Source organism: Mya arenaria, chromosome 2 (genome assembly GCF_026914265.1).
Source record: "Mya arenaria isolate MELC-2E11 chromosome 2, ASM2691426v1".
In the NCBI taxonomy this organism is placed as follows: domain Eukaryota; kingdom Metazoa; phylum Mollusca; class Bivalvia; order Myida; family Myidae; genus Mya; species Mya arenaria.
The window spans coordinates 10,320,227-10,608,584 of record NC_069123.1 but is presented as its reverse complement, the minus strand read 5'-3'; the positions used below and the strand labels follow the sequence as shown (position 1 = coordinate 10,608,584).

The following is a 288,358-nucleotide window of genomic DNA, read 5'->3' as shown; positions in this document are numbered from 1 at the left end:
CTTTCATAACTTGTACTTTTATAATCAATGCTATTCTATCATAACTTCTACTTCTGTAAGCATTGCTTTCCTGTCATCGCCTTCACCTTTATTTATATATTCAATTACTGATAAAAGCTACATAAATGTTACACTACTGAAACACATACTGTTGATCGAACAAAACATCCAGAACAGTTAAATGTCTTTACAAGTTTGTTACATAAGTCACCATTTTACTTGATCTTCTATCATCGTGACGACCAGAATAGTTAACGACCTGAAACAAGTTTTCCTTGTAGACATTTTGGCAGACGAGAACACATTTTCAGCATCAAGAACCAATTGTTGACCAATATGGCATGTACTATCCCTGTAGTTTTGTGTGTATAATGTATTATGAGATTCGACGGAATATTATCTCCTGACGAAATGTGAAAGGTTAGTTGGTTTCCTTGAATGAAATTGCGATAACAAGGCATATGTCTGGACGTTTTATTGAACGACAACAATAAAGAATTACTTTTGTTAAAGCTAGTTACGTTAACACACTTCATCCGTCTAGGACAAGTCAATGTCAATTGGAAATTTAGCTTCACCGGACATTTTAATTGAGATAAAATCCGTCAAAACTCATGCTTGTCTTAGAGACTGCAGTCTATTTTATTCAAATAGTAATACTTACTCAGTGTTTCTTAAATTGTTAACATAGAAAAACAGCACTTTTTATGTTTCAACAGTCATGAAGGAATATTATTTTATGCAATAGTATAAGGTCAAAGGAAAGATAAACGGTTTGCATTTGATTGGCAAAAAGGCAATGGTCGGGACTATTCTGACTTGTACACTACTTGCAATTCCACTCCTAAATCATATCCTCATATTAATTTCATGAGTATAAAAACGATATGAACATTACACTAAATACATAAAACATGATATCACATACAAAGTAGGGCTTTTTTACTTGAGGGCTCTTTGACCAATAACAAAATGGATTGGGGGCTATTGGATAAAAATGAGGGGATTTTAATTTTGAAGTCAATGCTCGACGGACCACTTCAGTTAACAAGTAACAAGAATCGAATCAGCAAGTGTTCAACATCCATGCCTATTTCTAAAATATCTTAAACGTAGCAGGTAAAAGTATCATATTTAAAAAAGTCAAACTTTCTTATTAAAAAATAAATAAATAAATAACTTAAATATAGTGTTTCATGAACAGCTGTAAAATAATTTCGACCACATCATATCAAAACAAAAATAGTCAACTTAGATTGATCCTGTTACAACTATCTTAAGATTGTTCGACAATTTGAGTGTGAACCAGATGTTGCACATCCTTTAAATATATCTATATTAGGCACTGTCCTTGATCCAAAAGCGGCAATCCCGCCAATTTATTGATCTTTCGAAAAACTAACTAGGCTGTTAAACAGCCAAGTATATCGTTAAAGACAAAAATTCCCCCACACTGCACCTGCAACTAATGAGTATAACACAGCTGCCCTAAACTATTTATTTTTGCATTTGTCCTGGCAGTGCATTTACGAGGATCCAGATATTGAAATAATACAAATGCCACTGGTGCCTATTAGGAAAGAAAGACTCTGTAAAAAATATTTAAATGTTTGTCCCTGAATCGCTAGATAATAAACTAAATGTTGATCAGGCCGAAATTTTAGAAATGGAAAGGACATAAACCAAATTATACGTAGCGGAACGTTTCCTAAATAGTTTAACACATGTATATGTTTTGGGATGAAGAAACAAACATAGTTCACGTACAAGATGGCAGCGGGAAGGTCAAAACCAAAATAGATCTTTACTTGTAGCCAGTTGGGATGGCATAACCCAAATAGGCATGTAACATGTAGCCCGAAGGAGAGGCGTTACCAATACAGTTCTGTTACATACTGCCAGCGGAGAGACATTGCCAAAATTGCTCGTTTACATGTAGACAGCGGAAGAAACATAACCGAAATTGCTCGTTTACATGTAGCCAGCGGAAAGACAAAACATAAATTGCTCGTTTACATGTAGCAAGCGGAAAGACAAAACCAAAATTGCTCGTTTACATGTAGCCAGCGGAAGAGACAAAACAAAAGTTGCTCGTTTACATGTAGCCAGCGGAAGAGACCAACTAAAAAAATGCTCGTTCACATGCAACCAGCGGATGAGACAAAACAAAAATTGCTCGTTTACATGTAACTTAAAATGCTCGTTTACATGTAGCCAGCGGAAGAGACATAACCAAAATTGCTCGTTTACATGCAGCGAGCGGAAGAGACATAACCATAATTTCTCGTTTACATGTAGCCAGTGGAAGAGACATAACCATAATTGCTCGCTTACATGTAGCCAGCGGAAGAGACATAACCAAACTTTCTGGTTTTCATGTAGCCAGCGGAAAAGACAAAACCAAAATTGCTCGTTTACATTAGCCAGCGGAAGAGACATAACCATAATTGCTCGTTTACATGTAGCCAGTGGAAGAGACATAACCATAATTGCTCGTTTACATGTAGCCAGCGGAAGAGACATAACCAAACTTTCTGGTTTTCATGTAGCCAGCGGAAAAGACAAAACCAAAATTGCTCGTTTAAATTAGCCAGCGGAAGAGACAAAACAAAAGTTGCTCGTTTACTTTGAGCCAGCGGAAGAGACATAACCAAAATTGCTAGTTTACATGCAGCGAGCGGAAGAGACATAACCATAATTGCTCGTTTACATGTAGCTAGCGGAAGAGACATAACCAAACTTTCTGGTTTTCATGTAGCCAGCGAAAAAGACAAAACCAAAATTGCTCGTTAACATGTAGCCAGCGAAAGAGACAAAACCAAAGTTGCTCGTTTACATTGAGCCAGCGGAAGAGACAAAACCATAATTGCTCGTTTACATGCAGCAAGCGAAAGAGACGAAACCAAAGTTGCTCGTTTACATGTAGCCAGCGGGAGTGACGAAACGAAAATTGCTCGTTTACATGCAGCCAGCGGAAAAGACATAACCATAATTGCTCGTTTACATGCAGCGAGCAGAGGAGACAGATTTTAAGCTCACGATAAGAACACATCCAAATGATTAGCAGAGTGTTGCAAACAAAGTACGGTTGTTGTAGGTAAACATTTTAAAGAAAAAAAATATCTACAATATTTCACCGTAATTTCAAAAGGTAGCATGAGACAATTCTTTAAGCAACATACACGAAAGAAGAATGTTACTTTGGTCGACTCGTCCACTAGCATGACCTGGCACCGCTCACATTGCAGAAGAGACTGTGTGTGCATCATAATCTTCTGTATGAGATTAGCTACGTAACTTTGCTCTTCGAATATCACACGAGCCAGGTCTAATAATACCTGCAAGAATGTGTAAGGATATTCATTCATTTACAATTTACCATGTTTACAAGTGTTTCCTTTGTTTAGGTCTTAATATTAACTCTTCTATCTGAACGGTAACATGTAAGCGGAGGTTACCCGTTCAGAAAGTAGCATGCGGATAAATTGCATCGCTATTCATTTATTCATTCATTCGTGATTGAAATTATACCCTCGCGGTGAAGTGCTCGTGAATCTTTTCAATTACTCAGGTTATGAGTGCAGTAACTATTATATACCCAGTACATATTTGGAGTTCAAAATGGTATTCTGTACGAGTAAAGAAACGTTATTCTGCTCCTTGAATATCACACAAGCCAAGCCCATGCAGGCACATGCAGGGTTATTTATGAATTATTAACCCTTTAATAATTCGATGTGCATGGACCATCTGTTTAAAGGCAGAAATATTATGATAGTTTGCGAATATCGCACAAGTAATAGCCCCACATCTGACATGAAGATGACACTATCAATATGATCAAGTTTATATCCATCTGGTAGATTTCATTAAATAAAAAATGACCAGTAAACATTCCAGTTTTGCAGCAATGTACTATTCAAAGGCATGTGGGCCGTTCATTATAATAGTTTCAAAGGTTTCATCTGCAAATATAATACAGTTCTGCAGGAGTTGTTTCTTCAAACAACCGAAACCTCTTCTTTCATCCATTGCATTTCCTCCTGAATTATCGTTTCCAAATTCTAATAATATACTTTACCTGACTTCGTCGGTTTTCCAAAAGAGATCTTTCGTATAGTTGAGCATTTTATAGGCCAATTCCGCAAAAAGCGAGGTACGAGGAAAATAACTGAAAAACATAAAGCATTTATTATACACCTGTTATTGTTTATAAGCTCTCAAATATCCAAACATCAAATATCTATGCCATAACAAATGTCTTTGAACTAGGCTTTCAAATGCTTTATTCCCTCATGAAGTTCCACTTGTGTAAACATTCACTTAGAGTAAACCGGAATATTTCAAGTTAAATCCTGTTCACTTACAAATTGATGTTAACATGATCTGTACAAGCCAATGATCATGCAAAAAGATTTTTCTGTATGAGATTCAAAGCATTCAGAAAATATTTCGCTTTCTGAGAACATTCCATTGTCCAAACCAAATTTAATTACATATAGATAAAATTATCCACGTTTAACGTTCAGCTTATTTTACGACCGAAAGTGAAACGAATGCACTGAAATCAACAAGTTTGGTTTTACTTTGCATTTTCGTGTCTTTTCCCAAAAATCACCGACTGAGACATTTTTTTGTAATGAAATTCTCTTTGAGAAGCCTCTCTCAAAGGGAAGGAACCGCTGCGTTGAGTTTGCTCAAACCACTAGATATATAGGTTCAGCAACATAAAATAGTTTCTAATATTGTTTGTCTGATTTTTATGTCCTACAATCTACAAAATTAACGAATTCAATTCCTTGCTGGTAAATGAAAGAGACATATTTGCAGTTTGAGACAAATAAATGGCATCTCCGATGATGTAGAATACACTTGGCATTGTACATAAACAGCGATTTTTCGACGACAACATTTAGTCTTATTTCAGTTTATTAATCGCACTTCTGAAAGTTTTGGTTTTTGGATAAAGGTAAGTTATGCTTTTATTTGTCCTTTATTTTATCTTATTACAAAGAGTTCCTTTCCTTGCAATAATATAAGCTACTGAAACACTGATACGAGCTGATTTTTTACAAACGAAGTTGCTGCTAAAACGCCTGGACTAACGATAAAATCATGCAGCCAAACCAGCATCCAGGAATATAATAACAACAGTTTATATTCCCCATAACGTGTAGTTCGTCATATAAGTGAGACAAGTACATTAAGAAAAAGTGCTTAATCACTGTAAAATTTGGTGACATTATCATTGTTCATCGAAATGCAAACTGAATGTATTACCAAAATAAACACAAAAAGTGCAGTGAATTTGGCTATAGTCATACGTATATTCATTGTCACGTTCATTGGTGCATGTCAAAACAAGCAAAGTCTTGGAGGGAACAACAGAACCCAGGAATGCAAAACGGAAAAAGGGTTTTGTAATAAGGTAAGGTCGATATTAAATTGTTATCAATAAAAAATGTCTTAGGCATTAGAAGTACTTAACTTTATTCCGCACACAAAAAATCGTTTTTCAGCAATAAAATACAAATATGATAGAAGTTATCATTTACCATAAATTTCTACTCTTCCACCAATATGAATTTTGATAAAGCATTTCTTGTAAATATTGTTCACTTTCCAACCATATTGAAAAGCACATCAACATGCCAAAGTCTAAATTTACGAAGTAAAGAGCTAAATGTCACTTTTACGACGATTTTCTCCAGCTATTTCTACAATGAAAGAAGTGGTCATGTTCCGTTCTTTTTGTTTGTCCAAGGATAAATGTGTCAGTAGGTTACATATTACATATTACCAATTATGAGCTTAAATCATGCCGCTGTTCTACTTATGGCAATGACTCTCTCTTTGACGAAGGAAGATAAACAACATTTTCATACGTCTTGGTGTTATGAATTAGTCTGTTACCGTCTAGAAAGTCTTGACGCATTTAGAGAAATAAAAGGAAAATATTACTTTGTTTGCGTTTTGATGTGATTATAAACTACGTGTGTCTTGTGTCGGGTTTCTAAATGTCCTGAAACTGTTCCGCTTAAAAGTTTAAGTATTTGACAGTCAATGCACTTAAAGATAATTTTCCTGATCATTTTTTTTCGAATGTGTATGATTTTTACCATTAAAACAGCGTTCGTGACCTGTTCAAAATTTAAGCCGATATGATTTCTGCAAACAAATTTTTGGAGTAAAAATGAAACCTGATTTATTATTAGCCTTGCAAAATTATCTAATTATGTGTTCCCCTAATGCTAACTTTGCTATACGAGTTGCTTAGAAACTAAAAGCTTCAATTAATAATGTTCCAAGGAACAATCTGAATAATCGAATGAAAATATTTACATTAATATGAATAAAAACATCCTGTTTGCATTTGTTCAGCTAGTTCAGATTCATTAATATTTGCCCTGCAGTAGCCAGAACACGTTTAATATCCTCAGAAAGGGTTTAATCATGAATAAATCATGCATAAATCTTTTAAAACGTTTACTGTTACGTGTGCCTTTGAATACACTGGGCTTCTGCACCGGGTATTTTGATATATTTACTTAAAACAATGGAGAGAAATAGGTTGGAAATAAATGCGTATAATATATGCTGATTGCTTACATAAATACTATGGCGAAAAGCATTTCGTCTAGAGTTAAAAACACAAGGAGATATTTCAGAACATAATTAAATATATAACTGAAACAATATCATATGCCTTGTACACAAATTCCCTTCAAGTCTAGCTTTGTATGAAAGTATGATAATATGAATGATAAAATGAATGCCAAGTCCCAACAACTTAACATTCATGTATAAGATCTGTGCGCCTTTCTGTTTCAGAATCTTCGGTTCAACGCGGAAATTGACATCCGGATGGGCTACAAAACACAAAGCATCCTTTGATGCAAAAAAGCAATACTAAAGATGACTTGTATCAAACTATAAAAACAGATCTGGACCAATAATCAACATTTGTTTTGAAGACCCGCGGCCAACTAAACGCCGCCTCCACATTACCTTCTTATCATTTAGTATAAATTGAACCATGGGAAGAAAGGCTGCTTTATTTCTCTTTGAAAGCGGTTTATTGTTCTTCATTTTTCTCTCGAGTATGCTTGTGCCCCTGATGCAAATATTCACATAGCAATAAATACTGAATTCAGTTCACAGAATACGTCAATGAAAAATGATTTGACCACTTCTGTTGCCATAAATCTGTTTTACTTCAATACCTTGAGCTATATAAGAGTTAAACACAAGGAAATATAACATTATTTGTTTAATGTTCAAATTTCATTGATGGAAAGAAGACTTTAATATAAAACAAGAACACTTCAGTTTTAAAATTTATTACTTGAACTATTTTTTCTTTAATAAGCCATGTAGACGACATCAGAAAAGGCCTTCTCTAATAAACAAACAGTGTGTGTTCCTTACGTATAATTATGCGGATTCTTAAATTTACGACACGCATAAATATATCAGTATGTTGGTCCAGAAGGAATGTGATCTTTATATTTGTAGTATGTTGAAAGCATCTATTCTCTTTCTTTGTTTGAACCCTTAGTTGTGTTTTGCCGTTCATATTGTGTTATTAATGTACATATGATTTGTTTGTTCTACTAAAGCAATTTCAGACGTCATTACTTTCTGTTTATATAACAATTAGCAGATTCATTTTATGTTTACTTTTAATTTCCGGGCACTTGGCTCTGTAACAAACAATTATACAAAATTGCTGTACTCTGACATACAACGATGTCCTATAGAAACACGCATGCATTGACAAGTACATTTGGAAACTTTAATAAAAACTAATCTGACAACGAATACCTTTACCGAATACGCACATCAGCAATGCGTTGAGTTTAAGAAAATAAGACAACAGTTTGAGAACTACTAACTACGAATAAAACCCATCAACGTAATTGTGAACATAGTTACAACTGCAGCAACAGGTAAAGGTGTGTATACCTTAAATATAATGAGGAAGTATTTGAGTATAATATGTCACGCTTTCTATCAAGATTTCTTAAAACTCTTGCCAATCATAATAAAAGTAAATGTGACAAATGCTTATTAAGGAAAATAATAAACGAAACAAACAATGGCTTAAACACTGCTGGTGGAATATTACCTGATGCATATACAGTGTATAAAAGTTATCCAAATTCGGTGAACTTATGTATAAACCTAAGTAAGATTGAACTATTATTCCATTGTGTAAAAAGATGATCATTGTGACAGTGACATTGTGTTAATCATCAAAATGGGTAAAAGTCAAAGCCGGTTGGATACACCCGTGATTGTTTCTATAGACTTTGGAACGACATTTACCGGGTATGCTTTTACATTTTCATCTAAACCGGCATCTATCTATACGAATCTTGGCGATGTTCGTGAACCAACGTGTATTTTGTTGGATTCTGAACAAAATTTCGTGGCGTTTGGGAAACAAGCCGTTGAAATGTACAACGACCTCTCACCAGACGTAAAGACTGACTATTATTTCTTCAACAATTTCAAAATGGCTCTGTACGAACCAACCATTGGGAGGTTGAAAAGAAACTAAAAAATATCGTATTTTTTGGGTAAACATATGGAGGCAATAGATGTTTTCGTGCTGGCGTTAAAGTACTTGAAACAAAAGATCATGAAACATTTAAGTCAAACTTAAGTCGGCAACTTTGACTCCAACACACTCGAAGAGTAGATAGGCTGGATAATCACAATTCCAGTCATATGGACTGATCCTGCAAGACAATTCATGCGAGAAGCTGCAAGGAAAGCCGGCATACAGGACGAACAATTGAGACTCATCCTCGAGCCGGAATCAGCTGCACTTTACGCAACAAAAAAAACAATCCAAACTTAACCACAAATCGGAAGCATGCAGGTTTTCTGTAGGCGACAAGTACATTTTGGCTGACCTTGGTGGTGGAACGGTTGACATTTGCGTACACGAAGTTATGGCGAACGGGAAATTGACGGAACTTTTTCGCGCAACAGGGGGACACACAGGGGGTCAAAGGTGGATGAAGAATTCAAAGAATTTCTTATCACTCTGTTTGGGTCCAAAGTTCTGAAAGAATATCAAGAGAAGCATACAGAGGAGTTCTTTGATTTGTTTCGAAAGTTTGATGTGAAAAAGAAGTCGTTTAGCACAGACACTCGGGAAGTGACTATCCCATTTGACTATGATCTTGTCACTTTGATTAAGAAAGTGACCGGAAAACAAGTACACGAGGCCATTGCATTGTACCTCGGCTCAGTCAAATTCCAAGAACATGGGAGAAAACTTGTGCTCGACCAACACACGATGGCGGGATTTTTTGAGCCCACAATAAATGTTGTTATCGGCAAAGTACGACATATTTTGGATGTTTGTAAGGAAGATTTGATTTCTACGCTCATGCTTGCAGGGGGCTTTTCAGAGTCGCCTTATCTAAGAGAAAAGCTTGTGAGTGCATTTCCGAAATTGCAAATAATAGTTCCGGATGAGCCATCGCTAGCGGTGGTGAAAGGAGCACTGCTTATGGGATTGGAACCTAAGAATGTCATCCAACGAAGAGCACAGTATTCATACGGATTTGACGTTTCCGAGACATTTGATCCAGACATTCACCCGGACTCTCTGAAAGCTGAGCGAGACGGTGAGGCTTATTGTAAACACATATCCGACAAGCAAATAACAAAAGGTCAGATCCTAACCCACCAACAAGTGTTTGTCAGGAAAACAACAGATGTCTTAAAAATGACAGAATCGAAACAGATGAAATTGTCCGCAGCCGTGTTCAGATCTGACTTGGAAACCCCTAGATACTGCACAGAGGACGGTTGCGAGCTAGTAGGGGTAGTTACTATGACCCCACCACCAGAGGGGTGGCCAGACGTGCCCAACGTAGAGCATCAGCTAATTGTAGGGGAAACAGAACTTAAAATTCGAGTGGTCGATAGGACGACTGGAAGCGAGTACGAGTCAACCATGGATTTCTTGTAAACTAGACATCATGAAGTGATGTGCATTATTTCATAAAGTGCTGATAATGCATTTACTGTTGATGTGCATTATTTCTTTAACTGCTAATATGCATTACATTATTCCCTTTAAAAGAGTAACCCCAACAAAGAACGCTTGGATTTGAGAAAACACGAATAGAAAAAATGACATTAGGAACGATGAACGAGTACTGTATAACTTGAGAAAAGCATTATTCTTATGTTGTCTTTTGTTGGACTGTGATTGTGTTTTTCAACGTGTTGTATTTTAGCACAATCTTTCACTATCCAATATGCTGTCCATTATATCTTGCTATTTATATGAGTTTCGGACCGCAGGCCTTGATGCAATAAATGTTTACATATGTGATAATATTAACAAGTATTAATCATGAAACAATGTCCCTGTGATTGTGTTTATTACGATTAAAAGGTCAAACTCTTCGTTAGAACATCTTATCTAGTCTTCGGATCATATTTTACAACAGACATGTAAAAAACATAATAAGTTTCATACTTTTCTTTGCTTTTAAGTATATAGATTAACATATGTTTTGGACTCGCAATAGCCATAGGGATGTGAAAAAGTCGACAGATTAGCTCGGTTGATAGAGCGTCTGACCTGTAGGCAGATGGGCATGGTTTCGATCCCCGGCCTGGCCCTGAACCGGTGACACATTAACCCTGATTATTCTCCGTATGTGACTATCAAGACTAGATTGGAGACTTATTGAATACGTACCTTTGACAGTTTTATTAAAATTGCAAGGTTGTGTGCCTCATACGTGGACTGATGTAAATATTTTGGCGTATATCTGAATATATATATCTTATACAATTCAAAGCAATGTGGTAAATTTTATTCATCAAACTGAATAGTTCACTATTATTTGTTGATTTTTTTCCTTAATGAATGCCTCTGCAGTTCTCATGTCTTCATTTTTCTAGAACTGTGTATTTCAATATCATACGACATCATCAATTAGCAATTGACGTCTGTACACTAAACTCATATAAATATACCCCCTTACAATAATAGACTTTACTTTGATTGATCAGACATTGGAAAATATCATGTTTGTAATGACGCTAAGGTGTGGAATGATTATATCGCAATTATTCAGAATATCACGTTCATGGGTTATAGAAACAAAATTTTGCCAAATATAATAGTGCGATATGGTAAATGGTTTGGGTGTAGTCAAAACAAGGATGTTATCGAATTATAAGGCGATTCAGGAACTGCTGTGATGTTGATTTAAATAAATCAATACCATCGCATAAAAAGCTACATGAATACCCATTTGGAATCATATAAAATCATAAAATCAAAACACATAGTTACATCAAATACAAAATATGAGTAATTCTGCTGTGACGTAAAGCCAGATTGTGAAACAAGACAAAAAGTCAAATGAACATGTATTTTCAGTGTTTCACAAACATCACTGACAATGTAAAATTTGTATTCAAGATCATGTTTTAACTGCTACAAATCACGCATTGCAGCCCGAATGAGACCAGGACAAGAAACACATGAAAGATATGGGAAAATGTGTTTCACTAAGTACTGAAAAATCTTCCAAGAAAAATAAAACGCGTAATACACAACCGTTTTCTGTGTATATAAAAGATATGCCTATTCACACCGCCTAAGTTTTCAATAGACAGTACTTCTTAACTGACAATGAAATTGCGTATACAATACATTGAAATCGTGACAATCAATTTATAATTGAAACATTTCTTTGAATGATTATTTAAAACTTCGACAGGAGATTCCCCGTGGTCAATCAATCAATCACTCTTGTTTCACATGTTTTCTATTGAAAATTACATTGCTTCCCTCGTTAAGTACACACATTCGTAACCCGATAAGAAGGTATGAAGCAAAGCAGGGTTTAAATTACCGGAGATGAATCGTAAACGGGCTATGAGAAGTGAAGCAGAATAAGTCATTCACTTGATAGGATTACCTCTACAAAAGCATGTACAAATCGGCTTAGGACTCAGAGAAACATTGGCTGGGGATGGGGGGGGATTTGTCGATGAGTATCATCGATATAAAGACATATTTTACTACAAAAAAAACATACGGGGATTAATCTAAAAGGAAAATTGCGTATTTCAAGTTTTTAGTTACACAGACATTGGCTGGGGGATTTGACGATGCGTCTCATCGATATAAAGATACTTTGTGTGTTTTACTGCAAATGAAGTAACTTAATTCAAATGAAACATTGGGGTTTAATCTAAAACGAAAATTGCTTATTTCCACTTTTTAATTGCACACATACCATATTGCCAAAACACAGAAAGAAGAACGAATGTATCATTTAATCTTTTATTATCATATAGCCATCACTATAATGTTATACTACACGTGGAAATGAGGCATAATATAGGTTTATGCTAAAAATAAATAATAAAAAAAACAAATAGTGCATTATAATTACCTGTGCATTTACGGATGAAATATATTAGCGATATATATTGGAGCTTTTTTATTCGTGAAGTTGTGATTCTTAAAGCAAATCAAATCAACCAAGCAGTTTTGTTACAACAAATATCACTTGCAAGTTTCATGTTCGTTATCTTTGCATCTTTTTTCCTCTTACGCAACCATCTTCTAACATCCTTTTTCAATCTTGAACATCTTGATTAATACCCTTGTTAATAACCTTATTCCCAACTTGTGTTCCTTATTTTATATGTAATTTTTTTATCTTTATAAGGTGTCTTTCAAAAAAGAGATGTGAATATCTCTTTCATGGCAAACAAAAATATAAAAAATATTATTAAAGAAGGTGAATCATGGAGATACATGATATATCTGCATCGACCTGATGTTCAACTTACCGAAAGCGAGTTAACAAGTGCAAGGTTTAAGTCATCGGGATATGGAAATATTTTGACTGAAAACCAAGTATCAGAATATTTATATTTTCATCATTCATGGCTCGTAAATCGAGTTTTATGTTTCACTGTCAATACTAAGGTGGAAGCTGTCGAAACATGAGTGAAACCATGTGTTTATGTTTCAATCTGATTAAAAATACCCGGCACGACAAGGGTTTGAGGAAAAATGTTTATAATAAAAGTGGGAAAATCAGAGTTCCCATGTCTGCCAGCTGTTGTTGACTTTAATAAGTACATGGGCGTTGTGGACAGACAATGCGAGAGTGATTCCCCATGGTCAATCAATCAATTCATCTTGTTTTTCTTTCTTTTTTCTTTGAAATATTTTTTCATGCTGCCCTCGTTAAATAAGGATTTTCATGACGCGATTAGAACGCATGGGCAAAATTTAGATTGCCGAATCGTAAACTGGCTATAAGCAGCGAGGCAGAATAAGTCATTTACTTGATAGGATTACCTCAACAAAAACATGTACCAATCGGTATAGGACTCGGCATCATTTAGACAGAAGTTGGCTGGGGGATTTGACGATAAATCTCATCGACATAAAGCTACTGTGTGTTTTTGCTGGAAAATAATTTATTTCAAATGAATCATTGGGGATTAACCTTATAGGAAAATTGCGTATGTCAAGGTATTAGTTACACAGAAATTGGCTTTGGGATTTGAAGATGCGCCTCATCGATATAAAGATACTGTTTGGGGTTTTTTTTACTTGATTTTTTTTTATTCAAATGAAACATTTGGGGATTAATATAATAGGAAAATTGCGAATTTCAAGTTATTAATGACACACACACCATATTACCAAAGGAGAAAAAGAAGAGCGGATCATTTCATATTATAATATCATATAGGCATCGCTAAAATGTTATACTATAGCACGCCTCCAATATGAATGACGCAACGCCATTTGTCCATGATTGGTCAGGTGGTAACCACATTTTAGGTCACTAAATTAGGTATAAAAAATGGCGTCTTTTATCCGTTTCCGATGAATGCATGAAACATTTCCCATAAATATATCAGTGTAAAATGTTGATATATACATTACGGGGTAGGTAGGTGATATACAGGGGGTAGGAAAATATATTCAGATTCGAGCAAGATATGGTTTCCTGTATATCCCACATCGGTTCAACTGTTTACCCAGTAACAGTAAAACATGTAGCTTCAGAGTTGAGTCCTATCTACCTACCGCAGTGCCAGCTTGTCAGTAGAATATATGAAACATTTCACATTTATATATGTAATATGTATTCAATACTATTCATAGATACATGTACTATTAACAGCTGAAACTTAAAACGTATAAACTAACCAGTTGAAACACACCACAAAGAGCATATATTATATAGGTAAGCTCAATGCATAGATTCTATAAACAACTGAAACTTTGAGCATATTAAAACTTCCATCCAGTTTTATTACAAAAATGTTCACTTGTTTGTGCATGTGTGTTATCTTTGCATATCTTTCCTCTAACGCAATCATCTTTTAAGTTTATGCTCTTCGTGTTTTCCTGATACTACATATATAGTATTTGTTCTTAAAACTATCTTAACTAGAAAGGAAGTGAGGATCAACCTAAATGCCTCTTTTTTGGCAAACAAAAGGTCTGAAATTCTTATTCAAAAAAAACGTGTTATCCTTGCATCAACCTGATGTTAAAAACAAAAGTGTTTTTTGTTTTGTTTTTCTTCTACTTGAGACTCCAATGAAGTCTCTTTTATTTTCACCGAACACATGTGCTACCAGGGATCGGGGCACTCCTTGGCAACACTTTCAAATATACATAAAAAATATAACCAGTCAATGTTTCAACAAAAAAATTGTTTCAAAGAAATATATCAGATATACATATAGTTTACAAAATAGCTTCAGGAAGTATAGCCAACAGATTGAAAAATGTTTTAGATACCTTAGTTTCAAAAGATCAAACAGGATTCATAAAAGGTCGAAATATAAGTGAAAACACAAGATTGTTGTATGCTATTATGAAAACATGTGATGATAAGAAAATTCCTGGCCTAGTGATGCTGATTGATTTTGAAAAGGCGTTTGATTCCATATCTTTTAATTTCATTGAGAAAACTTTGTCTCTGTTCAAATTTGGTGATATGTTTAAAAAATGGATAAGAATTTTTATGTATAATACTGAAGTGGCGATCCAATTAAATGGACACCTTTCTGAGTTTTTTAAGAGGATGTAGACAAGGGGACCCTATTTCTCCATATTTGTTTATTTTATGTTCAGAAATTCTGGCAATTATGATAAGAAACAATCAAACTGTAAAGGGTATTGTAATTGATGGTGAAGAGTATAAGATCTCACAATTTGCTGATGATACATCTCTTCTGTTAGATGGTACTGAGGATACAGTGAAAAAGGTTGTAGATTTGTTGTATCATTTTTCACAATTATCAGGGCTCAAAGTTAATAATGATAAGACCAAATTAGTTTGGATAGGACCACTGAAATACGCATCACAGTCCATAAAAACAAAATTTAAATTATCATGGGGCGATACTAGATTCAAATTGCTTGGGTTACATTTTGATGTAGATTTAAATCAAATGGGTAAGATAAATTTTGATGAAAAAATGTTAAAAGTTAAAAACAGTATCTCATATTGGAAAAAGAGGAAACTTACACCAATTGGCAGGCTTGCGGTAGTTAAGTCACTTTTACTACCATTATTCACACACCTTTTGATTAGTTTACCTAATCCAACAAATGATTTTGTTAAAGAGCTAAACAATTTATTATTTGAGTTTGTGTGGAATGGAAAAGCAAAAATTAAGAGTAACATTTTCAAAAAAGATTTTCCAGAAGGTGGTATTAATATGATTGATATTACAAGTTATATTTATAGCTTAAAATTAAAATGGATAAAAAAATGTATATTCAATGGTAGTAGTAAATGTTTCAAACTAATGTCTGTATTATTTGATGTCAATAAAATGTTGAATTGTGGTAAGAAATTTTGTGAAATTATTTGTCAAAAGATGTCAAACACATTCTGGAAAGATGTAATAAATGCATATATGTTATATATAGATAGGTTTTGCATAGACAATGTTAATCAATTTATGCATATGCCATTATTTTATAACCACAATTTTGTTAATGGAAACTATGTATTTATTCATACCCTATACAATAAGGGATTTCGTTGTGTAAAAGATGTTTTTGATGCCAATGGAAATCTGTATAGCCTATTGGAAATTGAAGCAATAATTGATAAGATAATCAACTTTTTACACTATAATGGATTGACTTCTGCAATTAAGGCCTATATAAGACATTGTAATCTTGACCTCAATGTCTTAAATTTTTAGAATGTAGTAACCCATGTATGAACACTTTTATAAACCTAATTTTGACAAAAGAAAATGTTAACAGATTTTTTTACAAAATCTTTCTTGATAATAATGAAATTCCTACAAGTCAACACAAATGGCTGTTACAATATGAAAATGTCAGTATTAATTGGAAAAATGTCTATAGCTGTGTATGTAAGTGTACAAAGGATTCTTACATTCAATGGTTACAATTAAGAGTTCTTCATAGAATATTACCAACAAACTCATTATTATATAAAATGAAGCTAGTTGAAAATGATAATTGCTCCTTTTGTGAATGCTGTCAAGAAACTCTTTTACATCTATTTTGGGATTGCAATAAAATACAGCCGGTATTGCAGGATATGCTACAAAAATTGAATACAAATGACTCAAGTATTGTCATAAACAGTATGTATGTATTGTTAGGTTCTGGGAATAATAACTTTAAATTTGATATTAGAATATAAGAAATTTATTTTTTTGTGTAAAAGAAAAAAGTGTGTTCCAACAGTAATTGGTTTCAGAAATAGCCTTCAGTTAGCATGGAACATTTATAAAAATACAAATATCTCAGATAAATTTAAAAGTAATTGGGCAATTGTAAGAAATTTGTTTTTGTAACTACACTTTTTCAAAAGTTGTTTGTTCATTTCGATACATTGTTTTATTTATTTGTACAATTAGATCATTAACATGCATGTTTTGTGATTTTTTTCTTTTCCTTCCTTTTTTTCCCCAGTCTTTTTTTTGGTTTAGATTGGTTCTACATTCATAGTATCTCAATTACTATTCATAAATAACATAACTGCATTCTTATAGCATGCTTGTGAATTGGTATTATGTAATGTCATACAATGTTATGTAAAATGCATATTGTTGAATAAATCATGTACGAATCAAAAAAAATAAAAAATAAAAAAAATAAAAAAAAATATGTGAAATGGCAAAATTAAAAAAAAAAAAAAAAAAAAAAAAAAAAAAAGATATACATATAGTTTGTAGAAGCAATACAGCAATGCAGTAGCGCAATAAGTATCGTTAAGTGTAGCATCATTCAAGGGTTACTTCCCTTATCTTGTAATTTACTACTTCCGTTAAATTAACATGTGCTAGTGTGTTTTTTTTAGTGTCAAGTTCTTCCAAAGCGAGTCAATATATCTATCTTGGAACAAATCCAATGTTGAGTAATTCAGACATAAGGAATAATTTGACTGAAACGGAATATCAGATTACTTTTATTTCTCAAGAAGGCACGGCACGAATATCGAATTTTATATTTCAATACCGAAGAGAGATTTCAAATTCCGAGGATACGTGGCGGGTTAGGTGTTCTAGAAGGCTGCGTGACTGACTTGTTTATTTACTTTTCGAAACAATAACGTAGACAATTACTGTTTGGTAAGATGAAGATGTACTTCTGAAACGGATCATTTTATACATAATAAGTATGCATAAGTTATGGTTTCACACACAACAGTTTCTTAAGGATATAAATATTACCTGCAAAAACTATAAATCTGATTATGAAATAGAATTGCGCAAGTAAAACACTGTGAAATCAATGTCATTCTAGACGAATTACGGATACTTCGTTCTACTACAATTGTATCACATATATAATATAGAGTCATACTGATTTGCGGAAAAGTAATAAGTAAAAATAAAGACGAAAATTGTTTATTCAGTTACTCATATTCCCTGAAACAAATGTGCATGTATTTACTAATATTTCTAACATCCTTTTGCGAGAGCATGCATGGAATGCCATTTAAAAAGACATGAAGACGACAGTTGTATGTCCCTCGGTGCCAGTAAGATATGAATCGGCATTAATCGTCTATATCAGATAAATATTTCATGGCCCACGTTCAGATGCATTTCGACATATTCAGCTTCTATTCTTCAAGTCGGAAATTTTTTTTCAAACAAATATAACAAACCAAATTACAAGAAATATTATATGTAAATATGATTCCGTTTAGTTTAATACAATGATCAAATGGTTTACTCACTTTACTGTCTGCATGCACGTTTGGAATCAACCCTTAAAGCAAGTTCATATAAAACGCTTCGGGAACAACGATGTTGGTATTCAAACGTAGTATGGTAGGTATAGAATGTTCCGAAAATATACTCGTAAGATCAGCATTTGATACATCGTGTTTGCCTTACCACTGTTACTGGGTCATAGCTAAGAAATGAGCGAGCCATGTTCACTTAATTGTTAGCACGGATCTGCCGAAGGGGATATACATTACGCCATTAAATTCGCGATCGCTGTGGAAACTATCGCTTTTTACAGTTTCGATAACATCTTTTATGCCGTACTGTGCTTCTGTATAATTTCATTGCAACAATTTCATCAATTCACAAAATTTATCACATCTGAAACGCTTGATTCCTCACCAAGTACTTCTTTACAACAAAAGGATTTGAGAACAGAAACAGTGAGCATTACGCGTTTGAAATAAATTAGCAACGGATTTTGAATAAACTATTCCACTACATGAGGCTACATACCAACTATCAAAGGTCTGGGTCGGGTGGTTACAGTTTTCCAAATTAGAGTGTAGTAGAAAAGAATTTTCGGAAGTACAACATACATCCAAAGAATGAAAACATCCATCTTGATTATTCGACAGTAATGATTACCGCAGCAATCTCAACAATTCATTGCAGGTGCTTATCGTTCAATAAAAGAAAACTTGACTGAAAAGTATTCTGTAGAAGAAATATCTTCTGTTTATTGTTCATTTGTGAATAATCACAGCATGATTTATTTTGTATCTCTTAAAAAACAAACTATTCGTCAGAACACAGGAGACGTTCTTTATGTCGATTATGTTTTTATATCATATCTGATGTCTGTAAAATGTGATTTCGAGTTGGGATAAGGTTTTTGGCGTGTTACATTATGTTGGAATCGAGAAACTCATACATTCTTGTGCCAAATAATATTATTGTGGATGCAAGAGAAATGACTATAGAAATAAATTCAAGACATGGCACCTTGCAAACAATGGTATATTTGTTCTGTCTGTTGCTCCACCTTCCCTAGTGAAGTTACACAGATACTCGATAACGTCATTGAGACTCGTTAAATTCCTCTACCAGTTCGGCGTAAGTAAACATTCTGGCGTCTGTGTAATTGATGGCCTTAACAAACAGATGAGAACGTATGAACCAGGTCAAGACAAGAGAGTTTTATCGACTATCGTATGAAGAGGTGGAAGCGAAATAGTTTTTTTTTCTTCCATATTAATGTCCACTTTTGATACTTCGGTATGTTCAACGCATGTAGTTAACTTCTGTTACTTTATATTAATACTGATAATGAAAGTGTTTGTGTCCGGCTTAAGATAATAAAATGGTAAAATTTCGGTCTATCACTGGAGCGCATAATGCGTGTTGCATTTTACAACTTGGTATGAATTCTTTCAACCGGCTATACATTAAGTACATTACAGAGATACATAAGTAGCAAACATAACGTTCTATGTCACGGTTATATTGAGACGGATTATGAACAGCAAATGAAAGTACAATGCCCCTCGATTTGGTTTAAGAGGTATTTTCAAGATCACACACAGAGTCGGGAGAGAACACTGATTAAAATGGGGGTCCGAGTCTGTAAATACATGTAAAAACACACTTTTCAAAACCAAAGTCTTTTTACAAAAATTAAACTTTTTTACCGAGAGAATGGAATTCTGCTGTAGTGCAAAACAATGTATTAGTACACGCATGTCAACCATTTCGAATGGGAAAAGACTCAGTATGTTAGCCGCCTGTATTTTCCCTAGCGGCCTATTCCATATTGTCCGATGACTACTACATATATCACGTTCTGTCGTCTAAAAGCTGTATCGACAAAATAAGTCAAGACAGATTTATCCGTGACAGTTTCTGCTTCACTCCGCGAAAATTATTACCAACGTGCCCGGAACCAAGACGCGTGAAATATTATATTCGTCATGTGCAAGATTGGATTCGTTCAGGAAATCGTTTATGTTTGATAGCTAGTTTACAGTGCGATCTCTAAACTTAAAACAGCCTAAAATTGAGGATTTAATTCGCATTTAATACTTTTATACTTATTCTGAATCTACGTATTTGATTTATCGTTTCTGCCTCACCGGTGTAATCTTGATCATAGCGCAGACATTATAAAGCCATGTTCACTAAATCATTTGCACTGAGTTTACGAAAGTAATACCCATTACACTATTAAATTCGTAAATGTTGCGGAAATTGTCATCAATTTACGATGTTGATACGACTTTGTGCCCATTGTGTTATGCCAGTGAACCTGAATAATTTAATTCAAAACATCATTGAAACCGAGCCCTGCAGTTTCATAGTGGGTGATATTTGTCTGAAGAAGAGCTGAATCAAATGCGCTAAAAACCCTACACACATTTATTGCAAGTACAGGTTGCTAACCAATACATGATAGGAACACATCGATGAATTAAGCAGTGGGCATTTATAACAATAGAATCAACACAGAGGCCTAATTGCATCTTTTCATGATAGAAATAATATTGTGGTGATAATATCTGCAAATAAGACTGCAACCTTATTAGAAATGGCAGGTGAGTGTCGCTAATGCTGCAACAGAAAGGACAGGCTATTAAAAGTCCTGACGATGACAATGACGTCAATACTTCTTTTGTGTCCCAATATTTCATCGATATTATTTCTTTCTTACAAAAAACGTTGGTTGATGAAGTACACACTCGTTTGTTGTTGCTCTTATGACAATGATGTAAACCATCTGGTGGGTTTAATTAAACATTTCTGCGAGTTGTCTAACTATAGAACAAACAGTCGGTCTCTATATCAACTGTTTGTTCTCTTGCGAACAAAACATTATACTTAAAAAGAGTGATAAAACGGCTATGTTATATATATATGTGGATATTGTATACGATCATTGAAATGCATTTTGACTTAGTTACATTTATATAATTGAAAGGCAATATTATATACAAAATCAAGATATTTCTTCACTATCCGATAAAAATCGAGAGGATAATGACAATAAATTTCTAAAATGTGAGCCTTCGACAGAATGAAATTGATCCCACGTATATATACGTAAATTTGTGACTGTCCTTGAAAATTACCAAGGCCATTTAAAAGTCATTAATAAAGAGTATTTAAATACGAAAATGTATGTGTATTATTTAATTTGAATTGTAAAGTTGAAAGAATTGCGTATCCTGTGGAGCATCCGCACCAAACTGGATGCACTGACAAGTATTTCTTAATGAATAATAATGGCAGATTTCAATTTTTAAATGACATCATCAGTAATTACAGTTGGTCAACATTCGTGTAAAGACAAAGTATCGTGAAGGAGTCTTCAAATACATTCCATATGCTTCAAGAACTTTCTGGCAAAATAAAATAACCTTTTGATTCTAAGTTCTCACAGAAACCTGGCAGAGCCATATTTCACACTGACAAGCAAGAGATCCGTAATATACATTTTTTTCTTAAATTCTATTGACGCTATAAAGGGGCTGTCTTGTGTAATCAGAGGCAACTCAATATCAGACTCTGACATATCTTCCCTGGTCTCTGTTCAGGTCTGAATTATGCTTGCCCTCTTGACGACACTGGCATTTGTTACGCACCAATCTGATTAATTTACTCCAGAACATGTTTGGATACTGGATCATGTAAATGACGTTCCGCGTTTCCAATGTTAAAAGAGTTATGTAAGAAAATCTTTGAAGGATGAACGTAAAGAATGTTGATCATATTCAATTTCCTTCCTCGACGTTCATGTTGTTTCTGTACTTATGCCAAGTTCATCAGGAGAAACAAGAAGCTACACCAACTTTCTTATGTTTCTTCCTAAATTAATCTAGTCCAGACATTGTTTTTAATTTAGCATCTGGCAAAACAGTTGTTATATTGTGTATCATCAAACGACATCGCCGTGTTAATTTAGATCGTAAAAAATTATGAAAACCTACACATACTTAGAATTACCTCTAGCATTCAACGGAAGCATTTGAAAATGTGTCCGTAATTTTCAAGAAGGCCATACACTATTTGAAGGGACTTGAACGTTTTGTGTATTCCAAATAACAATGATATGAAAGTTTAAAAAGAACAGATTGTTTGCAAAACAGCAGAGTTAGTTTGCCAAAGGGCTTCTTGTAATTGCTTCCAAATTACCATGTCATACGATATGTATTAAAGGTTGTGTGTCCCTTTGGCGGTTTGTTGCCGCCAGAATAGTACAACGGTTCTATATAATTAGTATGGTATAGCAATAAATGCCATGCTACAAACAAAATTGGTCATGTGTTGATTTCTTTCCAGCTTGGGATGTTTGACGGTTCATATTGGCGCCTTGTGTATCACGTAAACACTGAGAAGTTTATTATATAACTAGTTCAGCTCTTATTTACTTTTGTTTTTACCCATGAAACCAATGTCGACTTTTCTTCCAGTATAGATATATTCTGCTTTGAAAAACGAGCGTTCACAATTGCATGACCATCACCTAAAGAAGCAATCAAAATTGTTTTCACGGCCATTGTGTATTCAAATAATTCCATGAAATGGATCTGATGAGCTTGGAAGGCGTCATAAAACAGCAAATCAAAATTATTTAGGTTTTGATTATTTACGTTGTAGCTACTTAATCAAAATCATCGTCCAATATTTCTGACGATATTATTAAATGGAAGAAAGAAAAATTGCAGTTTTATAGATAGCATGCATGTGTTAATGCATATCATTCTCATAAGGCTCGATGATGTATTATATTCAATGAATATTTCATGCATGTGTGATGCCAATCATTTTTTCTAGGCAAGATCGGATATCTGTTATTAGATGATGTTATCAAATGAATATTTCATGAATCGAGGACAGTTTGCCACACTTTTCAGACAGTTGCTGGGAGTAAGCTGTATACATTGACTATCGTTTCCTTTCCGTACCTTACAAGTAATCGTGAGTATTTGTTTTCGTTCAAAACTGTTTAACCGGACGGGGAATTAGTTTCATTGACCATATAGACTAATAGTTCAAGAAAATCGTTCTTTTTCCGCGTGTACTTCAATACAAAATAGATGTATGTTAATAGACTGGACATTTCATCATCTTTATTTTCCCTCTTATATTCCTCGACAAGATTTTATGTTTTGTCTAACTCATATTTATTTCTAATTAACAGACAGATATAGAATGCATTCAGTACTATTTATCTTCCTAAAACCCGAGATTTTCATCTTGAATTAGCGTAAAAACTGTTCTTTTACTGTGGAAATAGCTGCTGTCAAGAAAAGCGTTGGCTGCATCGGCCTTCTGGTTGCAGTCTATGTACCAGAGAGCGACTGAGATTCAGCAAGGGCTTATCAGCTAGTCAATCACTTATAACTGTTAATCTCCCATTAGCTTCAGCCGAAAGCCTAGCCATCACTAATTGGCCCCCTTTGTTCTTATCTGGGCTGGTGAAGTTGACTTCTGAAGGGTCAAGTTAATTTCTTTAGATGGAGTTCCTCATAATATGTTTTTTTTTGTTTGTTTTTTTAAAAGTAAATACATTTCTTAACTAGAAAGAAGAAGAGGTTTATACTTTATTATTTTAAACTGTTTTGATATTATATAAAATTGAAAGAAATATGAATGAAATAATAAAGCAATATTGATAATTTCTGTATTTTTGTGTTTAAATGATTGTAATAATGGAGTATGAAATTGTCTTATGTTTTAATTATTAGTTTATTTGTATAATGTAATATACAAATAATAATTAATTGATATTTACATTGTATGGTTATTATGGGAACAAAACAAAATCAAATGAAATTTATCCTCATATGAAGGTAAAACATAGCACCGACTGCGCCGCCCGTCCTTTGTCTGCTTCTTTCTTTCCAGTCTGTTTCTTATGCACGGGGACCGGGTCAAAAGTCAATGTCACTCTTAGGTTTTACAATTTACATACAATTATGGAGGAATGTTTCAAGGCGAGATGCATATTTCGATGATGTTACAAACTGTGAAACATGTTGCTCAGATTAATGCTCCGGCTCAGCCTAAAATAGCAGGACAGGGCTCTCTGCTGCATCTTTCAACACCCTACTGTCATTAACTACGCCCTGCTTTGCCCTTTTGCTTCACAGAATCAATTTTCAGATAGTATGAAAAATAACTAAACATCATTTTGACACTAAAGGAAATATAACAGCTTAGGTATTCATAACATACTATGTATTGAAAGTAGTTACGACACATACTCATTAAGAATTGAACATTGGCTGATGCAAGTGTCCATAAGGATCATTCAATGCACATAAGAAGTGCCCTTTCTGACCTAGTACCCTGCCCTTTACAAATTCTGGCTGGAACAATGAATCATAAGTTTGTTAAACCATTATCAATGAATTCGTTTGATGTTATTCAAGAGTGGTACCTTGAAACCCCTCTCATGATTCAAGCTATCTTCAAAGATTTCATAAACAAGGTAACAATAAGGCATGCTGATGACAAACAATCATTTTTGTGAAGATATATACAATATTATAGTGCCAATATGACACGTTTGTGATATCATTGAATGAAAAATAATAATGATACGTAAATGTTTTAATCATTTATTAATTATTAAGTTCATGTGTAATATATTTTTTAGATATATTAAAGTTTGCATTGATCATTACGTCTTGAAAATTCACAATGCAGATTTATGAAATTCATTGAACACTGAATGAACAGTTCTCAGACAGTCCAATTGCACAAAGTATTACTACTTGACTGACTTGTTGAGTTGTTTATTAAAAGCCTGGGCTAAACAGTAATTTTTAAAGGAATCATATGACAAGGGTATTTATCTATCTATCAATCTATCTATCTATCTTCCATTAATGTCAAACCCCTACTACGGACCTAGACATTTATTTTCAGACAATTCTTCAAAAACCCTCTTATTTCAGCATTAGTGTTCATAATTATGTTTATATTTTCATTATGAGTCATAAGAGATAACAACCAATTAGTCTTATTCAATCAAACGTATTGTAACCTTTGTTACAAAATTGTTATAAAGTGTTGAGATAAAAATATCTTTTTAAACCAAATTGAAAATCTCTGTCTTCCTTATTTCTAGAAATGTTCATTTTCTTCCCCCTGCAATGTCTGTAATCTTGAAACTTGATAGGATCATAAAACATTCCAGGATGATACTATCAGCAGATCATGACAAGCCATGTTATTATAATTAAATGCCCATCACTGGCCACCGCATAGATGGATTTCAGATAACCTAAAAATAGATTCTGCATATCATTAACTGACCACGTGTACAAGCTGGGGGCAAAACATTGCTGATAAGCCCCTCCAGGTTAATACATTATATAGTACAATATAGTTCAATGGTCTAGTTTACATGATAGATAGTTATGGCAAACATCAATGATTTGAGTTATTTAAACAAGTTGATTTATCAGATTATGCAAGGAAATGAAAGTGTTTGTGTCAGATATTATCCCAGGGATAATAAAGAAAATTGAGTCAAACTTAAACTATTTTCAGTATTTGTATTTTCATGACAGTATATAAACAGAAAAGAGTGAAAATAGAAAGTCGTAATTTTGGCAGTTTATAGCGATAAACATAAAATAAACAATGAAGACCACAAATATTTGCTTTGCGTTTCTTGTTAGATGTAAACACCTAGTTCTATGTAATGGTTGAAGGCATCAAATTGTCATTCAATAAAGTAAGTTGATTAACAGGAATACTTGAGTCAAGTATAAGAAACTTCCTCATTCTCCCTATGACACGCTCAACATGTATTCTCACATGTGACAATTTTCTGGACGGTTCATTGCCAGAAAGTTGTTTTTTGTCGGGTGAATGAAGGAATCCTCAGTACAGTGCCGGAGGCTGCCATTTCCTCGGCAACAAGGACTCCACTATCTGTCAACTATTCATCACCGGGCAAAAGGATGGACATATATCCTGATTCCAAAGTTATTTGCTTGTCCGACACACGTCCACCCCATCCCTCAGTAATCAAATTTACTGTCCGCGATATAGATATCAAATATTTTATTGAATTGTTATGTTTGTAGTTGCTCCATGTTTGTGCTCTTGTTGTAAGATTATGCGGGCTTTCAATAAAAAATAAAAAAATAATAGATTATTGAAATAACTTTGTTGTAACCAGGTTGAAATGCCTCAGGTATATTTGATTGTGCCACCTCCCTCTCTGGCCAAACAATTAATTGTTTCAAACATTTAGCTACAATTGGTACCAATGTGTTCCAAATTCGAGGAACTGTTGCCCCCAAAAGTGTTAAGCTATATGATACCTATTCCAATTTTCATTAGGACAATCAAGAGTCTTGTCAGTCTTTTTTTAAAGTGAAACTCTGATTCAAAATCAATACATGCACACGTATAACAAACATAAATTTTGAGTGATTAACCTTTAACTTCTTACTAAATGGTGCATTTATGAAAAATATTCATACTGATATCAAGATTGTAACCGTGTATTTAATATCTGAAAACGCAAAAATATTAAATGATTGGTGAGTGCTAAAAGATTCACTGCAATCTTCTTTTGTCTAATTAGGTAGAAATCCAGTGTTTTCTGCAACTTTCTTTCAAACTCAACTCGGTATCCTTCATAAGAACCATTGTTTTTGACATGTATTTATCTGTTTTTGGTATATCAAAACATTTATATTTATTGTGGTAAATCTTATTTGGGGGAGAGAGTGCAACTTTAAGTACATAAGGTTCTATCTGAGTATATATTCAAAACAAAATCACAGGATATACCTGTAAAAAATGTCACCTTGGTGTTGTCTATATTGTCATATGTTACTTCAGAATCTTTTTTTTCTGTATTGTCTGCAACTGCCTACACATATATTCAATGTGTCTACTCAATGGGTATTTAGAAAATATGTGCAAAGATATTCCCTTTTCTTTGTTTTGTCTATTTGCACACCCAACAACACATACACTATAAACCATTTCACCATTTTTACATACAAAAAACATGTATAAACTGACCATACAAATACCAATGAATTGAATTTACTACTGGGGGCTTATCAGCAGCAGAGCGTTCTTGCCCCCACTAAATAATTCATGAGCTGTTCAGTCAGCCATGGTCTTAGTGAAATCCATCTATAGAAATTTTGGGCATGTTCTAAAACCTGGCCTGGCCTGGCCTGGCCCGCCTGGCCTGGCCTGGCCTGCTGACTCCGCATTTTGTGTCAGGCCAGGCCGGGCCAGGCCGGGCCAGGCCGGGCCAGGCCAGATTTTATACATAATGAAAGTTCAAGCTCTGAATATACGCAAACACAATGATAGATCTTTATTCAAAAATTGAACTTCATGTTTAATATAATATTTTTTTAGATTTATCTAGATGAAAAATGTAGTTTATTTAAATGCAAAATTAAGTAATTTTCTTATACATTATTGTTTTTCAATTGAACTATTCATGTAGTTTTGAACAACTTGAATGTTCAACTATATAAACTGTAAGATGGAATTTCTACACAATTAATAAAGACAAAACATTAAAATCATCACAAATAAAATATATGTATTTTTTATGTATGTAAAATATAAAATATATATGTATGTAAAACTTGAATTTGAACACATGTATTTTAAGATTCGATTTGTAAACCAATATCTGTGCACTTATTTTTTTTAATCAGCTTAGTGTAAACAGTGTATTCCCATGCATTCAATTAAACTACTTTTTTATATAAATAAAACTCTGAAAAAATCATAATATTAACATGCAGTTTTATTTCTAAATAAAGGTCTAGGTTTTAGAACATGCCGAAATTTTGGGGAAAAGTGGAAATCTGGTACATATGCGTAGGACTGGTTGGTTGATCGTAAGTTTTGTCGTATTAAGAAGAAATTATAGTCGGAACGGTAAGGAATTTATTACAGATTGTCTTGACGAATACTTTAATTTGCTGTGCGAGAACACAACAGCAAGCAACGCATGAAGGATATCTCTACTATGGCAGTATACATATATTCCTTACTTCTAGGCAAGAGCCGGCGTTTGGACCTCATGCTAATATCTAGTAACGTTTTGAGTAAACGAAAGGCCGAGATTTAAATTCATATGTTTTACAAGGTAAATATTAGATTCTATAAGCGTTTTTTTTTCTGTCTTAAACACAGAAAAAAAGTGTCAATATGACCTTAAAGGTAGTAAAACAGTTCCACATGACCGTAGATTTAGAGACTTGTAATTCCTGCTAATGTCAACCAAATTTATACATCTGCCCATATTGTACAAGTCAAAATATTATCTAAACCACCATTTCCTAAAATATGTGGTGTTGTCGGCAAGGCAGCACTCCTTTTGCTGACCCTATTTATTTTCTGGCTCATTTGAACAGATATTCTTTCAAATGCATTTCAACAGATAATCTTTCAAATGCATTAAGTACTATTTGTGATCAGGAAAGCCGACAAACCTGGAAAATTACTGTGCAATAGCTTTAAGAGGAACTAATGGTCGAATCAATATAGACGCTGATAAAATATTGCCGATTACATTGATTAATACACTAGTGTCATGCAGAATAAAAAACTGACCCCTAGTCACGAGGAGAGAGGTCAAGAGGAGTCATACCAGTAAAAGTACTTGTAAGTATATACAGACTAGTCAATATAGGCCTGTGTTTGGACGTCCTACTAAGCAAGGTCAACCAAACCATGGCAATAACTATATACAAATGCTTATTGTTTTAGAATATTAATTTCCCATGAAAAGATTTTAGAAAAAATAATTAGTTCAGTCTTTAATGCACTGATACTTGTATGTGTTTAACTGGCATGTACAGTACTTGAAAAAAGGCGATCATAGGTTTTGTGTCTTGTATTGGCTTCTTGTATCATTTAACAGATTTATATTCTATTTTTGCCTGATGCATAATGTTTTCATCAAACTAAAACACTATCATTGTAATACGAAACTTGTTCAATAACAAACATATTTGGTAATAATCGAACTTCAAACTATGTCGTCCAATAGATGTTTTTCTTAATGAAAATTTTCAATGCAATACCGCATCAATTACTACGAGTGATGCTGTGACCAAGACCATCTCGGAGTAAAAAAGGATCAATTACATATGAAACAAACTTGCATTATCACATGCTGAGACAGCATACCATAAATGATAATAATAGTTTGGACTGTGTTCACGCACAAGAGGAAGTACTGTAACGATCTGTTCTTAGAAAAGGTCAATGTTTTTCCGAACTAATAACTATATACGTATAGTATCAAACGTCACTTCCTTGCAAATTTCATTCACAAACATATATAAGGTTAAACTGTGCAAAACCAAAGCAATTCTTTGTCACCGCTTCCATTAACAAACTGGAGGCCTATTCCGATTTGGACTCCATTTTTATTTCTAATTAACAGAATAAGTAAGGATGCATTATATAGTATTATGTCACAGAAACCCACAATTTGAACCTACAATGAGCGTGTACAAAGCTGATATTTCATTGTGTAAATAGCAGATGTCAGGAATAAGGCAGCCCCATTGTTCTATTAAGTGTGTCGCAACGCGTGTTTCAGAAGAAGGAAGAGTCGAAACAGAATAGGCGTAATTACGGATCGTCTTGATGAATACATTTGCGGAATATATTACAACGATCGCAAATCGCGTCAAGATGTAAATCTGGATTTGTTTTACTACTGATAAAGTCTAAGGTCGTATTGTAATCAATACAACAATGGAAATAGCAGGGACAAGCCTTGTAGCCTTAACTTTAACCAAAATCCTTTAAAATGACACTCTTATTCAAAATCAATACATACACATGTAAAACAAACATCAATTTTGAGTGATACACCCTTAACTACATATTAAATAATGCATGTATATAAATAATTAATTACTATCAACAATATTAAAACTATGTATCTAATAGCTGCAAACGTAAAAATATTAAATGATTGGTGAATGCTAAAAGATTTATTGCGATGTACTTTGGTCTCATAAGGTAGCAATAAAGTGTTTTCTGCACATTTCTTTTAAATTAAACTCGGTATCCTTCTATTGAGCCATTGTTTTCAACATTTGTTCATCCTTTTTGGTATATTAAAACAATTGTATTAAATGTGTTAAATCTTATTTGGGAGTTATAGTGCATCTTTAGTCATAACCTGCGCCTTATGCCTGTTTTTTGACTCCTTGTTTATAATTGCTACTCATGTCATCCAGGCAACATTCTCTGCATTCATTTTTTGTCTCAGGCATATGTCCATAATACTTTCTGATAATCGGACGACTACAATGCAATAATGGTAATAAAAACTTAATCAATTGCAACCACGTCTAGTTAATCTCAGTCGTAATACACGTAATAGTCGTAAATCCCGTTGGCTCGAACTCCCAGGGACCGGCGAAATTACCTCGAGCTTCGAAAATATGAGCCAAGCAAGAAAACTTACCTTCAGTTAATTGAAATCGGTCCTTTAGATCAAATTCGAGCAAAAGAGGAATTCGAGCCAAGCGAGTTCGAGCCAATGGAGTTCAACTGGATATTTATAATTCCTATTGCGAACGTTACAAAGCAAGACCACGCGAAAGACCCAAAGTATGTAACAGTAATATTGGGAGCCAGTATAGTTTTGTTTCTGGAGATGAACAGAGACCAATCAATCAAAAGGAAACAAAAGTGCATTAAAAGATGCCAAGACAATATGTTATAACAATAGTATATGCTATTTTAAGACTCAATTTGACGCAATGCTCCGACACTCTGTGTATGGGTAAATGCAAAGTACTTTCGTATAACGATATGAATCATTATACATATACACAGACAAGATACAAGAATCTTTATTCAAAGTCGGGTATGTGTTAACAAGAAACATAAGCTCAATGAGTTATTTTCCGACATGAATAACAGACATATATATTTTCCGGCATGAATAACAGACATACATTACATATCACTAAACTTAATCACCGTATTCATTGTTTTATACATAACAATAAATTTAACAAAGTGATCTATAGAAAACAGAACATTTAAAGTGTAAACGTTAAATGATGTTATTCACCAAGCACCAACTATCAACTTGATTTTAAGGACCATGTGTTTCATAAACGAAATAAGAAGATGTAATGCTAAGGCCAAAAACAAATACCTGTGTTTCCGGTAACCCGACCGACCCTTTTTTCCTCGCCGACCCTAATCTTTTTTTAGACATAAAAGTAAAAAAATAAATATTAATTCTATCATATTTTTTTATATATATATTTTTAAAATATATCGTCATTATTTTCGTGGTTTGTCTTTCTATGTCCTCGAAGAATAAACTATCATTCCTTATTATGTATTACCGAGACGCTATGTCAACAGGAAAATAAAATGGCGGAGGGCGGCGAACCCTGTCCGATATCTTCAAATTGGCGAACGCATGATTACGGTCCAAACACGTGGTTAATCACAAGAGACATATGTTTCTGTCTTTTAAATGAAAATATTTAGGATTATAGCTCGCGGTGTTATTTATTCATGTCCAAAATAAAACTTACTTTTTACGACTAGGCTTTGCGTATATCATGCAGGCTTCTTACGATTAGGCTTTGCGAATTCATGCAGGCTAACTGCCAGGTTCCAATACACATTTCATTAATCGTAACTTTAATTTATTCGCAATTATTAATGGTAATTTATTTCGCCTTATTTTCCCATCAACTGAAATCCAAACAAAAACCTTCGATAGTTAACGACACATTTGTTGAAATGTGTCGGCTGCAGATCAAACAGTACAATTTGTGACGTCAGAGCACGAGCGGTGATAATATCAAAGGCGCGTGGCTATGGTTTGTATTTTATTCGGTCAGTCGGATACCGTATGATCCCGTTTGATTGCCAGGAATTCGCCTAGGCTGGTAAGAAAATACCATGCGATCGAAAAATCAATAATCAATATTCATCGTCTGGGAATCTTATAACAATGACCTACATGTTTGAATTCATTATAAATATGAATGAAAGGTTGATTATACGAAAATAAGATAAGTAAAAAATCCATATCCGCATTTACTTGTTCTATTTTTAACCTACCTCCACTTGAAGGCCTAGTTTAAGGAGCTCACAGTTGACAAGAAAATCGGCAATTTTCCTCAAGCAAATTAACAAATTCAGTTGATAATTGACTGTTTGGGTAGAACACTATCACAGATTTGAAGAATTTAAGTGCTGAATTTGTTCTAAAAACCGATCGCGACTTATAAACGAGTATTGTATACAAAAAAACACCAGATTTCATGGTCAAAATTGGCGGGAAAATACGGTAGTTAAGGGAACGATTTCACACATTAAACAATGCTGTTTTTCTCTGACTTTTTGTAAATTATGAAACGCTTAGATATAACATAATTGATCTGATTCAACAGAAAATTGCATGATATGGAAACTGAAATAAATAAAAAAAAAAAAAAAAAAAATCCCGCCCGACCGACCCTATTTTTTTGCCATGTTACCGGAAACACAGGTATTTTTTTGGCCTTAAAATAGATCTTGATTCATACCTGAAGAAGTTACATCAAGTTTTCTGGAAAGGCATTAATACTTAGTACTAATTTGGTGTTGATATCTTAAAGGAAAATTGAATTTTAACGTAGCATTCCTCAATATTTTTCTTTATTCCTGCTTAACGTGTTTAAGTTCTTCAAATACAACTAGCGAATTTACTTTCCGCCCACTTCCATTTCCAAGAAATCTTTTTTTCTTGTTATATAACTTGTCCATCCCGAAGAAGTTAAGAGACTGGATATCCATCGTTTTGCGAAGTGCGTATTCCCAGTATATACCCCCTACCCACCACCAATGCATTGCTGCATTGGCCTAAATGCATATGACATATCGCTTCATATGACATTTCTAATATCGTAAAAGATATCCTTACTCATATCCAAGCACGTGTTACTTCTCTTTGACAAAATTAAGCCATTTAAAATGGCGGTCTTTGCAAAACACTGTCATAAACAGACAGATACATGAGTTAATCGGACTAGCATCGAGCATCGATTAGCATCAATATAATTTCTATGTTTAATTTATTATGACTAACCATTATATTATTTTCGCAGTAAGTACATGTTTAAATAACACCACAATGACGCTACTATCATGACATATTAAAGGGACGTAATAAAACAAAATTTCACTTTGATATTATAGCAATTGTATTAATTTGTTTCTTATGTTACCTTCTGCATATATGAAAAAAGATCGCAATGAAAACTTAAATATTATTCAAAGTAAACATTTTGTGAATGAAACTTTAAAATTAGCATTTTTTTGTATGAATGGTGGATGGGTTTTAAATGTACCATTTCTAGGCTTATCTATGTAGTTAATAAAATTATGATAGGATTCGTATTTAAATATTTTATAAATAAAAAGTTGCGTGTGCCATTAAACAAGTTCACAAAACGAATTGGGCTGCTATGTTCTAAATTGTTTCATCAAATTATATCTAGAGGCGTAATAAAATAATGTTTGTTTCCGGTTAACCGACCTTCCCTATTGTTATCATTTGTTTGATTTGTTTTCTTTTGAAAGTTAAAATAAATGTTTTTGACTTTCGCAATTTCAATTTTGTGAAAATATCTGTTTTAAATAACATTCTAGAAATAATTAACAGCTTAAAATTAGTGTAAAATACATGAAAATAATCACATACTATTAGTATGATGATGTCACTTCTTCTCCCCAAAAAATAGATATGTCCCTTGACGATTGAAAACACATACACCACGGGTACAATATGAGCGCCGCCATGATGGACTAATTTTAGAGACCCGTATAATATCCGCGGCCATATCTGTTGAACAATGGCCGAGATGTTCCGATTGGTGCTTCCAAATGATCTCTCTCTCTCTCTCTCTCTCTCTCTCTCTCTCTCTCTCTCTCTCTCTCTCTCTCTCTCTCTCTCTCCCCCTCTCTCCCCCTCTCTCTCTCTATCTCCCTACCCTCTCTCTCTCTCTCTCTCTCTCTCTCTCTCTCTCTCTCTCTCTCTCTCTCTCTCTCATTTTCGCGAATCACTAATGGTTTACCCTTCAACCAACCACATATACACATCGAAACCCTTCCAAAATGTACAACTTATCATAGACGGTATTGCATTTAAATAGTCACTCAATAAACAAGTTGTCTAAAATTGACAAAAAAGAGCTGGGGTTAACAAAAAAGCTAGCCTTATGTCATAAATATTTTTTGATAATTTATGCTTCTAGCAACGGTTAAGAATGCCTTTGAATACAATTAATTTTAACAAGAATTAAATCGAGGGGTGAAAGCGAAAAGGTTTTATCTTCTTCTTTATTTAATGTCACGTAGAACCTTTTCGCATTCACCCCTCGAGATGAAAGTGCAAGTAGCATTCATGCAATGTTAATATAAATTATACTATTAACTTTAAGACCAGGTATGGGGTGAACTTTCATTGGGCTAGGATGAAAATGCTTTATTTAAAGATGTACTATTACTCTTAGATTAGATTTACCACAATTCATACATTTGTTTAAATATACCATAAAGGATGATTAAATGTCGAAAAATTCTTTGAAAAAAATGCGCAGATTTTTTTTATCTTATTTCTATCACTGTAAATATTTTAACATTCACCAATCATTTAATATTTTTGGAGTTTCAGCTATTAAATACACGGTTACAATCTGAAATTTAGTAATTAATATTTTCCATAAATGCATTATTTAGTAAGTAGTTAAAGGTTTATCAGTCAAAATTGATGTGTGTTAAACATATGTATGTGTTGATTTTGAGTAAGAGTGTCACTTTAAGACTAGGTTTGGGGTGAACTTTCATTAGGCTAGGATGAAAAAGCTATATTTAAATGAATACATATCAAATGTTTCTATATACCGAGTATCCAAGCCTTAAACTTTACAGTACGTGTTCAAGATAACAAATAAGACTTGTTTTAATACAAAAAAAAATTGTTGGTCTGTAAAATGTAGCGGTAATTTAGTGTTGCCATACAGCCATCAATAAAGAATAACTCAGCAATTAATTGGTGGTACAAATCGTCTAACTGGCTATATTTATTGTACAAACGTCTGCAACTTGCTCAGAATGTAATTTGATACATCTATGCCGATTTACTTCTGTCTACAAAAGGAATGAATTAATTTATCTTCAAGGCAATTTAAAGCCCGTCATAGGAAGCATTGACGTCATTCCTTGAAATTTATGTAAGCTCAGCTAATGAAGTGTTCGTCGTTTTCGAGGACTTTAAGATTCAGAATAAGTTACAAAATTCAGTTGAGCATCCCGAAAGCCTTTAAGCGGACAATCTAAACTTCAAATGATTTTTTTTAATATAAGTTATTACAACATGCAGTTACACAAATATTGTGCATAACTATAAAAAAAACTATTCACAGTTAATTAAATGACAGAACGAATTGGAGTTGTACGCTCATGGTTAAAACGATTTTGTAAACCACGTGCTTTTTTTGTCTGGCACTCTTTCTAGCTGCTTACTTTCTCTTTACAGATAAACTCTTACTTCAAAAAAATATTTCAACAATTAATAATATTGTTTTAATATTACAAAAAGGATGAATAAATGTCGAAAACAAAGGTTCTTATGAAGGATACCGAGTTTAATTTGAAAGAAAGTCGCAGAAAACAAGGTATTTCTACCTAATGAGACTATAGAAGACCACAGTAAATCTTTTAGCATTCACCAATCATTAAATATTTTTTGCGCTTTTTGCTATTAAATACATACACGGTTACAATTTTGTTATCAGTAATTAATATTTCCATAAATGCATTATTTAGTAAGTAATTGAAGGTTTATCAGTCAAATATGTGTTTGTTATACATGTGTATGTATTGATTTTGAATAAGAGTGTCACTTTTAGTAAAGTAAATAGTTAACAATGATTACAACACTGGATAATAATTGACAATTATAAAATTATGATCCTTGCGAAAAGGGCAACAATGCTTCTGATTTTTTTTTAAAAAACATACTTGAAAAAGGCTCTTACAGATAACAGCTTGAAGGTAAAGTTTATCACCTTTCAAAGTGCAATTAATCTCCACGACAGAACATTGTACAGACTGGTTAATGTCATGTCTGGATGCTATTTACTATATTTCTTCATGAGAATGCTGTCTTTATTACTCTCGCCCGTTTGCAGGGGGGTACACGTATTCCGAATCTGCAAGGGTTTAAGTGAGGTTTTGGAGCTTGATATGCAAGATGGCGGCGAAACCATGACGAAATAGGATTTTTGGAACCTGTTTTCGCCTGGTAAGTGGTATAAAGTATATATTTCAAAAATATCATGACGTGCATTCGGCTCTACAATTACCATGCCTCACTCGGTTTTTCATTTTATGCTTTTAGGTTACGGAATAAAAACGTTATTGAAGGAAAACTTTCGGCCAGTCTGTTGTTTACAAATGTGGGAAGCGAGAATTTGATTCTTTTTATGACGTTTAAGTTTCAAAAACACATATTTTTGCAATGGTTTCTGCTTTAACATTATTTAAATGTGGTATTTTAATTTCCTGACAATTCCTTTGCTGTACAAGAGCCTTCATGGTAATTTTATTTTGGTTTAACAACCTAAATGTGTGCTGAAAATAGTTCAACCACCTTTTGGCATCTGCACTGAAGTATGAAGTATGTAATAACACTTTTTGCAACAACATCAGGTGTCAAAACCTTTTTCATGTTAGTGGAAGTTGAGATGAGAATACTATTTGTTGTCTTGTGGCATGATGTGTCTCTCGTCGTGTGTGTGTTTGGCCTTGGTCAAAAAGCCAATATATTTTAACAAGATGACGTGCGTTTAAACAGGATAATCTGCCTTTAAACAAAATCACGTGCCTTTAAACAGGATAATCTGCCTTTCAACAGGAGCACGTGCCTTTAAACAGGTTAATTTGCCTTTCAACAAGATCACGTGCCTTTAAACAGGTTAATTTGCCTTTCAACAAGATCACGTGCCTTTAAACAGGTTAATTTGCCTTGCAACAAAAGCACGTGCCTTTACAAAAGATTAAGTGCCTTTAAACAATATTACGTGCTTCAACAGGATCATTTGCTGCTGTGGTTGTCTCTGTAGGTTCTATCGTTTGATTATTCTTCGTAAAATCTAGGTCATCTATATAACGACTGATTTTATAAGTATTCTATACGTTATAAATATAGGTATTACAATACATTCGTATTTAATACTTTTTTCATCAATGATAGTGAAGGTGAACTGTCTGATGTCATGAATTATGGGTTTTCTAAATCGCGAGACAGTAAGTATATGACTTATGTATAAAACCTTGTCAATATTAGTAATTATTAAACTATAATTATTCTTTTTCTGATCATTTGCTCCTCCCATTCCATATCCCGATAATTAATGCCCTACATAAATCTAAAATAAGTGACAAGCGAACATAAAATAGGCATTCACTTATGACAGTCTGGCATTCGTTGTTTCTGTAATTGAAAGCAGTTTGCGTAAGCGAACTAAAACCCTGATCGAATCAGCCTCTTGCTCTAATCTAGACTTACCAAGCACTGGCACCGGACTTTCAAAATAAATTTTCTTCCTTTATTTAAATAAAAAAAAAATATAATTCCAAACTAAAAAAAAACACAAATTTGTAATATTGAGAACCAAAATTATTAAAAAAATATTTTTCACTATTTTTTTTTTCACATCTTTAGTATAATAATTTTTAGTTTGGAATTATAAGACTTTTTAAAAAATGATGAGTTTGAAAATCCGGAACCAGTGTTACCAAAGCAGCATGAAATGCAAATCAAGTACTTGTTATTACCAACGCAATTCACTTTCCAGTGAGTGAAGGTAAACAAGCGAGATCAAAGGTTTGTTTCTGGAAAAAAAGTAAAAGTATAATATGCTTCTGCGATTACAGTCACAATCCATTAACTTTCTGGTTAATCGGTGCCATCAGCGCTTAGGAATAATATTTATTCAGTATAAAATGCACCTCATATTCGCGATCAGGTTGAATTAAATGTACTTTAATTCATTAACATTTTCATATGTATCTTGACGTCATTTCTTGACTTCAGTTCACTTGATCCTATCTGTGTGACTTAGTAATTAAAGTGTCTTATTACTTTTGATGCAGAAAAAATAGAAGCTTATGTTTCCTATAAGACTAATAAATTTCGAAACAAAAATAAGTACTGGTGATCCTTAGAAAAAATTGAAAAGTATACATACAATAATCAAGTAAAAAAATCTAAAGGACTTTATATGTATAAAATTGTTTATTATTATTATTGTTTATTAATTCATACACAAAATATATAACAACCAGTCAAACTGATTGACCAGAGGACCATCCATCAGTTGGTGCGACTTACGTCACCATGTACTTTCAATCACCATGTATGAACGCAGAACGTCACTATAATCATGTCTGTATACACGACGCTGTCCAATTTCCCTTAAAACCAAACAATCAATCAAACTACCTTCAAGTATCAAGTCAAAAATCGTTCATTCAGTCACACTTTATTCATGGCAAAAGAGTATACATACTGTACGTTTGACCAATTCCGTTACAATCCAGTCATCACAAGATAAGATGTCGCAGGAACAAATCGGTTAGTTCGGTTAGCCAATGATATTGCAGTCTGTTAATAACATTAATTCAAACGACATCGCTTTCACATAATTATTTTATAATAGGAATACTTTGGAGTAACTCCTTTATGATGTCATGATAATTTAAATAAAACAAACATTTTTAGCCAAGATCCTGCTTTCAAAAAAGGAATATGGATCATGGTCAAACACTCACTCACGTGATATACGTTATATAACGTCACAGAACAATATCAAATAAGCGTAATTCGTCTTCAAGTAGCGATCATAATTATGTCTAATTCTTTTAGATTTGCTCCAAATTATGATGAAAAAACAAATAAAACTTCGAACCAAGAAACGTTGCATCCTTATAAAAACAAAATCGACGGCTACGAGTTTGAACAAAAATCAAAATAGTTTAACAAGAAAACTCTTTGGTGTGAAAGAAACACGTGACATTTGTATCAAAGAGAGCGTTTTAATTGTAAGTTATCTTCACTTATGGAACCATGCAGAGGAAGCCAAGGATTTGCGTATTAAAGAAATATATCAAGTAGGATGCTAAAAAACGTCTTAGTACACTTGCACCGCAGACAGGGGGCTCCTAATCATTTGATGCACAGGTGCACCATCAGGCTGGGAAATTGACTTTGGAACTCTGCGTAAATTTCTTGGTTTCTGAAGATGTCGAGATCACGAAATAGTCTGCTACATTTCAGAGCGTCATTTTATCGAAAGTGTAAGAGAGTTGCCAATTATACTTTCCTTGGCTGTTTTGAGAGACGAAAACTCGACCACGGTTTCAAGGATGAGACAATTTAAAAGTTCCTGACGAGAAAGGTGACAAGGAGCTTCACAACATCATGAAGAAACGATGTACGTCATTATGTATTTTTGGTCATTTATATATGGAAACTCTCTACGTCATAATAGTGATTTGGCAAATGGGGAACATTGACAAATACGAAAATATATCTTGTTATGTCTCTAGGTTGCAAAATATTGAAAGAAAATAATAAACCTTTATTTGATAAAAGATGAAAGTTGTTGGCAGGAAACAAACGGAAAGTCAAGCTGGCCATATGTTTACGGTGATGTAATAAATGTTCAGACACGAGTCGGTCTTATGATATTTGTTTAATACAGACGATGCCAGAAGGCCCATGATATATACACATGGCATTTCCACTTTAGCAGTTGATGTTCAAATATGTTTAAAGCATACATTATTCCATATATGTCACACATTCTCGTCCGTGTTCTTGGAAGGAAGAGACATTTTGATTTTTATAACGAACAACGATGACATTCAAGGATGGTGCTGTATTTTTGACGAGATATCATTTTATTAACAAAATGTGGAGGACTTCTAGCTAATAACTAACTAAATAATGCATTTACGGAAAAATTATCTACTGATAATTATTCCCCCAAGATAGAGGATTCGACCAAGCATGTTTAAAATTGTTAAAATACTGTTACCTAAACATAAGACGATTCTTAACAGTTTATCTAATTTCTTGTGTAAATGTTTTATTAAACGTCTTAATTTGATAAATAGTATAACTTAATAACGCAAATCACAGTCCAGTCGATTGTATTTGTTAACATATCTCTCTCAGCTTATTTTATGTATGTTTTTATCATGCACTGACTTAAATGTTTTCGTTAACTTTGTGCATGAATTAATTATCATGTATATTTTGAAATGAAAATTCTTTTCGATATGTATTCATCTTTTTTAGTATATTATAAAAATTGTATTATTTTTTGTAAAATTGTATTTGGGATTAAGAGTGCACCTTTATGGACTTGTGTTCCAATCTCTTTGTTATACATTTATTAAAGATTACTCCTGGCTATTCATGCTTCTACAAATGTCACTTTCTCTTAACATATATATTGCTTTCTAACAATGATAAAAATAAATCTAATCATAGCGAAATGCATATCGTAAAATTCTATTTCTAAATATTACCCTCACTCGCACAATCAAAACAAATCTTAGATTTGCACTGAAATTTGTCTTGGTGCGCGTTTTAAAAAAAACAATATTGACGTCAGAAAATCAAATATTTTCCAATTAAAGTTAAATCTTGTCTGTGCTCTGGAATTATCTGCACAGTTGGGATGCAGATAACTACTTGCTGTTTGCGTGCATGCATTCCATCTGAAATTAACGAGGCAAAACATGTTTGCAATTGTTTGAAGGTCGGGAAGCTGATTGGTCACATATTTAAAAAAAAATAGGTCAGCTACAGAATAGCTCTTGAGATCGAAAACTTCCTAAACGTTCTCTTAAATAGATGTAGATTATTTTATATTTCAATTATCAAATTAACCCTACCAACGAAATGGGCGCCGACCCTACCGTTTTTATAGTCATTTAAAAAAAAGTGTGTGTTTAAATATGTAGTTTAAAAACTTTAAAGCTTTATACAAAACATAACTTTATCATCATTCTCCAATGATGACAATAACGCTCTTATATGAATGAGTGAGTGAGTGAGTGAGTGAGTGAGTGAGTGAGTGAGTGAGTGAGTGAGTGAGTGAGTGAGTGAGTGAGTGAGTGAGTGAATGAATGAATGAATGAATGAATGAATGAATGAATGAATGAATAATTCTACCTGTTTTTGAAAAGGATGTTACCCTAACCAAACCAATTGCTTTGGCCTTACTGTCAGTGGGGGTGGTCTGGTGTTTATTGTATGGGAAATATTGATATGCCTATTACTTGAGAAACCACCAAAGATAATCAAAAATAAGATTTTCAATATGGTATGTGCTTCTGTTTGTAATTCGGATGATCAGTCTAAAAAAAATATTGACATGTGATAATAAAATAGACATTTACTTTATTCAGTCCGACGTTTATTGTTATTGGATCAGAACAGGCTCTTCTTTTTAAAGCTGCACTTTCACAGATTGACAGCTTTGACATTTGTTTTATTTTTTGTCTCAGAAACAGCTGATTTTAGCATCAATGCCTTCAATCCAGTCATATAAGATAACTCACGATAAAACAGATCTCAATTGTTTGAAAAACTTCCGAAATTTTATTTTTTCTTAAAGCGTTAGTCACGCTTTTAGCCATAAAACATAAATTTTCGAACTTTAATACGAAAAACTGCGATCTGATCGTTTGTAAGCAGTCGTATATCACTGTATTCAAGGCAATTGCAAAATTGTTTGGCTCATTCCAAGACAAATACTAAAAGAGTTGTCAAATCTGTCAATCTGTGAGAGTGCAGCTTTAAAGGCAGATTAGCCGCAGTTTTGGTTCAATCAAATATTAAAATTCTTTACAATTTGTAAAGCCTATGAAGGCGATAACTGAAACCATGATATTAATTTCATAAATTAAATAAAATATTTAGAAATTGAAATAAAAAAAAATATTGCACCGGCAGCGGATTCTATCCGTGGTTCTTTCGTGAACGCTTTCCATTTCACCATGGTAGACTATAAGTATCTTCCTTGGCTGATAGTGTAAGATAGATTTCTCCCAACCCGAGCGCACTGACTACTGAGTATGTCTTTTTGTGGAAAAGAGGTTAACCGAGTATCTGCAGAACACCCTGCGCGAGGGTTGGGATGAACCTATCGTACACGAGCGACCATGGTAGATGATTTTTCTCCCTTTTAAGTTAAACAAAAGATGGTAAATATATGTAATTTTCTCTGGAACTCTTTTGTGCGTAGTTACAAAAGGTTGTTTCATACGGGTACCCGTGGGCAAAATAAGTATTTCCAGCACGGCGAAAAAATAGTTGGATCTTCTTATCTGGTGTGGGAGAAATACGCCTTCCCATGGTTCTGTGTAGAATACATACACTAATTTTAATCGTGGCAGAATGTGTCAACATAGCAGAAAATAAGTTGATTTATGTGTGTTTGAACAGGTTAAGTGATCATACTTATAAGTATACAAAATAAGTATCTTCTTTTTTGTCGACTATGTTTGCTATCAGACAAGAAAGTTAAGAAGCGTCAAAAAGAGGCCTTATGCAGCCAGTTATTTGTTTCTTGGTGCATTAAAGTAAATAAATATATTGGCTTAAACCTGAGAGTAAGACTTTAAGCTGCACTCTCACAGATTTAGCGTTTTGACAACTTTTTTTTGTCTTGGAATGAGCCATTTTTGCGTAAATATTTGCAAACCAGTGATATAAGACTGCTGACAAAAGATCAGATGGCAGATTTCCACATCTCTGTTCGAAAGTTGTCGTTTTATGGCTAAAAGCGTTACTAACGGTTTAAGAAAATGCATAAAACATCAGTTTTTGAAATTAAATATGAAAATCTGCGCTCTGAGTTTTTGTCAGCAGTCTTATATTACTGGTTTCCATGCATTTTCGCATACATTTGTTCGTTCGAAGACAAATATATAAATGTTGTCAAAACGGTTAATCTGTGAGAGTGCAGCTTGAATGCAATACAAATGCAAATCGTTTACTAGTATTACGAATCAATATCAGTTATTTGTCCTTGAAAGGGGTTCAAGCGAAATGCTTGTGACAATAAAACCATCTACAATTACAATTACGATGCCAATATAAAGCTCCTTGTGAATTGATCATTTATACCCTTGTGAATCGATCCCACTATAGCAGGCGCGGGACAATATCAATACCTATCATATTTGATATGAAAACAAAAATATACATCTTGTTAAGAAATATCATATTATCATTGTTCATTTGAAATTTCAAAGTCGGCTAAAGAATAGAGGTGGTCTATTCTAGTTGAAACATATTTTTTATTCAAGTCAAAGAAATACAAAAATGAATGCACAATGTTCTGATAAATAATGTAATAGATCGGAAGACAAGCTTTTTAAATTCTTGTTTAAGTTTAATTTGCATTTAGCTTTCCACTATTAAATTGTGTTCAACCCTTTTCTACTTACAATTGATCTGACCTCATATTGATAAAGGAAAGGAAATGTGCCGGGAACTTCAAAGGAACCTGGAAGCAAAAAAAATAAAAGACTTTGTTTGAATAGAAAAGAACATTGAGGTCGCCGTAAACATACTTTTCCTGCTATACCTTAACTGTAGGCTTGTGTGCAAGTGAAACATTCACTTTTGACATCTTCAAATAAAGATAGTATTCATTAGCGGCTCCAGAGGGGAGGGGGCGAACCCGGTGCCCCACTTAATTAGTCCGAGTTTTCTTTTTATTTCAATTTAGGAGAAAAGAATATTAAAATACCCCAAAATGCATCATTTCGGAAAATAAGTTGTTATTTTTTGTCAAGGTGGAGAGCCCCAAATACCATTGCCAACTATCTAAACCAAATTAACTTCGGTTCTGAGGGAGGGGCGCAAGTCAATAGGTCACGACCCTAAGTTACGACCCCTCTAACGTACAATCCTGGATCCGCCCCTTATAGTTTCAATGTTATAACAAGACATCGCGGGAAGAGGAAAAAAGATTAAACGTGACAGGAAAGATCTTATAACAAAAGAAATTCGTGACTGAAAAACTTAAAGAACACGAAACTGAAAGGTTATAATCTTGTGACGTTAGTGTCTGTTGGTTTTTCATCCTTGTTCAGTTAAACATGTTCATTCAGGGGCGTAGTTTGACGAGGAATAAAGTGTTTTATGTGTAGCTTATATGTCGGTATATATATGGGTGAATCGAGCCCTGTGTTATGTTTCGTTCAGCTAGATTGCTGAAGGTGCATTTTGGCTTAAAGTGACAATCGTATTTAAAATGAATTCCTACACATGTATAACAAACATAAATTTTGAGTGATAAACATCGAACCACTTACTTGATAAGGCTTTTATGGAAAATATTAATTACATATATCAATATTATAACCGTCTATCTAATACCAGGAAACGGACAAATATCAAATGACTGGTGGGTCCTAAAAGATTTACAGTGGTCAGTTTTCGACTCATAAGGTAGAAATAACGTGTTATCTGCAACTTTTTTTTAAACTAAACATGTTACTCTTCATAAAACCAATTTTTTTTATATTTATGCATCTTTTTCGGAAAATTAAGACAACAATTGTTGTATATCTTTTTTGGGAGTAAGAGTGCATCTAAAGGTACACCGATGTCCTTATATTTTACTTAAGAACATTAAATTTATACGTCTGTTGTTATTTTATTTGACGATTTATGGGAAAGAAATGGTAGGCCCATGGCCGATGGGAAGCTACGCCCCTGTCACTGTACACGCTTTCACTCCTGTTATCGTGTCTGCGGTTTCCACTGTAACAATAAAAGCTCTAATAAAAAAAGTTCATGAGATGGAAATGTTCCTAAAACATGAGACTTTGAAAGGTTTCAACTTAAAGACCCTGATTGTACAATGCCATTAGCGTGCCTAAATATAGTCGTTTTTAATTAAGAAGATGTCTCAATTTTGCTGCGGTACTAGAAAGCACTTTCTTGAACAGGCGCGTGCTATGTCAATGTCTTAAACAATAATTGCAAAAGAAGATATTTTAACGAAACTTCAAAGAAAATAAATAAGTGTTATTCTCGTTTAACCAGCACGAAGCTGAACCACACTTTTCTTTCTGTATGTTGTGTATATAAACATTAAATATACATTTGTTAAAGTGACCTTATTACTATAGAATTGTTAATGTGGATATAAAAATTAGTTTGTCTCTCATCTTGTTACTGTAAGAAGTGCATGATTGGTACAATTCAGGACAAATATTAAACAATTTAAATCCGAAACAGGATAATAATAATCGATCAGGAGGAAGTTAAGCTCAATGTCTGTTTGTTTCTGAATAATGTGCAATGTGTTGTTCATTAGCGGATCCGGAGGGGGGGGGCGCAATCGGCACAAGCCCCCCTTCCCCCGAATATTAACTAAATTGTCCAAGTTTTTATATCAATATAGGAGAAAAAAATGTAATAAAGTACGCCCAAAATGCACCATAACATACATTCAATTGTTAAGATTTCCACTAAGGAATACTCCCAAACACCCCTCCCAATACTTTAAAAGAAATAAATTTCGGTGCTGAGGGAGGGGCGCAGGTTAAAAGGTTGCCCCCATGAGTTACGCCCCCTCTAACGTCGACTCCAGGTACCGCCCCTGTTGTTTATATTATTCAAAATGATATATGGCCATTACTGCTGACACATATTAAAAGGGCAGTGCAAAATGTTTCATCATAGTAATGGTGTCTATGTGTTTAACAAAAACTGTGTTAAGCATAAATGTTATGAGCCATGTTTTAGAACATGAAAACCCTGTTAACCCTGGGAAGACAAATCGATTACATCCCACAATGCATGATGTGTTTCCGTTCACGATCTAATGAAATGTCGGTGAAACGTGAAGTTGGTGATTTTTTCAAGTGCATAGTTAAAATTTAAGATCCTATTTTTTCTGATATATCTGCACGCGCCGCGAACAAGATTTCCTAATTAGATAATGCATGTACAGGTCTTTAAAATCTGATGAGCTCGGCTTGTCTTCTGAGGATTTTAACATCACGAACATGTCTGCGACTTTATATCATGGTGTTAAGAGGGAGACGTGTACACATTGTGTGATTTATGTTTTGAACCAAGCAAAAAAGAAAAAAAAGATACATCACGGATACATTATGATTTCCTTATTTAAAGCTACACTTTCACAGACTGATTTTTTGACATCTTTATTATGTTTTGTCTTGGAATGAGCCATTTTGGCATCTGTTCTATTGTGAGTTATCTTATATGACTAAATTGAAAGCACTGATGACACAGTGAGCTGATTCTGAGACAAAAAATAAAAAGGTAAAAACTGTCAATTTGTGCTTTAATGCATTTCTCTAAAGTTGGTTTCTATTTTGGTTCTTTCGAGATGAAATAATATAAGATTGTATGTGAAAAGACCAATAATTAATATTGTCAAAATAATACAAAAGGAGACAATAATATGTGTCAAGGACTTTTGGTGATGTCAAACAATAAATTGTCTTTGTAATTTGTTCTGAAAAGTTAACAAGTCCATTATTTAGCCTTCTATAACATTTAAACTGCTTACGTGACGTCCAGAAGTTTTCTCGATATTAGAAATCTCACTTGGGTATTGAACAGTGCAACATAAAACTGAATATACGAGCGTTGGGTTGATTAATAAAACCTACATGACCTATATGTTCTCAGTCAAAATATTGCCACATAACAACGACCTTGACCTTGGATTTGTTCCAAGATAGAAAAGTTAACTTGCTTTTCCCATTCTAGTAATTACAATGCTCATATCAGATTAATCTCATCGATTTATACTTTGTCTTATATTTTGACCATTTCGTTTATATGCTATTAATTTATAATACATGATATCTTATCCGGTAAAAGTTTATACCAACATAAAATAATGCATTGATTACGGAATTAAATTAATAATTCCAAGCTATTTAGGTGGGTTGAACAGTCATAGTTAAAGCGCGACTTATCCTCATACCAATCCAATGATTAGTCGGTCAGAGGGCACGTTGCAAATCTGCATCCATTCTCAATTTCTCTTCAGAGTTACTTGCATATTTTAGGCAGAATATGTACCACTTAGATTATATTATTATTTTCTAGCAATGGCATACACATATCTCTTTATACCGATGGAACTTATTGATTTATGTTTTTATTGATTTATTAATCCTCTTGAATATTCAAGCAAAATATGCTTCAATTATAATTTCATTTACATGTACGCACATGGATGGTCAGTTTCAACAGTAATATCTGGATGAAACTGAAACGGCGTGAAACGGTATATTTTTCATATTCTCAGAAGAGGTTTGTGTATGACACATTTTAAAAGGGTGTCATATGTTTTTTCAGAAGACGCAACGGTTGCTTGAATGACATATTTTTTTTAACTTTCTTGGAAAATTAAACTGTAGTTCATTATATAATTTTCATGTCATCACTGTCAAGGTCTAATTTAAAAATCATTTTTTTCTATGGTGATGCAGACGATTTCTTGGGTTTGTATTTTGTAAATGAATTGGTTGTTAGTTTAGAATTTACTATAATTACCGAATATACTTGCTAATGTTATGTATCTTATGAAACTATTTCCTTGTTGTTAGACTACACAATTTACACCATCAGCCTCTAATAAATCTATTCATGAGTCAGCCTTTTACGTAATTTAAATTTGCATACAGTTTTGAAAGTATATTATATAAGTTGGTTACTTGGGTTATTTGGCATCGCCTTGTCATCTTGATATTCAAAAATATGACCCCAGAGAGGAATGAATGCCAATGAATTACTTCAGAGGCAATCAGGTTAAAGCTTTATTTGCCCCCAGCTGGTCTTTATTACTACATGGATGCTTATGATAAGTTTCTTTTGCCAATTTTATGAAAATATTGTCCTTCATCAAGCAATATATTTTCCAATTTCAGACGTATTTGTTTGTGTCAGCCAAATGCAACTCTGTAGTTATACCATTGAGGTTTTTTAAAAGATAACACAAAAAAATAAAGTAGTGTTATACAAACAGATGGTAATGACATCTTAATTGCTTTAGTAGAACAAACAAATCCAATGTTCGTGCAGAGCACAATACAAACGCCATATGAACACTTTGGATTTCAAATAAATAAAAAATAGACGCTTTCAACAAACTAGGTATTTATAGTGAATTTTTAAGAATTCGCTAATAATTCTGTTATCATGTGAAGGACATCTGTTGTACAATTATATGATTATATATTTTCTAGAAGTTTCCGGGACCAATCATAGACAATACGAAATACTCTAATATTGCAATGTCGTCTGCCCGTCTTGTTAACGAAAAGATCTGAAGCTCAAGTTTAAAAAAACCTAAGTACACTTGATTTATATTCAAGTCTACTTCCAATCAATGAGTTTTGAAACAGTGTTCAAATCATATTATTGTTCTGCCTGTTATCTCTATAATGCTCAAGGTACTACATTACAACACTTTCATTGCAAATAAAGAGGTCAATTTTTTACCATTGACGTATTTCATGACCTGGATTCAGTATTTATTGCGGTTGGAATATTTGTTACAGGGGCATAAGCTTACTCCAGTGAAGAATGAATAACACTAAACCGCTTTGAAAAAGAAATCATGGAGCCACTGTTTCCATAAAACTCCACTCAACTTAAATGATAAGAAAGTAATATAGAGATGATACAACGCATTGCGTTAAGATGGCCGCTGGTCTTCAAAACAAATGTTGATTCTTTGTTCAGGATACATTTGTTGATTTGATACACTCAAAACGAGGGTTTTTTTTAAATATTTTGTTCTTTGGGGACGGTACATTTTTGAAATAAAGGGTAGTATACAGGTGGCCATTTTGATTAATCCTGGATGAAAACTGCTTATGTAGGTCAACAAATATCTACCCAAATGGCTTACTGTATGGAAAGACAATTTAGCTGTAATGCAGTATGGAATGAATAGGCTGTTTACCATCGTCATGGTTAATTACCATTGTCATATATTTGTACAAGAAATAATAAAACACTTACCTTTATACATCCAAGACGGCGGCTATTTGTTAACAATTTGAATAGTACAGTGCAAGTCAATTATCCGCCCTGTTAAAATAGAAGGCAGACATAAACCGTGCATCAATAGTACAATTATTGATCCATTTACCCATCAGAGCATCGTCGGAAACGAAGTTAATCACTGTGTTTCACTTTTATACTATTATTAATACCAACAGTTACATTACAGGTTCTTGATCATGTGACTTGATCAAACATAATGCCGCACAGAAAGGTATCTGTTTGTAATGTTATCATTCCTGACTAATACAATCAATTTAAACACAATGGAGGGGGGGGGGTAATAAAGTAATACTTATATTCAACAAAAAAATAATCATTAAGTTATGTAGTGCTAATACAATGGAGACTACAAGTGGCCCAGTGGCCTCAACTTTTACCAAGAAGGCACAAGGAACAATGCTGAACAATCACTTACGAGAGATCCATAACGCCACAAAACAAGAAACATTTTAAATTATCGTTATAAGTACATTTTGGGGTAACCGCCTTTGCACGGTTAATAACTAATTAACCCAGAAATTTTGCCAGATGAATGTTAATTATTAATTTAGTTCTCGAGTAGCAAAACGATTTGTACATACACTATGTCTATTAAAACTGAACCAAATAAGAATGGAAAAATACTTTGAATCCAGTTAAAGAAACCAGACAGATGTCTCCAGGCAATGCCATTTAAAACGTATCCAGTTATATAAACTGTAAACATTAAAAAAAAAATGAAAAAAAATGTTCTTTTTACAAAGAAAAGGCCAGTGAGAAAAGTATAAGTGTATTTGTTTTAACTAAAACAAGAGCTGTCACAGTATGTGACGAATGCCCCCGAATGTGACATTGACCTATGAACAAGGTCAGTACATGAAAAGTTGATCTTGCCTTTACGTGTCAAATACATATGTCAAGTTATCTTAAATTGCCTCTGAACATAAAAAATACCACCCATACTTGACAAACCTTACACTCTAATGTCCTCATATTCAGCATTCCATTATGAATAAACACCTAAGTGTATATTTCACCTTAGAGGTAGGGACATGGGTCTTGCACATAACACGTCGTCTTGGTATGTCAAACACATGTGGCAAGTTATTTTAAAATCTGTCCATACAAGAAAAAGTTACAGCCCGGACACGACAACCTATACTCTATGTCCTTATGTGCAGCATTCCATTGTGAATAGACACCTTCCATTGTGAATAGACACCTAAGTGTGACCTTGACCTTAGAGGTAGGGACACGGGTCTTGCACGCGAAACGTCGTCTTGATTTGTCGAACACATGTGGAAAGTTATTTTAAAATCTGTCCATACCAGAGAAAGTTACAGCCCGGACACGACAACCTATACTCTATGTACTTATATGCAGCATTCCATTGTGAATAGGCACCTAAGTGTGACCTTAACCTTAGAGGTAGGGACACTGGTCTTGCACGCGACACGTCGTCTTGGTATGTGAAACACATGTGGCAAGTTATTTTAAAATCTGTCCATACAAGAGAAAGTTACAGCCTGGACACGACATCTATACTCTATGGCTTTTTATGTGCAGCATTCCATTGTGAATAAACACCAAGGGTGACTTTGACCTTAGAGGAAGAGACACGGATCTTGCACGCGACACGTCTTCTTGGTATGTCAAACACATGTGGCAAGTTCTTTTAAAATCTGTCCATACAAGAAAAGTTACAGCCCGGACACGACAACCTATACTCTATGTCCTTATATGCAGCATTCCATCGTGAATATACACCTAAGTGTGACCTTGACCTTAGAGGGAGGGACATGGGTCTTGCACGCGACACGTCGTCTTGGTATGTCAAACTTATGTGGCAAGTTATTTTAAAATTTGTCCATAAAAGAGAAAGTTACAACAAGGACACGAGTTATTGAGCTGGACACATGGACGGACGGACGGACGGTGTGATTTTAATATGCCCACCTTCGGGGGCATAAAAAGCCATGCAGATTTCTGTGCAATTCTACGACGACGTTATGTAACAGCCAAAAGCCTGACTTCTGTTAGTGCAGACCCATAAGATATACACTGGGTTTAATTTGTGCAAAGGAGCAAAAACAGGTTTTGTAAATTAAATTATGCACTCTGTGCACTCAATTTCTTGTTTTCTGGAAAAAACAGTCTGCTGCATTAAAGAGCGGCTTTATACCGAGGGTGTAAATTTTCTGTAAATTACAAGTCCTGTTTGTATTGAGAAATGGGAAAACAAACACCAAACCCGACCTTGGCGTCATGGTAGAGACAATTAAATAGTTCCTGATCCGCAGTCGGACAAGAAGCTAGACAACAACATGAAAAACGATGTTTGTCACTATATGTTTTTGTTTGTTTTGTAATATTTTCTCACTGAATCATGATGATGATTTGATAAAATGAAGAGGAATATATAACATAAGGATAACCTCTTTCTCGTTATATCTGAACAATTATAACAAAATAAAAGAGAGAAAAAAACATTACCTGATATAAAATAAAACAAAATGTGTGACACGAACCTTTTCGAAAGTTATTATGAACATAGGAATTAGGCGATTTAAAACATTCTTAGATAAGAGACGTTATAATAACCGCGTCATAGTCCATACTTAACATGGCATGTGCACATGAGCTTTTGCTGGTCAAAGCTTACCAAAGCATACAGTATTCCATATAATTATATGTCACAGAAGCTTGCACGTTCGCGTCAAATGAAAAATACATTAGAGTTTCAATAATGAATAACAATGGTAATCCCGAATGATGTTATTGCTGAGGAAATATCATTTTTACTAACAAAACGTTCATTGTAAATACGTTGTTTAAGGACAAAAGATCCTCATTGCTTTATGTGTGTATGGGTTTTCTATTTCGCAACTAAGATTACTCCTGGCTTTACTATTATACCTCCAAATATATCGAGGACATTGCTTTTTTCATAACATGCAAAATTCGATTTTTTTATAATTCTAACGATTGTTAATGCGTATCATTCCATTTTTTTCTTACAATCTCGACTTCTTTCACACAATGAAATTAATTTGGATTTGTAAAGAATGTGTTTTTTGTTCGTTTTATTAACAATAAAGACGTCAGCGACCCTTATGTTTAAAGGGAATTAAGTGCCTCGTCTCTTATAGCGACCTTATGCTTTTGGAGTTCTATTCTGATAATTCAGAGTTTACCATCTGCAAAATAACGAGCGACCGACCAACCGACTGTATGATGGCTCCAATACAATAACAATTACGATGGCAATTTCCTCCAGCTGAATTGATGTTATAAACCTACAAATGAAATGAGTCCAGTATCAAATCATATTTTTATATTCAATATCAAATGAAATCGTGAAAAATATTTATTTAGTTGAGTTATATACCAAGAATGTCACAATAGAAGAGAAAATTGAGGTCACCGTAAATTACTTTTTCTGCATAGCCAACTGAATTGGAAATATTCAAACAGTTTTTCGGGAACACAAAATTTCGATTCCTGGACACAATTCAATGCTTGGTTGCAATGCTCTGTAGTTTCCATATTGTAAAAAGCAAGGGGAAAATGGTTTAGCAAGTTTATTGTCTTTACCTGTATAAAAACATCGATACTAAGAGCCTTTTTCTTAATACAGAGAGGTAAAAAAATGAATAATAATACCAACAAATTTAAATTGCATTGACCCCTACGGCATGGTTTAATAATAAAAATCCAGTGGGCCGATCACAACGACAATATATAACACTGAATGACTTAAACAATTCAATGAATTATATTTAAAAAAATCTAATTATTTTACTTACAAAACGAAAATTTTATTTGCAAATTGTATGAAAAAAAAATAAACGCAAGAAAAGTAATCTTGCGCTTTTTCCTACAGTTACCAAATATACAATAGTTTGCGAAACGCTCATTTAAAAGGCTTAAATATAGAGAAGTTCGATTCCATTGTTTTGAATTGAATATGTTAAAATGTTTTACCACTAACTAGAAATAATATACAACAGTCTTCGAAGATATTAACTTTTACATAGAACGTTTTGTTATTAGAAAATGACTGTCATTTTAAATTAATTCAAACGCAGTTATTATTTATATACATTTAAATAAAGTCGCACTAGTTTTAAAGATAAAACAAAGGATTTCTGTACATAATATCACAGTTATATTAAGGCATTATTACGCAAAATAAGCTACACAGGTACGAAAAATTCTTACTTTTTGAAATTCAATTAACTTTGTTAGATGTAATCTTAGAAGATATTTTCATGAATGTGCTTAAATATTCGCTGAATTAAAAGGATTTATCTGTTTTAAAAAGATTACTTTAACGGACCGAAAATGGTCATTATCCGCAGAAGTTTTGATGCGGTATAAACATGCTTCATATAATACGAATAATCATACAAAGGAATCATCGCTAGAAGAAAATGCTTCAACACAGAATAATAAAATAGTTCACTATTCTGTGTAATGCACATGAAATATTAAAAGAAATACAACAATAAATCTCGCACGGTCATGTGATATATCACAGAAAACAAAACAAAAATGTAATTTGGTGCAAAAGTGATATGGACATTTGAAACAAATGTGTCAATAAAATGCTTTATAGTACAAGTCACATAAAACAAAAGTCTTGGTCTTCAACTGAATGAGATGCGATTAAAATTCTATACTATTTATGAATAATATAGCTATTTATATATTCAGAGCTTTAAAAAGTCACAGCCGTCACAGCTATATGTCGGCGTTATAGTTCTTTTAAGAATAATGTGGCCTGCGTAAGTCCATGGGCCTTTCATTGATTGTGATCAAACAAACATGCGAGTGTTTTACTTTCATGCGACCCTTTGTCGTTCTTCCATAACGTTAGTATACATAAATGAATCACAAAGTGATATTCCTTTCCTTCCTGAGGTGTTTTCTACTAATGCCGTTATTGAATCTAGTTTTCTTTTTGTCAAGTCCTTTCTCTATCATACAACCAAAAATGCTCGTGCCAAAATCACCGTTTCAAAAATATAAAATAACACATCTAGCACTGTCTTTTATGAAATTGTTCCCAAAACAAGACTGTAAATCACAACCCATTTAAACATTGTCAAACCATGTTGTAAATTTTCCACACATAAACGTTATACCAACACTAGTGCTTCGTAGTTATATCACATATTCATTCAACTGTTGGTTAACTGCATATAGATCACAATGTGAGTGTAGTGATTCTGTTTGCTCGCTGAATGTGTCTTTACTAACTCGGAGGCGAGAAATAAGTCCAACTTCCCCATGGACCATTCAACCATTCAGAGCAGGCCACACTTGAACTTATGTCAGCTGTGCGACTTGACGGTCTCTCTCTGGTCGGGATCACTCTCTGCCTTGTTGATTTGTTGCACCAGTTTCTCCCAGTTATCTCTATTATGCTGGCAGCCGTCAAGCAGGGGTCTCAGGTCTGGCTGGAGCTTGGCCATAGCCTGTTAAGGGGAATGGGATAGATTAAGATTGTCTAGAACGTTATACTTCGTTTTTGGTATGACCATCGAATATCAAAGACAAAGAGCTATAGTTAATTTACAAAATCTATTGTAAAAGTGTTCTGTTTATAATTATTATATTATTATCACTATTATTATCACTATTATTATTATTATTATTATTATTACTAGCAGTAGTAGTAGTAGTAGCAGTAGTAGTAGTAGTAGTAGTAGTAGTAGTAGTAGTAGTAGTAGTAGTAGTAGTAGTAGACGTAGTAGTAGAAGTAGTAGTTGAAGTAGTAGTAGTAGTAGTAGTAGTAGTAGTAGTAGCAGTAGCAGTAGTAGTAGTACTTTATTATTATTATTATTATTATTATTATTATTATTATTATTATTATCAACATTTTACTATTAGTGTTTATAAATATTTTTTAGCAACTAGCAGCTTAATACCACAACGATACCAAATAGTTTAAAGATAATACCTTATAAATAGGCAAACAAATGGTGTCGATGAAATTAACCTGCATCACCGGAAGTTTGTCCTTCTTGTCTCGGTCCATCATTTCCTGAAAACATCGTGATTTATGTGATGTTCTTAACCTCGAAACATGCATAAAATCCCCATAATCCAGTGTAGGGACAATCTACAAATTTTATTCCAATGATTCCAAGAATATATTTAACATCGATTTTGATCAGAAACTGTAGAGGGTTGATATGTGAAATAGTATACATTCTTGAAAGCTGATCCATTTCCATGACAAGCTATTGTGGATACAAACTTTCGTTTAAATAGCTGACGGTTTAAGACATATATATTGAAAGCCCTTCTTTTTACTTCTAAGTTGATACATCCGAATATCAACGGGACAATACCATTAGCAATCATTATGCAAGGTGTATCACAAAAGCGTAAAATCATAAAAAAAATCATTCGGTAACCCGTACTTCAAAATTTCAGAGAAAAAAATCTGTATTCCTGGAATTGCATTTTTTGGTCACGATTTACACAATGCTCTGCCCCATATTACACGCATATAAGCTGTGATTAATTCTTTCACCTATTTGATCACCATATATTGCCAATCATTTCTTCCTTTTCAAAAATGTACATAAAATGACGATATCACAAACAATAAGTCTCATTACCTAATACCAACTCAAAGGATAATATCCATAAATTCGATGCAAGAACATGGCAATTATTCTTATAATAAACCGAAATGCATGACAATTAGAAACTATCATTGACTTAGGCACATCGAGGTTACTTACGATAGGTTTTATCTTCAGTTGGGTCTTTTCCAAGTCGCCCTGTTCAAAAAACTCGCTGGCAATCAAATCGGCCACCTAAAATAAATGATTTTCTTAAAACAATGCGGTATAACACTTTCGTCAATCTAAACCTGACCCCGTTTACCATTTAAGATACTTCCGTCAATCTTAACCTGACATATCTACCATTTTATTCAATTTCGGATCCCGGGAAAGGTCTTATCGTGGTCTATGGTTAAAGCTACTTCAATCAAATTTTCTTTTATTGTCTTACCAGAAAACATTTTTATAAAAACGTGATGTATGTATTCAGAATGTAAAGTAACCTTGTCCAGTTGTAGTTTGGCATTTGGAAACTCCTTTGAACGGGATCGCGATAAAAAGAAATATTTGTATCTTTGTAAGTATATGACTGAAGATGTACTCTAGCATTTCGTCGAAAAAAAAATGTTTAAAAACCCAGATTGTCACAGGTGAATTCAAATGACATTGATAAATGTGTGTTTTAAAAATATACAAATAAATACCACGCTATTAAAGAAGCTTTGATAATAAAATCATTGTATTAAAGATCAAATTTTGTCAAATTGCGATTTTAATATCCAATGAAATTGAAAGATGAACTGTAATTCTGAGCAACATAATATCAAAATAAGATTTTAATGCTATTTTTTCAATATAAATCACGGAAAATATTCTTTGTTCAATGATAAAACATTTATTTAGGCGAAATATCAAGTATAACCAAATCAGTAAGGCAAAATGCTATCATTGACATTATTTTTGCTTTAGAAAGAAGCATAAAATGTTATGATAACTTGGTTGATTGCTTAAGCACCTCTAGAAATAAAGGAAATCAAACTGCATATGACAAAATAAACTTTCAAAAACACAAACTAAAATGTATCCATTACACGTTTTGCTTCAGTTAGATTGCTTAGCTTCAACCTTTCTATAAAAAATACACCAACATTATCCTTTACCCTTTTTTGCACCTCCCAGGGTTTGGCGATTGCGGACACATCGGAGGCGGTCATGAGCATAGCACGAAGGAGGTCGCGATGTTCCTCCGTGTCTAGGTCCATACCATTACCCTCTATCAGTTGGAAAAACTCCCCACGATGTCTGAAGGGGAGATAAGATATTTCGATACAACTGGGGGAATGTCTGAAAATGACCTTAGATATATCAAATAAAAATTAAATTAGAAAATGTATTTTAAAACAAATCAAGGGTTGTCTGAAGATGAGACAAAATATATTGAAAAAAATGAAGAAAAGCAATCAGGAATGTTCAGACAAAAGCAAATGTCTTCAATATTACGGTGTAGAGGATAAATCCACTCTACAATTTCAAGGTTATTCAAAAAAATGAGTTCGCTGAGCACGGCAAATTTGCTTCATAATCAACTAATTTTACTGAACTAGACGTCAGGAGATTACAACACACTTAAAGTACAGTGCGGGTTTGGTTCGGTACAAAGTGTACCTTAAATCAACCCAGACAATGTGAAACTGTCCTGCACACTTCTGCACTAACAATACCAGGAATGGCAAATTAGCTTCGCTACGATAATATAATCTACTTCTACTAAACTAGACGCGTTGGCAACGTACTTGAAGTAGAGGGCGAGGTCGGTTGATAGAATTGCACACTCGAGTAGACCGATAACATTCTCGTACTCTTCCTGAGGCAACCCAGAAAGAATCTCGTTACCCTGGAAAGTATTGAGGGTTTGTTTTAATGATATTTACTGCGATAAATCATTTTTTCTTATCATATTTAAGACAGAGTGTCTAATACGATTGTCTGATGATCTCTGAATATAATTATTTTAAGAACTGGAAAGAGATTTGCAAAACGGAATTAGGTTGGTATCTTAAAATGCACATATGACATCTTAAGAAACGTCTAGACAAATGGAAATAATTTAGTATTTGTTAAAAGTACCTCCCTGCTATTAAAAGTACTACTTCATAATGTACAATACACAGGTGTTTACACTGATATTTATACCTCCGTGCTTAATATCATGATACACTGGTCAAAGTGGTGATGTTCCATCGTCGAGGTAGAATACAGCTCCGCCAGAGGCGACATAGCTCTGAAATAATAGGACAGTAATGGATCAAGTAAATATGGTACATCAACTCTACAACTTAATTTAATAAGGTATAAGCGAGCCAAGGGAAATGATCATACAAGATAGTCGGCTTTGCTTACAACACCAGATAGCAATTAACGCGGTGTTCCTCCATCTTTTCACATCTCTTGTTTGACACTCTAAGTTCAAAATCATATCGTTACTTAAAATACTAGAAAAGCGTGAGGTAACACGCAGATTAAGTAGTCGGTTTGTATTATATATAATTAAAGAAAGGACGGATTGGATTATTTTTTTTAATTTATATTCCAAAGACCACCGTGTCAATACACTGATTGATACTGTTCTACACAGTTTACTACGTATAGTGTAATACCATACAAAACCTACTTGATTTGGAACTGGTTGTTGGTGCCCCGATGGTCAAGGTCGTGACACAAGCATCCCACAATCAGGGCGAACACCTCCATGTCGTTCATATACCGGCCCAGTTGACCTTTCTGTAAGTAAAGGATTAAAAATACATTTCGATGCCAATATGCCAATATGGGCAAACATCTTGACGTCAATCATTTACCAGCAAAGTGGAAGTTTCTGTAAGCAAACGATCGGTGAAGCATTTGTAAGAAGATATAAGCTTACATCTTGACGTTAATCATTACTGAGATAGTTGACCTTTCGTTGTTTGCATGCTGTGACAGATGTAAAAAAGACAAACAACTTGACGACATTCATATACCGAACTAGTTGACATATGTGTGAACAGAGAAATTCTATAGCAAATAAAAGAATTTATGGTTACAGCTTGGCGTCAATCATATATGTTGACATTTCTGTAAACAAAGAAAAACAGATATATGAAATAAGTCAAAGCTTAACGTCATTCGAAAAACGAGTTAGTTGACTTCTGTAAACAAATAAATGTTGAAACGTTTATATAACATCTTTACATCAATCTTAGTTTAATTTTCTGTCAGTAATGGCGAGGAACACATAAATATTGTTGAAACGTTTGTTAGAATATAGGAGTGCGTATACCGAGCCAGCATGACTTTCTGTAATAAATTGATAGGAACACATACATATTGATGTTACACATGCATCATTGTATACAATATTGTAAGTAAATGGTATTATACTGCTAGATAGGTAACCATTGTAGATCACGTTTCTTAAGTAACATACATCGGCAAACACCCAAAAACATATCTGATGGGAAAAGGGCGATTTGATGATTTTTAAAATCTCTTTTGGGTTCAGTTGATGCTTCTCAGAATTGCAAGCGTCCATGCAAGCTTCTATTAACGGTTCCGCAACATTAAAATTTGTCGATCCGCGATTTTCCAGAAAGCATACGTAATAAATGCATGTTTAATCTTGTTTTTGTGCGCCAAATGAGCCGAACACGGAGTCACTTTAATTATTATTGTACGAAGATTGCCAAATATATAAAAAAAACATCTATAATAAAGCAGACCACTTTTGACACAAATGAAGTAAGCGTTATAATTGAGCCGCAAGAGACAGCGTTACAAAGAAATATTAAAAGCTATTACTTCGATTTAAAAATTGTTTGCACATCCAAAAAGGTATCAGATATTTAACTCGGAAAACGTTATATATTGAGTAAACAAAAGTCCGCATTTGGCATGGTTTTCGCAGACAAAGTCATTTTTAATAAATTTACTATTATTCATGTAAAATAGAAAATGTTATAAAGTAACTGTAATTTACCTTCAGACAACAGAACATAGTTTGTGCGACGTTGAAGGCGTGACGCCAGTTGTGATACGTCACGTTGCGGTAATTCTTTTTGACGGAAAGCAGCCAGCGGCACAGCGTCTAAAAAGAGTGAACAATATTGCGATAAATAGTCGTAAACAAACAAAGATTTCTACGTTGTCGTATAGGAGTATAGTTGTGATTATGTTCGTCCCGAATGTGTTTCCTTTCTAGAAACCAAGCTTAGTAAATCCAGTCAACTTCAATGTTGAAGAAATTCGGCCTTAAAAAAGGCAAATCTCTGAGTACTTTAAAAAATTTGGGGTGAATTACTTTTAAATTTCTGGGTTAAATTCCTTTGAAATTTCTGGGGTAAATAAAACGTTAACGGTTCTAAATACAACTGACTTATTGGCCCCATTAAACTGGCGTGATGAATCAATCAACGCTCGAAGCCATATGCAGAGACAAGATAACTTATTACTTGGTATTACTATTACCAAGGTGACAGGTTTTCATTCAAACTGGGGAAAACTGATTTAATTTCCTGAACACGGGAAGCGAGGTTCTGTCAGAGATTGATATATAACTGAAGGAGAGCGCTTCTAGTCGTATTTAGATTTTTTAAGAGTGATTATCCCATTTTGATAGATATGGCTAAAATCAAGGCTTTGTGAAAAATACACACATCCATTTGTCAGAATGATTGTTTTGCTTAACTGAAAATAAGCACTAACAGAATTATCTTACCTATTAATCTGGCATGAATAAAAAAAGTATACGTTCTTGTCAGCATGCAATGAACATTTCAGTATCAAACTTTCGCCATAACATAGCTCTTACATCATCGTTGGAATACAAAACCAATTTTAAAATAAAACCTAAAAATTTAATAATACTAATGTTGATAAGCTTACATAATTTTATAACATTATTTCGTACAGGTACGGAAATGACATCAAGTACATTCGAATCTCATTTCAACTATTGTAAGTTAAACTTGTTTCAGAGATTTTCGAGAGAACCGCTTTTCGTATCGAATCAGAAGGTTTCCGTAAAATAATAGTATCATCATTTTCAGTTTAGTCACGCCGAAAAACCTATTGTAGCAAAGAATACCAAAACAAACATAATTATTTATTTCATACCAAAAATGACACTCAATGTCCATGCTTTTTGTAATCATTTCATTTGCCTGTTTGTACTTCAAGCAGTTTCTTCTTCGCCGTCAATGTCTTCGGTTTCCCTTTTTATGGTACTTATGCAATGTTTCCGCGTAAATTTAATCCTACTTAAACCAAATGATCATGATGACCTCAAAATTACCCTCATCTTAAGTGCACTGATGTTGACGTTAAACATTGACGTTGGCGCTCTAACTTAAGAATAAATCGTAATGTGTCTCTACCTCATAATTGATCCTGAACTTGTCCAGAAGGTCAAGGTCAACGAACATGCGGACACTGGCCTTGAGCGTGTCATCATCATCCAGCCCGGCGTCGTTAAACCCGTACTCCAGCAGCCGGTAGTCTGTCGTCGTAGGTATCACAGCGTTCTGTGAGGAGTTAAATAAGAACACGTGAAGTTATACATTATTTATACATGTGTAACTGAAGCTGAAGCTTGTTAAACCCATAATCAAACAGCTGGCAGTCAGATGTCTTAGGAAATACGGCGTTCGGAAAGGGGAAGACCAGAGAAGGTAACATACACATTCGTACAGGTATTATGTGAGTTCTTGGTCTTTAAACCCGTTTTCCAGGAACAAGCGGTATGTTTTTAAGACACTGATCATATTGTGGATAATTTGTATTAGCATAAGGTACCCTAGCCACAAAATGTAAAATCAATACCACCGGAAGGTCCTAGTATTCGGACTTGTGTAAAACAGCAATTTGATAAGACCTGCTTTAACAGATCTCTGTTATGCTTTATAAGTGATATAAGAGGTTTGAGTTTTTTTATACGCCTGTGAGCAGCTTCATGTTAATGTTCTTGAGTGTGAAAGACACCTTGGCGTCATAAATGGAATGCCATGTTGGAAGGATTAGGAAAGATTACGCAACTCAATTTCGCGAACGTTTTCATAATATGCTTTTAAATAATAAACATATATGCTGACCTTGAGTTTGTTTGTGTCCACTGGGCAGGCTGATACGTGGTAGGAGAGACACTCTAGAGCTACGCGCTTTTTGGCGCTCGCCTTCACCGTCGTCTCGTACATCTGAGTATTGTAGATCCCCATCCCGCAGAATATTGCAAATGCCTGTATAAAGGGAAAAGGAATTTTTGTATTTTATATTAGCTCAAAACCTTTTTTTTTCATTTTCTTAAATATGCGAAGTTGAGACATTGAGTTTTGGTCCACTACTTTTCATGATTGGTTCGTGAGTTTGGGTTACGGTTGTAAACGACATCATGAGAAAAATAAAGACTTCTGAATCTGTTTTACATTTCAATTAAGTAAAAACATATTATCGTAATGACCTCAAAGAGATTCTCGTCGTTTTTGGTGAAAGACGTGCCGTCTTTCTTGTTAATGAGTTGACTAACACCAACAACCCGCCCCTCCGCGTTTTTGATTGGCATACACAGGATTGACCGTGTGCGAAACCCGCTCTCTTCGTCAGCCTGGAAATAAAGTGGAAATAAAACTATTGAGAAAACAAAAGGTGACAAATGAATCGTTCATTCTGTTTTGAGTAAAGTTTTGTTTTATATACCAAATTTTTTATTCCCATGTGTTAACAATTTTATAAATGTTCACTTTATTATATAATTCAATTTTATGCAGCGAATAAGTAATCACCCTCTTTTTGATTCTAGTAGGAAACAAAAATAAAATGTGTCTTACCGTTGGATCAAAGCGCGAGTCTTTATATGCATCAAGAATATTTAAAGGCTGTAAAATAAAACAAATATATTCATTTCAAACAAACTGTATCAAAGATAAAAGTATATACATTAAATTGTATATACAAATGTTTAATAAAACGTGAACCTTTCTCAACATTTTTTATACTTTTGTCATGAATACATACTTAAATACAACACCATATACTCATATTTACATATGTGAATGATGGGGATATCTTTACTATCTAACCATTGAGAGAGTACATACCTCGCCAGTTGAAGCCACGTGACCTGTGATTCCGATCTGAATAGGAAATCGAGGTTCTGCGGGACTGAAAATAAAGACGTGTGGTAAGCATTGAAGTTATCTATTAAATATGCTTTATTTTAATGATAAAATGACAGTTATATTTATTTTATGTGTAAGTGTTTAGATTAAATGTCGTGTATACATAACAGTTATCAATGAATTGTTAAAAACAACAACATATCATATAAAAACATAGTGTGTTACAAAATAAATAAAGAACTTTTGCTTTATTTAATGTGAAGATAATACTAGAAATAAAATTTAAGTTGTTAAAATAAGTTTATGCTCAGTACTAAAACGGTAATATGGAGTGATATTATGGTGCAAACTGCAAAAGCAAATTTGTTAACAAAACAAAAATAAAATGGCATGGTGCTTTACGGGCAACAAAATTATTTAATAAGCGTTGATTTAGCGGGGTAAATAGGTTTTGTCACTATGTTAAAATGTACCTTTTACTCATAATAATTTTAGGCGTTTTTCTGGAAAATACATGGCAATACTTCGTTAATGTTTATAACATAAAAGATTTATTAAGAATGGTTTATACCTCCATGCATGAAACTGTTAATGCACTAGAAATGTTTTAGCTCAACGCATTACATAGAGAATATACACATGTTTTAATCAGCAGGGGATCCTGGGGGAGCATAGCATGGCATAATTACAATTAAGTATTTAAGTGTTGACGAGGTCATTGGACCTCCCTCATGAACATATTGTTATAAATTTTAGTTTATAGCTGTGATTTTTTGCTTTTTGATACGTTTATCTACCAACACTTTTTATCACAAGCTTTATTTTGATAATAAGTTGTTGCGCCCCCGAAGTTGCCAATGATAGTAGTAAAAGCATTATTCAGTAAGACACCCACCCTTCTCTCGTGTAAGTTTCGCTGTTGTCGAAGTCATCCATTGCCAGATCATAAACCTGAGAAAATATACCCTGCAAAAGTACAAAGACATTAAATCAGACATCAAAATAATACGAGTATATCATAAAAGCACTTTCCACATTAAGAAAATTAAGAAATACAAACTGAGACAAAATGTTGACAAGTAAATGTTTTAGGACATTTTCTAGATATTGTGTCTACATTTTTGTTCTGAAAAGTCGCTGAAAACTATTTTTCTTTTAATAAAATAATCCTTGCCCTTTCTTTGTATTTTCGATTTGACTTTTAATAAGAAGTAGATGTTAAAAGGTCTTAGGTTAATAGGGAAAAGGGGGCTTTATTTAACTGCCAAAGACGAGTTATAGTGAAACGTTTGGCAAACAGAAAATGACATGAAACATTACATACTGATTTATTTTTATTTTATTGATATATTTTGTGATACATGTTGATATTTATGGAACATAATGGAGGTTTAAGAAGAGTAAGCTCAATGCGAATGGGTTTTACGATTATTTTTTCAATAAACCAATCAATAATTATTGTCATCATAATGTAGTGGTAATCGTTTGAGATGATGTAATGTTTCACAAAAGGGTGATTTCAAACAAACACACTCAACACCAGTGTTAAAACACTTCAATTGATACTCAATTCGCGTTTCTGTGAGATATTTTTTCCTTGAAAGTTTACGAAATCTAGAACATTTGTGTAACTCGTTTATCATGGGTTAGTGAAGTTTATGTTCCATTGAACTCCCTCGTGGGAACAATTCTATTTCAAGGCATGCTATGGTCCAGCTCAATGTCATATTTTATTCCATTTCTGGACGTAAATGCTTAAACCATCAGGAAGATCCTTGTTTATTGGTGATTTGTTTTGTCATAAAACCCGACGCCTCAATTTCATGCAAACCGACTCTTATCATTTCGGGATAACAATATTCTTGACAAGATAGCTACGTTTCTGTATGGTGGCATATAACTGCTGGCGTAAGATAACCTGATAGCGTTCGCGAATTGTTTCGTGTTAGCCAACTAAATTTCGCGATAACTATCTAGCTACCTAGTTAATATTCGCGATATTTTTTTTGTAAGATAAATATCATAATATAAAAAACAGACTTGAAAGTGGCCAGAACTGTCACCAATAACCCTTTTTAGCTTTACAACACTAATAGGTTAACTAGTTGTGGTTTGCGAATTCCACTTAAAAAGTAACATAATAACTGGTTAATTAGATAAGATGCGTGTTAGCGCTTATCTATAAATGCGCTTTTAGCTTCTAGCTAGTAACTGATTATCTAGTTATGGTTTGCAAATTCCACTTAATCAGTAACATAATAACTGTATAACTAGATAAGATTCGTGTTACCAGTTACCTATCAATATATTTATGCAAGTTATCTACTTATGGAATTCGCAAACCATGACTAGATAATCTGTTAACGCCTGAATCTGGAATGCATTTAAATGTAACTGGTAACACGAATCTGATACGCGAGTCTTCAGTCTTATGATATTTATTTTGCCGAAAAAGTTTCGCGAACTACATAGCTAGATAATTATCGCGAAAATTAAGTGGTTAACACGAAGCAATTCGCGAACGTTAACATGTAACCTTACGGCAGTTATATGCCATCATATTTGTGTGCATTTACGTTCGGGTTTTACGTTAAGGTATTCACATTATCTATGGCGCTATAATTATCCACTGGTCTGGAGTGTGTCACGTTTTATAGTGGTACTTGCAATGAACAGACGGAATAAGATATATTGTACGACTTAACTCGAAGACTAAGACGTTTGTCCAAAATAGGCAAAACAATCATAATATCATATTTGGTATTTCGGTCTACAACATCAGTTATTACAAATACATATAAATGACGAATTGATTACGAGCCTGGTCTTGAATAAGATCAGAAAAACACACAGTTTAGAATTAACAAATTGAAATTGTCACATATGATATACAATATTCAGGAAAACAACTTGTTTTGTTCAAAAAAGATAAAGACATGGTTTTATTTTCCTTAAAATCACTGTCAGTTATAAAGGAAAGAAAAGAGATACACTTAAAACTTCTATTTTACATTTTTATAGATCTACAGTGACAAACAATTAAAGCTCTACGAGATTAATACAGGTATGTAAAATAAAGATATGACAATATAATAATCATACTGAAAAAAAGTTTTCGAATACAGGAAAATTTATGTATGGTGGGGATTGGTGAAAGTAAAAAAGTATCTAGTGTTGTGTTTGATAAAATCAAGGCAACTCGTGTGTATTATCAGATGATAAATAAAATGAAAAGCATATGATGAAATCATATATGGTGCGCGTTATATTAGGCATACGTTTTATAGTTAAGCTATAGTTAAGCTCATGTCCTGTTTATCAAATATATACAAGGAAGAAGTGTTATTATTACTTGATTATATCTATCTCGCTTTGATATATGTGTTACCGTAGAGTCATTGATCAACGATTATTGCGAACAGTTTTGCGCAATTCCTAGCTAAGCCGCACCTTGGCGATGTATTAAATGGCTCTCGTATTATTTTTAGGGTTTACTTAGGTAAGCAATGATATTCTCTCATAATTTGTTTATTTCTTTATTTTTATAAATAATGTTCTTTCATAACTTGTACTTTTATAATCAATGCTATTCTATCATAACTTCTACTTCTGTAAGCACTGCTTTTCTATCAAGGCCTTCACCTTTATTTATATGTTCAATTACTGATAAAAGCTACATAAATGTTACACTACTGAAACACATACTGTTGATTAAACAAAACATCTAGAACAGTTAAATGTCTTTAAGTGTAATCTAAACGCACTCTGTTATGAAATAAAGGTTTTTCTAGGACATCGTGTATATCTGGTTTGTCTACACCACCGCTTTTATGCTGCTGTTAGGAGTTTCACTACAAGTTTGTTACATTAGTCACCATTTTACTTGATCTTCTATCATCGTGACGACCAGAATAGTTAACGACCTGAAACAAGTTTCCTTGTTGACTTTCTGGCAGACGAGAATACATTTTCAGCATCAAGAACCGATTGTTGACCAATATGGCATGAAATATCCCTGTAGTTTTGTATATACAATGTATTATGAGATTCGACGGAATATTATCTCCTGTCGAAATGTGAAAGGTTAATGGGTTTCCTTGAATGAAATTGTGATAGCAAGGCATATGTCTGGACGTTTTATTGAACGACAACAATAAGGAATTACTTTTGTTAAAGCTAGTTATGTTAACAATCTTCACCCGTCTAGAACAAGTCATAGCCAATTGGAAATTTAGCTTCACCGGATATTTTATTTGAGCAAAACCCGTCAAAACTCTGTTTTATTCAAATAGTATTACTTACACAATGTTTCTTAAATTATTAACATAGAAAAACAGCACTTTTGTATGTTTCAACAGTCATGAAGGGATATTATTTTATATAATAGTATAAGGTCAAATGAAAGATAAGCGGTTTGCATTTGATTGGCAAAAAGGAAATGGTCGGGACTATTCTGAAGTTTAATGTTTGTCTCTGAATCGCTAGATAATAAATTAAATGCTTATTGGGCCGACATTTTAGAAATGGTAAGGACATAAACCAAATTATACGTAGCGGAATGTTTTCTAAATAGTCTTACATGTAGATGCTTTTGGATGAAAAAACAAAAATAGTTCACGAATAGGGTCTTTATATGTAGCCAGTTGGGATGGCATAACCCAAATAGGCATATAACATGTAGCCTGCAGGAGAGGCGTTGCCAACACAGTTCTATAACATACTGCCAGCGGAAGAGACAAACCCAAAATTGCTCGTTTATAAGTAGCCAGCAGACGAGACATAACAAAAGTTGCTCGTTTACATGTAGCCAGCAGAAGAGAGCAAATAAAAATTGCTCGTTTACATTAAGCCAGCGGAAGAGACAAAACGAAAATTGCTCGCTTAGGCCACAACAAATTGATCATATGTTCGTCGGATTTGCCGCACCTAAAATTCGAAAAACGAAAAAAAAATAATAACTTTTTTTTTGCGCCCGCACATATTATTTGTTCGCGCGGATTTTTTTTTGTATACTTCTGAATTTCCACTTTTTTCTTAAGTTGATTTACTTAAAATTTAAACCTATAACGTCGACTTCGTCTATTGTTGAAGGTTTTTCCATGCTTTACATTCTTCGCGAGCAAACTTTTCTCGTGTCAGGACAAAATCAGGTCCGGGTGACCGCAAAACAGCCGATATTTGTTGACAGTCTTTTTTGTCGGGAATATTTTGCAGGACACACCGTTGTTATTTATTTCCCGTATTCATTTTCAGTTTACCAAATCAGTTTTCGTAATGTAAAATACACGTGGTTTAAGTAAAAATCAGTGTCATAGTCAATGGATTATAGCCTTCAGTAAACAACAGCAGTTTCACAGCGTCGAAGGCATTAATTATCTATGTGTGTTTTAAGTAATTCATTGTTTTGTACTCAAAATTTAGTGCTAAATAATGACTAAATCAGATTTTGAGTGCAAAACTTCTATTCAAATACACGCCGGACACACGACTTACAACCATTGAACATGTTTGCGTGAGTTATTTTTTTTTAAATTCTAAACTGCATTTCTCAGTATTCATATACTGTACTCATAAGTGTTATAAACAGAAAAAAATAGGACTTGTAAATGTTTTAGAAACAGTCTGTATTTATACATACAGTATTAAAATGCACCAGTCTATTGTAACCACGGCTCCCCCCGGTGCGGGGGTATACTGGGAATAGCCGGGGAAATGGGCCGTGTTTTTACCTTTCAGGTGGCCCCGCAGTGCCGGGTGAATGCGGTGTTTTTTTTTCTCGCAAAATATAGCAGGGAATGTGCCTTCCCTGGGGTGCGTGGACATTTGCCGGGGATTTTACCATCAGTTCGTGCCCACAGGGCGGAGATTTTACCTGGGTTTGGCTGGACCAGAATTCAAAGTCCCCGTTATTGCCCAGACCTTTGGGGCGTGGTTACAATTGACTGGTGCATAATTACATCAGTAAAATCAGAAAATAAAACCTTTTTTAAGTAAATGACTGTTTGAATTTTCTAAAATTTTTGTTCTTATCGCACTTATTTTCTTTGATCAATTAGTGATAAAGTGGCCTGTTTCTTACAGGCATTGAAGCTATGGAGGCTGTCATTTTATTCTTTTTCAAGGCACAGACCTTTAAACCATAGGTTCGTGGTAAAGGTGAGGTCTTGAAACGGAAACATCTTTATTCCACCACCTGCTCTATAATGACCAGGCCACATTTGCAGATTTGTTTAACACTGCTTCAATGTTCATTGTATTTTTTCAGAAATGTTCTCTGTGTTATATACATTTTTATATTCTGCCATGTTAATGTCACTATAATTTTATCGTGTAATTCAGGAGGTTCAAATTTAGACCTGACCCAATATTTAGAAATGCTCAAATGATGAATTACTCTTACTAGACTAAAATGTTTTTGCGTGATAGTAAGTTAGATTAGTACGGAATGAATGAAATAGTTTGTTCTTTTTGGTCTTCGAATAATTGCACGTTACTGTGAGGAATGCTATCTTTACAATACATCCACAATTAAATTGCTCACGCAATGAAAGTAAATAGTAAAGCAATTGATCGTATTGCCCTTTGTTAAATATTGAGACAGATTTTCATGTGATGCTTTCAAAACCTTTTCATTTATAACTGAGAACCTTTTTTTGCATTTAAAAAGCATTTCTTGACATAGTTGTATGATAAATTTGGTAAGAAATATACATTTTTTTAATTTTCGCTCTTCGCTCGCCTCTGATTTGCCATAAATTTAAAAAAAAGTATTTTTTTTTTTTTTTCGCTCGCTCGCTCCTACTTTTTTTTTGGCAAAATCCGTAGAACAAATGATCAATTTGTTGTGGCCTTACATGCAGCCAGCGGAGGAGACAAAAACCAAAATTGCTCGCTTACATGCAGCCAGCGGAGGAGACAAAAACCAAAGCTGCTCGTTTACATGCAGCCAGCGGAAGAGACGAAACCAAAATTGCTCGTTTACATAGAGCCACCGGAAGAGACGAAACCAAAATTACTCGTTTACATGTAGCCAGCAGAGAGACATAACAAAAGTTGCTCGTTTACATGTAGCCAGCAGAAGAGAGCAAATAAAACTTGCTCGTTTACATGTAGCCAGCGGATGAGACAAAACCAAAATTGCACGTTTACATTAAGCCAGCGGAAGAGACGAAAACCAAAGCTGCTCGCTTACATGCAGCCAGCCGAGGAGACAAAAACCAAAGTTGCTCGTTTACATGCAGCCAGCGGAAGAGACGAAACCAAAATTGCTCGTTTACATGCAGCCAGCGGAAGAGACGAAACCAAAGTTGCTCGTATACATGCAGCTAGCGGAAGAGACATAACCAAAATTGCTCGTTTATATGCAGCCAGCGGAAGAGACGAAAACAAAGTTGCTCATTTACATGCAGCCAGCGGAAGAGACATGACCAAAATTGCTCGTTTACATGCAGCCAGCGGAAGAGACGAAACCAAAATTGCTCGTTTATATGCAGCCAGCGGAAGAGAAATAACCAAAATTGCTCGTTTACATGCAGCCAGCGGAAGAGACATAACCAACGTTGCTCGTTTAAATGCAGTCAGCGGAAAAGACATAACCAAAGTTGCTCATTTTAAATGCAGCCAATGGGAGGGGCATAACTCAAATAGTTCACTTTCATGTAGTCAGTGGGAGGGGCATAACCAAAACAGTACATTAACATGTAGCTAGTGGAAGGGCATAACGTAAATAGTTCACTTACATGTAGCCAGCGGGACGGGCATAACCCAAATAGTCCATTTACGTGTAGCCAGTGGGAGGGGCATAACCCAAATAGTTCACTAACATGTAGCCAGCGGGAGAGGGCATAACCAAGTTAACTTACATGCAGTACATGTAGGCACGGGAAGAATCATAACTAAAAAGAGTTCGTTTCAGTGTACGGAAACAGATCACTTACGTGTTTGTCAGAAGATGGACAGATTTTGAGCTCACGATAAGAACACATCCAATGATTACAATGTCTTAACAGGGTGTTGCAAACAAAGTATGGTTGTTGCAGGTATACATTTTAAAGAAAAAAAAGATCTACAATATTTCACCATAATTTCAAAAGGTAGGCTGAAACAATTCTTTAAGCAACATACACGAAAGAAGAATGTTACCTTGGTCGACTCGTCCACTAGCATGACCTGGCACCTCTCACATTGCAGTAGGGACTGTGTGTGCATCATAATCTTCTGTATGAGATTAGCTACGTTACTCTGCTCCTCGAATATCACACGAGCCAGGTCTAATAACACCTGCAATCATATGTAAGGAAATTCATATATTTACAATTTACAATGTTTATAAGTGGTTCCTGTGTTTAGGTCTTAACATTAACTCTTATATCGGAATGGTAACAAGTAAGCGGAGGTTACCCGTTCAGAAACTAGCATTCGGATATATTACATCGCTATACATTTAGTTGCTGAACGTTGCCCTTGATTCACATAAGTATTCATGGTAGAAAAGACAGTTACGTCACCCAATACCTTCGTGATTGAAATTATACCCTCGCGATGAAACGCTCGTGAATATTTTCAATTTATTTCAGGTTATGAGTGCAGTAACTATGACTTAACCAGTACATATTTGGAGTTCAAAATGGTATCCTGTACAAGGAAAGAAACTTTATTCTGCTCCTTAAATTTCACACAAGCCAAGCCCAATAGCACATGCAGGGTTAATTATGTATTATTAAATATAAATATTTGGATGTGCATCGACCATCTGTTTAAAGGCAGAAATATTATGATAGTTTGCGAATATCGCACAAGTCATGCCCAACAGGTAACATGAAGATGACACTATTGTTTTCCAGCAATGTAATATTCAAAGGCATGTGGGCCGTTCACTATAATAGCTTCAAAGGTTCTATCAGCAAATATAATATAGTTCTGCAAGAGTCGTTTCTTCAAACAACCGAAACCTCTACTTTCATCCATTGCATTTCCTCCTGAATTATCATTTCCAAATTCTAGTTATATACTTTACCTGACTTCGTCGGTTTTCCAAAAGAGATCTTTCGTATAGTTGAGCATTTTTCAGGCCAATACCACAAAAAGCGAGGTACGAGGCAAACACCTGAAAAAACACAAAGCATTTATTACACACCTGTTATTGTTTATAAACTCTCAAATATCCAAACATCAAATATATATGCCATAACAAATGTCTTTGAACTAGGCTTTCAAATGTTTTATTCCCTCATGAAGTTCCACTTGTATAAACATTCACTTTTCGGAAACTGGAATATTTCAAGTTAAATCCTGTTAATTTACAAATTGATGTTGATATGAACTTTACGGTCCAATGATCATGCAAAAAGATTTTTCTTTATGAGATTCAAAGCATTCAGAAAATATTTCGCTTTCTGGGAACATTCCATTGTTAAAACGAAATTTAATTACATATAAATAAAATATAAAACATATAAATAAAAAGAATTATGCGTTTTACGTTTAGTTTATTTTACGACCGAAAGTGAATCAAATGCACTGAGTTCAACAAATTTAGTTTTACTTTGCATTTTTCGTGCCTTTTCACAAAAATCACCGATTGAGACATTCTTTTGTAATGAAATTCTCTTTGACTTTGAAAAGCCTCTCCCCAAAGGGAAGGAACCGCTGCGTTGAGTTTGCTCAAATATATAGGTTCAGTATCATAAAATAGTTTCTAATAATCAAGTAGTAGAAAGAGACATATTTGCAGTTTTAAACAAATAAATGGCATCTCCGATGACATAGAATACACTTGACATTGTACATAAACACGGATTTTCCGCAATTTCATTTAGTTTTGATTCAGTTTATTAATCTCACTTCTGAAAGTTTTGTTTTTTGGATAACGGTAAGTTATGTTTTTATATAGTCATAAGTATATTTATTGTCACTTTCATTGATGCATGTCAAAACCAGCAGAACACCAAAACCCATGCATGCAAAACGGAAAAAAGGTTTTGTCGATATTAGATTGTTTTAAATCAAAATGTCGTTAAGTATTAGACATACTAAACTTTATTCCGCACACACAAAAATTGCATTTTCAGCAATAAAATACTAATATGATATAAGTTATCATTTATCATAAATTTCTACTCTCCCACCAATATGAATTTTAATAAAGCATGTTCTTGACCAAATTGTTCACTTTCAAACCATGTTTAAATGCCCAAGTCTAAATTTACAAAGTAACGAGCTAAATGGTACTTTCACTTCGATTTTCTCAAGCCATTTCCAGAGTGTTAGAAATGGCCATGTTTCCCGTTCTTTTTTGTTTGTACAAGGATGATTGTCTAAGCTTTTAAGTCAAACTTTCGGACAATGTGGCGATCTTGTGCTATATTGTTGAATTTCATGCTTAAACCAATTAAACACCAAAACATACACACCCAAATTGAATTTCATTGATACATACTTTTTCATCGTGTTCGTTGAAGGGCAGATTTCTGTTGACCACTTTATTGACCGCCTGTGCGACACCGATCACCTCGCCCTCGCTGTCCTTGATCGGCATGGACAGGATGCTTTGTGTTTTGTAGCCCATCCGGATGTCAATTTCCGCGTTGAACCGAAGATCCTGAAACAGAAAGGCGCACAGGTCTAATACATGAATATTAAGTTGTTGTGACTTGGCATTCAAATTATCATTCATATTATCATACTTTCATACAAAGCTAGACTTGAAGGACATTTATGTACAAGGCATATGATTTTGTTTCAGTTATATATTTAATTAAGTTCGGGAATATCTCCTTGTGTTTTTTACTCTAGACGAGTTTGTAACCGAAATGCGTTTCTTCATAGTATTTAACAAAGCAAATAGCATAAACGTATTTATTTCCAACCTATTTCTCTCCATTGTTTTAAGTAAATATATCAAAATACCCGGTGCAGAAGCTCATTTTATTCAGGTACACGTAACAGTAAACGTTTTTAAAGATTTATACATGATTAAACCCTTTCTGAGGATATTAAACGTGTTCTGACTACTGCAAGGCAAATATTAATGAATCTGAACTAGCTGAACCAATGCAAACAGGATGTTTTTATTCATATTAATGTAAATATTTTCATTCGATTATTCAGATTGTTCCTTGGAACATTATTAATTGAAGCTTTTAGTTTCTAAGCAACTCGTATAGCAAAGTTAGCATAAGGGGAACACATACTTAGATAATTTTGCAAGGCTAACAATAAATCAGGTTTCATTTTTACTCCAAAAAATTTGTTTGCAGAAATCATATCGGCTTAAATTTTTAACAGGTCACGAACGCTGTTTTAATGGTAAAAATCATACACATTCGAAAAAAAATGATCAGGAAAATTATCTTTAAGTGCATTGACTGTCAAATACTTAAACTTTTAAGCGGAACAGTTTCAGGACATTTAGAAACCCGACACAAGACACACGTAGTTTATAATCACCTCAAAATGCAAACAGAGTAATATTTTCCTTTTATTTCTCTAAATGCGTCAAGACTGTCTAGACGGTAATAGACTAATTCATAACACCAAGACGTATGAAAATGTTGTTTATCTTCCTTCGTCAAACAGAGAGTCATTGCCATAAGTAGAACAGCGGCATGATTTAAGCTCATTATTGGTAATATGTAACCTACTGACACATTTATTGTCCTTTGAGTATAACACTTTTTATATATACATAAAAAAATCCTCATTTCTGCAGATATTAAAGCAGTCTTACTCTTAAGGTACTGTCGACATATATGCTTTCAGCCTTTTCAGGCAGTAAGCCATTTTGGTTGAAAGACGACATTTAACTTTCGTAGATATACAAAAATAGTGTTCATCCAAGATTAATCAACATAGTCAAATGCATATATTTACATGATAAATACCCGTTTTACAAAGCTCACAATAGCAATACTAAAGTTTCTGTATCAAACTATAAAAATAGATCTGGAACAAAGAATCAACATTTGTTCTGAAGACCAGCGGCCAACTAAACGCCAGTGTTGTATCCACATTTTTATATTACCATCTTATCATTTAGTATAAATTGAACCATGGGAACAAAGGCTGCTTTATTTCTCTTTGAAAGCGGTTTATTGTTCTTCATTCTTCTCTCGAGTATGCTTGTGCCCCTGATACAAATATCCACACAGCAATAAATACTGAATTCAGGTCACAGAATACGTCAATGGAAAATGAATTGACCACTTTATGTTGCCATAAAATCTGTTTTAATTCAATACCTTGAGCTATATAGGAGTTAAACACAAGGAAATATAACATTATTTGTTTAATGTTTCAAATTTCATTGATGGAAAGAAGACTTGAATATAAATTTATAACACTTGAGTTTTAAAATGTATTACTTGAACTATTTTTTTCTTTAATAAGACATACAGACGACATTGAAGTATTAGAAAAGGTCGTCTTTATTCAGTTGCGATATGTTCAAGAAAAAGGCCTTCTCTAATAAACGAACAGTCTGTGTTCTTTACGTATAATTATAAGCGAATTCTTAAAATTACGCCACGCATAAATATATCAGTATGTTGGTCCGAAGGAATGTGATCTTTATATTTGTAGTATGTTGAAAGAATCTATTCTTTCTTTATTTGAACCCTTAATTGTGTTTTGCCGTTCATATTGTGTTATTCATATACATACGATTTGTTTGTTCTACTAAAGCAATTTCAGACGTCATTACTTTCTGTTTATATAACAATTAGCAGATTCATTTTATGTTTGCTTTTAATTTCCGGAAACTTGGCTCTGTAACAAACATTTATACAAAATTTCTGTACTCTGACATAGTTTTTATTGTTTGACACCATGACGGCTGAAATAGGACTACAACGATGTCCTATAGAAACATACAGGCATTGACAAGTACATTTGGAAACTTAAATAGAATCTTATCTGACAACGAATTCCTTTACTGAATACGTACATCAGCAATCTGCATGCATTGAATTTACGAAAATAAGACAATAGTGTGAAAACTAATAACTACGAATAAAACCCATCAACGTAATTGTAAACGAAGTTACAACTGCAGCAACAGGTAAAGGTGTGTATACCTTAAATACAATGAGGAAGTATTTGAGTATAATATGTCACGTTTTCTATCTAGATTTCTTAAAGATCTTGCCAATCATAATAGAAGTAAATGTGACAAATGCTTATTAAGGAAAATAATAAACGAAACAAACAATGGCTTAAACACTGCTGGGGGATTTTTATCTGATGCATATACAGTGTATAAAAGTGATCCTAATTCAGTGCACCTATGTATAAACCTAAGTAAGATTGGACCGACAATTAATTGTGTAAAAAGATGATCATTGTGACAGTAACATTGTGTTAATCATCAAAATGGGTAAAAGTCAAAGCCGCTTGGATACACCCGTCTTAGTTTCTATAGACTTTGGAACGACATTTACCGGATATGCTTTTACATTTACATCTGAACCGGCAACTGTCTATACAAATCTTGGCGATGTTCGTGAACCAACGTGTATTTTGTTGGATTCTGAACAAAATTTCGTGTCGTTCGGGAAACAAGCCGTTGAAATGTACAACGATATCTCGCCAGAAGTAAAGTCTGACTATTATTTCTTCAACAATTTCAAAATGGCTCTGTACGAACCAATCATTGGCAGATTGAAAAGAAACTCAAAAATATCGGATTTTTCGGGTAAACATATGGAGGCAATAGACGTTTTCGTACTGGCGTTGAAGTACTTGAAACAAAAGATCATGAAACATTTAAATCAAACTAAAGTCAGCAACTTCGACTCCAACACACTCGAAGAGCAGATAGGTTGGATAATCACAATTCCAGCCATATGGACTGATCCTGCAAGACAATTCATGAGAGAAGCTGCAAGGAAAGCCGGCATACAGGACGAACAATTGAGACTTATCCTCGAGCCGGAAGCAGCTGCACTTTACGCAACAAAAAAACAATCCAAACTTAACCACAAATCGGAAGCATGCAGGTTTTCTGTAGGCGACAAGTACATTTTGGCTGACCTTGGTGGTGGAACGGTTGACATTTGCGTACACGAAGTTATGGCGAACGGGAAATTGAGGGAACTTTTTCGCGCAACAGGGGGACACACAGGGGGGTCAAAGGTGGATGAAGAATTCAAAGAATTTCTTATCACTCTATTTGGGTCCAAAGTACTGAAAAAATATCAAGAGAAGCATACAGAGGAGTTCTTTGATTTGTTTCGAAAGTTTGATGTGAAAAAGAAGTCGTTTAGCACAGACACTCGGGAAGTGACTATCCCATTTGACTATGATCTTGTCACTTTGATTAAGAAGGTGACCGGAAAACAAGTACACGAAGCCATTGCACTGTACCTCGGCTCGGTCAAATTCAAAGAACATGGTAGAAAACTTGTGCTTAACCAACACACGATGGCGGGATTTTTTGAGCCCTCAATAAATGTTGTTATCGGCAAAGTACGACATATTTTGGATGTTTGTAAGGAAGATTTGATTTCTACGCTAATGCTTGCAGGCGGCTTTTCAGAGTCGCCGTATCTTAGAGAAAAGCTTGTGAGTGCATTTCCGAAATTGCAAATAATAGTTCCGGATGAGCCATCGCTAGCGGTGGTGAAAGGAGCACTGCTTATGGGATTGGAACCTAAGAATGTCATCCAACGAAGAGCACAGTATTCATACGGATTTGACGTTTCCGAGACATTTGATCCAGACATTCACCCAGACTCTCTTAAAGCTGAGCGAGACGGTGAGACTTATTGTAAACACATATTCGACAAGCAAATTACAAAAGGTCAGATTCTAACCCATCAACAAGTGTTTGTCAGGAAAACAACAGATGTCTTAAAAATGACAGAATCGAAACAGATGAAATTGTCCGCAGCCGTATTCAGATCCCACTTGGAAACCCCTAGATACTGCACAGAGGACGGTTGCGAGCTAGTAGGGGTAGTTACTATGACCCCACCACCAGAGGGGTGGCCAGACGTGCTTAACGTAGAGCATCAGCTAATTGTAGGCGAAACAGAACTTAAAATTAGAGTTGTCGATAGGACGACTGGAAGCGAGTACGAGTCAACCATGGATTTCTTGTAAACTCGACATCATGAAGTGAAGTGCATTATTTCATTTAGTGCTGATAATGCATTTACTGTTGTTGTACATTATTTCTTTAACTGCTAATATGCATTACATTATTCCCTCTCAAAAAGTAGCCCCAACAAAGAACAAAGATTTCAGAAAACACGAATAGAAAAAAATGACTTTAAGACCGATGAACGAGTATTGTAGAACTTGAGAAAAGCATGATGCTTATGTTGTCTTTTCTTAGCGAGTGATTATGTTTTTAAACGTATGGTAATTTAGCATAAGCTTTCACTATCCAACATGCTGTTCATTATATCTTGCTATGCATATGAGTTTCGGACCGCAGGCCTTGATAAAATAAATGTTTACATATGTGATAATATTAACAAGTATTAACCATGGAACAATGTCCCTAATGTGATTGTGTTTATAACCGTTAAATGGTCAAATTCCTCATTAAAACATTGTATTTAATCTTCGGAACATATGTTACAACTTACATGTAAAAAACATAAGAAGTTATTCAATATTTCGCTTTGTTGTTAATAAAATTGTTTTATATATGTTTTGGACTCGCACTAGCCATAGGGATGTGAAATAGTCGGCCAATTAGCTCGATTGAAAGAGCGTCTGAACTGCAAGCAGAAAAGCATGGTTTCGATCTCCGGCCTGGCCCTTAACCGGTGACACATTAACACTGATTATTCTCCATATGCGACTATCTAAGACTAGATTGGATACTTATTGACGTGGTTCGAGTTAGTGGACTGCTTTATGCCATTTTTTCTTTATGCCTCGTGATGATATCAATATGCATATCACACCAATAATATGTAATTCTACTGCAAAGCTTTTCAGTGAAGTTGTTACCGAAATAAGTTATTTAGAAGAAGACGTACCATTGACAGTTTTGTTAAAATTGCAAGGTTGTGTGCCTCATACGTGGACTGTCGTAAATATTTTGGCGTATACCTGAATATTAATATCTTATACAATTCTAGGCAATATAGTAAATTGTATTCATCAAACTGAACACTATTATTTGTTGGATTTTTTTCCCTAATAGCGTGAATGCCTCTGCAGTAGCCATTTATTCATTTTTCTAGAACTGTGTATCTCAACATTATACCACATCATCAATTAGCAATTGACGTCCGTACTCTAAACTCATATAAATATACCCCCTTACAATAATAGATTTTACTTTGATTGATCAGACATTGGAAATCATCATGTTTGTAATGACGCTAAGATATGGAATGATGATATTACAATTCTCCAGAACATCACGTTCATGGGTTATATAGACGAAATTTTGCCAAAAATGATAATGCGATATGGTAAATGGTTTGGGTGTTGGCGAAACAAGGATGTTATCGAATTATAAAAAAACTACATGAATATTCATTTGAAATCATAAAAAAACATAAAATCCGAACACATAGTTACATCAAATAGAAAATAAGAGTAATTTTGTTGTGACGTAAACCCAGATTGTGAAACAAGACATAAACTCAAATGAACATGTATTTTCAGTGTTTCACAAACATCACTGACAATGTAAAATTTGTATTCAAGATCATGTTTTAACTGCTACAAATCACGCATTGCGGCCCGAATGAGACCAGGACAAGAAACACATGAAAGATATGGAAAAAATGTTTTCACTACTGTAAAATCTTCCAAGAAAAATAAAACGCGTAATACACAACCGTTTTCTGTGTATATTAAAGATATGCCACACCGCCTAAGTTTCCAATAGACTTTACTTCTTGTATTTCTTTGAATGATTATTTAAAACTTTGACAGGAGATTCTCCGTGGTCAATCAATCAATCACTCTTGTTTCACATTTTTTCCAATGAAAGTTCTATTGCTTCCCTCGTTAAGTACAAACATTCGTAACCCGATAAGAAGGTATGAAGCAAAGCAGGGTTTAGATTACCGTAGATGAATCGTAAATGGGCTATGAGAAGTCAGGCAGAATAAGTCATTCATTTGATAGGACTACCTCAACCAATGCATGTACCAATCGGTTTAGGACTCGGCATCAGTTACAGAGAAACATTGGCTGGGGGGGGGATGTCGATGAGTATCATCGATATAAAGATATTGTGTGTTTTTTGCTAGAAAATTATTTACTACAAAAAAAACATACGGGGATTAATCTAAAAGGAAAATTGCGTATTTCAAGTTTTTAGTTACACAGACATTGGCTGGGGGATTTGACGATGCGTCTCATCGATATATTAAAAGATACTTTGTGTGTTTTACTGCAAACTGAAGTAACTTAATTCAAATGAAACATTGGAGTTAATCTAAAAGGAAAAATGCGTATTTCAACTTTTTAATTGCACAAATACCATATTGCCCTTAACACAGAAAGAAGAACGAATGTATCATTTAATCTTATATTATCATATAGCCATCACTATTATGTTATACTACACGTAGAAATGGGGCATAATATGCTAAAAATAAATAATAATAAAACAAATAGTGCATTATAATTATATGTGCATTTACGGATGAAATATATTAGCGATTTTGAAGCTTTTTTTATTCGGGAATTTGTGATCAGATCTTAAAGCAAATCAAATCAACCAAGCAGTTTTATTACAACAAATATCACTTGTAAGTTTCATGTTTGTTATCTTTGCATCTTTTCCTCTAACGCAACCATCTTCTAACATCCTTTATCAATCTTGAACATTTTGGTTAATACCCTTGTTAATAACCTTATGCCCAATTTGTGTTCCTTATTCTATAGCTAAATTGTTTATCTTTAGTGTCTTTCAAAAACGAGGTAATTGATGTGAATATCACTTTCATGGCAAACAAAACTATTGAAATCATAGTTCAAGAAAGTGAATCATGGAGATACATGATATATCTGCATCGACCTGATGTTCAACTTACCGAAAGCGAGTTAACAAGTGCAAGGTTTAAGTCATTGGGATATGGGAATATTTTGACTGAAAACCAAGTATCAGAATAATTATATTTTCATCACTCTGACACGGCTCGTAAATCGAGTTTTATGTTTCACATTCAATACTAAGGTGGAATCTGTCTAAACATGAGTGCAACCATTTTTACATGTTTCAATCTGATTAAAAATACCCGGCATGAAAAGGGTTCGAGGAAAACGGTTTATAATAAAAATGGGGAAATCAGAGTACCCATGTCTGCCATGAATTATGGAATTAAATAAGTACATGGGTGGTGTGGACAGACATAAGAGAGATTACCCATGGTCGATCAATCAATTCATTTTGTTTTGCTTTTTTTTGCTTTTGAAATATTTTTTTCATGCTGCCCTCGTTAAATAAGGATTTTCATAACGCGATTAGAACGCATGGGCAAGATTTATATTACCGTAGAAGAATCGTAAATGGGCTATAAGCAGCGAGGCTGAATAAGTCATTTACTTAATAGGATTACCTCAACAAAAGCATGTTCATTTCGGTTTAGGACTCGGCATCATTTAGACAGAAGTTGGCTGGGGGATTTGACGATAAGTCTCATCGACATAAAGATACTGTGTGTTTTTTTGCTGGAAAAATAATTGAATTCAAATGAAACATTTGGGGATTTATCTAATAGGAAGGAGTATGGATCATTTCATATTATAATATCATATAGCCATCTCTAAAATGTTATACTATGCGGCACGCCTTCAATATGAATGACGTAACGCCATCTGTCCATGATTGATCACGCGGTGACCATATTTTTAAGTCACTAAATTAGGTCTAAAAATGGAGTATTTTTTCCGTTTGCGATGAATACATGAAACATTTCCCATACATAGATCAATGTAGAAAGGTTGCCGACGTGATATATACATTACGGGGTTGGTAGGGGATATACAGGGGATAGGAAACCATATTCGAGTTCGAGCAAGGTATGGTTTCCTGCACCCCGTATATCCCATATCGGTTCAACTGTTAACCCCGTAACTTATAAAACACGTAGCTTCAGAGTTAAGTCCTATCTTCCTACCGCAGTACCAGCTTGTCAGTAGAATATTTGAAACATTTAACAAAGACCATCTTTTATATATGTTATATGTATTCATAGATATACGTACTATAAACAACTGAAACTTAAAACATATCAACTCAACCAACCAGTTGAAACACTTCACAAAGAGCATCTACGAGTATTATATTGGTAGGCTGTATGCATAGATACTATAAACAACTGAAACTTAAAACATGTCAAAACAACCAACCAGTTTTATTACAACAAATATCACTTGTTTGTGCGTGTGTGTTATCTTTGCATATCTTTCCTCTAACGCAATCATCTTTTAAGTTATTCTTATGCTATTCGTGTTTTCCTGATTCTACGTAATATTATACAGTAATTCTATTTGAGACTCCTATGAAGTCCCTTTTATTTTCACCGAACACATGTGCTACCAGGGATCGGGGCACCCCTTGGCAACACTTACAAATATACATAAAAAATATAACCAGTCAATGTTTCAACTAAAGAATTGTTTCAAAGAAATATATCAGATATACATATAGTTTGTAGCAGCAGTCCCTAATCTTGAAATTTACTACTTCCGTTAAATTTACATGTGCTTCAAATTTATACAGTGTTTTTGTGTCAAGTTCTACAAAGGCGAGTCAGTATATCTATCCTGGAACAAATCCAATGTTAAAGTAATTAGGACAAAGGAATAATTTGACTGAAACGGAGTATCGGACTACTTTTATTTCTCAAGAAATCACGGCACGTATATCGAGTTTTATATTTCACTTTTAATACCGAAGAGAGATATTTCAAATTCCGAGGAAACGTGGCGGGTTAAGTGTTCTAGAAGGCTGCGTGACTGACATGTTTATTTACTTTTCGAAACAATAAGATAGACAATTACTGTTTGGAAAGATGAAGATGTAATTCTGAAACGGATCTTTTTTATATAATAAGTATGCATAAGTTATGGTTTCAGACACAACAGTTTTTTAAGGATATAAATATTACTTGCGAAAACTATAAATCTGATTATGAAATGGAATTGCGCAAGTAAAACACTGTGGAATCACGGTCAGACAAATTACGGATACTTCGTACTACTACAATAGCTCGTACCATTCGGCTGCTGACCTTGTATCACATATATAACATGGAGTCATACTGATTTGCGGACAGTAAAAAGTAAAAATAAAGACGAAAATTGTTTATTCGGTTACTCATATTCCCTGAAACAAATGTGCATGTATTTACTAATATCTCTAACATACTTTTGCGAGAGCATGCATGGAGTGCCATTTAAAAAGACACGAAGACGACAGTTATGTGTCCCTCGTTGCCAGTTAGATATGAATCGGCATTAAACGTCTATATCAGATGAATATTTCATGGCCCACGTACGTCTGCAATTTATAGACCGAATTCAGATGCATTTCGACATTTTCAGCTTCTATTCTGCAAGTGGAGTATTTATATCCCTTAATAAACCAATTTTCAAAATATAGCTTTTATGTAATAATGATTCCGATTGTTTGAAGACCATAATAAAATGGTTTACTGTATACATGCATGTTTGGGGTCAAACCTTTTAGCAAGTACCTTTAAAACGCTTCGGTATCAAACGTAGTATGGTAGGTAATGAATGTTGCTAAAATCTCCTCATAAGCTCATCATTTTATAAATCGTGTTTGGCTTACCACTGTTACTGGGTCGTAGCTCAAAAAAGAACGAGCCATGTTTACTAAATTGTTAGCACGGATCTGCCGAAGGGGATTCATTACCCCATTAAATCCGCGATCGCTGTGGAAACTATCATTTTTACAGTTTCGATACATCTTTTATGCCGTACTGATGTGCTTCTGTATAATTTCATTGAAACGATTTCATCAATTCACAAAATTTATTACGTCTGAAACGTTAGATTTTTCACCAAGTATTCCTTTACCACAAAAGGATTTGAGAACAAAAACAGTGAGCATTACGCGTTTGAAATAAATTAGCAACGGATTTTGAATAAACTATTCCACTACATGAGGCTACATACCAACTATCAAAGGTCTGGGCCGGGTGGTTACAGTTTTCCAAATTAGAGTGTAGTAGAAAAGAATTTTCGGAAGTACAACATACATCCAAAGAATGAAAACATCCATCTTGATTATTCGACAGTAATGATTACCGCAACAATCTCAACAATTCATTGCAGGTGCTTATCGTTCAATAAAACAAAACTTGACTGAAAAGTATTCTGTAGAAGAAATATCTTCTGTTTATTGTTCATTTGTGAATAACCATAGCATGATTTATTTTGTATCTCTTAAAAAACAAACTATTCATCAGAACACAGGAGACGTTTTTTATGTCGATTATGTTTTTATATCGTATCTGATGTCTGTAAAATGTGATTTCGAGTTGGGATAAGGTTTTTGACGTATTTCATTATGTTGGAATCGGGAAACTCATACATTCTTGTGTCAATTAATATTATTGTGGATGCAAGAGAAATGACTATAGAAGACCATAATTATTATAAAAGATTTCAGGCCGTAAACGTTATTGAGCCACAAATAGTATATCTGACTATCCGTCTACAAAGACCTTATCAATCATATGCATACCTATTCAGTATTGTATATAAACGTACCTCAATTTACCACGAGGAACAAATGTAACTCTTGGTGTATGACATTGGTTCAGTACATTCATATGTTAGTAGACACTGGAAACTCTAGTTTGAGAGAAAAAGAACAGTATGTTACCTAGTATATGGACAAAGTGAATGTCTAGACAGAAGTGCACGAACGTATTGACCATTTATTCGAATCATTCGCCAATAAGTGTGACTGCAACAAGTAATAACCTTAGAATTTAGACGGCATGTCAACGAACAGCTATTAGGAATAAATTATTGATATACGTTTTCACAGCATAGTTATAATTTGATACTCGATCAAATAGTATATTTGCTAAAGGCTAATCAGGGGAATTTGCAAAACTAAGAACAATTCCCGGAATGAGATATTCGTGACAACTTCGTGATACAGTGAAACAATGTTTCCTCGAACTTGTGTGAAAACCTTGATAACATGTTATCTTCAAGACGGTAAGTTTCTCAAAACAGGATATATTTAGACAAAAAATATTCAATTGCTACAAGAGGTTTTTTTTCCTTAGCACTTTCATAACACATGTGATATTTCTGATCGGCATGTCGTTTCTTGCAAAGGCATGAATAGGTTACCATTACACGATGATGTAATCATGACAACATCACTTGAACATTTAATAGTTATCTTGCTTTATACACACTAAAATGAGACCTAAATTTGTTTAAAAAATGCCATTTTGCAATACAAAGGCATACATGTAATACCAAACTGGTGACCAAATTGTTTTACAGAACTACTATAATTCAAAATAGATCAAATGCATATATGTTTACATCAATACTAGTTTTAAACGAAACAGGTCAAATAAATTCAAGACATGGCACCTTGCAAACAATTGTATATTTGTTCTGTCTGTTGCTCCACCTTCCCTAGTGAAGTTTCACAGATACTCGATAACGTCATTGAGACTCGTTAAATTCCTCTACCAGTTCGGCGTAAGTAATATTCTGGCGTCTGTGTAATTGATGCCCTTAACAAACAGATGAGAACGTATGAACCAGGTCAAGACAAGAGAGTTTTATCGACTATCGTATGAAGAGGTGGAAGCGAAATAGTTTTTTTTCCTTCTTTTTTAATGTCCGCTTTTGATACTTCGGTATGTTCAAAGCATTAAGTTAACTTCTGTTTCTTTCTATCAACGCATTGATAATGAAAGTGTTTTTGTCCGGCTTAAGATAATAAAATGGTAAACTTTCGGTCTGTCCGGCACTGGAGCAAAAATGCGTGTTGCATTTTACAACTTGGTATGATTTCTTTCAACCGGCTATACATTAAGTACATTACAGAGATACATAAGTAGCAAACATTACGTTCTAGTTCACGGTAATATTGAGACGGATTATGAACATCAAGTGAAAGTACAGCGCCCCCTCATATAGATTTAAGAGTTATTTTCAAGATCACAAACAAAGTCAGGAAACAACACTGATTGAAATGGGTCTGAGTAATTACATGTCAAAACACACTTTTCAAAAAAAAATGTCAATTTACAAAAAATAAACTTTTTTACCGAGAGTATGGTAAACTACTGTAGTGCAAAACATGTGCTTACAAGGTATCAGTACACGCATGTCAACCATTTCGAATGAGCAAGGACACTGTATGTAAGCCGTCTGCTAATGTTCCTAGCGGCCAATTCCATATTATTAAGGCATAATTTTCTGATGACTACTTCATATATCACGTTCTGTCGTCTTAAAGCTGTATCGACAAAATTAGTCAAGACTGATTTATGCGCGACAGTTTCTGCTTCACTCCGCAAGAATTATTTCCAACGTGCCAGGAACCAAGACGCGTGAAATATTATATTTGTCATGTACAAGATTGGATTTGTTCAGCAAATCGTTTATCTTTGACAGCAAGTTTGCAGTGCGATCTCTAATCTTAAAACAGCCTAAAATTGAGGATTTAATTCGCATTTAATACTTTTATACTTATTCTGAATCTACGCATTTGATAAATCGTTTCTGCCTCACCGGTGTAACCTTGGTCATAGCGCAGACATTATAAAGCCATGTTCACTAAATCATTTGCACTGAGTTGACGAAAGTAATACCCATTACACTATTAAATTCGTAAATGTTGCGGAAATTGTCATCAATTTACGATGTTGATACGACTTTGTGCCCATTGTGTTATGCCAGTGAACCTGAATAATTTAATTCAAAACATCATTGAAACCGAGCCCTGCAGTTTCATAGTGGGTGATATTTGTCTGAAGAAGAGCTGAATCAAATGCGCTAAAAACCCTACACACATTTATTGCAAGTAGAGATTGCTAAACAATACATGATAAAAACACATCGATGAATTAAGCAGTGAGCATTTATAACAATAGAATCAACACAGAGGCCTAATTGCATCTTTTCATGATAGAAATGATATTGTGGTGATAATATCTGCAAATAAGACTGCAACCTTATTAGAAATAGCAGGTGAGTGTCGCTAATGCTGGCAACAGAAAGGACTGGCTATTAAAACTCCTGACGATGACAATGACGTCAATACTTCTTTTGTGTCCCAATATTTCATCGATATTATTTCTTTCTTACAAAAAACGTTGGTTGATGAAGTACACACTCGTTTGTTGTTGCTCTTATGACAATGATGTAAACCATCTGGTGGGTTTAATTAAACATTTCTGCGAATTGTTGAACTATAGAACAAACAGTCGGTCTCCATATCAACTGTTTGTTCTCTTGCGAACAAAACATTATACTTAATAAGAGGGATAAAACGGCTGTGTTATATATGTGTGGATATTGTATACGATCATTGAAAAGCATTTTGACTTAGTTACATTTATATAATTGAAAGGCAAAATTCTATACAAAATCAAGATATTTCTTTACTATCCGATAAAATTCGAGAGGATAATGACAATGAACTTCTAAAATGTGAGCCTTCGACAGAATGAAATTGATCCCACGTATATATACGTAAATTTGTGACTGTCCTTGACAATAATTGAAAGTTCAAAGGTTCTCTTGTACCGACTGAAGCCGAACTCTTTTTTCAAAACATATTTCACATTTCAAAAGCCAAGATCATTCTTCATTGTACGGTGAAAATTAACAAGGTCATTTAAAAGTCATTATAAAGAGAATTTAAAAACGAAAATGTATGTGTATGATTTAATTTGAATTGTACAGTTGAAAGAATTGCGTAGCCTGTGGAGTATCCGTCCCAAACTGGATGCACTGACAATTATTTCTTTATGAAAAATGATGGCAGATTTCAATTTTTAAATGCTATCATCAGTAATTACAGTTGGTCAACATTCGTGTAAGGACAAAATATCGTGTATGAAGGTTCAAATCCATTCCGTATGCTTTAAAGGACTTTCTGGCAAAATAAAATAACCTTTTGATTCTAAGTTCTCATTTGTTACGCAGCAGCCTGATTAATTTAATCCAGAACATGTTTGGAAACTGGATCATGTAAATGACATTCTGTGTTTCCAATGTTAAAAGAGTTATGTAAGGAATTCTTTGAAGGATGAACGCGAAGAATCTTGATCATATTCAATTTCATTCCTCGACGTTCATGTTGTTTCTGCGCTTATGCCAAGTTCATCAGGAGTAACAAGAAGCTACCCCAACTTCCTTATGTTTCTTCCTAAATTAATCTAGTCCAGACATTGTTTTTAATTTAGCATCTGGCAAACAGTTGTTATATTTTGTATCTTCAAATGACATCGCCGTGATAATTTAGATCGTAAAAAATAATGAAAACCTACACTACACTAGAATAACCTCTAGCATTTAACGGAAGCATTTGAAAATGTGTCCGTAATTTTCAGGAAAGCCATACAACTGCATTTGAAAGGACTTGAACGTTTTGTGTATTCCAGATATCAATTATATGAAAGTTTAAAAAGAACAGATTGTTTGCAAAATAACAGAGTTGGTTTGACAAACGGCTTCTTGTAATTGCTTCCAAATAACCATGTCATACGATATGTATAAAAGACTGTGTGTCCATTTGGCGGTTTGTTGCCGCCAGAATAGTACAACTGTTGTATGCAATAAGTATGGCTTTCTAATAAATGCCATGCTACAAACAAAATTGGTCTTGTGTTGATTTCTTACCTGTTAGGGATGTTTGAATGGTCATATCGGCGCCTTGTGTAACACATAAACGCTGAGTAGTTGTTTATATAACTAGTTCAACTCTTATCTCTTATTTACTTTTGTTTTTACCCATGAAACCAATGTCGACTATTCTTCCATCATAGATATATATACTACTTTAAAACACAAGCGTTGACGATTGCATGACCATCACCTAAACAAGCAATCATAATTGTTTTTCTTGTTGATTCCATGAAATGGACCTGATGAGCCTGGAAGGCATCATAAACCAGCAAATCATAATTATTTAGGTTTTGATTATTCACGTTGTAGCTACTTAATCAAAACCATCGTCCAATATTTCTGAAGATATTATTAAATCAAAGAATGAAACAGTGCAATATTTTATAGATAGCATGCATGTGTTAATGCAAATCGTTTTTATTAGGCATGCTCGTATATATTTTATTCATAAATAGTTCATGCTTTTGTTAAAGTAACTCGCTTATGGTTTGTAAAATGCACTTTTTTAATTACGAAATAAAGTGTGGCAAATCATAAGGATTGTAAAAACAAAAATACTGAAACCCTTCAGCAACTGTTGATATTTGCTCAAATATCGTCTTTGAAGACCACAATTTTCATTAGCGTTCATAACGCGATTGAAAATTAATTACGGCGGTGGTGTTGCGTGATTGGTTGACATTATCACGTGATGTTATCAATGTATCGTTAACAGGTCAACATATCCACCCCTTTGTTAAAGTCCCAGTGGCTGTGTGGACTAGTCGGTGTTTTCTAATGTTTTATTGACTTTACCGGTGTAGGTTCGAACCCCACTAAAACAAAACTGTATTTTTTCTGCAATTGCGATATAATAGAGTAAAATAATGATAAAATAAGTGTTTTTAGATGCATTACCAGGAAAACTAATTTTGGTCCAAAAACATGAGCGAGTCACTTAAATGTCAATCATTTTTACTAGGCTAGATCGGATATCTGTTATCAAATGAACTTTTCGTGAATCGGGGACAGTTGCCATATTTTTCTGACAGTTCCTGGGAGTTTGCTGTATAAATTGACTATCGTTTCCTTTCCGTACCTTACAAGTAAACGTGAATATTTGTTTTCATTCAAAACTGTTTTCCCGGACGAGGAATTGGTTTCATTGACCATAGTTCAAGAGAATCGTTCTTTTTCCCCGTGTACTTTAATACCAAAATAGATACATGTTAATAGACTGGACATTTCATCATCTTTATTTCCCCTCTTATGTTCCTCGACACGATTTTATGTTTTGTCGAACTCATATTTATTTCTAATTAACAGACAGATAGAGAATGCATTTAGTACTATTTATCTTCCTAAATCCAGAGATTTTCATCTTGAATTAGCGTAAAAACTGTTTTTTCACTGTGGAAATAGCCGCTGTCAAGAAAAACGTTGGTTGCATCGTTCTTCTGGTTGGTTGATCGTAAGTTTTGTCGTATTAAGATGAAATAATAGTCGAAACAGTATGGATTTTATTACAGATTGTCTTGACGAATACTTTAATTTGCTGTACGGGAACACAAAAGCAAGCAACGCAAGAAGGATCTCTGAAAGTTTTTTCTAATATAGCAGCATACGTATAGTCCTTACTTCTAGGCAAGTGCCGGCGTTTGGACGCCATGCTAATATTTAGTAACGTTTTGGGTAAACGAATGTCCGAGATTGAATGCTTATGGTTTTAGAAGGTGAACTATTAATATTCCCAAGGGGGGGATTATTTCTGTCTTAAACGCAGAAATAAAACGTGTCAACATGACATTAAAGATAGTAAAAATAATTCCACATGACGGTAGATTTAGCAACTTGTAATTTCTGCTAATGTCAACCACATTAATACATCTGACTATTGTGTACAAGTCAGAATATTATCTAAGCCACCATTTCCTCAAATATGTGTTGTCGGCAAGGCAACACTCCTTTTGCTGAGCCTATTTCAGCTGGTTTCTGGCTCATTTGAACAGATATTCTTCCAAATGCATTAAGTACTATTTATGATCAGGAAAGCCGATAAATCTGGAAAATTACTGTGCAATAGCTTTAAGAGGAACTAATAGTCGAATCAATATAGACGCTGATAAAATGGCCGATTACCTTGATTAATACATTACTGTCTTGCAGAAAAGAAAAATGACCCCTAGTCACTAGGAGAGAAGTCAAGAGGAGATCAGTAAAAGTGCTAGTCAGTATATACATGATAAATATAGGCATTAGCTAAAGAACTTCAGCGAACACGTTATATATTACCTTTTGGGACGTGTTCGCTGAAGAGAACGCCGTATCCAAACCCAACCAGAATTCGTGACATTTTTATGTCACGCTGTTATTTCACTTGTATGCATTGTACAGACAAAAAAAGCTATATTATCAGGTAAATGAAGGAAAATGTAGTTCACAAACGCCTTTTCAAAACCAAAAAAAACAACGCTTAATAGATAGGTGTTTTACCTTTATAATAAATTCGATTATAAACGTGCCTTAGTTAGGTCATTGTTGTGTTCAAATTTAATCACGTGATAACAAGATTTTCAGAAAATACCAACGTGACCTACATTTGACCTCACAAATGTAAAGTTTATTTTGCCGTAATTTTCCCATTTTGAATGATTAGAAATCTAACAGATAACAAATTTGGAATATATTAATTTATTTTCAACCTAACTGCAATTGGTTTCATCTAAATAAACAATGTGAAGCCGATGCTAATATTAGAATCAATAGTCGTCATCACGGTCATGTGATTGCCGATGATCATAGTAGTCAGTTGATTCTCGTTGACTTTAGTATTGGGGCTACGCCATAACTTTAATCTGTAGTAAACTTCAAAAAAATAAATATCTACATTACATAACTACAAGTTATGGAAGCCAGAACTATACAGGCATGTGTTTCGACGTTCTTCTTATAGTGAGTGTGGTCAACCAATCCATGGCAACAACTATCTACTAATGCTTATAGTTTTATAATATTAATTTCCCATGAATAGATTTGACAGAAAATAATTAATCTTTAATGCACTTATACTTATACTGATATGTGTTTACCTGGCATTTACGGTTGAAAAAAGGCGATCGTAGGTTTTGTGTCTTGTAATGGTTTCTTGTATCATTTATGCACCAGCCAATTGTAACCACGCCCCCCCCCCCCCCTCCCCAGGTCCGGGGAATAGCGGGGACTTTGACTTTCGGTCCAGCCAAGCCCGGGTAAAATCTCCGCCCTGCGGGAACAAAATGCAGGTAAATCCCCGCCAAATGCCCCCGCACCCCAGAGACCCTAGGTAAGGCCCACCCCCGCTATTTTTGGCACGAAGACAAAACCACCGCATTCACCAGGTACTACGTGGCCACTTGAAAGGTAAAAACACGGCCCATTTCCACGGCTTTCCCCGGTATACCCCCGGACCTGAGGGGGCGTGCATACAATTGACTGGTGCATAGTGTGTGTTTACCTGGCATTTACGGTACTTGAAAACGGGCTACCGTAGGTTTTGTGTCTTGTAATGGCTTCTTGTATCATATTACAGATTAATATTCTATTTTTGTGCGACGCATAATGTCTTTATATTATCGGACACTAAAAACTAAAACACTATCATTGTAATACGAAACTTGTCCAATAACAAACATATTTGGTAATATTCGAAATTCAAACTAGAATGTCGTCCTAAAGATGTTTTTTTCTTAGTGAATATTTACAATGCAATACCGAATCAATTACTACGAGTGGTGTTGGGACCGAGACCACCTCAGAGTTAAACAAGATCAATAAACCACATATGAAACAAACTTGCATTATCACATGCTGAGACAACATATCATAAATCATATCATAATAATACTATAAACTGTGTTCAAGCATAAGAGGACGTAATACTGTAACGATCGGTTTTTAGAAAAGTATTTCCGAACTAATAACTACTACATGTATAGTATCAAACGGTACTTCCTTGCAAATTTCATTCACAAACATAAATAAGGTTAAACTGTTCAAAACCAAAGCAATTCTTTGTCACCGCTTCTATTGACAAACTGGATGCCTGTTCTCATTTGGACTCCATTTTCCGCAAGATTATACCCTTTGAGAAATATTTATTTCTAATTAACAGAATAAGTAAGGATGCATTAAGTAGTATTATGGCCCAGAAACCCAAGATTTGAACCTACAACGAGCGTAAACAAAGCAAATATTTCATTGTGCAAATAGCTATTTTCAGGAAGAAGGCAGCCACATTGTTCTTCTATTAAGTGTGTCGCAACGCGTTTTTTAAGAAGAAGGAAGAGTCGAAACAGTATAGGCGTAATTACGGATTGCCTTGATAAATACATTTGCAGAATAGATTACCACGATCGCAAATCGCGTCAAGATGTTAATCTGGATTTGTTTTACTACTGATAAAGTCTAAGGTCGTATTGGAATCAATAAAACAATGATGCCCAGCCCAGTAGCCTAAACCAAAATCCTTTAACCATAGCCTGCGCCTTATGCCTGCTTTTTGACTCCTTGTTTATAATGAGCCTCTTAGTCAACGAAGACATGGGAACTATCTACTAGTGTTTATGGATTTAGTGTTTCAAAGATTCCAGAGAAGAAAACAATTAAATTCTTAAATGCACATTAAACAGTCTTCATTTGGTTTGTACGGTCTTTAAAACAAGAACTTAACCTACATACGAGATAAGCACCCAGTATGTCACTGACAGTGCCAATGCCTTTACCTAAACATGGACTGATAACGATATTTGATATTTGTGTAATGTATTTATTGTCTTGTGGCGTGGTATATATGTCTCTCTTTTAGTGTCCTCTCGGCCTTGATCTTTACGCCTTTAAAAATGATATGTATTAATGCCTAGGCTTTTAGGCTTCTGTCAGTAATTTCATCTGTTTTATCATGTAATTGCTTCTCATGTTAACCGGGCAATATTCGCTGCATTTTTTTTAGTCTCAGGCATTTGTCCACATACTTTCTGATATTCGGATAGGACGATATAACAACGGTAATAAAAACTTAATCAATGACAACCACATCTAGTTAAACTCAGTCGCAATACACGTAAAAGTCGTAAACCCCACTGGCTCGAACTCCCAAGGACCGGCGAAATTACCTCGAGCCTCGGAAAATTCGAGCCAAGCGGGAATACCTACCTTCAGTTAATCAAAATCGGTCCTTTATATCAAGTTCGAGCCAAACAGGAATTCGAGCCAAGCGATGTCGAGCCATCGGGGTTTGACTGTATATTTATATTTCCTATTGAGAACGCTACAAAGCAAGACCACACGAGAGACCCAAAGTGTGTAAAAGTAATATTGAGAGCCAGTACAGTTTTGTTTCTGGAGATGAATAGAGACCAATCAATCAAAAGGAAACAAAAGTGCATGAACAGATGCCAAGACAATATGTTATAATAATATTATATGCTATTTTAAGACACAGTTTCACGCAATGCCCCGACACTCTGTTTATGTGCAAATGCAAAGTACCTTCGTATAACGATATGAAGCATTATACACATACACCCATATAACGTATGTGTGCAAGTCAGAAAATAAACTTAATCACCGTATTCAATTTCTTTTATACATAACAATCAATTTCACAAAGTGATCAATAGAAAACAGAACATTTTAAGTGTAAACATAAAATGATGATATTTACCAATTTAAGCACCAACTATCAACGTGAATTTAAGGACAATGTGCTTCATAAATGAAATAAGAGGTTATGTTTAAAACCAGGTATCAAGTTCTTGATTCATACATGAAGAAGTAACTTAGAGTTTTCTGGGAAGGCATTAATACTGAGTACATTTACTAAATGAGTGTTGATATCTTAAAGTTTAATTGAATTTTAACGTGTCGTTCCTTATACTTTCTCATTTTCTGCTTTACGTGTTAAAGTTCTACAAATACAAATGGCGAATTTACTTTCCGCCCACTACCGTTTCCAAGAAATCTTTTTTTCTTTCTATATGACTTCCCCATCCCGGAGAAGAGAACTGGATTAAAATCCTTTTTGCGAAGTGCGCATGCCCAGTGTATACCCCCAGTATGTCGCTGCATTGACCACAATGCATCGCTTCAATTTCATGGAAATGTTTGACATTCCTAATATCGTAACGGCCTGTATCCTTACATATAACCATACACTCCCCTTTGACGAAAATATGCCATTTAAAATGGCGATCTTGGCAAAACACCCTCATAAACAGAAAGTAAATCGGACTAGCATCGAGCATCGATTTGCGTCAATATAATTTATATGTTTATTTTATTATGAGTAACCATTATATTATTTTCGCATGAAGTACATTTTTGAATAACACCATAATGACGCTACTTTCATGACATGACATATTAAAGGGAGGTAATGAAACAAAATTTCACTTTGAATTTATAGCAATTTTTATATTTTGTTTCTTGTGTTACATTCTTCATATATAAAAAAGATCTCAATGAAAATTTTAATAATATTCAAACTAAACATTTTGTAACTTTAAAATGAAACTTTCTAAGTAGCATTTTTTGTATTAATGGTGGATGGCTTATCTTAATAGGGTAATGGTTTTAAATGTACCGTAACTAGGTTTATCTCTGTAGCTAATAGAATAGGATTCGTATTTAAATATGTCATAAATAAAAAGTGTTGTGTGCCATTAAACAAGTTCACAAAAAAAATTGTTCTAAATTGTTTTATAAAATTATATCTAGAGGCGTAAAAAATAATGTTTGTTTCCGGTTGTCCGACCTACTCTTTTATCATTTGTTTGATGATTATTTTTTTTCTTTTGAAAGTTAAAATGAATTGTTTTTGGCTCTTACCAATATGAGATGTTGCTAATATTGTATAAGATTGTATAGGTATTCAACCAAACATTTGCCATATAAAAAACAAATTCCGACCTACCTACCCTAGTTTTTTGGGTCATGAAACCAGAACAAACATATTAATTTCCACCGCCACTGACTGATAATGCCATCTCGGCCTAAAACCTCCTCATGAAGATGGTTTTCATGTCCCACAGTAGAAATATAAGAAAAGGGACTTCAAATTACACAAATAAAGCAAATTTGACAAGCAAATTAAATGCCCTAGATCATTATGTGGGGATATTTAAAAGTAGACCGACTTTGTTTGCACAGGTCATGTAGTGAGCGAAAATAAACACTGTCATGTTTAACATGTGTAAAGTATGACGTAAATGATGCTATAAATATGCATTAACACTGCCTTAAATAAAGCAGGTCTACTTTAAAAGATTTACGAAGCCTGCTGGGATTTTATCTTTAAAAAGAATAAGACTGTGAAATCTAATTTAGGTGAACCAAAAATCTATGTTGATTTATGTAAAACGTGTTCGCAAGTGTCAGCGCATTAGATGAAAAAAGGAAGTTTCATATTTTAGTTTCAAGGTTTCCTGCACGCATAAAGAAATTTCAATTTTGTGAAAATATCTACTTAAATAGCATTCTAGAAATAATTAACAGCTTAAAAAATAGTATAAAATACATGAAAATAATATCATATTATATAAGGCATATTCGTGAGCTGTAATATAAAAAGTTCCGTTCTTCGTCCAGTGTGTATTTTTTTCAAGCCTATCGGGACGACATTAAATGGACTTATTGGTTCCTGCTCTGGCCGATGCTGGGGATGTAGTGAGTGTTGCGCCCATCACGACTCAATCATATCATGACTGTTAATACTTTGGCACTCGTAACAACTCGGCCATTTCCGGCAAGCTTCGGGATTGACCTTATATGAAAATGTGACGAGGCTGCCGGCGATTAACTCAATTTTGATTACGCTAAGTACGATCACTTCGATAACGTAAACAATGTACTGTATTCGTGTTAATAACCCTATTTCGACCCATATAGGACAGGTGTCACTTCTTCTCCCAAAAACATTAGATATGTCCCTTGACGGTTGAAATCATATACACCACGTGTTACTCTCTTCTCTCTTTTCTCTCTCTCTCTCTCCCTCTCCCTCTCCCTCTCTCTCTCAAAGAATGAATTTAATTTGGATGAAATACTGTTGAAAACTGGATAAGTTTTTGACTAGGTGGTATCACTAGTACACTATACATATTATGATATTATAAGAATATTACCTACATATACCTTCGTCATATACCACGTGGTGGGTTGATTCCTTTGTAACAAAAATAAATGATGCATCTAGCTGTTAAAACTAATGAGCTGGTGTTTTAATTGCATTATACAAATGAAGTCTGTCTCTGTCAGATTTCCCAGTGGAGGTTTGCAAAGATTTTCGCAAATATTCACTAAAACTAGCTACATAAGCTGACAGAGGCGTGCAGAAATTGTACTCTGTTAAATTATTAATGAAGAAAATAGCAAAACGTGTTTCAATTTATACCTTAGTTTTCAAACGTAAATAATAAGTGTTTCACATATGCCCTTTATTGATCGTAAAATTTTATTGACATCACAAAGTCTTGCAAGCTCTGGGTACATCTTTTTAAATAGTGAGAACAAACGATAATGTAAATATGTTTTAAGAATATACTTATCATTGTATACAGTTTCTCTTCATGTTCTGATTATGGCAAAGAAGAACAAATATTATTTATTCTTTACTCGAACATATACTAATGTTTTACCCTTCAAACAACCATATACACGTTTAAACCATTCCAAAATGTACACCTTATCATATTTCTCTAAATAGACGGTATTGCATTAGTGGTCACTCAATAAACAAGTTGTCTAAAATTGACAAAAACGACCTGGGGTTAACAAAAAAGCTAGCCTTAAGTCATAAATATTTTTTGATAATTTATGCTTCTAGCAACGGTTAAAGTAGACCTTTAGATACAATTAACTGGAACCAGATGAAAGTGCTAAGCACATTTATGCAATGTTAATATAAATTACAGTATTAACTTTAGGTCTAGGTTTGGGGCGAACTTTCATTGGGCTAGGATGAAAATGTTATATTTAAAGATGCACTATTACTCCCAAATAAGATTTACCACAATTCATACATTTGTTTAAATATACCAGAAAGGATAATTAAATATCGAAAACAATGGTTTTTACGAAGGATTCCGGGTTTGATTTGAAAGAAATGTGCAGAAAACACGGGATTTCTATCACTGTACATCTTTTAGCATTCACCAATCATTTAATAGTTTTGGGTTTTCAGCAATTAAATACACGGCTACAATCTGAATATTAGTAATTGATATTTTCCATAAATGCATTATTTAGTAATTAGTTAAAAATTTATCACTCAAATTTTATGATTGTTATACATGTGTATGTATTGCTTTTGAATAAGAGTGTCACTTTAAATGAATACATATAAAATGTTTCGATATACCGATTATCCAAGCCTTAAACTTTACAGTGCGTGTTCAAGATAACAAATTAGACTTGTTTTAATACAAAAAAGAGTTGTTGGTCTGTAAAATGTAGCGGTAATTTAGTGTTGCCATACAGCCATCAATAAAGAATAACTCAGCAATTAATTGGTGGTACAAATCGTCTTACTGGCCATATTTATTGTACAAACGTCTGCAACTTGCTCAGAATGTAATTTGATACATCTATGCTGATTTACTTCTGTCTACAAAAAGAATGAATTAATTTATCTTCAAGGCAATTTAAAGCCCGTCATAGGAAGCATTGACGTCATTCCTTGAAATTTATGTAAGCTCAGCTAATGAAGTGTTCGTGGTTTATGGGGACTTTAAGATCCAGAATAAGTTACAAAATTCAGTTGAACATCCCGAAAGCCTTTAAGCGGACAATCTAAACTTCAAATGATTTTTTTTAAATATAAGTTATTACAACATGCAGTTACACAAATATTGTGCATAACTACAATAGCCTTTTGTATGCTGACTGATCACTTATCTATCGTCATGACGTTTCTCATTAAAAAAAACCTATTCACAGTTAATTAAATGACAGAACGAGTTGGAGTTGTACAATGTAAATACGATATTGTAAAACAGCTGTATTTTTTTTGTCTGACACTCTTTCTAGCTGCTTACTTTCTCTGCAAAGATGCACTCTTACTCACATATAAGATTTACCACAATTAATTACATTGTTTAAATATTCCAAAAAAAAGATGAATAAATGTCAAAAACAATAGTTCTTATAAAGGATACCAAGTTTAATTTGATTTGAAAGGAACCTGCAAAAACAAGGTATTTCTACCTTATGAGACTATAGTTGACCACAGTAAATATTTTAGCATTCACCAATCATTTAATATTTTTGCGCTCTCTGCTATTACATACACGGTTGCAATCTTGTTTTCAGTAATTAATATTTCCAATAATGCATTATTTAATAAGTAGTTAAAGGTTTATCAGTCAAAATTGGTGTGTGTTATACATGTGTATGTATTGATTTTGAATAAGAGTGTCACTTTAAGTAAAATAGATAGTTAACAATGATAACAACACTGAATAATAATTGACAATTATAAAATTATGATCCTTGCGAAAAGGGCATCAATGCGTCTGATTTTTTTTGTAAAAACATACTTGAAAAAGGTTCTTACAGATAACAGCTTGAAGGTAAAGTTTATCACCTTTCAAAGTGCAATTAATATCCACGACAGAACATTGTACAGACTGGTTAATGTCATGTCTGGATGCTATTTACTATATTTCTTAATGAGAATGCTGTCTTTATTACTCTCGCCCGTTTGTAACATGCAATAAAGCAGTATTTAAAACCTGTGACAACAATACATCTGGCGATTTGTTTTTGTTGTTTTTTTGTTGTTATTTTTTGTTGTATGTTGTTTTTTTTTATCAGACCCTGACGGTGATGGAAAGTCTAGATTGCTTTGGAGTTTACAAAATAATGCAACTCAGCTATACTCACTTTTTTGAAGTTAATAAAGGCGTAAATAAAAGTTGTTTTTAAATGTACATCAAATACCCCACAGGAAGCACATAATTAAATGCAATTATTATAATGGGCAATGACGTACTTCAGATTTTTCTTTCCATTAGCTAATCTACTCTCATGATAAACGGATACAATGCAATTTAAAACTCTAGAAAAAATCCGGTAGAGATCATCTGAAAGTGCCAAATAAATACAGTCGGCGTTCCTAGGCAATGGCTTAGTGGTGTTTCTTATTTCATAGAAGCACATAGGCATATTTCATTAATCTCAAAGAACCAGAAAGTATATAAAAACACTTTTTGCAACAACATCAGGTGTCAAAACCTTTTTGATCTGAGTGGAAGGTGAGATAAGCAGATTTTGACTGTTTGTTGTCTTGTGACATGGTGTGTCTCTCGCTGAGTGTGTCTTTGGCCTTGGACAAAAAGCCTATATATTTTAATAAGAGGTCGTGCCTCTAAACAGAATAATGTGCCTTTAAACAAGATCACATGCCTTAGAACAAGATCATTTGCCTTTAAATAAAATTACGTGCCTTTAAACAGGGTCATTTGCCTTTAAACAAGATTACGTGCCTTTAAACAGGGCCATTTGCCTTTAAACAAGATCACATGCCTTAGAACAAGATCATTTGCCTTTAAACAAGATTACGTGCCTTTAAACAGGGCCATTTGCCTTTAAACAAGATCACGTGCCTTTAAACAGGTTAATTTGCCTTTAAACAAGATCACGTGCCTTTAAACAGGTTAATTTGCCTTTAAACAAGATCACGTGCCTTTAAACAGGTTAATTTGCCTTTCAACAAGATCACGTGCCTTTAAACAGGTTAATTTGCCTTGCAACAAAAGCACGTGCCTTTACAAAAGATTAAGTGCCTTTAAACAATAGTACGTGCTTCAACAGGATCATTTGCTGCTGTGGTTGTCTCTGTAGGTTCTATCGTTTGATTATTCTTCGTAAAATCTAGGTCATCTATATAACGGCTGATTTTATAAGTATTCTATACGTTATAAATATAGGTATTACAATACATTCGCATTTAATACTTTTTTCATCAATGATAGTGAAGGTGAACTGTCTGATGTCATGAATTATGGGTTTTCTGAATCGCGAGACAGTAAGTATATGACTTATGTATAAAACCTTGTCAATATTAGTTATTATTAAAATATAATTATTCTTTTTCTGATCATTTGTTCCTCCCATTCCATATTTTGATGATTAATGTCCTACATAAATCTAAAATAATTGACAAGCGAGCGTCAAATAGGCATTCACTTATGACAGACTGGCGTTCGTTGTTTCTGTAATTGAGAGCAGTTTGCGTAAGCGAACTAAAACCTGAACGAATCAGCCTCGTGCTCTAATCTAGACTTACCAAGCACTGGCACCGGACTTTCAAAATAAATTTTCTTCTTCTTTTTTTTTTAATTAAAAAAATCTTATAATCCTAAACTAAAAATAAACAATACCAAATTTGTGAAAACAATATTGAGAAAAAAAATATATATATCTATATATTTCAATATTTTTTTTCACATCTTTAGTATAATAATTTGTAGTTTGCAATTATAATAAATTTTTTTAAAAAGAATGAGTTTGAAAATCCGGTGCCAGTGTTACCAAGGCAGCATGAAACGCAAATCAAATACTTGCTATTACCAACGCAATTCACTTTCCAGTTAGTGAAAGTAAACAAGCGAGATAAAAGGTTAATTTCTGGGAAAAGGTAAATGCGAAATGATGCTTCTACGATTACAATCACAATCCATTGACCTTCTGGGTAATCGGTGCCATTAGCGCTGAGGAATTATATTTATTCAGAATAAAATGCAACACATTTTGATACGTATCTTGACGTCATTTCCGTTGACGTCAGTCTCCTTGATACTTACTATTTGACGTAGTAATTAAATTGTCTTATTAGTTTTGATACAGAATAAACTAGAAGTTTATGTTTCCTATAACGGTGATATTGTTTGAAACCAAAACAAGCAAAAGACAAAGGGCAAAAAAAATAAATATATATATATATATTACAAGAAGTCAAACTCATTGACCAGAGGACCATCAATCAGTTGTTGCGACTTACGTCACCATATACTTTTAACCACCATGTTTAAACGCAGAACGTCGCTATAATCATGTCTTTATACACGACGCTGTCCAATTTCCCTTAAAAGCAAACAATCAATGACTGTCTTTAGTCATAAAAGGCATTTTTTTGCAGTTCATTAACCTTTCATCAATAACAATTAAACCCCAAACTACCTTTAAGGTATCGCCGAATACCAAGTCAAGTCAAACATCGTTTATTCAGTCACACTTTATTCATGGCAAAAGAGTATACATACATATTGACCTATTCCATTACACTCCAACCATCACTAGATAAAACGAACTATGTCGCAGGAAAGAATCGGTTAGTTCGATTAGCCAATGATATGACAGTCGGTAAGTTCGGTTAGCCAATGATATGACAGTCGGTTAGTTCGGTTAGCCAATGATATGACAGTTTGTTAGTTCGGTTAGCCAATGATATGACAGTCGGGTTAGTTCGGTTAGCCAATGATATGACAGTCGGTTAGTAACATTAATTCTAACGAAATGGCTTTCACATAGTTATTTTATAACAGGTATATTTTGAAAAAAAAACTCCTTAATGATGTCATGATTTAATAAAACAACCATTTCACCAACATTTTGTGTTAAAAATGAACATAAATCACGGTCAAGCAATCACTCACGAGATACACGTTATATAACGTCACAGGACAATATCAAAAAATCGTTGTTCGTCTTCAAGTAGCGCTCATATGTCTAATTCTTTTAGATTTGCTCCAAATTATGATGAGAAAATAAATGAAGCTTCGAACCAAGAATATTTTAATCGCGATGAAACAAAATTGACGGCTACGATTTTGAACAAAAAGAAAAAAAAGTGTGGCAAGAAAACACCGGTGTAAAACAAACACGTGACAAATGTATCAAAGAGAGTGTTTTCATTGTAACTTGTTTTCACTTATGGAACACTGCAGAGGAAGCCAAGGATTTGCGTATTAAAGAAATCTATCAAGTCGGTCGCTAAAAAAACGTCTTAGTACACTTGCACCGCAGACAGGAGGTTCCTAATCATTTGATGCACAGGTGCACAATCAGGCTGGGAAATTGAATTTCGTTATTTGTGTAAATTTCTTGTTTTCTGAAGATTTCGAGATCACGAAATAGTCTGCTACATTTCAGAGCGTCATTATATCGAAAGTGTAAAAAAGTTGCCAATTACAGTTTCCATGGCTGTTTTGAGAGACGAAAACTCGACCACGGTTTCAAGGATGAGAAATTTAAAAGTTCCTGACGAGAAAGTTGACGAGGAGCTTCACAACATGATAAAGAAACGATGTACGTCATTATGTATTTTTGGTCATTTATATATGGAAACTCTCTACGTCATAATGGTAATTTGGCAAACGGGGAACATAGACAAATACGAAAATAGATCTCGTTATTTCTTAAGGTTGCCAACTATTGAAAGAAAAGAATAAACCTTTATTTGATAAAAGATGAAAGTTGTTGTTAAGAACCACACGGAAAGTCAAGCTGACCATATGTATATGGTGATGGAATAAATGTTCAGACAAGAGTCGGTCTTATGATATTTGTAACAGACGATGCCAGAAGGCCCATAATTTATACATGGCATTTCCACTTTAGCAGTTGATGTTCAAATATGTTTAAAGCATACATTATTCCATATATGTCACACATTCTCGTCCGTGTGCTTGGAAGGAAGAGACATTTTGATTTTAATAACGAACAACGATGACATTCAAGGATAATGCTATATTGTTGACAAGATATCATTTTATTATCAAAATGTAAAATACTTAAAGTAACACTTTTTTTAATCAATACATACACATGTATTACCAACATAAATACTGGGTGATAGACCTTTACCTACTTACTAAATAATGTATTTATGGAAAATTTAAATTACTGATAAAAAGATTGTAACCTTGTATTTAATACCTGAAAGCTTAAAAATATTCAATGATTGGTGAGTGCTATAAGATTTACTGTGATCTATTATCGTCGCATAAGGTAGAAGTGCCGTGTATTCTGCACCTTTCTTTTACATTAAACTCGATTTCATTCAAAAGAAAATTGTTTTCGATATGTATTCATCTTTTTTAGTATATTATGAAAATTGTATTATTTTTGTAAAATTGTATTTGGGATTAAGAGTGCACCTTTATGGACTTGTGTTCCAATCTCTTTCTTGTACATTTATTAAAGATTACTCCTGGCTATTCATGCTTCTACAAATGTCACTTTCTCTTAACATATATATTGCTTACTAACAATGATAAAAATAAATCTAATCATAGCGAAATGCATATCGTAAAATTCTATTTCTAAATATTACCCTCACTCGCACAAACAAAACAAATCTTAGATTTGCACTGAAATTTGTCTTGGTGCGCGTTTTAAAAACAATATTGACGTCAGAAAATCAAACATTTCCCAATTAAAGTTAAATCTTGTCTGTGCTCTGGAATTGTCTGCACAGTTGGGATGCAGATATTTATTTGCTGTTTGCGTGCATGCATGCCATCTGAAATTAACGAGGCAAAACATGTTTGCAATTGTTTGAAGGTCGGGAAGCTGATTGGTCACATATTTAAAAAATAGGTCAGCTACCGAATAGCTCTCGAGATCGAAAACTTCCTAAACCTTCTCCAAAACAGATGTAAAGAAGATTATTTTATATTTCAATAATCTAATTAATGGCGACCCTACGAAATGGGCGCCGACCCTACCGTTTTTATAGTCATTTTAAAAAAATAGTGTGTTTTTATATGTAGTTTAAAACGCTAAAGCTTTATACAAAACATAACTTTAACATCATTCTCCAATGATGACAATAACGCTCTTATATGAGTGAGTGAGTCACTGTGAGTGAGTGAGTGAGTGAGTGAGTGAGTGAGTGAGTGAGTGAGTGAGTGAGTGAGTGAGTGAGTGAGTGAGTGAGTGAGTGAGTGAGTGAGTGAGTGAGTGAGTGAGTGAGTGAGTGAGTGAGTGAGTGAGTGAGTGAGTGAGTGAGTGAGTGAGTGAGTGAGTGAGTGAGTGAGTGAGTGAGTGAGTGAGTGAGTGAGTGAGTGAGTGAGTGAGTGAGTGAGTGAGTGAGTGAGTGAGTGAGTGAGTGAGTGAGTGAGTGAGTGAGTGAGTGAGTGAGTGAGTGAGTGAGTGAGTGAGTGAGTGAGTGAGTGAGTGAGTGAGTGAGTGGGTCGGTGGTTTGGGTGGGTGAGTGGGTGAGTGAGTGAGTGAGTGAGTGAGTGAGTGAGTGAGTGAGTGAGTGAGTGAGTGAGTGTGTGAGTGAGTGAGTGAGTGAGTGAGTGAGTGAGTGAGTGAGTGAGTGAGTGAGTGAGTGAGTGAGTGAGTGAGTGAGTGAGTGAGTGAGTGAGTGAGTGAGTGAGTGAGTGAGTGAGTGAGTGAGTGAGTGAGTGAGTGAGTGAGTAAGTGAGTGAATAAATGAATGAATAAATCTACCTGTTTTTGAAAAGGATGTTACCTTAACCAAACCAATTGTTTTGGCCTTACTGTCATTGAGGGTGGTCTGGTGTTTATTGTATGGGAAATATGGATATGCCTTTGAGAAACCACCAAAGAGTATCAATAATAAGATTTTCAATATGGTATGTACTTCTGTTTGTAATTCTGACGATCAGTCTGAAAAAATATTGACATGTGATAATAAAATAGACATTTACTTTATTCAGTCCGACGTTTATTGTTATTGGATCAAAACAGGCTCTTCTTTTTAAAGCTGCACTTTCACAGATTGACAGCTTTGACATTTGTTTTATTTTTTGTCTCAGAAACAGCTGATTTTAGCATCAATGCCTTCAATCCAGTCATATAAGATCACTCACGATAAAACAGATCTCAATTGTTTGGAAAATTGCCGAAAATTTCTTTCTTTTTCTTATAGCGGTAGTAACGCTTTTAGCCATAAAACATAAATTTTCGAACATTAATATGAAAAACTGCGATCTGATCCTTTGTAAGCAGTCGTATATCACTGTTTTCAAGGCAATTGCAAAATTGTTTGGCTCATTCCAAGACAAAAACTCAAAGAGTTGTCAAATCTGTGAGAGTGCAGCTTTAAAGGCACATTAGCCGCAGTTTTGGTTCAATCAAATATTAAACATTCTTAACCATTTGTAAAGCCTATCAATGCGATTACTGAAACCATGATATTAATTTTATAAATAAAAAAAATATAAAAAAATATTGCACCGGCAGCAGATTCTATCCGTGGTTCTTTCGGGAACGCTTTCCATTTCGCCACGGTAGACTTTAAGTATCTTCCTTGGCTGATAGTGTAAAATAGATTTCTCCCAACCCGAACACACTGACTACTGAGTAAGTCTTTTTGCGGAAAAGAGGTTAAACGATTATCTGCAGAACACCCTGCACGAGGGTTGGGATGAACCTATCTTACACGAGCGACCATGGTAGAGGATTTTTCTCCCTTCTTAGTTAAACAAACGATAGTAAATATATGTACTTTTTCTCTGGAACTCTTTTGTGTGTAGTTACAAAAAGTTGTTTCATACGGGTGCTCGTGGGCAAGATAAGTATTTCCAGCACGGCCAAATAGTTGGATCTTCTTATCTGGTGTGGGAGAAATACGCCTTCCCATGGTTCTGTGTAGAATACATACACTCATTTTAATCGTGGCAGAATTTGTCAACATTGCAGAAAAAGTTCATTTATGTGTGTTTGAATAGGTTAAGTGATCATACTTTTTAACAAAATTATTATCTTCTTTTTTGTCGACTATGTTTGCTATCAGACAAGAAAGTTAAGAAGCGTCAAAAAAGAGGCCTAATGCAGCCAGTTATTTGTTTCTTGATGCATTAAAGTATACAAGTATATTGACCAAACCCTGAGAGTAAGACTTTAAGCTGCACTCTCACAGATTGAACGTTTCGACAACTTATTTTTTGTCTTAGAATGAGCCATTTTTTGCGAAAATATTTGCAAACCAGTGATATAAGACTGCTGACAAATCAGATCGCAGATTTTTTGATTTCCGTTCAAAAACCTGCGATCTGATTTGTCAGCAGTCTTATATCACTGGTTTCCATGCATTTTCGCATAAATCGGCTCGTTCCAAGACAAAAAAATAAAAATGTTGTCAAAACGGTTAATCTGTGAGAGTGCAGCTATATGCAATACAAATGCAAATCGTTTACTAGTAACACGAATCAATATCAGTTATTTGTCCTTGAAAGAGGTAAAAGCGAAACTCTTGCGACAATAAACCCATCTACAATTACAATTACGATGACAATATAAACTTCCTTGTGAATTGATCATTTTTACCCTTGTGAATCGATCCCACTATAGCAGGCGCGGGACAATATCAATTCATATCATATTTGATATAAAATGGAAACATGGAAAATATACATCTTGTTTAGAAATATCATATTATCATAAAGAATGTTCATTTCAAATTTCAAAGTCGGCTAAAGAATAGAGGTGGTATATTCTAGTTAAAACATATTTATTCAAGTCAAAGAAATACAAAAATGAATGCACAATGTTCAGATAAATAATGTAATAGATCGGAAGACAAGCTTTTTAAATCCTTGTTTAAGTTTAATTTGCATTTAGCTTTACACTATTGAATTTTGTTCAACCCTTTTCCACTTACAATTAATCTGATCTCATATTGATAAAGGAAAGGAAATGTGCCGGGAACTTCAAAGGAACGTGGAAGCAAAAAATTGAAAAGACTTTGTTTGAATAGAAAAGAACATTGAGGTCGCCGTTAACATACTTTTCCTGCTATACCTTAACTGTAGGCTTGTGTGAAAGTGAAACATTCACTTTTGACATCTTCAAACAAAGATAGTATTCATTTTGGCTTCGCCCTATAGTCATTAGCGGATCCGGAGGGGGAGAGGGCACACCCTCCGCCCCACCCCCTAAAATCGTCCGAGTTTACTTTAAAGTTCAAAACAGGAGATAAAAAAGTAATAAAATACGCCCAAAATGCATCATTTCGGACTAAACATTGTTAAAATTTTCAAGGGGAGTATCCCCAAACCCCATTGCCAACTTCTGAAGGAGGGGCGCAAGTCAATAGCTTACTCCCCTCAGTTACGCTCCCCTCAAACGCCGAATCCATGATTCGCCCCTGGAAGTTTCAAATGTGTTATAACAAGACATCGTAGGAAGAGGAAAAAAGATTAAACGTGACAAGAAAGATCTTTCAACAAAAGAAATTCGTGACTGAAAAACTTAAGGAACACGAAACTGAAAGGTTATAATCTTGTGACGTTAGTGTCTGTTGGTTTTTCATCCTTGTTCAGTTAAACATGTTCATGCAGGGGCGTATTTTGACGAGGAATAAAGTGGTTAACGTTTAGCTTATTTGTCTGTATAAATATAAGTGAATAGAGGGCTTGCTCCCGTTGTAAAGTTTCGTTCAGCTAGATTGCTGTAGGTGCATTTTGGCTTCGTAATTAAAATGAATACCTAAACATGGAGAACAAACATAAAATTTGAGTGATAAACCTTGAACTAATTACTTAATAAGGCATTTATGGAAAATATTAATTACATATGTCAATATTGTTACCATGAATCTAATTCCAGGAAACGGACAAATATTGAATAACTGGTGGGTCCTAAAAGATTAACAGTGGTCAGCTATCGACTCATAAGGTAGAAATAACGTGTTATCTGCAACTTTTTTTCAAACTAAACATGTTACCCTTCATAAAACCAATTTTTTTTATATATATTTATGCATCTTTTTCGGGAAATTAAGACAATAATTGTTGTGTATCTTTTTGGGGAGTAAGAGTGCATCTAAAGGTACACCGATGTCCTTATATTTTACTTAGGAACATTAAATTTATACGTCTGTTGTTATTTTATTTGATGATTTATGGGAAAGAAATGGTAGGCCCATGGCCGATGGGAAGCTACGCCCCTGTCACTGTAAACGCTTTCACTGCTGTTATCGTGTCTGCGGTTTCCACTATAATAATAAAAGCTCTAATAAAAAAGTAGTTCATGAGATGGAAATGTTCCTTAAACATGAGACGTTGAAAGGCTTTAACTTAAAGACCCTGGTTGTACAATGTCATTAGCGTGCCTAAATATAGTCGTTCTTAATTAAGAAGATGTCTCAATTTTGCTGCGGTACTAGATAGCACTTTCTTGAACAAGCGCGTGCTAATATGTCAATGTCTTAAACAATAATTTTCAAAACAAAATATTTTCAACGAAACTTCAAAGAAAATAATTAATAAGGCCACACCAAATTGATATTTCGTTCCGCGGAATTACCGCTCCTATTTTTTTGAAAATGTAAAAAAAAATAAAAAAAAATGTGCGCCCGCACCTCCATTTTGATCGCCAAGCAGATTTTTTTTCAGGTAATAATTAATTAAAAGGTTAAAAATAATCAAGTATAATTTTTCTACGCTAGTTTTCGTGTTTTTGTAAAGGGGAGTTACCGATGCGTAGTGTTTTTATACTGTATATCGATCGATTTAGCATGGGTTTCAATAAATTCAATCAAAATGGCGGCTTCCGATATAAACAATGTGGCTCGAAGTTTGGAAATTAAATCTTATTTTTGACAATAAATATGTTTTGAGCATGGTTGAAGTCATTGTTGATCGTCTCATGCACTAAAGGATCATTAATTAAAGCAATCATTATGCAATTAAGCATGTGTATCTGAGACTGGTAGCGATTATATTGCGTAATTAGTGACTCGTTTTCAATGGAAATCGGAATGATCAACTTTGTACAATTTTATTCAAGTCATAATACAGGGGACCAAAATTTTACCTCGTTACGACGATGCTGAACATGACAGATGAGCTTAACTGGAACATGAGTCATTGTCCAAATTGATGTATCAAGCTCATTTTTTATCAAATTCTAACAAAACAACAGTTTTGAACAAATATCTTTTCACAAATAGCGATATAAACAATGGTCTGGATATACCCCAACATAAGTAAGCCTAAGTTTATCACCTTATATTTTGTTTGTATTTGTACCATAATCCAGGATTGTAATGCACTTGTCAATTGTAACCACTGCCCCGCCCACCCCTCGCCCTCGTTCCAGGGGTATACCGGGGACAGCGGAGGCAACGGGCTGTGTTTTTACCTTTCAGGTGGCCCCGCAGTGCCTAGTGAATGTGGTTTTGTTTTCATATTGAAAATAGTCGGGAATGGGCCTTACATAGGTATTCGGGGTTGCGGGGGTTGGAAGGGATTTTACCTGCAGAGTGTTCCTGCAGGTCGGGTATTTTACCCGGGTTTTGAGAGACCGGAAGTCTATTCCGGACTTAGGGGGGGGGGGGGGGGGGCATATACAATTGGCTGGTGCATAAAAACATCTAAATAATCAATAAAGTACTCTGAAAAATACCCTTGTTCTTTTTGTTTTAATAAGCACATGTCTTTGCATTTCCTGTGACAATAAAAACAAAATTTAGTTTATGTTATATGGAGTCTGATGTTTGATGATGCCTGTGTAAGTGATCATTTTTTACCAATCCAAAATCAATCCTAAGTTATGTATAAATACAGTTGCATATGATGTTAAAATGATTCAGGTAGATTTATATCAGTCGTTTCAAACTTTTTACTAAAAGCAGGGTTATTTATTATTATGAATGATCGTCATATTAAAGTACGTTTTAAATATATAAGAAATTAGATTTATCCATATAATGTTTGTACTAAACATGGATGAATAAATAGTATGTATTCCGACATTTTCCCAATGTCCATTAGAGGTTCAGTTCAAGATGGCATTAAAATGGGTTTAAGAGCAATTATTTTGAACAATCTTTCTTATTTATATTGAATATAAGGAAAATATATTGTTCGCTCTTCGCTCGCTTCGGTTTTTATGAAAACTGACAATTTTTTTTTTTTCGCTCGCTCGCTCCAATTTTTTTTGGCAAAAATCCGAGGAACTAAACATTAATTTGGTGTGGCCTAAGTGTTATTCTCATTTTACCAGCACGAAGCTGAACCACACCTTTCTTTCTGTATGTTGTATATATAAATATTCAATAAACATTTGTTAATGTGACCTTATTACTATAGAATTGTCAATGTGGATAAAAAAACAGTTTTATCTCTCATCTTGGTACTGTAAGAAGTGCACGACTGGTACAATTCAGGACAAATATTAAACAATTTAAATCCGAAACAGGATAATAATAATGTAATGTCCATCGATTAAGCTTAATGTCTGTTTATTTTTGAATAATGTGTTGTTCAATAGCGGATCCGGGGGAGGGGGGGGGGGGGTGCAATCGGCACAAGCCCCTCTTCCCCTAAATAATAAATAAATTGTCCAAGTCCACTTCTTATATCAATATAGGATAAATAAATGTAATAAAGTACTCCCAAAATGCACCATAACATACATTCAATTGTTAAGATTTCCACGAAGGAATACTCCCAAACACCCCTCCCAATACTTTAAGAGAGATAAATTTTGGAACTGGGGGAGGGGCGCGGGTCAAAAGGTTACGCCCCGAAGTTACGCCCCCTCTAACATCGACTCCAGGTCCACCCCTGTTGTTTATATAACTTAAAAATGATATATGGCCATTACTGCTGACACATATTGAAGGGGCATATTTTCTAAAGAGTGCAAAATGTTTCATCATAGTAATGGTGTCTATGTGTTTAACAAAAACTTTGCTTAAATGTTATGAGCCATGTTTAAGAACATGAAAACCCTGTTAACCCTGGGAAAACAAATCGATTACATCCCACAATGCATAATGTGTTTCCGTTCACGATCAAATGAAATGTCGGTGAAACGTGAAGTTGGTAATTTTTTCAAGTGCATAGTTAAAATTTAAGATCCTATTTTTTGTCTGATATATCTGCACGAATCGCGAACGAGATTTCCTAATTAGATAATGCAATAAATAGGCCTTTAAAATCTGATGAGCTCGGCTCGTCTTCTGACGATTTTAACATCACGAACATGTCTACGACTTTATATCATGGTGTTATGAGGGAGACGTGTACACATTGTGTGATTTATGTTTTGTTCCAAGCAAAAATGAAAATAGATGCATTACGGATACAATATTCTTATTTAAAGCTGCACTTTCACAGACTGATTTTTTGACATCTTTATTATGTTTTGTCTTGGAATTAGCCATTTTGTCGTAAAAGTCTGGAAACCAGTAATATAAGACTGCTGGAAAAATATCAGATCGCAGATTTATCATAGTTTAGATCGAAAAATGATGTTTTATGGCTTAAAGCGTTTATAAAGAAAAATGAAATTTTCGGTATTTTTCTCCAAACCATTGAGATCTGTTTTATTGTGAGTTATCTTATATGACTGAATTGATAGCAATGATGACAACGTGAGCTGATTCTGAGACAAAGAAATAAAAAGATCAAAACTGTCAATTCGTGAGAGTTCAGCTTTTATGCGTTGGCTCGTAAGCAGAATTTGTTACATTTATAGAAACAAATAGGTCCATTATAACAAGTTCGAGCCAACGAGGAAATTGAGTCAGGCGAGTTCGAGCCAACGGGGTTCCACTTTGTGAACATTTCTTAAAATATGTCTGACTGATCTTTTGCTGTTGTCAATGGCAAGAATTTAGAAAAGAAAATAACAAAGGTACAATATCTCCATCCATCATGAAACCACTTTCACTAAAGTGTATTTTACCACCCAGTGTACCGATATTAACCTAGAAACAGCAAAGTATAGCTCGTATTGTCATAAACAAAGAAAGCATTTCGGAACAAAGCATGAAAGAAATCATTTAAGACGGATAATCCTTAATTGAGATTGATTGTCGTTTCAAGCTTAATAATCGCTTTATTGAAAACGTCCTCTACGGAGCCACGTTTGTACCAATTTAGTGGAGGGAGTTTATTCTTCTTAAAACTAATAGGGTAGTTGTCTCGTGAAAACAAGTCTTGAATGTTTACATTCGGAACTCCTCGGCCATTTTCTATCGAAAACAACCTCGGATGCATATGGGCGGTTAACAGTGTCAGAAATCTATACAGTTTAACTACGCTGCGAGTAAATCGCGTAGTAATTTTTTTAGCAGTTAAATTTGATAACCTTACTCTTGGGAATCTTAATTATTTATGCAATTATACACTTCACTGGCTATCAATTTAAATTAAGTAATACAAAATACATGTTAAAACACTACAATTAATAAATACTATTATTTATTTTTTTACGAACTACTTCTACTGACGTACCGACATACATCAGAGGTTGTTTTCGATAAAAAAAAATGGCCGAGGAGTTCCGAATGTGATGTTTAAAGTCGTTTGCTGGATATCTTCATAAAATTCAGCTCAATTTCCCATTAGTTTTATCTGGAATTCAAACTAATCACTCTAAATCACGAACTCTTTATTCTTTTGGCTCACCGAATTTCAAGAAGATAATGACGCCATTCCTCCTTGAAAAAAACAACATTTTATTACGTTGAAGATGGATGAATTTATTCTATTTTATGCAGGCTGAATAATTTGATTTTAGTCGGATAACGTCATAGAATGTTCAAATCGACATTGAACTGCATCGTTATATTGCATTCACGGCTGTCAGACTTCAATAAACTTCAAAAACAACGATTCGCCCTATATTGCCATCACCTTACCAAGTCTTGCGGTACGATTCTATTCAAAATTGAGCAACCTTTCTTATAATAAGAGAAACAAAGGTCTTCGAATTTAAACGAATATAAAATAAATTAATACAATAAGAAAATGTACAGACACAAATAAACTTCAATAACAACGATTCGCCCTACATTGACATCACTTTACTTATTCTTGCGATACGATTCTATTTAAAATTGAGCAACCTTTTGAAGAGAAATATGATTTTTGTTGTTTGAAAATATTGAAATTATTTTCCCTAGTACAATCCGATAGGTGGCGAATAAGTTTTGCACGAGGATTTGGTGCATTTCGAGTATTGTTTATTTAGCCTCGGGACCGGCCGGTAAGCAGACGTGTTTTTAACGTCATCTTTTGCTAATGATATGTATCATAAACTTTACACGTCTGTAGCGCTTACAGTTTTGACACGTTTATTGTTGATAATCAAATATGATTTCTTTCCATATCATAATGTAATTATCAATTTTATATGTAAATTTGAAATATAATGACATTTAATTTTCTGATACATACGTATTGATAATTTTATATACACAACATGTTGAAAAGTTTGGTACCAACAACTCCTTTTGCAAGAAACTAGCAGTGTTTCTCTATAATCATATCATGATTGTGTTATAATGTTTAAAAATGGTATATGTATATGCAAAAATAAAGTGGTCGGTTGGCGTCCCAACGGCTTATACCAATAAGTTGTTAATGTTTTATGTTTATGTATCATCACTATCGGAATGAGTTGTGAGTTTAAACGAATATGAAATAGATTAATACTACAAGAAAATGTATAGAAAACCGAGGTCCCATACAAAACGATTCAATCATTCCTTGATATATTAAAATGGTTGAACCAGTAACACGTCACCACGGAAGTGGCATGCCATTCGATGGCGTGACTAGGAATTTCCGTATGGCAAAAGAAACATGTGAAACAAAATACCGAAGTGGCAAATACCACGGCATGTTGTGTATGGCCTAACGAACCTTGCAGAACCATGGCATGTGCGTGTCTGTAGTCGTTTTAAGAAGTATCTTAATTTGTTGTGGCAATAGACGGCTCTTACCGGAAGAAGCGAACAACAGTGCCAGAGGCACCGTATTTAAGTAAAATTGTGTTGTTTTTTTAAATACAAGGTGTTGCAACATCAATATCAATTGTCAGTAAGTTCTTGCCGTATATTTGGCTGTTACACAGTAACCCTCCCCCCCCCCCCCCCCCCCCCAATTAAAAGTCGAACCCCGATGACTAGAACCCGCTTGGCTCGATTTCCTCGTTGGCTCGAACTGGATGTAAATGACCGATATTTCTTAGTAAATGTTAGCAATACCGCCTTGCTCGAATTTCCCGAGGCTCGATGTATTTTTGCCGGTCCCTGGGAGTTCGAGCCAACGGTGTTCGACTGTAGTTGTAAATTAATACATACCTTTAAAGCTATTTGGCGTTTGATATTGTTTAAAACAGACATATTCTTTTGTGTAAGCTTCTTTGTAAGATAATAAAGTCAGTTCAAAGTAAATTTCAACAATAGCTATTATAACATACAATATGATCTAAACATGTGCTGATCTTTCAGTATTAATATTTAAAATAATGCTTTGACGCGAGCATTCATTTTCAGAGGACAGACAAAAAGTGAATAAAGGACATGTTTTAAGAGGCAGGTGGTTCACAATGTATGATGTTCGCACGCTGATGAGGGATATAAAGCAGCGTTATATCACCTGTTCTAAACAAAACAAAGACAACTACAAAGAATATGTTTTACCTCACTTGGAACACCTCGGCCATTTCCATCGAAATAACATCGGATATATGCCGGTACATCAGTAGATGTTGTTCGTAAAATTTCAAATAATGGTATCAATTAATTGTTTTGTTATGTAAATGTGTATTTTGTAATATTAAGTTCAATTTGATTGCCAGTCAGGTGAATTATTACATAAATAATTAATATTCCAAAAAGTAAAGGCATAAAGTCAAACTGCCGAACTGAAATTACTACGCGATCTTTTGCAGCGTAGTTAAATGTAAAAACATCTGACATTGTAAACCGCCATATACATCCAAGGTTGTTTTCAAAGGAAAATGGCCGAGGAGTTCCGATTGATTTTACCTTGACCCTGTTTTAATGAACATCAATCAAGACCAGACAGACGTACAACGAGAAACACACAACGTAACAAGACCACAAACACAGATCACAAAAGTTTTCAAAACAACAATAATAAATTGCGTGATCAATACTATTGCGGTCACCGGCTTGGAACGGTCTGTATATAAGATACATATCAAAGTAAACTTTAATACAAACAACTATTTATTAAATGTAAATATTTTGCAATAGCCATGCTGAAGATATATATGCCGAAAAAGTTATATGGTAAACGAAATCGAATATTTAGGGAATTCGATTTTGGAATAGTAAGGGTTGGTTAGGGTTAGGTTTAAGGTTTAATTGTGGATCCCTTCCATCATTTCAATAATGTAAAAACATTTCCCATATAAACTCAATAATGATAATATATGTAAGTGTTTTCGGACGCATTACCAGAAAAAAATATTTTTGGTGCCAAAACATGAGCGAGTGCCATTAACAAAGATCGAAGAAATGTTTTGGCGCCTGAACTTGTCCCTGTTGTAACTATTTTACATTATCCTCTGTTGCCAATGTTGGTCTGCAAAGTGTATTTGTTGCTTATTTTGGCAAGCAATCTGTCAGCAGTAACTTTCAGTTTAATGTTTATGCATTAATACTTGGCTAAATTATCATATTGTGCAACTGTCTGAAAAACCGTTTAGAATGTTTACATTAGGCTGACTTTATCAATGTCTGCACATGGAATAAATTAATCCACATTTAAGCCCGAAAGAGGACTTTAACGTTCATTTAACATAAATTAAAGAACGCATTTTCTTGAAATCAAGTTCGTTTAACGATTGAGGTATATAATGTTGTTGTCACGTATTAGTTAAAGATTCAAAAACAAAACATGGGAATTTTAATTAGTTTAATTTCAATGATGGATATCCATGTTGTTGGTATGCATGTCTAATGAACGTGAAACTCGAATGAAGAACATGGATATCGTACATATTACATGAGATTTCGGGGATTCGGTTTAAAAAATACGTATAGGGTTAGGGTTAGGGTAAGGTAAAGTTTACAATCCCCTCAATCAAACAAATAATGCGTAAAACATTTCCTATACAGTCAAACCCCGTTGGCTCGAACTGCCCTGGACCGGCGAAAATACCCCAAACCTCGGAACATTCGAGCCAAGCGGGAATTTTCACCTTCAGTATAAGGAAATGGGTCCTTAACATACAGTTCGACCAACAAGCAATTCGAGCAAAACGAGTTCGAGCCAACGGGGTTCGACTGAAAAACCTCAACCAAGAGAAAATTTAGTTTTTGCTGGTGCAGTTACCCATTTAATACCCAATGCATTTTTAAAACTGTCAGATTTAATACGCCCTACTTGTCCAAATTATCTACATTAAGGACATTGAACCTGACGATGATTATATATGTCAGTTACATAATATTCCGCTTTAATTTGATTCTGCATGAGAGGGACGCCTTTACATTGCAATCTCTATAAAATTACACTTCGAATGTCAAGGATTGTGGTCTGGTGATTAAAACAAAATATGATATCTTTTTCTCTGAGTTTCGATACCTAATGTGCTGCATAAATTAACATATATGTATGCGTACAGCCTGATTTGTATCATGTAGGTTTAATATATAGGAATAAAACATGTTCTGAATAAACCAAAACGACGCTTCATTTCAATCAAGACTTGAAAAGGACACAAGCGAAATAATGCAGATTATTAGCCCTTTTATCTCTACAAACCTTAAGTGCAACCATTTTAATTTGAACAGATCAATAATGTTAAATTCATACAAACAAATGAATACACATTCGGGTCACTTCGGCCATTTTCCATCGAAAACAACCTCGGGTCTATTTGGACGATTTACATTGTCAGAAATCTTGTTTTCAGTGGAAAATGGCCAAGGTGTTCCGAATGTCATATACAAAGAAACTTCATTTGTTTAATAACACCCTGTAAGTAAATATATATAAAATGCATCCTGTTTAGAATGTGTTTAATGCATTAATTCGCCCATCTTCAATTGGTCACATTCGTACAAAGTTTCCTAATACACTGCTCCATGAGGAGCGAAAATCAGCAAATGAACACATGCCTGCAATAAAACCACCAAAATACTACAATGTAACTTGTTTGTTGTCGTGTGACGTTGTTTGTCTCTCGTTTAGACTATTGTGCAATGATCCTTGCATTGTTAAACAGGATCTTGGTTATGTGTTAGCTACTGGACCAGTCCCTAAACATTGTTTCTTTTGTATTATGTACATTCTAGTCAGTGGTCACAATGGACTGCGTGGAACAATGTCACGTAAAACTATACCTTATCTTATTTAAAGAATTTTGCATTGAGCCTTCGGCGAAAAGGCGCGGAACGGAAAACAACTATGAATGAAATGTTACACCTGACTAAAAAAACTTGGTATATGAACAAACAGACGTGACAGAACGAAATGGTTCAAGTACTATGATTATCATGGCTCGTGTTTTATACCTTTAAAGGGAGTCGCTTATGTTTTGCACGTTTTTTTTACCGGTAATGCATCTGAAAACATTTATATTACAACTATTTTACTCTTTGATACCGGATTGCAGGGAAAATACACATACAGTATAAACACTATTCTGGTTTAAGTGGGGTGCGAATCCACGCCAGTACATGCAAGAAAAATTAGAAAACTGACAAAAAAACCTCACACCCACACGGACTCATTCTTCAACATAAGGATAATTAACGCTATTCAAATCGTGGACAAAGACAATGCGAGCATATATCAACATATGTTGAAGGTTGCAGACGTCACTATCTTAGTTTTAACATTCCTAATGATATGTTACACTTCATTTCGTCAAACAAAAAAATAGAATTCACAAAAAACATGAGGTAGTCCCTTTAAGAAGGCTCTGAAGTTGGTTGCTTAATACCATATTTCTGGAAGAAAGACACATCATAATGTACTGCCACGGTCGTATATTTGCATAAGTGCATGTAAGCATAACTATTGGGCAATTTTTTTCATTAACATTTTTGTCAAATAACCAATTTCACATGCGTCCAAGCAATTCGTTTAAACCTTCATTGAGACATGTCGTATTAGTTGAAAGTCTGTGCCTAATAAAAACGTTCCTCAGAGGATGTAATTCGTCATCTTTCGCAAGTTTGTAAAAGTAATTCGTCCAAGATAAAGGTGAAGTATACATAATTCAATGGTTTGATATGTCCTTATTTAACACGGTTTACAAATGTGACCTTATATAAAGTGTTTTGTCATGATGACGTGGAAACTTAATCATTTAAAGAAATTTAATATACAGCCGAAACCCGCTGGCTTCGAACTCGCAGGAAACGGTGAAATTTGCTCGGGGTTCGAAAAATTCAAGCCAAGCAGGAAGGCTTACCGTCAAGTTAAAGAAATCGGTCCTTTACAATTCAGTTTGAGCCAACGAGGAATTCGAGCCAAGCGAGTTCGAGCCAACAGGGTCCGACTGTGCACGTATTGTATTTTTAGTTGTGTTTTTTTTTTCAGAAGGTAAGGCTTTAAACGCAAGACCATCTTAAATGTGTATTATTCTAGTTCGTTCCGGGGGTGGGAGTCTGTGTGCTTTAAAGCTACACTCTCACAGATATACCAATTTGACATTTTTTAACTTTTTTGTCTTGGAACGAGCTATATTTTGCGAAAATGCATGGAAACCAGTGATATATGACTGATGACACAATACCAGATCGCAGTTTTTAATATTTACGTTCGAAAATGTTTTACGGCTAAAGCGTTACTAATGTTTAATAAAAATGCATACTCCCTAAGTCTTTGAACATAAATACAAAAACCTGCCATCTGATTTGTCAACAGTCTTATATCACTGGTTTCCATGCATTTTCGCAAAAGTTGGTTTGTTCCAAGACAAAAAATAAAAATAAAGTCGCCAAAACGTTAAATCTGTAAGAGTGCAGCTTAAAAGCACACGTAACCCTGTTGGCTCGAACTCGCTTGGCTCGAATTCCTCGTTGGCTTAAACTGTGAGAGAGACGCTTTAAATGTCCCCTCGAAAGATGAACAACTAGGATGTAAGAAAAGTGAGGGTGTTCGTGTCGCATAATGATTTTTCGAGAAATCCAAGATAACGAGCAAGATGGCTGACCCCATAAAAGTACAATTAAGGACAAACTTTAAATACATGATTACATGACCAGGAACATCTATGAAAATATTGGCCATCGATCTGCAAGCAAGATCAAGCTGAAATGTCTATTTATTTCAGGATTACGTGCTGTTTGCCTATGATTTAAGGGACATTTTATTGACACAGAATAGAGGCATACATTTATTTACAGCAGGCAAGGAAAAGAGGCAAGTGCTTCCAAACGTTTGTTATAAACACTCTATGTATATTGTTATGTCAATTTAAAACCATTTGGAAATACTGTGTTTTTTTCAGTCAGTTAAAGGTACTCGCTCATGTTTTTGGACGAAAAATTAGTTTTCCCGGTAATGCATCTAAAAACACTTATTTTACCATAAGTTTTCTATAGGATATCGAAATTGCAGAAAAAAATACGATTACAGTAGAGTAAAATAACGCATTTTGGTTTTAGCGGTGTGCCAACCCACGCAAGTAAAGTCAAGAAAAGATTAGGAGGCCGACGTCTAAATCAATAAGGCAACAGGACTTATACAAAAGGGATGAATATTTTGACCTTTTAACAATACATTGATAACATTACGTGATAATGTCAATCAACCAATCACGCAACAACAACGCCGTAATTAAGTGACCATTAGCGTTATTTACGCTAATGAAAATTGTGGCCTTCAAAGACGATATTTGAGCAAATATCAGCATTTTCTGAAGGGTTCCAGATTTGGGTATTTTTTGTTTTTACAATCCTTATGATTTGCCATACTTTATTTTGTCATATAAAAGTGCATTCACAAAAAATCATGCGCAAGTCCCTTAAAAGGCTAGGTCATCGCCCACACACACTTAAATGCCATTCTATGAGTGCTGTTTTTTTCTGGTAAAAACCGTTATGCAGAAGAAAATATCAAATCAAACCACAATCGGTGACGGGCCTAAGATAATTTGACAGTTCAATAGCAAAGCCGCATAGACAACATGAAAGAAAGATGTATATCATTAGGTTTTTGCTTCATCTAGTATGCAATATCTTTTTATATAAAAAAATATATGAAATATTTCTGACGCGGTAGACGCAGCCATTTTTTTCTGAAAGCTTTATAATCAATATCATAACATTTCTCTTACGCAATAAAGAAAAAAGATGTCTAATGATAACTTAAGGTAAACTTTGCACAAAGCTCTCGCATTCACAAACCCATCTGGTATTGTAGCATTTGTATTTGTGCTATTGTAAAGGCCTTGTGATGGCAGAAAAAGTTTTGCCAGGTTCATTAAAAGAGTGTGTTCTTGGTGATAATTTCTTGTTAGAAACAGAGAAGGAAATTGACCATGATGCCAAAACATAAAAACAATTTAATCGCTCCTATTCTGCCTTTTGGGAAGATGGGAAAAAACTACACAGACACCACGAAAAAATGAATGATTTTGATTCATTAAAGGGACCGGACACCAGATAGTCCAAAAACGGCAACTCCAGTATTTGCTCAAAACAATCCTAGAACTGTCAATGCGAGGTAGTAGGCCGATAATACATCACTTTTCATGATCAAAAGAATAAACGAAAAATCATGTTTCTGTCCCATCCGAAATTCACCGTTTGAATATAGCGCATAATGGTTCCCCAGTTGAACTCATTTATGTTAAAGAGTACAGACAAATATTCGTACGCTATTTTGATACTAAGTGGAATTTACGTGGTAGACAACCCAAGTAAATTTCGATTTGTAAAAATCCGCTAAAACTGCTAATATTGCATATGTCGTAAGCGATGTGATACACCAGTAAGTAAGCTTCAATGCGTTGTACTCAACAAGATCAATGTTATGTAAGTTTTTTGATAATTTTCTTTCTTTTTCTTGCAATTGCATCACCTGGTGTCGAGTCCCTTTAAGTACGGTACATGTAGTTAACTGGTTTGAACTGTGTCTCTCTGATTGAACAAAATGAGGAGGAAATACTTCCATTCAATACATTTATTCTGAAAACGTTATTATAGATGCAATTACTGCATTCAGAGAAAACCCTACGGTGCTGGCAGAGGAAACGGTTCCACTGTTGTAAGACTTACATCTCAAACATCGCATCATGCAATGAATATATTGAACCAGAAGCGATGCCAATAATGGATGATAAAAGAAAGTAATCAGATGGGAATCCATAGGGGAGAATTAGACGTTGCATGTATAGAACGCCATATATTTATAAACTCTAATATTTGAAGAGCTCTTTGAATCATTAGATACCTCTTTAAATAATAAGGGACCTCTTTAAATGGTTTGAAGACCTCTTCGAATGAATCAATAATTGATTAGAAGAGGTCTCTAATTATATGATGTTTTCATTGTATAATTATTGCTAGCAATAATTCAAATAATTCAATCAATAGAGCTCTTCAGATCATTTGCACAGAGCTCATATTCTATTCACGAGGGCAACAAATGATTTTAGATAACTTCAATTAAAACAAATCCGAACTTTTAATATCCACAATTGATTTGAAAATAGCTTTTAATGAGCTTTATAATTCACTTGTTGAGAACATAAATGCGGCTAAATTTAAAACAGAACAATATACAGTAATGATTTGGAGGTCTCCAATTGAATAAGTGTGGACTCTTCCTAATTTGGAGAGCTCTACAATTCAATAGCAGGGGTCTTTAATTCAGTTGATTTGGAAAAATCTTCCAGCTCTCCAAATGATTTCGAGAAGTCTCTAATTCTTTCATTAATTCGATTCGTGTCTTCTTTAAATCAAATGAAGAGGAATCTAATTGTTTGGAGAGCCGTTCAAATATTTGCGTTAATGTAGATTTGGCGTTCCATATGCATGCTCATGTGAATGACCGTTTGTTGTACTGTGACGTGCATTCTTGATGGCTTCTGATATTTTATCAACCCTGGTTTTCATCAAAGATCATTTGGGAATATTTGAAAGACATTTAGAAGTGTTTTCGATGTCTGCAGATAGTTGTTATACATTTTAGGAGAGTGTTGTCTGAGAATTGTCTGTAAGAAATAAGCAACTAAGCATTTGCTTGAAGTTTATTGCCAATTGGGACACTTTTCGGCTATTATCCAAAGAAGTTAATATATCCAATTTGCCGGAGATGGCCGAGTAGATTGCCGGAGATGGCCGAGTAGTTACGATAGGAATAGTGCTTGTCTTTGTGCATATGATTGCAATTCAAACGCTGGAAAACCGTGGGGCACACGATACATATATCTAGGGCCATGATCTCGAACAGTCTCAAGTCTGAGTTCAGACTCAAGTGGCAAAACTGAAAATTTTCATTCCATTGTACCTTTCCTCCTAGCAGGGTACTGATGATGAAATTTGATGAGATTTATTACTTTTTTTCTCAATCATTTGGCTTTAATTTTATATAACACATGGAAAAAATATTACTTTTTAATACAGTCGAAACCCGTTCGCTCGATATCGCTTGACTCGATGTCCTCGTTGGCTCGAACTGGATGTCAAGGACCGATCTTGTTTAACTCTTTGTAAGCATTCTCGCTTGGCTCGATATTCGGGAGGCTCGAAGTATTTTGGCTGGTCATTGGGATATAGAGCCAACGGGTTTCGACTGTGTTGTAAAAGTGTTTTTCAGGGTCCAAGTCTAGACTCGGACTTGAGACCGTTCGTTATCATGACCGCTGCATGAAGCATTGCTCTTTCTGTTACATAGTGTCTCACGTTTGGCAATAAATTGACGAAACCCAGAAACATTGTAATATTATTAATGCACCTCAAACAACAATTAATTCAATTATGCAAATTCATGGCTTGACCACTTATACATTTATGTCACAACAGCTCTTGTCTGCTTCGTGGGTGCCAACTGATTGGAAAGGAAGACACCTAGCATATCGATGATTAGGCTGAGTCGTTGTGAACAGTGCTCAACAGATGGATATCAAGGATTATCTGGGAAGCATATCTTAAGAATGTGATTAGTAAACATTGAGTAGTACATTAGAGCCCAGCGAAGATATCCTGGCCTTTGCGGAAAGGAAGTTGAAAATGAGGAAGATATTTTCAATTTATTTCCTTGGTTATTAATTTTGTATTTGACAATTATTGTTTGCACGAATGTTAGTGCAATTTTGGTTAAACGGCTTTATATGTTTGGAGTTTCATGAGTAAACTTTAATGATATTTGTGTAAGACCCTTAAGAACAAGGAAGGAAACATATGTGAATGTCATGTACTATGTACACTATGCCTTATTGCCAGACATTTTGTCCTCACTGAGTGTAGGCTTCACGACCTCGAGGACCATGATGTAGAAATTAAAACTAAGATTAAACTTCAGGGACAATCCATGAAGGATGCTGAATCCATGTCGCCCCTTGCACGCAGAATGCTCCGTCACGTTTGTAATGTTGTGAGCTGCGCCTCTATATGCAAATCAGTAACCGCCCAGCTAATGCACCAAGATGGAAGCTCTAGATGTATTAGAGAGACAGTATGATTTAAACTACTGATGTACTCACATGTACTACACTTGTAAAATAAATGTAGTAAAACTTTAAGTGTTTTTATTACATACCTACATTGAAAATCAACAATGTTCTACCCAAATCAAGCGTAACAAATAATACTAAACAAGTATGCAACCTTTGTACCAAATACTGCCAAAGTTTCTGCGTACCGCGTACCGCCATTTCGAATCCCGAGTAATCCTCAAAAGACCCTGATTACCGCGCACTAAAAAGAGAGGTGCTCAACCCTAAGAAAGAATGCGAGGGGTGAATGCAAAGGTTTTAAGTGACATTAAGTAAAGAAGAAGATAGAACCTCTTCCCTTTCACCCTTCGAATGACACTGGAGACGAAACCCGTTGGCTCGATATTCCAGGTTACCGGCAAAAATACTTGGGGAGCCTCGCGAAAATCGAGCCAAGCGGGAATGCTTACAATTAGTAAAACCTGGGAGTAGGTATTGGTCCCAGGTAAAACAAATTCGGTCCTTTACATCCAATTCGAGCCAACGAGAAATTCGAGCCAATCGATATTGAGTCAAGGGGTTTAGAATTGTATATAGTCATACATAAGTTCGACGATCAGACTAAGTTTTCTAAGACTAACAAAACACAAAACCACGCAAAACGTCCATGCTCATTTTATGTCAACATATATTTTATCACTTCAAATCCATTTTCAAACTCATCAATCATTATGTATATATATCTACGAGCAGATATCAGTCCACAGTCTTATTTAGAGATACGGTTGAAGGGTATAGCAATTAAGTTCGAGGGCCCGTTGACTAGACGCGGTGGGGTGAGGTGTATTACTGCAAAGTAGGGGACATCTGAGGGTAATCCGTGTACACAATACGGGGGGTCGGCAGACGACAGTTTGTGACGTCATAGCCACTGACCGCTGAATTATCTTCTGTCACTCAAGTGGTTATTAGCCACTCACGCATGTATTAATAGATGTTACGATTACTATGAACGCGTCTCGATGTGGGTTAATATAAACATTTTATTACATCGGAGTCCTGTGTTTCCATGGCCGGCGTGCGTCATACGACTACATCTTGTTCATTTTTAGCAGCGACTCTCACTACTCTACATGGATTTATGGTTCTTGACTCACGAAATCAGAGTTTAACAACTGTCGGCCTATATTTGTTCAACATTTCGGGCCATGCCAAATTGATGCAGTGTTTAGCGTCATCTCTGGCTGGTACGTTTTTGGCCTTGAAAACTGATACAAAAAGCCCAAGGTTTTTTTAAGCAAGGAGAGTTGCAGTTATGAAACTAATATGATTATAAAGTAACTTGAGTCGAGTATAAAAAAGACTAAAAGAAGGTTCATCTGAAGCCATATAGGAACTTGTAGGTGTATAATTGTATCTTTAAGTTTCACTCAATGCGATAACTTTTGCCAGCGCCTCAAAGACACTATGCTTGTCGTTGCCGTTTCCCGACAGATGTTGGGTTGGGGGGGGGGGGGGGGGGAGAGAGTGGGGGTCCTGTCTAGTACCATCCATCGGCGTTTTCATAACTCATTTCATATAGGCTATGAGTATGAGGATAGATTGGTACGTATGTTCTGAAACTGAAACCTGACGCTAAACACGCAATTAAGTTGATATTGCCTGATCTGGCGTGTCAGTCGTATTTCGGGCAATTGATCATTAAATGCTTCATTATTTATGTAAAATCTTGCACGGAGACGTCATTCGGAAACAGCACGAAACATGCATAATTATTTGGTTCCTCTTTTCCCATTAATATCAGCTTCTTTGTTACCACTGTCCTGGTTGAAATATGGTTTATTGTCAATACAATAATAAATGTCTTTTCTTCATTCACTGCGTTTTGAAGGGCAACACAAATGTCCGCAACGGAATTCGGTATGAGGAGCTCAAGAATGAGGCGTTCAAGAAAACAAATCTAATTATAATAATCGAGTTTTACATTTACGTACGAGTATGCTAGAATTTGTATCTTCAAAATGTTGATGAGAAGAAAATAAAACGATATTTCATCGAAAATTCAAAAGAAAATGCTAAAAAATCGATTTCGAACATTCATGTTTACTAAAAAACATCGTTTTATTTTTAAGGAAAAAACTAATTTAATGGCAAATTGCTAAAGAAGCTCCAAGATATTCTGAGACCAGGTTATAAACTTTTTTTAAAAGATGACACAGAGGTTTGTAAGTAACGTTTGCAACTATTTTTGGCTTAAATGCTAACACATGTTGTGTAAATTAATGATGCCTTATTTATAACAAAAGTGAAGTCAGTAAGACTGTGCCATAATTTTACGTCGGAAATAAACATAATTTAAACATTACAATTAATTTTATGGGAATAAAATGCGTACTGGCGATATATAGCCAACACATGTTCGTTCATTTACGTTTGGATGTTAAAGCATGTTCAGTGTTTTATACACAGCATAATTAGAGTCAGGATAGGAATCTGAGTTTCTTCGCCTCTGAATAATGAAACGTTTCAAATGTATTTCTGTGCGAGCATTAATGGAACCGCTTTGATAAAAGTGTTTGTTTAGTATATATTTTTCACCCGTCTTAGTTAAGGGCCAGCCCGATGGGCTTATGAGACACCTCGTACATTCGTTATACCTGGCGCCTGGTAGGAAGGCCCCTCGATTTAACTGGCTGCCGGGTCCGCAACCGGCCATGTCAGAACAAGCCAAGTGTGAGACTCGAACCTTTGACCTCCCGTTCCGTATGCGGACGCCTTAACCACTAGGCAAAGGAGACGGTATCAATAAAGATCTTAGGCGATCTGAGTCTTAATTTGAAATTATGTTAGCGTCATAGTTTCATTGTTTTGCTACATTTTTGAGTGAATGACCAGTAAGAACCAAGGAACACAAAGTTGAGGTAATAAAAACGAACAGTGTGTTGCCATTTGTGACGTTAAAACAGATTATTGTAGTTAGGACTCAAATCATTCATCATGTACGGCCGCCGGTTCGTAGTTCCATATTAGTCAGAAATATGATCGTACATATGAATATATAAGTCGACAGTAAACTCATAGTGACCTTAAGTCGTATAGTATTTAACCACATTTGCGTACACTATAATGGTTTTAAAGTTCGTAATTCAACCGTACCAAACCTTATTTTCATTGCGTCAGAGTTGAATGTCATAAGCGAAGGAATAGACGTATCAAACGGATTTCAAAGGATTATTATTACTTACATATGAAATCTGATATCAGAATATTTGCAAAGGCATAAACCACTTGATGCGTTTGGTGAAAAGTCAACACACATTATGATCAAGATGAATCGCTTTAAAACGGCAATTGCGTTATAACCCTCTGTTTACAAAAGATGCACTTTTGTTCTGATTTTAAAGGGTCTCGCGAATAAACAGCCCAAGTGTAATCAAGGTGCCCCATAAATCAAAGATGTTTATCCTAGTTATAACGAGGAACGGAAATTGGTCCAATATATCAAGAAACTGGGTGACGAAATTTGTAAACTGTTCCAGATATATTGGTATCCGGCTTCCAGAGGGGTTAACGACATTTTCCTTAAACAAACTGACATTAGATTTGTAAACATTACAGTATATCTACGGTCTCTGTCAAACTATCATTCGGTCATGGCGAATGTAGAATAAATTCTGAATTCTTGCATTTTGTGGAGCTAACATGGTGGTTCTTTCATGATTTTCCATTAAGAGACGTTTTGATCATGTCAAACTATCATTCGGTGATGGCGAATGAAAAAAAGTCAGAATTCTGGCGTTTCGTAAAGCTAAAATGGTGGTCCTTTCATGATTTTCCATTAAGTAAGGTTATGATTAAAACCTCCAATGACAGAATGATTAATACAAATCCTATAGAAAACCATGGATCAGCGAAGCTGCCATAGATCCTTAAAGCGATATCTTATGTTAAGGATTATAAAGAAATGCCATAGCATTGTTAGGCGGAGGACTCATAAGACTATAAGCTTATTCTAGCTGAATGCTTGGAACAAATTTAAAAGGTTTTCTGAAGGTCAGGCAACATGATTCTCACATTTATTTCTATTCACATTTGCATATGACATTTGGATACAGCCAGAGCTAGAACTTATCAATTTCTTTGTATTGACGTTTTGTTTAGGGCTTACTTTACAGCATCGTTTTCAGCTATATCCTTTTTTATTAAAGATTTTATGGAACCCAAGACTCTTTATAGCTTTTCTATTTGTGAGAGAGAACGAAAAGCTTATTCAAATGCAAACAAGACAAACGCGTTGTTTACAAGATTCCTGATATATTTATTCACGTTAGGAGATCGACGTTTTCAATGGTTAACTACGACAAAAAGGTCAAAGCTACATTAAGAAATTAGGGATATACATACATGCAGTTCGTGAAAGCAAAAACACCTACCTTGTATGCATCTGGTATGTTGACAACTTCTCCCGTCTTGGCGACGTACCCGATAATTCCCATACCCCACGGTACCCGTATCTCCTCTTTCCCGTTCGATAGCTCCTCGAGGGATGCTCTTCCGTTCACATCGAACAACTTAGCGACGAGGTAGCGTTCGTTAGTACCCTTTCCCTTGACGAGAAACATAGAACACCTATCGGCATTTAACAATGTACAACAGTTGTTGAGGATTTTGTAGCACAAGCTTGTAACATCCAAGTCATTGCATATATCTATAACAAGTTCGTACATCAGTTCCTTTTCGTCCAACTCCTTCAGTTCGCTCCGGCTGCGGTTAAAGAGCCGCCCCGCGGAGGGGGATTGCGCCGTTGGAGACGGGCTAAGGAAAGTCGTAACTCCTTCCACCATGCTAACCATAGGGTTCAAAATTCCACCTTTCTCAAACTCCTGAGCAGATATTTTCCGAACAGGTGTGTTAGCTCCAGAATTATTCTTCGAATTATTCTTTGATCCTGCTGAAGAGGTTCCGTCGGACTGCATTAAGCCGGCGGCCGTGTGTTTTATGGCGTGCGATATCAACCACCCGTCTATCATACTCCGCTTCGCCTTTCTTGCGAAGTAGTCGTGCACGAAGTCCGGGTGGTCGTCGAGCCATTTCTCCGTGCGGTCGTACTCTTCGCGAGTGGTAGGAGGGAGCGGGTCGCTTTCCGGCGCTCCCTCCGTCATCCCGACATTTGAGCCCTTGCTCTGTGAGCGCTTAAACAGAAGTCGGGGACGGTAAGCCCTACGCTGTCTTCCCAGCGCGGCGTGTGGCGAATCCAGTTTGCCTGAATTCATGTACCACCGTCCTATATACTGATAGCGTATTTGGACAGGCAATTAACCGAATCGGAGCAAACACGATCGATTTTTAAATATTTGTAAACATGGCACTGGTATGGCCAATACACACATTGTAAAGCACAAAGTATTCCATCTAATGTTGTTTAAGCAAATTTAAGTTAGTTATTAAAGCAAACTATCCAGTCGATATTGTCATTTAAAATCCAAGTAAAACCACGAAACTGATCAAGCGCGTTTATCCACGCACATTCCATATAACTCACTAAAACTGGCAGTAGTAAAAATAAAAATGACTGTAGTGTTTACGTTATACTTCCTTGTGGTTTGAGAAATCCCACCTTTTAAACAACCGTACAATATTGTACAAAAACACATCAAGAATGTATTAAACCTTGTAGGCTGTCTATATCTCCAGCGCTGTACGCCCATCCAAAGCAAAGCCAAGTAGCGTGGAACGGATGACAGATCGTCAGATACGAGCCTTTGTTTCCCACGTTTACGCTTTCAACAAGTATCACCAAGCTTCACCGACATCGTCTCAATGAAAGTATTAATCCCACAAAAAGGTTCCAACATTCGGAGCCTGGTTTTCCTTCTCCGTTGATACTGAACACAATTATTCCGAATACAGCCTCGTGCATAGATTCTGATGACGTTCCACTGCTAGTTGTCTTTAATTTTTCCAATAACTTCTTCACTCATAATGATGCTTTGGTTAAAAGACGATTCTGCTATTAAATAATATGCTTTAAATGCTTTGTTAATACTGTATATTGCAATGAGTATTCCTTGTTCTTCACTTGTTATGTGCTGTTTAAGCAAAGCAATTGTTCTTCTTGCAATTAAATATTTATGGTTATGCAATCAACACCTCTATGTTTTGATTGTAAATGCACCTGCTTATTTTTCCAGAAGTATCGGAGAGGCATCCTGTAGCTGTTTTAATATTCACCGACTTTTGGACAAACTGCGTAGGTGTTTTTAAACATTACAACTTGACATTAGATTAATCTAAAGAGTGAATGCAATAAAAAGAGGCATTGTTTGTCAATGGAATAAAACATGAGATAAGTCATGTAAAGAAATCGATGTTTAAATCAGGTCTAGAGCCTATAATTGAACCAACCCTAGGCTTTAACGCTATCACGTGGGGTTTTAAAACACATGGAAATCACAGAATATTCCCCGGAAGAATAAAACACAATCAGTAATTAATAAGCTCAACTCCAGGTTGAATACAGAACACCGCTCGATGAGATGTTATATAGCTCTGTTTCCTGAGTTAAAACAAAACAGATCGTCTTTTTATGAAAAGTGCCAGTCTCCGGGTTAATCCAAGTTGTTATTTGTGTACATTCTCCCCACTCACACATTAAGCATTTCCTTTCGCCTCAGCTAGATCTTGGTAAAGTTTATAATCTTGACTGGAGAAAACGTAGAAGGAACAAAATATCCTTGAGTTTTAATCGATGATTCTGGTATGCGTTTAAATGCCTTCTCTGTTATCTGTTCCCCTCAAAGATATCTCCAAAAAGCAGATACAAGCGCGTGTAAACGAAAATATTAGTTTTACGCCGAATCCAGCTAAAAATGGATGCAATATTTATCGTGTCACAAAGCGTTAAAGCTATTGTGAGTATTCTAGTTTTGTAGGTTTTCATACCGATTTTAACACGCAGAATATGGACAGCAACATTAGACATTCAAGTCATATCGTTTGTATGAATAAAACATTACTGGATAAAAAACAAACATCATTATGTTGATATTATGACAATGTTCGCACACGCGCCACCAGCGTTAATGGAAATATTCCACCTTTGAATTAAATAAATCCCGATAGCCGCTAGCATTAAGTCCAAGTTAGATCAAGATGTTTCTGCAGATACAGGCCTTCTGACATCAGAACTGACGACAATATTTCATTAGTTTCAAGATGTATCGAGATTTGGTCTCGACCGATTAGGCCAAACACAATATGCGATTCGGTGTAAGTGTAAAGTGTAAATGCATTCATATGAGGAGAAAAAATTAAGATGTCTGTGAAAACCAACGCACGCCAATAAATGTGTGTATGTTTACAAAGACATTGAGATATGATCTCGAATCGTTGGTATCTAAAATCGATCACGTATAAATGTCAAAATGCATCAGTTAATGGAATTGTAGACTTAACGCATTTTAATGTGAAACCACGAACCTATAAACATTACAATGGATTCATTTTCTCATTTTATCTTAATCATTCGAGTTTCGTACCGACAAAACTGTGCGTTTTATCAGAAGAATACATCACGTACGGTGAATTATATAGCCGAAATTTGATCGAGTACAAGGGAAACTTTAGCCATTCACTACGTTAAGTTTGATAAAAAAACACTCTAAATAACGTTTAAAATCGAACAAATACAATGCACTGTAATTACTCACGAAAAATGTACATTAAACATGCCTGCACTCTTGTTTGTTTTAAATACATGATTGTCTATTGCTTTTACAATTCCATAAAATTGCCTCCCCTGGTGTGTGTATCAATTCAGATACCTTTATTGATTTAGCTTTGATAAATTCCTTATTGCCAGGCAATTTTCGCTTTGATCTCAGAGATATCTGCCGAAGTCTAAGATTTATGGTGACAATAAAACAACGAAAATTAAGGCAAAAAGAATTTTCGTACAATCGTGCATCAAAAATTATCTATATAGCGTTTTATATCAATGCTGTAGAAAACAATATACATAAAATACCCCAGAATGCACCATTTTTTACTTAAGATAAATAGTTATCTTTTATTCATCCGAGTTGGAGAGCAATGTTTTTATTCCGGAGATGACCAAAACATTCAGTACCACATGCGGAGCCTTTCCCATAAGGGGAGGTGATTCGAACGCCCTTACTGGCGCCCAGACCCCCCATGTGCGCCCTAACCCCCAAGTGCGCCCCCACTTCCCAAATGCGTCCCCACTCCCCAAGTGTGCCCCCACTCCCAAAGTGCGCCCCTGTACACTGACATGAATCTAAGCTATTAATTACAACATTGAAATTTTTCATTGAGAAATATTATGCGCTCTCACTGTTTGAAGTTAAATACAGCAATAAAAACCATATATCTGAATGCAAAAGGAGTAACCACTTCACATTGACATGTCGTCAGGGCGGGAGAGTTCATAAATACGCACAAAACGAGTGGTTTATTAAAAGGTATTTGTAGCCTTTCATTTCATTCAAGTTTAGTATTACCTTTTTGGGATTTCTTAAGTGGGTGATATTTGTCATAATTAAACTCATAAATATATGCCATTTCCGTACATCAATATATAACGAACGCGGGAAAAATGATAACAGCTGCTCAGAATTTTAGACTTTTAACTACGCTGAAAGTAGATCGCGTAGTAATTTCAATTTAGCAGTTGAGCCCAAGGACTTAAATCTGAAGAATCTCAATGATTTATGCAATAATACACTTCACTTGGTATCAATTTAGACTTAGTAATACAAATAAAACGTTAAAACACTACAATTAATTGATATTATTTTTTCGAACTACTTTAATTTAGCGCATGCATACATCCGCGACCCGCCGTATGGCGGAAATGGCCGAGGAGTTCCGATTGGGTCAAAACAGAAACGAAACAAAAGGCGGATATGCGTCATTTTCATCAGTCGATCAAGGGACATAATTCGACAATCTTTTACGAGTTATTTCACTTGATGTATGATGGCAAATTGTTTGCAATTTGTCACTGGTCATCTATACTTGTATATTAAGTTCCATTCAAATCTAAGTTTTCCAGTTAAATATACCGGGTTTATATGTTTGTGTGCTACAACGACACAGCCGACAATGGCAACGACGACACCAAAAGTAGTCACATTACCTCGACCCTGGGTCTTGAAAACCCAGACGAGCTCGAAATTGACATCGAACAGGTGGTAAAACCGCGTTCTGTTCCTGAACCACTAAACAACTCTCGCGTCAAGAATCCTTAGAGTTTCCCCGGCCAAATTACCCTAATGACGAACAATTTGCTATCTTTCCTCAAGAGTGACATTTTTAGAAGCCTCTATTAAAGGAAATTATTCTTGACACAGAACGAGTGAAGGTTATATTGTCGCTAAAGGCATGTACGGACATTTTAAACAAACAAATTCAAGTGAGCACTAGTGGTCTAAAAGTCTACAAAAGGTCGTGAATTAGATCAACATCCAGGCCCCATTTTCTCCAAAAATCGTTAGTCCCTTATTAATACACAGGATCCAAGCTAAGCTCACTATTTTGTTTGACGCTAAATTGAATACTTTTAACCTCTTAAAGAGTTTTGAGATATCTAAAGATTATTTATTTCAAGATAATCACTTTTTGATGTATAAAATGAAATTAAAGCAACTTATTCGGCTGTGAATAAAAAAAGATCCTTAAAAACATGTTTTCAAGAAAAAATGTCAAGGGACACGTTATCTTTACGAGAACGGGAAACGGACATAAGAGCGGTTATCGTCTTCTCAACCATGGCTTACGAAAGTATAAACAAAATATAACTTCCGAATATTTTTTTGTGTATCCTGTTATAGCGACGATCAATTTACGTCAATACTGTATATCACATTAAACAATCAGCCGGGCATCATTTTATTTAAGGATCTATGTCATTATAACATTAAAATATTATATCTATGATCGGCCATACATAGTGACTACTTTAGTATCTTAAATCCGTGAAACGTCGCAGATGGTAACAAGTTGAATTCCTTCAATTGCTTGACGTTTTCGTTTTAAATGAGTGTAAAGTACACATACTGGTTTAAGGTATGGCGGTAACGACCATTCCAGTTCAATTCACATACATACTGGTATTCAATTCACACACACACACACACACTGGTATAATGCATGGCAGTTACGACCATTTTTAGTTCAATTCACACACATACTGGTATAATGCATGGCAGTTACGACCATTTTTAGTTCAATTCACACACATACTGGTATAATGCATGGCAGTTACGACCATTTTAGTTCAATTCACACACCTACTGGTATAATGCATGGCAGTTACGACCATTTTAGTTCAATTCACACACCTACTGGTCTAATGCATGGCAGTTACGACCATTTCCGTTCAATTCACACACATACTGGTCTAATGCATGGCAGTTACGACCATTTCCGTTCAATTCACACACCTACTGGTCTAATGCATGGCAGTAACGACCATTTCCGTTCAATTCACACACATACTGGTCTAAGGCATGGCAGTAACGACCATTTCCGTTCAATTCACACACATACTGGTCTAATGCATGGCAGAAACGACCATTTCCGTTCAATTCACACACATGCTGGTCTAATGCATGGCAGTTACGACCATTTCCGTTCAATTCACACACATGCTGGTCTAATGCATGGCAGTTACGACCATTTCCGTTCAATTCACACACATACTGGTCTAAGGCATGGCAGTTACGACCATTTTAGTTCAATTCACACACATACTGGTCTAAGGCATGGCAGTTACGACCATTTTAGTTCAATTCACACACATACTGGTCTAATGTATGACATAACGACAATTTCCGTTCAATTCACACACATTCTGGTATAATGCATGGCAGTAACGACAATTTTAGTTCAATTCACACACATACTGATCTAAGGCATGGCAGTTACGGCCATTTAAATTCAATTCACACACATACTGGTCTAAGGCATGGCAGTTACGACCATTGCAGTTCAATTCATAAACAAACTGGTATAATGGATGGCAGCTACGAGCTTTTAAGTTCAATTCACACCTACTGGTATAAGGCATGGCAGTTCCTACCATTTTTAGTTCAATTCACACACCTACAGGTATAATGTATGGCAGTTACGACACTTTTAGTTTAATTCACACGCAGACCGGTATAATGTATGGCAGCAACGACACTTTCAGTTCAATTCACACGCAGACCGGTATAATGTATGGCAGCAACGACACTTTCAGTTCAATTCACACGCATACTGGTATAAGGAATGGCAGCTACGACCATTTCAGTTAAATTCACACACACACTGGTATAATGAATGACAGTTACGACCACTTCCGTTAAATTCACACACACACACTGGTATAATGAATGGCAGTTACGACCATTTTAGTTTAATTCACACACCTACTGGTATAATGAATGACAGTTACGACCACTTCCGTTAAATTCACACACACACTGGTATAATGAATGGCAGTTACGACCATTTTAGTTTAATTCACACACCTACTGGTGTAATTATGGCAGTTACGGCCATTTCCAGTTCAAATCATACACATACTGGTATAAGGCATGGCAGTTACGACCATTTTAGTTCAATTCACACACATACTGGTATAAGGCATGGCAGTTACGACCATTTTAGTTCAATTCACACACATACTGGTATAAGGCATGGCAGTTACGACCATTTTATTTCAATTCACACACATTCTGATATAATGAATGGCAGTTACGACCATTTCAGTTCAATTCACACACAAACTGGTAAAATGTATAACAGTTACGACAATTTCAGTTTAAATCTCAAACATACTGTATAAGGTATTACAGTAACGACTATTTCAGTTCAATTCACACACATACAGGTATAATGTATGGGAGCTACGACACTTTCAATTTAACTACGACACTTTCAGTTTAATTCACACACATACTGGTATAATGTATGGCAGTTACAACTATTTCAGTTCAATTCACACACATACTGGTATAATGTATGGCAGTTACAACTATTTTAGTTCAATTCACACACATACTGGTATAATGTATGGCAGTTACAACTATTTCAGTTCAATTCACACACAAACTGGTATAATGTACGGCAGTTACAACTATTTCAGTTCAATTCACACACATACTGGTATAATGTATGGCAGTTACAACTATTTCAGTTCAATTCACACACGTACTGGTATACTGCATGGCAGTTACGACACTTTCAATTTAATTCACACAAACTTGTATAATGTATGGCAGCTACGACACTTTCAGTTTAATTCACACACAAACTTGTATAATGTATGGCAGCTACGACAGTTTCAGTTTAATTCACACGCAAACTTGTATAATGTATGGCAGCTACGACACTTTCAGTTTAATTCACAAACAAACTTGTATAATGTATGGCAGCTACGACACTTTCAGTTTAATTCACACACAAACTTGTATAATGTATGGCAGCTACGACAGTTTCAGTTTAATTCACACACAAACTTGTATAATGTATGGCAGCTACGACACTTTCAGTTTAATTCACACACAAACTTGTATAATGTATGGCAGCTACGACACTTTCAGTTTAATTCACACACAAACTTGTATAATGTATGGCAGCTACGACCATTTCAGTTTAATTACCACACATACTGGTATAAGGTATGACAGTTACGACCATTTCAGTTCAGTGTGATTTTAATAACCTGGCAATGTATTTTCCTTGCAAGAGGACCACGAATTTACTTAAAGTGCACTAAGACAGTCATTTTGACCTGGTTTAATTAACAATTGTGTAGGAAATGAGCATGCGAAATGAGCTATGTGAAGCAAAATATGACGACGCACATCGCACCCTGTGTTCAGGTGAGGTATATTAACCCTTCTATAACAATTTTAAACGAGGTGCAATATTATCATAATGCAAGTTCACTTCTTAATTTGAACGTCATTCAAAAATAAACGTCAAAAATTTGAAAATGTTCACCGTGCACAAAGTATGCTGTATAATATTATGCATATAGGCAGCATTTCATAATAATTTAACTGTAAGTGTGACCTTGAACTATTCGTTAGGGGCGTGAGTCCTGCATGTGATACATCACCGTTATGTTACTTTAAACATGTGTGCCAATTTTATTAATATCTAAAAAAATACTTTACAGTCCGGACATGACCAACTGTACTGCATTCTATTATGCATATAGGCAGTATTCCATAATGATTATGAACTAGTCAATTGTAACCACGTCCCCCCAAGGACCGGGAAATAGCGGGGACTTTGACTTTCGGTCCAGCCAAGCACGGGTAAAATCCCTGCCCTTCGTGGACGAACTGCTGGTAAAATCCCCCCGCATCCCTGGGACCCTAGGAAAGGCCTATTCCCCGCTATATTTGGCGTGAAGACAAAACCACGGCATTCACCCGGCACTGCGGGACCACCTGGAAGGTAAAAACACGGCCAATTTCCCCGGCTATCCCCCCGGACCTGCATTAAAGTGAAGCGTAACCTTGAAGTGTTAGTAAAGGGCGCGTGTCTTGCATGCAACACCGCCGTTAACGGTCATCCATTGAACACATGTGCTATCTATACTCAATGCGCATGATATGCAGCATTCCCTAATGATAAACCGGTGTGACCTTGACCTTTTGAGGTATGGGCGAGGGGCGTGGGTCTTCCACGCGACGTTTAGTCTTAATGTACGGAACACATGTACCAAGTAATTTTAAAATCCCTCCTTGCATGGCCAAGTTACAGCCCTATATGCAACATTCCATAATAACTAGAGATTGCTTTTTTGAAAAAGCGCTTGTCTCCCCTATTGTGTGGTCGTAGCTGAGAAAAAATAAATGATGGACATGAAATTTGTAACTTTGGACTGGAGACAAACCAACAGTGAAGTTTGGTTTATTCGATTATATTAAATAGTGAAGAGAAGAAAGTGTTGTTGATTAATCATGGAAAATGTAAACGAAGTTTGCATTGTATGAAGTTCCTGGGCGCAAGCGTTATTCAATTATTGATCGGAAACCATTTTTCAGCTCACAGTCATCGTGACCATGACCTTTTACCTACTGATCACAACATCAATAAGGATCATCTACATAACCAACTTGCATACCAAGTATTAAGTTCTTGGGTGCAAGTGTTCTTTAGTTACTGAGCGGTAACCATTTCTTCAACTCAAGGTCATGGCAACCTTGACCTTTGACCTACTGATCTCAAAATCAATAGGGGTCATCTACTAGTCATGACCGACTAGCGTACCAAGAATGTTCCTGGGTACAAGCGTTCTTAAGTTATTGAGCAGAAACCATTTTTAAGCTTAAGGTCACCGCCAACGTATCATTTTTTACCTGAAGGTAACCTTGACCTTTGACCTTTTGATCTGAAAATCAATAGGGGTCATCTTCTAGTCATGAACAACTAGCTTACCAAGTATGAAGTTCCTGAAACCAAAGGATCTTTAGTTATTGAGCGGAAACTTTTTCTTCACTTCAAGGTCATGGCAACCTTGACCTTTGACCTAGTGAACTCAAAATCAATATGGGTCATCTTCTAGTCATGACCAACTAGCATACCAAGTATGAAATTCCTGGTTGCAAGCGTTCTCTAGTTATTGAGCGGAAACAGTTTCTTCACCTCAAGGTCACGGTCACGGTGACCTTGACCATTGACCTACTGATCTCAAAATCAATAGGAGTCATCTACTAGTCATGAACAACTTTCTTTAGTTATTGAGCAGAAACCATTTTTAAGCTTAAGGTCACTGCCAACATAACATTTTTTACCTGAAGGTAACCTTGACCTTTTGATCTCAAAATCAATAGGAGTCATCTAATAGTCATGAACAACTAGCATACCAAGTATGAAGTTCCTGGACCCAAAGGATCTTTAGTTATTGAGTGGAAACCGTTTCTTCACCTCAAGGTCACGTTGACCCTGATCTTTGACCTAGTGACCCCAAATTCAATAGGGGTCATCTACTAGTCATGACCAACTAGCATACCAAGTATGAAGTTCCTGGGTCTAAGAGTTCTATAGTTATTGGGCGGAAACGAAGTGTGACGTACTGACTGACTGACTGACAGACTGATGGACTGACTGACGGACAGGGCAAAAACAATATGTCTCCCCATGAATGGGGGAGACATAAAGATATTACACGCAAATGATTTTTACATGAAAGGTCACCACGACCTTGACTATTGACCTTGTTACCCCCAAAACAATTGGGATCATCTAGACATCATGACCAACCTCACTTCAAAGTTTGGTGAACCTAGATCAAAGCATTCTCCTGATATTGCACGGAAATATTTTTTTACATTAGAGGTCACAGCGACGTTGACCTTTGACCTTGTGACCCCCCAAAATATAGGAGTTTTCTAAACCTCATGATCAACCTCCCTACCAAGTTTGGTGAACCTAGGTCAAACCATTCTCAAGATATTGAGCGGAAATGTTTTTTACATTGGGGGTCGCCGCGACCTTGACCTTTGACCTAGTGACCCCAAAAACAATAGGGATCTTCTACACCTCATGACCAACCTCCCTACCAAGTTTGGTGAACCTAGGTCAAACCGTTCTCAAGATTTTGAGCAGAAATGTTTTTTATATTGGGGGTCGCCGCGACCTTGACCTTTGACCTAGTGACCCCAAAAACAATAGGGATCCTCTACACCTCACGACCAACCTCCCTACCAAGTTTGGTGATCCTAGGTCATGCGGTTTTCCAGTTATCGATCGGAAACGAAGTGTGACGTACGGACGGACAGGGCAAAAACAATATGTCTCCCCCAGAGAGGGGGAGACATAATTCAACTCAAAGTACGACCTTGAACTTTGACGTCGTGGGTTTTGCACGCAACACATCGTCTTTATCAACCTAACACATGTGCTAAGTAATTTTAAAATACCTCTGCATTAAAACGAAACAGGCAGGACAGACAGACAGATAGTGCGGTTCTAATATGCTCTTCTTTGATGGCTTAAAAACTACCTCAGGGCATCGAAGAAGATAATTTCGTAATACATTTCTTTCTATGTTCATACGCAATCTGCATTGAACCGCATTAATGCTTCTATTATAACTGATGAAATATTTAGGATGTTGACCCAAGATGCAAATATTGAACACGTTCATAATGAAGCCATTAAGAATCATTCTGTGTGGTCCCTTGGTGTTTTGTCAATGGCATCTAATTGTAATTATCTATTGCGTGGGAGGTCTGGAATAGATTGGTACAAATTTGTCAGGATAGCCTGTATTTCAGCTGAACATTGCAGAGTTCAGTAAACCTTATGTTCTGCCAATAATAGTCTTAAATTCTCAACTCAACAAGAACGTTTTTCTGTCATATATGTAGTGTTAAAACCTTTTTATAGCTTTCACGAACGTTATGCACCAGTGTGGCGGATCCGTGGTCTAGTGGTAACACACTTGACTATCAATCCAGTGGTCGCAGGTTCGTTTCCCCGTTGCATCACTAAAAAATACTAATCGTCTTCCGGGAGGGACGTTAAATGGGGGCCCCGTGTGACAGTGATATACACTGGTGCACGTTAAAGAACCAGGGTAGCTCTAACCAGGGTTACATTCTGTCTGTGCTGCTCCAAAAAACCTAAAATGACCAACACTCTTAACGGAGCACTCGCCGAATGGGCAAGGCCCGAGTGCGAGTATAAATAAGCTTACACACACATATGCGCCAGTCAATTGTAACTGACAAAATGCCACAATGTTCAGACCATTTTTAACCGAGTTTGGCAAAGCGAAATGTCACATGAATCGCGCACAATGACCCTTGCTGACCGACATTTCTATCAAGTTTGTTGATGCAATACTTCTGTTGCAACTGCGACTCATTTACAGACAACGTTTTACTATGTAAAGGACCAACTCGTTGAAGACAGTGCAATGTCAAACAAACCTCAGTTGCAGTGTCCTCGTAATGACCTCTTCAGGACGTTCATATGCAATGCCTTTGGTACGAACCATAGAAGTGACACAACTGTGTGACGTGTCCTAAAAGTGAAGTCTCGGGGTATAAAGAAGATGCTGAACCTGAAGCCTATGGTACAGCTGGCAAGCACCTCAAGAATTGAGACCATAAAGAATTACGAGTTTCTAAGAACTTACTTATGGTGGTAACCACTGTGCATGTCCTGTTGTGGGGACTTAAAGCTTTTTGAGTCAACATTAGTTTTTGCACCTGAGGCCGACAGTATCTTTAATAATGGCATGTGAATCTCCAGTGCTAGGGTCTTAAATGTTATTGGCAAGAGAATGTAATCTCGAACTTTTTGGTTGAATGTGATCTTGATCATGTCAGAATTTAACGACCAGCTTCAAGTCTTAGAGTCCAACTCATAAAAGCACTTTAATATAAATCCATATAACAGTATTCTTTATTCCGTTTGTTTTACAAAAACAAATAGGTATAAAATTTAGCAAATTTCATCATCAATACTCATCTAGAATGAAAGTTGCAATGAAGGACTTATGTTGATATCCTTTGAAAGTGTTATATGATAGAAATAAACAGGACTTCAGGCAGTTCGTTATCATGGCCAATGGTGAACTTTCACAAGAAGCTACATTTAATATACTATTAACAATTTCTGTCAATTTTCATGAGACAGCCGGCACGGCACGAGTCGAAGTATAAATAGAAAATGCCAGTTCTTGACCTTTCAAGTTCCCTACACTGTGACTAACGAGTGACCTTTACCATCAAGCTTTTGATAAACATGTTCATCAAAAACATACCTTTAAACCTGAACCTTGCAAAAATATATTTTCTTGGTTACACCTAACACTCAATAAATCATGTTTTCTCTTACAAGTTTGCATCTAAAACATGAGAAAGGTGAGTCCCTACACAAGTTCTTACTCAAAATAGCACAAAGAAAAACAGCGTCATAATTCTTAAAACATCAATGCCCCTCACAACGCAAGCATTATGCTTTATGATCAACAAATGAACTTCTATTTTTCTCTTTATTCAAACGCCTGTACAATATTTACGATGATTTATTTCTTAGCTGCCTGCTGTGCTCTCAATACCCGGACAACAATCTTCTGTTCTTCTATGAGGAAAGCTCGGATAATTCTGGAAATAGAATAAAAACACATTTTGAAATTTCAACATCAGACTTTCAATTTTATTCTTAATAAAGCTATTTGGATAAAAGCTGAACTTTTCATTATTCTTAATAACAACCCTTGATATTCAATATCCTTGTTAAAAGTAGAACATTTGGATTCCTAATAACCAACCAACATGACAGTCGAGTTAATAATCATTATTATGTAGACTGAAAAATACATTTCCCTGCTGTTGCTGCAATTTGAGACATAAATTACAACATCTGGCCAATCAACCTTTTAATAAAAGACAGAAGTATCATATTTCATTTAATACACTAATTGAGGTGACTTTATTACAAGTGATATTATACAAAAATATTACACCATGTTACACCGCACGCCAATATTACAATCTGTTATATGACACATGAAGTCATTTTCAGAATAAAAGCTGGCTTGGACTGGTATTTTCCACGACATAATATCAGAAATATTTTCATTAATGAGGAACAGAACTATTGTTCATTATTGACCACTATAATTATACACCAACAAGATACGAGTGACATTTACAGAGAGCTCAAAATGATCGGAAGATGACAATTAGTGTCAGTCATATCGGACCAGGGATAATACTGGACCATTATGATAAGGGTTTATGTCCAAGTTCTCAGAAAAATATCAATTAATGTCCTGTATTCAGTCTAAATGAGGTCATAAGCGAAACAGACCCTTTCAGACAAAACCACAGCTTTACTTTAGCACAAGTTCTACACCCACTTAGCTAGAGAAGCAATAAGTGGGCTCTAGGTTGTGCAACCACTAGATATACAGTGACTGAAATTGAGGCAAGCACACACACACAAAATAAAACCCTTGTAAAAAAATCCAGACTTTGTTTTAGGTTCATATAATCAGACTTGTGGTTTACAATCTCATCTTAATATGAACTTGTAGTATTCCGCTTTGTTCCAAACAGTCCGTTCAAGAAAACTTAATAGTAATACAGAAGACTGGTTATATGGTGTTTATTTCAACTACAACTGCAATTTACATTTAGATGTTTTCTTTAATGAATACAACTATAAAACATCCACATGTCCTGTAGAATAAAGCAACTCCCCTGGTGTGTGAGCCCAGAAAAGTAACGAGATCTGCAGTATTACTATATGCACAAATTCCACACTCGACCAACCAATGAACAGTCGGGTCAAGCTCTACATTGTGCGACATGTCTTGACAAGGACAAGGCAACATGCTGCACGGCAAGGTTGCACCAAAAACCTGTTAATCTAACCAGTCATCCGATCTGAGAGAAACTGATCAAGAAATCTTCCACTAAGCATGGAAGAACAAAGGCCATTATTATCAGTGTGGCAGGTAAAATCAATGCTCATCATAAATGGCGACTTAGTTGAAATTCCTCTAGGAGACAAAATCCACTCATTCACTGTGTGAGCAACATTTGTATCTTGACCAGCAAGAATAATATGTTAGTGTCCTGCAGAATAAAGGAACTTCCCCGCTGTGTAAGCCAAGATAAGTAACGAGATCAGCAGTGTTGTTCTATGCACAAATTCCATACTCGACCAATCAACTGTCTGGTCAAGCTCTAAATTGTGCATAAGGCAAGAGGTCAAATGACAAGACAAATGGACAATAGTGAGTTGTTAAGAACAGGACAAGTTTAAAGGACAAAAAAACATGTATAGAAAGGATGCACCGAAAACGAGTACAATCAACCACAAATCTGAAAACTGAGGAAAAGGAATGTCATGAAAAAGCTAAAAAACATGACTTAGAAGTAAAAAGACCACTGCTGTCAGTGTGGCAGATAGAATCATGATTATTTCATAACCCAGTGCTCACAGTTTCATCATTCAATGGCAAACTTGATCACAAGATTCATTGGAGGATTCACTGGAGGAATTGCTCCTTTATTGAGAAAACTTAGTCCACCAGCCTAGGTAATTGTCATTACAGGTCACCTTACCACCAGCACTGAATGAGTACCAACTTGCTACATGTCCTGCAGAATAAAGGAACTCCCCTGGTGTGTGAGCCCAGAAAAGTAACGAGATCTGCAGCATTACTATATGCACAAATTCCACACTCGACCAACCAATGAACCGCAAGGTCAAGCTCTACAGTGTGCATTGAATATGAGGTCACTTGTCTAAACACCTAACGAAAGAGTTAACAACAATGGCAGTAGTTAATTTCAAACACCAAGTTCAAAGACAAGATAATTTTATCATGCAACACAAGGTTGCACCAAAACCATGATCTGATCAGAGAAAAAACTCTACCAAGCATTTCAAGAACAAAGGCCAGTATATGTGTGTCAGTGTGGCAGATAGAATCATGATTATTTCATAACCCAGTGCTCACAGTCTCATCATTCAATGGCAACTTTTGTTCACTTATAAATTTTTAATGGGTTAGAAAGCAAAATTTTCTCATTCTTTCTAGGAAAATTCCAGGGTAATATACTTTACAGTCAAAATATTCACATGTCCAGCATTGTAAAAGAAACTTCCCTGGTGTGCGAAAAACCAAGAAAAGTATGAGATCAGGAGCATTGATGAATGCACAATTTAAATACTGGACCAAACAATGAACTGTAGGGTAGAGCTATACAGTTTGCATGAGGAACAAAGTGAATATTAAACTGCTTTCATAGACCAGAAACATGAACACTTATAGAACAAAGTCAACTGCTGTCAGTGTGGCAGGTAGAATCATTATTATATCATAACCCAGTGCTCACAGTCTCATCATTCAATGGCAACTTTGTCATAACATTCATCTTGGAATTGCTCCTTTATTGAGATAACTTACTCCAACTGCCTGGGTCATGGTCATTTAATGTCACATTTCTTCTAAGGCACAGAATGAGTACCAAGTTACTTAATATTCCACAGAATAAAGGAACTCCCCTGGTGTGTGAGCCCAGAAAAGTAACGAGATCTGCAGTATTTATGTTTGCATTAATTCCACACTCAACCAACCAATGAATAGTCGGGTCAAGCTCTACATTGTGCAAGATGTCTGAACATGACACTAAACAATGAACAACAATGGCAGTAGTTTATTACAAACACCTAATTCAAGGACAAGATATCTTGCGCCACATGATTGCACCAATTGCATGTGCAGTTAACCCCTTATCTGATCCGAGAAGAACTCCCCCAAGCATTTCTGGAACAAAGGTCAGTATATGTGTGTCAGTGTGGCAGATAGAATCATGATTATTTCATAACCCAGTGCTCACAGTCTCATCATTCAATGACAACTTTTGTTCGCTTCGCTCTTTTTTTTTAATGAATTAGAAAGCAGACAATCCTAAATGAGAAGGTGAGATTCAAAGTACCATAATTTACAACAATAAGAAAATGTACATGTCCTGCAGAATAAAGGAACTCCTCTGGTGTGTGAGCCCAGAAAAGTAACGAGATCTGCAGCATTACTATATGCACACATTCCACACTCGACCAACCAATGAACAGTCAGGTCAAGCTCTACATTGTGCATAAAGTTAGGGGTCAATTATCATAACCAATGAAGATTACATGTAGGCCATGCAAGATAGCATTCAACTAATTATTTAGCCAACACACATCTTACCCTAAATAAGGAATTCAGGTACATGTATTGTGCAAATTGTACAAGATTGTAAATGCAGAACGAACACCACTTTTTTCAGTGTGGCAGATAGAATCACAGTTATCATAACCCAGTGCTCACAATCTCATCATTAATGGTGACGTCTGTCATTCTAACAGGGAAAAAGACTATTCATTAGGGCGACTCATGAATATGGTCAATGCCAATTTTCTCCAAGCACACCAATTATTTACAGAAATGGACATCCAGTAACTGGCTAAATTAAAGGGATGTTGAATGCCCTATAATCAGCTATGAATAGCAGTTTATTCCCTACATGTACTTTCAAGAAACAAAACTCAGGCTATATAGCTAGATGCGCTGCCTTACAGTGAATACCAACTAAAATTCTTCAATTTCCAAGTTGCTCTTGAATAATTAATGATATAAGGAATAAATCTTAATATCCTGCAGAATAAAGGAACTCCCCTGGTGCATAAACCTAGAAAAGTAACGAGATCTGCAGTATTAATGTCTGCACAAATTCCACACTCAACCAACCAATGAATAGTCGGGTCAAGCTCTACAGTGTGCATAAGATATGGTGCTGTATGGCATCCAACTGTGACAAGAAAATCACTTACAAAAACACATAGAAAATGATTGCTTCGATCCAGGGCAAGGCAGTTTGCACCTCAATGAGAAAACAAAGGCCATTATAACATAATTGTCAGTGTGGCAGATACAATCATATTTGTTTCATAACCCAGTGCTCAGTCTCATCATTCAATGACAACTTTTGTTGACCATTCATTAGGGAAATTCTGATAATAATCAATGCCAACGAAGCTGCTAATGTAGCAAGTATTAACAAGCAAGACTGAAGTACATCCAGTTAGTGACCCAATTAAAGGCGCACAATATAGGTCGATACAAAATCTTTTTTTTAATTTTAATTCATTTTCATTTATACTCATTTGACTTAGATGATTAAAATAAAAAAACTTACAGATAAAAAAATATTGACCTTTATAAATGTTTTTCTTTAATTTAACGTAGCATGTTACGTACCCACAATTCCCAAGTTAAAAAAGCGCCAAAATATTGCTTATATTTTTTACCTGTAATTTAATCATACGCCTTTTGGGGTTTTCATCATAGAAGTCAAACGAGTTTAACATTATAATGCATCAAAATTAAATTATTATTTTTTGAATCAACCTATATTGTGGGCATTTAAAGCTAGTATTTTTTTTTAAGTTGAATCATCATAGCAAAACTCATTCCAAAGAATGTGCTTCAGGCCATTTTTATCAGCATTATGTCAATGACAGCATTGTGGCCTGATAGGCCCAGTCTAGTCATGATACATGTACATGAGCATTGCAAGGTAATAAACAGAAAATTTAACATTATTTACATCTCCAACACAGCCAAATCTTCAATGCTTCTTTACTGCCAAGGCCTAAAAAAAAAAAATTGTTTGGTTAGGGTTACATCCTTTTAAAAAATAGGTAGGGTAGGTAGGCTTTTTTTTTTTTTATTAGGCTTTATATAAGAATATCGTTTTCATCATTGGAGAATGGTGTTAAAGATATCTTCTGTATAAGCATTTAAGATTTAAACTAAATATTGAAAAGCAATTAAAAAAAAACGAAAGCTTTTTTTTTTTTAGTTTTTCATTTTTTTTTTCAAACTGACTATAAAAACGGTAGGGTCGGCGCCTATTCCGTAGGTAGGGTCGGGTAACCCGAACCAAATGTATTTTTTTTATAGGCCCAATCTCGTCAACTTACTGAACAAAGAGTAAGTCAGGAAAATATAAATATTGCACAAGGCAACTAGCTCCCACTGATTTTGTGTATAAGTAAAGGCAATGATTACCTAAGGTATTTTGATCACTTGTCCTGCAGAATAAAGGAACTCTTCCAGCATGTGAACCCAGAAAAGTAACGAGATCTGCAGTATTACTATTTGCACAAATTCCACACTCGACCAACCAATGAACAGTCGGGTCAAGCTCTACATTGTGCAGGAGGTATAAACAATCATGGCGGATACAAACAGTATCATTTAGTACTGGACAAGTTGGTTTTTAACACAAAAGAGTTTGAAACCAAAGCTGTTTACCTATATACTGATATTTAACAGCTTCCAGTAAATATCATGTTAAGAACAATCATAGCTATTGTCAGTGTGGCAGGTAGAATCATGATGATATCATAACCCAGTGCTCACAGTCTCATCATTCAATGGCAGCTCTTGTTAACTCTGCTCTTTTATAAAAAAGATAATCACTGATAGTGGGTAGTTGCTGAATCCACTCTTAACCAACATACCCAGGTCATCATTCTGTCAGACAACAAAAAATTATACAAGGATAAGTCCACATATTTTCAAGTCTGGAATGCCCAAAGCAGTGTTTATCAGTGTGGCAGATAGAATCATGGTTTTATTTCATAACCCAGTGCTCACAGTTTCATCATCTGCTGCTTGGTTTATTTCCAAAGTAGCATAAACCCTACCCCCAATAAAGAGTTCTCAAATGTCCCAGATTCGTTTATTGATTACATGAAATCTAATTCTCAAGTCATAAACTTACTAACGATTCTCAAAAACAATATATAATCAGATTCCAGGAAACCTTCATCATAAATCACACGATAATTGAAGCACTAATATGTAGGATTGGAGAATTGATTGCACAGGATGGAAATTTATTGCGCGGAAGCATGGTTCACAGTGCCAAAGGTAGATTAATCACATCAAAGTGAAATTTCAGGAAGGTAAAAATCAGTGTGGCAGTTGGAATCAAGGTTGTTTTTCATAACCCAGTGCTCACAATTTCATCCCATTTTACCTCCTCTAAAATCACCCATTGAACTATTACGACAATGGAAGTGTTGCTGCAGCGTTAAATCAATGTTGTTTTTCTCTCAAAAGAGCTCTTTCATATTAATATAGATCTATCGAGACTGATCAAGTGAGCAATCAATCTTTGCCAAAGTTCAAAGCTAGAGACCCAACAACTATTGAGCCATGAACAACTAAAGACTCAAAACAGCTTTGAGGCTTTTCACATGAAGATGACAAATAACAGGTTTTTGATATAAACTACCATTATAACAGCTACTATGTCAACACAACATCCGCAGAAGCACTGAATCATCCCAGATGTATTTTAAAACGAAATGGCTACAACGATTTAAGTTCCGTTTCATAAAAAGCATTTAAAACCAAGTATTAGCAACCACAGACATAAATTTAACAAGCATGAAAACCATCCTATTTCTCCTAACTAGTTTATTTTCAGCCCACTAACTGCTAGACAGTTCTATATGAAATATTCATAACTGTAGTGGTGTCTGGTAACTGACAGTAGGAGGTCATCGCTTAAATGGACAATTTCGTTCAGAAACATTCCACTATTTATGGAACGGCATCAACAACCGGAGAGCTTTTGTCACACTCACAAGTGAGGATCAGACAAAATATATGTGCAATTTATCCCTTCCTATATGCTTTCCATAATGCTTTTTTTCTTTCATAAATGTGCGAAGAAAATCCATGGTTAGACATTAGTCTTAAAAGTGTAGCTCTCGCCTAGTCTAACCCCAACTTAACAATAAATAGTGAAAATAAAGTGGATAGAATATTTTAACTTTCTAGCTAAGATGATTTAATATAATTAATGATTTTGAAATTTACCCGAGAAGCAAGCCAGTAAGGACAGCCTAAAAAGGACCAACCAGTTGGAAGTTCAGTCTTAGGAAGCAACTCTCGCTCACGATTTGAGTACTCAGAGAGGGCAAGTTCCAATCATCATTACTACACAACTGGCAATTGAAAAAACAAAACCCTAATAGACAACTCAACAACATAAACGGCCAAATTATCTTTGAATCTGAAACTTTATTTTACTACTATTTCCATAATCATCATGGATTTTGGTACATTTCCAGTTAAAACAACACCAAGGCCATCAAAATTTCTCAATTTCAAGGAGTGAAAAACAAAAAAAGATCAAAAAAATTACAAGTAACCTTGTGATAATTCATGCTCATCCTCCCCCATTTCTCCATTATAAATAGGGGAGGTAAAAATGAATAATCCTAAGCATTTCGTGTCTAGCCTCACCTGTCTCTAACACATTTGTGGCAGCGAGATCCACCGTAACAGCGGGACACGGTCTTCAGTCTCTTGGTCATGGACATCAACTCCTTAGGCCGTGCTGGGGTGATCTGAAATACACGGAAAAACTCGAAAGATCTAATACAAGTACCTAAACTCTTTGAAGTAATATTTGTTAAGATTACTACTGTATAAACAGAAAGGTGTCCCCCTCCTGCTCCTATCTCTATCAGTGACTTTCTGATCAAAATTAATATTTTCAATTGGGAAATGAATCACAAAGGTTCAGTCTTGGGAAGCAACTCTCGCTCATGTTTTGAGTACTCAGAGAGGGCAAGTTCCAATCATCATTACACAAGTTATAAATAAGCACATGGGGATTTCTGATCAACGTTAATATTTTCATGGTTGTGAAATGGTTCAGTCTTAGGAAGCAACTCTCGCTCACAATTTGAGTACTCAGAGAGGGCAAGTTCCAATCATCATAACATCGTGTCAGAAATAAGCAGTCACTTCTGACAAAAATATTTGTATCAACATATTTATGTTCAAAATTTTGCTTTTTAGCAAATTTCGAGACATCGAATTAAGTTGACTACAAAGCTTTGCTGTTTCAGATACAAGTCAGATTTAAAGCATCCATCAGAAGTCAGCTGAGGGAAAGTTTTTTTCATCATTCTTGTAATGCAAATGTACACATGATATACATCAGTGATCAAAATTAGCACAAGCCTACTAGTCCTGTACAAGCAGCATGAATTGTGGTTTTGCAAACTGATAAATACTGCTTTTCACAATTTCTAAATTTTATACAGCAGGGTTAGTTGATTTTTTATGCTTAACACTTGTATACAATTCAGGCTTTTTCATTCAAAAGTCTTATTCCAATGACCTGAGTGGTACATTAATTTTGTACATTATCAATTTGAACAATTTAAAATGAAGTTCAGTCTTAGGAAGCAACTCTCGCTCACGTTTTGAGTACTCAGAGAGGGCAAGTTCCAATCATCACCACTTCAAACCTAGCTAAGATGACGATGGACTGTAATAACCTGAACATAAAGGTAGCGGAAATTTCAGCAAAAAAAATGTTGGCAGATCCAAAATTGCTTAAGCCTGCATAAATTGTTTGCCACTCTTGCTCAAAATCCATAACTTTGTAAACTTAATCAGCCAATTAACAATGCAAGAATTAGGGCTTGTTCATTCAAAATCCTAATTTCGAGGACTGATTGCTTCATTTTATTTTTGGTGATCAGAAATATCGAACATCCATCAGGAAATCAGCTGAGGGAAAGTTTATTTTCATCATTTCATTTATCACCATTTACTACCAAAAGCAATGATCTTCAATTTATAGCGTATACTTCACTCCTGTCAACTTACACCATGCAGTTTGACGGCCTTGCAGTCTCCACATTTTGGTACGCTCCCAAGCTTCTTCTTGTACAGGTACACAAGTTTACCACCTGAAATAGAAGCAATCTTGTCAAAACATGGACATTTTTAGAAGGCTTACAGCATAATAAATGAAACAATAACTGTATTAGGGTAGCATTTGCTGACTGTAGTTTATGTACTCTACTTGCTCATGCCTCTCTAGCAACAAAAATTGATTTTCAAGAAATTATCAAGTTTATTATTATATTTTGAAAAAACTATTATATTTAGCTGTTCTGAATCTGAAATAAACAGTAACTGAGTATCAACAACTGCTCAACCAAAGATGCAGGTTTTCTGTAGCACAATTTCTACACCTAGATAACTAGAATGTTAGCCAGGCTCTAGGTTGTGCAAACAAGTTTTATTTTAGTTAAAACAAATTAATTTTTGCTTCATTGCAATAACAACTTCAGTACTGGGTAAAGTGAATTATTTAACTTATATGAACCAGAACAGTGTCGGTTTCAAAGCCAGAGGGTGAAACCAGCAGTACACATTATACCAAGCAAGATAAAATCAACATCTGCAAGGGATCATTTTAACAGAGGACAAAATTAGCACATGCAAACAACTCCTTTAATTGAGAAATGTTTTCTGGGCTCCCTCAAATTTACAATTTATGTAACAAATCTTGAAAGTTGAAAGTTCAGTCTTAGGAAGCAACTCTCGCTCACGAATTGAGTACTCAGAGAGGGCAAGTTCCAATCATCATTACTTCAAACCTGGCCAAATGGAAATACAAAGTTAAAGTATTCAGACTTATTTATCCATAAGTATAACTTTGATAACTAGCAGAGAGATCTTATACCACTTAACAACATTCAAATTAGTGCATTAGGCCATAACCACTTTTGAATATATATTTAGCTGTTCTGAATCTGAAATAAACAGTAACTGAGTATCAATCACCGTTCAACCAAAGATGCAGGTTTTCTTTCGCACAATTTCTACACCTAGATAACTAGAATGTTAGCCAGGCTCTAGGTTGTGCAATTATACAAGCAAGGGCTGAACCCTTTTCAAACCAAGTTTGTGAAACCAGCAGTGCATTTTATACCAAGATTTTTTTGCATTTACTGGGATTATTTTACAGTGGACAGTGGTCAAAATTATCACAAGAACAAGCAATGGTAATATGCTTTTCAAGTTTGCTCAAATTAAGATTTAATGTAGTAAGATTTCAATGTTGAAAGTTCAGTCTTAGGAAGCAACTCTCGCTCATGTTTTGAGTACTCAGAGAGGGCAAGTTCCAATCATCATAACTTTATAACTGGCAAATTGGGAAATACAAAATAAGGCTTGTTTAATTTTGGGATGTAAAATTGCATGGCTGTTCAATTGTTTTATGCAAAGCTGATTGAGAATACTCTAGTTTGTTTATCAAAAGTCTAATTCCGATGACTCACTGAGTCAAGAGACTTGAGAGTCCGATCATACACCTAGTGGTGTATGTTCAAATTAGTGCAATAGGTCATAACCATTTTAGTATTATAATATTAGGTGTTCTGTATCTGAAATAAACAGTAACCGATTATCGACCACTGTTCAACCAAAGACACAGGTATTATTTTGCACAATTTCTACACCTAGATAACTAGAATGTTAGCCAGGCTCTAGGTTGTGCAAACTCTGTTTCTAGGCTTAATAATAATAATTTTGGCTCAGTAATAGATATCATGAAGTTATAAGAATTCGTACACAGTCCTGATTTCCAGTTGAAACAAGCAGTACATGTTATGCGAAGCAAGAAGATTCTGGCATTAAATGGCAAGGACTGAATGCCAGGTCTTATTTTGGCAATAGAAAATGGTTGATATTAGAACACAACCACAAGCCCTGCAATGACAACATACTATCCCATATTTCATATAGCAGTGTATATTAAATGTTCAGTCTTAGGAAGCAACTCTCGCTCACGAATTGAGTACTCAGAGAGGGCAAGTTCCAATCATCATTACTGCACAACTGGCGAAAAGGAATTGCAAAACTAGGCTTCTTCAATTATCATCCCTATAAAGCATGGCTGTTTTTTATGCAAAGCACTTCTGTAAGTATTCAGGCTCATTCTTAGTCTAAATTTGATGACTTATACCACTTAACAACCTTACAGTGTTCAAATTCCTGTTTTTGATCATAACCATTTTTAATATAATAGTATTAGGTGTTCTGTATCTGAAATAAACAGTAATTGAGTTATCAACCACTGTTAAACCAAAGATGCAGGTTTTCTTTTGCACAATTTCTACACCTAGATAACTAGATTATTAGCCAGGCTCTAGGTTGTGCAACCACTACTATATTTGTTTTAATTTCTTTGTTCAAGTAGCTAGCTTCTGCTTGATTGATGTACACTGCAGCAAGGACAATAAATTAAAGATTATTGAACAATAACTAGTCAATATTAACATGTATACTAACTGACAGCTTCTGTGATTCAATTCTTCAGATTTATTCATCGGTAAGTAAATATACAGGGTACAGCTCAGGGGAATGGGGCTTGAGCCCTTACAAAGGAAATGTGATTTTTTCATCTACACGACGATCTAGAAGAAATTCTGGGCAATATACTAATTTTAAGGTGGGGAATGGGGCGGAGCTTTGGCCCCAAATCGATGGAAATATGACCATGATACATGAAATGCTTACCTGGGGTTTTTGATCTGATAGGTTGTCAAAGCCACATCAGGAACAGCAGCAATTGCATAAAGAGAAAAAGAAAACATATTTGGTTATCATGTTATTATATAACTGAACAAAGTTACCCATATAGTTCGTGTCTGTTTTAGGATTCTAACTTTGTTATCGACTAATGAAAAAACATGTGCGTGAAGGTTTTTTAAGACTTTAAAATTACACAAAATAAAATTCCCCAACATTCACATAGACATATCTGCTAAAAACGAAAAAAATCAAAATTCCTTTAAAAACAAGAAGGAAACTTTGGGTCTACTTCTGGAGTATATAGAATCGATGACACTCAAGAGCCCCAAATATATCCCTGAAGCTAGACTTTTACCACCTCATATATAGCACTTTTTTGAATAACATGTAGTACTCACAAATAGCGCTCTGTCTTCGCAACACGCCTCAGTTGTCAAGGGGAAATACAAGGTTTTAAAGCTCTCCCTATACGTCACTTGTTTTGCTTACCTTTCCGCGAAGTCTGAGAATGTCACACATATCCTTCTGTAATGCACCAGTCAATTGTAACCACAGCCCCACAAAGTCGGGGATATGACGGGGAAATGGGCCGTGTTTTTACCTTTCAGGTGGCCCCGCAGTGCCGCAAAATATAGCGTGGAATTTGCCTTACCTAGGCTCCCGGGGGGGGGGGGGGGGGTATTTGGCAGGGATTTGACCATCAGTTCGACCCCACAGGGTGTAGATTTTACCCGGGGTTGGCTGAATCGAAAGTCAAAGTCCCGGCTATTCCCCGCAAAAACGAGTCTAAATGTCTTGTTGTCAGTTTTATTGTTTTTAGATACTTACATCTTGCGGCGGTTACTCTTTGTGTTGTACGACAGGCGGCGACGAAATGTCAGTCGCTGAACCATCTGAAACACAAATATCTTCAGGTGATTGCAGCTTGGAAATGATATATACAAAAAAAATTAACTTACTTTTAATTTTATATACAATTTACTGCACATCTAAAATTGATTTTTTTTATGATTAAAACGATAAAATCAAGCAATGACATGCTATTAACATTGTAGAACAGAGAACTTAATTCATGTCACTCAGTTTACTAAAAACAACATACAAATAATACCAATGATCTAAAATTATGTTAGGTGCAGCATTCATTTTTTGAAAATTTTAGCTTAATTATTGTTCATAATAAACCAAAAACGGTTCTAATGTATAGGAAAATAGAAATATTATTGTTCTGCTGCGTGAAATATTGTTTTTTTACACCAAAGTGTAGATGTGCGCCGATATAAATTGTGCATTTATTTTGTTGTGTACCTTGGCTGTCTTGGAACGGAAAAGGAAGTTTCAATCACTGGTTTCCGTATTCTTAGGTAAAGCTACGATCATGCGCGCGAGGCTAAGAACCAAGAGCACTTTATAAACTTCCGGCCAAATATCAAAAATTAACATGTCAACATTAATTGAGTCGTATGAACAGCAGTACTCAAATTTAAGTGCTGATATAACAGTGTGTATTGGAAAAATTGCAAATTCTTTAGGCGGTATGCTTTATATTCAATCATTTGACACTATTTCTATTTCCCGCGACTGTATTGTCTTGTGTTTCATTTCGGACAGTATTTTTCGGATGTCAGAATGGGCTGCAGCAAAAATACAAATATTACGCTAAATATATAAAACAAAAGCATCCTCTTTGACAACCCTTTCTTTAAATTCAACAGGTGAAAAGCAAGGCCACATCAGACATGTTGACAAGTTGTTTGATGAACTGGCAGAGCTGGTAAGTTCTTTGTTTTGTTGTACCCCGCAAAATATTGAATATATTTAAATGTTGGGGTAAATTTTAGCAAACTCATTACAAATATCACATGAAAACAGTGATTTGATTTTCTGTCTCTTTGTATAGTCAAATCCGGTATGAATTAGATTCTTCAATTGTTGGCACACTTGTGTGACTTGTCTGAATTCCATCCCTGGAGTAGGAAAATTTGTCACACTCCCTGGGGTCAGAGGTGTTGCAGGCATCAACAATCCATTAGAAAAAAAATCAGACTAAGGTTGTTTCATGAGTGGCAGTCTTACAGGGCCTGTCAAAATCACTGCTCCTGTGTAGTCTGAAATAATAGACATGTTATACGGGATTCTTCCAATCACTAATATTTGCTATCAAATATCTTTAAAAAAATCTGTCAACATACAATTATTTGAACTATGCTCCTGTGACATTCAATTTGCCTAAGTCGGGATGGTCAAACCATTGATAGCTTCATTATTTTGAAACAGTATGTATATTAAATAAAAATAGGAATTTATCAGTCAGTGGGTCACACTGAATGAATAATCTAAATAAATCAGTACTGTTTTTTGTCACTGTTTCCATTTACAAAAATACTGAATGTCAGCTCAAAAAAATAGTATGTACTTAAATAATTATAAGATTAAGTACTTTTTATAAGTAGTGTTCTGTATGTTTATTATGTTTCAATATGTACACCCATTTTAACTAATACAATTTCAAACCTTAACAATTCTTCAATATTTCATTTAACTTTAGGTTAGTTTTTGATTGTACACATTGTATCATTTTAATATTATTATTATTATTATTATTATTATTATTATTATTTTTATTATTATTATTATTATTATTGTTATGACCACACTCACCTGTTGTTAAAGTTTTGACTGCAGCAGCCTTGGGTTTCATTTTTTCAGCTTGAGCAGATGGAGCTCGAGATCAAGGATCTGCCGGCGAGGGACAAACAGAAATATCGAACACGCCTCGTCTCCTACAAGGCCGAGAATAAGAAACTTCTTGCTGATATGGTGACTTTCATAGCTGATTTATTTTGTTTCGTATTTTCATGACTAAACTTTATATTGAGAGAAAGAAGATTTATGCCCAGTGTTGTGAAAGTCATCAGCCTTCAATCTGAAAATGTTTTTATCTGTTTAAAATGCCATTATTTTTGGAGATTAAAAACTTTATTTGCCATGCCAAATTATTTGTGATTGCTCTTGAACTATTGATCATGTTGACAGAAAAAATAACAACAAAAAATAGTCTGGTGCTGGTAATTATTATTAAGAACTTTTTGTTTTAAAGGCTAATTATTTTTTGTTTCAGAAAAGAGCTAAGCTTGGATTAAATGCCAGAGAAGACCTACTTGGGGAAGAGGTTGACAACTCCGAAGACCAGGTTTGTATAACCTAATGTTTTTACAGCTAACCATGTGTGTATTTTACCAATAAACAAAGTTAGCAGCATGGATACAACATTTGTTTTCTCAAAAATATTGCATGGCATCAGAGGCAAAATCTTTTTGTAGGTTTCTGTACCTGTGTACCATTATTTTTCACCAAATTGATGTTGCCGTAACAGAAAAAAAAACTTCCTTTCATTTTAAAGATTTTTTTTTTTTTTCATTCTTACAGGCTTTTTTTATTTTAAGTTTAAAAACAATAAAATATTGCAGTCTTATTTTCTGGCAGAATGTGCATGTATGTTAAAGTGTTTCCTATTTATAACAAAAATATATGGTTTACGTTATATTTCCTCCTGCAGAGAACCAGACTTCTGGATAACACAGAGAAGCTGGAGAGAGGCACCCGTAGACTGGACGACGGCTACAGGGTCATACTGGAAACTGGTAGGGGAAATACATGATTGTATGAATTTGTTTCAATTCTTGACTTGTATTTAAAATGATACACTTCTTAGAAACATTTTCTATTTATTAATTAAATTGACGCATATTTTATTGAAGCAAATTTGCTAAACTTGCCTACTTAAAATTTAACTTATCAAACGCGTGAAGATTTACATTTCTTCTGCCTCTCTTTGGCCTTTTTTATATCAGGAATATTTTGTCATATTATTGTTGTCACACTTGTCAGGATTAGGTGTGTTAAAGTCATGCAAAACCTTTAACCTTTAGCAAGCGCATAGGTAGCACAGACAGTTCTGGTCAGGGACTGGTGGCAGTATTATGCATCTATAAATGTTATGCACCACCAGAAGGGGGATGGTGATTGGGATTCCTGCACACCTGTAGCATTAAGACACAACTGCAAATGCTGTTGTCTAAATTCCACCCATGGAGCAGGCAAAACTGTCAAAATCTATTGGGTTGAGGGTGATGTAAACATAAAAAATCCTTCAGGATTAATAATCTGTCCATTTGTTCTCGCTGGACAGTTAATTTGGCATTTTGGGTTACATCCACTTAAAGTGACACTCGTATTCAAAATCAATACATACAAACATACATCTTAATTTTGAGTGATAAACCTTTTACTACTTACTAAGTAATGCATTAATGGAAAACATTAAGTACTGATAACAACAGTGTATTTACTAGCTAAAAACGCAAAAATATTAAATGATTGGTGAGTGCTAAAAAATTTACTCTGATCTAATACCGTTTGATAAGGTAAAAATACCGTGTTTTCTGCACCTTTCTTTCAAATTAAACTTGATATCCTTCATAAGTACCATTGTTTTCGACATTTATTCATCCTTTTTGGTATATTAAAACAATTGTATTAATAGTGGTAAATATTATTTGGGTGAAAGAGTGCATCTTTAAGTCCCCTACATGCCCGCGGTGGAAAAACATTGTAAGGTGCATTAAATATAAGTACATAATCATAATGTGTATAATTATATCAATTCCCAGACTGATACTGCCAGTGCCACCTATGGCAGATATTTCGCTTTGTTATATTGTGTAATGTTCTTGCCATCTTTTTTTGTGGTATCAATAATAATAAGGTTTCAATATTTTGCAGAGGAAATGGGAGCCCAGATCTTGAGTGACTTATCGGACCAAAGAGAAACAATACAGAGATCCAGAAACAGGGTAATTACACTTAAATACTGTTAATCAGTGAATTTGTTCTGAAATAATTTGACTGGTTTACAAACAAATGTCATGTTTTTTTCACTTATTCAATGGAAGTTGGTAGGATAGCAGGATCAAGCTAAGCTCATTATTTCTGCTTTTTAGCTTGACTATTTGAAGAATAAGGAGAGCTATACTACTCACCCTGGCGTCGGTGTCACGCTTTGGTTAAGGTTTTGCATGTAAGCACATATAGGTTAATATCTCAGCAACTACTTGATGTATTGCATTGAGACTTTTTACAATTTTATATTTCATACAATTGTACTCAACCGTCCAACCTACTTAATTAACCAAGATAGATAACTATAGTTTGCTTTTAATGCAAAATAATTGCCCTTAATTACTTGACTTAGAAATTCTGGTTAAGGTTTTGCATGCAATATAGGTTAATATCTCACCAACTACTTGATTTATTGAATTTCGACTTAATACAGTGATCCATGATTGTTTCGCCAAAACTTTTCCATCCTTACACTGAAATGGGCGGAATAGACAAGCGCGCTGTCTTTGTTACAGCTCTTGTTTACTATAACTGTGTTACTTTCTACACTTTTTGGTGACTTTATGGGATTTATTTAAAAGACAACTTTGATAGACTACTTTTTGGTTTATAAAATTAAGATTTAAGTAATTTGGCATAATGAAAATATGATTCCTAAAAACTGTTACACTTTTTAAGATATTTCAAGAAATTTGGGCCTATTCTTAACATAACACATTTATTCTATGTTTTCTAGTGATTTATAGAGATTTATCAGTGAAATAAAACTGATATTTCACTTTTTTAAATTTGAAGTCCATTCTCACGTTCTGATTAAACAATTTTCCTCTTCATATTTCTTTCCATTACAGTCATTGAAATTAGACTTTCTGATGAACAAGCCCGATTTCTTATACTATTGCATGGAATCATATTTTTGAACAAGCCCTGCTATATAAAATTCAGAATTTGAGCAAGCCCAGAAGACATTTTACCAGTGCAGGGCTTGCGGGCTTGTGTTAATTTCAACCACTGCCATTAGCAAAATGATTTTTATGATTTTCTCATATATAACAGTGGAAACAGATGTCTTAAATCTTGTAAGAAATATCGCAGATCAAAAGCGTATTCATGAATTTGCCTCATCAATAAAGATTTGAAAGTTAACAATGACAGGGATGTGATTTGTCTGCGGATTTGCGGAATTCCGCGGATCTAATGACCCCAGAGACCCTCCCCCCCCCCCCCCATTTTTTTTTTATTTTTTTATTTTACCTAAAACAAAATATTTGGTTGCTTTCAGTTGTTAAAGTTTACATTCAAGTTTGCTTCAAATTTAAAGTCTGGAGAGCCCTCAAAGAGCTTCTAAAAAGCCATTTTTTCTTTTACAGCAGTGTGCTTTTGACCCCGAGAGTGCCCCATAAACCCATGGCCAAAAATGTTTTAGACCTCCAGCTGCCAGGTCAATCACATCCCTGAATGATGATGTTAACTACATTTTTAACTTTGACAAACAAAGTTCTGAACAATCGGCCCATTTGACAAATCTCTTGATTAAGAGTAACATAATGTTTAATTATCACTTGTATTTATGTTACAGCTACAAGAGACAGACTCTGCACTGGGGAAGAGTTCCAGAGCCTTATCTGGGATGATGAAAAGGTGAATGCTAGGATTTGATTGTTAACTTAAGCCAAAACATTCATCAATGATGAGTACAAAGTTGAGAAATAAAAATGTATATACATGTATATGTGTTCCGTTTTATAATCCTGTTTATGGTATACAGTCGAAACCAGTTATTGCTGAACTTGATTTCCATATTGGATTGAATTGTTTTTTATGCTCCAGTCAATTGTAACCATGGCCCCCCCAGGTCCGGGGGTATACCGGGGATAGCCGGGGAAATGGGCCGTGTTTTTACCTTCCTGGTGGCCCCGCAGTGAAGGTGGTGGTTTTGTCTTCAAGCCAAATATAGTGGGGAATAGGCCTTTCATAGAGTCCCTTGGGTGCGGGGGCATTTGGCGGGGGTTTCATGAGCAGTTTGTCCCCGCAGGGCGGGGACTTTGCCCGGGGTTGGCTGGACCGAAAGTCAAAGTCCCCTCTATTCCCCGGACCTGGAGGGCCCGTGGTTACAATTGACTGGTGCATTACTCTATGTACACATTCCCGCTCGAAGCTTTTTGGCTGGTCCCTTATCAAGCAAACGGGTTTCGACTGTATTAATAATAATATAGGCAGGGGTTCTAACATGTGATAATTGTCAGTCCTAAAAACTAGCTGGGTCTGTTAAAGTATGAGGGATTTATGTCTAAAGCAGGGTAAAGGGGCTTAGACTGATTTTGAAATTGTTTCCAAAGTCATTTATATTCCTATCAAGTTACTTCCTACTGTTTTTGATCTGAGCAAAACAATCATGACAATTGTACAATAGTCAGAAATCAAAAGCGCTCAATCCTGACTTCAGGAATGATCATGCACTAAATAACCCCTATATAGTATAGTACTACTTGTATTCTCATTTCAGGATAATACAGAACCGTGTGATGCTTGGCGTTGTGATTCTTGTGATACTGTTTGTCATCATCATGGCCATATACCTGATAGCGCGGAAGAAGACCTGATATCCCTACACCTTTGCACAACTTTGTGGAATCTTTATTGGTCTAAGGGAGCCTATTCAGGACTTGGGATACTTTGCAGGGTTTTTGAATCTTTTCTGACTTTGAAATTTTTGTTGGACTTGGGTATTTTAGTTGGTTTTAAAAGTCTTTACGAGACTTCGGTAGAACAGGGTTGTACTGAAGTGTCACTATGGCCACTCAGGAAGGCCGCTGTCGTTGTTGTGTTTTACTATTTGTTCAAGTTGGGTAAGAGATAAAATGCCTGCAGGGCGCTACTGTTATCAGTATTTTAAAATTTGCTATCATTATGATTTAGGATTATAGTTCTTTGACTGTATTTATACACATGTCTTAGCTGTGATGTGTTCATTAAGAAAGCTTAAGACTACCATTTCCATGTATAGCCGATCATCAAAATTTGTAATACAGAAACCATAACTTAATTTTCTGCAGCTAATTGTATAAAACCCTGATAAGTTGTCCACAGGTTATCTTTTGGCTCGTTTGCACATTTAAATCATTTGATTGGTTGAAAGTAATTATTGGATAGTTATTGACCAATCAAAGAACATTATAGCAAATTTTAACCAATCAAAAAAGTTATCCAGTTTTATACATTTCCTGCTGAACACTTGTTACTAATTATAGTAATATTGAGTCTGTGACATCCACTTCTCCAGACTGAGGATTGCAATAAGAGGTACGTACTACGTAGGAAGATCAAAATTTGACATTCATCTGTACGCAGACTCTCAAAACATTTCAATATTATTTGTTACGCATGATAAGGCTAGAAAATGAATGAGTATTGGGAACTCAAAGAGGGAGGGGGATTACACCCTGAATACAACAACATCAGTACGATATGGACTCTTTAATGAAATTAACTATGTGCAATATTTGGTATGAATACACTGTTGGTTGAATCCATATGGCCATGAAAAACGCCATATAATTTATCGAATGCTAAGCAGGAGTATATAAAAAATGTATAGAATTTGTTATATGTGATGGAACTGCTTTAATGGTAAATTTATAAAAAAAATGATATGAATATGGTACAGATGTTGATTTTATTTTCTGAAACCAATTCAAACATTTTTAACATGCTTTATTTGTAAAATGTAAATGCAGGAGTACTGCTATGTATTTTAATATAAATCAAGATAAGATATATATTAATTAATGTTATAAGGAATTGACAACAACAAAAAACACAGTAATTTAAAACTTTTGTTTCAATTCAAGATACAAACCTTTTGTGATAGCTGTTTTAAATTAAATTTTGTGTATTTTTCTTTACTCTTACCAGTTATTATTTGACATTATTATTTAATTATGTCTGAGTAGGTTTGGAAGATGCAAGATGAATGTTTAATTTATTTGTTTTATTGAATCACAAACTGTTGTAAAAGTGATTATATTTTTAATTAAAATATAGATACAAAATTTAGAGAATATGCCAATGTCGTCTTGTTTTTTCAGTCTAACAAAGGATTTATTTGTACAATTATTAAGCCAGAGTTATGGGCCTTGCTAAGTGTTTGTGTATTGTCTCTGGCAACATGACTACCCAGGGGATGTGATTTGTCCGCGGATTCGCGGAATTCCGCGGATCTAATGGCCCCAGGGACCCCCCCCCCCCCCCAACAAAAAAAGCTGATTAAAAAAGATACTAATGTGCTTTTGGTTGTTAGAGTTGATATTCCAGTTTGCTTCAAATTTAAAGTCAGAAGAACCCTTAAAAGAGCTTCTAAAAAGCCAGTTTTTCTTCTACGGCAGTGTGCTTTTGACCCCAATAGTGCCCCAAGAACCCATGACCGAAATGGTTTCAGCCCTCCAGTTGCCTGGTCAATCACATCTCTGCTACCAAGCTTCATATAAATATCTTGAACCTGATATCCATATGGATTTTGTCTCAAGCAAAATGTGTGTATATAAAGTTTCATTTGAATATCATAAAAAGTTTTTTGAGTTACGACAAAGTTTTTGTGCAATGAAGTCCATGACAGCTATGCCAAGGAGATGGATGACGAGATTTTTTGTATTTTATCTGACTTCAATTCCATAACTGAGTAAAAACTAATATCTGTATGACGCACATTCACATGGTATCCAATCCCATTGAGTTTGGGCTCAATGCTCAGTGTGACCTTGGGAAATCAAACAGGTTAAAATTAATCCTTTTCCTTACATTCTGAAATTTTCATTTTTTTAACAATATATTATAGGATTATTTTCCAAATACTTTAAACTATCCCCCAATGATTTACCAGGAGCACAACACGACAGTCTGAAAATGCTTTGTTATTCAATTGATATACTTTTTATACACAGACGGGTATAACTAGATTTATATTACCAGAGGATGAGAGATGACAGAGCAAGTTGCAAAATTTGAGTTTGTGATGTTGCAAGTATTCAGTTCCAGAGCAGAGCGATGACCAGGGCACTGTTTCAATTAGATATCTTAGTCGTAAACCTTACGCTGATTAAGGGTGCATGGGTTCAATCGTAAAGTTACAGGCAAAATCTATGTGAACAATTTCCTTATGATAATATCATAAAAATGCAGCAAAGCCAGAAGGAGTTATGCCTAGAAAGTTACAAACTTAAGCCTTACAATCTTTGAAACAGGACGTTGGTCCATTATCTACAACAACTTGACCCCAAACATCACAGTAGCCTACTAGGTGGGCAAGTTGTATATGTATCGGTCTATTAGAGCAGAGAAAACATAAACCCCTATAAAATATGCCTGTGACACTGATGTGTGCAGTTCTAGGGCTCTGGCTTTAATCTTTTCAAAGAAAAAGGGCGTTCTTTACTCTCCCAATACTCCTGCTGTGCCTAGCTATCCCAAGACGCTCATTTTCACACTACCACTGTTTCATTTCTCGCATAATCAACGAGAGTCCAGTTTCAACATGTGCCAAGTTCCGTTATGGGTTCAACAAATGCTGGAGCCAATGTGATCAAGCCTTGTGCATCTTTAATTTTTACTTAAAAATAAAATACATCGACATATCTCTGATGTTCTCCATCTTGTTCACTGTAAGACAGGAATCTTGTTTTACTATGGCTATGACAGTGTAAATATCTAGCAGAGCCTGCTAGCCAATCCCTTACCTAGGCTTGTTTTTAACATCCCTCCTTGAATAAGGATGTCGATCTTGCAACAGTCCGATACTGAAGAGCCATTTCCACCTTCACTTCTTCTGAAGTGGTTTTAATTTCCAATGCGCTTTTACCCAGCAAGAATCTAAAGCTTATTTTCTTTTTTTGCAATTTCAGTCAGTATGAAATGCTGTTGCCATTTAAATTGCATTCAACTTCTTGTACATGTGAACTTGAAACAATTTGGACATACCCTTACACTTGATTTTGAGGCCATATTTTCATTTCTAATTAAACACATCATAGATCATTAACTACCTCTAAAAGGTTTTTGTTAATTGCCAATATGCTCAAGAATTTTTACGACTGATAACCAGCCAAATTTCAAAAAGAAGCGTTTTTTGTTGAAATGGACATTAAATTTTAGACAGTTTGTCAGCTGAATTTGAATTGGGCAATATTTCTGTCAATTCGCAGTAGCAAACCCATATACGTTTAATACATTAGGAAAGAGACAAGGACCGAGTAATATTTTTAATGAACATGAATTATGCAAACAATAAGACAGCTTCTTTCTAGAAGGTTTATTTCCTGTGACTGACACTGAACATAATTTAAGATTTGTAGCCACGGCTGCTGCGACGTCCACGGGCCTTCTCGAACTTGCGTCCCTTGCAGCGCACAAACGGACTGGAATTTATAAATGAAAACATAGCTACAATCAGTTCAACAAATCTGATTTTAACTTAACAAATCGAAATTAAACTTAACGAATACCTTATACAATGATCTTTTTTTAAATTAATGCTTTATAGCAAGTTTGGGAGAGGTTTTTTTAACAGTATATGCTTTATAGTAAGATAGAGAAAGATTACCATCTCGTACAATGACCATTCAATGTGTTGAATGATGAATGTGAAAGGTTTTAAGTGTATCTTTTGAAAGATCCAGATAGAACCTAAGTATTAAGACATTCTCAAATTCATTGCTTTGACTTCCATAGCACTAAGCATCTGATTAAAGTAAATTCTTTAACAATGCATCTAATTTTAGCATGTTATATGATGTAAACAAGTTTGTAAAAGTTAATAACTACATACGCAGTATTGCTGTGTGGAACACCGGGGCCCCTTCCAAAATGTCTGTTGGCTTCACGGGCATTTCTACGACCTAGAAGGAAGAAGAATATAGCATGAGCATGACCAAATGATATCAAGGTCACAAGCAATTGGTGTTAATTTTTCACTGTCTTGGTAATCAACTAACATCTTCGCTACAATTCTATGTTGTTTTATCCCCATTTAAACCAGGGCTTTTCACCTTTATAACAGGGGCCAAAATAAAAGATGCAGGTTTGTCCAGCAGTGACAAAAATTTTCAATTTATTAGGAAAATTCCCCTCAATTTCAAGTTTGGTATATTTGTTTAAACTCATTTGATCCGAAATAAAAGAAAGTTAAAACATCAGTATAGCCGTTTTTTAGAAGATATTAAAAATACACTACACAGAAAAGCCATTTGAGATTCAACTCTTCAGTTGTTTCCTTTGTTACATAAGCTTTTATTACGGCCATTTCCTAGGTACCCCATGGGTCAGAATATATCTCACCCATTTATGATTAGAAAAATGTTTGAAATTTTGTAGAATTTCACCACCGAAGTCATTTTTCAGGCAATCAATTTCCATAAATTTACGTGAAAATACTTGTTTCTAATATTCCTATATATGATGGAGCCAGTAATAACAGCTTCACGATCTTGTAGTTAAATCGAAATCATTACCCTGGAGGAGAACAGTGTTCTGTCCCTTAGGAGCTTTCAATGCCAGCTGGTCAAAAGTAACGATCTCACCACCGGCCTTCAGGATGCGTCCACGGGCCCTCTCGGTCACCTTTAGAGCACACACCTATAGTAAAGATAGAGAGTCGCATGTAACAGACAAACAATTAAGTACACATGTAAAATTCTATGAACATATTTTCTGCAAACGTGATAACTAACTTACTAGAAAACAGATATTTGCAAAAAAACATGTTTTAAACTTGTCTTCAATTGACAATTGAACAGGGCTCTTGCACACATGTCATTCCTTTATTTCCCTCCCACACCCACAGCTTTCCAAATTTTCTGGCGAGAACCCGGTCAAAACTATTAACCAATAAAATCAACATACAACTGTGCAGTTATTCGTAAAATAAAGCTGTGTTAATAAACTTTATATTGATATTTAAGATTTACCAGAACAAAAGTGAAAGTACTTAACAACTTGCTATCAACCACTTGCACATCAAAATCATTTAACTAACCGAAAGCTGTATTTCCTTCATTAAATTGATCTCTTGAATAAGGGTAACAGTTATCTGATATTAAAAGAATCAAGCAGCAGCTCACCTTCAGCTTAGGAACTTTGAGAAGACGGAGGTCATCTGTGACGGTGCCAACAACAACGGCTGTCTTGTTCTCACGGCTAGTCTTCTTCATCATTCTAGACTACAAACACAATAAAATATCAATTTTAATTCATTGCAAATAAAAAATGTTATAGGAACAGCAATTTTGTCTAACTATGAAGATACATAATTTGTCATTGCAACTGTTTGTGCATTACCTAAAAGTTGAACCCTGGAGCTCATTGGTCAATAAAGGATGAATTTACCTCTTGACAAATTACGGCTCAAAACTAAAAAAATGTGACAATTCATTGTTTATTTGTTTTTCTCTTTCGAATTTAATCACAAAAATGAAAACAAGTTAGGAAGTGAGATATGTCAATACCAGTCTTGCAATGGAGAGTGGAGGCCTTTTGGTCTTGCTCATGAACAGACGCCTCAAAATAATCTTGTTGAACTTGGCATTGGTACGTCTAGCCAAGAAACGGTAAAGCTGAAATCAACATTGAAGATTACAGTATAAGAGCCATCTGTCAGGGGTTCAATTTATAAAAAGATATATAGTCTAGCTAAATTAATATTGTAGTAAACATAAAATGAACAGAAGCCCACTTACATTTACAACCAGAAACTAATAGTACATCACAAATTGACAACAGTTCAAGGATATACAGTAGTCCAAATAATTGTACGTTGACGGATTTTTTTAGATTTTTGATAGGCAAATCCTTCACGTACAAATTGTTTAGTGTCAAAAGTGGGTAGTTGTTCCGATCAGGATTCCGGGTTAAAGCATATAGCGTCTATAAAATATCATAAAAACAAGAAATATTACCAGATAATGTTATTTTATATTAGTTCCGTACACAAAAAATAAATATCCAACTTATAATTATGAGTTTGACGGCTTTTTTTCATTTCATTCTGTCAAAATATAACGATATATACATGACGGGCACCTGCAAGGCTTCAGGGCACAGTTTTAAATCGCTCGGAACATATTTCGGCCATGGCCGAGTTGCTACGATTGTGTAACGAGGTCTATCTCGAAGCTTTGTCGGAGGAGGCCGAGTTATTACGATTGTATCGAGTTGTTCCCCTTCGCATAATTGTTTTCTGTGTCAGTCAACTTTCGTTTTATTGGAAAGGTAAACAACTTGTTTTAATGCATTAAATGCTTGTTTAGTGCAAAATAACATTTCACTGACATGGATAAATATGAATATAACTCTTTATGATCAATTTCAACCATAAAATACTTCATTTAAAACAATTTCAATATTTTTAAAACACCCCCGTTTTTTGCACATTCCCGTTTAGACGTTAGGGATTGGAAGAATCCCGTATAACACGTCTAATATTTTAGACTAGGATATACAGACAGTGACAACATGGGGACAGGACAGATGTTCGTCCCTGAATTAACAGGAGAGAAAATATGGTGAACATGATCTTGACAAAACCACCGATTGGAAATTGAGTATATATACAGCCGGAGTCTCATGTAGGGTGCCATTAATCACACTGTTCAGAAAAATGTGCAATCAGACTGGGGCTCATGCCAAGGACCTTTCACTAACATGGCAAGGGCTCTACAGACTGAACCACAAGGCCGCTTACACACTTTCTCAATAGCTGAACAAATAAATATACTGTAACGTGAAGATATAAATGTTCAATTCTCAGGACATTTAATAGGTTTCAGAGTGGTTTAATTCAAACTTATTTTACATGCGATATTGCCGATACAAAAAAAAGTAAGAATATATTGTACAAGTATCGACCAAATAAAGACGCTATCTGAAACTTTAAGGAATGACAAACCTTAACAAGAAGCCTCAAGTAGATGTCATCGCTCTTAGGGGCAGTCCTGCGAACCTTCCGATCAAATCGGTGGCAAATATCTATTCCCTGAAATTATACGCTTAAATTGAAGTTAAATCATTCATTTCTCAACAGATATGTTCAAAACGCAAATTCAATCAAAGGATAGCACGATTAAAACAAGTATAGTATTGTAAACATTTGGCATGAACTACCATTTTGGATGTTTGCCGGAAAAGGAAGCACAATTAATCACTTGGTTCCTAAATTCCATGCGCTATTCCCAAAGAAGGGTAAAGAAGCCGATAACCAGTATTAGAGTACTTGTTCGTTATTTCTCAATTCCAGCAGGTGTTAAACCGGGATGAATAGGCAATGTAATTTAAAGGACATTTTTCAACGATGTTTTTTTTGTTTGTTTATTAACATCGATTAATAAAATGACTCAATTTAAACACTTAAAAAATAAAACGTAAGTCCAAATTCATAAAACTTTAAACCTGCGTCACAATTTATTAAATTATATTTGTTCATTCGCTATGAAAAACATTGGGTATGGCTCAGTTGCTATCTTCCCTACTATGGAACGCCATACGTATGTAAATGTCTGGTGCCCTTTAAATGCCCTTTATCATAAGTTATGTCAAAATGATTTACTTTCTGTTATGTCCAAACATGGTGCTGTCATGCTAAATAGCAACATTAACTCATGTTGTCTTTGCAACAAATAGTATGGTCTTGAATAATGGGAATGGGTGTGCATTCATTTTAAGACACCTACGGACTAACCATGGATTTCGGGTGTCCGGACATTACGGATCAGACATAACGGACCATATTTGGGGACATTACGAACCATATTTGGGGACAGTTCGGATGATTTATAATTTTACTTACAGTTTGTTTTCAAGTCAAGCTAAATCAATAGTTGTTTATTGTCGGATATCACGTAACATTTAAAACATAACTGCTATGTATAGCGTTTACCGACATATTTTGACCATCTTTTAACTTTATAACGTACCATATTTTAGGGACACTACGGACCATGCTTGAAAATAAGATGAATCATAAGTAGATATATATGAATGCCAACTTTATTTGGAAACGACTTAAAATTATGAATACGACTTAATGAAACAGTGAAATTTATCTTACATGCTTGCAAACTTTAATGACTGCCAATTCAAGGTTGTCAGTATAAAGTATATTTCTTTGATGATGTTGGGCCCAGCGAGACTATCAGTCCCTTCAATTAGAATTACAGGGCCGTTTTCATTCGAAAACAACCCCAGATGTACAATATGGACGGTTAACAATGTCATAATTCTTTGCATTTAACTACGCTGCTAGTTGATCGCGTAGTAATAACAAATAAGCAGTCAAACCTAAGGAATTTACTCCTAAGAATATTGATTATTTATGCATTAATACACTTTAGACCGGATGCGCCACCAATGTGGTATTGTTAGCATATTAACGCTATAGTCATATTGTTTTCTTGTCTAGTAAAGTAGTTGACTATATGATGTGTACACCAGTTTAACTTGAATTCCGCGAATCGGATGTGTCGCCTATCGGGAGCACCCATCATATCCGAAGCAAATTAAGTGGTGAATCTTCGAGTGCCATAGCCAAGATAAATTGTTTTCATAAAATAGTCTACATATAGTAAAATCTCACTTTAAATCAATGACTGTTTACATATCTTTTTCGCATATTTCGACAAAAAATGAAACTATTAAAACTAAAACTTTTCAAATATATGTGTGTGCCTTTGGTCAAACAATATACAGAACACATGATCCTGATTGCATGGCGATGCCTGCCAAAATCAACAGAGTAAATTTGGTCAAGTTTTGACATTTCCATGGACCGTAACTCTGAAATAAATAACCTCTGCTCTAATTTAGTACTAAAAATAAATGAGATAGTATCCCTATTACCACTGTCGACTTATTTACTCAGGATTGGATTACATGTATCTTCCCTGGCCGCTCGTGTAAGATAGGTTCATCCCAACCCGAGCATAGGGTGATTTGCGGAAACGAGGTTTACCGAGTTTTCGCAAAACACCCTGCTTGAGGGTTGGGGTAACCTATATTACACGAGCGCCTATGGTAGATGCAAAGTTTAAGTGTATTTTTTCGCTGAAACTCTTTTGTGCGTATAGAAAATAATTTGCGTATAGATGTGTGATATTTGTGGCTGTCATGGATATGCGCGCAGTGATTCCGATTATGTAAATAGTCAAATCGTTCTATAAATACTTCTGAGGAGAGAGCAGCATTAGTTATTGTATGCAGTGTGAAAACTGTTTACGGTGCTGTTTGAAGCGAGAAATAATTAATTTGGATATTAAATATTGCCACAAGATAAGGTTTCCATGATGCTGACAGAAGACGGTCTTCAACAAGGGAGGTTATTTTTAAAGACAATAAAAAAAGTTCCATACTGGTACTCGTGTTTCCTTTGACCGGGGGCAAGATAAAAATTTCTCCCACCTCATATAAGTAGATCCAAAACAATAACCATGCTAGAAATTATTATCTTGCCCAGGGGCAAATATAAAACAATTACCCGTATGGAACTACCTTTTTATTGTCATAACACAATTACCTCCCTTGTTGAAGAATGTCGTCTGTAACTTATTATGGAAACCTTGTCTTGTGGCAATATTTAGAATGCTAATTAAATATTTCTCGCTTCAAATGGCACAATAAAAAGGTGTTCACGCACCATTCAAGAAATAATCCTGCACTCTCATCAGAACTATTTAAAGACCAATTTGACTATAATAATAATAATCTGAATCAAAATCACTGCGAGCATCATCATGACAACCACGAATTATCTTATATCCATACGCATTTATTTTCGCTACGCACAAAAGCGTTCCAGCAAAAATACATTTTTACTTTATTTTGTTTATCTGTGGTGGGAGAAAAAGCATCTACCATAGCCGCTCGTGTTAGATAGGTTCATCCCAACCCTCGCGCAGGGTCTTTTGCGGAAACTCGGTAAACCTCGTTTCCGCAAAACAATCCACGCTCGGTTCAGGATGAACCTATATTACACTCTCGGCCATGGAAAATACTTATAATCTGCGGTGGGAGAAAAAAATTACAGCATGGCCAAATTTTTGGATCTACTTATCTGAGGTAGGAGAAAAGCAGTGCTTGAGTATGAGAGGAATTTCAGAGTGATCTTGGTCAAATTTTGAAAATATAAGGGCCATAACTCTATTGTAGGAAGAACACATGCTCTGGCTTTTGATTAAACTTGTTTGAAATAGTATGTCCTTTACTTTTGAAACCCATTGTAGAAACGAGTGGATAACAAATGTTTAAGTAAGAGAGCGGTCAAAGTGAATTTTGTCGAAGTTTGATCATGACAATAAACATGATTGTTGCCAAGTTGGAAAACATATTTAGAGACTGGATAAAGTATGTTTGGTATATTTAAAACAAATAAAGGGTCATACATCCAGAGAAAGTAATGTGGTATGACTTTTGATCGACCGCAGTCCGGATATTATGCCAACAAACAAAGTGACACATCATATTTATATTATGTTCGTCAGATTTACATTATCTTTTTCCTCATAAAATGTTCTGATTAAATTGGTATAAGTGAAAGATCGCCATGTATTGACACACGAAAAAGTCAAAAATGCTTGATTTTGAAGCACAATATGGGGGAGTGGATGTTGTGTCCTCATCAAAATATTCAAAAAGCATGAACTAATGTATTAAATAACATTCCGCTTCGAAAGCCGAGATCGTATTAAACTGACAGAAGATTGAAAGGCACGTTTGTTTGACAAAATAATATTATATTTGGCAAAAAAGTAATTACAACTCATGAACATTTCACCATGTTTGTTGAAATGGATTGACCCTTTACGAGCTAGCACTGCTGTTCCCTCGGCCTTCATAGGCGATGTTCCAGTATCATGTCGTTGAGAAATAACTTAATCACTTTATATGTGTTTATATTTTACTTTATTCTTGGCATTATAAGCAAATATTAACAATGCAATAGTTCGATGATATTGTTTTTCAGCTAAAAATGAAGATGATGTTCAAAATGCAGCTAAATTTAGAAGAACTGACACTGAATATTATTCACGGAGGTATGAGGTGAATCTCAAATATAATTATGTAAAAGCAAAAGCGAAAAACATACGCAACAGTTACTGTTAGTAGCTAAAAAAATAATATTTAAAAGCAATCCTGAAAATGTTACTATATATTGGTTTAAACTATTGATGGCGGACGATTATAAAAACCCTGCCGCAATATATCATATATCAGCAACAGATTGCAAATATCTTTTAAAATGTAAACTTCTTAAGAAGTACTTCATTCCATATAAAAGATATATTTTTAACAATGGTAGTATACAGAACATTACACTAGACTAGTTCTTGTTGTCTTAAGTACATGACAATTAAACAGGACACTGCAAACTAAGGGAGCTAACCACTTTAAGATGCTTGACCTAATTCGATTAAGAAAGAAACTTGCTTAAAAAAATCGAGTTCGGTAGCTAAGGAAATCACGTGACTAAACAGATGACACATGATCGAAAGATGGGCACTGTTGTTGGAGCCAATCGAAACGTAAACATGTCAAAAGACGAAATTATTTTAGAAGGGCAATTTGAGGTGTTTCCTAGGGATAAGATAGTGTATAAAGTTGAGTGCACGAGAAGTGGAATAACATATTACCCATTAGATGGTGTTAAATCAAATAAAACTCTTAAATACATACATTTTGGTGATGTTGTTGGTTGTAGATGCAGGAAATCATTGGACCAAAAACATTCTAATAAAGCTTATTTGACAGTGTTTTCATATCCTGTGCGAAAGAAATTTTTTGGTGAAAAATTTGTGCGTTTCAAAAATCACATTACATTTGCACGAAGTTCCGACGAGTCGTTTGACGGTAACAGAAAGGCTGTCGAGAAATGGAGGCGTGTCATTCTACATCTCTGTCAAGAGCTACAACTGGATAAAAAGGGTTAGATTTTAAAATGCATAGAACCACATATGCTTTAGAAGCTAAATAAAGCTGCTTTCTCACAGATTGCCCGTTTTGACATCTTTGTTTTATTATACACCTTTGGATGAGCCAATATTTGGGTAAATCATAAATGTCTGGAAATCAATGCTATACAAAGGCTGATTCGATGGTAGTTCTTCAATTGAGATCTGTTCTATTGTGAGTTTTCTTATATGACTGATTGGAAGGCGTTGATGCCAAATCAGCTGATTTTGAGATAGAAATCTTAAAAAATGTCAGAACTGCAATCAGTGCAGCTTCAAGCAAACAACACTGCTGTCACACTGAAGAATGAACATGTCTTCTGTTGCTTGTCCTGACAGACTTGAGATTGGTGCACATGTGCAGTGATAATTCTAGGATTTCTTGCATTAAAGTAATCTGAAATGCATTGAAAATACTTAATTGTGAGATACTCTTCTTGCACTCACTCGTAGTTTGTGACTTTTAGCTTTTGTTGTTTAATAGTTTATCAAATTATAGCGTCATTGTCACCTTTGTATTACGGTGTCGCTGTCAACTATGATCTACACGTACCATAGCGAGTTCTTTCACCGATATCGTTTACACAATTATTTTCAAGAGTTCATGACCACGATTAGATTTGTTTACACAGGTTTCAATCTGCATTTAATAAGCATCTACAATATCGGAATCTTTCTGAAAAACCTCAGAAAGTAATATCTTTACAATTATCTTTTACCAAGGTATTTGTATTTGGTATCGAAATCTTAAGATTGACACAATCTTTTTTATTCTTCAAGATATTATTTCTAAAGAAAAACACCATGAAATCTTTAATTTGCATGATATGTTAACTGTTATCATTGCCACAAGTGATGAAAAGTAATATCAATTTATTTCAATAAAAGTGTTTCATTCTAGCCAAATAAATATATATATATATATATTAGATTGAGCCAGGTTTTAAAAAAGACAGGGTGCTGAGGGACAAAAAGGCACATATTATTGGTAAATCCAACATACTGGCATATATTAAATAAGCTTAATTGCTCTTAGCAATGCACCTGTGTAAAAGCAGTCATCAAAATCAAACTTCTGTGTTAACATTTTTTTTAGTAAGCTGTGCTATATAGAAAACAGAGCACTCAAGCAAGCCTGAAAAAGCATTGTACCAGTGCAGGGCTTGCAGGTTTGTGCTAATTTCAACCACTGTAATAGGCCTAAAGGGCAGAGGTTATGTGTACATTTTTGTACAGACTCGCATAGGTTGAAAAAACTTAATTGCTTGTAGATGGGCAATTAACATGGTATGGCTATGTTATATTTGGTAATGGCTATGTAATATAATGAAGAATAATGGCCTAGGGCTTGAACATCGGATTTTCTTAGAGATTGTAACAAGCCACATACATGCCGTATCCCACGGTGGGGGGAAAACTCCCCAGGAATTCAGGACTTTTTTTTTAAAAAATAGCTCAAGGTTTACAGTGGTAAGCATCAATTACATTCTGGAATTCAGACCACAATCCCCTGGGAAGCCTCTCAGAAATATGGCATGTAAGCATATAAGTCATGATAAAGTATATACTGGTAAGTCATGATAAAGTAGCAGTTGCATGTGACTACATCACAATTGTGTGTACAGTACAACAGGTGTCCTCCTAAGTTCGGGGTCAAGTTTTGGAGGCAAAGGTTAAATGAGACATAAGTTATCACCTCTGTAATTTTGATACAAATGTTTACAATTTGGCGTAAACTTTCATATATTACCGAAATATGGAACTAAGTTAAGTACCTACTGAAAAGGCAGGTTAATACCCACACAAAGCAGTTTTTGATGTAATTGAATGCATTACATCCAAATTTGTAATATACATAATTATGTAGCTTGCATAAAATTGAGTTTGAAATATTATTTCAGATATATAATGATTCATCATCTAATGACTGTTCTCTATATTCAGGGCTTTTTCTATAGTACCCATGGGTCTGACTATCAGACCCATTCCCAAAGCAAAATATAAGATATTTTTCACAATCCCAATAAAAAATAAAAAAATAAAAATATATATTTTTTTAGAAAGTCTTTTTACCTGTACTGGTTCATTTTTAACATCCTAATAAATTATGTGATGTATTTTTTTTTTTGATAATTGAACTCGGAAATCATTGATTTTCATCACATTCAGAGATCAGTATGAAATATTATCTGTCATGATTTATTGCCATAGATATTTACACCCCAAGGATTGATATTTTTGGGGTCTTTAAAAGGGGAAATAAACTAATATTTAATCATTTCCTAATTCGCAGGAGACTAGACAGCTTTTTCTTTTAACTGTAAAATTTCCCAATTTCGGCATTTTCACGACGCAAAATTTCCCAAAATGTCTAGGGTCTTTTTCCAAAAATGGGCAGAAAAAGCCCTGATATTTAAAAAATCAAAGTTTCAAATAAAACTACTGTTATTTTATTTGGGGTTAGAAAGAATCCTATTGATTATCAAGAATGGAATACCTTAATAAATTACAAAATTTATCAATTCTAAGAGTCCCAAAGCAAAATTGTGAGTAAGAACCCAGTTTATGAATTCTATTGGTCATTCCATGGTTACACCATGTTTATTTATTTTCAGTTGATTTGATATTTATAAGTTAGATTTGATATTAAATAATAAGTAATTTATTTCATTAACAAGCACCAGACCGATGCACTATTTGCAGATGTTATGAAGTGAGCTGCATGACATGATACTAAGATTTTCTGAAGGATTTACAAATGTAAACTTATGTTAATTCATTCCTTTGTTTATTCTGAGTCAACAAATCTTCAAAAAATATTCTGTGCTTCATTTTGACTCCACATACATGTTTTGGTATTTTGAAGTTCTATGGTCTGCTATTCAGAACATGTACAATGTATTTATGAACATGTACAATGCATTGAATGTTTATTCAGAACAAAAACATATATACAGTGCACTACTGACTAATGTTTTAGTGAGTGCTACATACCCGGTATATTATTTTATAATTGTCCTTTGACAATTTGGCTGATTATTTTTAGTGTGTGTGCTTTATATGGCATAATTTGGCTCCATTCTCAATGCCAAAAAAAGAGAATAATAAAAAATATAATTTCTTGTTTGAAAAAAACAAAATTAGACGAAAAAGAGAGAAAAAAAAAGAAAAATGTTTTTGGTCAGAAATTTTACCCCAATAATTGTTTTTGAAAGGAAAAATCCATATTTTCAAAGTCAAAGTCTTTTTCTCGTCTGTCCTTTCAAAGGGACTAGACACCAGATTGTTCAATTGCTAGGAAAAACAAGAAAATTGATAAATAAATTGATATCGTTGTGCATATCACATCGAATCTAACTGATATATCACATCGCCTACACATGCATCTTCACAGTTTTTGCGTATTTTTCCATTTTGAAATTTACTTGGTATGTCTACCATGTAAATTCCAGTTAATTTCAGGGATGATAAAATTCCGGATTAATCCGGAATTCCGGATTTAAGGCCTCACGGATCGATTTTGAGATTAATGTAAATCCGTTGAGTTTTTTTTCTAGGGGGGAGGGGTACAGGGAGCGATTCGAGCTCAGTTCGAACAATATGGGTACGAAAGGTGAGTTTTCCGGAAGTGTAAAGCCGGAAATTAACGAACCTATTACGTCTTGGCAATCGAGCTATATGATTAGTTAAGATAGCATCCGGTGATTACGGAAATTACCGATGGGACTAGAAGACAGTATCCGGATATGACAGACGACGAAGACGAATAAACGGGTATTGGAAAATTAGAAAAAAAACGACCACCACCAACTTCTAAAAACATCGATTCGTCGATTTTAAGGGTATATTTGCCATTTATTTTTGAAGAGCAATTTCCGAAACGTTTCTTTTTAAGTTAATAGAAAGTGATCAAACTGAGAATGAATTTTTCGCATGTAGCATTATTTCGGACATCCCGATTCGGATTGTGTCATAATAATGGATTTTTATTTGGCCGATTGAAGTTTACGCTGTTTCTTTATTTTTCTCATAATGTTTGAAGCATTGTTCTCAATAAAAGTGGCTGTTGACCATAATGGGAGGTTCAAATGAAAATTGGTTTGGTTCAAATTTAAAAAAAAAAAACATGAATAAATATTTTGTAGTAGTAATATATATTACGTAGAGGCAGTCATTTTATTTTCTATTTGAGACAGTTCAACAAAACTTCTTGAGGACCCAGTTTGAGTGAGATTTAAATTCTATAGTTGTAATTTGTATTTCCCCATCCAGGTATGTTGATGGTTACAAAAGTCAGGGATGAAAGACACCTCAGCAAGTGCATCCAGTGACTGACAATTCAATCCGGAGGCCATGATACTTGGATTTATGGCTGGACATGCTCCCTGGCACCACAGTAGTGTGTCTTACTTAAGACACTTGCCAAAGATACAAAAGCTCTCAGCGACATAAAACTTCAAAGGTGTACAGCATCATACAAGATGACTTACGGAGTGGCTAGCCATTTCAATGATGAACTTGTGGAGGAGCTAATGGATCTCGGTTTTGTTTCAACTAAGACAAGTCAACACACACAAACAATGAGAAAACTGTTGCAGCTATTTTTCTGCTATAGAGAAAGAAATAGTGTTGAGATATTTGGCCTCCTTAAAAATCACAAGGGCTGATTCTAAATCAATTTTCATAGAATTTGAAAGCCTGTTTGAGAGACTTGAACTGCCATGGGACAATCTAGTTTAAGTGTGCTACTGGACTCATGTAACACCATGAGGGGAAAAAAATCTGGCTTGGGGACCAGAATACGTCATTGTCCACCATGTCCACAACGGCTACGCTGCCAAAGCATTTAAGTCCCGTTTGGATATTACTTGGAATAATGTATATAACATTTAATAACATTATATTCTCATCAAATGTGCAGAAAATGGAATTGAATAAATACCACTTTTACCTGACAATAAACATTTGCAAGCATGATAATTGATATGTTGTTCATTATTATAAATCAAACATCCCACAGTGTAGACTGTTCATACACAGGCATTTGATCATAGCCAGTTGAGTTTTATGGGAAGTGGACAACTGAATCAAAATGTCAGGTATATGTCTAATGCCTGTGACTTCAGGTAAAAAAAAAAGTAAATTTAACTGTTTAAAGACAAAGGTGTTAAACTTCACTGCTAATATTCCTTATTATTGTTCTGATTGTGGATGTCTCGTGTTGAACATAATTATATCTACTTAACCGAAAGGTGTACTCCTTGAACACTATTCTAAGGCAAAAAAGGGTATTAGAATCCCTGAAATACAGAAAGCTTCGGGGGGCTTCGCCCCCCTTATCCCCCCACCAGGGCTTTGCCCTGGACCCATTGGGGGCCTTGTGCGGCCCCCTGAACCCCACGCAAACATTTTCAGGATTGGCAACTTGGCTCTGTTATCATCCCTGTAATTTATAAATAACATTGGTTTATGTATCTGTACTAATCACATGACTTTCACATGCAAGATTTACACACTATTAGCTGAGGAACCATTATGCGCTATTTTAAAATGGGTGTACTCAGCTGAGATTGTGACAAAATATTCTTTTAATCATGTAAAATGATGTATTGTCGGCCTCAAACTAGCTCGAACTGACTTTTCCAGACTAGTTTTGTGGAAATAATGCATTTGCCAATTTTGGGACCATCTGGTGTCTAGCCCCTTTATTTTCCCAAAATTAAGTCAAAATAATGCATTTTCTGAATCAGTATGTCACTGACCTCTTCCGAAATGTCACTGACTTTGATACCAGTAATAACAAATCAGTAATTAGCCTTGACAATTTGGAGATACTGAATTTATTTCTATATAAGGAAAAGAAATTGGTACATTTATCTTGGAAACACAACAATTAAATACACCTCAATAATTCTGGATGAAAAGCAACATCAGGTTCTGGTGATTTTTTTTTTAATTATGTTTAATCATAAGACTCAATGTTAAGTCAATAATGTTACAGTCAGGGTCCACACAATGCTAGACTTTAAAGTGACGCTCTTATTCAAAATCAATACATACACATGTATAACAAACATAAATTTATAGTGATAAACCTTTAACTACTTATTAAATAATACATTAATGGAAAATATTAATAACTGATAACAAGATTGTAACAATGTATTTAATAGCTGAAAACGCAAAAATATGAAATGATTAGTGAGTGCTAAAAGATTTACTGTGATCTTAACTTTCGTTTCATAAATTAGAAATATTGTGTTTTCTGCACCTTTCTTTCAAATTAAGGTTGGTATCCTTCATAAGAACCATTGATTTCGACATTTATTCATCCTTTTTGATATATTAAAACAATTTTATTAATTTTGGTAAATCTTATTTGGGAGTAAGAGTGCATCTTTAAAGTTTCCCTTTCTCATTACTGTTTTATATCTGTCATGATTAATAAGACTCTCTGTTACAAAAGAAGGAACATTTATTTCTTCTGTATGACCAGGCTGGTCAGAGGCACTCCATTATCTTGCGAATCAATAAGCTATGCCCAAAAATGTTTCAGCGCCGGCATGTCTTATTCGGCTATAATATCTTTACACCAGACAGTGAGGAAAAATTATGGTTTAAGGCAGATTTCTGAATCATTTACAAATTGCTACAATAATTTGACCAGTTTCTAGATTAGCTGTTTTATGACTGTAGTTATATTATGATTTATCAGAGTTAATTAGCTATGTGGCTATGCTAATGCTGTTAATCTGAGATTATACATGTATAAAAATTGCAGATATTTCCATCAATTTTAGCTAGCCTGTTTATCGAAGAAAACAAGTTGAGGCGTTGTCATAGCCGGGGTTGGGGTCGTTGTCAGTGGTGTTGCTGTACAAACAACTTGAACCTTGGCTAATGTTACTAAGCTGAAAAACATTCAGGATATTCGAATGTAACTTGGTACCTTGGCTTGTAGCTGAAAAACAGTCAGGATATTCGAATGTAACTTGGTACCTTGGCTTGTAGCTGAAAAACATTCAGGATATTCGAATGTAACTTGGTACCTTGGCTTGTAGCTGAAAAACATTCAGGATATTCAAATGTAACTTGGTACCTTGGCTTGTAGCTGAAAAACATTCAGGATATTCGAATGTAACTTGGTAACTTGGCTTGTAGCTGAAAAACAGTCAGGATATTCGAATGTAACTTGGTACCTTGGCTTGTAGCTGAAAAACATTCAGGATATTCGAATGCAACTTGGTACCTTGGCTTGTAGCTGAAAAACATTCAGGATATTTGAATGTAACTTGGTACACAATGATGCAAGTGGCAAAACAAACATATTCGCAAAGTACATTCAATTTAATACTTATTAGAAATGCTCTTTGTTTGACTAAAAAACAACAAGAAAAGACAAGTTTTTGCACCTGCTTTGTGGCACTCTTTGTTGTAGGTTTCATGTGATTATTATCAATACGGCTGATAACTTTTATGATGAAGAAGATTCATATATGTGTACTTTTAATATTATAAGAATCTAATAACTATCAGAAAAAGGCTTATTAACACTTGAAGTTTCCCACTTTTAACCGTTACGTTGCCTTCATAATAGGATCTTGATGTACAGCCTGCTTCCCTACTTAAATGTTGACACATGTATTATAATATAATTTATGAAAGCCGAAGAGAAAATCTTTATATATTAACAGGCGCAGATGCAGCTTAAGTTCTTCCTAAGTATTTTCCACATTAAACAGCGGGCTTGCTGAATAATACTACAAACTTGAACAGTAACAAAATAAATTGAAAATTTTAAATGCTGACTTAAATCAAGATTATCAGGGACAGAGGGTATTAGACGTGTCTCAAATTGTGGAGCACTTCTTTCGATGTGACCCCCTCATGCAGAACTATAAAGCATAAGGTTTAAAGGTGATGAAAAGATATATTGGCACCGCCTACCCCTGCTCCCACCCTATATCTGCTAGTGGTTATGCTGAGGCCTATAAAAATTCATTTGGTATGGGGTACCTGACCTTACCTTTATAAAAGGCGACGACCCGACCGCTTTTAAAGTCAGTTGGTAAAAAAAAAATATGAAAAAAAAAAAAAAAAAAAAATTTAAATGTATGTTATTATTTAATTTAAAACCTATAAAGCTTTATACTGAAGATTCCTTTAAAACCATTCTTCAATGATGACAATAGCGTTCTTACATAAAGCCTATAAATAAAAAAAAACACATAAAAAAGCCTTTTTACCCTACTTGTTTTATGAAAGGATGTATCCCTAACCAAACCATTTTATTTTTTTTGGCCAATGACCATACTTCGGTTGATTTGTCATAACTATAATTCATTTTTCATTTTTGGTTACCAATTTATAAAGGGGCTAGATTAACATAGCCGTTTAAGAGACACATTGTTGTAGTTTCATAAGATTTCTTTTGGACCCAGTAAACGTGATTTGTTCTGACAGCTGCACCATTCATCCTGAATAAAGAGCAATTCCACAAAGGCATAATGTGTTTCTTGGGAATAGGAGATGAAGCTCAACATTTAATAAACATTACAAAGGATTAAGTGTTATACTGCTGAGGGTTTTTTTCAAAATATTGTATAACTTGTCTTGTCTATCATATGACAAATGGAAAGGCATCGATATTTGAGTGTTTTTTTCACACGTTTAGCTTCATTCCGTACATAATAAATTATACGTGTATTGAAGTTTGACTCTTTCTTATACTGTTATGATTTCAAACCTCATTGCCAACCATTTTTAAATTCTTAAAGAATCTGTACAATTCATTGATACAGCTGTGATGGCATCAGTGTGAATTTGGACGAATTTTGGCTTTTGAGTTCTGGGGCCATGATTACAAAAAGTCTCGATTGCAAGTCTGAATTAAGTCTCAAGTGGTTATTAAGCTGCATATCTTCATTTCAATGTAACTTCCCTAATCGTGGAGTGTTTATGATGAAACTTGCAGAATGTCATTTCTATTTGAAGCTTACATTTATTTTCACAGGGCTTGCGTTAAAGGAATTAGTTTGGAAGTATTATCACTCCATAGAAATGGATTTCAACTTCCAAAATTGATTCCTTGGAAGTAAAAAAACTTCCAAAATGTTGAAGAAATCTTCCAAACTTGAAAGCTTTGAAGTTCAAAATATCCAAACCTATCAATTACTTTTATGGTCACAATTTTAATCAGTCTTTTAATAAAATGAATTATATTATATACGGTAAGTCTGTGAATTTGGCTTAAGTTAAAATTGCAAAATATTTGATTTTTAACATACAGTCAAACCCCATTGGCTCAAACTCCCAGGGAATGGTGAAAATACTTCGAGCCTTGGAAAATTCGACCCAAGCGGGATTGTTTACCTTCAGTATAAAGAAATTGGTCCTTTTCATCTAGTTTGAGTCAATATGGAATTCGCCCCAATGGGTTTCGACTGTACTTGTTGAAAAATAGTTAAAAAACATATAGTTTTTGGTAGATTTAAACTTCCACATTTCAAAGAAAAACTTCTAAAATTAATGGACAAGAAGTTCATACTTCCAGTTTCAAATTCTAAATGGAAGCCCTGTTTTTGTAAAATGCACTGAATATGGTAAAGATGTTTCTTTGTAATTTAATAAAAGGGATTTTCTGAGTCTGGACACAAGCTTGGAACTGTCAATGGTTGAAATAAGCACATGCCCGCAAGCCCTGCACTGGTTAAATGCTTTCCGGGCTTACTCAACTTATGGATTTTATAAAGCAGGGCTTGTTGAAAGATTTTGATGGCAAGCAGTTATGTAAAATTAGACAGGCTTGTTTATCCAAAAGTCTAACTTTGATGACTGGACTGTTCGTAATCATCATTCCCCAGAACATGATGATGCTTCAATTCATATAATTGGCAACATTTTTATTCGAATCTCAATTCAATAAACGCAGTCGTTACTTAATCTGAAATAGTCTCACAGGCATTGGCTAGGCTTTGACCAGTCGTGGATAATCGTTTTTGATCGTGACATTGACCAATCGTGGATAATCGTTTTTGATCGTGACATTGGTTTTATGATAATTCAGCGTAAATAAACAAAACTATTCTACCATTAAACACAAGTTGCTACACAATTCAGAATTGTTATAAATCTTTGAGAAATTGTGAGGAGTCCTCCTTAGTGTTCACACATATATCACCCTTATGTGTATGCCTATCTTGGATAATTACCAGTATTTATAATTCCACTGGAGGGTTATTGTCAGACTTTAAAAAATTTATAATCTTTGTTAACCTAATGAGTTTGTCTACCTTGTGTTCTCAAGAAAATTTATTCAGGACTTGGTTTTCCGGATTGAAAGCAGACACTTAATTAGTAAAAAAAATTGGGGCTGCTTCTTTATGCCAATTTAATGCACAGGGGAGCATTATTAGGTGCACTGCTGCACATATGAATTATGCATGACTCATGTTTTACGAGCGAAAGGGGCTCGTTTACAGATAGTGTTATATACAATGTATATACTCTTTTAATTATCATACCGAAAGGGATTTAACAATTGTAGAAATGAACATTTATACAACAATACAAACAATCGAAAATACATTTGAAAAAAGGTAATAAAGATAAATAAAATAGTTAAGTTATATATGATCACACTGATTTTGAGAAAGTGACAAGCAAAGTAAATTATACAAGTTGTTCGAGGTGTTCATTTTGTTCATGATAATTGTATTTATAATTCTGAGAAACAATTCGGGTTCAAGTATTATTCTGGAAGCATCTAAACATTTAACTAAACGTTCTTTATTAAAGTTAGACATGGAGAGCTGAGTAAAAAAAAAACCACACATTTTTTAATTAAAAAATGCTTGGATCATAAACGACTGCGCACCTGTAAGAAAATGCTTGCCGAAAAAACGAAAAACAAGCAATTAAAGATGCTTCTTTAAATGGAGTCTGTCACAACTTTATACAAAATTTCGAACCTTTAACCATAAAATGTACATGGGAATTATTTTTTTTTAATCATGTATGAACAAACACCAAATAGCTTCTAGTGGATATGAACATAGTTCTATAAATCTAAGCTTAGTTAAGTCATTCAGTTTTCACATTCATTCAGTAAATAGCGTTTAACTAACGCTTTTCAGCAAAATTAAAGCTCAGCCCTTTTTCTAGTTATTGTTTTTCTATAGAGCTCTTCATTAAACATTTGATGATGTTGTAAAACTGTTACAATACAAGCATTTGGATTACATTTCACTCGAATTTTTTTTTTTCCTGTTTGTCCCTGTAAAAAACATATAATACAAATATGACCTTGAAACTGTTTCAAGGTCATTCATATTGCAGTTGTAGTCTTAAAAACATGTACAAAGAACAGAACAATTATGAGATCATCACTTGATACTATTTGTATTGCTGTAAATGTCCTTTTAAACGTGCTTGCCCTAACTTAAAGCTGCACTCTCACAGATTGAACGTTTTGAAAACTTTTTTATTTTTTGTCTTGGAACGAGCCAATTTTGGCGACAATCCATGGAAACCAGTTGTATAAGACTGCTGACAAAAATTAGATCGCAGATTTTTATATTTCAGTTCAAAAATTGATGTTTTATGCATTTTTCTTAAACCGTTAGTAACGGTTTAAGCCATAAAACATTAATTTTCGAATGGAAATATGAAAATCTACGATCTGATTTTTTGTCAGCAATCTTACATCATTGGGTTACAGATATTTACACAAAAATTTGCGCTTTCCAAGACAAAAAATAAAAAAAGTTGTAAAAATGGTAAATCTGTGAGAGTGCAGCTTTAAACCAACGAGGTGTCTTTAAATACTGGGTCTTTTTTTCCAATTTATGAGTCATGAACACCTTAACCTTAACTAAAAATACGTCATCTATTCGATGAAAGGAATTCCTATTAGAGCATCTGCACGTCAAACAAAAATTCATACCGTATTGTTCACAATTTCAGGTGCAATAAAACTGCCGAAACTTGTGTTTTGATAACTTGAAGCCATGCATTTATTTGACACTGTTGATTGACACAGCAGGGTATGTATAAAGCTACGATGCAGCAGATACTGATGGAAATTTCATGTTTTTTACTTGAATATAGCGAGCTTTAGATACCGTATTATATCATGTATAGGACGCTAGCATAGATAGGACGCAGGGAAAAAAATAGTTGAAAAAACGGGTAAAAACCCTTAATATATAAGATAGGACGCAGCGGAAAAATGTCAAAATCGGAGCCGAAAAATTGAGGTTGGTCAAGTATTTATAACATATATATTGAAGTAAAAGAAATAAATGTATATAAGGCATATTTCGATAACTGTCTTGTGTATTTCGATAATTATCGTTGTATTTCGGTAATTTAACATTTCGGTAATTAAGTGTACACAACAATGATATAAGTCTTGACATTTTGAGAACATTCACGCATATTATAAGACTTATATAAATGCTGTTATAGTCCCGACACGCCTTCTGACTGACAGTCAACCGTTGCAACCGTTGCAATAGTTCCGACATGCCTTCTGAATGACAGTCAACTGTTGCAACCGTTGCAAAACTGTGTATCGTCAAAACTGATGATTGTTTTGATAAGGCTTGTCGCTGCGCGGATGTCAGGCATAATTAATGCGTGTCGGTAATTATCCTTGCCAGCGGAAGGCACGACGGGTAAAGTGCGAACAAACAACCATACATTATTACCATCGCAATAGTTTGTTCTATTGATGTTTTTCTAATGACAGACAGCGGGTGTTTTTCACACCTTCGCACATTTGAAAAGATTTGATAGTGACATTAATCCTACTTTGCGTTATGCACATTCCTTTATTAATTTTTTAAAACAGTAACATACAACAAAATGTTTTGTAAAATATCGAAACATTAAAATCATGAACAACGATTAATTGATATTTACCTCCTTTCCCAATTTTCCGTTGCCGTTATAACTCAATCCAGTTAAATGCTGACTTACATCGAGTTTTTGTGAGTAGCGTCCCTTTTGTAAAAAAGTAAACACTCATGTTTGTTTTCAATTTATTTCTCAATAAATCATTTTAAAGTAAACATTCAATATATTTCTGTGTGTGTTAACTTGCGTGATTTTACCTATGTCAGTTGTTCTCTTCGCAGTACAGATACTTACTATTACCGCGTTCTTCCCCGGTCGGATATTTTCGACCTGAAATGGACTTGGAATAAAAACAGATGAAATTCTAATAGCATAGAAAGGACGCAGGGAATTTTTAAGACGAGAATTGGGGGTAAAAAAGTGCATGATATAATACGGTAGTTGCCCTAAATGGGGAAAGATGGTTCTTTTTTAGCGCACAGGGTTCTCAAAAAGACATGTGCCCTGTGCATTTATTAGGATATATACAGATGTTTATTTATAAATAATTTGTATACTTTGTTAAGGGAAATTTTAGTCATATCAGGAATTCATCATTGCAAAAAAATAACTTCTTAATTTTCAGGAAGTTAACAGCTGTGTTGAGGAAGTGATTAAGCGTGTTTTTTGCTCAAAAAGTGTAACATAATCCGATGGTTCAAGTTTTGGGAAAATCATTAAAATTTGCACTTTTGCATATTGGTTACACGCAGCCATCATCAGAGAGAAATCTGGGAGCATTCTTGAACCCTGAGGTTTTAATATAGAATTCCAACCTTGATCGAGACTGTTTATAATGACATTTATGCAAAGACTGAATGCCTCATAGGACCAATAAATGAAAATGAAAACTTGACATCCCATCAAAACACTTTTGTTACCTCCCTGCCCAGATTTCCCTTGTGGAGAAAGGCAATCTTGTATGTCAATTTATTCTATATACTTTAAAGAAACGAAATTTCAAGGTCTTTTCCAAAAGCCTAAAAGCTTAAGAAAGACAAGTTTTTCATGTGACTAGTTTTGTTTAAAATGTCTTCTTCGTGTAGCTATGAAACTCTTGATTATACGGCCTGTGGAAAACAGTAGTTCCATTTATTGATACAACAGAAACTTCAGGGACCATGCAGACCTCAGAAGGTAAACATTAACAAAAGCTCTATTTAGAGACACAAGGTTCAAGGTCTTACCAGCACTCAAGCAACGGCCCATGGAAAACAGTAGATATGTTAAGGGGGTAAAAAGATTAAATGTTTGTTTCCTGTTTCATGCCCCTGGAAAAATAGGGTAGGAAGAAAAATTCATCCTGATGGTCCTTTTTCCCTATTAAATTTTTCATTTAGCTCTGACATTGGAAGCCAGCATTCTGAAGAAAAATTATGGGAACTAAAAAGTAACGTTTAATCATTGCTTGATCTTTTCAAGTGGAGCTGGATTAGTATTGGGCTGACTTTCCAGTCATCATTGAGAAACATTCCAATCACAGGGTCTTCGATGATGTTCTCTCTTTTGGTCTGAAAATGGAACAGTTATTTCTATTTTGGTGGCATATTTCTGAAATGATGGAGGCAATTTAGATTAAAGAATCAATTTGATTAATTCTGTGATCACTTTATACCTCTTAAATGTGCACTCTCACAGATTTACTGTTTTGACATTTTATTTTATTTTTGTCTTGTAATGAGCCAAATTGGTGTAAATATCTGAAAACCAGTGATATAAGACTGCTAACAAAAGATGAGAATGCAGATTTTCATATTTATGTTCGAAAATTAATGTTTTATGGCTAAAAGCGTTACTAACACTATAGAGAAAAATGCATAAAACAACCATTTTTAAGCATAAATATTATGACCTGTGATCTGATTTTTTGTCAGCAATCTTACATGTATATCACTGGTTTCCATACATTTCTGCCAAAAATGGCTCAGTCCAAGACAAAAAATAAAAAAAATTGTCAAAACATTCAATCTGTGAGAGAGCAGCTTTAATGAAGAGGAGCATTATATGTTAGAGAGTTTCAATAATGGTTCAAATAGTAAATATATCTCATTTATAAGTATCCCTATTTTAAAACCTATGATAAAACAATTTATATTGCTCTTTCCAATCATCAGCAAAGCTGCAATTTCTGTTGCAAACTACTGGTATAATATGCATGATAGATTTGAATGAAGATTCATGGATTTGAAATCCCAGTTATTTTCCATCACTGGTATTATTGGGGGTTTCCATGGATATTGCTACACATTTAAACAAGAAATGATTATTTTAGGGATTGATTAAGATAATTCTTTGTCTTGTATTCATTGAATGAAAAGATACTGTGTGTGTACTTCATAATTCATGATCATAAATAATGGTGCTTGCATTCTCTGAAATTTTTATTGATCTCAAAATCTCAGTTAACAAAGTTGAGCAATCACTGATTCCTTTTGTTTTACTGCTTTCACTGGCTTTTTATCAGTTTTGGGAAAAAATTCTCATAGTGCCTTTTCGGGGGCGGCTCAAGTATTTGATGTTAAAGGGGGCGTGACTAAGGAGCCAAACCAATTGACATGCGCCCCTCCCTCATAACAGAAATAACTAAGATTTAAAATGTTGGCAGGGGTTTAGTACTTTCCCTAGAAATTTTTGACAATTTCTAGTCTGAAATGGTGCACTTTGGGCATATTTAATTCCTATTTTCTCTTATATTGAGATTAAAGGGACCCCCCCCCCCCAGATCGGCTAGGGCTTTACGAATATTTTTGGAACAAATGGAGAAAAAAATCAGCAAAGCAAATATACATATCTCTCAGAAACATCATTAAATTAATGAATTTTGAGATTCACATTATATGAAATGGATTCCTATTAATATATTTTCCATAAATCTGTACAAAAAATTACTAGGAAGTGTAGGTAGGGATTTTGTTTTCATAAAAAAAATATTGTTACTTTATGTCATTAGATCATTTTTTACAAATTGCGCTATTTTTTGCAAATGTCACTGATATATTGCTGTTGTAGTGGAGCTTTATTCTGTCAAAAATTATCGGCAGTTTATGTTTTAACAAAATATGTTTATGGTGGCAATACCTTTTTTTTGGTTTTGTTTTTAAAAGATACTAGGGAATGTGGCGTTTGCTAAATAGGGTCTGGTTACCCGTAACAAACAAATTGTTTTTTTTCAGGCCCAATGAGCCAGAAAACTAAAATGCACTTCTAAATGCAAATGCCGTCTAAACTGGATTTTGCACCGAAATTGGTCAAAGACTAACGCCTTGCTTAAAGACTTGATATTTCTGGTTACCGGTAGTTTAAACCTATAGAGAGCATTGATTTAAATCATGAGCTGCATGATCTTCCCATGCAAAACTATGCAGTGTAAGATGAGACCGCAGACGTTATTCGTGAATAACGATTACAATCCTTCAGAACAAAATCGAAGACTCGTAGACCAATTAATTATTATTCATAAATTTTACTGGCTTTGTCACCAGTGAAAACATGTGAATCTAGTTTAAAAGATATAAATTATGATTATAACAAAAACAGCATAGTTGCAGCAATTGGCTTCCGGCAATCATAATTTCCTTCTCACTCACATCTCGGGGGTCTCATGTGATTGTATCAAACGTTACAAAATAGAAATGAACGGAATGTAATTAAAAAGAGGAAATGCAGTGCAATTTTATTACAAAAGTGTATTTTGTTTGCCAAGAAGTTCAAGTTGATGCATGAAAATCTTGACAAAGACTTGAAATTTGCTGATGCTGTTCTGTTTAGTTAAAGCTGTTCTCTCACAGATTGAACGTATTGACAACTTCTTTATTTTTTGTCTTGGAAGGAGCCAATTTTTGCGAAAATCTATGAAAACCAGTTATATAAGACTGCTGACAAAAAGTTAGATTGTAGTATTTTATATCTAAGTTCAAAAATTAATGTTTTATGCATTTGTCTTAAACGGTAAATAACGGTTTAAGCCATTAAACACTAATTTTCAAACGGAAATATGCAATCTGATCTTTTGTCAGCGATCTTATATCATTGGTTTGCCAATATTTACTCAAAAAAATTATATTTCCAAGACAAAAAATAAAAAAAAGTTGTAAAAATAGTATATCTGTGAGAATGCAGTTTAAAGGGCCTTCCACAGGGCAAATGGTAGTTTGAAGGACCTAATTATAAATGTTTAAAAAAATATTTTTTTGTTTTTTTAGTTTTTAGGGTCAATATTCAGCAACTATGATACACACATCTGTTGCAACATATGTAGGTGAATTAAGGAGTTAAGCAAATTGAGTAAGATTATATCAGATTTTCAATCAAAAAGCATTTAAATGTTTGTTGTATCGTCTTCCCCACCCACTTTTGCATTGTGGAAGGCTCTTAACATACTCAGAAAAGGTATTTAAAAAAATAAGTATAAGAATTTGATTTAGTATCAGTTTTCCGAGAACTAAATGTATTGTACGTCAAAACTTATTTCCTTTTTTATATAAATTTCAAAATTATTCCAGAAGAAATTATTGTACATTCAATTTGTTAGAACCATGGGCCAATTTCATTTAAGGTCTTACTTTAAGTTGAAATAGTCAGTCTTAAATATTTTTTTTATGATATTGTCACAGTGACTTAAACTTTAACCAGTATTTTAAGTTGAAAACTAAGATGAGTACTGGGTATGAAAGTTGATCACATTGTTGCGATCTTTGTTGTTCCAAGTCAGGTTTAAGGTTCTTGAAGATGTGACTCAGATCCAGGGTTCACACTTAGGCAAAAACCATAATAAAATGAGTGTGGTTGCTCAAAGTACATACCGGGTACATCTGATGTTGTATCATCGTTTATTGAAAATTGACATTTGGAAGATTTTTAGAACTCTGTTAAAGCTAACAACATTGTTTACCGCATCATTATTAACTTTTAAAAGTCAAACATTTTGTCATGTGCTACATGTGTATCTCAATATTTGAGAAAAATATCAAAGATCACATAGGTTTCCAAGTTGAAGCGTATTAAGGATTTGAAAGTTAAAAAAGATCTAATCCACAATGTTGTTAATACTTGTTAATTTTCATGTATTAAACCCCACTTTCTTTTGTCTTTTCAGATGTTGACCACTGTCCAGTGCCTCCCAAAACCCGACTTTTGGTGCTAGTAAACCCCCATAGCGGGCCAGGCAAGGCCATGCAGATCTTCCAAAAACAGGTTGCTCCTATGTTAGATGAGGCTGACATTCAGGTCAAGGTCATTCAAACAGGTGAGTTATTAATGAAAGGTATCAGTTGAGTGTAATCTGGTGCTAGTTAACCCTACAGTGGGCCAGGCAAGGCCATGCAGATCTTCCAAAAACAGGTCACTCCTACTTTAGAAGAGGCTGACATTTGGGCAAGGTCATTCAAACAGGTCAGTTATAAATGAAAGGTATCAGTTGAGTGTAACCTAATGCTAGTAAACCCAACAGTGTTTTTCCTGTTTTAGATGAGGCTGACATTTAGGTCAAGGTCATTTCAAATGGTAAATGATAATGAAAGCTATCCGTTGAGTGTAACCAGATGTTAGTAAACCCCTACAGCAGCAGAGTCAAGGCCATGCAGATGGTCACTCCTATGTTAGATGAGGCTAACATTGAGGTCAAGGTCAATGGAAAAGGTGAGTGTCTAATGTTAGTTATCAGTTGAGTGTTACCTGCACACAGTGGGCCAGGCAAAGCCATGTAGATCTTCCAACGTGTTATTCAAGGGTCAAGGTCATTATTACAGGTTACTTCAACTTCTAGACATTTCATCATGAGCATGTGGCCATGTAGATGATGCATGGTCTCGTACATATATATGTGAACTTTACTAATATTTTGCTTTGAAAGCTGATCTGTTGCTATTTATAGTCATGAGAAAGTCATGCAATGCGATGCACAGGACTTTTAAATTGGCTACCAGAATGTGATGCTGAAACTGACCATTAAAACATGACTTTGTTTAAAATTTGCATAACATGCTTACTTTTTGTATTTATAATTCCAGTTTAAAGTGTTTTTGATGAAAAATATGCTGTATACTAAAATTAACAGGAGCCATCTTAAGAATCCAGACTGGAATATGTTGAGTCCAGTAGAATCCAGACTGGTATATGTTGAGTGCAGAAGAATCCAGACTGCTATATGTTGAGTACAGTAGAATCCAGACTGGTATATGTTGAGTACAGTAGAATCCAGCCTGGTATATGTTGAGTCCAGTAGAATCCAGACTGGTATATGATGAGTGCAGAAGAATCCAGACTGGTATATGTTGAGAACAGTAGAATCCAGACTGGTATATGTTGAGTGCAGTAGAATCCAGACTGGTATTTGTTGAGTACAGTAGAATCTAGACTGGTATATGTTGAGTGCAGTAGAATCCAGACTGGTATTTGTTGAGTGCAGTCCGACAGTCTTAGACTCTAGTCTAAGGAGCGAAGGGGAGTTTAAGAAGAGTGGACATTTAGTCATTCCATCAGGCTATCTCAAAGGCCATGAAAACTGTTGTTGATCTTGTTCTTGTGGCCTTGCAAGCCATTGACTTATATCAACTAGAAAGTACCATGCTGTATTGTGCCATTTCATGTTGGGCTGTTTTATATTGTCCGCCATAAGCATTGCAGTTTTTCTATGAAATGCACATCAGCTATAACAGTTAAGTACATTTGAAGTGTAAGCCATTGAGAAACTCTTCAAAAATGTATCTAGTGTAAGTGTCTGTAAACCTCTGATTACTCTGTCAAGTATGCAGTCCATCCATATTTCACTGCCGTAGGTTTCAACGGAGAAAAGTATTTCATGCAATTTGTTCCAGTTTTCAGGGTCTGTGACCTTGTGGATTCATTTGTTCACATTGGATGTCTTACTTCATGATCTACTTATCTGAGTTTCAAGGATAAACTTAAAGGGACTAGACACCAAATTATACATTGCAAGAAAGAAGAAAATTGTCAAAAACCTTCCTAAAACTGATATCATGTACAGCCCATTGAATCTTACTTACTGATGTATGACATCGTTTACGACACATGTATCTTTCGTAGTTTTTGCATATTTTTCCAATTTAAAATTAACTGGGTTTGTCTACCACCTAAATCCCAGTAAATTTGAAAATAGCCACGGTATATGTATTGAACTAATCACATGACTTTCACATGCTCAAAATATATACACTATAAACAGGAAAACCATTTGCACTATTTTTGGTAAGTGGGTAAACTCAATATTATTTTATTCGTGTAGTATGACGTGTTATCAGCCTCATACTTATTAGCTCATATTGACCATTCTAGGCTTGTTTTGTGGAAATAATGTATTTGCCGATTTTGGGACCATCTGGTGTCTAGCCTCCTTTAATGCCGATTATACCAGTAGTTTTACGGTACTCTTTTTTTATACTTAAACTTCACCCACAGGGCCCCATATTCACTTACATTCATAAATAATCATTTTCAAATGTAACAAATTCAATTAAATATTGTCATTCTTTTGTATAATATTTTGGTAAAAAACTGGTGAAACATTTTGTTTTTAACATATAATATTGCAGAAAAAAATCACTGCCAACATTTTAAGTATTAGCACTCTTACAATAAATTAAAAGGGGCCCAGGTTTTCTTACCAAGTGTGACCCAGGTTCAAAATAGGTTCTGTATTTATCAAGTGAAACAATTTTTGTTTCTAGAACTCTTTCTTCCTCATGTTTCAGAGTATGCAGGCCATGGCAAGGAAATAATGAAAAAAGTTAACAAGAAAGACTACTATGGGGTCGTCATTGTGTCGGGAGACGGCCTAATTTATGAGGTAATAGTCCATAATATATGATGGCTTGATTTAATGAATTAAGTTCTTAATAATCAAGTAAACATCAATATTTTTTATGAAAAATTACTTCTTAGCCCTGAAATTTTTAACTAAGTATAATAATTGATACGTAAGTGTACAACCAGTTAAAAGTGTCCGTCATACTTATTAAAGCTGCACTCTCACAGTCTATCATTGACAGTTTTGCAGTTTTTGTTTGGTTTTGTCTCAGAATCAGCTTATTTTGGTTTCAATGCATTCAATTCAGTCAAATAAGATAACTCACAATAGAACAGATCTCTATGGCTGGGGAAAGTGTCGAAAATTCCTTTTTTTAGAGCGTTAGTAACCCTTTAATAGCCATAAAACATCAATTCTTGGAAGTCAATATGAAAAACTGCTATCTGATCTTTTTTCAACTGGTGTCCAAGACAAAAAATAAAAAAGGTGTAAAAAAGGTCAATCTGTAAGAGTGCAGCTTTAACATATATATCCAATGTTATTATTGTGTGAATTTTGGATGTCTGATGACACCGTATTATTTTGGTATCATTTAAAAGAGATAATTTTAAGCAGAGAATGAATATGCAAAAATTATACTGAAAGTTGAGATAAAACAATTAAGCCATACTGGCGTTTAAAGATTTCAAAATAGGTCATTTCACGCCATATTTCAGTTGAAAATACAATCTGCCGTTACTTATCTTGAACGGTTTTTGGTCATATGTTTTATTATAGATAAGTCACTATCAAGCCATATCATGTCAAATGATAATAAGATTATATGGGGTCACAAGGTATAAAAATTTAACATTATCGCAAATGGCTCGATGAGTAGAAAAGTTTTACATAGCACGTCAGGTTTCTTAAAACTATGATTTTGTTGCTGCTGGTGGTGGAATGTTTTTTATGATTTAAAAAAAGAAGAAGTTATTTTATTGTTAAACTTTGTTCAAAAAATGGTTCAAGCAATAAGTTTCTAGCTTTTATGCAAGCTTTTTTATTAAGTATATGCATTCTTTCACCTATTGCCTTCAATGATCGCAGGTAGTCAATGGCCTTATGGATCGTCCCGACTGGAAGGATGCTATCAAGTTTCCGATCGGCTGTCTTCCCGGGGGCTCGGGGAACGCTCTCAGCTGTGCCATAAACTATTCTGCTGGGTATGGTGCACACTTCTTAGTTCTCCATTCTAAACTTTTGCCTTCTGCACTCACCCCAGACAGTTAATGTTGCACCATCATTTATTCTGCTGGGTGTGGCTCAGAGCTATAAACTTCATTTGCTCTTTACAAGTAGAGGTTGATAGCTCAATTTCGTTTAATTTATGATTAAAAACCTCCGGTAAATTGATCATTAAATATGACGTCACTGCCCCGTATAGGAATTGATTCAGTCAGATTAATCGAAATAGAGAGCATGATATTCTGAGCTCTGATTGGCCTATTTAAGTGCATCATATTCTGAGCTCTGATTGGCCTATTTAAGTGCATCATATTCTGAGCTCTGATTGGCCTATTTGAGTGCATTGTATTCTGAGCTCTGATTGGCCTATTTGAGTGCATCATATTCTGAGCTCAAATTCCAAGACAGGGTAAAAACCAGAGATCAAAACATTAGCTGTTTGTAAAATAACTCTGGAAAACTGTACCTGAATACCATAATGCTTCAATATTCATTCATATTTTCTATGACATCACAATGTGTCTGTATTTTATTACTTATTTGTCAATACTTCTTTAAATATTTCAATTTGTGACCTTCATCTTTTCTAACAAGCAATTGACATGTTTATATAAACGTTCCCAATGAACTTAACAATTTTCTGATTGTTATAGTAACATAAAATGCATAAAACATGCCAACACTAAACAACTCAAATTTTAATTAAATCAAGTTAACCGCTTGAAGTCTAGCATAGAACTGACCGATACAATAAAGCCCTGTGCATACTCCCTCCTTTCACCTTGACTGACCATTCATCACTTGACATAACACGCTCAAACTTTACTTTTGTGATGAACGTTATGTAAAAACATATATATTCTGTGCTATACTACATAACACGCAGAACTTATAAGTATTTTGATGATGCAATCATTGGCCAGAATTTCAACTTCTTAAATCTTAAATAGAGGAGTAGAAGAAAAAACTATAATATTTTATAGAAGACTAAGAAATGTTTTCATATCTTTTCTGTCAAAAATGTTATTTAGAAATTAACGTCACTTCTTTGTTTACATCGGTTGTGATCTGTGGTGACTCACCCATGTGAGAACCCCTTTGAAGTCACGTGATTCCTCACCCTCGGGATGTCATTAAAAAAAAAAAAATCCAGTGTGTCTGAATTCCCTGTCTCTGCCTGTTGCTCCCCAGGTGGGGCAAACCATTGAGCTGATTTTCGGAACTTTGTGAAAGAGAGTTAACAATGTTGTTAATGCCATTATTAGTTAACTTTTGAAGGTGAAATAATTTTTGACATGGTGATATATATAAGATAAACAAGCATAGCCGAATCAGTTGTCTTAATATTTGTGTCAAGTACCATAGATCACATATTTGTCTATATCAATTGTCCATATTTGAAGGTCAACAACAATCCAGTTAGCAATGTTAACTTTAAGAAATTTCTGAGCAATTGGCGCATTTATAAGTTTGTTTGTCAATGTATGGGAATTTGGTTTAATAACTTGTGTGGTTTTTTTACTTGTGAGATTGATGTTGGAGAAACTGATTCATCCTCTCACTCATTTTGTAAAATTTATCCGCTACAATTTTTTTGTTACATGTAGAGTCTTTTGAAATAATGTCATAACAAAAGCATTACTGGTTATTACTTTAGTTTCAATTTTAACAATGACACTAGAGTCCATTGTAAACATTTATTTCTTGTCATTGTGTTGGAACATAGATCAAGCTTGTTTTTAGTGTGTTTTAAACATAAGCAGTCATTAAAATTTCATTGGAATTGTTATAAAACCCATTTAGCCATCGTCATAAAACGTTGAAATCAATGCTTCTGATTTAAGGTTTCGTGGACAAGAGATTGAAATAGGCTGTAAGGTTTGCTGTTCAGTAGTGCAAAACAAGAATGCTTGGCAATTAAAGCCAATGATTCATGGTGTACCTATTTTAAAAGGATGTTAACCTCTTCACTTTGGTAGAAAGATGCTTGTTTTTGCTGAATTAATTTAAGCAAATATTTATGTTTCAATGTTAGGGGAGGCTAAGTAAAGTCTGTTAAGGGAGGATTAAGGACATAGATCTTTTGAAGTCTATTGATATTTGCTGTTAAAGCTGGTTTTTGTTTATATGTTGTATGTTTCTGATAAAAAAAAAAGTATGAAATGCATTTTAGCTATATTATATGCACCTTATTTCCTTGCATGGAATTTTGGGTTGAAATCATTTTTTATATTGATTTATATTGGAGTGAGCTTGTTGGTTGGTTGGTTGGTTGGTTGGTTGGTTAGTCCACCAGTTTCTTGGTTTTGCCCAAACTATACTTCATGAAAGGGTCAACAGATTTAAATAGATTTTTGTACACAGGTTTTACACCATAATGAGAAAGTTCAAGTTTTTACAAACTATTTTTTTGTCAGAGTTATGGCCCCTTTTCAATTTAGTATTTGCCAAAAATATGTTTTACAAAAGATAATTAATGAAAAGGTTAAGATATTTTAATACGAATGCTGAGGTTCAAATATGTAACATGTTAACATACAGGTTCAATTTAGGTTACAAACTACTAAATTGCCCCTTTTCAACTAAGAATTTGTTTAAAATTGTATGTCTGCACAACAAGAAAGGGAACATGAACATGAAAGGGTTGACAGACTTGAATCATATGTGGGAAACACATGTTTTACACCATAAAACACAGGTCAAGTTTGATTTTGATTACAAATTACCAATTTCTGACAAAGTAATTTCCCCTTTTAATCATAGTATTTTTCAAAATGCCAAAAATATGGTGTCCAGAGAGTAACTCATTAAAGGGTTGAGAGATTTAACACAGTCATGTTTAACACCATTCACATGTAAAATACAGATCAAGTTCGACTTTGGTAACAAATCATATATTTTTTGTGGGGTTATGCCCCTTTCCACTTGGAAATATGAAAAGTGTAGACTAATTTTGGGGTCACATGTTTATTTTTAAAATAAAAATCAAGTTTGACTTAGGGTACAATCCAGGAATGTTGATAGAGTTATTGCCCCTTTTCAAATTCTTTTAGAAAAAGTCCCCCCGTCCTTGCAAAATAAGAGGTAATAAAAATTAAGGATCATTAGGTTTAAAGTAGTACAGTATACATGCATTTAACACCATAATAGATATGTCAAATCATTCATTTGTACAGGCGTCTCGTGTGTGTGGATGGTCTTTGCTCCCATTCAAATTATTTTTTTACAATCTAATCAGGAGCAGTCAGTGAGTCAGACAAACACTGTTAACATCATGCTTATATCACTGCAAAATTCTGTACATTTTCAATGACTTGCTTCACAGAATGATCATTCAACATCACCCCATGCATGTGTACACTACAACTATGCGACAAGGTTGACATGATTACTTTATATATGTCAATGTTACATCAAAGGGCATCCTGACTTAGTTATCATTAATAAGTTACTGATAAACATCTCTTTCTATTTCCAATTTTCAGTGTAAAATTATCGTATCATTTTTCTGTTTTAATTCAAACAGTTTACATTCATTTATCCAGCAAAAGTGTTTACACTTATTTATCCAACAAAAGTGTTTATGCTCAATTATCCGCAAAAGTGTTAATGCTCATTTATCAGGCAATAGTGTTTACACTCAGTCATCAGGCAATAGTGTTTATGCTCATTTATCCGGCAACAGTGTTTACCCTCATTTTTTAGGCAATAGTGTTTATCCTCATTTATGCGGCAATAGTTTTGATCCTCATTTATACAGCAATAGTGTTAACGCTCATTTGTCCAGCAATAGTGTTACCGCTCATTTATCCAGCAATAATGTTAACACTCTTTTATCCGGAAATAGTGTTAACGCTGATTTATCCGGCAATAGTGTTTACGCTCATTTATCCGGCAATAGTGTTTACGCTCATTTATCCGGCAATAGTGTTTACGCTCATTACAAATACAAATACAAATACATTTGTATAGCGCAAAAAGTATTGTTCAATATTCGATTGCACTTCACACAGTTCATGCGCTATTTCACACAAGGGTATATACAGTCATTTACACATACAATCTGGTTGGCTCTTAATTATAAAACAGTCCAAACAAATAAGTTTTCAGTTCCTTTCTAAAAGTAGGTTCACTTTTAATGTGTTTTATGTCTCTAGGAAGAGCATTCCACCATTTTGGCCCAACCACAACAAGTGATCTGTCAGCAATTCTGGTTCTGGTTCTTGGAACAATAAATTGAATGTCATCAGAAGATCTTAGTCTGTATTTTCCCTCAACACGGTTTAACAAAGACCTCAAATAAGATGGAGCTGTTCCCTGCACAATACGGAACACAATGACAAGAATTTTAAACATAATTCTTGCCCTCACAGGTAGCCAGTGAAGGGATTTGAGGACTTCGGTAGTTGGATGACCGTATGGTGTGTTGGTCACAACTCTTGCTGCTTGGTTCTGAACTTTCTGAAGTCTGTTAATCTGATAGGCAGGGATTTCCGTAAATAATCCATTGCAAAAGTCAATATGAGAATGAATAAGTGTTAACACTTTTATTATTCATAAAGCAATAGTGTTAACACTCATTAATCCGGCAATAGTGTTAACACTCATTTATCCGGCAATAGTGTTAACACTCATTTATTCTGCAATAGTGTTAACACTCATTTATCCGGCAAAAGTGTTAACACTCATTTATCCGGCAATAGTGTTAACACTCATTTATCCGGCAATAGTGTTAACACTCATTTATCCAGCAATAGTGTTAACACTCATTTATCCGGCAATAGTGTCAACACTCATTTATTCTGCAACAGTGTTAACACTCATTTATTCTGCAATAGTGTTAATCTCATTTTTCTGGCAATAGTGTTAACCCTCATTTATTCCGCAATAGTGTTAACACTCATTTATTCTGCAAAAGTGTTAATCTCATTTTTCTGGCAATAGTGTTAACACTCATTTATTCTGCAATAGTGTTAACACTCATTTATTCTGCAATAGTGTTAACACTCATTTATTCTGCAATAGTGTTAACACTCATTTATTCTGCAATAGTGTTAACACTCATTTATTCTGCAATAGTGTTAATCTCATTTTTCTGGCAATAGTGTTAACCCTCATTTATTCTGCAATAGTGTTAACCCTCATTTATTCTGCAATAGTGTTAACACTCATTTATTCTGCAATAGTGTTAACACTCATTTATTCTGCAAAAGTGTTAATCTCATTTTTCTGGCAATAGTGTTAACACTCATTTATTCCGCAATAGTGTTAACACTCATTTATTCCGCAATAGTGTTAACACTCATTTATTTCGCAATAGTGTTTACACTCATTTATTCCGCAATAGTGTTTACACTCATTTATTTGGCAATAGTGTTAACACTCATTTATTCCGCAATAGTGTTAACACTCATTTATTTCGCAATAGTGTTAATCTCATTTATTCTGCAATAGTGTTAACGCTCATTTATTCTGCAATAGTGTTAACGCTCATTTATTCTGCAATAGTGTTAATCCTCATTTATTTGGCAATAGTGTTAACACTCATTTATCCGGCAATAGTGTTAACACTCATTTATCCGGCAATAGTGTTAACACTCATTTATCCGGCAAAAGTGTTAACACTCATTTATTCGGCAATAGTGTTAACACTCATTTATTCGGCAATAGTGTTAACACTCATTTATTCGGCAATAGTGTTAACACTCATTTATTTGGCAATAGTGTTAACACTCATTTATCCGGCAATAGTGTTAACACTCATTTATCCGGCAAAAGTGTTAACACTCATTTATCCGGCAATAGTGTTAACACTCATTTATTCTGCAATAGTGTTAACACTCATTTATTCTGCAATAGTGTTAACACTCATTTATTCTGCAATAGTGTTAACGCTCATTTATTCCGCAATAGTGTTAACACTCATTTATTCTGCAATAGTGTTAACGCTCATTTATTCCGCAATAGTGTTAACACTCATTTATTCTGCAATAGTGTTAACGCTCATTTATTCCGCAATAGTGTTTACACTCATTTATTCTGCAATAGTGTTAACGCTCATTTATTCTGCAATAGTGTTAACACTCATTTATTCTGCAATAGTGTTTACACTCATTTATTTGGCAATAGTGTTAACGCTCATTTATTCTGCAATAGTGTTAACACTCATTTATTCCGCAATAGTGTTAACACTCATTTATTTCGCAATAGTGTTTACACTCATTTATTTGGCAATAGTGTTAACGCTCATTTATGCTGCAATAGTGTAAACACTCATTTATTCCGCAATAGTGTTAACACTCGTTTATTCCGCAATAGTGTTAACACTCATTTATTTCGCAATAGTGTTTACACTCATTTATTCGGCAATAGTGTTAACACTCATTTATTTGGCAATAGTGTTAACACTCATTTATTCTGCAATAGTGTTAACGCTCATTTATTCTGCAATAGTGTTAACACTCATTTATTTGGCAATAGTGTTTACACTCATTTATTTGGCAATAGTGTTAACACTCATTTATTTGGCAATAGTGTTTACACTCATTTATTTGGCAATAGTGTTTACACTCATTTATTTGGCAATAGTGTTAACACTCATTTATTTGGCAATAGTGTTAACACTCATTTATTCTGCAATAGTGTTAACACTCATTTATTCTGCAATAGTGTTAACACTCATTTATCCGGCAATAGTGTTAACACTCATTTATTCTGCAATAGTGTTAATCTCATTTTTCTGGCAATAGTGTTAACCCTCATTTATTCTGCAATAGTGTTAATCCTCATTTATTCTGCAATAGTGTTAACACTCATTTATTCTGCAATAGTGTTAATCTCATTTTTCTGGCAATAGTGTTAACACTCATTTATTCTGCAATAGTGTTAACACTCATTTATTCTGCAATAGTGTTAACACTCATTTATTCTGCAATAGTGTTAACACTCATTTATTCTGCAATAGTGTTAATCTCATTTTTCTGGCAATAGTGTTAACCCTCATTTATTCTGCAATAGTGTTAATCTCATTTTTCTGGCAATAGTGTTAACCCTCATTTATTCTGCAATAGTGTTAACCCTCATTTATTCTGCAATAGTGTTAACACTCATTTATTCTGCAATAGTGTTAACACTCATTTATTCTGCAATAGTGTTAATCTCATTTTTCTGGCAATAGTGTTAACCCTCATTTATTCCGCAATAGTGTTAATCTCATTTATTTGGCAATAGTGTTTACGCTCATTTATCCGGCAATAGTGTTAACGCTCATTTATTCTGCAATAGTGTTAACACTCATTTATCCGGCAATAGTGTTAATGCTCATTTATTCTGCAATAGTGTTAATCTCATTTATCTGGCAAAAGTGTTAACGCTCATTTATTCTGCAATAGTGTTAACACTCATTTATCCGGCAATAGTGTTAACGCTCATTTATTCTGCAATAGTGTTAATCTCATTTATCTGGCAATAGTGTTTACGCTCATTTATTCTGCAACAGTGATTACGCTCATTTATTCCGCAATAGTGTTAACGCTCATTTATTCCGCAATAGTGTTAATCTCATTTATTCTGCAATAGTGTTAATCTCATTTATTCCGCAACAGTGTTTACGCTCATTTATTCCGCAATAGTGTTAATCTCATTTATCCGGCAATAGTGTTAACGCTCATTTATTCCGCAATAGTGTTAATCTCATTTATTTCGCAATAGTGTTAATCTCATTTATTCCGCAACAGTGTTTACGCTCATTTATTCCGCAATAGTGTTAACGCTCATTTATTCCGCAATAGTGTTAACGCTCATTTATTCCGGCAATAGTGTTAACGCTCATTTATTCCGCAATAGTGTTAATCTCATTTATTCCGCAACAGTGTTTACGCTCATTTATTCCGCAATAGTGTTAACGCTCATTTATTCCGCAATAGTGTTAATCTCATTTATTCCGCAATAGTGTTAATCTCATTTATTCCGCAATAGTGTTAATCTCATTTATTCCGGCAATAGTGTTAACGCTCATTTATTCCGCAATAGTGTTAACGCTAATTTATTCCGCAATAGTGTTAATCTCATTTATTCCGCAACAGGGTTTACGCTCATTTATTCCGCAATAGTGTTAACGCTCATTTATTCCGCAATAGTGTTAATCTCATTTATTCCGCAATAGTGTTAATCTCATTTATCCGGCAATAGTGTTAACGCTCATTTATTCCGCAATAGTGTTAATCTCATTTATTCCGGCAATAGTGTTAACGCTCATTTATTCCGCAATAGTGTTAATCTCATTTATTCCGCAATAGTGTTAATCTCATTTATCCGGCAATAGTGTTAACGCTCATTTATTCCGCAATAGTGTTAATCTCATTTATCCGGCAATAGTGTTAACGCTCATTTATCCGGCAAAAGTGTTAACACTCATTTATCCGGCAATAGTGTTAACGCTCATTTATTCCGCAATAGTGTTAATCTCATTTATCCGGCAATAGTGTTAATGCTCATTTATTCCGCAATAGTGTTAATCTCATTTATTCCGCAATAGTGTTAATCTCATTTATCCGGCAATAGTGTTTACGCTCATTTATTCCGCAATAGTGTTAATCTCATTTATCCCGCAATAGTGTTAACGCTCATTTTTTCCGCAACAGTGTTTACGCTCATTTATTCCGCAATAGTGTTAACGCTCATTTATTCCGCAATAGTGTTAATCTCATTTATTCCGCAATAGTGTTAATCTCATTTATCCGGCAATAGTGTTAACGCTCATTTATTCCGCAATAGTGTTAATCTCATTTATTCCGGCAATAGTGTTAACGCTCATTTATTCTGCAATAGTGTTAATCTCATTTATTCCACAATAGTGTTAATCTCATTTATCCGGCTATAGTGTTAACGCTCATTTATTCCGCAATAGTGTTAATCTCATTTATCCGGCAATAGTGTTAACGCTCATTTATTCTGCAATAGTGTTTACGCTCATTTATTCGGCAATAGTGTTAACACTCATTTATTCTGCAATAGTGTTAACACTCATTTATTCGGCAATAGTGTTAACACTCATTTATTCGGCAATAGTGTTAACACTCATTTATTTGGCAATAGTGTTAACGCTCATTTATTCCGCAATAGTGTTAATCTCATTTATTCTGCAATAGTGTTAACACTCATTTATCCGGCAAAAGTGTTAACACTCATTTATCCGGCAATAGTGTTAACGCTCATTTATTCCGCAATAGTGTTAATCTCATTTATCCGGCAATAGTGTTAACGCTCATTTATCCGGCAAAAGTGTTAACACTCATTTATTTGGCAATAGTGTTAACACTCATTTATTCTGCAATAGTGTTAACACTCATTTATCCGGCAAAAGTGTTAACACTCATTTATCCGGCAATAGTGTTAACGCTCATTTATTCCGCAATAGTGTTAATCTCATTTATTTGGCAATAGTGTTAACACTCATTTATTCTGCAATAGTGTTAACACTCATTTATTTGGCAATAGTGTTAACACTCATTTATTTGGCAATAGTGTTAACACTCATTTATTTGGCAATAGTGTTAACGCTCATTTATTTGGCAATAGTGTTAATCTCATTTATTCTGCAATAGTGTTAACGCTCATTTATTCGGCAATAGTGTTAACGCTCATTTATTCGGCAATATTGTTAACGCTCATTTATTCAGCAATAGTGTTAATCTCATTTTTCTAGCAATAGTGTTAACCCTTATTTATTCGGCAATAGTGTTAACACTCATTTATTTGGCAATAGTGTTAACACTCATTTATTTGGCAATAGTGTTAATCTCATTTGTCTGGCAATAGTGTTAATCTCATTTGTCTGGCAATAGTGTTAACACTCATTTATTCGGCAATAGTCTTAATCTCATTTATTCGGCAATAGTGTTAACACTCATTTATTTGGCAATAGTGTTAACACTCATTTATTCGGCAATAGTGTTAACACTCATTTATTTGGCAATAGTGTTAACACTCATTTATTCGGCAATAGTGTTAACGCTCATTTATCCGGCAATAGTGTTAACGCTCATTTATTCGGCAATAGTGTTAATCTCATTTGTCTGGCAATAGTGTTTATGCTCATTTATTCTGCAATATTGTTAACGCTCATTTGTCTGGCAATAGTGTTAACGCTCATTTATTCGGCAATAGTGTTAATCTCATTTGTCTGGCAATAGTGTTTACGCTCATTTATTCCGCAATATTGTTAACGCTCATTTGTCTGGCAATAGTGTTTACGCTCATTTATTCTGCAATAGTGTTAATCTCATTTGTCTGGCAATAGTGTTTATGCTCATTTATTCCGCAATAGTGTTAATCTCATTTGTCTGGCAATAGTGTTTACGCTCATTTGTCTGGCAATAGTGTTAACACTCATTTATTCGGCAATAGTGTTAATCTCATTTGTCTGGCAATAGTGTTTACGCTCATTTGTCTGGCAATAGTGTTAACACTCATTTATTCGGCAATAGTGTTAATCTCATTTGTCTGGCAATAGTGTTAACACTCATTTATTCGGCAATAGTGTTAATCTCATTTGTCTGGCAATAGTGTTTATGCTCATTTATTCCGCAATAGTGTTAACACTCATTTATTTGGCAATAGTGTTAACGCTCATTTGTCTGGCAATAGTGTTACCACTCATTTATTCGGCAATAGTGTTAATCTCATTTGTCTGGCAATAGTGTTAACACTCATTTATTCGGCAAAAGTGTTAACGCTCATTTGTCTGGCAATAGTGTTTACGCTCATTTATTCGGCAATAGTGTTAATCTCATTTGTCTGGCAATAGTGTTTATGCTCATTTATTCCGCAATAGTGTTAATCTCATTTATTTCGCAATAGTGTTAGCACTCATTTATTCCGCAATAGTGTTAACGCTCATTTATTCTGCAATAGTGTTAATCTCATTTGTCTGGCAAAAGTGTTTACGCTCATTTATTTGGCAATAGTGTTAATGTCATTTATTTCGCAATAGTGTTAACACTCATTTATTCGGCAATAGTGTTAACGCTCATTTATTCCGCAATAGTGTTAATCTCATTTATTCCGCAACAGTGTTTACGCTCATTTATTCCGCAATAGTGTTAACGCTCATTTGTCTGGCAATAGTGTTTACGCTCATTTATTCCGCAATAGTGTTAATCTCATTTATTCCGCAACAGTGTTTACGCTCATTAATTCCGCAAAAGTGTTAACGCTCATTTGTCTGGCAATAGTGTTAATCTCATTTATTCCGCAATAGTGTTAATCTCATTTGTCTGGCAATAGTGTTTACGCTCATTTGTCTGGCAATAGTGTTAACACTCATTTATTCCGCAATAGTGTTAATCTCATTTGTCTGGCAACAGTGTTTACGCTCATTTGTCTGGCAATAGTGTTTACGCTCATTTGTCTGGCAATAGTGTTAACACTCATTTATTCCGCAATAGTGTTAATCTCATTTGTCTGGCAACAGTGTTTACGCTCATTTGTCTGGCAACAGTGTTTACGCTCATTTGTCTGGCAATAGTGTTAACACTCATTTATTCCGCAATAGTGTTAATCTCATTTGTCTGGCAACAGTGTTTACGCTCATTTATTCCGCAATAGTGTTAACGCTCATTTATTCCGCAATAGTGTTAACACTCATTTATTCCGCAATAGTGTTTACGCTCATTTATTCCGCAATAGTGTTAACACTCATTTATTCGGCAATAGTGTTAATCTCATTTGTCTGGCAATAGTGTTTACGCTCATTTATTCCGCAATAGTGTTAATCTCATTTGTCTGGCAACAGTGTTTATGCTCATTTATTCGGCAATAGTGTTAACACTCATTTATTCGGCAATAGTGTTAATCTCATTTGTCTGGCAATAGTGTTAACACTCATTTATTCGGCAATAGTGTTAACGCTCATTTGTCTGGCAATAGTGTTTACGCTCATTTATTCCGCAATAGTGTTAATCTCATTTGTCTGGCAACAGTGTTTACGCTCATTTGTCTGGCAATAGTGTTTACGCTCATTTGTCTGGCAATAGTGTTAACACTCATTTATTCCGCAATAGTGTTAACGCTCATTTGTCTGGCAATAGTGTTTACGCTCATTTATTCCGCAATAGTGTTAATCTCATTTGTCTGGCAACAGTGTTTACGCTCATTTATTCCGCAATAGTGTTAACGCTCATTTGTCTGGCAATAGTGTTTACGCTCATTTGTCTGGCAATAGTGTTAACGCTCATTTGTCTGGCAATAGTGTTAACGCTCATTTGTCTGGCAATAGTGTTTACGCTCATTTATTCCGCAATAGTGTTAATCTCATTTGTCTGGCAATAGTGTTAACGCTCATTTATTCCGCAATAGTGTTAATCTCATTTGTCTGGCAATAGTGTTTACGCTCATTTATTCCGCAATAGTGTTAACGCTCATTTGTCTGGCAATAGTGTTTACGCTCATTTATTCCGCAATAGTGTTAACGCTCATTTGTCTGGCAATAGTGTTTACGCTCATTTATTCGTCAATAGTGTTAATCTCATTTGTCTGGCAATAGTGTTTACGCTCATTTATTCCGCAATAGTGTTAACGCTCATTTGTCTGGCAATAGTGTTAATCTCATTTATTCTGCAATAGTGTTAATCTCATTTGTCTGGCAACAGTGTTTACGCTCATTTATTCCGCAATAGTGTTAACGCTCATTTGTCTGGCAATAGTGTTTACGCTCATTTGTCTGGCAATAGTGTTAACGCTCATTTGTCTGGCAATAGTGTTAACGCTCATTTGTCTGGCAATAGTGTTTACGCTCATTTATTCCGCAATAGTGTTAATCTCATTTGTCTGGCAATAGTGTTAACGCTCATTTATTCCGCAATAGTGTTAATCTCATTTGTCTGGCAATAGTGTTTACGCTCATTTATTCCGCAATAGTGTTAACGCTCATTTGTCTGGCAATAGTGTTTACGCTCATTTATTCCGCAATAGTGTTAATCTCATTTGTCTGGCAATAGTGTTTACGCTCATTCATTCCGCAATAGTGTTAACGCTCATTTATTCCGCAATAGTGTTAATCTCATTTGTCTGGCAATAGTGTTTACGCTCATTTATTCCGCAATAGTGTTAACGCTCATTTGTCTGGCAATAGTGTTAACGCTCATTTGTCTGGCAATAGTGTTAATCTCATTTATCCGGCAATAGTGTTAACACTCATTTATTCGGCAATAGTGTTAATCTCATTTGTCTGGCAATAGTGTTAACGCTCATTTATTCCGCAATAGTGTTAACACTCATTTATTCTGCAATAGTGTTAACGCTCATTTGTCTGGCAATAGTGTTAACACTCATTTATTCGGCAATAGTGTTAATCTCATTTGTCTGGCAATAGTGTTAACACTCATTTATTCGGCAATAGTGTTAACGCTCATTTGTCTGGCAATAGTGTTTACGCTCATTTATTCGGCAATAGTGTTAACGCTCATTTGTCTGGCAATAGTGTTTATGCTCATTTATTCGGCAATAGTGTTAATCTCATTTATTCCGCAATAGTGTTAATCTCATTTGTCTGGCAATAGTGTTTACGCTCATTTATTCCGCAATAGTGTTAACACTCATTTATTTGGCAATAGTGTTAACGCTCATTTGTCTGGCAATAGTGTTAACACTCATTTATTCGGCAATAGTGTTAATCTCATTTGTCTGGCAATAGTGTTAACACTCATTTATTCGGCAATAGTGTTAACGCTCATTTGTCTGGCAATAGTGTTTACGCTCATTTATTCGGCAATAGTGTTAACGCTCATTTGTCTGGCAATAGTGTTTATGCTCATTTATTCTGCAATAGTGTTAATCTCATTTGTCTGGCAATAGTGTTTATGCTCTTTTATTCCGCAATAGTGTTAACACTCATTTATTTGGCAATAGTGTTAACGCTCATTTGTCTGGCAATAGTGTTAACACTCATTTATTCGGCAATAGTGTTAATCTCATTTGTCTGGCAATAGTGTTAACACTCATTTATTCCGCAATAGTGTTAATCTCATTTATTCCGCAATAGTGTTAACACTCATTTATTCGGCAATAGTGTTAACGCTCATTTGTCTGGCAATAGTGTTTATGCTCATTTATTCTGCAATAGTGTTAATCTCATTTGTCTGGCAATAGTGTTTACGCTCATTTATTCGGCAATAGTGTTAACGCTCATTTGTCTGGCAATAGTGTTTATGCTCATTTATTCTGCAATAGTGTTAATCTCATTTGTCTGGCAATAGTGTTTACGCTCATTTATTCCGCAATAGTGTTAATCTCATTTATTTCGCAATAGTGTTAATCTCATTTATTCTGCAACAGTGTTTACGCTCATTTATTCCGCAATAGTGTTAACGCTCATTTGTCTGGCAATAGTGTTTATGCTCATTTATTCTGCAATATTGTTAACGCTCATTTGTCTGGCAATAGTGTTTATGCTCATTTATTCTGCAATATTGTTAACGCTCATTTGTCTGGCAATAGTGTTAACACTCATTTATTCCGCAATAGTGTTAATCTCATTTATTCCGCAATAGTGTTTACGCTCATTTATTCGGCAATAGTGTTAACGCTCATTTGTCTGGCAATAGTGTTTACGCTCATTTGTCTGGCAATAGTATTTATGCTCATTTATTCTGCAATAGTGTTAATCTCATTTGTCTGGCAATAGTGTTTACGCTCATTTATCCGGCAATAGTGTTAATCTCATTTATTTCGCAATAGTGTTAATCTCATTTATTCCGCAACAGTGTTTACGCTCATTTATTCCGCAATAGTGTTAACGCTCATTTGTCTGGCAATAGTGTTTACGCTCATTTATTCTGCAATATTGTTAACGCTCATTTGTCTGGCAATAGTGTTTATGCTCATTTATTCTGCAATAGTGTTAATCTCATTTGTCTGGCAATAGTGTTTACGCTCATTTATCCGGCAATAGTGTTAACGCTCATTTATTCTGCAATAGTGTTAATCTCATTTATTTGGCAATAGTGTTAACGCTTATTTATTCCGCAATAGTGTTAATCTCATTTATTCGGCAATAGTGTTTACGCTCATTTATTCGGCAATAGTGTTAATCTCATTTATTCGGCAATAGTGTTTACGCTCATTTATTCCGCAATAGTGTTAATCTCATTTATTCGGCAATAGTGTTTACGCTCATTTATTCCGCAATAGTGTTAACACTCATTTATTCCGCAATAGTGTTAATCTCATTTATTTGGCAATAGTGTTAACGCTCATTTATTCCGCAATAGTGTTAATCTCATTTATTTGGCAATAGTGTTAACGCTCATTTATTTGGCAATAGTGTTAATCTCATTTATTCCGCAATAGTGTTAACACTCATTTATTCCGCAATAGTGTTAATCTCATTTATTCCGCAATAGTGTTAATCTCATTTATTTGGCAATAGTGTTAATCTCATTTATTTGGCAATAGTGTTAATCTCATTTATTTGGCAATAGTGTTAATCTCATTTATTTGGCAATAGTGTTAATCTCATTTATTTGGCAATAGTGTTAATCTCATTTATTCCGCAATAGTGTTAATCTCATTTATTTGGCAATAGTGTTAATCTCATTTATTTGGCAATAGTGTTAATCTCATTTATTTGGCAATAGTGTTAATCTCATTTATTTGGCAATAGTGTTAATCTCATTTATTTGGCAATAGTGTTAATCTCATTTATTCCGCAATAGTGTTAATCTCATTTATTTGGCAATAGTGTTAATCTCATTTATTTGGCAATAGTGTTAATCTCATTTATTTGGCAATAGTGTTAATCTCATTTATTTGGCAATAGTGTTAATCTCATTTATTTGGCAATAGTGTTAATCTCATTTATTTGGCAATAGTGTTAACGCTCATTTATTCCGCAATAGTGTTAACACTCATTTATTCCGCAATAGTGTTAATCTCATTTATTTGGCAATAGTGTTAACACTCATTTGTCTGGCAATAGTGTTAACGCTCATTTGTCTGGCAATAGTGTTAATCTCATTTATTTGGCAATAGTGTTAACACTCATTTATTCGGCAATAGTGTTAACACTCATTTGTTGGGCAATAGTGTTTATCCTCATTTGTCTGGCAATAGTGTTTACGCTCATTTATACAGCAATAGTGTTACCGCTATACACCGCTAGTTGTTATTTCCAATTACTAATTTTTATCTCACTGTTTAAGCACTGATGGGTTGGGGGGGGGGGGGGGGGGGGGCTGGCAATTAGTAATTAGGTGCTCAAAAGGTTATATTGGTTGAATCATTTACAGTAGTCTTGAAAAAACTCTTAACTATATATATCAACAACAACGCACAAGAAAAGCTTACTAGGTAATAGCCATTGTTTATTTTTGCTTTACTAAATATTTATTTATAAGTGTGAGACAGGTGCAGCCCGGCAGCCAAGTGAATTGTTCAGTAAAGCAAAAATAAATAATAATTGACTAAGTGTTGTAACTATACTAACCAACAGGTAAGTGTGGGCTACTAAATAATCCACTTAATTAAATCAAATTATTTAATGACGACATGGAAATTAGGAGATTGCTTTTGTCAGAGGCTTTCTAAATTATTAAATGTGAATCCTATTGGTAATCTTATTGGCTGAGGCTTGAGCTTAAACATTTATCTCATTTAGGGAGGACTAGATAACAAAATATCTGAGTACCATTTTTTTCAGTTTTTTTTTCTTCAGTTTTTTTTAACCATGCAAATCTCCAAATCCTTTATCCTATAACCTGGCAATTTTTTTATAATCTTCAAAACATGTCTTGCATTTGATTTAAATATCAATTTATGAAATTTTGACATAAAGTTTCTCATTTCAGTAAATGTGATACAAAGATAATAATAGTAATGGTTGACTTAATTCTTCTAAAATAACAACTTAATCAAATTAAAGTATAGGGATGAAATATTGTAAAGTTTGTGTGGATCTTCTCAGTGTCATTACTTACGCTTAAAAATTGCAAAGTTAATGCAAATATATTAATAATCTAGTGCAAAACAATATAGGGTCATATCATATATCTTCTATTGAATTGAAACATGTTGTAGTTTTTATGTTGTTGTTTTTTCATTTTTAAACACATTTCATTAAATAATGAAATTATGAAGTGATTGTTTCTTTTTGCTTATAATACTATGCCATTTATTAGGCAATATAAATGAATTGTAACATACTTAGTGTTTGGCGCAAGTGCCTCTACAAAAGCTGGAGCGCATGCACAAATGGTTAAAAAACTCACTTAATATAACCAATTAATGAAAAGACATGGTGGGTTTTTTTCGTCGTAGACTCTCTAAATGATTAAATCGGAATCAATCGGTAATCCCATCAGTGGAGGCATAAGTGTCAACACTAATTATCTGTAGTGGATGCCTTAATACTATTGATTGGTTTTTCATAAAAACAATTTTTTACTAAATGGAAATTAAAAAAACAGTTACATTACTCAATTTTCTTTAATTTTATGTATGCTTAATTGAAAATATACATTGTTTATGGTTTTGCCAAATGGAACAATGTTTTAAAAGTATTATCAGATAATTCTCAAAAAATCATTCGTCTACCTAAAAATTATTTCAAGAAACTCATGATTCATGGCTTAATTGAGACATCACAACAAATACATTTTTTATATGGAAACAAAAATCAAAGTAAACGCCATGGGCATATGCATAAACAACTGGAAATTGAATTCCAGAAAATCTTTAGGTTTTTATTGGAAGCCTTCAATGTCTTGTCAAATATTTCCAGACAGAACATAAAATACCCTGGTAAAGAGGTGCTATGCAGATCTTTAGTGTAATACCATAGGTACTTCACAGTATCTCAACATTTCAAGTGTACAAGGAGATTAGTTTAAACATTATATATTTTATAATCGATTGTGAAGAAATTTATGATAACTTATAATAAGTCACTCTGGTTGGTACGATGTATGTTCCGTGCGAGTGTGATCCTATAAACTTAAGGAAACCATTATGCAGTATTTTTGAATGGGTAAACGCAGCTGAGACAGCGACACAATACTCTTTTAATCATGTAAAGTGATGTATTATCAGCCTCATACTAGCTAAAATTGCGATTCTAGGCTTGTTTTGAGGAAATAATGTATTTGCCAAATTTGGGACCATCTGGTGTCTAGTCCATTTAATGTACTTAAATTTGATATACTGTGTCCTTGACCATAGGCGTCTGGTTATCATATCAGTCTTCATCATTTAAATATTTCATGGATGTTTCTTTTCAACATGTAAGGACCAAATAAACATAGTTGATAATGATAACTGGTTTGTAATTATTCGTCATTTACAATAATTCGATATCAGTAGCCCATTAGGTAGAACCACCTGCATTGATTTGCTACGACAATTTCTTGCTGTTTTTCATCATTTGAAATATGGTTAAGAATTTGTCCTTACTCATTGTAATTGCAAAGAAGTTTTGCTTAATCCATAAACTTGATGCATATGATCAAAAAAGTAAAGTCTGTTCTTTAATCCAGGTATATGTAAATGTAGTCAAGTGGTTTAGACGTCAGCCTCTAACCCAAGAGGTCTTAATTTCGATCACCATTGGGGGTACTTCCTCATAGCCCCGTATCAGCTTTCAGCTGTCTTCACGATCTAGCAAATATAAATAAATCAGTATAAATGAAATAAAATACAATTGAAATTTCGCAACTAAATGAAAAATAGAGTTCATGAGCACTTGCGAACATGATGATTTGAAAATGCACTAATCTGTTCTTTGTTTCAGCAATTACAACTAACTTTGGGGAATGTTTTGATATGTGATTCATTATCTTGCTCAAAATTCAGTTTATTATTATTAGATTTATCACTGCAGAAATAATTATGCTTTAATGAAAGGTCTGAATTGAACAATGAAACATGTATTTTACCAGAGCCGAACACATATTTCGGCCATCCATATTTAATGGAAATCTGACTGTTTAAAAATTCATGAGTTAATTCAAGGATAGAGCTATTTTTACCAGTGTGTCTACAAAATGACATAGTCCTCAATATGACATTAGGCCACACCAATTTAATGTTTAGTTTAATGATTTATAAGTTGTTTGAGGTATTCTAAGAATTGTGCTGTTTATTTTTTTACCTTTGAGAAGTCCCAATGCTTATGCAACAATTTGTTACTTATGGGTTATTTATATTTTAAGTATGTTTGCATGTATTTTCCAGTGAGTCTATCGAGAGTGACCCAGTTCTCCACGCAACATTTATCCTCATCAAACATCGAGTGATCCCGATGGATCTTGTTATGATAGAACAGCCCTCGTCTCGCGTTTACTCCTTCCTTTCCGTGTGCTGGGGTCTGATCGCGGACATCGATTACGAGAGCGAGAAGTTCAGGGCCATCGGGGAAGCCAGATTTACTTTGCAGGCTTTAAGACGGATTCTGTGTATGTGCACAAACTAATTATTGTGTATTATAGTACATGATAACTCACATATGAGATTTAACCTTTATATAACATAGGGCCTAAAAAAGATACATTTGGTTTGGGTTATCCGACTCTACCTACAAAATAGGGGCACCTACCCTAGCGTTTTTATAGTCAGTTGGTAAAAAAAAAAAGAAATATTTTTTATTTTTTTAAGTGTGAGTGTTTAATATGTAGTTTAAAACCTTGAATGCTTTATACAGAAGATTACTTAAACACTATTCTGTAATGATGACGTTCTTACATAAAGACTTATATATATATAAAAAAAAGCCTACCTACCTTAACTGTTTCCGAAAAGGATGTAAGTAAACCCTAACCGAACCATTTTTTTGGCCAAGGGTTTGAACCAGGTTTTAAATAAAAAAAAATGTCAGAAAGTTGAAGTAATATTTGGTTTCAACTACCAAATATGTAAAGTTTGTTTGCATACATAATTTAATCAAAACAAAAGAAATATTTTAGTATTTAATTCCTGAAGGCAGGAGGGTGCACATTCTGGTCTCCATGAGGACAGGGTCCTTGCAAAAAAGGACAAGGTGCAAGACCCTCCCTTAACCCTCTAGGGAAAACCCTAGGCCTATAAACAGAAATAAAACTTTTGAAACATACAAGACAAATGTACACCGCCTGTCGTATCATTGGCGTAAAGTGTACCTTTAATGACATGAATGATATCTAAATTTTTGTCAGCAGTCTTATATAACTGGTTTCCATGGATTTTCACAAAAATTGGATCGTTCCAAGACAAAAAATTAAAGAGTTTTCAAAACGTTGAATCTGTGAGAGTGCAGCTTTAAAATTATTGCATGCTTTAAGCTCAATGATGACGTTTTGTGTATTTTAGCTCGTCCGTTTTTTCGAAGACAGTAAAATGGCGGTTACTGAGCCTTGATTATGTTGTCTGTGTTGATGTCGACGAAAACATTGTCTTTGTAAAAAAACTTTACCCTGAGGCGACCATGACTAAAGAAATGTATGAGCTAATCAATTGAAACTTTGAACACATGTTGCCACACCCATAACTCTTTATTAATAATTGTTTAGTTATGCCCCTTGTTCATAAATCTTGATTCATAATTGTAGAGTTATGCCCCTTGTTCAACTGAAAAAAACAATGGAGGTGTGTTGACTTATACTCCATGCAAATAACTTTCGCTTACTAATTTCAATGACATTTTGGATAATTTCTATCTTTCATGTGTTTCTGGGCTAGAAAGCAAAAATCTGACCTGAGGGCACCTGCATTGTTAGGCAATGAGGCTTGCCGAGCGTGCCCAAGCCTTGCCGAGCCTGCCCGAGCTTTGCCGAGCCTGCCCGAGTTATGGAACTCATCTATTGAAATATCATAATAATGCTAACATAAAGTGTATAATAAAAGAAATAAAAAGTATTGTGTCACAGCGCGTGACTCATCTAGCATGGGGGGGGTGCCAGATAAAGTTTTCCAGCATGGCTGAATTCACCGGAAATGCCTTTTCAGTGTGCTCGAATAATTGCTTTACATTTAATTATAATTGATTTCTCATCCATAATTTTAGATAATTACACTTTATATTTTCAGCTTTGCGGAAGTATAAAGGACGGCTGTCATTCCTGCCCGTGTCAGAATACATTCCAAAATCATCCAACAATAACACAACAAAATCACTTCATATTCCAACAAAAAACCGTCGCGTCTCCATGGACGATTTTGAAAATGGTGATAACGATGCTTATGACAGACTGAGAACTAAATCAGTGCCATGGAAACTGTACAATAAAAAATCTTTCTCAGAATCTGAGGAAGTCGAAGAAAAAATTGATGAAGAGTTAGCCGATGTGCAGGAATCAATGGCATCAGGCGATGCTTTACCAGAGAACACAGGTAGTGACGAAAAGTCACCTGCCAATGGTGAAATCAAATTTGCACTTGAAACCGAAAATAACCTTGATAACATGGTTTCAGGGAACGGCAAACCAGGGGACACAAGTAGTGTAAATTGTGTACAGGAAGTTATTCGATTGCCAAAAAGTGTTGACGGGAAAATTCCTTCAATATTACCTCCCTTGGATAAGCCATTGCCATCAGACTGGGTGACTCTTGATGAGGAGTTTGTGTCAGTGGCTGCATGCTATCAAACCCACCTCGGAAGTGACAGCATTATGGCCCCTGATGCTAGATTTAACGATGGAATAATCCACCTCTCATTTATTAAATCAGGGATTCAAAAGGGGGAACTACTTCAGCTGATGAGCTTGTTAGAGAAAGGAACTCACATAGATTTTCCCTCACAGTATATCGAGATGGTGAAATGTCTCGCATTTCGTTTAGAACCGGAAGGAAAAGAGGGAATAATTATGGTGGATGGGGAGAGAGTGGATTACGGCCCCTTGCAGGGACAGGTGCTACCTGGGGCGTCAAATCTAATGGCGATACAGTAAACTAGAGTGGGGTTTTAGGGATAGGTTTGGGATGCATTATGTTGCACAAAGGTTAAACGCATTGGGTGCATTTGTATTTTTTACACAAGGGTAATTCTGTTAACATTGTAAGAGTGGCAAAGGTGGAAATGATGGTTATAGGGTGTCTACTTAAAGGCACACAATACCGGTTGATGCAAAAACAATAATTTTAATCTTAAATACCTAAATATTTTTTTTGGTTTTGATCATTAAAGTCAAATGAGTTAAACACGATAATGGATTAAAAAAAAAAAAAAAATATTGATTCAACCTATATTGTGCGCCTTTAATTACTGATAGTAAAGGACTGGTAGAGCTTTGGAAATGATGTCAGAGTATTATTATTTTTTCTTAATTGGGTTGTGAATGGATATGCAAGAAAATATTGAGCAGATATACTTGTTTTATGTTAGCGTTGTGATAAAAAATATAAAAATGGAATGCTTTTTAAGTTTGCTCAAAGTAAAAACTTTTTTTATAAGGTTCAATTTTGTCTCAGTTTGTGTTCACAAGCTTCTTAACGATAACTTACACATTTTTTGTTCAATGTTTGTAAAATTAGATTTGATTTGAATCTATAAAGAGTGAATACATGTTGGTATTCAGAAGATAATACAGTGCCATGCCAAAAGTGAGTGAATTTTTTCAATGGCTGCCATGTGCTCTTGAAGATTACTTCAGTTAACGGTTAATCCCTTCATTTGAATTTATGTTTCAGAGGAGTATAGCAGGACTATAAGATTAGGCGCCCTTCAGTTATTCTACAAGTAAACTTTTTTATTAAGCAGCCATTAAAAAAAAGTTCACTCACTTTTGGCATGGCGCTGTACCTAGTATGGATATCATTACACAATAGTTTGGACTGAAAGAGTTAAAAATGAAATACTAAAATTAGTACTTGAAGAATCACATTTAATTTATTGCCATAGATTTGCCATATTCATCATTATTAAAGCGTTTCTATTTTTTCCAATGGGCATTCATTATATTGTAACATTCCATGAAATTATAAACCAATACAAGGAAAATGAAAAGTATTTTTTTTTTAAAGATTTTTTTATGCATAAAAAAATTCTTATTAAGCAAGCATTCTATTTTCATTATCTCTTGAAATATTTTACTGATTTTGTCGTTGTATTTATAAAATTTATCAAGAATGCTCTTTTTGCATCTTGACCTTTTCGTATGATATGCGCTATAAGCTTTTTTTTGAATTTTGATAATTTTGATATATAGAGGATTTTTGTTTGTTTCAGTTTAAGATATGGAATATATTTCACCGAGTGAGCACTTAAAGTAATATTTACTTTTGGTGTTCACAAGGTGATATATAATGCTATCTTACATTGAATTAATTATTTTTTTCTTTTTATTTCATGCTTATAATTTCACAAAAATGGAATTTAATTGATCTTTAATAGGAAAAGCGCACGAAAATTTAATCAAATGACATCAAACAAGGAACAAAAATAAATGAAATCATTGCATTTTCTTCCCGGCATTGTATGCATTTATGTTACCATTTTTACAATGAAACGGGTAAAATCTGAGAAAACAGTGAAATTATATTTTGTTAAACTGACTGTTTCAAACAGTGAGTTTATTAAGATATAATCCACCATTGTATTTCAATAAACCAGTCGAAATTCATGGGCTACATTTGGGCTTTCTCATTGCAGATAGCTGTGACAATGTTGTTTTTTTAAGATTGATTTTTGGGGGGTTTTGATATTTTTTAGTCCAGTTGTGATTATTGATATTTTAATGAAAGACAAATATCCCTGTTCTTATTTTCTTATTTGGAATGAGAACAGTTCAAGGGACTTGTTATATTGCATCCATCAGATATCACTGATAAAAAATAATTGAGGCCCTCATAGTTCATATATCCAGATATATTTTTATTAAACAATGGACACAACTTATTGACAACTATTTTCAAAACAGCTAATCTACAAATAGATTTGAGCAGGGCCTCTCAAAGTATGTCGTAATTATGATCATGAATTTGTGCATCTAACAATAAAAATTATACATGCGCTGTTTTCATTAGATATAGATGTAAAACCAATCTTAGGGATATTTGTCTGTAAAGGGACTAGACACCAGATGAATGCAAAATCAGCAAATACAGTATTTCCTCAAAACAAGCCTAGAATTGTCAATGCTATAGACTAAGCCAGTAGGAGGCCAATAATACATCATTTTACTTGATAAAAAGAATAAACGCAACAATCATGTTGCTGTCCCATCTGTGTTTCCCCTTTTAAAAAATGGTACATAATGGTTTAATTAAACTAGTTTAAATCATATCTGTTTATGAGTACAGATAAATAATCCAATGTTTTTAAACTTACTGGGATTTACATGGTAGACAACCCCAGTAAATTTCATATTAAAAAAATGCGCAAAAAATGCGTAAGATGCGTGTTTCATAAGCAGTGTGACTCATCAGTAAGATATAATGAGTGGTACACATCGATATTAATTTTATGTAAGTTTTTGACAATCTTCCTTTTTCTTGCAACTGTAACATCTGGTGTCTAGTCCCTTTAAATTAATTAGAACCATTTTATACCTCTTACTTGATCAAAGACACAATTTTTGTCAAACTACTCAGTGTACAATATTTGTTGAGCATCAGAGTGGAGGGGTTTATTATTTGCAATTGTGTAATATATGGATCAGACTAACACTAGGCATTTTATAGTAGGACTGAATATGGTATTCAAATAGACATTGGACTGTGAACAGTGTTTAACAAAACAACAGAAGTCTGTTGTTCTGACGAGAGTATCATTGTTAGGTACTTGACATTCCCCGTCTATTGACACATATTTTATTCAAGATTACTTCCTTACTTTTTATAATGGCGTATAAAGTGGCTCAAAATAAACAATATAACAACAGCATCTTATGAAATATAGCAGACAGCTGTATATTTATAGCCATAGCTGTAATTGTATCCAAGGTATGGCTACATCTGTACATTTATAGCCATAGCTGTAATTCATAGCTGTAATTGTATTCCAAGGTATGGCTACATCTGTACATTTATAGCCATAGCTGTAGTTGTATTCCAAGGTATGGCTACATCTGTACATTTATAGCCATAGCTGTAATTGTATCCAAGGTATGGCTACATCTGTACATTTATAGCCATAGCTGTAATTCATAGCTGTAATTGTATTCCAAGGTATGGCTACAGCTGTACATTTATAGCCATAGCTGTAATTCATAGCTGTAATTGTATTCCAAGGTATGGCTACATCTGTACATTTATAGCCATAGCTGTAATTGTATCCAAGGTATGGCTACATCTGTACATTTATAGCCATAGCTGTAATTGTATTCCAAGGTATGGCTACATCTGTACATTTATAGCCATAGCTGTAATTCATAGCTGTAATTGTATTCCAAGGTATGGCTACATCTGTACATTTATAGCCATAGCTGTAATTCATAGCTGTAGTTGTATTCCAAGGTATGGCTACATCTGTACATTTATAGCCATAGCTGTAATTGTAATTCCATGATATAGCAACATATGTATATTTATAGCCATAGCTGTAATTCATAGCTGTAGTTGTTTTCCATGGTATAGCAACATATGATTATTTATAGCCATAGCTGTAATTCATAGCTGTAGTTGTATTCCAAGGTATAGCTATACAGCTGTAAAATATATCTCTAGCTATTCTTTGGGCTCCATTAATGCAGCTACAGCTGTATACTAACAACAGCCTGTTGTATTTTAAAGCCATAAATATACCTTCAGGCTGTAATATTTAGACAGTTGTTGGATTTTATTTATAGTTGCAGCTGTAAATTACAGCTACAGGTATAAATATACAGCTGTAGCTGTAGTTTCAAAACATTTGCAGGCATAACATACAGCAGCAGCTATAAAACACAGCTGTCACTATAAATTTACAGTTATAGCTATATTATTTGTCATAATAAGTTAAGTTTTGAGCCGGTTGGTACGCCATATTTAAATGCTTATATACAAAGTCTAATTGTAAATGTCCTTCATAAGTCCCCATGTGTTCTGTTGATTGTTGTTGATTGGTGTTGTTTTTGCTGATTCAAGTGTTTTTTTTTTCTTTTCCAAGTCTGACCTTTACTTATCCCGTATTTTTAAGTATGATTTTCATGTAAGTGGTATATATAACATAACCTTATGATTTAGGTCATTAACTAAATTATCATTTGGGCATATGCTAATGGTTATTATAAATTAACCAATGTTTATGAGTGGTGTAAGTGTGATAACAAATTATTGTAAATCATATAGACAATTAAGGAAACCAAATAACAAAAATATTGTCATTTTATCAAGCCTTTGGTAAAAATGTAAATTTTTAATTTATCCATTTTGCAATCTTTCAATCATGTATTAATTTTTCAGTGAATTTTTTACATATTATTTTTCTACTCATTAAATCCTTTCAAACGGTAAAAATCACAAAATTGTACATGAAATTTCTTAAGCTGTAATGAAATCTGTATACCCAGGGTCCCTATATATATATTGCGTTAGAAAAATCTATAGTTCTAATTCTTTTATAAAGCTGTCTCTTATAAACTCATTATTTTAAAAAAGAAACAATAATTGAAGTTTGTTGTCTTTGAAAGCCATTTTTGTTGAAATCGGAAGGATTTGTCTTTAAGTATACTATTTATTTCTATTTCATATTTCTATGATCATGTTTCTAGTAACAATTGCAATATGTTTTCTTCTTGTTATCAACTTGTATTTATAAGTATTGTCTGTGATCAACTTAAATATAACACGAATTTCGTTTTCCAGCGAAATGAAAAAAACACTCATTTTTTTACACTGTTCATTAAGACTGTTATAAATGGACAAATTGTAATATAATATAAACACGTTTTACAGTGTACAAATTGTATTATAAAATGAACACGTTTTACAGTGTACAAATTGTAATATAAAATGAACACGTTTTACAGTGTACAAATTATAATATAAAATGAACACGTTTAACAATGTACAAATTGTAATATAAAATGAACACGTTTTACAGTGTACAAATTATAATATAAAATGAACACGTTTAACAATGTACGAATTGTAATATAAAATAACCATGTTGTACATGAATTCCAAGGAGCCTTGTAAAGTTTCGTCTCGGTTTGTACGAAAAATTAGTTCACATGTTTTTTTTACTGCACAGCGAGGACATCTCATTGATATAAGTTTTAACACTTTCTTAACTTGTTTAAGTAGTTTGACGACAATTTGTTTTGAACATTATGTGTCACGCATGGCGTGATGTTATATAACAGAGTCAATAACTATGTTTTGAACTTCAGCTATATTCACCTCATTTATATCATAGCAGTTTATTACTGAACTCTTTTTATTTGAAATATTAAGCGTAGTCATGTATTTATGAAGTTGCTAAGAAATCCTGAGTCATATTCAAAATTGGTCATGCATGCTTACATTAATTTTTCCAAAATAGGGAATAATTAAAACACGTAATTTGTAAAATCTTTATGATCAAGAAAGGTGGGTAAATGCAGTAAGCCAGCCATTCTTAGTCATTAACATTTTACATAATTCCATGTTCTAAACTGACGTAGAATATGACATGTTTTCAGCAGCACGGGACCATTGTATTAAGGATTTTAGTCATAACTTTAGTATTTTTAAATCTGTCAGATCACCACATATTGTATATAAATCAATTTCTCAACTTTGTTTTCAACTCCGATACCGGCTAAAATTTAACTGACTTGTACACAAAATCATGGTGCTTACATGAAGTTATGCCAGTAATTATTTCATTGGATATCGGGCTTGACGAATATTTTCTACATATCATTAGAGTTGTGAATCAAAGCCGTGCTTTGTGCTCAAATTTAATTTATTTATGCAAGATTACATGTATGAGTATGATTGTGTAATATTTAATGAAGAATTGTTAACGTGGATAAAAGATGAATATTTTGTTGATTTTAACGATATAGCTTAATGATTTAAATTTTAATTGTAAAATTCCACTAAAATAAAAGAAAATGATTTGGCTGTTTTCTGTTTAGACAATTAATAAAAAAATGTTAAATTTAATGTTATGTATTGTTGAAAGACTCAACAGAAATTACTTCATGCAATGTTAATGTTATATTTATGTTGTGTGTTTGTTTATAACAAATTAGGGCTGGACTTCATTTTTTTTTTAAGCAGAACACATACTGTAACAAAGTACAAGTCAAAACATGCTTTGTCATTGTTATAAAATATTCAGCCATCAGATTGTTTTGTTAATGTTGACAGTGCTGGTCATACTGATAAAATCCATGATGAAACCTGAAATAGATATTTAGCTCATCTTTTTTATGTTAAAAGGATATATTTATTATAGCCGTGGTGCTGTTGTTGTTATCATCGTCGTAGCAAAACCTTTTATCTTAGCCATAACTAAAAAAACTGATTCAACTGAAACTTGGTACACATGTTTCCAGAGGCATTCATTACTCTTTCTTAAATAATTGTCAAGAATTGCTCCTGTCAGCATGGTAAAAATACAACAGACTAGCGTGCTGGTTTGCTTTGCAGTGCTCTTTTTAAAATCATTTGGAAATATTTTATTGAATTGTATCATGTATTTCAGTGGTGTATCATGATTTTATATTGAATCTAGCTGATCAAAACTGTCAGTGCTGTCAAGTTTTAACCGCAATGACCTGTAATGTTAACTACATAAAGCCACATGAAAATCTGTACATTTGTCTAATTTATTAGTAAAAGTATGTCCTCCCCAGGCTATTTTTTTGCACATTATTTTATTGGTTCGTTGATTTCGTAATTAAGGAAGAAGTCAAGAAGTACATGTACCTCCCCCTCTCCTCGAGGCCAGTGTTGCACATTTTATTGGTTCATTGATTTCGTAATTAAAGAAGAAGTCAATTTAGTTTTTCTACATCAATTTAAATATTCTTATTTGTGAGTCACCCATAAAATGATGATCTTTTTCATCAAATTTAATTTTAAATACAATTGTAAAACATGATGTAAGACTTTAACCTTAGGCCTGTTGCGTTATTGTTGTTGTTGTTTTTTTATGTTAAATTGATTACATAGTTATTATTGTTGTTTTTCTGTAGCAATGAGGAGTCACTTTTTGTAAAGGCAAACTTGATTGTTTAATGCATGATTATTTTTTTTCACTTTATCTGTCTTAATATCGTGGTTGTGTCCTTGTGTTTTTGTTTTCTGTTGTAATTTATGTGCTTTTGTTGTTTTCTGTTATATTTTTCACTTAACAGATGTTTTGTTACTTAATTGATTTGTAAAGATAAATTGTTATTTTTTAAATATCTTTTCAGACGTATATGTGCCAATTATATAAAATGTAGTGATACTATAAAAGGGAGCGAATGACGCATACCGGAATTTCATTTAAGAGTTTTGGCATTATTTCCCTTCTCGTTATTGCAGATGTAGTTTCATAGATAGATGATGTGTTTTTGCGTTTGCCAGAATTGGATAACTGCTGTTTTAACTGGTGCTGGCTAATCGAATACTATGTAAAAAAAAAATTATTATGACATTTCAAAATGGTACTGTCAAATTTATACTGTTTTATCAGAATTATAATTACACAATTATTTTAGATCTTTACAAAAGGTTATTTTAGACTTTAATTGAAAAAATATGACTTGAAGGTTGAATGAAAATAACTATGCATCATAAGGCATCACCACACGATTTATTTTTTTACTAATGTACTTTAGTGGTCAACATTTTATTTTGTCCAATGAGAAGGCAGTATTTCTCTATTTTTCCAAAACATGTATTTTAGTAAATCAACATTCAGCCAGTATTGATTTTAATCAGGTAAAAGGATAGTTATAAACAGTGGCTGGCCCATTTTGTAGGTAGTTTACACAGTAAAGTGTAGACCACTAAAAAGATTAAAGATTGTTAGTATGTACCAACAGAAAAGAAATGGTTATGAGATCCTGTCAAATCAAACAATTTATTTTTGTAAGTACTGTGTACGATTCTAACAACCTTTAACCATTACTCAGTGTATAACATGAGACCATATCATTTTAAATTGTTAAACAAAGACAAAAATTGATCCTACACTGAACAAAATGAATAAATGTATGATTTTTTGTGCTTTCACTTAAATTTTTTATAGTAATCAGAAGACATATCTGTTATATATAGATATATTATTCTTTCACTTAAAGGAGAATTATACAGTCTTTTAAACGAATGCATTGTATAGATTTTTCTTTAAAATGCAATATTGGTGCACTATTAATGACTATTTGTGTATATCAGAGTATAATACAAAAATGATTTTGTCTGTAAGAAATAAACAAGAACTAACTTTTGGTCTTATTTCTCAAGGAGAATTGAAACAACTATCTGCTGGATATTTCTCAAATTTGAGAACTTTACTTCCATGAGTAAATTGATTTAAGACAAACAGTTTTCCTGAAGTAAAATATTGTAAAATGCTCAAAATTGTATATACCACAGTAATTTTGTGATATATATGAATGAATATCTAACAGAAATAAGATAATTATTTGAAACTCGTAAAACTCGTGAGATCAAGATTTAGAATTTTGTAAAAAAAAATTGTGTGTTTAATTTTAGTAATTAATTTTAGAAATTAAGTAAGCTTGCACTTAGATTTTGTCAAATTGTGTAGCATTAAATTGGATACATTCATGGTTATATGAATATTTTGTAAAGACGATGTTAAAGATGAATTCACAAATAATGGCTAATGTTGATATTTAATTATGTGGAGTTATGTGTTGGTTTAACATGTAAAAATGGAAATCACATAATTATACTAGGAAACAATTGCAGACTTATACATAAAGTATTATAACAATTTATTTGTTGTTGTTCTTTTGAAACCTTAAATTTCTGTAGCTAAAGTATGCTATTGCTCCACTCAAGATTATAAGTATCTTTCAATGCTGAAAGTGTAAGATAGGATTATCCCCACCCGAGCATAGGGTGTTTTGTGGAAACGAGGTTTACTTATATTCGAAAGAACATCCTGCGCAAGGGTTGGGATGAACATATCTTACACGAGCGGCCTCAGTTTAATGAAGTAAAATTGCAATGTATTTTATGTGCGTAATGAAAATAATTTGTGTAGTGAAAATAATTCACATATAGATATGTGATCATTTGTGGATGTAATAGTCAAATCTTCCTTTAAATAGTTCTGAGAAGAGTGCAGCATTATTTCTTGAATGAAGCATGAAAACGTTTTTTTGGTTCCATTTGAAGCAAGAAATGATTAATTTGGATTTTGAATATTGCCTCAAAACAAGGTTTCCAAAGTGCTACTGACAAAGGTGATTAACAAGGGAGGTAATTGTCACTACGCCTTCAGTGTCACGTGACCTCTTAGTAAGGGCCATCCGACAAATACCAAACATCCGACAAATACCAAGAAGCAGACGATAAAAATGCAAAAATTATACTTGACAATCAGATAAAAATGCATAGAGCATGGTAAAACAGCAATAAAACCAAGTATAACATCAAATTAGTTCATTATTATTAATTGTAAGCAAAGTATGATTCAGGTAGAAATAATGTCTAATCTTTACAATAACTCATTTCTAAATAACATATGATCAGATTTTTGTTACAGTAGAATAACAGTCTCTATTTTAAAACTTAAATTTAGGGAAACAAAACATGTATTAATTTCCTATCCGAAAGTGTTCTTACACGGTACCACATTCTCCGATTTTCGAAATATGTCCGTTAAATGAAATTATCAAATAAAATATAAATCATGCTCACGTTTGTTCATGTAAACATAGGGCACAATTCCACCACGGAAGTGTCGACAGCTCTTTTTCTTTGCATCACCGTAAAGTGGTGGAGCTGGCGTTTAGAGGTCGTGTCTTACTCCCAGATAAGATTTGGGGTACAAATGAATAATCGTGCGTATGTTATTGATTTATTTATGTAATTGTCCAAGGTCAAAGTTATGTTATGTACAGGGAAGTCGAACTAGTATGGATTGAAGGAAAACAAACACCGTTTGAATGAAAAACGGGCATTTATTAAAATGCCATAAATATTGCTGAGTTATTCAAAAGGTAATTTAGAAAAGTTGTCCGAAAAACATATCTGGGTGGACCAAAACCGCCAAAAGGAAACGCCGCCCAGAGAGACGAGACTGTGTATTGGTTTATAAATCGCCGCTCGGTATAAAGGTAAACCGGCTTAAACTTGCAGCCTTATCAAAACGAAAGTACAAAGTTGATTTTGGAAAATGGCAACATGTCAGAAGATTGAAAACGCTACCAATATGTGTTCAGTGTGTTTGGACCATTTTAGAGACCCAAGAAAACTCCCGTGCGATCATGACTTCTGTGCTGACTGTATTGAAGAGTATATCAAGAAATTCTTGACAACAGAAAAGGACAAGAGTGCATTTCCGTGTCCATTGTGTCGAAAACCAGTTGTCATCAAGAATCTCTCCATTGAAGGTATAGAAGACTTCATTGAACAGTTGACGAAGAGAAAAGAAGTAAATACGTGCGTGGATATGGACAAACAAACTCCAACTGGAATAAAGTGTGATCCATGTAACTTAGATGGTACGAATACAGCAGCTGACGTGTTTTGTGGTGATTGTGATGAACACCTGTGTAACAGCTGCGCAAAATTTCATAAACGAAGCAAGAAACTCAAGAAACATGTGCTCATTACACTTGCTGAAAAAAAATCAACTTCATTCTTTCAAGAAAGCATTGACTATAAATGCAAAGGGCACGATAAAAGGCTCAAGTACATTTGCTTGGATCACAATTCGTTGGGTTGCTCAATGTGCACAATTACTAACCACAAAAATTGCAAGGATGTAAAGTCATTAAGAGAATATATAAACACTTCTCATTGTCTTGATGGTAGAGCTCAGAAACTAAATCAAATACATATGCTGTCTCAAAAATGTACCCAAATGCAATCACATGCAGTAAAGTCTATGCAAATAGAATGTATAGCCTCGACTTTAAAAGATTTCCAAGAAACCGTGTCAGTAGAATTGAACAAAGCCAGAAGAAAAAAAGACCAAAGTGTGAACATCACACATACCGTTTACAGCACTATGCAAGCAGATGCGAAGGGGTTACATGGACTTCTTCTTTCGTGTGATAATGATATTGATGGCAAATCTGTTGTGGTTCTTGCTGATTTCAACAAAAAACTCGAGAATCTTACAGCTCAGTTAGAATCTTCTGCAAAGGAAACGACTGTACATCTGAAGAAGATTGAGCATAGTCTCACAGACACTTCCAAACATTTGGCCACCACCATCGATGCCATGAAGGCTGAATTGAGATTTCCAGATCTGTCGGTTGATTTTCCTTCATACTTTTCAACGAAATACACATGCAACCCAAAACCCAAAGAAGTTGATATGATGAACGAAAAGGAAATTGTACTCCTTGATGAAAGTCATCAGAGATTGGTTGTTTTTGATACCAAACTTTTTAAAACGACAAGCAGCTGGCATTTTTCACATCGGCCTTCTAACTTTGCGGTTGTTGATTCAAATACAATAGCCGTGTCATTTCAAACTGAGCGGAAAATCAAAGTTTTTAAAGTCAAAGGCAGTAGTTTAACAGAATACAACAATTTAGCGCTCGAAATGCCCTTTGTTGGACTGACATTTACAAAAAAATTCGCTAACAGTTACCTGTTTTGCTTAGATTGCGATAAGAGAGATGTTGTTAGAGCTGACTTTCCAAGGAACAAAATAGAGTCATTTTCTAATATACACCTGAAAAGGGAAATGATAACGACAATACATACACGAATTCATGCAGACAAAACTGGAGGTGGGTCGCTTTTTATATCTCTTGCACGTGCAAATACAGTGATTGGGCTCACACTTGATGGAAAAATGAAATGGACATTAAACCATCCTCACCTTAGGATGCCAATGGGGCTTGCAATAGGGCCACTTGGAAATTTGTTTGTGTGCTGCTATGAAGGACAAGAAATTGCAAAGGTGGACCAGACTGGAAAACTTCTAGGGTTATGCAAAGAAGATGCATTAAGAGGAACCGTTCGAAAGGTTGATTTTCCTTCATACTTTTCAACGGCGCCAATGGCATTATATTATGACGCATCATCTGATAAATTCATAGTTTGTGACGATGAAGAAGGCAAAGAAATCAAAATGTTCAAAACTGGTGATCTAGTGTTTCATGCAATATAGAAAATATATAGAGCATATACAGCAAACAACGACCATTGGTGGCATCTCACCAATGTTGACTTTGTGAAGAATAAACAAGAATGTGTGAAAAGTTTATATCATTATTTAATTTTGAAACGTTTTATGTATACATTTGAATATTAAATAATAACATCGAATTTATTGGAGTGTAAACAGTAATGGTGTTAACCGAAATGTTTATATTGACAACATCAGTCTTTTAACTGTGCAGTTGTTGATTCAAATACAGTATCTTCATAGTTTCAAATAGTTTTATTTCAAACTGAGCAAAAATATAAATATTTAAAGTCAAAGGCAGTAGTATTACACAAGTGCACACTATGGAAGTGGAATTGCCCTTTGTTGGATTTGCAACTGGTAAACGAAACGTTTGATTCCATTTTGTAAGCTTGCACTTAGTTATTGTCAAATGTTAGAGCTTAAAAAATGTATAAATTACGGTAATAATATATAAATATTTTGATAAGATGATGTTAAGAGGAATTCATCAATAATTGCAATGTTGATATGTATGTTGATTTTTGTGTTGGTTAAACATGTAGAAGTGAAAACTCATATGTATACAACTGTATATTTAATTATTTATACATAAATTGTTATAACAATTATCTTGATGTTGTTTTGAAACCTGTAACTGAAGTATTGGTCCACTCTAGATAGAGCTATTTTCTACTAATATTGAAAGCTCTCAAAAGAGCTAATACATTAGTTATGTTTAATTAATATTACTTTAAAATAGGTGTACATGTATAAATTGAAAATAAAACAAAGAAATTTGATCTGTTGCTGTCTGCTGGTGATTTAAAGCTTGACCAAGGAGTTATTTGAGTGTCATCATTAGACTCGTATTCAATTTAAATATTGTGCTTATCCTAAGTCATGCCTGAGTGATTCCATTAATTTTATTTGCCATTAATTTATCAGGCCAATAAAAAAAATACTCCGTTTTAACTCTTAAATGTAAGTAGAATGCAAGTATACTTATTGAAAACCCGGATAATGTGTTAAAAATGAGGACTCTAATGCTTAAAATATTCCCCTGACATTTGACCTAGTGACATACTTTTGACTGGACATTGTCCATAAGCATGTCCGACCTAAATGTTTTACACAAAAATGCATTAATAAAGGAAGTGAGGGTTTTTATAATTTTATAGCATTTGACATTAGTGTACACTCAACATTTTAAATGTTGAAATATTTTAAAGGCCAGATTTGAAGATGGACAAATATAAATATCTTGGTTCCTTACGGAAGCACAAAACCTAAGTTTGAAACTATATGCCAAATGCTTTTATAGGTCAAGTAAAAATGAGGCCACAATGTCAAAGGTAAGAAAACAGCATTAACACTGGCGAACATCTTTTTAACATAATCATCGAGATTTAGGGCAAGACTGTACGTGTTTATTGGGCCATATTTGAACATTCATATTGATGAAAAGTCTGACCCTAAATCTCAATGGATCTCTTTAATTATTGATCGGAAACGGATTTTCAACATGGCCTTGACCTTTGACCCACTCACATCAAAATCAAGAAGATTTATCGACTGGTGTTGACAAACTTGGCTACCATGTTTAAGGTCAGAGCAATCAAGCGTTCTTCGGTTATAGATCGGAAACATTATATTCAGGTTAAGGTGGCTATGAAACCACCATGACCTTTAACTCACTGACCACAACATTGTTGGGTTTCATCTGCTGTTCACCACGACCTTTACATTTATCTCACTTACTTCAAAATGTATATTGCTGGTCATGACCATTTTTTCCTACCAAATCAAAGGTCCCGATAGAACTTTCTTAAGTTATTGATCGGGAACCGATTCAAAGCTGAAGGTCACCATGACCTTGACATTTGACCGACTGACCTTAAGATTAATGGTCATCTACTGGTGATGACCAACCTGCATACAACGTTTGATGTCACTATAGGATTAAGCGTCATTCAGTTATTGATCTGAAGTCGCGTGTACGGAATGACGCCTTACGACATTGACTTTTGACCCACTGACCTCAAAACATATCGGGTGCATCTGCTGGTCACAGCTAACTTGCCTCACATGTTGAAGTCACTAGGCGTAAGAATTCTTCTAATATTGATCGGAAACCGCGGGGACCAACGAACGGACGGACAGACAGTCCGATTACTGTATGCTGTCCTTGCCGGCATAAAACTTTTAAAAAAAGCAAACTTGGATTTGCTTACTTTTGTTTTATGTTTATTTGTACATGCTTAATCGCATAATTTTGACAAATCTGATTATTTCAGAATTTTAAACTTGTCTAATGGACGGTAAGTTAGTTCCGTATTCCTTATTCCCTTTTCGAATAAGGAAAAGGGAACTAGTTGCAGATAGGCATAAAATCACTTCTTTGTAATGTGTTTCGTCTTTTCATAAGAATTAAACAACTTGATGAAATAATGTGTATTGTCAATCAATTTAAGCCCAACGTACCGTATACAAAACAAGGCAACCTTATATATTCACCAATTTTGCAAAGCCAAACGAAAAATAGACGAAGAAATGATAATTTTAAAACTTCAATACTTCTGTTCTGATTTTGGTTGTAATAAGGAAGAACGATTAAGCGCCATGTTCCTTATTCGTAGTTCCTTATTCGAAACAAGAGGATCAAGATGGCCCTATATCGCTCACCTGATTAAAACTTTGTGCTATATACTTCTTGTTAATTAAAGGGCAATAACAGGGATCGGCTTCTCTGATGTATTATGCGTGTATTATTTTTATGCCCATTCACATTCACACCAAATATTGTGATTATTGGACAAAAGCTTAAAAAAGTTATTGATAGGACAAGAGCAATTTAAGGTAATTTCTATAATTAAAGCGCAATAAATCTTGGGTTCCTAGAGCAATTTTGCTAATTATCAAACACGTTCATACACATTCTGACCAAATTTGGTCATGATTGGTCAAAGGGTTCAAACGTTATTGATCGGACTACATACCGGATGGTGCCTGTTTGCCCTTCCATACACCATAGGTGGAACTATTATATGTCCAGTTTTTAAACAGGCGTGTAAACACATGACAAATATGTATTTGTTTAAAAGGATACAAAGGGCAATAACTCTTACAATATTAAGGTTGGATTTATATAACTCGTCACAAAAAAATCGCAACTTACTGTGAATAAGTTAATGAAGTTTGAAGTTGGTACCTTCAATGATTTAAAAAAAAATAAAAAAAAAAAAACAATAAAAAACCCAGATGACCTATATTCGGACTTGACTTAAAAATTATCAAAACGACCTTTCTGACAAATTTCAAGCATATTTGGGCTGAAAATGTAACCCCTAGAGTGTTAACAAGGTTTTTCCATATTTGGGCTCTGTGACCTAGTTGTTGATCCCAGATGACCCATATTATAACTTGAGCGAGAAATCAACGAAACAACCTCTCTGACAAATTTTCAGGAAAATGTGGCTGAAAATGTTACCTCTAGAGTGTTAACAAGGTTTTTCCATATTTGGGTTCTGTGACCTTGTTTTTCATCCCAGATGACCCATATTTGAACTTGAGCTAGAAATCAACGAAACAACCTTTCAGACAAATTCCTAGGATATTTGGGCTGAAAATATTACCTCTAGAGTGTTAACAATGTTTTTCCATATTTGGGCTCTGTGACCTAGTTTTTGACCCCAGATGACCCATATTTGAACTTGAGCTCGAAATCAACGAAACAACCTTTCAGACAAATTTCCAGGATATTTGGGCGAAAAATCTTTCTTCTAGAGTGTAAACAAGGTGTTTCCATATTTGGGCTCTGTGACCTAGTTTTTGACCCAAGATCACCCATTTTCGAAGTTGAGGTAGAAATCATCGAAAAAACCTTTCTGACAAATTTCCAGCATATTTGGGCTGAAAATGTTACCTCTAGGGTGTTAACAAGGTTTTTCCATATTTGGTCTCTGTGACCTAGTTTTTGACCCCAGATGACCCATATTTGAACTTGAGCTAGAAACTAACTAAACAACCTTTCTGACAAATTTCCAGGTTATTTGGACTGAAAAAGTAGCGTCTAGAGTGTCAACATGATTTTTCTATTTTTGGGTCATGTGACCTAGTTTTTCAGATTATCCATATTCGAACTCGTCCGAGTAATTCCTGGGGCACACATCCTGACCAAGTTTTGTGACAACTGAGGCAAACTTGTGACCACTAGAGTGTTAACTAAGTGTGGACGGACGAAAGATGACGGACATTCATCGATCCTAATAGCTCACCCTCAGCCTACGGCTTTCATAGTGTACATGGAGTTTCACAACATGCAGATGACTACGGCGAAACCTTACTCTGTATTGCATGGATGTTGATGTTGAAAAAGTTCCACCAAGAATGTTTCCAGAGAACATGATGTTTCTAGCCGCCATGGGATGTGTAAGAAGAAGCTTGTGCTGCGGAATTCGTACTTTTGTATTTTGTAACCGACAGCTGATTAAACTGGCAAGCAAATGGCATTGATTACATATTGCCTGTGTTTGTCAAGATGGAGATGTTTGAAATGTTCTTGTGTTGTTTGTCACTTGTTGACTGACTGGATATTTCTGTTTGATTTAAACATATTTTATTGCCTTTTTTCTTTCAACATAATCGGTATTTACAACAATAATATAGAGTATACAAAAAGCAAATGGGTTGGACACAAGTTCTAACAACATTAGTAACGTCTTCCCCATAGTATTTCTGTGACTAGTGATCTGCATTATCTGGTTGGCGGAACCAGATAATTAAATAATTAAAAATATTCGTAATGGGTATAACGCGTAAACATGTGATAAATTGATTTTTTTGAAAAATGGCAACATGTCAGAAGGCGGAAAACGCTACCAATATTTGTTCAGCGTGTTTGGACCATTTTAGGAACCAAGATAATTCCTGTGCGATCATGACTTCTGTGCTGACTGTATTGAGGAATATATCGAGAAGTTCTTGACAACAGAAAAGGACAAGAGTGCATTTCCGTGTCCATTGTGTCGACAACCAGTTGTCATCAAGAATTATCCATTGACAGTATAGAAGACTTTATTTAACAGTTGACAAAGGGAAAAGAAGTAAAAACGTTTGCGGACATGGACAAACAAACTCCAAGTGGAATAAAGTGTGATCCATGTACCAGTAACTTAGATGGTACAGTACGGATACAGCAGCTGACGTGTTTTGTGGTGATTGTGATGAGCACCTGTGTAACAATTGCGCAAAATTTCATAAACGAAGCAAGAAACTAAAGAAGCACGTGCTTATTACACTTGCTAATAAGAGATCAACTTCATTCATTGAAGAAAGCATTGACTATAAATGCAAAGGGCACGATAAAAAGCTCAAATACATTTGCTTGGATCATAATTCGTTGGGTTGCTCACTGTGCACAATTACTAACCACAAGAATTGCAAAGCTGTTAAGTCATTCAGAGAATATATCAACACTCCTCATTGCCTTGATGATAGAGCTCAGAAACTAAATCAAATACATATGCTGTCCCAAAAATGCTCAAAAATACAATCTCATGAACGAAAGGCTAGTCAAATAGAAAATATATCGGCAATATTCAAGGAATATCAACAAAAGATTTCTGTTGAAATGAACAAAGTCAAAGGAAACAGAGATGAGGAAACGAACATCCCCCAGAATGTTTACAGCAGTTTGCAAGCAAATGCGAATGGGTTGTATGAATTTCTTCATTCTTTTGATAATGATATTGATGGCAAATCTGTTGTTGTTTTTGCTGATTTCAACAAAAAACTTGAGACTCTTACAGCTCAGTTAGAATCTTCTGCAAAGGAAACGACTGTGCATCTGAAGAAGATTGAACATAGTGTCACAGACACTTCCAAACATTTGGCCGTCAGCATCGATGCCATGAAGGCTGAATTGAAAATACCAGATCTGTGGGTTGATTTTCCGTCATACTTTTCAACGAAATACACATGTAACCCACAACCCAAAGAGGTTGATATGATCAATGAAAAGGACATTGTACTTCTTGATGACAGTCATCAGAGATTGGTTGTTTTTGATACCAAATTTTTGAAAACGACAAGCAGCTGGCTTTTACCACATCAGCCTTCTAACATAGCCATCGTTGATTCACATACTATAGTCGTGTCTTTTCAAACTGAGAGGCAAATCAAACTTTATAAAGTCAGAGGGAGTAATATTACAGAATGGAACAATATGGAAATAGATTTGCCCTTTGTTGGACTGACCTTTAGCATATTATGTTTACCAAACATCTATGTTTATTGCATAGATAGTGATAAGACAAATATTGTAAGAGCTGCATTTGGAGTGAAAAAGAGAGCTATTTTCTAATATCTACTTGAAAGAGGAAAAGGAAACAATAGCAAATACACAAATGCATGCCGAAAGAAATGGTGGGCTGCTTTTTATATCGCTTGCACGTACCAATACTGTAATTGGCCTAACATTTGAAGGGGGAATAAGATGGGTATTAGAACACCCTCAACTTAGAATTCCAATGGGGCTTGCAGTAGGGCCACTTGGTAATTTGTTTGTGTGCTGCTATGAAGGACAAGAATTTGCAAAAGTGGACCTGACTGGAAAACTTCTAGGGTTATGCAAAGAAGATGCATCAAGAGGAACCGTTCTAAAGGCGCCAATGGCTTTAGATTACGACGCATTATCTGATAAATTTCTAGTTTGTGACGACGAAGAAGGCAAAGAAATCAAAATGTTCAAAACTGATGATCTAGTGTTTCGTGCAATATAGAAAATATATAGGCTAACCTTGTGAAAAGGTAATATATCATGGGTGTCATCTCTGTTGCGCTGACATTGTGAAGAGTAAATAGATAGCTTAAAAAAGCGACCATGGGTGCGACTTAGTAACGTAGACCTTGTGCATAGAAGATGCAGGATGTGTAACAAGTTAATACCATCATTTTGTTTGATATTTTTTATGTATATATATTTGATCATTAAATAAAAACGTTGCATATCATTTTCTTGAATAAAAATTCGGTTTGTAAACATTTAGGGTGTTAACTCAAATGCGACTTGTAATATTTTCGCTATAGTCGCCAAGTCGCTACACTGCAATAATATATGTTTTCGTTAGAAACAAATACAGTTATGTGTAAACATTCATTCATTAAATTGAAATTTAATCTGTATTATATCAGGTGTGTAAGCCATACAATAACCAGCTATACAAACCAGCCATAAACGCCTTTTTGTGAAATATGGTTTATTGTGGAAAAAAGAGTAATTATTATACAAATACATTAATACACCTGAACATTGAACTTGTATATAATTAACAGGGGTACGGTACATTAGTAAGGTGGCCCAGGTTTTAGTAATAACCACTTTATTTGGGGGTAAATGTTTTATGGCACTTTAACAAAAGTTCCACAGAAAGAATTTAAAGAAGGTTGTTTTTGTAATCAAGAGAGATTTCCCTACTGTTGTCTCAGATCCTTAACATTTGATATTCAGAAATAGAAAAATGTATATATACATGTATGGAAAGCATAGAACGCTTGAAACAAAAACATTGGGACATTCACCAAAGAACCTATTTTTGCTGACACTATCATTACTAACAGAAAGTTCTGTTATGAAAAAAATCCTTCAGGTGTTTCAAGACATATGGAGCGCAGGGGCGGTTGTAGGAATTGATGTTAGAGGGGGTGTAACTTAGGGGCGCATCCTTTTGACATACGCCCCTCCCTCAGAGCCGAACGCATATGGCATACACCATTTACAGGGGTGTTTAGTTAAACTTGAAAGAAAATCTGAACATTTTGTAGCCGGAAATGGTGCATTTTAAGCGTATTTTATTACTTTTATCTCCGATATTGAAATAAAAAGTGTGCATTCTGGGTGCCCCCCCCCCCCTTCTTAATCCGCTTGTGGAGTGGAAACCATATGTACTGGCGGTAATGTGAAGAAGCGGTTCAGGAGAAATGTAGTGGACACAAAACATAGTCATATGACCTTTGACTTCATAATGTGACCTTGACATTGAATCAAGCTGATTGAATAATGCGTTCTACACATTGTTTCAATATAGTGAACAATTGTGGTTATTACTTTAAGCGGTTTTAAGAGTTATGGAGCGGACACGAGATGCAGTCATGACTTGACCTCTAATTGTGACCTTGACCTTTAACCGAGCTGGTTGTAACATGTGCTCTGCTCATCTCAATATGGTTAACATTTGTGACGAGTTATTTCAAAATCCTTCAAGCAGCTCACAAGAAATGGAGCAGACACAAGATGTAATTATATGACTTGACCTCTAATTGTGACCTTGACCTTTACTATGCTAGTTGTAATATGCACTTTGCACATCGTCTTCTTGTGGTGAACATTTTTTGAACATTTCAAAAACCTTCAAGCAGTTCAAGAGCAGACACAATTTGTTACGGACAGAGACAGCTATAGAAAATACAATATGTCTCCCCATTTCTGGGGGGAGACATACTTGTAATGAAACGAGAATACCTCTGACATAATTAACAACCGAAAAATTGTCCAAATTGTATACAACCCTCGATTTTTTTCTGAGCGTTCAAAGTAACAACTAAGTATGCTTTTATTTATTTAATACAGGCAATACGCAATGATTGTTGAAGTCTTGCTACTCACTCTGGCTGGCAACACATGTTTCCCGGTCCGGGAGCATTTGAGTTTGGTTAGTGGTCACTAAGCTGGACAAGTGGGTTTTCTTTGGGTACTCCGGCTTCCCCCACAACATTCTCGCATAACATTGTGCCAACAAGAGTGACTTAGTAGAAGTTATCAAAACTTTCTTCACAATTCTTGTAAAATATATGTTCATGTTTAAACTAACAAAAGTGAGCAAATCAAAGTCTGCATTTTATGTTTTTATTATTATTTTATTATTCATAAACATACAGTAGATGATGTAAAATAAACTAAGATACACTTAATGCTACACAAAATGCATATAAATATCACATGGACATGAACAATTATGTATAAATCATGTTAAACTTATCACAGATATGCAATCAAAATAGATGCTGCAAGAATCATCTCCATTTAAAAACTCGTATTGTTTCCTTTTAACTGAATTTTACTATAAATAATACGCTATGACAGTCAAGCTGGTATATACAGGAGACAAATCTGGTAAATTTCTGTGTCACTGTGTTTAGTACACAGCAAATAAAACAAAACTTTAACAGTTTATTCTGAGTCCACTTAAATTATCCATAGTATGACGGCAATAGTTTTAATCATATTCCGGGGAAAATAACTAGCTACTATCTATAGTAAACTTCAGTAATTTCTATAGAAAACAGAATAATGTTAAAATTTGAGTTTTAACACTTATTTTAATAAGGCACGCTTGTACTACGTGAATCATGTACTCCAGTATACACCCAACCTTAAACATCTACAAAAACTCGAAAAACAGTAGATGCTATCAAGTAAATGGGACTGAAGTTTCAAAAGTTAAAAAAAATAAAAAAATTACAATACAATAAATAAACCCTGAATACAACTGTTGTAAAGTATACTTGAGCTCAAGCTGTTTAGCGAATAACTTCATGATTTCATCTATCGTCAAAAACCTGATGTACCTTACACCTAATGTAAAATTACCAAAGCCCATGCCGTTATAATCAATGTAATTTGCAACCAATTTTTTTTCATGTCCTAATACATAATAAAAATACTTGGCACAATTTTTTTACAAGCACAGTTCAATAACTGACCATAAATCATGACACTCATTTCAGCAATCAGACAATTACATGTTTTGTGTATTCTTGGACGTGTTGATATTTTTTTATTCTGAAAAGTCACACAGCATAAATATATATACAAATTCCCTTGGTGACTATTTCACTATCTAATTTCTCTTCCTAAATGTAAAAGTCACTATGGCCAATTATCTACATGTCTATCACTAATGTTTAAATGGCAATGCTGATATTGCCAGCAGATTTTTTCCAACTACACATAAATATGTTATGTTTAATACCTGATGCTGATATGGCCAGCCAACTGTTTTAAACTCTTGGGTAAGGAGAATGGCCACCCATCTACACACATATTACCTATGTTTTATACACAATGCTGATAAGGCCAGCCAACTGTTTTCAACTCTTGGGAGAGGAGTATGGCATAAACTTCAGGGCGTGAAGGTAGAGATTTTGTTCTTCTAGATATTTCTGATCCTGAAATATAACAACATAGACATTACAATTTGATAAAATGAATCATACCAACTTATTCATTAAGGTTTAAATAGTCATACTTATGATAGTCCTCCTTTCCAAAACTTGGTTTGTTCATCAATATTATAACGCAAATAGATTAATAAATAATTGATCTTCGTATTGTGTGCTTTGTTACATATTTATCTTTTGTTCTGATTGTTTTCTCTAGATTGTGTACACGCATGTTTCTATTTGTCTTTTATGTGATGTATGTATACGCCGATGAATAAAATATCTTTTAATTAAGGCCAATTTCAAATCTTGGACTAACTCACCTTTAGAGCTTCCATTTTCCAGTGTCGAACAGCCCGGTCGGATTTGATTGCTTCTGTGACGGCATCCATTGTGTTGACTGTAAGCTGAAGAGCTGGGTTAAAGGCTGGGGGTACAGAGCCGGGATACCCATTGGAATGGTGACTGTGGCCATTCATAGGCATCAAGAGGCCCTGTGGGGGCTCTGAAAGGGAAGATATAACCATGGTAGCAAGTGTTAAAGATAAAATCACTGATTTGTAAATAGGAGTTGAAGGCTAAGGGGGGGGTAACCAAAGTTCCATTATGGAGAGTGTTTCAGATAGATTTTAAGGTCTGCCATTATCGCAAATGTAAATAGGTTAAGGACCAGATTTGACGATAAAACAGGTGCAAGCTGTGTCTCTGATATCGTCTCATTTGATCGTACTACCAGACCAGGTAATAATCATCCTCTTAATGAATGTCCCTATAAGGCACTTTTTGGTGGCTATACTCATTTATGGGTGTCAACAGGCTCTGTCCATTGTGTTTGCATAAACTATATAACATTTACTTTATATAAATTGCTTAAGGCTTTTCCAGTAAAACATATAACCACCGGGGGGAAGGCAATTATTTAAATAGTATAAAGGTGGGTAATAAAACACATGTTTGAATACATGAGATACAAATGTCTACCGGTCCCATACCTGACTGAGTGTTGTTGATATTCTGACCATTGTGTCTGGTCGGGTGCCGACAGTTGGGACACAGCAGAGTGTTCCGGAACTTCTCGTGCTCACGCTTCTCCTTCGACAATCGCAGCTTCTCCTGTTAACAAATGGGTACTGTGAAATCATTAATGTTCGTGGGCATGAAATTTCGTGGTTTGCCGAAAAAAAACAATTTCGTGGGTACTTGAATTCGTGGATTTTCATCTTTGAAAAAAAAAAATCGAAGATGCGATCGTCCTAGATTGTCTGCATAATATCCACGCGCTGGCCCGTGATTTCCGTCTTCTACGTCACTCGGTTTATGACACTCGCTAATGTGGTACGACATGCCAATTAGTGCATATACCCATGTCACTTATCGATTTAATTGGGAATAAAGGTAATAAAAGAAGATGTACCCTGATCATAAATACAGATAGGGGATGCCATTGAATGCCAATTAAGAATTTTGCAAACTGTGAAAACATCGAAAAGGTGCTTATATTGTCACATTCGGTGCTTAGTAACCTTCAATATACTAGTAATCGATTAATTATTTTATTAAATAAAAAAATTGAGTATGGACACTCATCACGCACATCTTGTAAACTTGGAGATTTTCATTAACAGCACACGTTTAAACACATGCTTATAACTGTCATTTGCTGCATAAAACACATTTAATTGATTTGGTTCATTATTTGTTAAAGGCAGTTATTTAAGGAGTGAATTGCGGGGTTGGTGTCATTATCGGGGTATGAACGCAATTGGGTTGGTCAATGTGTGTGGAGTCTGAAGGACTCCACGCATACTTTGACCAACCCATTTGCGTTCATATCCCAGATAATGACATCAACCCCGCAATTCATTCCTTATATTTATACCAATAGTTCATTATTTCATTCAAGAATTGTTAAAAAAAGTACTTCATTTCATTTAAGAAAACCTTTCAGTAATCCGTTCTTACCCATTCTGTAAATAGAACCACCCGACTATAACCGGAAACATTTTTTTCAAATGACGTCACAATAATGCGGGAAAAGATCAACCACTTGAAATAACTTTAAAATGTAAAATTGAAACACTTCTGGTACCAATGTATTTAAAATATAATAAACTAACACTTTTAAAAATGTTGATCTATATTTTACGTGACTTGCAAACACAATACAACCAATAACAAGATCAATAGCTTTCATGTATATTGTTATGCAATGAATTACGATCCGAACATATCCGAAGATGTTGCGTTCATCGATTGATGAACGCAATTGCCGAAAGGCAGTTCATTTAAGGAATGGAAGCTGAGGTGTAAACATAATATATTAACAGAATAATTATCTTAAGTTATTCAGTGAGACAGGTTTTAACACTGTATACTGCGACCTCTGTTAAGAATATACTAAAGTATATACGTAACAAGGCAATTGAAAAAGTGAATAAAGGGTTTATATTTCGTGGGATCTTGAATTCGTGGTTCACCCAAACCACGAAAACCACGAACATTAATGCCCCACGAACATTAATGATTTCACAGTATATCAAATAGTGATATATTGGTAAAGTTAAATAAATCATTAGTCATGGAACTGGCCTGCACAAGAACTCCCTTAATCCCTGTATAATAACTGTGTTGCAGTTGAAAAATGCTTTAAGCCCAACCTTAGCAAAACCTATTTTTGCACAGCATAAATTGTTGAATGCAAAGTTCTTCATTTTCAATCATCCCAATCAATGATAAAGACACACTAAGTCTATAAAAAACCTATAGCCATACAAATATCTTAGGAGGTCCAGTTTGAGAGCTTTATATAATATATAATGCTGAAGTTTGTAATAAATAAAACATCAATGTGATTATTTGTTAAGATTGTTAGAAATAAACCAGACCTCAGTGATTTCCTTCTCCTTCATTTTGAGGATGTTGAGCTGCTGGTTGATTGTGTCGATCCTTTTGCCCTCCTCATTCTCCAGTCTCTGGGCCTCAGCCAGGGCCATTATACCCTCCTCATACTTCTTAGTGCCCTCCTGTACAATAAAACACAGATTGTTAAACATTTGTGTCAATCTTATGCCCCTCTCTGGGCCTCTGCAAGAGCCATGTTCTCCTCCTTTCTCCAGTTCCATTGCCTCGGTCAGGGCCATTATACCCTCAATATTTTTTTGCTCTCGTGTACACAAAGCATAGATTGTTGAATCATTTGTATCAATCCTCTCCCCATCTGGGCCTTCACTCTAAAAAACTGATTTCAATCTTTCATGTCCATTGTTAGAATTATTAAAGTTATGGACAGTTCCTATGTTTACAACAGGGGGCATTGCATGATAATTTGTTGACCTGAATTAAATCCAATTGGTTATTGTAACCATTTGTGAGCAGGAGCAATCATCTAATGCATGTAATCCCTATATAAAACACACATGTGGGGCTTAAAAACAATGTGCTTACGGCATAAGCCTCCTCAATATCCTGAGATTTCTCTTTGATCATGTGGGCTGACTCCATCAACTCGGCTTCCTTCTTCTCCATTTTGGCTCTCTCCTTCTCTAACCTTCTTCTCTCATCCTGTATACGATCTTCCTCCCTCCTGTTCTCCTCCTTCAGATTGTCATATCTATAAATAGAAACATTTCATCATTGTTAATAACATCTCTTCTCTCATCCTATATACGATGTTCCACTCTCCAGTTCTCCTCCTTCAGGCTGTCAGATCTATAAATAGAAACATGACATAATTGTAAATAACATCTCTTTTCTCATTCTATATACGATCTTCCTTCATCTTGTTCTCCTCCTTCAGGCTGTCATATCTATAAATTGAAACATTACATCATTGTTATTTAAAGAACAACTCATTCTTTTTATTTGAGCTCTTTCTTTGCTCATCCAATATATGAACTTCTTGAACACGGCAGTTAAGCCATGCTGGAAAAATCCCCTCTGGCAACCCCATGTCAGATGAGTCATGTGCAACAAAGCACTACTTCTTATTGTTTTTATTGTATTGTCTATGAAAAGTTAAAAACATTATTTCAATAAGCGCAATTGAATATATAAGTATTCAAGACTTTTAATAAGAAATAAAAATAAATTATTGTTAAAACATGATATTTAGATAATCAGTGATCTTAAATCACTTCTCCACATGATGTCAACAACGTCACACATACTTTTTGGTAAAATGTATATAAATGTGTTTTCTAGGCCATTTTTCCATACATTGTTAGTTCTAGGTATGCAAGAAAAAACATTTATTATTAAGTTTGGATCGAAAAATCCAACCCTCTGACATGCTGTGTGTTTAATATAACCTGACAAGTCAAGTATCATTAACTGGAAACATGACATCATTATTTAAAGAACACCCCATTCTTCTCCATCTTGGTTCATTCGTTCATTAGCTTACAATCTTCCCTTTCAAAATCCCTTTTTTTGAACATAAGAATACCCTTACATATTTTGGTAGATTGCATCATTGAATGAATGGTACAGAGAATGTTTTTACATGAGTGGGATTTCATCCAATAAAATAAAATACTTATACCTGGCCTCATACTCAGCCTTGGCCTTTAGTGACACGGATGGTATACTGTGCCCCCTCCTCCCAAGCAAGCTTCTGTTTTATGTTAACAAGTTCAAGTTTTAAATAACATAACAGCACTCACTTGTCCTTGGCCTCTGCTACAGCTCGGGAGAGAGCCTCATATTCGGCCTTGGCCTGAGTGACACGGCTGGTATACTGTGCCCCCTCCTCCCTGGCAAGTTTCTGTTTCATGTTAAACTGGACCTGCTCCTCTGCCAGGGCCTGACGCTCCTTGTGCAGCTGGCTCAATGTTGTCTTCTGCTCCTCTAGGAGGGCCTCCTAAAATATGGACCGAGATTTCTTAGTTTTAAATTTTTCAAAATATTTCATTTATAACTAAATGTGGATATCATTTTGTCTTCTCTTTTGTATTTGCTGTCTTATCAGAAACTCAACAAAAGAAACAATATCAGCTATTGCCCAAACCAGCCCCTTATTTGATGTTTTTTTTGCCACTTTCATTTATTTCTTAACATTGTCCTCATACCTTTATACTTCTCAGATTTAACAGAATAACCCTTCCAATCTATCCAAGATTTCCTTTTCTTATCTCCTCTTACCCAATATATCTCAATGCCCTTTGTGTCTAAGGGTCAGACAAGGACCTTCTCTCAACCTCCAAGATAGTCTGATGACCCTGTCCCAGGGACTGCAGACAATATAGGACCCACTAAGAGGACTTGCTGTTTTAGCTTAAGAGTTATGGAAGGGCGCTGCACCCAGTTTTGGTAGCACCCCTCTCCCCTCATAGGGATTAGCATGGGCAACCTTCTGCCTCCATATTTCGTTTGTTTTGATTAAAACGTATAATAAGAATATAAAAAGATACTTACTTGTTTACTTGACAGTTGAAACCTAATATTACTTCAATTAAACACAATACTTAACAGTTTCTGTGAAATTCATAATGTTCAAGCACAATGAGCCCATTTTTACCAAAAGCACCCTGTTCCTTTTTCTGAAGCACCTGCTCCTTTCTAACACCATGCTTAAACCTTGAGACTACAGACAATCTGGGACCCACTATAATAATCCCAACCCGACCAATAGAAAATCTTCCCCTACCCTGGATTTCTGCATGTTTATTTTATCTCATGCCTATTTGTCAGTGCAAGACATTCTCCCACCCTCTAGTGTGTTCACCCTGCCCATGCTAAATCTTCTTACCTTAGATTTCTCCATGTTCTTTCTCTCCAGTGCCTGCTTGTCAGTCTATGACATTCTCTTGCCCTCTAGTGTGTTTGTAGGCATTTAAAAGTTAGATTGCAGCTGATCATGGATTCACCTATTTTACCCAACCCCACCCACAGTAAATCTCCCTACCCTGGATTTCTCCATGTTCATCCTCTCCCGTGCCTGGTGGTCGTTCCAAGACCGTCTTTCATCTTCCATGGCATTCTGCAGGCCCTGTAGTCTGGATTGTTCTTGCTTTACCTTCCAGCGCTCCTGATGTTAAAACAGTTTAATTTAATCATTACAAGTAACACAAGACATTTTGACTTTAAAAAAAGTATTGTCATAAGAATATAAAACTGTTTTGTATAACTGCACTGGCTAGTTTCCTGCAGCTGAATATAAAATATACTGGATAAGTACCGTAGTCTACATGCTATCTTTGGCCATTTGCATATTTAAGTGCTTTGATTGGATGATAGTAATTATTGGAATATATTGTCCAATCAATAAATGTTTTGGCTAACTTTGACCAAAGTTGGCTACGGCAAATGTTCAACATTTACAGTGCTGAAAAATCATCATTTTGATTGGCTACCGTAAAAAGCAATGAAATAAACTTTACAAGATGGTTAAGGTACCTCTTCCAGCATGCGAGTTTGTTCCCTGATCTGGGTCTCTAGACGCGCTACAAGCTCCTGCAGACGCTGGCGTTCCTGCTCTGTATCATCCTGCTGCTTGTTCAGACGATCTTGTAACACTGCAACAGCAATAGGATCTTTTTGTTATACATTTGTATGTACATATAGTAACTCTGTTTTAATAAACAAATCTTAGCCCTCTTACACATTGCATAGTTTGAAGCATTAGTCTATAACATTGCCTTTTTCTTTGTCAGACTCCAGTGTTAGCCAGTAGTCTACATTCAAACCTGGTAGGGCTGTCGCCTGTATTAAGTGGTAACCTGTATTTTAGGCCCACTCTAAATTTCCTTACCATTATACTACATAAAGTTCTTTCATTAAGTGGTCAACTGTCTAACAGGGCCGCAGTCACCAAAATTAAATGCGTATTATATCATACCATTGCCCCAAGTGTTAACCTTAAAATTATAACATAATGTCGAGTTGTTCATATGTAGCTCTAGGAGTTATATTCCTGCCATCCAGCCCTAAAGCATACCAGACGTTTTTTTTGCGCTCAAGGTCTACCAAACCATAAGCAATAATTGAAGACTATTGTTTAAACTCCATAGGCAAAATGACAACTCTGTAAAGGACTCACTCTTGAGTTGTTCATCTTTTGCCCTGAGAGTTATCTCCCTGTCATCCAGCCCCTGAGCATGCCAGTTGTCTGCCTTGCGCTGGAGTTCCCCAAGATCTTTAGCATTGTTTTGGATCAGCTCAACTGCAGCTATCAAAGATCTGAAAGATAAGATTGAAAGCAAATATGTGAGCTTGATAGAAAACAAATAAAAATCTTATTCTGGGATTGTTATGTATCAAGAACAAGAAATATATACTGAAAGGAGATTTTAGCAATTAGCTCTGGGCCGTTATTTACTTCATTCAATGTTCAGTATGATTTGCTTTAATAAGAATACAAAATAATATAAGAAATAAGGCATGAAATCTGGTTAAAAATGGGTTTCTGGCAATATGCAATTCCACTTTTCACAAGACAAATCTTCTGACCTTGACGTATCATGACTGGCAGCAGCAGCATCTATCTGTTGATCCTTAGATCTTCGAAGTCTAACAAGCGTCTCGTCATGGTCTCGCTTTATGTTCTCAAGTGCTTGCCTGAAAACACAATGAGATTTCAATACTAAATCACAAACTATCTCGCTGTAGATGCATGACTGAAGCATAGGCAGAATCCATGGAACAACGGGCCCCAATATCACAAAAATATACAAAGTCAAATCTCAATCTCAGTCTCAACTCATTTTACAACATATGAGCAAAGTATGAAACAATATCTTGTATTTTTAAATGCATATTTTCTCATAGAATGTGTTCATAAAATCTTTCATCAATATTTAGAAAAAATAATATATTCTATAACAAAAATTATACTTGAGTAATTGTCAAAAAATATTGAGTTGTACTGAAATATATTTTATGCTGTAGAATAATTTTTCTTTGGAATCCAAAAAAGGTTATGATCAACATATTTTATGAAAGAGTGCGCTTTTTAAGGGTGTAAAAACATATATGATATTTAATAACTTTCGTTGCTATTTTGTAAAATAAGTTGAGTCTGAGATTGAAATTTGACTGAAGTTTTTTTGTGATATTTTGGCCAGATGTTCAAATACTGAGGCACAGCATCAAAATCATACTACCAACGAACCTTTTGCTCTTTCAAACCATGATGCCCCACCTTTTTATCTCAGCAGCCTCGCCCTTTTCCGCATATGTCAGCAAATTACACATGACGGTTATCAACAAGGCTTTCATCCTATCAAAGTCATGCAAACTTCAATACTATAAACAGCTCTCTTAACCTCTGTATTCAGCCACTCCATCTCATTAAGGTTGTTCTTATTCCTATTCTCAAGCGGTTCATACACAGTGGTCGTCAACTTGGGTAGACTGAAATCTATTTAGTTGTCCGGTTAGCCCAGTGGTTAGCGCTTTCGCTTCTCACCTAGGCGCCTTGGGTTCGATTCCAGGCTTGGGCACATGTGAGTTTGGTTTGTGGTCACCAAACTGGACAAGTGGGTTCTTTTCGGGTTCTCCGGCTTCCACCACAACACAAGACTACACTCTCGCGTAAGATCATGCCAACGAGAGCGACTGATATCATGTTGTAATAACTTATTTCACAATCTTTGTAAAATAAATATATTTAAACTAGGGTCATCTATTCAGCCCTTTCTTATCTAAATCATGCTCACTAAAATGTTATATATACGCCTCTATCCACTGTGCCTTACCTCTGGACCTCCTTAAGTCTCTCAATCTCCACAGCTTTGTCTTTCTCGGCATCTTCGAGGCGTTTATACATGCTGGCTGTCAATTCTGCCTTCTCTTCTTCCATCTGCCTCACACGTGTGACCTGTTGTGACATCAGCTGTTCAGTCTCTGTACGCCATCTGGAAGTGAGGGTATGAGTAAATAATTTAGGTTTAATAATTAAAGTGACATTCATATTTAAAACCAATTTTTACACATGTATAACAAACATAAATTTTGAGTGATAAACCTTTTTCTACTTAATAAATAATGCATAATATAGTGATCAATGTTTTTCTGCTCCTTTCTTTCAAATTAAACATGGTATCCTTCATAAGAACCATTGTTTTTTATATTTATTCATCCTTTTCGGTATATTAAAGCAATGGTAATAATTGTGCTACTGCTAATTTAGGAGTTAGAGTGCATCTTTAAAGAATGACTCTGAGCACTTTAAACAAGTCCGTTTTATGGTATCATTTATAAAATTCAAAAGCTTCTGTAGATTTATTGAAGAATCACCACAAATATTGCCTCATTTGATAAGCAAAATATATGTCAGAAGTTTACACTTGGACCAGAAAACAAGAACCCCGTATCAAAATCTTTAATTAATGTACAATACCTTTCTTCTCGCTTGCTGTTTGTTTCTTCCAGTATCTTTAGTCTGTTTCTGAAAAGTAAGAAAACAAAATTCTAAGTGATATCTCTAGTATGCTTATATATCATAATGTATTTTACGCAGCTAAAGAACATACAATAATTTTGACTTTTCAAAACACAAACACATTTGAGGCCAAACACAAGAAAAGGCAATCTATTAAAATATACAACATGAATAGAAAAGTTCAGTGTGTTGTTAAAATTTCATGAAGTTGTTAAATCAATACAGTTGAAACTTGTTGGCTCGATATTCCGGGACTGGCCAAAATACTTTAAATTCGCAAATATCGAGCCAAGCGGGAATGCTTTAAAAGAATAAAACAAAAATGATTCTTTACATCCAGTTCGAACCAACAAGGAAATTGAGCCAAGTGATATCAAGCCAACATTTGAGGTGGTCAATGTAATCTATTGGAATAAACAACCATGCACTATTTCATATTGACAAAATATAACCACTTTATTGGCCAATTGAATATTTGAATAACAACCAATTGTAAGCAAGTGTTTATTGTAAGCAGGCCGTATCATTGTTGATGCAAAGACTTGCTGAATACCTTTTTTTGAGCAAGTGACAAAATTAATAGCCTACTAAGATTTTATCACTAGCAAACAGTCATCGAATTTAGCCTCTTGGACGAACACACCTGAAATTCTTATACTATTGCTTGGTATCAATTTTTTTAACAAGCCATGCTATATAAAATTCAGAATTGCGGGCTTGTGTTAATTTCGATGACTGCTAGCAAAGAGTCCCTTACTTGTAAGACTGATCAATGGCCTGTATCTCCTCTTCGTATCTCGCCTTGGTGCTTGTGAGAATATCCTTCGCATACTGTAGCTCCACCTCAAGGCGACGTATCTGTAGGACAAGCAACCATGTCAGATTTTTGTTTACAACTGGTATTGTATAAGGTAATTTCAGCCCAGCTACCATTTCGGCCTGGTCCATTTCTGTCAAGGCCAATTTGGCCTTGTTTTGTATTTTCATAATGTATTATTGATTTAATTCTGTAAATGATTTGTTAAAATTGTCGTAGATAACTGCATCACCGAAACAAAATATTATTCAGACTTGGATTTTTTTGTATTATATCTATATTTTATCACAAATATATGCCAAATCAAACCTTTGTGAATAAATCTGACAGAGTTAAAGAAGGCCAAAATGGACCAGGCACAAAGTTTCATGCCATTTTTTAATAGCTATGGCCAACGTATATGTATGTTTTAATAAACAACACCATAACGATGAGAATACCTCAACCTTTCAACTTTCAACAAGAGAGCTGCAGAGCAAACACCAATGCTCGTCTTCATTTTTTTGTTGGGAAGGGAAAAAACTCAAGTTTTTCTAAGTGCAGAGTAATGGGCATTCCTGTACAATTCCCTCTATTGTCTCTTTTAACACGAGTACCAAATTTCATTTGATGATCTTGAGCACTTATGGCAGAGTTAAAGATTTTGCATGCCAATGTTGCTGACAATGACGATGACACAAAGACTATGACTAGACTTTTTTCTTCAAAACACAGACTAGCAAGCTAAAAAAACAAGCTAAAACACACTTGCTACATGTAAATGCATCAATAAAATCTGGCTTACCTTAGATTGAGCATCAATGTCAAGCTGACCTCCGAGTCCAAAACTCATGTCATCCTGGAAAAGTGAGTTTCCCACACCAAACAGCTGAAAGTAATTCAGAAATATGCAAGCTCCATTTTTGTTTTGATATAGTGAAAACAGTTGTAGGTACTGAAATTACCATAAATGGTTAACATAATAATAGGTTTATGGTTTGTCTCTTACTCAAACATAATTTCTTAGAATCTTGGCTTAGAATCACTGACTTTTTATACCCCATAACAGTCATTGGGATACATTTTTTCTTTAAAAAATTCATCCACATCTGGAAAATTAACATAGATATGAATGAAACTAGCTACTGATAACATTTACAGCATGTTCTTAAATTGCAATTAGTAAGATCAGTTTTCTTACTGAGGTATCTGCAGCTATTGGTTGCATAAATTGTTGCTGTATCTGTTGTAGTTGCTGCTGTTGCTGTTTCTGAAACTGTTGCTGTTGCCGTTGAATCTGTTTCATCATTTGTTGCTGTTTCAACTGTTGTTGCCTCATCATTTGTTGCTGTTGCTGCTGGGTCTGTTGAGCATTTGTCATCATTGAACCAGTCATTAAATCTGGGTAAACCTGAGAACCAGTCTGTAATTGCAGGCTCCCAGCCTGAAAACCTTGTGGCTGTAGGTTACCAGCAAGATAATCAGGCTGACTAGATGCTGTACTTGGAGGGGGTAAATAAGTTGACTGTAACCCTGATTGTAAACCAGTCTGCAGTTCTGATGGAAAACCAGTTGATAACTGTAAACCATTCTGATTTCCTGACTGTGTCTCCCCAGTTGACATGACTGGTTCCTTCTTCTTAAAACTAAAGAAGTCTGTGGAAGAGTTGAGTTCATCCTCTCCTCCAGTGGCTGGCTGGGATTGGGTCTGGGCTGACTGAAGCTGGGCTTGGGGGGCAGCGGGCTGATGGGTCCCAAAGTCATGTGTGCCTTGTTTGGCGGGTTGTGGCTCAACAGCATGGTTGATCTGATCAGCAAGGGACCGTGTTCTAGGGCTGGTGTCCAGGGCTGTAAAAGGGACCATTGTAAAACTTGAGAAATATGAACATATACTGTTAGTTATTGAAAAGTGTGTTAAATTCTTTAACCAAACAAGAGTACCTCAAAGAAAACAATTACTGTCAATGCTTGTCCCATATTTCCCCAATTTACTAAGGCGCACAACTCAACAAGTAGCAAGAGTGACTGGAATTACTATGAATAACTAGAACTCCGCGAGTCGGATGTGTCGCCTGACGAATTATTTACTAGACCCCTTGTTGTATTTTTGTAGAGGGTCACCCAAGGAAGCTTCATTCTTCAAGATATGCCCCGGACAAAACTTTAAGCATGAAAATTAACAAAGGGCAATAACTCTAAACATATAGATGCAAGAGTCACGGTTTTTGTGCACTGCACTTTCCCTCAATCAGATACACCTACTGAAGAAGTTTCAGGTTGATACCTCTTATAGTTTACGAGATATGCCACGGACAAAACCTAAGCAAGAAAATTAACAAAGGGCAATAACTCTAAAAATATGGCAGCAAGAGTTACGATTCTTGTGCACTGCACTTGCCCTCAATGAGATCTATCTAGCTATGAAGTTTCAAGTTGATACCTCTTATATTCTTCAAGATATGCCCCGGACAAAACTTTAAGCATGAAAATTAACAAAGGGCAATAACTTTAAAACTAAGAAAGCAAGAGTTCCTGTTATTGTGCACTACACTTGCCCTCAATGAGATCTATCTAGCTATCTTATATTCTTCAAGATATGACCCGGACAAAACTTTAAGCATGAAAATTAACAAAGGGCAATAACTCTAAAATTATGGCAGCAAGAGTTACGGTTCTTGTGCACTGCACTTGCCCTCAATATGATCTATCTAACTATGAAGTTTCAAGTTGATACCTCTTATATTCTTAAAGATATGCCCCGGACAAAACTTTAAGCATGAAAATTAACAAAGGGCAATAACTTAAAAACTAAGAAAGCAAGAGTTACGGTTCTTGTGCACTGCACTTGCCCTCAATGAGATCTATCTAGCTATGAAGTTTCAAGTTGATACCTCTTATATTCTTCAAGATATGCCCCGGACAAAACTTTAAGCATGAAAATTAACAAAGGGCAATAACTCTAAAAATATGGCAGCAAGAGTTACTGTTATTCAGCACTGCACTTGCCCTCAATTAGATCTATCTACATATGAAATTTCAAGTTGATACCACTAATAGCTTAGGAGATATACCCCGGACAAGCGAAAATGGGACGCGGACGCCGCCGCCGCCACCGACGCCGACAAAAGTAACCCCTATATGTCGTCTTTTCAGGCGACACAAAAAGCACATTGTCAATGTGTACCAAGTTTCATGTTTATATCCTGTAACTGGAATCGTGTCTGAGTCATGATGAACAGTTCTTGCATTATAAAATTGTGGACAATGCCGTCACCTTGACCATGCAAAGACTATGAAAATATCTTGACATCTTTCTTTTAAACATAAAAGGCAATTTTTAAAAACCATTTTTTCAGGAAAACAAATAATCCTGGAAACAAATTATCTATGAAAATATGCAATAAAAGCAAGAAATCCAGGAAGAACACCTTTCCTTTCCGGACTGCGAGGACTAGTATGTCTTTGGTTGTCTTTTTTGAGCCGCGGTGACATCTGTCTCTGTCGTGAGGCCGACTCAAACAACGGCTTACAACCACTGCAATATACCATACATAGTGTTAAAGGATGATACTGCGATTTGCTCCAATATTATGAAAGTTCTATGTTTGCAAATATTTGTATACAAATATAAAACATAAAAGGGAGAATGTATCATTGCATTACAGTGTTAAAATATTGCTGAAAACAAAACCAGTAAAATCTAATTAAATTTAATTTTTGAGAATAAACATTGTAATAGCCAGAAAAATTACATGAATTTAACATAACATTCTGTCAATCCCTGTGAAACAACACATGTGAGATTTGGAAAATGATATTACACCAATGTCCAGAAGAAAGTTACAAACATTTCCAAGTAGCTTTACTGGTTAGAACAGAACAGAACAGAACAGAACATTGATGAAGAAGCAAGACATTTTTAAAGAAACTAATACACATTTTGACAGAAACAGATGGTTAAATGGTTGGTGTTGTTGTTGTTGTTGCTGACAGACAAAATATATACATTCTTCATTACAGTTTTAACAACAGAGAGTGAAGTACAACAATAAGAAGTTACTACAACTAATTGAAAGCATTCTTGATTATCATGAAGAGCACATTCATTATCATAGCGATAATAAAGTACAGAGATGGCTAAACACAAGATGGGCTGAAATCAATATAGAAATAGCAGCTACATCTTTCTAACACAGACCCCTCTAAAGTTATGAAAGGTTGCAGATTTATTTTTTCCTTTTAAAAATAAGAAAGGATCTCTTTTGAGATCTGCTCTTTTTGAAGATTAAAAGAAGTGTTATTTGCAAAGCTCTTGGGTACATTTCCTTTACCCCAAAAAGTATGAACATACACAGCTGCACCTGTCATATGCTTCAAATCATATAATTTGATAAAAAAAATTTCCATAAAAGAAAACAAAATTTTGTTCATCTTAATTATGTGCAAAAAATTTTTTTCATTAACTTTCATAATAAATACTGTTTAAATATAGCAAATGATTGGTGCATGTGTAATTTTGCTGTCACATGAAGGCTACTGTATACATTGTACAATGAATTCAGTCTGGTATCTTCTTAATTAAAGCAGAACATAAAGGGCTGATTGTTCAGAACTTATTAAAGTTAACAACCTTGTTAACGTCATCATTGTTAACTTTCAACTTGTTACTGCTCATGAAGTTTAATGAAGACACTTGTGATCTGCTGTTACAAAATTTGAGACAATTGTTACAACTGTACTTGTTTATATTTAAATATGTGAGTATATCATCAAATGTTCATGTTTAAAAGTTAACACGATGTTTTTAATCATGTTGCTTACTTTAAAAAAGTTCCCAACAATCGAATCAATGTTTACATAAGATAAATACCTAGTATTGCAAAAATTTATAAATACATAATCAAGGAAATATGCTAAAGTCTACAAGGATGATAAAATATTGAAATTTCCAATCCAGAAAATCCTGAACATTAAAATTCAGGCCAAAAGCAGGCTTAAGGGGCGTATATCCCATATTTGATAGGTCTTTATCCTTATCCTTAGGCATGCCTCATTTATTCCATTCAGTGTTTAGGCCAAGTATTTTTAAAATTAAACTCCAATCAAAACACTCCAATTCTACTGTAAAATTTAAGTTTAATCTTAGTTGAATATTGAAAACGACACAAAAATTTGATTGAAAAGCTAATTGTTTGAAAGCCATTCTCAAAACAAACAAAAAATAACTTATTTAAAATATGTTCAATGGTATGAAATTGGAAACCTTTAATCTTTATGTCACAATTAATCCTGGATTTTATCATCCCTTGGTCTTCTGTTAGACCAATTAATATATACAAACTTAAACTAAAACAAGCAATTATCTCCCCTGAACAGTAAGGGGGATTAACTGCTGTCTGCTGTATTTTTTAAAGAGAGATTGGTAGAAGATATCAGACTGTTGCCTCTAATATACCTCTCATAATCCTCATCTTCACTGTCACTGGTTGGCAAAAAGTTGAAAATACTATGCAAGCTACATTTTGGTACATTTAAGCTCTAACTTCAAGAATAAATTAAAAACTAAATTTAGCACTAAATTATTGAAGAATGAAAAAATACTGGTGGTGATTTGAATGCCAAAACAATTAATGGTTTCTGGGCAATACATTTCTAACCATGTTATTGTTTCATTTACAAAAATCATGTGTAGCGATTTTCTCCATCAAAAAGCCTCTCTTTTTACCTTGTATTTCTATTTCAATCTTGTATTTCTAGCATCTATTTAAAGTGCTCTGACACATACTTGAATATATATATATATATATATCAATTATAAGGCATATTATAATAATAAAATCTATACAATTTCGTTAATATTTACATAAGCACACAATCACTTTGTGCATCATTAATTTCAAAGCTATATAACTTGAAAGCATCGTGCAAACACACAACATATTCAGTGCTAACTTACGCCTGATCAGGCTTTTCGCTAGTACGTGGAGAAACAAAAATATCGTCCTCTTTCAGAACGTCAGTCGGATCAGAGCCAACGCCAAATTTTGGCGCATCTGACCTAGTCCTGAAAATTAGGCATTTCACATATTCTTAGCAAAATGTGATGGACACATAAATTGCCAATTTTTTTTAAACTTTTATCAATAAAGACACTGTGAATTTCTTCATTTATCATTAGTTGATTGGCACTAATACTACTTTCAACTCAATTCATATCCTAACAATTTTTAAGTCAAAATAAAGTAAAAATCTACATTTGTGAAAAAAATATATCAAAAACTGTCCAAAGCTCCCACACTATTTTAAACTATACCAAAGACCAAATATATACCAAGTAAAGAAAGTTAACAAAAAAACAAACAACTAATGTTACTAGTAAAAATATTGCCTATTCTATATCATTCACAAATCTGAATTATATTGCCAAAGCAGAAGGATGAATAAAAACAAACTAACTAATGATGAATGTCAAAAGGACACTTTCATCCTTTAAATTAATGTGAATTTAAGAGGTCTTTAAGCAGTATTGCCATTTAGATTTTTTCAAAATGCTCCCTACCTAGTAGTTTCTGTTATCCCCATTAGGCAGTTTTCACATAAAGATTCAAAACTCTCAATATCGCTCTAACACATCCAAAATAAATCATTTCACAGTATGTTGTGATACCCATCTGACAGTCACTTCCATCCCACATTAAGTTTTCAACAACCCCTATCTGGCTGCCCCTTCTACCTACCTCATCAGCTTACTAGGGTCCACTTCCTCCCCGAGGCCCAGATAGTCAGCTTTTCCCATGGGAGCTGATTTCCTGTCATCAGCTTTTCCCGCTGTGGGCTCCGGCCTTCCCACTCCTGTTTTCTGGGCTCCGACCTGGCCTGTGGGCTTTGGTGCCTCCTGCTGTTTTGTCTGAAACTAGAAATAATATGAGTTAAAAATACAAGAGCCCTGCTAAGAGAATGCCAACACTCATCTTTCTGTTGAAAGAGGGGCTTAACTTTACAATTATTAAAGGAAGAGTTATGGGCCTCACTTAAGATGAGTGTTTCATATCTGGCAACATATGTACCAAGTTCCCATTTGAAAATCTTGAACTTAATCTTATAAAGTATAGGCAATTCAAGTTTTTGCATGCTAACGTCTATGCAATAGAAATCAAGGTTATGACGTTTTCTTTGAAAAAACAACAAGCAAACAAGATAAACTTGAAGAAAGTATCATACTGTAACTTATTTTTGTTCATCAGGTTGTTATTTTTGTCGTTTGGGTAGGATTTTGGGCAAACAACAAATTTAAGATCCCAGCAACTCAGAGTTTTTCTTTTTATTATCAAAGTATTTCAGGTTTTTACACTGTAATGATTCTGTCAAGCAAAACTGGCATGGCTACAAGAATTTACCCATGAAGGTCATTGTCCAAACAGATATAGAGGACAGTTGCTTACTTCAGTGTAAGATTGTAATATATTTCAGCGAGTGAGCACCAAAAGGGATTTTTCATGAGTGGCAGAGCCAAGAGTTAAATATTCACTTTGGTGTTCATTAGGTGAAATATATTATTATATAGTCAGAAATGAACATTTTTTTCTTTTCATAATATGCCAAAAATGGCAGTTAACTGCTGTTTTTCAGAAAAGCAAATTGTATGCAATCATTATGTTATTTCGTATATGATATTTGAATAGTGTCCCAGCCATGTGCACACTGACGTATGAATCATTTGGAATTGAAAGTGGGCTTAAATTTTGAAACAGTGAACTATCATTTTCATTCCAGTGATAAATCTCTATAAACCACCAGAAAACATATAAAAGAGGTTTTACTTCATTAACTTCCATTGTATCTTGATTAATGAAGTAAGCAAGTGTGTATCGGGTTAGTGACGAGGGTTGGGGGAAGGGGCAGGGATTGCCAAAATGTCAATTATCCATTGTATAATATTGCAAGCACTTTTAATACTAAAGAACTTGATATAATTCAATAATTTCTAGTAAGACTTCGTGTGCAATCAAAATGTATTCATAAAATATATCGAACCAGTTATCTGATACGTGAACCTTGTATCAACAATAGTTATATCATTACCAGATATAGATTTATTAAAATTCAATTGAAATACAGAGAAAGATACAGTCACCATGATTTCATTGAAAGATAATTAGATATCTATTTCTATTTGTCAGTTTAATGACATAACAATCATGGCATTTATATTGCCATAAAAGAATATTTCATTTTATTTAGGCCCCCTCTATCAATGTTAAAGAGCCCAAAGACCTGACAAATAGACACTTGAAGAGATATTATAAAGAATAACTTAAATAAATACAAAGTGAAGGCTAAATGCATTGTCAGCTGCTGAATATGTTGTATACCTCACTATTTAAACAATCTGTGTGCTCTTATCTGACAATCAATGAAATTATAGGAATATTTGTATTTAATTTTAAGGCATTACATCATGGGTTTTTAAATATATTTTTTTCAAATCTAAGGACCACTTCCTTAGAGACATTCACATGACAGTTAGTAGATCCCGCCAGAAGCTCCAACTGGTCAGGTAAATTATCATTTTCTTTTTCTTTTCTTTAACTTTTTAAATTTTTTAGACATATTTATCACATAAAATAAATTATTATCATTAATTATATTTTTGCTACTCTTTGTATTCTGAAATTTATGATAGTTGCATGGTTAAAACGAATAATAAAACTATACAATTGAATTGAATAGTCATATTATACATTATTTGTGGTTTTTTTCTAGTTTTTTTTCCCTTTCTTATAACATATGTTTAGATTAAAGTAACTGTACCAACAACCCAAGTTATTGAAATTATATACAAGCATTTAAGGTGAGTGCACGATTTCAAACAAGGATAGTTGGTGAGGTAACTGATTAGTACCATATTCGCATTAAAATTTAAAGGTGCATTAATAAATATTATAAGTTACGCGGCTAGAACAGGTGACCTGATTAGGGTTCCCTCTGGGTTCTGAAAAGTTGTCGCTATGGGTTAAGGGGGCGGCGATAGGCCTCTTAAGGGTCTTGGGTAGCTTCCTTGTGGGGGTTCAGAGGGGGAGATGCCCGCCTTAAGCTCCTTAGGTTTAAAGCATTTTAAGAGCCTTAGATAGCACATTAATGTCATGCAATAACATAAAAATTTATTGTAGAAGAAGTACAAGTTATTAGCATTTTGTCATTCTATAAAATATCATATTTTATTGACAAAATATATTGGTAAGTATACTAGTATAAGTAAAATAATAATAATCAAAATATTGCAAAAAATGAGTAATAATAATAAATATGTTGATTTCGGTCTAATGCCTGCATACAATAGTGTCATATACAATTAAATAATTCAATTATGAAATTATGAGATAAATTTAATATAAATGGAAAATTTAACATATATACATTGTCAAACCTACGACATACTGTCCAAATAAAAAATGATTCATTATTCTTTATTAAAGCCCACTTCTCAAAAGCCTTATCAAATGGAATGTAAACTAATTTATTTGTATCCATACGGAAACAACTTTAATTAACCGTTTTGACCTTTTTAACCCCCAGAATGATTCATTTATAGCAATTACAAATTGCAACAAAATCAAAGCAAAATCTAAATTAAGCGCGTACAATGTCATCTTCCTAAAATTATAAGATATGCATTTTTTAACTAAGAAGTTAAACATGCAAGAACAAAGCTGTTGAGCTAAATATTAAAACTGGTTTATTTTACTTGATTTTATCTAACAGTGTAAGAGTTAAAACATGGTCAAGTTTTTCAACACTGACGCTGCGCACCATGCTAACGACAACAATGCCAAGAATATTGCAATACCTTCAAGTGACTTTTTTCTTGAATGCTTTGTCTTTATTAAATAAACATTTTCAGCTGCAAGTCAAACACACAAAATGGACGAACGAGAAAAGTCAGCCATACGCAGCGTTTATCGAGATCTGATCAAAGACATTATTCTAGATCAGGATTTCAAAGGAGCTCTAATTGAAAAAAAAGTCTTCTCGACCAACATGATTTCAACAATTATGGTAAGTGCATGTTTATACATCAAGCGATGCATGTAAATATGTTTAACTGTAGAATTTGCATTCAAAGGCAGAATCAATACATTTTTATTAACTTTAATATTCAGTTTGTGGGGTTTATATTAACCACTTTAGTCAATAATAAATAAGAATCATTCAACTACTATCAGTATATTTCAGCACTATCAAACTTTTTATAAGTGGAAATATATCACACACAAATAATTAGTAATCAATGTATATTTTTATCATTTTTATTAAAGATAGCATTTGCTTAATTTTTCTTACACAGAACAGTGTGAATTGGTCTCATTTTAAAGCAATATTTTGATAAATGAGTCAATAAATGGATGATTAGCAAACGCTTTGTTGACATATCCTTCTTATCTTGACAGCATGTGAATAGATAAATGATAAAAGCATCAGATTAAACATATTCCACCTGTAAAAAAAACCTTGAAACTTGTCCAATAAATAACATAGGTTGTCCGGTAAGCGCAGTGGTTAGCGCACTCGCTTCTCACCAAGGCGACCCGGGTTCGAATCCCGGCCTGGGCGCATGTGAGTTTGGTTTGTGGTCAACAAGCCGGACAAGTGGGTTTCCTCCGGGTACTCCGGTTTCCCCCACAACACAAGACCACACTCTCGCGCAACATTGTGCCAACGAGAGTGATTAATATAAGTTACAATAGCATGTTTCACAATCGTTGTAAAATTAAATAAGTTTAAACTAATATATAACATATCATGTGACTCATTGAAAATTTAACCACTAATTGGGACTCACATGATGTATTTTTCAAAGTAACCAAATTTGCTAAGACTTAATTCTGACATTGTGTGTACTTCAGTATCAATGTGTTGACATTGCAATATAGTCTATTTTTACACCCAGCTTGTCAAAAGAGTAATTTTGCACAATATCAAAATTCCTAGTTGCTAAAAGGTGCCAAAATAAGCAAAACAGAAAATCAGAAAATTGTATGGCTGACGTTATTTATCTAAATCAGGCTGAAGAAACTCCAATGAATCGTAACTTCAAGATGCTGGAACTGATAGAAAAGCGTGGACCTGAGGCATTCAACAAGTTTGTGGAAATTCTAAAAGAACAACATCTCTGGCTAGCTACCCAGCTTCTCCAAAAATATGAGGAAAAGAAACAGCACTGTCATATAACAGGTAGCACTAGAATTTCATTCAGAACTCCATGGCAACCAGATTTATTTGTTATTCTGCTAAAATCAGAAAATGCTTCTGAACAACAGAATCTTAAAAAATAACAGTATAAATAAATGAAACCAAATCCACATGCATTTGTATGAAGAGGGTTTTTTACACATTTTGATTAGCTGATGGTTATAAACTAGGTATGCAAACAAATGGCAAAACTGATATTTGAATATTCGGTAATTCTTTCGGTCGAATATTCGAATATTCAATTGCCAAAATACATATTTTAGAAGATGTAGTTAACTTCTATAAATATTCTCTAAAGTAATAGCCGGGGCATTTTTACCCTTCTTTGTCGTAGCTAGTATGCACAGCGGATTCCGATTTTCCCCAAATGAGCCTTTGATTTTTTTTTATCATGAAGAAAAAAAGCAATTCATTATGAACAAACAAAAAACAAAATAAAAAAAATACATTTCAGAAGCCTTTATTTTTCTTAACAATGTGAAATTAGATGGATTCCTAGCCAAATAGCGTTTGCACCAATGGAGGGTCTTTCGGTAGGACGAGCAGCCTCGTTCTGAGATTGACCTCTAAATTAACTACATACAACTATGGAAAACCCAAACCAACTCTGTAAAACAAATGTGGATCTGACTCATCTATTGTACAATGATATAGGAAATGTATCCTAAAACGCTATAGTTTACATTTACCATTCAATGCACGAAACATGGAAAATCGTTTAAAGCACGTGTATGTCACAACATTTTTGTAGCACATGGCATTTATATTATCACGGCGATTTGAGCTATGATGCACAACTTAATTTGCAGCCAAGTCAACACATTGGTGTTAAAGCTGATTCCTAGCCAGTTATTGTAAAATTAAGGGGACTCTTTATAGTACCCGACGATATGTCACATGTTGAGTGTATTGTCATCACATTCACACCTCTGGCATTAGGGATCTATCGTTGTAAAAACAAGACAAGAAAGCTTTATAAACACAAAAAGTGTTGTAGGCAAAAGGTTTTTATTCTCTTTTTTGCACTATTTTTTCGAATATTCGAATACCGATTTTGACATTCGAATACCAAACATTTGATCGAGTATTTGAATATTCGTTTGCATTCCTATTATAAACATCCAAGTCAAGGCTGCCCAATACCATGCAAAACCTGTATGGAGATTTTATTGTTTTACAGGTAGCCCTTATCCTACAAATGTAAAGTACATGGTCACAGCAGAACCTCACCATAACTCACCCCAATCGGTCGAACAACACAGGAGACCATCAATTGACCACACATATCAAGAAGATACACAAGAACCTCACCATAAGTCTTCCCAATGGGTGGGACAACACAGGAGACCATCAATTGACCACACATATCAAGAAGATACACAAGAACCTCACCATAAGTCTTCCCAATGGGTCGGACAACACGGGAGACCATTATTTGACCACACATATCAAGAAGATACACAAGAACCTCACCATAAGTCTTCCCAATGGGTCGGACAACACGGGAGACCATTATTTGACCACACATATCAAGAAGATACACAAGAACCTCACCATAAGTCTTCCCACTGGGTCCGACAACACAGGAGACCATCCATTGACCACACATATCAAGAAGAAATCCAGAATGAAAGAAATCAGGGAAAAAGTCACCACTGCAGTACATGTACATGCACAGGTCACAAGATATCAAAAGATTCATGCAATAGTCCAATTCAAACTCTCAATGCCAACAAATATGCATATAAAAGTTTCCATAGCAATGATTGCGGCACCCAAAGTCTAGGAAGCACAATGTCTTCAGAAGCTTCTGTAGAAATAAGATCACTGTTCCAGAGCCAAATTAGACAGGGCCGTGACAATCCTGATGCATTCCGACACTCAACAAGTCGGCAGTCCAGTCTTACTGAAAGCCTGCATGAACATTTTGAATTGCTCTCAGTTGAAGATTTTTACCAACATGCCAGGGCACAGAGTCGAGTTGAGTCAAAATCAGCACTAGGGAGGATTCAAGAAGAAGTTGTAGGACATGTATCTGAACTTGGGATGGGAAGAGCTAATACAACTAATATAGAGGATAAGTTAAAGGATTTGTACAATAATCTACTGTCTTATAACAGAGAACACACAGGTGAAGCTGAGAATGATAATGCTGACAATCTTGACACAGTTGAAATGGTCAGAATAGAAATAGATAAAGTAAAGGGAAGAATTGAAGAGTCTGATGACCATAAGATGATGAAGAGGTGCCAGATGTTGTTTCAAGATAATAAGAATCCTTTACATATGAATATACATAACTTAATAACGGACTACCACAACACACAAAATGAAATTAAAAAATTGAAGAGAAGGGAAGAAAAAACAGCTAAAGATATGTATGAAAACCAACCAACTGAATTCAAAATTAGACACTTGTCTGAACAAAAATTTGAATTAGAAGAAAAGGTTAAAGAACTTCAAAACAAAGTCACAGAACTGGAAACAACAGTACAATCTCTAAAAGCACAGCCTGAACATACGAAGAGCGAAACCAGAGACCCTTATATTCAACAGAATGAAGTTACAAACCAATCACCAAGAAAACAGCAGCAGAAAGCTACATTTATGACATCAAGATGTGCAGCAAACAATGAACAATCTAAACCAAAGCCTAATGATCAGCAACAAAAACATGTGAAAATACATGAGGAAGATTCCGAAAGTAAACAGAAAGTAGAAATTCCGAAGACTAATTTTCCCCATGAAGCTTCAGATGGCTCAAATAAACATGACAAACGAAGCCACAGTACAAATAAGCCTGATGCAGCATTCAAACACACAAACACAACTCCAAGAAGGCTTACAGTACCACAAAGAACAGACAAGGTGGCAAATTACACGAAACAGCAGGCTACAGTTATGAAAGCCCCCATGCAGACTGGTATGGCATCATTTAACTTTCAGGTTCAAGAACAAGATCCAAAATCAAGACAAAGAACTGGTGGTTTAAAAGCCCTTCATTCACCTCATAAGTAGTACTTGCTATCAATGAACAGTCTCAATCAAACCGAGACTGCTGTAAGCCGGTCATCAGGGGCTTTGACAGTGTTTCACCATCCATTGCTATCAATGAACAGTCTCAATCAAGCTGAGGCTGCTGTAAGCCGGTCATCAGGGGCTTTGACAGTGTTTCACCACCCATTGCTATCAATGAACAGTCTCAATCAAGCTGAGGCTGCTGTAAGCCGGTCATTAGGGGCTTTGACAGTGTTTCACCACCCATTGCTATCAATGAACAGTCTCAATCAAATTGAGACTGCTGTAAGCCGGTCATCAGAGGCTTTGACAGTGTTTCACCACCCATTGCTATCAATGAACAGTCTCAATCAAATTGAGACTGCTGTAAGCCCGTCAATAGGGGTGTTGACAGTGTTTCACCATCCATAGTTATCAATGAACAGTCTCAATCAAGCTGAGGCTGCTGTAAGCAGGTCATAAGGGGCTTTGACAGTGTTTCACCACCCATAGTTATCAATGAACAGTCTCAATCAAGCTGAGGCTGCTGTAAGCCGGTCATAAGGGGCTTTGACAGTGTTTCACCATCCATAGTTATCAATGAACAGTCTCAATCAAGCTGAGGCTGCTGTAAGCCGGTCATAAGGGGCTTTGACAGTGTTTCACCATCCATAGTTATCAATGAACAGTCTCAATCAAGCTGAGGCTGCTGTAAGCCGGTCATAAGGGGCTTTGACAGTGTTTCACCATCCATAGTTATCAATGAACAGTCTCAATCAAATTGAGACCGCTGTTTTCATACTACAAAGGTAGATTGTTGTTTTGAAGGATCTCTCTTCCAAACTTTATTTGTTTCAATCAGTATTTCCCCCAACATCCATTCAAGGTGTCAGTGCCAACATCATTACAAAGGTTAAGCTGGCATTCCAACATGCTTTGATTATCTCAACATGCTCAATCCCAGAATATCCTGTGTCACGCAACCTAACCCATCTCATTTATTACTGACATCCTGTCATAAAATCCCAGAGAAATGATAAAGTATCAGTATAAATGTACTCAGTCCCAGTATATTTTGAAATCTTCAACCCTGATTCCAAATTACGACTGTTTTGATTGTTAAGACATTATTGTTTTATTTCATACATGAAATACTGAAATCACATCATTTGTTTTTGAGTGAAGATTTATCCTCACGGAGTGACTGGATCATTTTTTTAACCAGGATTATTGACAAATGACATAAATTGTCATGCCTGCTATGTTTGCTTTAAATAAAACAGAACTGCTCAGTCTATTTTTCAGCTTAATAACTAGCATCATTTATAAGTCCAAAAGCTGGTGTTTTTAATGTATTCAAATGAAAACTTTTTCTAAAAATAATAAAAACAAAAAATTTGGCCTGCAGCAGGATTCAAACTAAGGTGCTCTGGGTGTGCAGTCAGGGACCATATCCATAACATCACAGTATACATGTACTCTGATAGGGTTTTATATAAGATAAATGTCAACATTGAAATGTTTATTGTAAATGTGTTTTTTTTAAACTGTTGATGGTTGTTGGAAGATACTTTAAAACAGTTATCATTTTTGTAGCCACCATTATTTTTGCTATCAGGTAGTTGATTAATGACAAGCATTCAAGAGGCCTAATTCACCCAGACTGAGTGATGTTTTTATTCCTTAATATAAACAAATACATACATACATGCTTTCATGTTATCCAAACTCTTAAAGATTTTTTTATTCTTATAATCAGAACTAAATTTTTATGAGCATCTTAACATCACTGTTAATGTCACTATTTTCATTGTTGCTGTTGCTGTTGATTTTTTTGTTGCTGTTGTTGTTGTTTTGTTATTCAGAATAAAAAGTACAAACATGATAAATGATAATATTTTCTGCCAAGCAACATATATTCGATGGCTCATTTGAGTCATAAACAATAACTGTGGTATGAAAACATGAATATCAGTGGTTATAGTTATCACAAGCCAGCAAGCATTGTACTGGTCAAAGTTTTTTGAGCTTGCTGAAATTCTGGATTTATATAGCGGGGCTTGTTGCAGCTTTTGGATGCCAAGCACTTGAGTAAGAATTTGGGCTTGTTAATCTTAAAGTCCAATTTTGAAGACTGGAATATAACCTCAAATTGATATGGGCAATTCAATTTAGTTTTATACTATACTGTTTGCCAGTGTTTGGGCATTGAGAGAATTTACAACAGGGCTTCTGTCCACTTTATGAAAAAGACCCTGGGAATTTTGCGAACTAAAATTTACATCTTGGAAAGATATTTTAGGCCTTTTTGTTTTATTTGGGATAAAGTGCTTAAAAACATTGATCTTGTTCAAGTCGTGTATTGATATGCAATATTTGGAAAATCATCATTTTGGGCAAAATTTCTATGTGAAATTAGTGTATTTAATCATAAAGGTTGCCCAAGAGTGCTGATCAATTCATTTATAATTGTAAATGAATTATTGTTTTGAATAAGTTGTTGGCACTAAAACCCCGGCTAAGGGTCATGTGTAAGTTGAGAAACTAGGATTTTTGTGACAGCGATTTCATCTCATTTGGGTTTTTTTTTCTAGAAATTGGGAAAAAATATACATATTTGGCATTGAGAATGAGTCAGACATTCTGACACATGAGATTTGCAAAAAAAGGCCTGTACAGTGAAAGGAACTCTTTCATGTTATAGAGAATTAGACAGCGAGAGCAAATACTGTGTGAAATGTAAATCAAAGAGCTTGTGAAAAAGGCAATTCTGACATCAAAAATCAGAAACTTTTTTTTTTAAAAAGATATGACAACAGCGTCAAAAAAGATCACTAAGGTTGTCTTTTTTCAGTTGAACAAGGGATAAAACTCAATGATTATTAAAGCCAGGGTTATGGGCCTTAGTGTGCCAAAGCATGCTGTTTCTTGAAACACTCTGTACCAAGTTTCAGTTGAACATCTTGAACTTTTTTTGAGTAAGGGCTTTTTGCAAGAAGATGTTGCTGATGTGACAACAGCACCATTGACACCAACTAAGGCACAAATGCTATCACAATACTTTTAATTGAATTTACAAATTTCTGGTTCATGAAGTATCTGTCAGTGTCTGTTTGGAGTTTGTTCATACAAATTAAATTAATAACTCAATTTGAAGACATTTTGGAGAAAAAAATCGCCAACATGTGAGTTCTTTTAAACATCTGTCATCAAAACAATGACCCTTGAAAATTAAGACCTTTCTTAATGTTCACGTCACTTGGGAGATGAAAAATTAATACAAACACGGATATCAATGTGTAATTTTACCCTCATATATTTATAGTGTCAAGGCAAGCTTAAGATTACTACTTTATTGAAATCCAAACTGGAAAAAGAACAAAGCTTACTGTAGGTGGGCCTTGCCGAGCAGGAGCTGAGAAAGATGACGCCTTCAGAAAATCATACTCCTCCTCATCATCATCATCGTCCTTCAATCCCAGCCAATCAGCTGCCTTGTTTGACTTCCCAGGGCTGGGAGCAGTAGACGGCTTCGTCACCTCCAGTTGTTTTGTGACAGGTTTTTCTGCTGGCTTTTCAGCTGGTTTTTCGGCAGTTTTGCCCCCTGTGGCCATCTCTAACCAGTCTAGTCCATCGTCTGCTTTCTTTGCCGGTGTGCTTGTGCCTCGTGGTTTGGGTGGTGAATCACCAAGACCGAATATGTCATCATCGTCTTGAAATCTGCATTGTTATTGAAACCATCAAATATAACCACATACATATTTATAGCATAGGTTTTATATTAGTTGAAAAAAAAAATGTTATCAATATCATGCAGCAGATATTTAAACACAGTGGCTGAAATTGGCAAAAAGTCCGAAAGGTCTGTACTGGAAAAACTAGAGCTGTCACAGGAGTGACGAATACCCCCAAATGCCGCCTGGACACAGGAATGGCAAACCATTCCTTTGATAAAAGGCCATAATTCCAAGGTTACTGCACACTGCATCTTCTTTTATCATGCATGTTTTGTTTTATTTAAATCTGTTGAGTAATTTAGAAGTTACACTGCTGACAAGAAAAACTAGCCTTTCATGAGTTATCGTCCGGAAACCGTTTTTCTATTTTTAGTAACAGTGACCTTGACCTTGGCCCCACCAGCCCCAATATCGAACTTGACCTGTATCTTCTGATGTTACACCTGTGTACCAAAAATTGTTCAAATCTGTCAAGCCTTTCATGAGTTATCGTCCGGAAACCGTTTTTCTATTTTTAGTAACAGTGACCTTGACCTTGGCCCCACCAGCCCCAATATCGAACTTGACCTGTATCTTCTGATGTTACACCTGTGTACCAAAAATTGTTCAAATCTGTCAAGCCTTTCATGATTTATCGTCCGGAAACCGTTTTTCTATTTTTAGTAACAGTGACCTTGACTTTGGCCCCACCAGCCCCAATATCGAACTTGACCTGTATCTTCTGATGTTACACCTGTGTACCAAAAATTGTTCAAATCTGTCTAGCCTTTCATGAGTTACCGACAAGCTCACTCCTATATACGCCCTCAAACTTCGTTTGTGGGGGTATAACAATTTCAGGGCTTGCTAAAATTCTTGATTGGGCTTGTTGATTATTTAATGACAAGCACCAGTATAAGGATTCCTGCATAAAGTCCAATTTTGTTGACTGTAAACACTTCTTTGATACAAATTGCTTTCCAATTGAGAATACAGGGGCACATAACAACAACAAAGTGATCGTGTTAAATAAAATAATTATAGGCAAGTCTAGGCAACTTTTGAAACTTAGTCAACTAGTGGTATTATTCACCAAACTTATATTGTATGAGGGCAATTCAAGAAATAAGTAGACCTAATAACGTATACAGATTTTTACGTCTTCATATTTGATGAGAAGATTCGAACAATGTATGTGATGTATAAATACAAAATTTTGTTAACTCTATTGAATGTTTTATGTCTACATATTTTTTGTATGGTCCTCGTACAATATTGCCAAATTAACTTAAGTCTTTTTCACATGAAGTTTCATAGTAGAACATCTTAGTGTCATACTACCTGACAGATCGTTTTGATGTAGGCCGAGAGCTGCTATTCGAGGCCACAGCAGACGGCATGTAACTTCCAAACAGGTAGTCGTCTTCTGATTCCTTCACTGTTATGCAAGATGATTACATATAGTATAAACTTATTTATTTTACAAAAACCTTGAAACAAATTATTTCAACATTATATTAATGACTCTCGTTGGCATGATGTTATGTGAGAGTGTGGTCTTGTGTTGTGGGGGAAACTGGAGTACCCATATGAAACCTACTTGTCCGGCTTGGTGACGCAAACTTAACACACATGCACCCAGGCTGGGATTTGGGTCTGTGGCGCCTTGGTGTGAAGCAAGTGCGCTAACATTGCGCTTACCAGACAACCTTAAGACATACTAACATATGTAAGGATTAAAACATCTTTGGAAAAAGAGCCCTGAGGAGGGATGTCCAATGTTTGTCTCATGCATTCTAGATATATTCATATATATATTTATTTATTATATATCTTATATCTTTATTTTATCTTATATTATTTAAAACCATTAATAACATAATTCTATGTCCAAAATTGATGTTTTATGCATTTGTCTTAAAGCGTTAGCAATGCTTCTAGCCATTTTCCGAATGTAAATATGAAAAACTGCGATCTGATCTTTTGTCCGCAGTCTTATATCACTGGTTTTCAGATATTTACGCAAGCTCATTCCAAGACAAAGAATAAAAAAGTTGTCAAAATGGTCAATCTGTGAGAGTGCAGCTTAAAGACAAAATACTAAGTATCCCATACCAGGCTGTGTATACTTGGAGTCCAAAACAAACTCCTTTCTCTCCTTAGAGCCCTCCAGATGTTTTGTGACAGAGTCCTTCCCCAGTAATTTATCCATAGCTGACTTGGCGGGCCGATTTTCATCGTCGTCTACGGGCTTTTTGACTTGTGGCTGTGGGGCGTGGCCTTTCTCTTCAATACCCAATCCTCCTAGGAAGTCATCATCGTCACTAAAGAGGGCCTCCTCTGATTTCTTCTTGGCAAGGGCTTTAAAAAAAGTAAATGGTATATAAAAAAAGAAAAAAGATTCATTTCCAAATTCCTTTTCCTCTCTATTTAAAGCTGCACTCTCACAGATTTACCGTTTTACAACTTTTTTTATTTTTTGTCTTGGAAAGAGCAAATTTTTGCATAAATATCTGCAAACCAATGATAAAAGATTGCTGACAAAAGACCAGAGCGCAGATTTGCATATTTCCGTTCGAAAATTAATGTTTTTGGCTTAAACCGTTACTAATGGTTTAAGAAAAATGCATAAAACATGGATTTTTAAACGTAAATATGAAAATCTGCAATCTAATTTTTTGTCGCCAGTCTTATATCACTGGTTTCCATGGATATTCGCAAAAATTGGCTCATTCCAAGACAATAAATAAAAAAAAGTTGTCAAAACGTTCAATCTGTGAGAGTGCAGTTTAAACATAGGTATTTAACATTTGAAAAATGGCTCAAGTAATCATAAGAAGTAATTTTGTGATGAAATTAAATATCTAACATCAAACTGGCCATGTAAAAAAATAACTAAGTATTGTCAGTTAAATTACAACAATACCAGTGAGAGTGACAGACCTTGTTCAGTGTCCACTACTTCCTCCTGAGCCAATAATCATGAACAGTCTCAAGTCTGGGTCTAGACACTACGACTCAGAACAATACTTTAAGAATATTATGAAAAATTATTTTTATTCTATTTGTTTTAAAAAATTAAAAGAAATAATTTTACGATTTTAAATAATGATAAAATTCATAAAAAAAATCATCATCAATACTCAACTAATTTTACAATGAAACTAGAGCAGTCACAGGAGTGACCAATACCCCCAAATGCCGCCTGGACAAAGGAATGGCAAACCATTCCTTTGAAAAGAGGCCATAACTCCAAGGTTACTGCACACTGCATCTTCTTTAATCATGCATGTATTGTTTTATTTAAATCTGTTGAGTAATTTAGAAGTTGCACTGCTGACAAGAAAAACTAGCGTTTCATGAGTTATCGTCTGGAAACCGTTTTTCTATTTTTAGTAACAGTGACCTTGAACTTGGCCCCACCAGCCCCAATATCAAACTTGACCTGTATCTTCTGATGTTACACCTGTGTACCAAAAATTGTTCAAATCTGTCTAGCCTTTCATGAGTTATCGTCTGGAAACCGTTTTTCTATTTTTAGTAACAGTGACCTTTACCTTGGCCCCACCAGCCCCAATATCGAACTTGACCTGTATCTTCTAATGTTACACCTGTGTACCAAACATGTTCAAATCTGTCAAGCCTTTCATGAGTTATCGTCCGGAAACCATTTTTTTATTTTTAGTAACAGTGACCTTGACCTTGGCCCCACCAGCCCCAATATCGAACTTGACCTATATCTTCTGATGTTAAACCTGTGTACCAAACTGTATCTTCTGATGTTACACCTGTGTACCAAAAATTGTTCAAATCTGTCTAGCCTTTCATGAGTTCTCGTCCGGAAACCGTTTTTCTATTTTTAGTAACACTGACCTTGACCTTGGCCCCACCAGCCCCAAGATCGAACTTGACCTGTATCTTCTGATGTTACACCTGTGTACCAAAAATTGTTCAAATCTGTCAAGCCTTTCATGAGTTATCATCCGGAAACCGTTTTTTCTATTTTTAGTAACAGTGACCTTGACCTTGGCCCCACCAGCCCCAAGATCGAACTTGACCTGTATCTTCTGATGTTACACCTGTGTACCAAAAATTGTTCAAATCTGTCAAGCCTTTCATGAGTTATCGTCCGGAAACCGTTTTTCTATTTTTAGTAACAGTGACCTTGACCTTGGCCCCACCAGCCCCAATATCGAACTTGACCTATATCTTCTGATGTTACACCTTTGTACCAAACTGTATCTTTTGATGTTACACCTGTGTACCAAAAATTGTTCAAATCTGTCTAGCCTTTCATGAGTTATCATCTGGAAACCGTTTTTCTATTTTTAGTAACAGTGACCTTGACCTTGGCCCCACCAGCCCCAATATCAAACTTGACCTATATCTTCTGATGTTACACCTTTGTACCAAACTGTATCTTTTGATGTTACACCTGTGTACCAAAAATTGTTCAAATCTGTCTAGCCTTTCATGAGTTATCGTCTGGAAACCATTTTTCTATTTTTAGTAACACTGACCTTGACCTTGGCCCCACCAGCCCCAATATCGAACTTGACCTGTATCTTCTGATGTTACACCTGTGTACCAAAAATTGTTCAAATCTGTCAAGCCTTTCATGAGTTATCGTCCGGAAACCGTTTTTCTATTTTTAGTAACAATGACCTTGGCCCCACCAGCCCCAATATCGAACTTGACCTGTATCTTCTGATGTTACACCTGTGTACCAAAAATTGTTCAAATCTGTCTAGCCTTTCATGAGTTATCGTCCGGAAACCGTTTTTCTATTATTAGTAACAGTGACCTTGACCTTGGCCCCACCAGCCCCAATATCAAACTTGACCTGTATCTTCTGATGTTACACCTGTGCACCAAAAATTGTTCAAATCTGTCAAGCCTTTCATGAGTTATCGTCCGGAAACCATTTTTCTATTTTTAGTAACAGTGACCTTGACCTTGGCCCCACCAGCCCCAATATCGAACTTGACCTGTATCTTCTGATGTTACACCTCTGTACCAAAAATTATTCAAATCTGTTTAGCCTATCATGAGTTATCGTCCGGAAACCATGAAAACCATCAGACAGACCGACCGACCGACCGACAGACAGACCGACCGACAGACAGACCGACAAGCTCACTCCTATATACGCCCTCAAACTTCGTTTGTGGGGGTATAATAATTTATTGCAGTTTTGCCGCTTGACTTTTCAAAAAAGTACTGGTTTCTGTCTAGAATACAGTCTCAAGATCAATCATAATCTACAATGTAGCTAAAATAAAGGACTATAAACCACAATACAAGAGTATACCAGGTTTAGGAGGCTGTTTTTGTATGACTGTTTCCAGAGTTTTGTCTAGGGCCTCAGACTGAGTGTTGTTGCTGCCACTGCGAGTTGGGGGTCGGTCAAATAAGCTCCGCCTGGGTGAATCTGAAATGTTTTGTATTACATTTGTAAATGTTTTTAAAATTTATCACAACATTGTTGTTGATTTTCATCAGTTTGGGAATTGGGTTAGGAAATTTCTAATCGGAAAATTTTGACTAAAACTGGGAATTCCAATTTTGACCAGAAATGTCTCAGAATGCTTAAAAATAAGATAGTAAAGATAAAAGTATGTGATCTGTGATTTCTTTCTTCAAGAATACACCAACTACTTCAAACAACAAGAGCTGTCACAGAGACAGCGTGCTCGACTATTCGGCCGCTTTTTGGAGTATGGATTGAAAAGTTTTGGCGAAACATGCATGGATCACTGTTAGATTAGATTTCAATGTAATACATGATGTGCTGAGATATTTACATAAATTGAATGGAAAATATTTGAGGTGATACGCAAACTTTACCGTAAATTCTAAGTAGAAAAAGAGGCATAATTTTGTCAAAATGCTTGATAGAGTTAACTCCTCCTGTGTACAGGTTGGGGGTATGATGGTAAAAAAGTGTGCAAAGTTTCAAAGCCATATGTCAATGGACTTTGAAAATATTTGAGGTGGTACGCAAACATTAACATAAGTGGTTACGCCGACGCCGACGCTCGGGTGACTAAGATAGCTTTCCTTATTCTTTGAAAGGTCGAGCTAAAAAATGGTTTGCAGGCTTAATTTTATTTTTTTGGTTGGTTTTTCAAACATAAGTTATACGGGAACTTTTATTTTCACATAAATGTAGGAAACATTTAACAGCTTTTACCATTGGGTGTGAGGCCAAATTTCGACCCCATATTGGTCAGAAAAAATTCTCTGTTGTTTTAATATGAACTATTTAACAATGAACATTTTATCAATGAAGTCATAGAATTCACTTGTTGGCTGCTTCTTTACAGAGATATAAAAAAACAAAAAATAATCAGACAATATCATAGTGAATAGCTGATCATGCTAAAACACATAACTTATATTTCATCCACTCCCGGATAATATTATAAACTTGTAAGATTGGTAAAACCTGAAGAAAGTTTCAAGTGATATAAGAGAACATTAAAAAAACAAGAACAATACAAAATAAACCTTATGGTAAAATTCTACCCTGCACATAAAGGTGTATAGCAGTTATATATAATAGTACACCGCAAAATTCTACCAAGAATACTTTCTTCCCTTTTTTGAGGAGAATCCTGTCCCTTTTTTGGGCCCACCCTGCTCTTATAAACCTACAACTCACTTTTAAAACAAAGATTTTTATAGACCACGATAAGCTGAACTGTACAGAAAACGGACTGAGCAGCTTACCTAGTTTTTCAGTATTAGCTGACCGTGGTGAAGGCTTTTCCTCCGAGGCTTTTTGTTGTTGTTGTTGTTTAGCTGCTGATTTCTTGGTTGGCAAACCAAGATCCTCTTCCTCGTCAGACAGGGGGATTCCTGCCAAGGGGTCATCAGCATCAAAGTCTGCAATAAGATTTTCACCACATAAAATTTTCCATTGCACAAGGGGGAACACAATTAACTGCATCTTGCCATTTGAAGATATCGGATATTATTATTACAAATAAATTTAATCCAAAAATTATAATTTTTTCGATGTGTTTTAATTTCTTCCAAACTTCTTACTATATAAGAATTGTCATTGATACATCATTTTCTTGACTATGGCAATAATTTTACTAATGTTTCCATAGAAAACCAGGACTTATTTTTGACTGCGTTCCTCTCGTCTGTTTCAAACTGGCTGATTGTTTAAACATACAGTAATAAAATGAATCATTATTTATTAATGTTACATTAAGATTTTGTGTTATGATAAAGACTCAAATTATTAGCTAGTTGTAATATTGATACGTTAAATATGCCTGTCATTTCAATAATTAGATTTTGTTATGACAGCGAAATATAAATGTGAAATCAAATTAAGTATTCAATATGCGCAGAGAATCCTTTTCTTATAATCATTTATGTGAGGCAATTTTTGACAGAAATATCAGTATAATTTTCAATCCTTTTTTCTGAAATGTCATTTAATTCAAATACTCATTTAATTAATAAAAGGCTGAAAGTGTACAATGTTTCTCATATTGCACATAGAATATTTATAGAACTTTTTGAGGAGTAGAAAATGAAAACAGAATTATTGCTCTGCCCAGTATATATATAAATATATAACTTTAATGATTTGAATGGGTTGTGTCCATTTCACGCTTGTTGTATTTTACAACTCGTTCAAAAAGGCAGTCTCGGACCATTTAAAAAAACACTTTAAAGAGTGAAACTTGGTACCCTTACCCCCAAAGTCTAGAGACTTAGATTTGGGCACAGTTCTAGGCCTCTCCTGTGCACCATCACCAGGCTTCAGGGTTACACTGGCCCGCTCATTCAGATCTACAAGCAAACAATAAAACTCATTTTATCATTTTATCTATTTTATAAATTGATACAATTTAAAATGGGCCAATTTTTAAGAACGATGTTTAAGTTAACAAAGTGATTAACAACATTGTTGTTAACTTTCAAACGTCAATTAGGTGATGATGTACTCGTACATTCAAATAAAACAAGTACAGCTGCAGCAGCTGTCTCAAAGTTTGTTATATTTACTGCAGATCATAAGTGTAGCCAGTAAACTTTTAAAGCAGTAACAAATTGAAATTTAACAACGATACTATTAACAAGTTGTTAACTTTGACTTAGTTCTGAACAATCAATTTTGCATTGTTTGTATCAAAGAATGGAATTACTGACTATTGTACTTTACTAGTAAACTTCAAATATTCAACAACATGTCAATGATAAGAGTTTAACGCTTAACACTCAATCTACATGTACACAGTCTCAAAAATAGGAAACGCAAGATGAAATGCAATAATTATCCATCAATAAATCTCACCTGTCATTTTCCCAGGAGCTGTGGTTGGCCTATATTCTGATATGTATTCAGTCTGTGGGGATTGCGGTTTCCTTGATGGTGACCTTCTCGAACCACTTCCTGGCCTGTTGGTATCAATACCCCCAGAGGCCTCTTTCCCGGTTGGGGTGCCCCTGCCAGGAGGGGAAGTTACTCTTTGATGACTAGGGGAAATCACTCTATTCCCAGGAGAAGTCATCCTGAGAGGGGGTGAGGAAGCCCGTGGGGTGCCCCCGCGGGATCTAGGGGTGGTCGAACGCCTTGGGGTCCCCGATTTTCCAGATTTGTCCTTTAAACTCCCACGCTTAGGAGTTTTGGTACTGCCAGCTGCTTGGAAAAGGTCGGCATCAAGGTCATCAAGGTCCTGAAAGATTGATAATTTGTTTTTACAACCATTTATCATACCATTATACACCAAGTCTTATGAAACCTATGAAGGGTGAAAAAAGTAAAACAAGTACTTTTACTGTAAATGTATAACAATTTGGTTCTTATCTTAGTAAGTCAGTTTTATATTTTGTATTCATCTGAAAAATAAGAACAACCCTACTCTTTCACTTCAGTGTATTGATTCATAAATTCAACTATTAAAGTACAAGTATTCAAAAGCAAAATAAGAACTATTTTTCATCTTTCCAACAAAATCCAAATGGCAACTTGTCCCTATCTTCCCCAAACTACTTTGTGCAAACCAAGAACAAGTAAACACCACTATAGAGAGCTCATCATACATGTAGATGTTTTAAAAATGCTTGTCACCCAGTCTGTTCAGAACTTAAAACATATATATATCTATAAATCATCTGTTTCATGCATTCATATATATTTTATATTGGACTGAATAAATATGCTCGACCCAAAAAACCTTGCTCTGATAAAATCGCCAGGCTTGCCAATAAATCAGAGTTTACATTGTCAGTCCTGTGACAGTCCATAACAGGGTTTTAGCCCAAAAATACTGTAAACGCTTGAGCTTGGTATAAATCTTGCTGACTGAAATAATTATGATAATGTAGTAAAAGTAATTGTCACATACAGCAATGCTTTTTGCCATTTTATTGACATCGGCTTCAGACACATCAGATAGGTCCCCCTCCTCTGCAGCCTGGGCAAGACTGCTGTAGAAGTCCTCATCTTTAGAGCTGTAATTCACAAACACAGTGTTAATTAAAGGAGTGAGAATATCCTAATTACTAAACATAACAATTTCTATAGAACAAGCGTCAAATTCAGGTTAAAAAGATTATTGTTATTATATTTCTACACACAAACTTAGATCAATGAAAATCATCGTAATTCTATTTAAAGTTTATATGTAATGGAATAAACTAAAAAAAAATTGTACATAAGGTGAGTAATGTGTATAATTCATGGAACATTGTAACTTTTCTTCAAATATAATAATGAGGTGAGTTATTAGCAAATTTTACCAATAAATGAGTGTCAGGCTACAATTATTAAATAGTTGTTTTTTTAGGTCTAGGCCTAAAAAAATACTTTTGGTTCAGGTTAACTTACCATTACCTACGAAATAGGCTCCGTTCCTACTTTTTTCATAAGTCTGTTGACAATGGGTTTTATTAAACGTGTGATTTAAAATCTTGTTTAAAACATTTAAAGATTTATACAGAAGTTAACTTTGATGACATTCCCAAACGATGAAAATAACGTTCTTACATAAATCCTAATAAAAAAAAGTATATAAAAGACAAAAAGCCTACCTACTGTACCTGTTTTTGAAAAGATGCAACTCTTACAATCCAAATTCTTTTTGGTCCTATTTGCTGGTCATATTTTTTTTAAAAGGTTAGTTCACTTCATTCGGAAGTAAACAGTAAAAAACGCTACCTACCTACTCACACCTAAAAATGTGGGTAGAGGAACATCAAACAAATTATTTAATAATTGGGTCTGCATGATGCGTTTATCAGGTAACATCCAAACACCCATCCTCAGCACCCCAGGGTATCATAACCTATATGATACCCTGGGAAAATCAGCTGTGAAAATCTGGTACTCATGAATAATTGATAAGGTGAATCCAGTTGCTTGATTTGTCGCATGAGACAAACCTCATGCCGTGCAGAAATGGCCGAGAAGTTACGTATGTTATCTCGGTTTGAAATAATCCATGACTTACAAATCGTTTTAGGCAGGATATTGTTATATATGCCGGTGGCTCTTCACAGAGGAGATTCTTTCCTTTTTGTAATCGGCTCTTTCATTGGTCGAAAAAAGCTTATGAATATTCAAGATTTACGACATTTCCTTAGCCAATTTGCCCAGGGTATCATATAGGTTATGATACGCAGGGGGTCCTAGGATAACAAACACCAACCTTTGTTTTTTGGCTGAGAATTGTTGCCTGTTGGAGGTACCACTGAGGGTGGACTTCTTTTTAGGAGGACTGGCATAATCTATAAATGAACAGAAACTGTCTCAGTGTAACAAGCAAATGTATTGATTTCTATATGACACAATATCTTACTTTCAAAAGACTTCTACTAAATGATGTTAAAGAAACTGCTTAAGAATTTTGGTAAAAACATGTCATGTTGGTATACATAGCTTATGTTTTAAATGTTAGATGGAATCCGACAATAAACAAATATTAACTTGACTTGACTTGAAAAATATACTATAAAGAAATAACTGCGGGTTTGTTTTACTTTGTATTTTCAGCAAACTTAAATGATTTACTTAGACAAATGTTTTTAGTAAATTTTTACTTACCATCTTCCAACAAATCTCCAAGATCATCCAAAGGATCTTTTATAGCCCCTTCTAGAAGAAAGAAAAAGTTGGTGTTTTTAAAGCTTTTGGGTTTTGGTTAACTATTTATTCAAAGACCTAATGTTGCAACAAACATATATATAACACGTAAACAGCAATTTGTGGACAAGCATAAATTGGATTATTTATCTATTTATAATATTGAACATGTATGTTAGAGTGAAAGATAGTGTGTATGCCTGAACACTTTTAAACCCAAAGTCAACACCACACATGCATTATCAATAAAGCTTACTATATAACCAGACAGTACAACTTAATGTATCTATGGACTACCCTTAACACTTAACAATCCAAAGAATTTCGGACACTTCGGTCATTTTTTAAATGAACGTGAGCCTAATAGTGTAACATAACTTATTGACTTTGGGCACCAAATGTAACAGACTGCACAAATTACTATGTGCACCTAGCGTGATCAAACCAAAGACCTCTCGCTCTGCAGATGGACACTCAAATATGTTGCTATAAAAGCTAGCTCAACAGTGCTTGTAAGTGCCATGTATGACTGACAATATATTGTCATATTTAAACTGGCATTTAAATCATTATTTTTTTTAAGCATAAACTATGGAACTCTTTTCCTCCCCTTCCTATTAGTAATAAATTACAGAAACAACTGTTGTGCTACACTTATTTTGTTGAGGAGCATTTAAATAGTAAAGTGAGAACTCACTGGGCTTTGATCGACTAACTCCTGGTGTCCAACCCTGAAAATAAAATAAAACAAAGTGAGGCTGTCAACGTGAAAAGCTCATTTTCCACAAACAACAATAAGGATGAATATGTCTGAGTACGAAATAGAAATTAAGCTTGTAAAAACATGTCCAAAAACATCAATTGTCGAACATTTCATTTATGATGAACATGCCGACGTGTAGCAAGCATTTGCAATGAGTTAAGAGCTTACCGTATCCATTATAAACCATTAAAAATAACACTGTTCAAAGGTTTATTTACAAAATTAGTTGAATTGACTGAAATAGTGACAGCTACTCGGCCATTTTTAATCAATTTCGGACAGTTTCGGTTTTTGTCGAAAAGCACAGATCTCACGAGATTATGAAAACTATAGCAACGAGAGGAAGCCATTCTTGTTTACATTCATATTACCAATCTGTAGCAAAATGACAGGCGAAAACGCCGAAAACATCACAATGGAGCCTCCACATATTTACGTAGAAAGGACATTGGCAATAATTAAACCTGACGCTGTCCACAAATCAGAAGAAATCGAGGACATAATTCTCAGATCAGGATTTGCTATTTTGCAGGTGATTTACCTTGTTTCATTTTGTGGGTGGGGTAACTATGATTTCTTCCTTGGTGTAGACTGTAGTAGTTCTGTGTGACTAAGTCTATTTCATGCCAGACATTGCGATTTGCTTACGCAAAAACCTTCACACAATGGTTTTGAAATAGCAGACATTAAAGGAATGAATTGCGGGATTGATGTCAATATTGGGTATGCACGCAGTTAGGCCACTTAGGGCAGTCTGTACGAAAGTTCGTCGGACCTCGGCTCCGGCCGGTAATAAATGGTGAGGTCACAGCTATATTGTAGGCCCGCTTGTCCGGCAATAATTTTTGGGGCAAAATGATTTAATAAATATGTGTCAAACGTGTATCTTGTTAATTTTATTAACTAACCTATGTTTACTTTATCAAACCAACTTAATCAGGGAGTTTATCGACCTGAGCTCCCCGGGTTTTGACGCATTCAAAATCGTAAATGACCCGAAAATGAAGCATCATAAATTAGTAATATTAATCATTTGCGAGACATGATCTAAATGTCTTTTTATCAATTAAAGTCAAGAGAAATTAACACCCGCAATGACAACTGATTATCGATCTGGAATCTTATCGGTTTCCATGTTAATTAGCACCACTCAAACTCAATGACGTGATAACTCCGCCCATTATGCAAATTAACGGATACTTTCTGCTTTTTTACTTAGTACGATGGTTTAAAAAACAACAATGCTTAAATATATTTTGTATTAGTTTTTTAAACCATGTCTATATCCGTTTAAAAAATGTATATATGTATTAGTTTTTAATAGATAATCATGTACCTTGCAATGCCATCATACGACAAATAAAAACTATAATTAAGAAGTAAGACCATGTATTTAGAAAAACACGGACAATGACACTTGAAGATCTGATTTTGATTCTTGAAAATCAGATTTTTAGAGTCATTGACCATTGGGTTTAGACCCTGTTGAAAGCCCTGACTTTCACAAAAATGTACATAAAATGTTTGGTCCTGCAAAAACTGGTCCGGTCCTGCAATGTAGACTGTATTGCAGGACCTCGTGTCCTGCAATGTGATAATGAATTTCGTACAGACTGTTAGGGTGGTTAAAGTGTGTGGAGTGAGAGACTCCGCTTTGACAAGCCAAATTGTGTTCATATCCCTGTAGTTACATCAATACCGCAATTCATTTTATACTTACATTTACACCAATAGTTCATTATTTTATTCAAGAATTGTTGAAAAATACTATTTCATTTAAGAAAACCTTACAGTAATCCTTCCTCACCCATTCTGTAAATAGTACGACCCGTGTGTAACCGGAAACATTTTTTTCAAATGACATCACAATAACACAGGAAAAGACCAACCACTTGAAATCACTTTTTAACGTAAAATTAGGAGACTAGGCAACAATACATTGAACATAATTATCTTTTTTACTGAAATGTTTTTTTTTTACGGGACCTACCGACACAATACAAACAATGATTCGCAATCTGATCATATTGGAAGATGTTGCATTCATTGGATGATAAAAGTGTGACGAATTTACCACAGCCGTATAAAATTGTTGACTGTAACCTTAAAAGTTGTTTCTTTATTTTTGATAAGAATAATTTTAACCAATCAGAATGCTAATTGTAACCAATCAAAGTGCTTCGTTTTCAACCAATCAACAGTCAGTTTAAACAACCAATGAAAGCATTGCTTTGCTTGAGCGCTTTTCGCAGCGTATATAAGGCCGAGTTTTTCAAAATATCGTCATTCTAGATGCAGTTACCATACAGTCAAATTCAAGAAATAATTGGTATTAATCAACTTGAACTTTGTAGTTGCTTATCTTAAATATTTACTATATTTACCGAAAAGCTCAGCTTTGACGTATTGTATAGTTAATAGCTGTTGAGTGGACCGGGTTGTTGTTGAAAGATACGATAGTTAATTTAATGTATACACTTCTATGCTCTAACTAGAAAGCTCAGCTATCCCGTGAGGCATAGTAAGTTGGAACTTCAACAATCTTTCAGAGAAACCTCTGCTTTCCTGTTGGATGAAGTTAGAGCGTATTTATATTTAGATTGCAGACGTAAAAAAAGAAAGTGAACACATTTTATGTATTTAAATGTACCACGAAAGCTCAGCTATCTGGTATTTCATAACTGAGTAGTATTTTATTAAGTATTGTAATTTTGAAAGATACAACTCTGTGTTTTATGCAAGAAAGATCAGCTTTCTGTTAATTCACAGAGATCACTGATAAAGCAGTAGATTTAAAGAGTTGGAAAATCATTTTAATAAGTTGATCATAGGCATTTTGACAACAGGAAAATTACTTATACAAAACTTCTTCTATAATTATTTTGTGATTATTGTTTTTGAGCTAAATTGCAATCATTTGTATCCAATCAAAAGGTTAAGTAACCTTGAGGAAAATTATTATAAAGTTGCACCTTTTATTATTTATTAAAGAGTTCTGCCATAACTTTGATAAAATAGTGTACAGCCGCTCGGTACACACCAAACACGTTACAAAAGCAATAGCCAAAAGGCAGTTCATTTAAGGAATGGAAGTTGAGGTGTTAATAAAGCCAGTTGGCATGGGTTGAAACTATCTGCCATAATCTTGTAAAACAGGTGTTTAATTTGTGTATTTGATTGGGGTTTTCCATTCCTCACCTTGATTGCATATTAAAATCTTTCCCCTTGATGTGTGTGTTATTTTTTTTATTACCAACGAGGCAAGAATCTGTGATTTATGATGTAAAAAAATTGTGAGATGTTAGTCAATAAAACTTCCTGTTTCAGAAAAGACGAGTACATCTAACCCCAGAACAAGCTAGTGATTTCTATGCAGAACACTATGGAAAACTGTTCTTCGCGAGTTTGGTTGCTTACATGTCAAGTGGACCAGTTATTGCACTTGTGATAGCGAGAGACCAGGCCATCTCATACTGGCGTGAGTTGATTGGACCAACTAACACAGTCAAGGCCAGACAAACACACCCAGATTGGTAAAACCCTTATCATGTTACATAATATTGTTTATATATCTCATTAAAATGACTATCGATCTTGTTTAAATGACTGACATATATCATTAAAATGACTTTTGTATGTAATTAAAAAATGACCAGCAACTTGACATCTTAGGCCATTGTGATTGGCCAATTATCCTGTTTTAAAAAATATGTAAGTCAATTTAATAAGATTCTAAGTCGTTTTAACGAGAAATGTATGTCATTACTATCAGTGACAATGTATTTTTAACGAGATACTTTGTCATTTAAACAACTTGCCTAAGTCTTTTTAAAGAGATAAAAAATAATACCTCTATGCCATCATAACTTCACAATTTTTCCTTATCTAGTGATACATATTTCTTCTTTTGACAAACTAGAAATGGTTCCTGTTAGATTCCAATTAAGCACTGCCCGGTTCCCATAGGTTACAACTTGTTAACGATTGTTTTTGTAGCAATACAGCAGTGTTAGAATTATGTAATCAATTACATATAATATTGACAAATCACTATTTTGGCTGTTCAAACTTTGATAAACTCAGGTATATTGTTATTGTGGAGACCACAAACATGGAACAGCCTCTTGTTTCCTTTTCATTTTTGAATAATAATATTTTATTGATTCATTACTTGATATGGCATTCATTTTCAGTTTACGAGCAATATACGGTACAGATGACCAGAGAAATGCCCTCCATGGGAGTGACAGTTTCACAAACTCTGAGAGAGAAATCCGATTCTTCTTCCCTGATAGTAAGTACCATATATCTGTTTAGCTTTGCAACTAAAGAACCTTTTTGCCTTGAAAAAGTCAAGTGTTTTACTTCTTGTAACAGGCATCTTTATTGAATCATACTTGTAAGCTTTCCATACTCATCTTTATAAGTAGTAAGAAATCTGAACATTCTGTAAATAAATATCATGTGAGTGTCTTAAATCTAAAATATATGTTATTTTGTAAGGATAATATTATTAGTTAGGAGTTGATACCATACTGTAGTGAAACTTGCTTCTTTATGTATGTGTACGCATTAATGTATTTTCAAATAAATTGGAACAAAATTAAGGAGTATTATTGATGGTACCAGGCTACAACTACATTATATCTAAAGTCTTACACCTCGTCTCTCTTTCCCTGCAGGTATTGTAGAGCCAGTGCCTGTTGGCCAGGCCTCCAAGGACTTCCTGTCCAGAAAAGTAAACCCCACTCTCCTGAAGGGCCTCACAGAGCTCTGCAAACAGAAACCACTTGATCCTGTGGTGAGATACTTGTTTAATGCTTTAAAGGAACTAGACACCAGATGATACAATTGCAAAACTTACTGTTACACAAAAATGATATCTTTGTGTACAACGCATTGAAACTTAATTGCTAATGTATCACATTGCATTAAATATGACCCATGTATTTTTTCACAGTTTTTGCATATTTTTTCAATTTGAAATTTACTGGGTTTGTCTACCACGTAAATCCCAGTTAATTTTAACTTAGCGTCAGTATATGTATATGTACTAATCACATAACTTTCACAAGCGGATTATGCACGCTTCAAACTGGGAAACTATTGTGCGGTAACTAAAGGGGAAAACTCAGCTGAGACTGCGACAAAATATTTTTTTATGTCATGTAAAATGATGTATTTTTGGCCTCACACTGCATTTGTAGCTGACACTGACAATTTTAGACTTGTTTTGTGGAAATCATGTATTCGCGGATTTTAGGATCGTTTGCTGTCTAGCCGTTAAAGTGTTCATAACCAGGATTGAATGTTAATTTGAACTTTACCATGAACTTGAATTGTTGACTGGTGTAACCATATTGGAGTGTATTTTTTGTCTGATAACTTCTGTCCTGTTTGTTTTTATAAATTAATTCTCATCTTTATTTTACAACATTCATCTGTTGTAGGAATTTGCTTTTTATATCACTTAAAATCATTTTTGTTAGTTTAGTCTATGATTTAATTCTGGTAATTCAGGATTCCAGAATTTCATATATTAATATTTTTTATTCTTTTTTTCAGGTTTGGTTGGCTGACTGGCTGCTAGAAAATAACCCAAACAAGCCTCGCATAGCCCAAATGAAAGTCCAGGAACCGGACAACTGAAATGTGTACTGTGTACAATAACTTGTTGAGGAAATTAGGCTGACAAAAAAGTGAAAATGTTCATGTCCTTATAAATGCAATTTTCCAATTCTTATTAAAAATAATATAAGTCAGCTTTGTTTTATTAACTTTGTTTTATTGCAAAAAATGGTACAGTGAAAATATTTCATTCGTAGTTGAAAATGAATAAGAATTGTTTTACCTGATAAATGAAAGTTTATGGATCTTAAAACATGGTAAAATAGGTCTTAATATATTTATTAAACATTTCAACTAACATATAGTATATGCCTGTGATATTTTATGTTTTCTTATGAATGAGAAAATAAAAACATTTTAAGATATATGTACCGGTAGAATGTTGTGTTTTACAGGGATTGAAAATGAGGGCTATTCCATTTAAACTTCCAAAATTACAATCAATGAAATTAGACTTTTGGATGAACAAGCCCAAATTCATATACTATCTTGGCAAATAATAGCTTGGCATCAAATTTTTGAACAAGCCCTGCTATATAAAATTCAGAATTTGAGCAAGCCCGGAAGACATTTTACCAGTGCAGGGCTCTGGGCTTGTGTTAATTTTGACCACTGAATTATGCCACTCCCTACAGAAGCAAATTTACCTTTTTGGGGTCCAAATTAGCAAAAAAGACACCCACTGATATACTATAAAAATAATTGCCTTCCCCCTAGGGTCTAAAATCACCTTTGATTGAGCCAATTTTGATCAATTTTCTATTATGAAATCAAAACCAACAGTTCATAAATCTTATGTTGTATCTGGGACCAATAACAAATTCCTACTCCCAGGTTGTATTTTTGTTAATAAGAAGTATTGTTTTTAATAATAAGGTTTAGTTCTTTAGCTGGATAAAAAATTATTGATACTATTGTTCTACCATATTTTTATATTTTGAAAACAAAGCCACATACTTGTGCCGAGGCTTTTTCTTGCATTTTGGAAGCAAGTAATTGCATCTACATTTGATGAAAACTTTAACTTTTGAATTGGGAATTTAAAATCAAGGAGTTACTCTTCTGGATATATTTTAAGAAACCATTTGGAATGAGTCCCAAAGATATTGGTGAGTATTTTTATCCTGTGCATGCTTCAAAAAGGACCTATAGTATCTAGTCTGTCAGTCTACCGATTATACTTCAAAAAATATATGCTACAATATATAACCATATTAACTTGGGGAAAACTACAAAATAGTTGAAAATAGTCTCATGTAACTGGCTTCATATATTTCCATTTGGTTATGTGGTTAGTGCACTCACTTCTTACCAGGGTGTCCTGTGTTTTATTCCTGTTCTGGCCTTATGTGGGTTTGGTCGATGGTCACCAAGCCAGGCAAGTGGGTTTTCCCCGGTAATTCCAGTGGTCGAAATTAACACAAGCCTGCAAGCCCTGCACAGGTAAAATAATTATCGAGTTTGGTCAAATTCTGAATATTATGTAGCAGGGCTTGTTCAAAAATTTGATGCCAAGCAATAGTATAAGAATTCGGGCTTGTTCATCCAAAAGTATAATTTCAATGACAATACTTCAGTTTTCCAAACATGCAAGACCAAACATTTGCGCTACATGGTGTCAACAATAATGACCGAACATAAGTTAATATGACTATCTTAACAATCATTGTAAAATATAGATAAAACAAATTACATTTGCTTATATGAGTGGCAAGGCCCATTGCTCTGGCAGAAATAATTGTTATCTTTAATCTTTGAAACACTTGTAGAAATAAAGCTAGTCTGAAGCAACACAAACATATTCTTGATGAATGTTTAATCCATTAACAATCTTGTAATGAGTTCTTTATTAAATATCGGCCTAATTGTTACACTAGAGTTATTAGTTTTGGATTCATACAAATACCATAATTGAAGTTTTCAAGGTACTGTTCAGGGCCTTTTCACCCTTTTTTGCCATAGTTGATACCCAATTACTTTTGAGGGTTTTTCCCCACAATAGCCTCTGAAATTCCCCATTTCCAAAAAAACAAAAGCTGACACAGTATGTGACGAATGCCCCCAAATTTGACATTGACTTATGAACAAGGTCAGTACATGAAAAGTTAAAGATCAAACACTGACCTTTGACGTATGCATGTGGATCTTGCATATGAAACACAACCTTTATATGCCAAACACATGTGCCAAGTTTTTGTTGTAAAT

At 34.6% G+C, this 288,358-nt stretch overlaps 10 protein-coding genes and 1 pseudogene across 18 annotated transcripts; 6 read left to right on the top strand and 5 right to left on the bottom strand.

The window, feature by feature from the left end:
- The window catches only part of LOC128205994 (dual 3',5'-cyclic-AMP and -GMP phosphodiesterase 11-like), a 16,616-nt pseudogene extending 9,527 nt beyond the window's left edge, over positions 1-7,089 (bottom strand).
- A 1,171-nt stretch (positions 7,090-8,260) lies between these two features.
- Positions 8,261-9,991, top strand: LOC128205983 (heat shock 70 kDa protein 12A-like). The gene is made up of 2 exons (XM_052908104.1): positions 8,261-8,547; positions 9,001-9,991. The coding sequence occupies exons 1-2, from the start codon at positions 8,261-8,263 to the stop codon at positions 9,989-9,991; spliced, it is 1,278 nt and encodes a 425-aa protein (XP_052764064.1).
- Positions 9,992-53,002: 43,011 nt separating this feature from the next.
- Positions 53,003-131,636, bottom strand: LOC128211138 (dual 3',5'-cyclic-AMP and -GMP phosphodiesterase 11-like). 4 transcript variants are annotated; one of them, XM_052915583.1, is made up of 20 exons: positions 128,813-131,636; positions 73,603-73,764; positions 72,181-72,270; positions 71,307-71,444; positions 67,040-67,087; positions 64,060-64,130; positions 63,638-63,667; positions 63,144-63,207; positions 62,874-62,921; positions 62,507-62,650; positions 62,142-62,285; positions 61,428-61,574; positions 60,032-60,139; positions 58,688-58,797; positions 58,210-58,297; positions 57,810-57,910; positions 57,177-57,318; positions 56,194-56,268; positions 55,401-55,484; positions 53,003-54,915 (listed from the first exon to the last, which is right to left on the bottom strand). In XM_052915583.1, exons 1-20 carry the CDS (start codon positions 129,650-129,652, stop codon positions 54,772-54,774), a joined length of 2,778 nt encoding a protein of 925 aa, XP_052771543.1. In that variant the 5' UTR covers positions 129,653-131,636; the 3' UTR covers positions 53,003-54,771. The 4 variants fall into 4 exon arrangements, with proteins under 4 accessions (XP_052771543.1, XP_052771551.1, XP_052771561.1 ...); XM_052915591.1 differs by lacking the exon at positions 63,638-63,667; XM_052915601.1 differs by lacking the exon at positions 67,040-67,087 and having other exon boundaries at positions 128,813-131,635.
- Positions 131,637-142,393: 10,757 nt separating this feature from the next.
- On the bottom strand, positions 142,394-155,268 carry LOC128221079 (60S ribosomal protein L34-like). Its single transcript, XM_052929527.1, has 5 exons — positions 155,167-155,268; positions 154,324-154,337; positions 151,621-151,703; positions 150,241-150,344; positions 142,394-142,519 (listed from the first exon to the last, which is right to left on the bottom strand). Exons 1-5 carry the CDS (start codon positions 155,229-155,231, stop codon positions 142,441-142,443), a joined length of 345 nt encoding a protein of 114 aa, XP_052785487.1. The 5' UTR covers positions 155,232-155,268; the 3' UTR covers positions 142,394-142,440.
- A 449-nt stretch (positions 155,269-155,717) lies between these two features.
- Positions 155,718-163,385, top strand: LOC128245047 (vesicle transport through interaction with t-SNAREs homolog 1A-like). The gene is made up of 8 exons (XM_052963260.1): positions 155,718-155,873; positions 156,054-156,112; positions 157,048-157,158; positions 157,460-157,531; positions 157,898-157,982; positions 159,124-159,194; positions 160,820-160,881; positions 161,747-163,385. Exons 1-8 carry the CDS (start codon positions 155,780-155,782, stop codon positions 161,841-161,843), a joined length of 651 nt encoding a protein of 216 aa, XP_052819220.1. The 5' UTR covers positions 155,718-155,779; the 3' UTR covers positions 161,844-163,385.
- Positions 163,386-165,529: 2,144 nt separating this feature from the next.
- On the bottom strand, positions 165,530-169,450 carry LOC128217635 (60S ribosomal protein L18-like). The gene is made up of 7 exons (XM_052924905.1): positions 169,390-169,450; positions 169,175-169,261; positions 167,736-167,843; positions 167,352-167,450; positions 166,743-166,866; positions 166,061-166,130; positions 165,530-165,650 (listed from the first exon to the last, which is right to left on the bottom strand). Exons 1-7 carry the CDS (start codon positions 169,390-169,392, stop codon positions 165,575-165,577), a joined length of 567 nt encoding a protein of 188 aa, XP_052780865.1. The 5' UTR covers positions 169,393-169,450; the 3' UTR covers positions 165,530-165,574.
- Positions 169,451-173,768: 4,318 nt separating this feature from the next.
- LOC128207994 (sphingosine kinase 1-like) lies at positions 173,769-226,933 on the top strand. 4 transcript variants are annotated; one of them, XR_008256814.1, is made up of 7 exons: positions 173,769-174,198; positions 192,217-192,366; positions 194,831-194,925; positions 195,973-196,088; positions 215,335-215,555; positions 217,162-221,076; positions 221,176-226,933. XR_008256814.1 is itself a non-coding variant. In XM_052911241.1 (6 exons), exons 1-6 carry the CDS (start codon positions 173,769-173,771, stop codon positions 218,019-218,021), a joined length of 1,872 nt encoding a protein of 623 aa, XP_052767201.1. In that variant the 3' UTR covers positions 218,022-226,933. The 4 variants fall into 4 exon arrangements, 1 of the variants encoding a protein (XP_052767201.1); XR_008256813.1 differs by having other exon boundaries at positions 217,162-221,126; XR_008256815.1 differs by having other exon boundaries at positions 217,162-221,175; positions 221,239-226,933.
- Positions 226,934-228,319: 1,386 nt separating this feature from the next.
- Positions 228,320-231,047, top strand: LOC128220739 (uncharacterized). Its single transcript, XM_052929247.1, has one exon. The coding sequence runs from the start codon at positions 228,344-228,346 to the stop codon at positions 230,294-230,296; it is 1,953 nt and encodes a 650-aa protein (XP_052785207.1). The 5' UTR covers positions 228,320-228,343; the 3' UTR covers positions 230,297-231,047.
- Positions 231,048-239,184: 8,137 nt separating this feature from the next.
- LOC128211321 (fas-binding factor 1-like) lies at positions 239,185-280,826 on the bottom strand. Of its 3 annotated transcripts, XM_052915987.1 has the most exons (31): positions 280,694-280,826; positions 280,460-280,493; positions 279,724-279,774; positions 279,329-279,407; positions 278,027-278,132; positions 276,973-277,354; positions 276,372-276,467; positions 275,385-275,540; positions 273,964-274,083; positions 270,768-271,013; positions 269,994-270,090; positions 268,326-268,656; positions 257,427-257,602; positions 256,646-256,753; positions 256,145-256,171; positions 254,118-254,224; positions 251,891-252,537; positions 251,495-251,578; positions 250,651-250,751; positions 249,852-249,899; positions 249,208-249,366; positions 247,961-248,068; positions 247,551-247,690; positions 246,908-247,026; positions 246,417-246,539; positions 245,176-245,372; positions 243,959-244,124; positions 243,400-243,537; positions 241,507-241,627; positions 240,838-241,019; positions 239,185-240,520 (listed from the first exon to the last, which is right to left on the bottom strand). In XM_052915987.1, the coding sequence occupies exons 1-31, from the start codon at positions 280,700-280,702 to the stop codon at positions 240,443-240,445; spliced, it is 4,536 nt and encodes a 1,511-aa protein (XP_052771947.1). In that variant the 5' UTR covers positions 280,703-280,826; the 3' UTR covers positions 239,185-240,442. The 3 variants fall into 3 exon arrangements, with proteins under 3 accessions (XP_052771947.1, XP_052771957.1, XP_052771966.1); XM_052915997.1 differs by lacking the exon at positions 256,145-256,171; XM_052916006.1 differs by lacking the exons at positions 256,145-256,171; positions 256,646-256,753.
- Positions 259,065-266,811, top strand: LOC128211336 (uncharacterized). Its single transcript, XM_052916018.1, has 4 exons — positions 259,065-259,246; positions 260,591-260,745; positions 261,753-261,921; positions 263,120-266,811. The coding sequence occupies exons 2-4, from the start codon at positions 260,611-260,613 to the stop codon at positions 264,955-264,957; spliced, it is 2,142 nt and encodes a 713-aa protein (XP_052771978.1). The 5' UTR covers positions 259,065-259,246; positions 260,591-260,610; the 3' UTR covers positions 264,958-266,811.
- A 27-nt stretch (positions 280,827-280,853) lies between the features above and the next one.
- On the top strand, positions 280,854-286,518 carry LOC128246801 (nucleoside diphosphate kinase homolog 5-like). Its single transcript, XM_052965250.1, has 5 exons — positions 280,854-281,057; positions 283,853-284,058; positions 284,719-284,819; positions 285,208-285,326; positions 286,091-286,518. The coding sequence occupies exons 1-5, from the start codon at positions 280,911-280,913 to the stop codon at positions 286,172-286,174; spliced, it is 657 nt and encodes a 218-aa protein (XP_052821210.1). The 5' UTR covers positions 280,854-280,910; the 3' UTR covers positions 286,175-286,518.
- Positions 286,519-288,358: the final 1,840 nt, after the last annotated feature.

Bases quoted from the DNA above. Each gene is read 5' to 3' on its own strand.
- LOC128211321 (XM_052915987.1), bottom strand. The intron at 243,538-243,958 runs GTAAGCACATTG...TTTATTGTACAG, and splicing joins ATATTGAGGAGGCTTATGCC to GAGGGCACTAAGAAGTATGA. The intron at 240,521-240,837 runs GTGAGTTAGTCC...GTTATATTTCAG, and splicing joins GGAAAATGGAAGCTCTAAAG to GATCAGAAATATCTAGAAGA.
- LOC128246801 (XM_052965250.1), top strand. From the start codon at position 280,911: ATGACAGGCGAAAACGCCGAAAACATCACAATGGAGCCTCCACATATT. The intron at 284,059-284,718 runs GTAAAACCCTTA...ATTCATTTTCAG, and splicing joins AGACAAACACACCCAGATTG to TTTACGAGCAATATACGGTA. The intron at 285,327-286,090 runs GTGAGATACTTG...TCTTTTTTTCAG, and splicing joins AGAAACCACTTGATCCTGTG to GTTTGGTTGGCTGACTGGCT.
- LOC128245047 (XM_052963260.1), top strand. From the start codon at position 155,780: ATGTCAACATTAATTGAGTCGTATGAACAGCAGTACTCAAATTTAAGT. The intron at 155,874-156,053 runs GTATGCTTTATA...TAAATTCAACAG, and splicing joins AATTGCAAATTCTTTAGGCG to GTGAAAAGCAAGGCCACATC. The intron at 157,159-157,459 runs GTGACTTTCATA...TTTTTGTTTCAG, and splicing joins AGAAACTTCTTGCTGATATG to AAAAGAGCTAAGCTTGGATT.
- LOC128205983 (XM_052908104.1), top strand. From the start codon at position 8,261: ATGGGTAAAAGTCAAAGCCGGTTGGATACACCCGTGATTGTTTCTATA. The intron at 8,548-9,000 runs GTTGAAAAGAAA...TTCGCGCAACAG, and splicing joins TACGAACCAACCATTGGGAG to GGGGACACACAGGGGGTCAA.
- LOC128220739 (XM_052929247.1), top strand. From the start codon at position 228,344: ATGGCAACATGTCAGAAGATTGAAAACGCTACCAATATGTGTTCAGTG.
- LOC128217635 (XM_052924905.1), bottom strand. The intron at 166,131-166,742 runs GTAATGATTTCG...TCTTCCTTCTAG, and splicing joins GAACACTGTTCTCCTCCAGG to GTCGTAGAAATGCCCGTGAA. The intron at 165,651-166,060 runs GTATGTAGTTAT...TATAAATTCCAG, and splicing joins GTTCCACACAGCAATACTGC to TCCGTTTGTGCGCTGCAAGG.
- LOC128211336 (XM_052916018.1), top strand. From the start codon at position 260,611: ATGGACGAACGAGAAAAGTCAGCCATACGCAGCGTTTATCGAGATCTG. The intron at 260,746-261,752 runs GTAAGTGCATGT...TATCTAAATCAG, and splicing joins ACATGATTTCAACAATTATG to GCTGAAGAAACTCCAATGAA. The intron at 261,922-263,119 runs GTAGCACTAGAA...ATTGTTTTACAG, and splicing joins ACAGCACTGTCATATAACAG to GTAGCCCTTATCCTACAAAT.
- LOC128207994 (XM_052911241.1), top strand. From the start codon at position 173,769: ATGGGCACTGTTGTTGGAGCCAATCGAAACGTAAACATGTCAAAAGAC. The intron at 174,199-192,216 runs GTTAGATTTTAA...TTGTCTTTTCAG, and splicing joins GCTACAACTGGATAAAAAGG to ATGTTGACCACTGTCCAGTG. The intron at 194,926-195,972 runs GTAATAGTCCAT...CAATGATCGCAG, and splicing joins GAGACGGCCTAATTTATGAG to GTAGTCAATGGCCTTATGGA.
- LOC128221079 (XM_052929527.1), bottom strand. From the start codon at position 155,231: ATGGTTCAGCGACTGACATTTCGTCGCCGCCTGTCGTACAACACAAAG. The intron at 150,345-151,620 runs GTAAGTTGACAG...CGTGTATTTCAG, and splicing joins AGGCCGTCAAACTGCATGGT to ATCACCCCAGCACGGCCTAA. The intron at 142,520-150,240 runs GTGAGGCTAGAC...TTCTATTTCCAG, and splicing joins CACAAATGTGTTAGAGACAG to AATTATCCGAGCTTTCCTCA.
- LOC128211138 (XM_052915583.1), bottom strand. From the start codon at position 129,652: ATGAATTCAGGCAAACTGGATTCGCCACACGCCGCGCTGGGAAGACAG. The intron at 61,575-62,141 runs GTCAGCATATAT...AACTCCTCACAG, and splicing joins TGGACACAAACAAACTCAAG to AACGCTGTGATACCTACGAC. The intron at 58,298-58,687 runs GTAGGTTTTGTA...CTATTATTTCAG, and splicing joins AACAACCAGTTCCAAATCAA to AGCTATGTCGCCTCTGGCGG.